At 36.1% G+C, this 288,358-nt stretch overlaps 4 protein-coding genes across 9 annotated transcripts in view; 3 read left to right on the plus strand and 1 right to left on the minus strand.

Annotated features, from left to right (window-relative positions):
* LOC145678728 (uncharacterized) overlaps positions 1–16,218 on the plus strand; it is a 100,827-nt gene extending 84,609 nt beyond the window's left edge. Inside the window, exons 2-3 of the mRNA XM_081749169.1 lie at positions 2,069–2,172; positions 13,125–16,218. Coding sequence (XP_081605295.1) covers positions 2,069–2,172; positions 13,125–13,472 — 452 coding nt within the window. The 3' untranslated portion in view covers positions 13,473–16,218. The remainder of the gene's footprint in view (positions 1–2,068; positions 2,173–13,124) is intronic.
* A 20,428-nt stretch (positions 16,219–36,646) lies between these two features.
* On the plus strand, positions 36,647–73,488 carry Yod1 (Yod1 deubiquitinase). 4 transcript variants are annotated; one of them, XM_081749170.1, is made up of 5 exons: positions 36,647–37,100; positions 49,849–49,985; positions 56,122–56,518; positions 67,138–67,454; positions 71,983–73,488. In XM_081749170.1, exons 2-5 carry the CDS (start codon positions 49,974–49,976, stop codon positions 72,202–72,204), a joined length of 948 nt encoding a protein of 315 aa, XP_081605296.1. In that variant the 5' UTR covers positions 36,647–37,100; positions 49,849–49,973; the 3' UTR covers positions 72,205–73,488. The 4 variants fall into 4 exon arrangements, with proteins under 4 accessions (XP_081605296.1, XP_081605297.1, XP_081605298.1 ...); XM_081749171.1 differs by having other exon boundaries at positions 36,647–36,926; XM_081749172.1 differs by lacking the exon at positions 49,849–49,985.
* Positions 73,489–97,460: 23,972 nt separating this feature from the next.
* LOC145678730 (eukaryotic translation initiation factor 4B-like) lies at positions 97,461–194,115 on the minus strand. 3 transcript variants are annotated; one of them, XM_081749175.1, is made up of 13 exons: positions 193,964–194,115; positions 181,420–181,560; positions 165,097–165,272; positions 156,615–156,734; positions 139,015–139,213; positions 138,709–138,795; positions 136,389–136,739; positions 135,025–135,253; positions 128,016–128,142; positions 122,536–122,671; positions 121,826–121,970; positions 110,710–110,803; positions 97,461–98,423 (listed from the first exon to the last, which is right to left on the minus strand). In XM_081749175.1, the coding sequence occupies exons 1-13, from the start codon at positions 193,974–193,976 to the stop codon at positions 98,361–98,363; spliced, it is 1,881 nt and encodes a 626-aa protein (XP_081605301.1). In that variant the 5' UTR covers positions 193,977–194,115; the 3' UTR covers positions 97,461–98,360. The 3 variants fall into 3 exon arrangements, with proteins under 3 accessions (XP_081605301.1, XP_081605300.1, XP_081605302.1); XM_081749174.1 differs by having other exon boundaries at positions 121,826–121,973; XM_081749176.1 differs by lacking the exon at positions 138,709–138,795 and having other exon boundaries at positions 121,826–121,973.
* Positions 194,116–203,681: 9,566 nt separating this feature from the next.
* Positions 203,682–241,569, plus strand: ATPsynC (ATP synthase, subunit C). The gene is made up of 5 exons (XM_081749177.1): positions 203,682–203,733; positions 218,701–218,779; positions 234,190–234,336; positions 238,813–238,915; positions 240,913–241,569. Exons 2-5 carry the CDS (start codon positions 218,735–218,737, stop codon positions 241,074–241,076), a joined length of 459 nt encoding a protein of 152 aa, XP_081605303.1. The 5' UTR covers positions 203,682–203,733; positions 218,701–218,734; the 3' UTR covers positions 241,077–241,569.
* The last annotated feature ends 46,789 nt before the right edge of the window (positions 241,570–288,358 follow it).

Here is a 288,358-nt window from a genome sequence, read left to right on the forward strand (position 1 = left end):
TTCGGATTACTACACCAATCTTAGCTACTTTATTTTTAATGTCTTCGTAAGTTTCTTGTTGTAATACATCTTCGTAAGTTTCTGTAAGAGAACTTATTTATTGTGGACTAGTACCTGAAATTAGTTGTGGTAATATTGTTAACTGATAGTCCTCCATTTGTAAACATTTGCTTAAATTATACAGTGTCTCCACCATTAGACAAAGGGTCAAAAGGAAAGTAGTCTTTCGCATTTCAAGAAGTCCAGCAACCAATGAAGATCTGCATCATCCTGAAGTAAATGGTCAAAAGTTATCATTATTGATTCATAACATTTCCTAATGACACAAATGGTGCTATAATAACTTAGTCAATGTATATCTGTAGATTCTGGAATGTTGAATGCAGAATCTTCTGACATTTTTTGAATATCATGAGTACCATTTTCTCGTTTTGGAGATTAGCGAAACAGTTTGTATTAGGTTCGTGCCAGAGAAGTCCTGGTTTGACGTCTGGTTGAAAACTCACCTCAGCAATACAACATATGAATGCACAAAGGCTATGCGCTTAATGTCACAAACTATGTGCATGTCCAGAAAACAGGCTGAGGTGACAAGACACACAAGAAGAGTGCGTTGTTGAGTAAGTTTGTATGAAAGTTCATCATGGAGAATACATCATTCTTTATGAATTTTGCATAGCAAACTACAAAAAATATTAAGAGGTCATAAATGATGAATGAACAGAAAACGCAAAAGGATTTTCTTCGTTCTTCTCGGGACGGATGTGGTACAAACGTGTTGCCAACGAAATAAATATACAGAGCGTGTCCAATTGAAATATGTCCAGGAAGCACTGTGCAATCTACTGGGCGTCAAAGAAAGTATGTGTTAAGCGAGTGACAGAACAGTTACTAATAGACGTGCATTAGTATCAGACCACCTCTTTCGACTAGTTGGCATTTGACTGTGATGCCACAGAAAAGATATGGTGGCAATTGCAAACTTGTCTCGCGTTGATCAACACTATTTGATTCAATTCTTATCAGGAGAAGAATGTCAACTCAAGTGAAATTCACAAGAGAATGGGTATAATTTATGAGAAGTGTGTATCAGAGAAACTGTAACGAATTGGGCACGAATGTTCCAAAAAGTTTGAAAACACAGGATATTCTCTCCATATCCAAGTCAGGGAAATATCATCATCAGTGGTGACTTCGTAGCTAGAGTTGACGTGTAGATCGGCGGAAAAACGTACGAACGCTGGCTATGGAATTTGATGTTTAACGCGGTACAATGCACATTATCGTGCAAAAGAAGTTGTATCCTATAAGTATGAACACAATGGGTTTTTCGAATTCTTACTGCAGAATTCCGAATTCTTATGAAAGCATCTTCACATGGACGTGGGTCTGCAACATCTGTGTCGATATGTGGAAGATGATGAGGTCTTTCTTCTGCACATTGTGGCAGAAGATGAAACGTAGTGACACCATTTCGAACTCTCAATCAAATCAGCAACGCGCCTTTGGCGTGGGAGACCGGGGTTCGATTCCCGGCGGGAGCTCATGTGGTTCGGATTCCACGTTAATCAGTAGGTCCACGTCTCATATAGCCTCGCTGCTGAACGGGACGTTAAACTCAAAATCAACAACAATCAAATCAGCAGCCATTCAATGGTGGCATCCGTCATGCCAAAAGTTAAGAAAATGAAAACTCAACCGTTCACCGTCGAGCTTAGCGCCGTGGAATGCTTAGCGTATGCGCCTTTGGTGTGGGAACCCTGTTCGATTTGTTTCGGATTCCACGTTAATCAGTAGACCCCGTCTCATACAGCCTCGATGCTGAAAGGCACGTTAAATTCCAAATCAACTCAACTCAACCAACCGTTCGCCGACAAGCTTATCATTACGGCATTTTTCAACCATTAAGGACCATTGTAGTTTAAGGAAACTTGTTGCTATCAATTCTGGAAGCTTGCTGGTTGATTTTATTCATTAATGTAGAAATGTCTGATTTGGGAATGGTTACGTGAAATACTGTTTTTCTTTCATTTTTTTTTTCACTTTTCCTCATTTATATTATTTCCAGCCCCAAAACCAGTTGGCCGTCGTGTACGGAAACCTGGAATCGATCGGAAACCTCGCCAAGCATATAGTGCTAAACAACTTGAAAGATTAGAATCGGAATTTAAGGTAAGTGTAGGAACAAATATGTATATTTTATCTTGTTTCTTCAAATATCTTTCCTTTTGGAATTAGATATAGTAATTGTATAATTTTTTAACGCAAATTTCTAAATATACTAATAATATATACTGGAAATGTAAGGTCGCCCGCATATTAACCAGAGGATAGGACAGTCAAGCTGAGGTACAGTACTGTGAGCAATGCATAAAGGCTTATACCGTATATTCATTCGAGCACTTCCAGATAAAAGCTTCTCCAACGTTGTGATTAAATGAAATGGAAATGAAATCTTTAAGTGTTACGTCCCACGATTACGCCGGCTAGGCTAAAGGAGACGGTGATTATGAGAAATGAAGGAAGTAGTGGAATGAAGAATGTAGGAGGAAGCGGAAGAACTACGAGGAAACATCACGCACGCAGTGTTTGTCCACCACAAAATTCACTTGGCTTGAGGGATCGAACTAAGGGCCTCACGCACTAGAGATGAACGCTCTACCACTGAGACAAAGCGGCCCCATGTTGTGTTTAAGAAACACGATCAGCGTATTCGGCGATCTTTCTCCGCATTCTTTCCTACCTCCTTCTGCCCCTCGGCTTGGGTTGCCTGCCTCTAGTCAATGTACGGCCTGCCTAATAGTTGTGAGTCAAACAACTATGGTTGAATTAAAAATGTAACTTTGTGTACTCAGCGTTTAAGTCCCGAGTTCGAATCGCGAGAATTTGCTTGACAGTTTTATCCACGGTTTGGTTGACTTCTTTGTTCTTTACGAAATGTCTTCCTAAGTTTAAGCTTGCTTTCATTATGGAGTGGCTAAGCTGTATTCAAGACAATATTAATAAATAAAAATGGAAATAAATTGTGAAATGTTCATATTAAATTAAAATTTGTTTCTGTTTTTTAAAATTATTTTTATTTGTTGTGTGGTGTTAAAAATAATGTCATGTAGTAGTCTGAACTTGTTTCGAAGATTCTTTTCTTTTCTTTCTTTCTATTTTTTATAAAGTTTCTCCTCGAAGTTATATTCTAAATAAGTTTTTTTTGTTGTTTTTCTTAATGGGGTGGTTAAGAGTAAATAATCCAATGAGTTTATTTATTTATAATAGTTCTCTACACAGCCAAACTCCATTTACAAAGGAACATAAGTATTGTCATATTATTACAGATATATATATATATATATATATATATATATATATATATATATATATATATATATATATATATATATATATATATATATATATATATATATGGTGCCTTCCATTTCAATTCAGGCAGAGCATGTACCATCACCATCTCAGATATTGTTGAAACTTTTTTTATAGCAACTAGACATGTTTTTAAGAGACCCATATTTTTTTGTTTTGTCGAAAAAAATTTTCCCGCCAAGTAATGGGCCATCAAAGACGGGGAGTACAATTTATGAATTGTAGAAGACATGGAAAATGATCAATTTCGGAGCCTCACCATTCGGCTATGGAGACAGGTAGAGTTATAATTCTTGTTGTGGTATGTACATAGGGATATAAATAAACTATATTTTATTATAGTTTGGTTTGCGCATGCGTATCTTTTTGTACATAAATTAACAAATGAACGTCAATTTATCTGAAAAGTCGAAGTTTGCGAATTTTTTTCGAGCACTTCCGGTTCGAATTTTAAAATTCTGTTTTCACGGTTGGTAAGACCTAGTTACCCGCTTTCCGAAAAAAAATTTTGTATCGCTTCTGTGGTCAACCGTTTTGTCGCAAAAAATTCGAGAAATTGTAAAATTTTCAAAAATCGCCATTTTTGGGCGCCATTTTCTCGAAAACACCATTTTTTAAAATTCTGAAATTTTGTCAGATGGTTCAACTTTACCTGAATAATAAACACACCAAATACCATTCTCGACCAATGCTTCATGGATTAACTGCAGCCTTTTAAAGTTATTGAAGTTTCGCTAATTTTGATGTCACAGTTAGCAACACTGGGAACAATAAAAGTGCAATGATTTGATGATGTTTGTGGTTCATATTCATTAAATGAAGAATAAAAGGTTTTCTTGGCTGGTTTTTTATTATTTTGAACAAAGAGGCTCTTTGAAATAGTAAAATGAGCCCCCCCCCCGAGTTTTCTTAAACTGAAGTAATCTGAGGTGGAAATTACGATTACGAAACACACAAATTTTAAGTTTACTTGAAATGGCCATCCAATGAATTCTGATGATCTATAAAAGGCTTAAACTATTACCTCAGTATGATTTGGAATGCTCCAGACAAAGTCTCAATTAAGTGCGATGTCATTACAGTGATCGAAAAATGACAAAAAGTTAAAAAAAAATCGAAACATTTTCTTACGCGTTCCAAAGAAATTTACTGAATTTTTAAACAGAACAATCCCAGCATAAAAATGGGTCACTCGGAATTTTATAGTATTCGACTAAAGTGTGTCGGTCCGCAACCTGAGAGGGAAGTGTGTGTGTGTGTGTGTATTGTGCAAAATTTAAGTTAGCTGCTACTGCGTTGCTACAAATCAAAGGTGCAACCTGTATTGAAGCTGTCATGAGTGACCTATTTCCTTTAGTAGTATGATCCGTAGAAAATGACAGCTGTCTTCTTCAAGAATGTGGAGAATGTCCTGGAGTGGAAGAAATAAGTGTGGTGTCTTTAATTATTGATCCTGATGAAAATGAAAGTGGTTACGTATGCCATATGGGAGAATAATGATCTCGTTACAAAAAAAAAAAAAAAAAAACTGTGCCACTTTCTGTTTTCGTATTGTACATTGCCGGTTTAACTGAAAGAATTGTAATTCATGACTACATCAAGAAAATCCAAAGAGAATCAATTGCTACCGAAAACCACCGTATAAAATTTCAAGATACAAATTATATTTTACTTCATGTGGACTTCGTTGAAAACTGGACTGTTATTCTGCAAAGTGAAATTCAGAGTTATCACCGAAATATGAAACAATTGACAGTTTTGTTGTAATAAACGTCGATAAAACACACGATTCGGCTCATGTACTCATAGTCATAGACAAAATTCTAAACATACTCGAAGAAAAGCGAAAATATATTTTATAGAAAAAGGTTTGAATACGTGAAAATAGGTGTCTACAATTTCCCAAACCGTGTCAGTGATTTCTGATGGTGCTGCATCCCACTTTAAAAATCGCTTTCAGATGTTCGAGATGCAGACAGGTCCGATAAAGCAGTGTTTTTGCAGTGAAACCGGCCATGCAAGGGTCTCTGCGACGGTAGTGGGGAAGGGGGGAAACAAACAATGTGGCAACGCGCCATAGCCTTAGGCTAAAACAGATACACAGTATTAAAACCGCAGTAGAAAAAAAAATGAAATGAAATCTTTAAGTTTTACGTTCCACGCTTATGCCGGTTAGGCTAAAGGAGACGGTGATTATGAGAAATGAATGAAATGGTAAAATTGCAGAACGTTACGAGCTGGGATTGAACCAGGGACCCCAAGCACCGGAAGTGAACGCTCTACCACTGAGCCACCGCGTCTCCACTAAAACCGCAGGAGAATTCGTGAGTATAGTGCAAGTACAAACTCCGGGTATTACTCTCGTTTTGTTACCTGGAACTGAATTCGACGACTTCCGGAAGAAAAAAGGGAAAGTATGCGACCAGTAACTGGTATTCAATGAAGTTATCTTTGGCTTTCGGAAAATTGCGAAGTTTTTATGGCAGTAACGGGTCACCATGAACTAACTTCATACTTCCCCCAAAATCGAAATTTTGCAATTCAAAGTGTAGATTTAAGAAATCTGCAAAAAGGAACTTTTGTTATATACATATATGTATGATAACCAGTGGTGCGTAGCAGAAATATTATGAATAAATCATGAATTACGTGAAGTGCTGTTTATGCTTCCACATGAACCTTCAGCAGGGTACAGGTTTCCAGAAGAGCATAAGAGAAGTGAAAATAAGTGTTTTGTGACTATCGACAATGTGCTACGCAGGGGCGTATCCAGGACAGACTTCTGGGGGGGGGGATTGTAATACTGCTACTTAGAGCTACTTTTAAGAGCTCCAAACTCTGGGATGGGTTTTATTTATATATAAATAAGAAAGTTTCTTCTTCTGGGGGGGGGGCGGCAATCGTCCCCCTAGATCCACTCCTGGATGAGTTATGAGTGAACCAACATCTGTCGGAGCATCTGCACGGTTACATGCTATTAGCAAAGAAGACAACCACCAAGCAATAGATTGGTCCATGTAAAAAAAAAAAAAGAAAGAAAAAAAAGTGAAATTTTGTTTTCTAAGACCATTTTAAGTAAGTGAACTTGAAATTTGTGTGTTTCGTAATCGTAATTTCCACCTCAGATTACTTCAGTTTAAGAAAACGGAGGAGTAGAGGGAGGCTCATTTTACTATTTCAGAGAGCCAGGGGATATAGTTTATTTATATCCCTATCAAAATAATAAAAAAAAACCAGCCAAGAAAACCTTTTATTCTTCATTTAATGATTGTGAACCACAAACATCATCAAATCATTGCACTTTCATTGTTCTCAGTGTTGCTAACTGTGACATCAAAATTAGCGAAACTTCACTAACTTTAAAAGGCTGCAGTTAATCCATGAAGCATTGGTCGAGAATGATATTTGGTGTGTTTATTATTCAGGTAAAGTTGAATTATCTGACAAAATTTCAGAATTTTAAAAAATGGTGTTTTCGAGAAAATGGCGCCCAAAAATGGCGATTTTTGAAAATTTTACAATTTCTCGAATTTTTTGCGACAAAACGGTTGACCACAGAAGCGATACAAAATTTTTTTCGAAAAGCGGGTAACTAGGTCTTACCAACCGTGAAAACAGAATTTTAAAATTCGAACCGGAAGTGCTTGAAAAAAAAATTCGCAAACTTCGACTTTTCAGATAAATTGACGTTCATTTGTTAATTTATGTACAAAAAGATACGCATGCGCAAACCAAACTATAATAAAATATAGTTTATTTATATCCCTATGTACATACCACAACAAGAATTATAACTCTACCTGTCTCCATAGCCGAATGGTGAGGCTCCGAAATTGACCATTTTCCATGTCTTCTACAATTCATAAATTGTACTCCCCGTCTTTGATGGCCCATTACTTGGCGGGAAATTTTTTTTCGACAAAACAAAAAAATATGGGTCTCTTAAAAACATGTCTAGTTGCTATAAAAAAAGTTTCAACAATATCTGAGATGGTGATGGTACAATTTTATATTTTTTTGCCTGAGTTGAAATGGAAGGCACCATATATATATTGGAAGGAAGAAAAAAGATTAAACATGTAAGAAAAAGAAAAAATACAAGGTAAATAATAAAACAAAATTAAAATAGTAGTATAAATATTTAAATAAAAAATGGAAAATATGAAAATGAAAAAATTGTCTCCAGTATAGGTTGAAAATTCATAGACATAACACTTCTTACTTAATTGCTATTCCATACATACTGTCTCTTCAAAATATTATTTTTGAGAATACGCAGATATGTAGAGATAGGATAACAGAAGTCAAGATCCAAATCTGATGAAACCAGCTGATTGATATTCTTACAAGCTCTGACTATGAATGACTCCTGGTGGATTGTAATATGAGATCTCGTTATATTAAATACTAAATTCTTACGCAATGATCGTTTTGGTATATTGAAATTAACATATCGGAGTAAATTACAATTGTCTGTCACTGAGTTTACTTTTTTGTACAAATATATTTGTTGAATAAGAAAACGTCTACTCTAGAAAGAGTGTATATCAAATTTAAGCAAAAGAAGAGAGTAAAAGATCTTATTTTTAGTTGTTGATACATAATACAATTTGAAATAAAGATGTTTCAAGAATTCAAATTGGATTCCTGTGTTAGTTGCTTGTAATTTATGAATAGCAATGATAATGAAGATAGTGCAAATGTAATTTATTTTCACTATCTTGTTCTACAAGCAAAGCACCTTCGTAGTATTTGTGGCATGGAACCAAGCTTTAGGTGGTAATATCAATATTTCTGACAGTCATTAAAACAGTTTTAAGGAAGTATTGTATTCTGTTGCTGGTGTTGATCCATTGTCTATCCTAATCCTTCCATTATTATTATTTACGGATTACTGTATATATAGGTCGACAGAGCGGTGAACGGTTCGAGGCGACAAGTGAAACTAACATCAAAACATCCCTTTCCAGCAGGGTTACCAACTACAGAATATGTTTGAATAATCTGTCCCAAGTATAAAATACCATCCTCGCATTTTTATTTGATTGAATATCGTGTGAAATGTATGAGAATTTTCAAATATTATTAAGTACATTATTAATTTAATAATGTTGTGCAAGAGTATTTAATACTGTGTTTAGAGGGAATTTGATATATTTAGTCAGATAACTGGTAATTGATGCACAATTGGACTTTTCGCCAGTAACATTGATTTATAATCCGTAGTTTGTGGAATAATAGTCCTTACTACTAATAGACGAATCTAGGATTTGAACCCGAGATTTCAGCAATTTTGAAACCAGAATGCTAAATGCTAACTTTTATTTGTTCAATTAAGTATACATACCGAGTACAAAAAAAGCAAAAAAAAAAAAAAAAAAAATTACGGACACTAATGAGAATGAGATGTCTACGCAGAGTTCACTAAGGTCACACGACCCGTTCCGTTCACACTCTGTCATGGCAATTGTGTGAACCAATCGATCATACTGGAATTTCGCATGTTTTCACGAAAAGTATGACAAGGAATTGTCAGGTGTTTCTAGTTCACCGAAATCTGCGGACTGCATGCATTAATCTCACCACCTGAACATTCGTTTTAGCCTCTGCTTCATGTCTTATCTACCTCAAATATCTCCTTTATTCCTGGCAAAGAACCATAAAGAAAACCAAAATCAGTCGGAAGTCAAATCATAGTAAAATCTGAAAGGTTTACAGAAATGATACACTGCAGTATAACATTACGCTTGTGTTGGCCAGAAGCATTTTTCGAAGGCTGTTTATTATGGCAACATACAGCTAGCTGCGTAGTAAATTCTTACGATGACTTTAGCGAGAAATGTTCGCGGATCCCTGAGCAAGAAAAGTTTGTAACACCTCCATTTTTCAAATAGCTAATAATAATAATAATAATAATAATAATAATAATAATAATAATAATAATAATAATAATAATAATAATAATAATAATAATAATAATAATAATAAATTTTCGAAATTAATTAATCTCAACGATGTTATTAGTGCTAAACAAATGAAAGATTTGGTTGCTTTCTTTATTGCAATGTTAAAGTAAGCTCACTGCCTGTCGCCTATGTCAGTGGCCAAAGAATAGATGATAAGTTTGTTTCAAGCCACTATTATGTAATGTTTTATGTAAACAAATCCGAATTCATAATTGTTTGTATTTACATTGAATCGGTGTGTTTTTATAAAATCGGTGTCAAATTGTATTTAGGTTATTTGACTTTGTGATACCTCTAAAAGCGTGAGGCCCAGCGACGCCACTAATACAAGAAATGAATCAAACTAATTAAATAATAATAAGAATAATAAATTATTTTTTATTTTCAAGAGGTGATGCCATGTTGTTTCATATTAGAAGAAAGCACAAGTTTTTTTTATTATTTCTGAAATAATAATTATTTCTGTTGTTCGTATGCCGATCTTTTAAGAAAAATAAGATACTAAGCACGAACAACATGTATTATCTCCTATTGATACGAGCCTCTCCCTCTCGATTACTTTCTGGTTTTGTATCTAGCATGTTTAATTTCCTAATGCTTTAAGCCGTTGGTAACTCTGTAAAAGTATCTCTTCTACAATATATAAACAAAGCGACACCAGAAACCTCAGGAAAAGGTTATCAATGCTTGGTGGCACAGTATATATATCAAATCGAAAGTTTGCTTATTTCGATTTCTTAACGATTGCTGTGCATGATTAGCTGATTGGAATTTACTCCCTAACTCGTGGTTTAAATTCTAGTTTCACAGCCGTGTGAATATGATAGCGTGCACACAGGAGCTAAGAGAAAGGAAAAAAATGTCCTAGCAACCTACAAAAATTAAATTGAACCAGTGCCGGACTGGTCACGTTGGCTACTTGGCGATCGTGTTATTAAAAAGGAAGAAAGTATTGAAGAAATTGTTTAATTGACCACATTTAATCACTGTTTTGCCTATGACTTCTCCAAGTTGTGAGGGGGTGAATAACTATTATATCCACCTACATTAACACGGTGGTATGGTGTGCGGTGCGGACAGTGTTATTTAGAGTTGCATGTCACTCAGGGAGAAGTAACAGCTTCCAGCTTCCAGAACTTTAGCTCTACCGAGCGTGTGATAGCAGTGCGCCACAACACTTTGTCGTCTCGACCTGGTTTTCGAGACAAGATAGAACCATCAGAAATGGCCTAAACATCTTGAGTGGTGTAGGGACACTTTAAACTGTTAGGACCATAAGTATATTCATCCTGTGGACGCGGACCTCCAGTAAAAGTAGTTAGTTGTGCTACTACAGTATTTCTGGCAATTCGAGACGGAAGGGATTCTCATAGCTCGTCTTCTTAGAAGAGACCAACTTGGAGGACTACTGTACTAGTCTCATGTCTCCGTTCTTGGAGTTCTTGATTAATGGTGTGTCAACAAGAAAGGGATGGAGCAGAGACTTCAAAGACTTCACCTAACCAAAGAAATCCAGGAAATTCTCAGCATTGGATACTAAACTAAGCTACTAGGGACAGTGAACAGTGAACTTACGTTGTAATTCAACCAAGGAAATTATATTATTTTAAAAATATATATTGTTCTAGACAGTAACAACTACGGTCACAGTTCTTACAAAGTTAAAGTAATATATACATGTATTTTAAATTAGTGATGTGTATGTTTCGGTGGGAATATGATCTTATCCATAATTAGTGAAATTAATTCACCGTGCTATGTAGTTAATCATGAAAGTTATGTGTGTTAAGTAAGTGGTGCACCACATTATTGAGGGTGTATATCAATATATTAGTGTTAACAATGTGTGGGTGATTCAGGAAATAAATGTTTAGGTATTCTCGGAAGTTTAGAGCTTACTTCTTTCCAAGTGGGGATAAGTAAAATGTCATAAATACCTCTTTCAGAAAGGATGGTGTGAGTTTCCACTCAGATTTCAGAAATCACTGCTACCTCCTCCTGTTAGAGCTGGAATGAGTTGATGTCCATAGAACCAGATCTTATCTCTAGTTTGTAAGAGGAAATTGATATTACTACGTCGTATTGTACTTTCTCAGATTCTGTTCAACGGAGGCTCTAGAGTTACCTTAATTTCTTCTTTCTTTTGTTGAGATTTGTCTTATGACAGCTCTTACCTCTTAGTTATCAGCCTAGCTGGTATTGACAAGAGATAATAGTTAACATTAACATACCCTGAGACAAGTTATACGTTATGCTGGAAGGATACAGCATTTTACAGACAGTGGTGGCTCTTAAGGGACGTCAAAGTACAAGACTTCTCTCTCCATTGAACAACAGTTCTATTATTATTATTATTATTATTATTATTATTTATTATTATTATTATTATTATTATTATTATTATTATTATTATTATTATTATTATTATTATTATTATTATTATTATTATTATTATTATTATTTTAATTTGCCTTCCATCACTACACAAGTCCTTCATACATGCGATCTGATGTCATACACATTGAGATTTCGATTCTAGGAAAAATCGTAAGATTTCCTAGGATTTATCTCATAGTGTATAACTGGCCTAACGTAAGTGAAATACACAAAAAAATTTGTGTGCAGCTAATGGTTATTGCATCTGAAGCATAAGGAGAAAAATCATGAGTAAATTGTGTTCTTGTAGAAAAAATCTTTAGTAAATCTTGGGGACAAAATATTACATGAACAATGTGAAAGAGTTAAAGATTTGCATGAGTACGACTTCTTTTAAAAGACTAGAACTAATCCTTGATTTTAAAATTTTACCAGGTTGGGTCTAAAGACTGCAATGTGTTTCAAAACCTGTGTTAAGATCATGTTGTATGGGTTAGCATTTCGTTTCGGTTTATCTTGCGTCTTTCTTAAACGAGTTTTTCCAAACTTGAAAGTTAACTGAATATCCTTTTCGCGGTCAAGATGTCAGTCACCATATTTTATGTCATTCTTCTAAATTAGTGTGACTTCCGAAAGCAACCTATAAATGAGTTTTATTCCAGTGGAGACTTAGCTAAATAGCTTTCTCGCACCAAATATGTTTGATTCACACCATTTCATAATTGTTACCCTTTTGTCTGATATAGTTTCTCACAGTCGCCCCTGCATGAGTTTGTTTACAGATAGGTGTATGTAATTGACCTCATTGTTCATGTACTGCTCACAGATGACGAGAAGAACCCTAAAACAGGGGAAGCGGGAAAAGGTCAACGACACGGTCAATTCCATTTTCGGTTTTTGAGGTGTGGTCTATACTTAGATGTCGTCTGCTACTCCGGGTAGTTATCTGTGTGCTATTCCATGGTGCCATTTGAAACTCCCGTGCGAAAAGTGGGCGAGCCCATACCTACGTCACACTACTTCTGCTAGGATTCTTCTCGTCATCTGTGAGCTGTATTCATGTCTCTGTCTAATTGATTAAAACATGGAAAAGGGAAAGCAAGAAATATTAAGTGATATGCAAACATGTAACTGAGAAACTCATTACTCATACTTTAAGTAAAAAGAAAAAAAACTCATTAGTGATTCCGAGTTCGAATTTGACGGTCAAGCTTCCTCAATATTTTTTTCAGGAATTTTCCTTAGATTCCAACAAGTAAACTCCAGATTGTACTTTAAATATAGGACCTCCATTGTTATTGATTCCATAATAGTGTAACTTGGTATTCAGTGAACGATTTATCCAATATTTGAATATTTTATTCGATATTATGTATTTGTTTATTCATTCATCTCTTTTTGTTACAGGCTGACAAATATCTCAGTGTGAGCAAACGAATGGAGTTGTCGAAAGCTTTGAATCTCACAGAAGTTCAAATCAAAACCTGGTTTCAAAACAGACGAACAAAGTGGAAGAAGCAATTGACGTCAAAATTAAAGATGGCGCAACGACACGGACTCTTTCCCTCCCATTATTTTTCTGCAGCAACTCAATACTCAGCGCTTTTCAATCCTTATTACAATTTAACTAATTCTCCCTTAGGACACGTATTTACTAGTTCATCCATCGATGGCATGACTCCAAGTGCGTCCACGTCGTCTGTTATTTCTGGTCAACAATTGTCAGTAACACCTTCTCCGAGTTCAAGTGTCTAATTTTCTTTAGATGAAGACAAAAGTGTTATAGTGATACTAAATCAAATGTAAAATGTACTGTATATAATTATGTAAGTAAGTTTGTGTATAATGAATAATTCTTACGTGAAAGCAAATAGATCAGTATCCACAAGGAAGTTGAATTAGGCAGATAGAAACAGTGGATGCAAAACGCTTATCATTTTGTTACAGAGTGCTTTCTGTCTCCACGTTACTTGACTGCTAACCCATAATTGGAAGGGGAAGAGTCATAAAGGGAAGTGCATAATTGCAATTTTTGGGGATGTGAAAAATTAAAAGATTAACCAGTAAAGTAATTGGTAATTATACTGTTTGTATAAAACAACATTTGTAATCGAAAATGAAACATGCCTGTGAGGAGTTAACCGATATCAAAAGCATACAGAAAGTTTTAAAATTTGATTGTGGATATAAACGTCAGAAGAATTTGGAGAGTTCGTCATAGAGTTTTTGGTAGACAAAAGTACACCTGGGATGAACAACGACAACAGAGTCGTACGCTTCTTCAAAGTCAATCATTTGAAACTGTCCTCTGATGTTAGTTTGCCACTTTCCCTTCTCAAAAAACCACACAGAAAGAGGAAGGAGTCGGTAGGTATCTTGATGTTGATAAAAGACAATTGAAAGTTTAGTGAGAGAAAGAGCTATGCCCCTTCGACAAAAAATGAAAATAAATTGAGTTTTTCTAAAGCATCGTGTTACGTTATAATTTGTATAATAAAAGGGTCAATTTTTTACTTCTTAACTTATTGTTCGGTAAATTATGCAAAAGGAAAAGTATGAATTTCAATGTAAATGCATGGTATAATGTTTTTTACCCATGTGAAAAAATCAATATAGTACATCAAAGAGTTTTAGCATGACTTAAATACTTTTGCCTGAGTGTAAATCATGTTTACAGGTTTACATATGAATTACAGAAAGACAGCACGGAGTATCTTCACTGTCCATTGTTTCTGTGGATTTTAGTTGTTGGTAAACACCATGAAAAACTGGACGAGCATAAGGCATTATTGTCATGAGATCTTAGCTTCAGGGCTATATGGATCGTCCATGTAAATAGAGTAGTGGTATTTCTCCAAGAAGTGTAGTCACATAAGGATAATAACCGTGAGATCTCTTCTGGCTTTGAGGCGACTAAATGGTATCTTCTTGAATAGTTCCATGTCAAAACAGGTGTCTTTGAAGAAAAGTATGCCTGGTAGTGTTGTATCAAATTTCACAGCAGTTATTTTTGTGATATGAAAGCTAGCACCTGCTATTGCAATACTACTTTGTATTATTTTATTGTCCAACTGTTGCTACTTCGTCAACTGCCATACCAGACACCATCGGTAAGTGGCATAGCTTCTTCTGTCACTCAAAATGCTGCTGAGTAGAGGTACTCATTAACTCAGAATATCTTTTGCAGAAAACGTGGGAGTGATGTTACATAATTGTAGTTCACATGATAGATGGTATATGCCAATAGAAGACTAGAAATGAAAACAACTAAAATTTTCAACATTTCTGGCATAGCTCCCTTTCTCACTAGATCCCTCAATTGTGATGGACAAACACACAACTGAAAAAGTAGGTTTCGATAACATAGTCGATCGTTGTACATATATAATACTTGTGGATGCATGATGAAAAACACGGCAAACACTTGTCTATTGCTTTTTCCTACTCATTCCCTTTCCTCTCCTCCTCTTTTTGTATATCTCTGCTTTTCTCAGATTGTAACGTCGTGCTCCTACATCATTCATAGGCCAGTTGGAAAGACCATTCTTCATTCTTCAAACAGGTTTCGCTCAGAGCAAGATAAAATATATTGTGTACTTTACATCTGTATTATTATTATTATTATTATTATTATTATTATTATTATTATTATTATTATTATTATTATTATTATTATTATTTGAAAGTTTTGTTGTTAATCAGTCAAATAAATTAGTACAAAATATCATAGATTATAAAATTGACCCGCAGACGGACTAGTTTGAAACTAACAGCAAAATAACTACTTCTGACACTCAGTCACTGAGGCTACGTATTGCAAAAGTCTAATATTTGGAAAGCGTTTTACTGCATTTCAAATTGTATCTTTTTTTAAATAGTAATTCATACGAAAGTTTACACTTGCTTCTTTGAAAACATTATGAAAACCAAGAATCTCTGTGCACTCCCTCCTATCAAATGATATGTGGTAAAGACTAAGGTGTGAAGACGGCTATAGTATGGTGTCGATACACCATCTTTTATATATACCGAGATCATAGTTTTACCATCACAATGCATATGGGACTGTGACGTTAACCCTACCCTATATCTTAAACCAATGTCAAAATATCGTAAGAGCTAAAAACTGAAGTGCCAATATAAACTGAATATCTTGTGATAGTTGTTCGTTTATGGTTGGTAATATATACTGATAGTTCCTAGTAAAAATAGAAAATAAATAAGACATTTTGATCAACTGAAGGATAAAGTCATATCATATTACATATAAATTATGTAAATTTTTGACAGAAATTTTCCTCAATATATAACAGATAATGGACAACCTTACATGTTCTCTAAAAATAGGAATAGAATTAGGACTCCTACTTAGTATCACTGAAAATCACGTTGAGAAAACTCGAATATGATATATTTAAAGAAGAAATTCTGGACAAATGTTTTTATTTATGTACTTAGAAATAAATGTAAATATTAATAAAATTATGTTGGATTATTTACTTTATTGTAGAGCAATTTTTTGCCTACCTGGATATCAAAGTAAGTGTTATGTAGTAGGGAAACTTAATGTATTGTACACCAAGGTATATAAAATAACAGGTAGCCCCAGTTTGCGTTTACCATTATGATTTGCTCCCTGTCCGTGACATTTTTAGAAGGAAGTTTTGTCCACCTTGAAACCGTATACCAACTACCGTAATTGCGTATGCAATATTTCACTTGTTCTCTTGAACGATATCTCGCGATAGTCAAGGATGTTATAAAATAGAGGATCTGCCCACATGCATCTTCATCCTATTAGGTACTGAATGATTAACATTTTTATGTTGGCTCAAAACATTGCGATCTTTATATGTAGACATGTAGTGCGTCTGTAACCAATTCAGTTTGAGGTTTTTATTTGGATGAACATTTATTTGTAACCACTCCGCGTAATTTGGTTGATGTTTGTGGTTCGTGGTCCTACCAATAAGTATCTTCTTGATACTTGAACTTACCTGGACAGGACGATGAAGGGCCTCTTTAAGAAGAGATTACAAACTGTTTTTAAATTGCTTGTCGGTTTCAATAATGAGATCAGCATTAGGCGTCGAGAGGTTCGGGTGTCTCGTCTCGAAAACCTCACGGACGATTAGAAGGTCATCCAGACCATAACGCACACAAACATAACTTATACAAACAACGAAAACACACTGGATTAAATAACACTATACTTATTTATTAGAACACTATTATATAAAAAATAACGAAGAGCAATGAACACAACACTGAACACTGAATATGTATAATAATTTTTGTCACTGAAATTACACTTTGCCCTTTAAGGCAATATAGCCCTTTATATATATATATATATATATATATATATATATATATATATATATATATATATATATATATATATATATATATATATATATATATATATATATATATATATATATATATGAGATTATAATTCAGATTTCACGACAAATGCTTCTCTCACACCATTGACGCAATTTGGGGGATTAGCACTGGGGAAAAGTTGTCTGGATCGTCCCACGATGAATCCAGTTGTTACGCCGAACAATCCTGAAGCGTAAATGTGATTTTTCGACGAAATAAAAAAAATAGAATGCTAATGTTAAAGGGCGCGTGTATAACTTTTTTAAACGCACAAGTTCTGCGGACCTGGGAATTCACTAGTTGGTACTAACCGTAAGAAAACGTCCTTCGCTGGCTAATAGCTTGTGCCCCTTAACACACAATCGTACTTGGTTCCCGACGCAACGTGCGTGGTGGCTACGTACAGTATCGGAGTCAAACTCCCTGAGCATCAAAGCTCAAGGTACGGGTTGCAATGGTCAACTAAAAGTGTTGGCAGTTCATTCCAAAAATCACTCAGTTAACTTACCTGTAGGCACATACAAACAGAATACGGAAAATAATTTATGTTAATTTTAGTCAACTGCCTAGAACGCACTAGACACGGCGATAACTCTGGCGTGAGAAAGTACAGATAAGGAACTGCAAGAACTGTGAGGCTGGTGCCACTCTGGTCACTTGAATACCTGTTCTGGTCTGGTCTGCTCTAATCTATTGCAATGTTTCATAAGCGATTAAGGAAAACACTTAATTCAGTTCTCAATAACTATAGAATATATATACTGTGCATATAATAAGTCAGGGAGAAACACTGAAATGGTTCGTCACTAACTGAAATGTTTTCACCAAAAGCAATGTTTTAAATATATGAAAAAGCAATGAAAGACTTTTTTGTCCAATTGTGTGGGAAAGAAGCAATTCCCACCGAAGAAAGAACTTATATGCGTCGCAGAATAAAGTATAAATTGAAAATAATAATCATTGTATTTACGAAATATACAGGGCGTCCACAAAAAATCCTTCTTTAACCTGGTAGCGGTTATACGTCTGTCGTTTATTTTTATTTAAATAATTGCTTCAGATTTATACAATGGTTACATGCTGCAGTTATGGATGTAAAAATAGAAGTGAGAAGTAATTACCCGAAATAACCTTTCACAGATAAGAAAATGACCAATCATAGGATACGAATGTCCGTGACGTATGGCTTCACGATTTTGTGGAATGGGCAGATCATCTATTTTATAACATCCTTGGCGATACTTCCACGTGACGTCACCGACCACAAAGTATCCTGGGAAAAAATGAGAGCAGAAACGCTGAATCGGTGTTCCATCTAGCGAAGTAAACCGGATTATTACGGTTCTGTCACATGACTCAAACACATAATCTCATTGGAAGTTGAAAGAAGACATTTGGTTGGTTCATTTTCATAACATATTTTCGTATAATAATCTCGTCTTAATGGAGTTAATGTAAGAGATCAACGATACGAGTTATATTGTTTGATAAGTTACTCTTACTAAATTAACTTAATATTTATAGGTTATATGTATCCAATGAATATTATCATAAAGTATTACAACATACATGAAATAAATTACCATATTGAATGTTTAGAGCTATTAAAATATTAATTTCAAATGTTAAAGTTCATTTTTTTACGTTATAATTGTTCTAAATGAATAACTTTATAAAGTTGTTTAAGATGTTCATAGTACCTGTTTTAGCACATTCCTTACTTTTCCACAAGCTGCTGTTTCTTCTTCATTGGTAATAAGTTTTCTTTTTGTTTTTTTTTTTTTTTGGTTGTATTAGATAATTGGTAGTTAATGAGATTATGTTAAGATTAGATTAGAAAAATTACCAAAAACTGTGCAAAAATACTAGAAAACCGCACACATTTAATAAACTCAAGCTTGACATCATTTTGTTGATTTTGATCTTAAACCCAGCCGTGGGTTCTTAATATTTATTATGAGACAGCCTTGAGCAAGGATCTCTATTATAATTTATTTGTTGCAAGTTGATATAGATATTAGCTACTCTTAAACGATGATCCATCCATATTTTGAATTCTGTTGTGTCCAGTAAAATCCTTGGAATTAGTTGATTAAGAACCACCGGCATTATTTCATCTTCTTGTAGCTTTAAACACCTAAATTTACTGTGTATGAACTTATGTCCCAGTGAATGTTCTAGTTCTTACATTCCGCTCTGGATATCCCTATTCAGTGATTCACCAAAAATCAAATAAGGTCGAAGAATCACATTCATACATTAATATAGCATTAAATATTTACTCTTCAACAAACGTCTGTTGTAACCACACGATAACCAGCTCCCATAGAAACGGAGTTTGTTCTATTGAAGTTATCACTTGAAGTGGTGTTATTTATGTGAAAGTCTGTGTAGATATATATTTTTACAGCAAAAATCCGTTTTAGAAAAGTTTATTTTCTGTTCACGTAAGTATTCTATTTACGTTGCCCTGTAGCTACCAAAAAACGTTAGGAGGTGAACATGAGTATCAATATTATGAAGAATATATCAAACAGTGATATGCGTCTACGTGTAAAAATTGATAGTCTATGTTTGCACGTAAACAACCTAAACAACGTAGACTATGTAATCCACGTAGATAAAATATAATCTATTCAATATCGTGAATGCAAATATGCAACAAGCCGTAGTTCTACTACTACAATGAGTTGAAAACAATTTTAATAAAATTAATAATTCAGAATTTTAAATTGAAATCCCCTTCTCTGAAAGGAAAGTGTAAAAAGTTCGTTATTCTTAATAATTCATATTTTCTTCCAAGGGAATATGCGTGTACCTTCAAGTAAATAGCTAACGTAGAGATAACGTCAGTGTTGCCACAGTCCTAGCTCTGAAGTGGGCTGAAAAATAGTACCAAATTGAAACAAAAAGGGCTGAATTCATTATTTTATACCAGTGTAATACATGGATCTATAACACGAAACTAAAAGAGGTAAAATTCTAGAACACTTCTCCCCTCTTCCAAGAGTCCAAATCAATAAAGTACTCTTTTTAAAAATTACTTTTTAAAATATCCAAATAGACGGACCCCGAACAACCGTGAAAGTAGATAAAACTTTTCTCGCGCGTAGGAAGTATAACAGAGGCCGCAAATTGAAAGGGTATCATCCGCAGTTATCATCTTTCGTATGTATTGTAAGGAACCTTGTCATCAAATGTGACAAGTATTTGTTAAATGGTGCCGAATTGGGTAGAATTGTACCAACTTTTTCATAAAAGGGGCTGAAAATGCCAGCGTGGTACCAACGGGCCGATGAATGACAAAAAGGGCTGAATTTGGTACAATTGTACCAAGTGTGGCAACACTGGATAACGTACTGATTTTCTCGTTACTGATTTAATTTGTTACAGATGAGCCCTCAATATACATCTTTCAATATGGTGTCAATATAGCCTATATATATATATATTGTTGAGGCATGTCATTAATTTTATTCAAAAAAAGATTATTTTGGTAAAGAAAAGTATATTTAATAAATTAAATATTAAAAAACTAAGTGTTATCATGTAACGTAAACACGTGTGTGTGTTTAGGTGTTAACATCAATGTTGTGTGTATGTAATAAATGTTTTACGGCTAGACGCTTAGTCGTCAATTCGTAAAATATTGTAATTTATATTTGTAATGTTTTTAAATTGTCATCAAATTGTCACATTGTAACATTAACACACTTTAACTGTAATATAATCGTTGAGTTCGCAAAAATTTGTAAATCTAAAAATTTAATCACAATGTAATTCGGGTAAAACCAACGTTTTACCAATAGCTGAGATATACAAAAAGTCAACAACAATAAATTCCAAAATGTCTAAAAAATTCATATAAAACCTTATAATTTTAAAAATTAAAAACAATCTCAAAAAATCAGTCTCAAAAAACCAATCTTAAAGCATTTATCTCAAAATTCAGTCTAAAAAATCATCATACATCAAGTATTCACATAGTTACTCATATCACAGTAGTTACTTATCTGTAATTCAAAGTCCAGTATTAGATCAAAAGATCTAATAGTTCAACAAACCATTATAGTGGATAATGGTACACAATAGTCAACCATTGTAAACTATTAACAACAATATAAAAATCATCCAAAACATCAATAGCAGTTTCAATCATCAATTGTATAAAAGTACGTATATCTCAGCTATGTTTAAATTCATCGTGGTTAACTTCCTAGCTGCTTAAAAATATATAATCTTGCGTTTATATTCAGTCAACAATCAATCACAATAATACACAAGCTTTAATAAAAATACAAAATTTTAATTCAAAATCAATTAATGTAGTTTCTTTCCATCACCCTGTACCTACTCATTCTAGATGGTGAGTAGCAGCAATCTTCAACCATCATTTTACATTTCATCCCCATGCTATAATAAGCACAACGGTGAAAAGTTATTATGGTGGAGATGCTGGTTTTTAATATATAAGTTATTAATATATATATATATATATATATATATATATATATATATATATAAGAATTACATTTAATTTTCCAACAGTTGGAAATATTAGTCTGTAACACAATATCATGCCATTGCTTATATTTGCAGAAAATGTTATTGTTGACATGAATAACATAGAGTTTGGTGCAGGTTCTCAAATATTAAGGTCAAAATTAGAAAAAAAATTACAGTATAACGTATTGTTCTATAAAAAAGATTAGTGTGTAACATCTCAAGGTAATCAAATACGATCCAAATAGCATAAATAATTCAAGAGTCACTATTCTAAGGTTACCATGTGAGAGACTAAAAAATCGAATGTTTGTATGTTTATTATTGTATATATAAATTATTATTCAACAACTCTTTTAATGGCATAAAGTAACGCAAACATTAAAACTACTTCCTATTATTAAATAGCAGAACGCCCGATCTTAGAATGGAAGGATAAGCGTTATGAAACATCAAAGCAGTGGCGTAGCCTTATACAGTTCACAAGAGCACGTGAACTAACAAATATTAAGCATTGTTTGTAGTTCTTTAAGATATTTGATAATATTTAGAATATCATATTGTTAGTCCATTGCTTTCTTTCTTTTTTTTTTTGTAACCTGTAACGTTACAGTCACCAAAAGTTTTCTTTAAATTTTAAATAGATTCCCCGCTAGCTTGTGTGCATTCCATCATCTTACCACATTCACAACAGGATTGCGAACGTGAAGAGCTACTCTGTATGTAGTACAAAACGATAGCGGGTGGAGCTGAGCGGAGGAACTGAAGTCTCATGTGCCCGACCTTCAAAAGAAAATTGTTGTTTACTGATTTCCAGTAATGTGCCGCTTCAAACAGAATCAAAGACTACACTTTTGCAATTGAAAATAGAAGAATATAGTAGTATATAATTCATTCTCTCAATCAGTTATCTGCATTTCTTTCTATTTGTTTCTTATAATAAAAATAAACTAAGGAAGAAGCAAAATTACTTTCTTTGTCACCAAGGGGAATGGAAGACTTAGAACTCTTCTCCAGAGATTCGTAAGTTAACGTAGAATAAAATCGTATTTCAATTTATTTTCAAGCCCTTTTATTTTTTTCACTACGTATATCCTACCAATTCTTCTTTTGGGCACGGTTTTCCTGCCAAAATAAACTGAATATTTGTAAGAATAGTAAATAGCTTATGAAAACATACCACTTCGTAGCCTTGCTACAATAGTAAAATCTTACCTTTCGTATTGTAAGAACCTGAAGGTTATTTTAAAGCTGATTTTCCTACTTCAACATTCTTTTTTAATACATGCGAAGCAGGGGCGTCATTTAGGGGGGGCCAGGGAGGGGCAATTGCACCCCCTGAGTTTGAGATTTATATAGATTTTATCAAAGAGTAGTAGTAAATGAGTGAAAACGCGAAATTTTACTTAGGGGGGTTTTGCCCTCCCCAAGCAAAATCTGAAGTGACGCTCCTGATGCGAAGACGAGTACTGCTAGTTGCAGTAACGTACGTTCAGCTGTAACATTTCTCAAAAAACCACAGCGATGTTTTTATTTTCTTTACGTATACTTCAGTTCGGAGATTGCACTGATGCACTTAATTCTCTCAATGTATTACAAAGTGGTACAAAAGCGAAAACAAGTATGGTGTCACTCTAGTTGATTTATAAATGCTTATGTTAATGTTTATTATTATTTTTCCATCGCCTCCAGTTATGTATTGCACGGAAGCATTTCTCTGAAGATTTCTTCCTGCAAAAATCTTATGATTATCCTATTGTGTAGTGAATTCTGTTGAGCGACTGCAAACTACTGTATATCATTAGTGGATTGACGAATTGTGAAAGACTGGAAAGAAATTACAACATAATCAGCCAAAGTATACCATCACCACGATGTGAAAAGTAAAATATGTTGAAATTTAAAAGTTGGTTTAAAGCAATAAATGGCTGACAAATTGTAAAGTGAAAATATTGTTTTGCTTGCCTTGTCTGTTATTTGAAAGATATTAGCAGTGAACCTGGAAGGTGTAATAATATCCCCATGCTGTAACGGCGCCAGCTCCTCGTGGCCAAATTGCCGATAAATGTCAATCGTCGATATAACGACGCGTCGAAAGGATTGGCACCAGTGTGCCACTAGTGACAGCGTTTATTCCAGTCGAAATACTTTATCTAGAGTCGAGTGCCGAAGTTACCACGGCGTAGCATCAAGGACTTCATTTCGGTCCGCGCTCCTTCGATTCGTCGCGGAAAATTGCGAAGGGACCAAACCGAACTATCTCCAGTCATGAGGATGCGGTTATTATTATATATTACTTTTTCATGACGAATTGTTCCTAAAGTCAAGAGTAACCCCTGCCTCACATCATGAAATGAAAAATCTTGAGATGAGTGCGTATACTTGTATGAATTTAGATGTAACTGTCGCCGAGCATTTGAAAGTAAATATGGGAGAACTATGAAATGAAGTAAATAGACGCGTGTCATTTTGTTATAAAATTACATGGCGAATGCATTTTCTCTGTTCTCAAACGATTATTAGCGAATATACACGGGTAAAGGAACACTCTGATTAGCCAATTTAAAAAGACTTCAACGATTTATCCCCTCTACAAGCGCTGTTTTCTTCATCGCCTAGGTGGGTGTCCTCCCCGCTGGTCTAGTGGCTAGCAGTGCGCCTTTGATGTACGGGGTTCCTGGTTCGATTCCAAGTGAGAGTGCCTTTGTGGTTTTAACTGTCCTCGATATTTCTGTGTTTGTGTTCCTGTCGTTCTAGGTGATTGGAAAAGCAACTTAAATGAATAAAGCAAGTAAAATTCTTAATAAATATTTCAAGTAAGTTAAACAGGTTCGGATTGTTAACTTTTGAAATTAAAAAAAGATGGCGAAGTCGGAAGATCACGCGACTAGTAATCACAAGGTTGGTGGCCCAGCCCGGGAACTTTTTTTTTTACTTTTTTTTACTTTTTTTTAAAGTGTCTTTTAGACTCACCTTAATGTAAACAAATCACGCATATATGCGATTTAACGTATTTTAAGGGAATAACTTTGTGGTTAATTGGCGTTTCGTCGCGTCTCTGCCACTGGTGGTATAATTTTCAAAACGGAAGATGCCACCGCGTAGCGTCGCTGCGGGGCCACCAATTTTTGGCGCAATGTCGCTAGTTGCCCATCGGTGGTCCACCGACGCTTACGGGATGGGAATCCTTGGTTCATTTAATTGAAAATGTAAAGAAACATAAGAACCACGGGCGTCTCTGGCGGGGTACGAGGGGGATGCGTCCCCCCAATATTTTGAAGTATAAAATATTCAATATTTTATTCTAATTTAATTTATTTACTAACGACAGAATACCATATAAAATAATAATTATATTTATTTGGAATATAATATTCAGACTGTGAAACGATTGTAATCGAGTTCTTGATATACCTTAGGGGGTCCGTGAAGGTAAGCAGAAAGATAACAAATGGAATCGAAGTTAATAAACAGGTTGGGCTAGGTAGTACAATTTAAATCACTTTCTTTGATGCCCCCCCCCCTAAATTTTACATGCCAGAGACGCCAGTGATAAGAACTATAAGAAACATATTAATACTATGTTGAATTTAAGTAGTGTGAGCATCAGGGATGCATCTATGCCCCTACTCGACATACATTAGTACAATTCCATAATAAAGCTATAATTGTTTAGCACAGAAATGATTGGTGTAACTTAAAGATCTGATCCTACATGTCATCTACCCTCTTTCTTTTCTTATAAAAATAATCTACGCTCATTCTATTAGTTTTTTTCTGAGAATGTAGGTGGTAAAACTTAACAATTACTTATCGCTTTTCGAATATTGAATTAACCCGGATCAATAGTAGGTCTACATAGACGTAGTGCTTTGTAGTATTGGATCTTCTCTCCCCTCAATTTTGGATCCATCAAAACAAAAAAAAAAAAAAAGTCTTGGTGCGCTCCTGGTAAGCACGCCAAATATTCTATCAAAACTCGTTTTTATTATCATTTCTATTAAGGCTCATAATAATCTTATAGGAAAAAGTCTCATTTGTTCACTTATAATCGATTATATCAAATTTTGGATGTGTTCGAACATGGTACATGTCTCCATTACGAGTCTGAAGATTCAGAGAACTCTGGTATTTTCCATGGTTTAGTTGACTTCATGAAATGTGTTACCCTTCTCATTTGTCTATTGATTAGGTACGTCTTTGGTGGGTAAATCCTGGGTTCAATTCCCGGTGGGAGAACATCCAACACATTACAGTAATCACGCTTTTAAACTGTAAATCTCGTCCTAAATTGGCTAACCTCTTAACAGGGAACGTAAGTACAAAATAATCAATAATGAAGTGTCTTGAGGCAACAATGTAAGAACATGTAGACAAATCGTTCGTAATCAAAGGCAGCTCTGCAATTGCCATAATAACTTGCTGCATTGTATATTACGTGTATACTGTCAACAGTTTAAAAATCAGTATACATGGCAATTCAAGTATACGAGACAACAGATGTTTCGAGTCTAATGCAAATGCTATTAGTGTGTCGTGCAATTGATAGTGAATCCATAGGAGGACACTGAAGTTTATGAATCTTCCAGCACACAACAAAACTCACGAAGATTATGGTAAATATTGAAACTGAACATTGCTTTGTCATATTAAAGAATATGTAAGCATGATGAAATATCATAATTTAGAATAATCTCAGTGCATTGACCATAGTAACAATAGAGAAAAATGGTTGTTGATTTTAGTTTAGCGTCCCTTTCAGCAGCGAGGCCATATGAGACGTGGACCTACTGATTAACGTGGAATCCGAACCACATTAGCTCCCGCAGGGAATCGAACCCGGATCTCCCACGCCAAAGGCGCGTACGCTAACCGCTTAGCCACGGAGGAGCTCAGAGAAAAATGGTAAAGACTAGACTTTAAGAGAGACATTGACAAGTTGGTTGCCCAAAAGATCAGCAAAACTGATTTCATATACAAATGAAATAGACCGTCTCCTATAAATGGAGCCTCTTTATTATGTAGTCCTATAGGCAGGGCCGGATTTAGGGGGGTGCAAAGATGCACGTACACCCCCTTTCGTTGTAAATATACACTACCTAAAGTGAGAAGCTAACAGTGAGTTTTGCAAAATCAATAGTTTAAGTCGATTTTCTGAAGGTTGCAGGAAAATAATTCATCGAAAGCAGACACTTAGCATTTCCATAGGAATTCCTCATTCACATCGCAGATGCCTAAAGGCATTTAAAAAAACTCAAATTTAATTCAAATGTACTGGTAGTTATTGGTGCTCGTGGATTTTCTCGGGTTCTCCCGTTTCCTCCCACTTTCTTCATTCCACCATTTCACTCATTTCTCATTATCACCGTCTCCTTTAGCCTAACAGGCATAACCATGGGACGTTAAACTTAAAGATTTCATTTCATTTTTTTAAGCTTTTGTAACAACCTATTCCACTGTTCGTCGATGATCAGTCATGAGTTACAGTTCGTTGGTTTGTTACCCTCCATTTCTATAAACCGTGCCTCCTTACATTTCCTGATTTTGCTTCTAACTCTATTATCCATGTTAATGTTGAAATTCCTCTTGGTCGAGTAATCTACATCACTTCTGGTGTGGCAATAGTTTCCCGACGCGCAACTTTTTGGTACCATTCTGTGTATATCACTCCTTGTTTCCTCCTTATTTTCATATCCAGGAAAACTATAGCCTCTTCCTTTTCCACCTCTAGCACCAGTTGTATGCCTAACAGTTCCTTTCCAAATCTCCAAGTAATCGTTAACATATCTAGCAAAAAACACTAATTTGTCACTTCCTTTCATCCTTACTTTTTTTCCAGTCGTTCATAACAATTTCTGCCAGCACTGGACTCAACCTGGAACTTATGCTTAGTCCCTCCTTGATTTTCACTAACTTATCACCTATAACACAGTAACTGTTATCTCATATAGTCTTCAGAGCCTTCTTCAGACCTTCTCCCCTCCAACCAATGATCTCCCTATTCTTCGTTAATTCAGTAATGACTTTAACAATGCGGTTCCTTCTTAGACTTGAGAACATAGCCTTCACATCAATACTGAACATGCTTGTTTTAGCTTTAATCTGTCCTACTTCCTCCAACCTATTTTTTTTAACTCCACCGAGTTTTTCACACTGCTACTGTCTTGTTGCCTCCTTATCATTTCTACAACCTTCTTTAGCTTCTTCTCCAATGGTTCAAATATATTTCCTCGGCAATCTAATACTGGTCTCAGTTTTACCTCCTCCTTATGAGCTTTTGGAAAACCTTTCATTACTGGTATCCCACCTTCTTTATTAAGACCTCTTTCAAAACCTGCTTTTCTTAATGATAATAACACTTTTTCTTTAATTTCTTCACACATATACCTTTCACCTATTATCTCGTAAGTATCATCACAGATATCATTCAATTTTTCTTTGTACCATTGCTTATCCATCACAACGATGGCATCACCTTTGTCCGTTTGTTGCACACATATGCCTTTTCCCTCCTTTATATCCTTCAACACACTGAACTCGTGCTTTAAAAGGTTCCCCTTTAGCTTCTTTATGTTCCTTTCCGCAATCACTTTAGCCTTTCTTCTTATCTTATTCCTTATCTCCATGTATGAATGCTTTGAATGAAGAAAAGACAGTGAAGTTAAAAAGTGACGTTAGTGATAATTTATTAGTGTTGTGAGAATGTAATGTGACTTTGAGAATGTGACATAGAATAGGTAATGTGACTTTGTCAGATGATGAGAAGAAAGTGTTGAGTTTAGGATATAAGTTTAAAGTGAAAGAACAAAAAGTGGACGCAGAAGAGATGATATACTCGGTAGGGCAAGCCATGGTTCAAGTTCAGGACATGGAGATAAGGGATAAGATAAGAAGAAAGGCTAATGTGATTGCGGAAAGGAACATAAAGAAGCCAAAGGGGAACCTTTCAAAGCACGAGTTCAGTGTGTTGAAGGATATAAAGGAGGGAAAAGGCATATGTGTGCAACAAACGGACAAAGGTGATGCCATCGTTGTGATGGATAAGCAATGGTACAAAGAAAAATTGAATGATATCTGTGATGATACTTACGAGATAATAGGTGAAAGGTATATGTGTGAGGAATTTAGAGAAAAAGTGTTATTATCATTAAGAAAAGCAGGTTTTGAAAGAGGTCTTAATAAAGAAGGTGGGATACCTGTAATGAAAGGTTTTCCAAAAGCTCATAAGGAGGAGGTAAAACTGAGACCATTGGAGAAGAAGTTAAAGAAGGTTGTAGAAATGATAAAGAGGCAACAAGACAGTAGCAGTGTGAAAAACTCGGTGGAGTTAAAAAAAATAGGTTGGAGGAAGTAGGACAGAGAAAGCTAAAACAATCATGTTCAGTATTGACGTGAAAGCTATGTTCCCAAGTCTAAGAAGGAACCACATTGTTTAAGTCATTACTGAATTGATGAAGGATAGGGACATCAATGGTTGGAGGGGAGAAGGTCAGAAGAAGGCTCTGAAGACTATATGAGATAACAGTTTCTATGTTGTAGGTGATAATTTAGTGAAGATCAAGGAGGGACTAAGCATAAGTTCCAAGTTGAGTCCAGTGCTGGCAGAAATTATGAACGACCGGGAGAAGAAAGTAAGGATGAAAAGAAGTGACAAATTAGTGTTTTTTGCTAGATATGTTAACGATTACTTGGAGATTTGAAAAGGAACTGTAAGGCAATTGCAAAAGTTTGTAAAATAAATTAAGGATACAGAGAAAGGCATACAACTGGAGCTAGAGGTGGAAAAGGAAGAGGCTATAGTTTTCCTGGATATGAAAAAAATAAAGTTTTACGTCCCACGCTTATGCCGGTTAGGCTAAAGGAGACCGTGATGATGGAGAGATGAGTGAAATTGTGGAATGAAGAAAGTGGGAGGAAACGGGATAACCCGGAGAAAAACCCACAAGCACGGTGTTTGTCCACCACAAAGTCCACACGGCGCGAGCTGGGATCGAACCAGGCACCCCAGGAAGTGTTCCTGGATATGAGAATAAACGGTAAACAAGAAGTGATATACACAGAATGGTATCAAAAAAGCTGCTCGTCGGGAAACTATTGCCACGCCAGAAGTAATGTAGATTACTCGACCAAGGGAGAATAGAATTATTCTTACGCTTTTGCATTCGGTTGGAATGCTTTCGTCGTCGTTTTGAAGAAAGAAAAGAAACGATAATTGTTAATTGGAAAATTTAGCTCACTGGTAGAATTGAGAGATATCTGAAAAGAAAAAAAAGAAAGTCGAGGGTCTTGGTTTGGGAAGAAAGGAAAGGAAGATTGTTAAGACGTTTAGGACTTTGGATGTGTGTTCCGTATCTCAGCTCTTGGACGTCGACTGGTCGTCTCCATGGCTTAGCCTCTGTACAAAATTGGCCTGAAAGATGAAATGAATTTCTCGTGAAATTACTTCTCTGTTGCTCATACTCGCTTCTCCGGCGTTTCTCTCGCGTTTCTCGTGCACTCCTCCGCTTCTCCCATCTTCTGGGCAGAGTTGGAGTGGGTCAAGTTTTCCGAGTGGGTCAGTGGGTCGGGGGTCAATAGCATGTGACCCACTGTGACCCACCACCCACCGTGACCCACTGCGACCCACCAACCACCGTGATCCACTGTGACCCACCACCCACCGTGACCCACTGCGACCCACCACCCACCGTGACCCACTGCGACCCACCGACTCAGTATGATCTACCGACCCTCTCTGCTCACTGCATTGTAGACAGTATCTTTTGAAGACTGGTAAATTTGTCTCCGTTTTACTTTCAACACCTTCATTTCCCTTCCTTTTCCACTTGTTTCTGTCTACTTACTTGAGGTGAGTATATCTAACCAAGTGAAAAAAGAACTTCACTTGGATATTGATATTTTTAATAGTAATAATAGCAACAGGACTTACACTACAACTTGGCTTTCGAGACCTGTGAGTTTTTAAAGCTAACTACTGGGAAAAATACATTTTTAAATCACTGTAATATATAAATTATTATATAAAAAATTGAATGTAACTGTGTGTGCCTGACCATCACGGTGAAATTGCAAAGTCAAATGAAATTACTTTTGGTATATAGTTAGGCCTTAATCGAAATTGGGATGTTATATTGCTTTCATTATAATGTATAATATTCTAAGGAGGTAGTGAGGATCAGAATTTTTGCGGAAAAAAATGAGTATCTCGCAAGCATTTAAACTTACGGAGCTGAATTTGATTTGGAACTTGGAAATTTCATCCTTTTTTTCACTGAAAAATATCGATAATTCAACAAAGAAATAATTATACTATGATAATTTAATTGAAATTAATCGTAATTTGGCTCATGGCAAAAAGCAGTGTGGTAATTGAAGTTGAAGAAGAAGGGAAATTCCCATTCACCTCTGAACACTTTCCAGGAACCACGTCACGTTCCCTTTCGCTTTCTAGACGGGGGAGGGAACTTGGTAATGGCATCAAACCTTCATGTGTAATTACAAAAATTAAATGTATAAACAAACAAGAAATCATCAGTTTATCAGGCTTTAATTGATAATTTATTCACAAGATTCCTTATCAAAGGCGTGGTAGATTAAGTTTCTGTTCTACATGGGTCGACATTCCCAACTGACATGGTCGATATGGGAAAGATGTATGGTGATAGAGAGATGATACTTCTTGCTGAGTATTTCAAACCTGACCAAGAAAAATCGTTATCAGACTTCAGTCTAACAAGTAGATTGTCGATGAGAATTTGCAGAAATCGGGTAGAAGTATTATCAATTTCCACGACAGAGTGCGAACGGGGATTTCCCCTTATGAATTTACAGATGACTGATATTAGAAATAGACTAAGTGCTCAAACATTGCCTAACTTGTTGCTCATCAATGTTAATGGCCCACCGCTAGACATGCTCAAAGTAGACGAGCTAGTTATTTCTTGGCTGAAGGATGGACATCATTCCACTGTGGATGATTTACCGCCAAAAAGTTAATTTACCAACAGGAAATAAATCCGATTTCAGATTTAAGGTGGAAAATTACGAGTTACGGATAATGTATACTTGTATTACTAATGGCTTATTTGTGTTATTCAACTTTGTACCTAATTTTTAGTAAGTCTCTTCTTTGCTTTAGGTAAACCACTTTGAATAAATATTCATAATAATTGCAATTATGCATATTTGTAATTTAAATTTAACGTGGTGTTTTAGTGATTACACTATGAGCATACTTTATGGAAATGCTCTCACATAGGGTACCCGAGCACCTTTATACCCTATGAACAACTGATTTTTCAAGTCTTTTGTGAGAAAAATCCTGTGAACTGAGAAACCATAATCTTTTCCATATTGTACAGGGGTATTTTCCTGCGAATAGAAGTTTCTTGTGGAATGCGTTCAAAAATTAACACTTGCAAGAATACTCTCTTAGTACAAGTATATTTTAGGCACACACTAATTTCCCCCTACCTCAAACTGTTTCAATTTCCTCACTGACAAACACTTTACCATTTTATATCGTAAAGGTCAGATCCACCGTTATTGTAACAGAGTGGTGCTTGAGCGATTGACTAGAAAGTCAAACTCCGATTAGTGACAATTTCACAGTCTTGTTTTATTACAAGTGTAAGCTCTTTAGTCAGTTCAGAAGAGGCCGTGGATCGTGTTCAGAGTTGATAACGATGGATTTTGGTGAGTCAGAGTAGGTCAAAGAGGAAAAGTGGATGAGAGTGGTTCATAGTGGGTGGTGGGTCACGGTGGGTGGTGGGTCATGGTGGGTCACGGTGGGTCATAGTGGGTGGTGGGTCGTGGGTCAGAGTGGATCATGGTGGGTGGTGGGTCAGTGGGTCGTGGGTAACGGTGGGTGGTGTGTCAGTGGGTCGTGGACCAAGTTTTCATTGACCCACGCCAACTCTGCTTCTGGGTCCTGGGACGTTTTTATACCATCCAAACAAGGACGATGGCCGTCGAAAATACGGAAAACTCCAAAGTACGCATGTGTAAGGATTGAGGAGAGTGCAAGGTAAATGGAATTCTCGACTTATTTAATTATTTGTCAACAGTTCAGAACAATTCGGTTACATCAGATTACATAAGGTTACATAAGTTACATAAAATTACAAAGAATGAAAAATGAGGAATCGTCTGCTGAAGAGAATTTTGAAATGTTTTCTGACTGTCTTATTACACCAAGTTATGACTGCTTTTCATCATCCACAGAAAATAAAGAGAAAAATAAACATAAAAATATAATAATAAAAAAATCGTTATTAAATCTTGAACTGTCTTTATACTGAATACTACTAATAAAAAGGAAGAAATTCAATCTCTCTACATTATGCTAATAAGCAGTGAAACAGACAAGCAGAACAGAGTATACAGTCATTCCATAAGCACCTAAAGAATAATGGATACGACAGAAAGAGGTTAAAATCAGGGGTGTAGCCAGCAGGTTTGTGTAGGAGGAGCCCATCGTTTTTGAGGGGGGCCAGCTACAATGTACAAAGCCAAAACAATGTGTTGCTGGTTGTATTTTTGAAGACTGAAAGAAAGGAAAATTTTGGTTTCCTTCTGGAAAACTAAAAACACTATTTTAGCTTATTATTATTATTATTATTATTATTATTATTATTATTATTATTATTATTATTATTATTATTATTATTATTATTATTATTATTATTATTATCCATAAATTATATTCAAGATAGTTTTTATTATGCTTAATCAAGAACTACTGCCCGGGACCAAACGCTATACTTTTGTGCATAACTATAAAGGTAACCAAGTAAGTTATGTCCCTTTTCGTGGAGGTCTGTGTTCAATTGGACCTCACACCGTGAGTTGAATGCGAGTGGAGATAAGGCGAACGTCAGTTGTTGGTGTGGGTATATCCAACATACTACCTGGTTGTGGCAACTCAGAACTTGTGTAAAGACAGGGGGAACATGGGACATCCACAGAGCGTCATAAGAGCATGTATGCTGAACGAGTTCAAATGGAGGTCAAACGCCGCTGTAGCGGGACAGAAGATATGCCAGGCCTTTGGTGAGGGTGTCGTGACGACGCGGACAGTGCAGCGATGGTTTAACAAGTTTAAGGACGATGACGAAACACCCGAAAACACCACGTGCCAAAAGACCAACACCTGTACAAAGAGGAACTGGGACTACAATTCAGTGTGTGGAGAAACCATTCGGCAGCACATCCATCAACTTGTGAAGCACTACAAGTTGGGTCGATGGGTCTCACATGTTTTGACTCCGGGCCAGAAGGCAACGCTACAGTCGCCTGTGTTTATTTACTGTTTCGGAGCCATTTCTGTCTAGGACGTTGACATGTGATAAAAAGTGGGTCTCATACGAAGATCCACGGTGCCGTCATAATTGGTTAGCTCCCATGAACCGATTTCAAAACAGCCGAAACCAGCACTGTACCAGAAGAAGGTCCTTCTGTGTGTTTGGTGCATCGTGCATCGGGAACTGCTACCAGCTGGTCAGAGTATCAATGCAACTGTGTAGTGTCAGCAGTTGCGCTGTGCTCAACAAAAACTCAAAACTCTGGAGCCACCACTTCTGAATTGCAAATGGGTCCTCGTTTAAGGGACAACGCTAAGTCCCACGTGGCTAGGATAACTCAGGACACCATTTTCCGCCTAGGATGGGAAACAATATTGCAATCACTATATTCCCCGGGTATTGCACCGTCTGATTATCACCTGTTCCATTCTTTGGACAATCACCTTAGAGGACGCCAGTTCAAATCCCTAGTAAAAGTCCAAAATGCACCTGATACTTTCTTCGTTTCACGGTCCACCAAATTCTACCGCGATGGATCCCATGGCCTTCCAGAACGTTTTCAGAAGGTCGTCGATGCTGATGGGGACTATTTTTGATCTTCCAGGTTAGGTGACATATTGATGTTGGAAGATGGTGGGTGAAAAAGCAACAGAACTTTTCTTGGTTACCTTCATATTTAAATTTAAGAACTTGTATACAAAACCTATCTACACAAGATTGATTTTCTTTGAAATTTCACTTAATTTCTTTACGGTTTCCTGACAAAAATATTTATTTATTATTCGTGACTTAAAAAATCATAATTATTTTATTACACTGAGTAGAAATAAAAGAGAGAACGAATGAAATCCAAATTGAATAAAAACATTGTTTCTCACCAAATTTTCCATCCTCTATGTCTTTTAAAACACTTGTTAAGGCATATAAAAATATACTGTACTTGCAAATCAGTTTAGTACCTTTGTTTTATGGCTGTATTTGTAATACCTTGTTAAAACGTTTGTCTTCAAACTGTCAAATATAAATCGCAGTAAATTGTGTAATCTGCTGTCACAAAAAAGTATCCTATTTTTCCATCGGTATAAGGAAAAGACACTATACTATTTTTCGATCGGTATGGAAAAACAATATTTCTCCATACTATTTTACCGTAAATTATTAATTGTCAATAAACTTTGTTACTTTTAAATGAATGAAGCGAGATAATTTCACTATGATGTTTTAAAAGCTGGTCATTTGGAGGGGCCAGGAAACCATTTGGGGGGCCTGGCCCCAATGGGCCCCCCGTAGCTACACCCCTGCCCCGATTAGATGCTGAAACTGCCTTCTTCTATTTTTCCTTTTTTATATGACTTTAAAACGTTTCACATTTCAATTTCAACTATTGCATCAAAGTCCCATTATACACAATAGTATTCTACGAAAGTGACTTAACTTTGACGAAAATTCTTGTAGGTGATATCTTTCAAATTTTGGCGGTCTTTATAGTGTCTGTTTTCCATACCTCTACAACAACAAACCCTTAGGGGAATTAGAACTGATGTTAACCCCAACATTATAGCCAAAATACAGTTAGATGTTCTATCTTACGGTGGCAATTGAAACTTCCTCTTTACAGTTCATGGTTTTACTGACAGAGGACTTTGAAACTCTTTTCATACTTTGTGCAAAGTAATCCCTGATGTACAAAGTAACGCCATCTTAGGTAACTGTTATTGTTCGCAGTATTCAAGATATAAATATGTCCAATCACACTTAGAAACTTTCCACAGTGCTGACCAACACATTTGGAGAATTAAAGAGATTAGGAGAAATAAAGGTAGTCATGGGTGGTCTTTCTCGACATAAATCGACGTCTCCCTTAGCCTAAAGGACATAAGCGTAGGACGTGGAACTGAAAGATATCATTTTCCACATACGCCGTTGCTAACTTCACTAACGAGTTTCTAAATCCAAAGTTAGCATCATGCGTTAGTCAAACTCTAATGTATGACACTCACTGCAGAACACGCTCCAAACAATAGATTAATCTCAAAGTAGAGATTTTTTTTTTTTTCATCAAATCTACAGCAAAAGCCTGTTTCAGTGTTCCACAGGCTTCCCAAATGTCGTCTGCTGGTTGAAATATTAAGTGTAAATTAGGTTGTTAAGCCCAAGTATGTTATAAAATAGAGGATCTGCACATATGCATCTTCAACTATTAACTCAATAAAGCCAGAAACCAACCGAGCATTGGCACAGCAACAGAATCTGATTGGCAACTCTCGTTTCCGCTATGAATGTTGGCTCAAAATATTGCAAACTTATTGGGCGGAGTGGGAAGAATAGGAGTGGCGAAACTGTGTCGTGTGGTTTCACGATTTTGTTGTATAGGCACACCCTCCATTTTATAACATCCTTGGTTAAACTCAAACTAAATGAAGAAATGAAGGACTAATAGCGCTTCCTTTAATCTTCTTCTGATACTAATTAGACGCAAGAACGTTGTAAAACGGCACCAGCAATTTACACAAGTAATAAGTAGTGTACAATCAGCAATAAAACTACTGGACTCGGTCTAGTGGAATTTCAGTGGTCAAGGAGCAGAAGTTTTTACTGCTGACTGTACACTACTAACATGTATGTGTAAATTCCCGATAAGTCTTTTCCAGTACGTTTGGCAACGCCTTTGCGTTGAGTGTAGAACGTATCTGAAAAAGAAGACAATCGAAAGCGCTATTAGCACTATCCTTCATTTCTTCTTTTAGTTTGTGTATAGTACTAAGGACAGACGCCCCTCCCTCCCCCTTGCTCTTTGGAGTATTAAACTGCATGATTGTAAGATTCAAGCGTTCATTGAATTTACATCAAAATCGGGGAGAGGAGAGGAACAAAGGAAGAATCAATGTGAAAGTGCTTTGTATCTAATTAATTGTTTTAAGGCACATGTGTGTGTGAATATGTATATATTTTGCATGTGCTTCTTGTGGAACGAGAAAGAAATCGAAAGAAGTCCTAGTTGTACATTGACCAATAAGTAAGTTGTGTTTTATTAATGCAAATAAAGTTAACTGGAGGACATTTTTGTAAAGATTAGTTGGTGTAACAGGAACCAATTTTAACTTTGTCAGTAAGACTAACCTTTATTAGTAAGTCCAGTGAAAATACAGTACGTTGTGATTGATTGACTGCTGTTAAGTGTGCTGTTCAGGTAATGTTTTGGTTTTATATTTTAAATTACAAAATGCTGTTTAAAATGTATAAATTACTGATAATTTCGATTTTAGTTTTTGTTTAATATAAAAGCAAAGTAGGATGTTAGAACATGCAGGCTAAGTTTGAAATAATAATTTTTGAACAAAATATAATTCCGTCACTAATTTTCTTTTTATTGTTCACTGAAATACTTGCCCTAGGTGACATGATAGTAGGCCTACCTACCCCACTTATCACAAATTTAAGTTCAAGTGGGCTAACAGAAATATTTGTTAGAAAATTAAGATTCTAGCATAGTTTTGGAATTGGGGAGGCCAGACTTTTTTGAGATAAAATTTCTTACTTTCTTCGTATAATTTCTGTATTTTTTGTTGGTTCTGGTTAGGTAAGATTAGATTAGTTTCGTTTCGGATAGATTGAGTGAATTTGGTATTGGGCCCCGAAGTTCCAAAATTATCCCAAGATTCTTTCACGATGTGCGTATAAATACAGCGTCCAAGCGTATACTATAAAAAATTTGAAGAAAACCCCATCCTTTGCTATGTGACTACTAAAAAGCATCAATGCTACCTAAAGAGTTAGGGTGGGGGGAGCTTTGGACTCGCGAGGGGTTGCGCCTCTACGGAGCAGGCACGTTAGCGACGGTGAGTATGCGCCTAAGCGAGTATAATGGAAACTGTTTCCGGTGTTAATAGATGCCTTACCTGTCGGATGGCTTTATCATAGATTGTACAGTAGGATAGCTTAAGTTAGGTTAGATCAGTAAAATATCTTAGTACATTAGGTTATGTTAGTGCTTGTTCAAGGTATTTTCTTTCCTTCTCTTCGGAAGTTGGGTTCCTGAAAAAAAAAAAATTAGTGAAAGAAAGTATTGCGCTTTTTTCATTTAACGTTTTCCATTTTCTTTTTCCACCAAAATTCAAGAAGTTTTGTTTTTTTTCATTTCTTTCTCACTTAGTTCCCTTCCATTTACATGAAAGCCTAGCCTCCAAGCTAATTTAACCAAATTTCCTTCCTTTTTCATTTTATCGTTCCATTTCCATTTTCCCCTGATTTTTAGGGTTTCTTCACATTTTAACAATAAGTGTTCTAGTGTTTCATCATCTTTAAAACATAGTTGACATTTTTCGTTCAGTTCTTTAATTTTTTTCAATCTTACCTCTGTTTCAAGGCTCCCTGACCTGGCTTTGAAAAGTAAAACGCTTCGTAAATCATTATTCATATAATTTATTTTCTCATAACGCTTTTTATATGTGTATATTCCTTTCAAACTGCTCTTATTGACAACTGCTTCTTACCACTTTTCCTGCGCTTTCTCTTTAATTGTTTTTTCTGTGATTTTTTCCAATTTTTATAATTTTCTCTGTGCCAGCGGGTAGTTTGATCCTACTTTCTTTCTAATTTCCTAACTCTCCTAAACTAGTGCTGTTGAATTTTTGTGACATTTGCGGTTTTCGGTTTTTGAGAAAACCGGTTTTCTGAAAACCGAAAACCGCAAATGCGGTTTTCAAAACCGAAACCGCAAATGCGGTTTTCAAAACCGAAACCGCAAAAGCGGTTTTCAAAACCGAAACCGCAAAAGCGGTTTTCGAAACCGAAACCGCAAAAGCTCTTTTCGAAAGCGAAAGCCGCCCGAAACCGTGTTTGCGGTTTTATAAGGGATTGCCCTTTTCAAAGCAGAAACAATGTTTGCTGTTTTTAATTACACCTTTTAACAATTGAATGGGTGAGTTGAAAAAGGAACATATTCCAAAAACCTCAACTTCCAAACACTGGGTGGAAACATGAAAAAATTCCAGAAATATCTTCGATTTTTCACACATACGTTCCCGTAGACTTCAGTAAAGATGACCTAAAATTAATGAATGCGTTCCTTGTTCCTCTCAAGCGGTGTAGGTACATATAAAATGAATATAACCATCCCAGTTTAGCTTGCCTATTTTCTGGAATGTGTACCTTTTTCAACTCACTCGTTCAATTGTGAAAGCATCTATCGATCGAGACAAATAAATTGATTTATATGTGTTTTAACTTTTTTTTTTTGCTCCAAGGCTATTATGGTAATATGTGCAGCACAGTGCGAAAGGGATAGTTCGATGGTTGTACAAGTCACAGTTAAATTAGGGTTGCCATATTTTAAAATCAGAAAAGTGAGGGTTCTAAACCGTAAGTATTGATGTGAACTTCCGTGTTACAAATACTGACCTGCGATCCTGTCTTTTTTTTTTTTTTTTTTTTTTTTTTTTTTTTTAAGTTATTTCTTTGATGACACTTCCAATGTACTTTTCGGCTGCAGGGAAGCAAACTGGATCCCACCTGATTTTCATATATGTTGTAAATTAGACCACAAGGAACACGAATATGAAGGAATTTTGACATTTCGAATGTCGGAACTCGAGATATTCGAACATAAATTGACCATGGAAGCAAACTGGACTCTACCTGATTTTTATATATTTTGGAAATTAGACCACAAAAAACACGAATATGACGGGAATTTTGACATTTCAAATGTCGGAACTCGAGATATTCGAACATAAATTGACCATGGAAGCAAACTGGACTCTACCTGATTTTTATATATTTTGTAAAGTAGACCACAAGGTACACGTATCTGAAGGAATTTTGACATTCCGAATTTCGGAACTCGAGATATTCGAACATAAAGTGAACACGGAAGCAAACTAGACCCCAATTGATTTTTATATATTTTGTAAACTAAACCACGAGGAACACGAATCTGAAGGAATTTTGACATTCCGAATTTCGGAACTCGAGATATTCGATCATAAACTGACCAGGAAGCAAAAAGGACCCCATTTGATTTTTATATATTTTGTAAACTGGACCAAAATGAGCAATAATCTGAACGAATTTTGACATTCTGACTTCCCGAACTCGAGATACTAGAACTTATACAGTAGTTTTATGTAATATGTAAAAAAGTAACGAAGAAAGTTTTGTCGCTTTTTGACCTATGACTTAGAGCATTGATATATCACCTAAGACGTACCTGGAAGATCAAAAACAGTACCCATCAGTATCAATGACTTTCTGCCAACGTTTGGGATGGGCATGGATTCCTTCGCGGTAGAACTTGGTTTGCCGTGAAGCGAAGAAGGTATCAAGTGCATTTAGCACCTCTACTACGGAGTTGAACTGGAGTCCTCTAAAGTGAGTGTCCAAGGAAAGGAACAGGTGATAACAGGACGGTACAATGTCCGGACAGTATGGCGCATGCAATAGTGTTTCCCATCCAAAGCGTAGGATGGTGTCCCGGCTCATTCTAGCTATGTGGGGTATAGCGTTGTTCCGTAACGGGGGAGCCCCATAGCGATTGAGAAGTGTTGGCTCCAGGGTTTTGAGTTTTTCTTGAACACGGCTCAACTGCTGACAGTAGACAGTTGCATTGATGTTCTGCTCTGACCACCCGGTAGCAGTTCCCGATGCACGATGTCGTGAGCAGTCCACCAAACACACAGGAGGACTTTCTGCTGCATTGCTGATTTCAGCTGTTTTGGAACCAGTTCATGGGATTTTAACCAATGATGACGACGCCGTGGAGCTTCGTACAGGACCCACTTCTCAACACATGTCAACATCCTGTCCAGAAATGGCTCCTTCCTCAGACGAGACAGCAAAGAATCACAGGTGTCTGCACGCGTAGCCTTCTGGCCCGGAGACAAATCAGTGCTTCCCAAATTGATAGAGGTGCTGGCGAATGGTTTCTCCACTAACATTGAATATTAGCCCCAGTTCCTCACATGTCTGTCCACAGTTCGGCTCAACTGCTACCTGAAGATCCTCATTTTGTACATGTGTTGGTCTTCCGGCACGTGTGGTGCGTCTTTCGTGAGTGTTTCGTCACCGTTCTTAAACTTGTTAAACCACCCTTGCACTGTCTGCGTAATCACGACACCTTCACGAAAGGCCTGAGGTATCTTCCGCTCTGCTGCAGTGGTGTTCGATCCAAGTTTGAACTCGTATAGCATACACGCCCTTATGACGCTCTGTGGAGGTTCCATATTCACTCAGTTCTTACACAAATTCACGTTGTAACTGAACTGCCACAACCAGGTAGAATATTGGATATACCCACACCAACAACTGACCTTCGCCTTATATCCATTCGCATTCAACTCACGGTATGAAGGTCAATTGAACACAGACTTCCACAAAAAGCGACAGAACTTTCTTGGTTACCTTTATATATCTCACAGAACATAATATGTTTCGTATAGAGAATATTGTGTTTTTTCATATAGATAGATAGCGTCTATATTAAACTTTAAGTTTTAATATCTCGAGTTCCGAAACTCGGAATGTCAAATTTCCTTCAGATTCGTGTTCCTTGGGTCTAATTTACAAACTATATAAAAATCAGGGGAGGTCCAATTTGCTTCCCTGCATCCTACTTTTCAAACGAAACAGTTTTCCAGAGTGTACATTTTGCTTCAAACTGAGTTCTGCCCTGGCTAAGAAACGTAAATTCGCTTCTATAAGAGTCTTGAAAGTTACACTTGAAATTGTCTTTCGGCATTCTTGTAGCTTATGAAGGCATGATTAATTCAAGTATGTTTGTCACAACATCTACAAACGAATATTCATTCGTATAGAACTTCCAATACATTACATTAAAAACACATGAACTACACAAAGAAAACCATTGTGCATTAGAGCAGATCTCTTATTAGCAAATGATTCTGCACACGTGCACTGCTCAGATAGCCCAGAGCCTGAGCCTGAGCCTGAGCCCGAGCGCGAGTCCAAATTTAACTCAATCGCGATTGAGATTGTCAGAGGTGTAACGGTTTACGTTGAATGTACCATACCAACTAAGTCCTCTTAGATTTTTCTCCAATCCCAAAAAGCGGGTGGTTTTTCGTGATTAAGATATTTTTATTCGGGGGACGAATATAGAACCTGAAAATCGGGTGGTACCCGCTAAAATGGGGTAATAAGCCAACACTAAGCTCAATAGAAATGAGGTATATCCCTATACACATGCAACTCATGAAATTCAATTTGAAATATCATACACTTAGACAGACATCTTTTATATTATTATTACTCTTTCCCCTTGTTTTTAAAAATAGTACTGCCACTCTTTCTTTTGTTAACAAAAAGGCACCACCTCCCTTTCTTAATAAAAAAGAAAAAAAGAAAATCTCTATCTCAATACACAATTTTATTGTTGATTTGTTGCCACTCCGATAAATGTGAATGTTGTGGTTTTGCATGTGTTGACTGGCTTATTATCGCAAGTCCCAGACACCTGCAGTAGTTTATACGTGAAGGAAACACCGATCATATTTTATTCCATCTTTTTACTTCCCAATAACGATAGCCGTGCCTCTTTGAGAAATTGCAACTTATTTTTTTATTCTGCCAATTGTAAAAGTATATTCACCAAGAATTTTCCCACACTTTAAGACATTTTAAGAAAAAATATCTTTTTTTCCTTCTGCAAATTTTGATCATTTTTTCCCTACGCCGAGGGAAATTTCCCTCCATCTGGCAACTGTGAGCCGGAGTGGGGACAGATTCTTTGCTGTTTTCTCGTCGTTACTTGATATTAGTGCTGTCGTATTTTTGTGACATTTGCGGTTTTCGGTTTTTCAGAAAACCAATTTTCTGAAAACCGAAAACCGCAAAAGCGGTTTTCAAAACCGAAACCGCAATTGCGGTTTTCAAAACCGAAACCGCAAAAGCGGTTTTCGAAACCGAAACCGCAATTGCGGTTTTCAAAACCGAAACCGCAAATGCGGTTTTCAAAACCGAAACCGCAAATGCGGTTTTCAAAACCGAAACCGCAAAAGCGGTTTTCAAAACCGACATTTCGGTTTTATGAAATTTCACTTTTTTCAAAAACCGGTTTTCGGTTTTTTCAAAAACCGATTTCGACAGCACTATCCTAAACCATTTTGTGGTCTCCCCTTTTCTCATATGCTTCATGCACAACTTTTACTAATCTTGTTTCTTCAATAAATTTTAATCTTCCAAGATATTTTACGTTACTCATAACTTCTTTTTTCAAAATCACTCCATTTCATCTCTCCTGTTATTGTTACATTTGCACTTAATTTATTTGCTCCTAGGGCAAACCTTCCTATTTGATTTTGTGCTTTTTGTAATATATTCCTGGGTTTTTCCGTTAAAGTTATTAGTTCATTTGCATATGTTAGTGCCGGTAGTGCTACTTGTTTCCATAGTATTCTTGACACCTCATATCTGTTGTATGACCACATTGCTTTATTTTTTATAATTGCTGTATATTTTTGTTGTTTATTTTTCAGTTTTTTCTCGTTCAAGTAAGTATTGTTCTCCTTCTTCAAGTGTAATTCCTTAAAGTTATATTTTTTCAGTCCTGTTATGTTTCCTGCTTGTATATTTTGATCCTCTATGTCTCCACTAAAAACCATGAACTTGCTTTTTTCTTCGTTTATTTTTAAACCATTTTTTTCTCCTTTCCTAACTACTGTATCTAACATTTCCTTAATGTCTTCAATATTATTACTCATCAATGCTACATCGTCCGCAAATAGAGTGCCAGGGATTTTTCTTACTTTTTCTTTTCCTTACAATCTTAATTCTATTCCTCTGTTTGTTTTGATCAATGCTTCTTCCATTTCATGTATGTATATCAGGAATAGAACTTGTATATTGCATTTACAATGACATTCCTGTTTGTCATTATTCTCATATTTCGTTTCTCTCTGCAATCATTCTCAATCGCAAACGTTATGCTACCCAGAATTTGTTTTTGATTACGTACGTTATTATAGCTCTTCAAATTGTGTAAACAGAAAAATAAAAACGAAGTGTTCCAAGGTATACTTCTGTAATCTATTCTTCACTTCCGAGCTTTTGTGTTAGCAAACCTATCCCCGTGTAACTTTGTGCCTTGTTTTTGTCCACGGATGTAAGTTATTTAAATCTATTTACAGGCTTGTAAAGCAATGTAATAAATGCCACTTGCCCATTGTGAACTCAAAGCGCTGAAAACTTCAGTTGAGTAACTTTCGTTTTAAACCTCTTTCATACAATATTAACATTTGATCCTTACGCGTTTGTTACTATAAATAATGATTTTAACATTGACACTATAGATTTTCTGTTTTAATTTTGAATTTTACTTTAATAGTTGCACTAGTTATGATTCCTTTTCTATTTCTTTTTTTTTCTTTTTTTTTTTTTTTCGAAAACTTCTCAAACCGTGGCTTTCGTACTAATTATGAAGATAAACGGCAGAGTCCATGACCCAGAGGCGAAATTAAGGGAATTAGGACAAAATAAACTATTAACCAAAATACCACTTGCATAAAAGGATTTCTTCGAATAATCCACATTATAATATAATAGTGTGTGTGGGGGGAGAGCAGTTCTCTCCACACACACACACACCCGAACGTATATTATGTTAAAATATTTGTCATTGGAAGAAATCCTTCAACACAAGTGAAATTTATTAATTTCGAATAATTAATATACCCATCGCGAACAAATAGATTGCAGAGAAGAGCTCACTGTATGCCACAAAAAACATTTTTAACCCATAAAACCCAAATACTTATGAATCAAGAAATACAACACTTAAAAAAACTATAAAATGTACGCAGAACACACGATGTGTAAAGCAATATATTGCCATATATAAATACTTCGACAGATTCACACAATACGGTCGCATACCACGTCTACCACCAATGAACAATTCACCATAGACTCCGATTACGAAAATGAAACTAAATGAAATTTCGGATAAAATAAAAAGTTTACTAAAATGAAATTTGTGCATGTAAAGTGAATCAAATAACAAAACTACTACTTTTGTCTAAAATTATAATTAAAACCTTATTACTGGTATTTGTGTAAAACAATAGACCTACAGGGGACTAGTGTAGTGAAATAAACAAATATGGTAATGGGCTGTTCAAATATCAAAGTTCGGTGTTCTTAGTTTCGGTAATAATATATTTCAACGATTTAAAAAAAAAAAAGCCAAAAACTGGAAGAAAAGAATAAGGGACGAAACAGAACTAAAAATGGTACGTAAAATATATTTCATTAGTTTTATAAAGCGGGATCTGTGTTCTAGAACCATAGGCGGAGTTAGGAATTGGTTGGGCGGGGGGGGGCACGGCTAGTACAAATCAAAATTGAAGGATCTTATAAGTAGAATTTTTGTTTTTTTTGTCAAAGTTGGGGGGGGGGGGCAATGCCCCTCCATAGCTCCGCCCATGTCTAGAACCTTCCCAAGATGAACGTTTACACTTCGGTCTTGGTATTTGTTTCCTGTATGTAAAAACACTATTCATTGCCTGTTTAAAAATTTTCTATTTACATTATTTACACTTCAAAAAAATAATGGTTACAAAATAAAAGTTACTTTAATTCAGTAGAAGTTAAAGTTTATTACATTGTTCCAACTGACTAAAGTTTCTGTTATCCAATTTTAATACGGGTTGTCTTGTTTATTCTAATGAAGAAAGATTCAGAAACATTCACATCAATGTTGTTTGAGCAAGAGTGTACGACTTCGGACTTCGACTTTGTCTACTTCATGGTCTGTTTTTTGCAGATGTCTGTTATTAAGCTTGGTATCTGCCGATTCTTTGTGTACTAAAATATTTAGATAGATTTCATTCCATTTTTGCTATTTCTCTCCTATAAAGCAGATATGCAGAATTTGTTGTTCTGATGCTGTATATAAATGTCTGAGAAATTGAGTTTTTTTCTTTTCTTTCAATTGTGAATTTGTTTTCGTGAATGTTGTTAAATTCTTAAATTAACTCTGAAAGTGTGCTATCTTCTCTATAAAGTATTAAATAGTCTTTTTTTTTAATAAATTAAGTACACTGTCCAATCTGACAGATAAAATACCTGGTACACTGTCAATGTACACAATAGTAGGGCTACAGTACATTCAAAACTTTAAGTGTAAAATCAGGACTTTCAGACTAAATCGGGTGCTCTAGACTTCGTCTGTTGCTTCCGAAGTCCGTAAAATCGAGGGACGTGTGTAAACTAATACTAAAAGAGGCATGGACTACAGTTACTCAAACAGTGAACAAAATGACAAGTGCGTAAGGCAGAGATTAATAAATGTAACTAATAAATAAACGATAAGAATTATGTGCACACTACCTAAAACCGCTTATTTGATCAAGTCACTCCAAACACTTCAGGCCGGAATGAAGCTTGTTACCGGCCCCAACCGGGGAACCCAAGACCTATTCGCATGGTGAAGAGCAGCTGGGTCCATCTTTCTATAGGCCTGTATCCTATTTTGCCGGATCTTACAAACTAGTTCAGACTTGTTAATAATGTGTATAAGTGTGTGTAGTGTATGTGTGAAAGTGTACAAGGTTAATATGTAAATTGTATGTTAATCATGGGGGCCGCGGTGGCTCAGTGGTAGAGCGTTCACCTCTGGTGTTTGGGGTCCCGGGTTCGATCCCAGCCCCCGCCAAGTGAACTTTGTGGTGGACAAACACCGTGTGCGTGGGTTTTCTCGGGGTTCTCCCTTTCCTCCCACTTTCTTCATTCCACCATTTCATTCATCACTCATCATCACCGTCTCCTTTAGCCTAACCGGCATAACCGTGGGACGTAAAACTCAAAGATTTCATTTCATGTATGTCAATCATGAATATTATCAATAAATGAAGAACGAGGTGGGTGATAAAGGCGATCTAAATAGAGCTGTAAATTATTACCATTCAGGGAATACCTATGTAGGCTTTTGTGGTTCAGGTGCTTTAATTTATAATGAGAACTGTACAGTCATTTCATTACTGTAACACAGTGATACATAAGGTGAAAAAGACTACTAAATATTTGTATCCTCTGATCATATAACTAACTAACTAACAGGGTAGATTGATTTAAATCACTTGATTTTTTAAGTAAAAATCTTTGATTTAAATCAAATTCCGAAATAAATTAATATGAAGTGCAAATAAGTGAAATCCTGTTTCTGTTCTGTTATCTTAATTATGGAAGATAATAATCATAATATAATGAGGCTCAGATGTGTGTACAGTACAGTTTGAAAACGCGTGTTTCATGCAGAGGATGATTAGAGAAAATTCCGTTGTGAACGGGTAACGGGGCAATCGTGCTTTGTTCTCTTCGTAACATAGGATAAATCGTTAACTCATTCCACCGGGGAAGTCACCATCGACATTTAAGAGGAAAATTCCTTTGTGTGCGCGTCTGTTTATTTGTTCCAAGATAATAGGGGCATATTTAGAAGGGTTCTATCATTTCGCGGAATATTAAAAATTTTGCACATTTTGTGTAACTTTAGCCGAATTTTACGTATTTCGTGCCAGAAGCTAGTTCTGGACCACCTGATTTTTTTTTTCTTTAATATGTCCCTGCTGAATATCAATAACTTTTGTGAAAAAAAAAGCGCCACGTTGATAAACTTTACTGTACTTTTTCTTTAATGTTTAAGAAACATTGTTTTGAGATTGAAGTAAGTTAATTTAAAAGTCAACCCCCAATACTTTCACTTAAATGCCAGAATTAACATTTAATATTAATTCCTAATGTTTTTTCTTTAGTTCGCGACTTGCATTATACGAGGAGGCAGATCATGATTTTTTTTTTTTTTTTTCACCCTTCTAACTAACAGCATAGGTTTTAAGGAACTCGAAGTCTCATAATCCAGCAACAAAGCCTCGCCATTGGATCATGTTCTCTACCGAGCCAGTCTAATCTGGATTGGTATATATCCATCTCTGAAAATGAGGGCCACGGTGGCTCAGTGGTAGAGCGCTCACTTCTGATACTAGGGATCGATCCCAGGCCAAGTAAGTATGTGGTGGACATCTCGGCTTCACTCGTTTCCTTCCACATGTTCATTTCATCAGTTCTTTTCTAATCATTCATTTCCATTAATTGTCCGTCTCCTATGTTTTAAACGGCATATTCGTGGGACGTAAAGCTAGAAATTTCATTTCCATCTCCAAAAATCCTATTTCCGCCCATCCTCTTAATCTTTCCAAAGGCTTCCTGATTAAGTAGAGTCTTGTGCATATTTCCCATACGAGGAACGTTTCTTTTCAAATTGCTTTCATTTTATTTTAACAAAATTGTGACAAGAATATTTGTAGCGAAAAAGAGATGAACAAACTGGTTAATTCGAATAACCATTCTATTTTCTGTGAATCTTTCCTAAGCAAATTTTTAGCATGTAATAATGTCCTTAAGCATAGAACAAATGTAAAAAAATCCCCAAGACCACAAATGTTTAGAAAACATAAATTTAAAGTATATACAAATATAAATTCCTATCAAATATTTGTCTAAATTGAGACAAATTTAGAAAAATTTTAAATTTTGTAAATGAATTGTGAAATTTCCAGCAGTGAGAGCCACGGCCGACATAAAAAAGGAAAAGCTTTTTTAAAATGTATGACACAGCCGTCCAAGGCACAGGAATACGAAATACACCACCACAGTTGTACAACACCAATACGTATGCTGAAGTAACGTCTAAGTGCCATATTCTAATTATTAATACAACTGAATAAGTAAGAATTTATCCCTTTTCCCCGAACAGTTGTTGACGTTTCACTTTTTTGCATCGACTACGATGACTAGAATCGAAGCACTCGCATGTGAATTCAGTTTTGTTAAATTGCTTAGTAAGATAATGAGGATGTATGCCAAACTATAATAACTCCCACGTAAGCATTTGAGTAATACCCACTCCCAGAATTTCAGCGTTAAATTTTCACCATCATCAGTACATTTTTTTTAAACTAAGTTACTTGAGGATGAGTTACAGAGATAAATCATCTCCTCTTTAAAACTAATGTTGTCTATTAGCAAAGCATTGCACTTAAGTTTCTTTACTTTGTATCCTGTGTTATTTTTCCATTACCTGTGTCCAGTTCTTAAGTGCATAAACGCGGACATATTGTACACCTGTGCACAAAGGAATTTGTAAATCATTCCACATTACTTTAGTTCTAAATGTGTATCTGTTCTCAGTAGTTGGGAAATATTAACATCTGTGAAAAATTGATTGATGAGTCAGAACCAGTCGACTTAAATAACTCGTAAATTTGCCATATTATTTTCCATTCCATATTAAAACACAGCTTTCACTTTTATTTTAAGTCGACCCATTATTGTTCTACGCGTACATACAACATTCCACACGACATGTTCCCGAAAGGCGCATTTATAACTGTTGTACGGTACCTCTAGTGAAATATTAAAACTTGATACTTTGTGATAAATTGCTGTTTTAAAGATCAAGTGATGTGTGTAAAACAAACACCATTGGAATACCTTATAATTTCCTCAAATGTTGAAATTCTGCTCTTTTTCCTTGTCATTCAGTTTTCTAGAAAATTCAACTTATCGTTTATTTTGCTTAGCCTATGCTTTACTATCTTCCACTTTCATTACTATTCGTCAGTTATTCCGTCAGCATTGACATTTATCCTAGATTTTTTTAGTCTAGTAAAATGTAATTTATAAACATGGAACAGTATGGTGTTCCATAGTTCATGTGATAATTTAAAATTAGCACATAGAGTAATTTCAAAAACAAGTATAAAATAAAAGTTACTTGCTTACTGTGTTACTGCTTCTTTTCCCTATTATTCAGTTTGTATATTCTCTTGATTAAATTGTTTTTAACTAGTCATATCGCAGTATTTAAATCTATATTATAATAAAAGGAAGTGAAATTTTTAAAGTTTCTCTGGTATAATTCGTAGGGTAATGGAATTGGATATTAAATGCAAGTGCATGATAATGAAGCAGCTAGTATAATGAAGATTTTGGAGAGAAGTAAGAAAGCCTGTGGATACAATGTGCTCGAACACAGCTCTTCTGGTCTGAGATGGAAATGAAGGTCTTTCTCTGAACATTATCTTATTTTATATACGTATATTGCAGTAGACGAATTAGGAAATGATTTACTTACAGAACATAGATAAAAGATAATCACTGACAAAAGAAGGTCCACTACAGACGTTTTAGCTAAATGCTTCATCAGATGGAGTAAGAAGCAGGAAGAAAAGAAATAATAAATACAAAAACAGCTGTAAAATGGGTTGCGCTCTGTTTAGTACAGGATCACGCTTCACACTTGCTTTTCTGTTTATATTTCTTTTTTCTACTTTTTCCTCTTCTTATCTAACGAAACTGTTAGTCAAAGTGCTTGTAATGTGTGAGATAATTTTCTCTTACTTTCTGGTAGGTAATTAGATTATAATACCATAGTGCTGTGAAAATACCATAGTAGGTACCGCTATTTACTTTGAACCAGATAAGTTCTAAAATGTTGGTTAATAATTTATAGAAAATACATCCTACTATTTTGTGTATTATTACTCACTAAAACTTCCTCTAGCAGAAAAGGACACGAAACTAGGTATACCCTATGTATAAAAATAAATAAATAAAAACTGCATCCACTTTTTTATTTAAACCCAGCTTTTAAATGTATGCACTAAAGTATTTTCGACTTGGGATTACTTTGAACACTACATATATATTCCTAACACTACATAATGGGATTCCTCACATTAAAATAAGAAAAAAAGTTCATATGGACCTATGGGTAAAAGTGCATAGTTTCAGAGCTAGGGCTGTCCAAATTCGCGCAATTTCAAGAATCCCCATTTCTAATTCGAGAAACTGTGGATGCTGATCCTTATTAGCGTAAAGGAAGTCACGCATACACAATCCAAAAATGCATATTTCATCAATTTTCAATGGGTGTGCAGGGTATTCTGTACAGGGTATAATTCTCAAATATGCTTTCAATAGAGTTTTCAGATATACCCTGATTTCAAGAAGGGTCCAAAGTAGGCATCAGGTAAGCCTTGACAACAATGGACATTCAGTTCTTCGGAGGAAAGTCAGAAGTGTTAGGAACCTCAGCTCCATGCTTTTTTGTGTTCGGAATAACGTGCGATGCGATGTATTGCGTCATGGTATATTTCACGTTTTCTTCACTTATAAGCGTGAAAGAAAACATCGGAGCATGCTTTTTGTCGAGTACGAGAGACCGTGCTGTTGACGATCCCTAACACTTCCGACATCGCGCCAAAGGCTTCCATGTTCACTGCTGGTAAAGCTTATCGTTTGCCTACTTTGGACCAATCATAAAGTCAGAGCATATCTCAAAATTGATTGATTGCAAGTCTGGGAATTTCATCTTGCAGAAAATACTATTTATACCCATGGAACATTACTGAAATGTGCATTTTTCGACTGCGTATGCATGACTTCCTTTACGCTAATAAGGCCCTCCATCCACACAGTTTTTCGAGTTAGAAATAGGGCCTCTTGAAATTTCGCTTTTTCGGGATTTTGGACAGTCTAGCTCTGAAACTATTTACTTTTCCCCATATGTACATAGGAACTTTGATTTATTTTGATGTAAGGAATCACCTCTTACAATTTGTTGGTGTAGTTCATTAACACTATATATATATATATATATATATATATATATATATATATATATATATATATATATATATATACAATATAGCGTGATTCAAAATGATGTGAAGGATAAGAAAACGTTCTATAAGTGATAATACTCTATCATCAATGAAATCTTCAAGTTCAATATTGTCCTCAAGTTTTGTTTAGAACGAGCGTAGTACTAGTTTAAAATTTATCCGCTAGGTGGCAGAGTGATTAGTTCCAAGACTGCTGCCTGTGGTACAGAGAGAGCGTTTTGCGTTCTACAGTTTCACGTTTGTCAGTCTGTTAGTTCAACGCGAATTCCGCGCAAAATTTTATAAAGATCCACCATCAAAGAACTCTATACGTAAGTGGTATGACAAATTCAACAGAACGGGATGCATTTATAAAGAAAAATCTTCCGGTAGGCCGTCAACTTCTGAGGCAGATGTCGAAAGGGTTCGAACTAGTTTTCAACACAGGCCACAAAAATCAACAAGGAGACTTAGCAAAGAGCGATTTTTTTTCTGTGGGGACATCTAAAAGACATTGTCTACAAACCCCCTCTACCCCAAGATGTGAATGAACTGAAAGAGCGCATCACTGTTGCAGTGCAAACTGTTGATGCAAACATGTTGTAACGGGTCTGAGCGGAATTGGAATACCGAATAGGTGTATGCAGGGTAACAAAAGGGGCCCACATAGAACATTTGTGATGTACTATTTTCATTCTTTTGTACAAAAATTTGGAGAGTTTTAGCATTTAACTGTAAGATTTGAAGCTATTTGGATGATTAATAAAAAAATTTATAAGGAGTTGTAATCGTTCACATCATTTTGAATCACGCTGTATATATATATATAATATATATATATATATATATATATATATATATATATATATATATATATATATATATATATATATATATATATATATATATATATATATATATATATACCATTAAATACAACATAATTCTATTTTCCAAACCAGAGCAAAAAAATGTAAAAATTTTTTTACAAAGCCTTTGAAAAGATGATCATATCATATTCTTCTTATTAGAGAATAAGTTCTTTTCTCAAAGTAAGACCCAGACTTTTTGAAAGAATGTCAATTTTCATAGCGTTATTTTCAGATATCAGCTCATTGTCTAATTTCTCTAGACACACAAGACAAGGAGCAGAATACGCGGTGTAGATCAAAGATTCATAAAAAGTTTAATCTGTTCCCACTGAAGAAACCGTTGCCTGAGATAGGGCACATTTGATATAACCATTGCCATTCTCTCTCATCCTCACCTGGTTTCCTTCCTTTCAAGTGTCCCGCTCCTCGTAAAAACAGATGATTCGGAAGTCTGATTGACAATACCATATTGAACCAAATAAAATATTCCCTCTCAAAAACTTGCATCTACGACGGCGACAACTTTTTTTCTGACTGAGATAGGAACTGTCACTTCCTCCCCGTATATTTAGACAAATTTATCTTTCAACTTAAAAAAAAAGCATCTAACTACTGCGACGAATAACTTAAACTTTCAAAGGGAAATAATAATAATAATACAAAAATAACATAGTCTTGGCCTAGGGCTTTACCTGAAAGTAACACTTTTGTGTTCGTATCTTAAAACTTGTTACAGCTTAAAGAAATATGTAATTAATTACACGGTAAAGGTAGGAAACTGTAATTAATGGCACGTCATAGTGATAGAGTATGCTACGTTGATTTATAATCTTAATCTCGTGCCCATACATATACATGTATACAAAGCTTACTTGTTCTTTTCTTCACAGATGGGCCGCGATGGCTTAGTGGTAGAGCGTTCACCCCTGGTGCATGGGGTCACGGGTTCAAAACCCTGCTCCCGCCAAGTGAACTTTGTGGTGGACAAACACCGTGTACGTGGGTTTCTCGGAGTTCACCCGTTTCCTCCCACTCTTCATTCCACCATTTCATTCATTTCTCATTATCACCGTCTCCTTTAGCCTAGCCAATATAACCGTGAAACGTAAAACTCAAATATTTCATTTCCTTTTTCATAGACATAGTGATACATCATTATTTATTTATTTAACAAATTTCCAGGTTAGGAGCTTGCTTATCTTTCCCATTGCGTAGGGTTAAAATTGGTCAAGAATAAGGTGAGTTGGCCTTTAATTAAAAAAGAGAAATAATATAAATATCGTAAAAGTTCTCCGATCTTTGAGTGTTCATTGTGTGAGACTTAAAATTTATCCTTACTGTTTAAGGCTGAAACAAATCGGAGACCCATCTTAAGAAAGAAAGAAAAAGAAAAAAAAAATACAAAACTCGAACTATTGAACTATCTCTTTGCTAATAAAATATTTTCATGAAGTATTGCATGTGCTTTGATCGAGGCTTTTATTGTAGTTTATTCCTTGGGGTTGACATATTTCAATAGAAAAGGCATGAATTTAATTCCCCTGACTAAAAGAATATATTCCGTGATAAATTTCACCAACTTCTATGAAACATGACGTGTTCTTTCTTCGAGGCTTCCTAGTATGGCTAATTTCTTTGGGTTTACATTAATCGTGGGCATGGGAGTCAAATAACCTCTCAGCTTCAAGAATATATATCAGAGTAACCTTCGTTAAAGTAAAAGGAAGAAGTTTTATGAAACATTGCATATGTTCATTTGCAGGCTTAAGAATTACTCTTCATGGTAGCTGCGAAAATTGTTCAAGGGTAAACTGGTGAAAATTTTTAAATGAAATATAATTTCTGTCTCATTTCTACAGTGCGTGGTGGCATCACTAGTACGGTTGTATATCTCATAAACATACATACTCAGAAAACAAGAAATATAGACGCTTAGCTTTCAATTCGCGAACAACTACTTATTGACTGAGTGTAAAGAAGAAGAAGAAATTACGGGAAAACTTGAGAGACTTCCAGTTATGTGTCTTTTTTTTTTTTTTTTTTTTTTTTTTTTTTTTTTTTAATGTTTTATATCCATGCTGGAATGTGTATAGATTTAATTGCGATTTGATGCGAAATACAGGAAACACATTTTGAAAATACAATATTCTTATCTTTATATATGTGGTCCAAAGTGGGCACGGTGACTTAGTGGTAGAGCGCTCATATCTGGTGCGACGGGTCTCTGCTTCGATTCACGGTCATGCGAGTTTGTGGTGGACATGTCCTTTCTGGAAATTCTCAAGTTTTCTTCCCATATTCTTATTCTATCAGTTATTTCACAGTCGTTCACTTTAATTAATCACAAGGTAGTGAATGAATGTGAGACGTTGAACTAAGAATGTTCTTTAATTATGCAACCCAAAATTTGTCAGTAAACATACTACTACACATATTAGCTCACATAAAGTAAAAAAAACTCAAAATTGAATTACATTTTTGTTTTTTGAGGAGGTTCAGTATACTAAATATAAAGTATTTGTTTAAAGAAAATAATTGGCGCATTTTCAGTCTAATTGTTAAGGACTTCATTGGTTGCATCTGTAAGAGTTTTCTTGTGTCGTTTCAGCCACTTATTCTGTGGCCTTGTTCGCCAGGTTGAGTCACTCATGTGTAAATCGGATCATTTTACAAACACATTTTGCACTTTTGGTGCTAAGGTTCTAAAACAGAATTCACGTTGACTTTAAAAGTCAGGAAAGGTGAGAGCAATGCTTCAAAATATGCCAAAAGCCCGGAAAATCTGGCATATTTTATTGAAGGATCAGGGATCCTTTTTAGCTTCCCACAGGACATCCGAAAAACACATCAAAGAATCAAGACTAAGAAAAAGGCTGAAAAAATATATTTAAAATAAAGAAGATTGAGGAGGCCGGAAACCAGTTAGGTTTGTTGATTGTAGATAACTTAAAAGATAAGCCAGATTATAATATGTGTTACTTGTGTGAATGTATTCAGGATGCAAAGATACTAGACTTATCTGTACTTTATAATGATTGTTTGATACTAGTGTTTTATTGTATTCCAAATACGGAAGTTTGTTTTACAAATAATAAGTACTTAGAGTAAAAAAGTAAGCGTATTCTATATTTAAAAATTAAAAATGAGAGCATTGGACGGCTATGGGGATAGTGGAGATGAATTAAGATTTTTTTTTCTCTCTCTCTAAACGTAACCATAAATGATAATGTTTGAGAGGTTGTAAATCGGGGATAATTTATTTATTCAGTCGGGGAAATCAGTACCAAGATTTCTGTGTGAACGCTGTTAAACTTGCAATATTTTGTGTTTGCAATATCAAAAAGTGCAAAATGTGATTCCATCTTCATGCAAATAACTTAACCTGGTGAACAAGGCCACAGGATGAGTGGTTGAAATCCTACAGAAAACTTCTTAGCCGCAATCAACGAAATAGTGTTTCACTGTCTGTTTAACAGTTGAATAAATAACAGATAAATAAATAAAAATACATCCAAATCAGTACAAATTGAGAGTAAATGGTATTTTTCGTGTAAAAGTATTGGTACTTTAAAAAAATAATTGATCGTTTTTAAAAACTCTATGTTAACTTTCGAACCTTTTATGTTTTGTTAATTTGAATATTTTTTTTTTCTTTTATTAGGAAATGGCAGGCTTTGCGTTGCGGGTAAAGACTAAGAATGGACATGTTGTAGTGAAGGACTTAACGCCACAGAGTACAATCTCTGAGCTAAAGGCAAAGCTAAGTACTATTACGAAAATTCCGCAATGCTTCCTTTGTGTTTTGACTGGATATCCTCCAAAAGCTGTGGATTTACGAATTGACGCAACTACGTTGGAGAAGAGTGGGATTAAGTCCGGAGATACATTGATTGTGGAACAGAAGAAGGAAGAAGTAATAGCTCAGCCACCTGCTGCAAGTAAACTTGAACAGCGCCCGCATGGAGAAGTTTACAATAATGCTCCTGGAATTTTGATGAAGAAAGTAGTACCTGCGGATAATTCTTGTTTGTTCACAAGTATTGGCTTTGTTTTAAAGGGTAATTGGTTTTAATGTTTTTGCTATGGTAGAAGAGTCGCGTAACAGGTTTATTTTGGACGTTATGCAAGATTTAGAGTTCTGGTTTGGGAAGAGAGATTTTATGTGAACAAGGTGCGTTCAACCTGAATGTTAGGCAGAGAGGTATACCGTATGCTTGTATAGATTATGAGCAGTGATAATGTGACAGTAGTAAGAAAAAGAAAATTCCTAATACTCACCGCTGTAAATCACATAATTGCGTTTTCGAGGGACATGGTCTCCATCATCAGTTAACTTAAGTTTGAAGAAAAGGGGTTAAAAAGATAGAGAAACATGTGGAAAGGTGAAAGGATAAAAGTGATTATTCGAAGTAAATAAAACTCTTCAATTACTTACTGAGCGTATGGAACACATTTCCAATAATAATGTGAAGACTTACCTGTAATGTTTCTTCAATGTATGGTCTTCAGAGTATATTTCAGTTGCTCTAGCTGGCAGTTTTCTTCAAGGCAGACGGCATTAAATTATTTTCGAACCCAGTCTTTACATAGTTGTTGCAGCTAACAGTGGTACATTGGGGCCGCAGTGGCTGTGATAGAGTTCACCTCTGGTGCGTGGGTTCCTGGTTCAATCCCAGCTCGCGCCAAGCGGACTTGGTGGTGGACAAACATCGTGTGCGTAAGTTTTCGCGGGGTTCTCCCATTTCTCTCACTTTATTCATTCCACCATTGCATTCATCACCGCCTCCTTTAGTTTAGCTGGCATAACAGTGGAACATAAAACTAGAAGATTTCAATTTATTTTTTAACAATGGTACGTTGTGTTAAAAAGCATCCTTAAAAGTCTTACATTCAAAATTCCTGATTATTATTATTATTATTATTATTATTATTATTATTTAATTTGCAAATTTTACTGGTATTTTCCATGTAAGAAAGTCAGGCACAAGATTATATTTTCAAAAATTGTGCGTCCAGTGTTAGTTTCCATCTTAAGCCTCACTGTTTCAAATTTACGCATGTTGATTTTGTGTTCAGCCAATATTCGTATTTACGTATTGAGCGTATGGAATACATTTGTGATAATAGTATAGTGACGTAATGTTCCATAGTCATCTGTAATGTTCCTTTAATGCGTGTTTTTAGCCTTTCAGTTGTCCTAGCGGGCAATTTTCATCAGGGCAGAGGGCTTATTATTTTCGTATACCGGCTGTATATGATTATTGCAACTATGTCCTAGGAATCATTTTACATACATAAATTTAACCAGGAACTCAATCTGGACAGGGAGGGGGGGATGTAATTCCAATGTTGACAAAGGAAATTTAATATTTAACTTCCTCTAGTTGGAAAGCAAGAAGAAGAATAACAGTGACTATGTTCATAGTGTTTAACACAGGTTTCGATCACCGTTCGTGTACTACCTTCTCACATGCTTTCACTTTTATAACCTCTTTTCTTTCAAACTTCAATTCAGCTGATGATGGGGACTGTGATTTTCGAAAGTGGTACTGTTTTGTGATCAACAACGGTGAGTATGAAGCATTTTCTTTCACTTCCAAGTAAGAAAGAGGCCTTACTTACGCGATTATTTTATTTATATATTTTATACTTCCATCGGCTTAGAATTGCTATCGTAAACATGGGCAGTAATGTAGACTTCAGTCTTTATGGACGTAATAGGAAAAAGTTCCGAAGATCACCAGAAGCCGCCATAAGTAAGTTTGCGCCATCGTGTAGGTTGTGTTGGCAAATCAGTGGATTTTCTTCATATTTTAGTGCATTTTAGTTCATTGCGAAAGAAATTAAAATTGCGTTGCTTATATTTGAATTTAGCAGATATTTTATAGTATTCACAAGCATTTTTTTTCATATATACATAATATTAATTTAGCAGAATTCATTAGCATTTCACAAGAGATTTTATTCCTTATGTAATTGATTCTTGAGTGTACTGTATAAAACCATGATAATTAAAATTAACCTTTTTTTCTTCTATATTTCAAGTACATCTTGCGGGTACTTTTCATCGGAGCTTACGCTTCAAACTTTCTTCTATATAGGTCTTCACATAGTTTGTAGTAACAACGATTAGTGTATATATATATATATATATATATATATATATATATATTATTTTGTTGCGTACTAACGTAAATCAAATCTGATTCTACATGTTTTGGAATCTAGTCCTGTAATCTTCCAAGTTTCATGTCTTCCAACACAATGTTAGTTTAAACTCCTACGGTGCATAATAATATGCAACGTAGATTATTACATGACTAGATTCGAAAAAGAAATAAAATCAGGTTTAATTTAGGTGTTAGTCCACTAACAAACTTATACTATATTAGCTGAACCTGCGCTCTCTATACAGCGCATCATTCACATATGAGCATGAATCTCCTTGTTATTCCTCACATCTGTACATGTTCCTTTACAGACACAAGTGAAAGACGTCTTGATAAAAATTGGCAAGAGATACCATAAAGGGGAGATTTTGTCGATTACTTTTTCAATATCTCGCACAGTTTGCAAGATTTGAGCCTACTTCTGGTTGGAATTTTTAATTTATGTATGATCAAAGTTTTTTATTTTTTTTTTTTATTTTTTTTATTTTATTTTATTTTATTTTTTTTTTTTTTTTTTTTTTTTTTGATGCAGTACGTAATAGGCAAATACATTATACACACAATTAATAATAATGTCATTGATATATGGTATTCATTGGGCAAAAACACTCGAAAGATTCAACTTACTGTTAGAGTAGAGAAATGGTTATCCTTCGTTTTTCATTATCATTTGACTATGAAACAAACGCCTGAGAGATATGCAACCCATGTATACAATTATGTGGTGTTGGAATGTATAATGTGTAGGATATGATGTTTTTGTTTTTTTTTTTTCTTTTTTTTTAATTTCAACACTTCCAGTGTAGCCGTAAAATGTAATAAAGAAATAATGGCCATTTTTTAAAATATTCAGGTAGAACTGGACAATCTACACAAAATATGCTATCGATCAGTGAAAACGTCATCTTTCTACAGCCTGTAGTTTCTGAGATCTCATTGTCGAAAGGATTGGCCACAAACATATAAACGCCCACAAACGTATAGTATAAAAGAACTCCAAAGATGGCAACACAATTCATTTGCGTTGATTTTGGAAAAGGCTTATTAAAATACAAAGGTTTTTGAACAACAATTTAAAAAATTAAACTTTATATGAAAAAGGACTACTTAAATAATTTATTTAAAGTACACATAGTTTAAAATATTTGTTTGTTAAACGTGAAATTACAAATAACCGTAAATCAAAGGTTATAGGTTAGAGCTCAGGCGCTTTTGTTGCTATTGTAACATTTTAATAGATAGATTGAAAAATTTAAACAAAACTCTTGTGAAAGCCTGCAAAACGAAGTCTTAAGGTTACGCCCCAAGAAAGAGTCGCTCCGTGGGAAGTATTTGAAATATAGCCTAAAAAACACATGAACATTATTCACATTAACTTTAATTATTTTTCGTATGCTTTGTATGTTTTTATTATTGTTTCCTTTTTCGCAGGATCGACTTATAATCAAATATATACGATGATAATAATTCTGATTGAGTGAATTGACACAAAATAACATATTTTCTTTGGAAAATAGAGATGTGAATTAATGATTTGGTTTAGGAATGTATACCTTGGCCATTTCTTTACAAGTCTTGGCGATTGGTTTGTCTGAATTCCAAGATGTACTGCGTTGTTCAGGTAGTTGGCAATACTGCTACTGGGGTAAAGTGATGAACAACTGGACTCTGCCAACTCCAGCCATTCTATTTCCCAATTTCTGCTCTTTATAAAGGCAAATATTTCCGTATAACATAAGATCTTTTGTGTAAAGATGTTCCGGAGCTTGGTTTCTGATTGTACAGTGGTGTGAATCAAACGGGAAAAGGAACGGTCTTGTTCGCTCTTATTTTCCGTAGTTTATTATTATTATTTAAAAATCAATTCTCACGTTTATCATCTTGATTGTATTGTTTCTAATTTCCAATACAGTACACGTCTATCACAACTGCTGTCAATAGTTGTACCATTGTTTCTGCGTTTCTTCTAACAATATTTGATATCAGAATGGTTAGCGGAAGATTCATTACACTAATGTGTTGAAAAATGGCTAAAAAGGTTCTAAGAAGCTAATTGTACATTGGGATTCCAAATACAGACGTTGAGACAAATTGATTCATTCAAATAGTAAACATCCACGGATATTATAATTACAGTACTCTTTAGAACGTAAGAAGTTCAAGAAATCCAGTGATCCCACAATTCTAGAGATGTTTCCTATCGGTCTCCATATTCCTCATAAACATACAGTATGGCGCTACGTATGAATTCTTGTACAACGTTTTTACTAGTACTTTTTGAGGAGGTATGCAACCACGCACAGTAATTATTATTACCTTATCCTCCGTCGTTTAATCTGCGTGTATGAGTACTGATCTGCCATGTAGTATTATTTCTAGGCAATGAGACGTCTTTTACATGCCCTTGTTCACTCAATTTACGTTATAAAATGTGCGGAAATCCCTGATGTCCCTTGCCGCCATTGCACAAATCTGAAAACTGCAAATTTGGATAGAGCAGGTTAGGCTCCTTTGACAACACCGTGCTGCATCACGTCTACGCTCAATAGTTTGTGAAATATTTAAGTTTGTTTTCCCAAGCTTTCGGCAGCCTATAACACGTAAACGACTCTGTTTTCGCCCGATATTTATTGGAACTTTTTTTGTTTGTTTTACTCTCAGGAATCACTCCTCTGCTTTTGTACAACGAATTTAGCGTCATACTGTATACCAGTACTCAAGAATAGGTATAGGAGCCGTGGTGGCTCAGTGGTAGTGTGTTCACCTCTGGTGCATGCGGTCCCTGTTCGATCCCAGCTCGCGCCAAGTGAACTTTGTGGTGGACAAACACCGTGTGCATGGGTTTCCTCAGGGGTCACCCGTTTCCTCCCACTTTCTTCATTCCACCATTTCACTCATCACCACCGTCTCCTTTAGCCTAACCGGCATTACTGTGGGACGTAAAACTTAGATTTCATTTCATTTTTTTTTTATTAATTTGTCATCATCACCGTCTCCTTTAGCCTCAGCGGCATAACCGTGGAACATAAAACTCAAAGATTTCATTTCATTTCCAAGAATAGGTATAAGTATATAAATTTAGTAAATTACATATATTTCAAGAACGGTATAGCGCTCATCGCTGGTGCAAGGGGTCCTTGATGGAGGGGGCCATGTAAGTTTGTGGTGGACAGCATTGTTCCCTGGGTTTTTCGGTGTTCTCCCGTATTCTCATTGGATCAATTCTTTTTGTAATCATTCACTTTCATCATCTCTCTCTATTCGCCTACAAGTCGTAACTGTGATAACGCAAAATTTAAATATTCCTTTTTGAAGGATTCCAGAAGTACTGTGGTTCGTCTCCATAACCCTTCTCTCAGACACTGTTTTTCTCTTCAGTATGGCATATTTTAAAGGTTTACATAAATAAGCGCTTCTGTGTAAGCCATTAATATATTAATTTTGAAGTGAGAACCACCTGATAACTTTCCCTTTAATTTAATTTTATTTCATTTCATCATTTATTTCTGTCATATTCTATCCACTGTGAATCTAAACGTTTGTAGGTACTTCTTTACTTGAATTGGTACTTTATCGTAAATTTTATTTCTGTATAACGAGCCTGATATTGAGTTATAGACGTATTTGTGTTGCACCTCCAGTGTTATAGATATGATTAATTATTTTGCACATTACTTAAATAGTTTTCATACGTATATCTTTTTTCGAACTGCAATTCTACCCTGAAATTTTATTGTTTCTTAAGACCCATTCCTATAAGCATTGTTTTGCTTCACAACTATTGGTTTTAAATATATAGGGTAAGCAGAACATTAAATATAGATATGCACTGTATAAGGGTATGATTTAATATACGCAATATTTCCATGGTAACATTTCTGAGCTAAATAAATTTTATCATAACCTTTGTTCATATTTTAGTAATGTTTTGAAGTAATAATTCCATCTTAATATGTTATCAGTGGATAAGGCATCAAATGAAAGTATGTTGAAATTGATAGAAGTAAAGGAAAATACTGAAGACTTTAGAAAGAAGAGAGGGTGATTAAATATATTATGAGAAATGGAGATATCATTGTTTTGGCTGTAGGGGAGGGGGGGAGACTGCAGAAAAATAAAGTGTCCAGAGAAAAGGCACGATTAAAATGTGGATCAAAGAATAAAAAATGTAAGAAAAAATACAGGAAACAATTCAAGGCTGCGTCAGATCAGTCGAGAAACTACAAACTAGGAGAATTATTTCTAAATTTTCTATATTTTTGGTACTAAGATTTTAAACAATCATTTGCAATATACTTACAAACGGTCAATTTTATTCGTTTTATTTTTTTGGTGGTCCAACGTAAGTCAAAATGTTAATATCTACTTTTATCGATTGTTACAGTAACACATTATTGTTGATTCTCAACTTAATTTCCTTAATTGTAGTTTAGATATTAGGGGTTTCCCATCTTCAAAAGGTTCACTAATTTTTAGATTGCTAAAATCACTTCTTACTTGCTTAATCCGGTCCTTGTACCACTTAGGAGTCGAGGTTTTCCAGAGAACTTGCCATTTGCTTCTGTCCTGCACCAGATCCTTCACTGTTCCCCATGGAATGTCAAATCTCTTCTATAGCCTTTTTCCAAGTGTCTTGACCGCCCCCTTGATCTTTTCTTCCCTAACCCTTTTACTCTTGCTTCCCACATTTGTTTTGGAAAACCTTTCTTCTTTCATCCTGATGATATGCTCTAGCCTTCGAAGTTGAACTTGTTCAATATGTAACTGCAATGGTTTAATTTTCAATGTTTGCCTGATGGTGTGATTCCCAATTCTATCCCTTTTTGTTTTTCCTCCAACTCCTCAAAAATTTCATTTCCACTGCCTGTAGTTTTGGTTTCTGTCTTTCACTTAGTACCCATGACTTATACCCATAGATAAGTGTAGGAATATTGTACAGATCGGTAGACTGCTATTTCTGTTTCCTGGCTTCTTTTTCTTCCCTAAGAATCTTCTGTTAATGGCGCCATAAAATCTGCTTGTATTTGTTATTCTGCAGTTCAGTTCTTCTATCTTTCTGTTTCTGTTAATGACAACCCCGAAATATTTGAATTGGTCAGCTTGTTCTAACTCTTCTCCCCCTACATGTATAAATTATTTGATACACTTGGTATTGGACAATAATTTACTATTATTTGAGATGTTAAACCGAGACAATTATACCTCCTATTTCACACTTCTCAAGTTTATGTATCGGAGAATTTATCTGATGCAGTGTTGAATGCTTTAGCAATCTTCCTACTTATTAACCCACAAATCCCCAGTGTATCATAGGTGTCACATTGATTTCCTGTTGACCTTATAAAGTTATTTTCAAACGTTTTACACAAATACCCATTGTACTTTATAAGACACACATAAACCTTTGTAACAAGCTTTGTTTCGTTCCTTTTCTTCAGGTTTTAGCAATTTTATTAAAGTTTTCTTGTCAGTAGCTGCATGTGGCTCATGGAGTTCTTGACCGCCTTTCAGCTTCCGGATATATTTTATTTATTGCTATGATAAGTAAGTATTTAACTTCCTAATAATTTATTTTTCCTGTATCTAAAAAGGTCAATAATTACTCTGATAAAATAGTAATTGTTCATGTACTAAATTAAAGTTGTAAACTACGTCTGTTCCTCGCTGAATCACAGGTGTCACATTGGGTTTCCAATTCATTCAAAAACACTTTTTTGGACATTTCTGTTATCTAAGACCCTGATTTAGTGAACCATGAAAGTTTTGTTCAAAAATTCTTACTTGAACGATGTTTGGGTTTTTGTGGGTTAATATTTTTTTACAAATAAATTCTATCTTTATATATATCATCTGATACATACCACTTTAGAATTCAAGTTGATTTTTGATGAAATAGTTTGATTTATAGAAACGAGTAGTCTCTTCTTGCACTTGCCAGGGGGATATTGTTTGGCATATTTTACAATACAACCAGAGTAATAGTCTTGCTGACTAACATTCAGATGGCATTGTGGCCCGATATTACATAATTCAAATCTCCTGAACAGTCTGAGGTATCACATTGTTGGAAACCGAATTATCTTTGTCTTTTGAAAACCCTCTATATGATTGGTGTGCTGTACTTATCTAAACTTATTTTTCAAAATAAAATCTTTCAAAAGGAATCACATTTTCAATTCTTTTGCAAGTTTACTCTTATCCGTTCGAAATACGTAATATCATGACCAAAGTATTCAACAGTAAGACATTTTGAATAAGCATTGGCTCATACTTGCATTATTCTGTAGTAGAGGCCTCAAGAGCGGCTCCAGGATATTTTATACCATAGGCGAAAAGCATGTCTGCGCCCCCATAATCTCCTTCCCCAAACCCAAACCAAGTGAGGGTCGCGGTGGCTTAGTGGTAGAGCGTTTACCTCTGGTGCATGGAGTCCCGGGTTCAAACCCTGCTCCCGTCAAGTGAACTTTGTGGTGGGCAAACACCGTGTGCATGGGTTTCCGCGGGGTTCTACAGTTTTCTTCCACTTTCTTCATTCCACCATTTCATTCATTGCCCATCATCACAGTCTCTTTTAGCCTAGCCGGCATAACCGTGGGACGTAAAACAAAAAAGTTCATTTCCAAACCAAAGCGAAGTCTTGGCACCCCTGACATTTTCACCATACCTCATCACATTGTTACCATTTGCTTAAGCATTTGATTCAGAAACTTCCTCCCAGAGCCTCTCTCTGTTGTACTAACAAGTAATCTATAAGCCAATTATTTTTAAAATAACATTTTTATTACTGTGGCATTTGGAATGAAATTTTACTAATATAACCACAGGGCAACAGGAAATTAAAGTTTTATTGTAATGCAAACCATGTCGATGTCCATTGTAAATATACCCTATAAAACAAAAGATTGTAAGACAAAGAAAAGGTGAAGTTTCTGAATCCATTTTTAGTTATTCTGTTAAAAGCTGAGTAGCTTAAAAATGTTCACGTCAGTTGTTATATGACTATATGAATTTGATGAAAGAAGTACCTTCGAATACAGTCTAGGGCGGGAAAGATGGAAGAGGTGAGTATTTGGTGCTACACGGATAGGAATGTGAAGGGATAATTCTTGAGGTAGGGCTTCAGACCTTAAGTTTCTATTGACCTCCTTATGTAGAAATATTAGATCAGTGACATTTCTGCAAGCATCCTAAGTCTGGATATTCAAATAATACAGAAGATTTCTTTAGTCATAGTATGAACAGTACGAAAAAAAAAAAAAAAAAAAAAAAAAAAACTCACTATGGCCAGATAGATGTTCCCCGCTCTATATAGGTGAGTAGTAATTGATCTAGGATGATCCTACTTTTCATTAATCACCTCTTCCTAAATGTGTAGGTCGTTGGCGCACGTAAAAAAAAAAAAAAAAAAAAAAAAAAAAAGAAATCCTGCTATTCCGCCCTAGGCAGCCGCCTAGGATGTCTTTATGGACGAGCCGGCCCTAAAAAGCCTCCTAAATTTTGATGTTTCTGATATTGTAAGTTTTCGTGATATTACTTCGTTAGTACAGATAGTAAACTTAGAAGCTGAACAAAAATCAATAAAAGAAATTTAAAATGTGAAGTTGTTTATTCTTTTCTTCTTTTAAAATTTGACCATGCGAACAAATGTATGGATGCAAGCAAACTCATTCCCGCTCCTCTTACGCTGAGAAAATGACAAAACACATAATAAGTTGCCTTCAGGGCAGTTCAAAAGTACAGGGTTAACAATCATAAGGAGAACTTGAGAAGTGATGGTGATAAAGAAGGGTCAACAATTTGTGTTCCTGACATATATTCGCTGGTTGCCACTTTTACCCCGTTAAGAGGAATGATTGTGTCATAGATAAGACGTTGTAACGAGGAAACAGAAGAATGAATCATAATGATCCGCAAACACACAACTACTGCAGTTTGCGGAGAGGAAATTTGCATATGTATTTCAAATCGTCATTTCTGCATATGTGTTATAGGAAAAAGTATTTTAAGTTTATTTGTGTATTTCTGTTCGAAAATACATGTGATATATCAAATACAATGTTTTTTCTTTTAAAGATAACATTATACACGTGTAAAGATCTTATTACTTTTGTGTCTCACATTTCACTCGAACTATTTGTAGCAGATTTAACAGGAAGCGCATGACATATCGCATCAAGGAGCCAGTAGGAAGAGAGTCCAGTGTAAAGATGTCCATTCACAGCCACTTTCTTTTGTTTATCTGGACTCTTAACCTTTCGATGAACAGGTGGACAGAGCATAAAAAGGTATATAACTATTTTTAAGACAAATTAACAAATATACTTCGTTTTTAAGAAAGAGTCGTTCCACAGGTGTGTATCAAGGCATATACTACTTTATTATTTGCATTGATTCTTCCTGCAAGGTGCATTTACAAAATTAGTGAAAGTTCGACTGCCTCTAATATATCATAGTATTAAGTTGTTCTGATATATGATTACAAATTTGAGGACTTGTTTTTATTCTAGGTGAGGTTGATACTACGTGTGGTTCATACATGAGACAGATTATTGCTAGTGCTGTGGCAAGTGATCCTGTGTTGTATTCAGAAGCTCTGTTAGGCAAATCTAATGAACAGTATTGTAATTGGATATTGAAACCTGACTCGTGGGGTGGAGCTATAGAAATAGCTATTCTTTCCGAGTTCTACGGCATGGAAATTGATGTGGTAGACACTGTAAACTGCATAATAAATAGATTTGGAGAAGATCGTATGTACGGACAGCGTGTGCTGTTAATCTTCGACGGAATCCATTATGATCCGCTATATCTAGAACCTTTGGAGGTAACTACTGTTTTTAATTTTCTTAAGTTAATTATTTATAAAGACCGGCAGTTGTAACAAGATGAAACACAGAAAATGGCAAGCAAAATAAATGTTCAAAATGGCAATTTATATGCAAAAAAATAATATATTCATTGTATATGTGTCATTAATTTACCAAAAGCTCATTAAATGCATTAGTATATATATAAGATTATAAAAGTATCAATAACCAGAACTACATCGAAACTAAGAAAGATAACGAACATTACAAATCATAGAAATATTAGAATGATAAAATTCCTATAAAAATATACTAATAAATACCGGACCAAAAACTTTATAATAACCATATTAGGCAAACTCGATTTTGGCACTTGATAAAGCAGTCGTGCTATGAATACACAGTTCACTTCATACTGTACGATACCATAAGCATTTACTTTGGGTATCCATACGCAAGTTTTGTCGTCTTTCCGTTAAGATGCATCTGAAGCCTGAAAACGGATCGTTTCAATATCTACCAATGTGACACGATCATATTTGAAGAACACCACAACCAACCTTGGAATTCATAGCAACATCACCCATGTGTTTTCCATGTATTTGGTTGGTCAGCAACGAAGTGTCTGCTCCGGTGAGCAGCGTTCTATTCTATATTTCACATGTAACCTGCATTACAAGATAACTGCAATAAATGTGACTTGTATTTCCCGTAGAAAGGTAAACAAAACTTAAGAAGCAACCAAAAAATGGCAGATATGGACAATGATCACAATAAATAGCATTTACTCACGATTTATTGCAAACAAGCAAGAAAGAAAAAAAAAATAGTTTTGCTACAACTGCCGGTCTTCATTTATTACTAATTAAATCGTACTGAATTCAACATAATCTGAGTATTTCTGCACGCACTAGAACTAATTGTTGGTTAATCCATGATGTTACGGACCTAGTATTCTATAGTGGGTTCGTGGGTATGAACCGGGGGTTTGCGACCGAAGACACGGACTCGTAAAGTGGTGTGCGCGAAAGGATCGGAGCCAGGGCAGGATAGAAATAGACAAATACAGTTCCGAAGTTAAGGTTAGTGTAAAGGGACAAGTTTTGGCGATAGATGTCACTACAATCTTCGTATCTCTCTCATGTATTTTTTGCCTTTGACGAAAATTTACAATTTCTTTTACAAATTGCAACCTAGGGAGTTCAAATTTTTAGAGAAGGAACTTCATAACCTATCAAAGGGAACAATCCGTGCCGATTTTTTATTTAGAATTTTTCTCTATTGTTGAAACAGTTCCATTGTTAAAGATTTAGATAACCATTTCAACAAACAAGCAATTTTAACAATGAACAAAATTCTAAATAAAAAAATCGGCACGGGTTTTTGCCTTCGATAGATTATGAAGTTCCTTTTCTAAAAATTTGAAGTCTCTAGGTTGAAATTTGTAAGAGAAATCGTGAATTTTCGTAAAAGTTAAAAAAATATAATGGAGAGATACGAAGACTGTAGTGCCATCTATCGGCAAAACTTGTTCCTTTAAACCAAACTTAGTTGACAATGGCCTTGGTATAAACAGGTTGAAACGGATCAGAATAACAAAACTCCCCAAGTTTTAGGAATGTATGAAGATATTTGAGAAGGGCAAAGATTCTGCTGTTTAAGTAGCAGGAAAGGACAAGATTACCTTGTGTAAGCGCACATTTGCGTTACTCATTCTGTTTACGGCATTGAAAATCCAAGTGTATTTGTTTCCGAAAGTGTGAATGTAAATACCTGTGTGTATTTAACGAAGGACCGCCGTCTGAAAGCAAGATTTTGCTACTGTAATGTAGGAATTTTCTGAGATAAACATTTCATTGTCAATATACCAGACGGAGATGGTGGTACCAACCCTCCCTAAATTTTGTATGTCTAAATTGCTATCTTCGGAACAATAATAATAATATTCCATCAATATCAGAATATAGATCACCGGAAACAACAGGAATGAAGTTAGATTTTTTTCTTTACATGTAGTGTGCTCGCGATTACTAGGAGTTGCTCTAGCAGAATAAAAAAATATTGTCAATGAACGACATATTTTTAGCGCCATAAAAATCAATTCAGCTCGATTTTCTCGAAAATTACTCATGAGAATTTATCGTCAAGCATGTCATGTTCAGCTTGATATGATCTATCAATTTATACCTTGTTATCTTTACAGAAACCAAAAGCTTTTAAAATTAATTGTACTTGTCTATCTGGGCTATCTGTTATTAATCATGTTGTGTACTGTCGTCTTGCATATTGAAGAGCTTAATGATAGTTTTAGTATTAGCTCCAGCGTAATATAATGGTAACCAAGAAAGTTCTCTCGTTGTTTGTAGAGGTCTATGTTCAATTGGCTCTCACATCGTGAGTTGAATGCGAATGGAGATAAGGCAAAGGTCAGTTGTTGGTGTGGGTATATCCAACATACTACCTATTATGGCAGTTCAGTTACACCGTGAACTTGCATAAGGACAGAGTGAACATAGGACCTCAACAGAGCGTCGTAAGGACGTGTATGCTGTACGAGTTCAAACTGGGGTGAAACGCCGCTGCAGTGGGGCGGAAGATATGCCAGGCCTTTGGTGAGGGTGTCATGACTACGCGGACAGTTTAGCGATGGTTTAACAAGTATAAGGACGGTGACAAAACACTGGAAGACCAACGCATGTCCAAAATGAAGATCTTGAGGCAGCAGTTGAGGCCAACAGTGGCCAGACGTATATGATGAACTGGGATTACAATTCATTGCAAGTTGGGTCGATGGTTCCCACATTTATTTTCTCGAAAACAAGAAATGGGCACAGAGACCAATGAGTAGTTTAAACTTGGTGTAAATCAAGTTGCTGAAGAGACCGTAGGGTGTTGAGACCAGATAGGTCTAGGAAACTGTGCGTGACTGAAGCAATATTGAGAAAAATGGAGGAAAGAAAAGGATGAAAACAGTTTCGAGGAAGGAAAAATAATGTACAGAAACCTGAATAATGAAGTACGAACGGAAATCACCAAGGTCAGGAAAGCATACTATAGAATTCAGTGTTAAGAGATAGAAGGAATTAGAAAAAGGGAAATAGAGACAAATCTTTCTAGAAATTAGGTCCATGAAAATAAATAAATAAATAAAAACTAACAATAGAAATATAATAAAGGTTGCCAAATTTGGTCCAGAGCATTAGATGAAGGTCATTGGGTATCAATTGTTAGGTTTCAGTTTACGAAGATATTGTGATACGTATATATTATGATTTAGTGATTACCAATATGAAAGTTATTATAAAGATTAATATGCAGTTAAGTTAGAAAATGTATCGAGACACTAGATGAAGTGAAGGAAGATTCATAACAAGAGTTGATAAAATAATAGTGATATTACAGGTAGGTGATCGGTGTGCAGTTCTGTGGTGCTTGTTATGGTAAACATAGTAACTTGGATTTTTGGCATAATGCATTAAAAGCAGTATTTTATTTACTAACAATATGAAATGACTGTGTGATAGTAGGAATCAAAAGTGTAATCTAAATTTCAAGGATTACAATCGTTTGAAGATGGCAAAGGCTTTACGATACTGTGGAGTGAATTTGAACGAAAGCTCCGAATACAAGAACAAGAAGAGTGTGAGTTGACCAAGGATTTGAAAGAAGAAAGAACGAACGAACTTTCGTATATGCTGTGAAATATATAAAACCGGGGGATGGCTAGATTACTTTTTCAGATCATAGTGATTCCGGTGGAAAATAAAATTAGCGCTAAATGTTGTAACGAGTACAGATCGAACATGACGAACATTACATTTTGAAAATTGAACAGCATACTGTAGGTAAGAAAGAAAAAAAAAAAAAAAAAGGATTAAATTGACAAGGAAGAATTCGCGTTTAGAAGAGGAAAAGCACAGATGCCACTGGCTTAGCCTTATCAGTGAAAGGTTCATTGAAAACGAAAGGATATATATATAAATGTAGTACGAAAGGCTTTGAATTAGCAAACTGAAATATTTTGATGTAAATACTAAAGAAAGGTTATACTTGAGAAGGACGAAATCTCTAGTGATTAGAAGGAAAAAGAATCATATATATTGGATGAGTAGCAATAATGCAAGATGTTGTTCCAGAGGGCCGTATTTAACACTTTTGCCAACCCAAGTCATTAAAAGAAATTGCCGCCCACTTAATGTCAATAAATACTAGCTTAGAAAATACGAGACAATGAAGTGAATAATTATTGTTTAGATGGAGGTATAAATGAAAATATCTATATAATAAATTAAATATAAAAATAATTTACGTATGATAATATATCTTCTCAAACAATATTTGGTTCGAGAAAATTTTCCATCCTATGGCATGGCTCATGGTAGGTCGTGCATAAATATGGCCCTGATGTTCCGTCAAGAGATGTGAAGTTAGTTTGCAGCGTCAGTCTCCCTTACAATAACTGTAGTATGTTAAATGTTTTATTTCATGTATTATTATCGTAGTGTTGTACTCTCTCTCAATACTTTCATCTATTATATTTCGTAGGTGGGAGGAGCAATCCAAACAATATTTGATACCTCAGATGTAAGCATTTTGGATCAAGCTCAGGAACTCGCTCAAGAAGCAAAGTCTAGTCGCCAATTCACGGATCTTAACCATTTTAGCCTTAAGTGTATGGAATGCCAAACAATGCTAAAGGGACAGCTTGAAGCCCAACAGCATGCACAAAGTACGGGACATTTGACGTTTGGTGAGATAGCGTCATGACAAAACAACGACAAATGTTGTGTTACGAATGCTCTATTGTAAAAATATCAATGAATTTAGGAATATTTATTTCAGTTTAGCTTTTCTAGGAATGAGGTAATTTTAAATGCATAATATAAAATGAATTTCAGATACTTTGACTGCCTTCTTTTAGTAGTACAATAAAGTTACTAATTGTTAAGGGATAACACGTCTTCTTTCTTTTTCAATAAACAGTCTCGTTTAATAAAACCTAGCCACCCATCTTTCTTTGAGAAGTTATTCTTATCTAAAAATGGAAGTAAATGAATTAAATATGAATCATCTTTGACCAATTCAGATATTTATTTCAAGCTTGCCTACGGTTGGGAGAATATTACCTTACAAGATGAGTGATTGGCCAGTTATTTCAACGAGACTGCATATTTGAGCGTTTGATTAGTTTTTCGAGATCTCCAAAGAGAGCCTGATTGAAGCTGAAGGATTCAGAAGAAGAACGTCCAAAGTCGACATATTCTCATACTTTCTACAGGAGCACATCCTATTGTGTTAACTATTTCACAGTTATTAGCACATATTTACAATGGTACATAAAGATCTAAAATACGTTGTTAGATTGTATTATGGTATGATTATCCCTAACTGCGAAAAGTCAAACTCAGCATTTTTTTTTTTTTTTTTTTTTAACCTTGCCCCAGTTGGTTTGAAAGCGGCTCCGACCAAACTAGTACAGAACGATAGAGCACATTAAGGCATAGAGAGTAATACAAAATCCATTTTTATAAAAAGGGAGGCGAAATTGGCGACCAAATATTTTAGTTTGGCAATAGATATTTGGCCTTTACTTTGCCAATTCTGACCAAATGCTTTGATCTGGCTACTAAATTCAGAACTGACATTTCATGCCCTGATAAAAGCAATGGGAAGATTTCCAAAATTTATTGTTTGTCCCTTATATATTGTAGTGAAATTCTCAGAAAAAACGATTTTCTGGTGTATATAGGTTTTTACCTATACAAGGCGACTCACGTATACGATGTTTAACCTATCGGGACGCGCGCCTTTCCGTTTAACACGAGGACGCGCGCGTTGTACTTTGTACAACATCTTTTTTGTTCGTTCTTTGATGGATACAAATATAGACTGGAATAGTTGTGACGTCATTTCCTCTCCGTTACCATGGTGATCGCCATTTTGTTTTCTATACAAACGTGAGTGTGTAAATGAGGTGTTAAGTAAACAATGGCTGTGAAATTATTTAGAATTTTTAAATACTTTGAGAACGAAGTAAAGTTGGTGGAAAAAGGCGAAAATGCTCTTGAATCAAATCACGTGTCTTCCGTAATGTATGATGGTGAATTTAAATATTTAAAAGGCAGAGTGGAGGCAGACATGAAGAACTGAAGTTGAGGTAAGTTTGTATCCATTATTTGTTAATATAAATGCCTCGATGTATTGCACAGAAGGGGAACAAACCTTATGTAAAGATCGTGTTGATTTGTCTGTATCATGTAATATTACAATTGTGTGTTCTGATCGAATCATATTTGCTCATTTATTTTGCCTTAGTAGTTTTACGTTTACGATTAAGAATTTTATGTTGTTTACAGAATATCGAAAATCTTTAGTAAAGAATTCTAGGATATTGCTTGTTCCATTTCTGCTCAATTAGATTAATGCTTACAATCAAATACATATCACCATTTATGCGTTATTTCTCAGCCTTCGCTCGTGTTTGTATAGAAAATAAAATGGCGATCACCATTGCAACGAAAAGGATGTGACGTCACACTATTTCAGTCTATTACTACCTGACAACTAACTGACCATGAACAGAGCGATGTCCGGTGAAACATGAATAGTGCGAGAAATGGCCAAAAAAATACATTGCGGTTGCTAAGCGCTCAACTCAAAATTACACCAGTTAACTCAAAAAGCCGTGCCTGTTGTACTTTATACAACAGCGCGCGTCCCGCAGGATTAACTGACTAGTATTTGTAATCCTGGACAAAAAGATTCGATATGGCAACACTGTGTAGCCTGAGAGTGGGGATAGCGGTCACTGGACTTAGAACCGTTGCATATAACAGTAAGATAGTGGCTGAACGAAACATTCCCGAACCGCTGGATCGGTCGACGTAGGTCTGTGGAATGGCCAGCTCGATCTCCCGATTTGAACTTGCTTTTTCTTATGGGGTGTTTTAAAGGACGAAGTTGTCCTACCCCACTGCCCGTAATGCCGGTCACGCAAGCGCTGGTTCCGATGTCCAGGTCTGCAGCCCCGAAAACATCCTTACCGTTGACAGACATGTGACATTACATCAGACTGGAGGTGGCAGTTGTTGAGCGACGGTGATTTTCTGTTCTACGCCCTCTATCTGCAATTGTTGGAACTAGGAACATCAAACACGGCCCATAGATCGCCACCGGATTGTTCTCCGGAAAGAAGTTTATCTTGAGTCCATCGGATGGTGGATGACCGAGATATTAGTTTTGGAAGTCATGTACGACTCATCAGAATTGACAATACAGCTTGTCAGTAAACAAAATGTAACAAAAGTTTTATCAGAGGCGTGTATTAACGAATAAGAATGGATTACGAAAGTATTGCTGAAAATAAAACGTATTAGCAGACATTACAAAGAAATATGACACGAAATCATATTTGACACATGTCCAAATTCAACATATTCACACAGATAATATCACTAAACAGCAAACTCGTTGTTCATCGATTCAGGGAATATTATTTTTTGATTTCGTTATTTTTCTGTTTCGGAATAAATTTAAAATCTTTACGGTCCAGACCAAACTTCCAAGTTGACTACATACGTCCATATACTGTGTACTCGTGCAGGTTAATTATGATACATACTATTAAACATACATGAAGATGTAAACGCATTATTATTTTAATTTTATACAACAATAAACAATTACGAGTACTGTAATGCCAATTATAGTGGAGCATTACAGTTCTCCTCCTCCTCTGATTAATATTTTAGCGTATGGTAAAATTTTACAGAATCATGTGCTTTAGAAATTGAACGTTCCTCGTATATATGGATTTTTTATGTATATATCAGCGACAATAAGTAAACGATGTTTCGTATATTTGGTTACCTTAGTTCAATTGAGAATATAGGCTATAAAGTTGTTGTATTCAATTATATGAATATTGGGCAAAGGTATAAGTTAACATCTCAAGGTGTCACTTTTATTTTGTGTTCAGTTCTTCAGCAGTATGCATATAATAAGAAAATAAATACGAGTAAGAAGAATGAAAATAAATAACAAATCCAATAACAAATCATAACACCATAACAATATCACAATCTGAGACATGGAATTACAGCTTTTATCCTCGAATTTCCAACTATCCGTTATCGAATTGTATGCTCTGTTGTCTGAAGAAGTTTTCTTTAATACTTTTCTCCGCAATGGTTTTCTTTCTCCTCCATTGCTGCAAACATTTGTCAGGTTTCCTTTCATTTTTCCTTTTCTTTCTCTTATCTATTTCCGGTGTCATGTTTGTCTTCATTGTTTTTCTTTTCATCATAGATGTACTGTTTGGTTTCTCTTTTCGTCGTCTCTTCTTCACAGGTCGCATGATTCTTAATAATTTGAATCTTACTTTTCGTTTTACAATTGTTTTGTCAGATAAAACGATTCTTTTCTTACATACATAATGACATATCTCTTTCATATCAGTTCTCTTCTCATTCAATTTCTTCTCGGGAAGATTCTGATATCTTTTCTTGTTTTCTTTATCTTCGTTTCCTCTAATTGTTTGTAGTTTCTCTTCATCAATTCTCTTCGTTTCACAGCCTTGATGATCTGAAATGATTTCACCAGATGTATTGTCGTGAACATCTTCCTGAAGACACGAAAAACAGTGTCTGTAAATTTTATCTGTACACTCCGTTAGACATCTAGCACTCACTCCGTCATCACTCACTGACACACTAAAAGAGTTTCTTAACTGACATACTTCCATTTCCACCTGAGCTGTTTTTTTCTTTTTGAATCACTATCATCGATTGACTTATGTGTTCCCGGTTACCAACGTGCTGAGACCAATGAATAGTTTCCTTTTCCGATTGATCCTCGGATGTCAGATCAGCTATATAATGTTCCATATCCTTCTTCTTTTCTTCCCCTTCCAAAACTTCCGAACCAATTTCAATGTCACTTAATTTCGCATCTAAAGTAGTTCCTTCTTCAATATCTTGTGACGTTTCGTCTACAGATATATTGTTTTCTCTTTCCTTTTGATCTTCAAAATTTCCATTTTCCGATCACCGAAAATAGATAAAGAACACCAGCGTAAACAAAGTAAATTTCTTGCGGAAGAAAGTGGAGATAAACCAACATTTGAAATAGATGTGATCCCGGAAGTAAGATCCTTTGAAAATCGTGACACCAGGAGTGGGAAAGCGAACCAAACTGTCGATCAAATAGATGCAAATCTAGATTTAAGAATAAGGGGAACGGAGAAAGATATGATCTTGTGCACGACCCGAACACAGGAGAGTCAGGGAGTTATTGAAGAAATTCATAAGCAAACCGACGATCATATAGAAAAACCTTTCAGGAAACCCACACAAGATGAAGTAGAATTTGAAGAAAAAGTTGACAGTAAATCAAAACAAGACACTGATGTTAAAGTAGGGAATTGTGACACGAAATCGGATTTTGATGAAGACATCTTAAAAAAGATAAAGGTTGACACTCGAAAGGAAATGGAAACAAATGAAGTAGAAGAGTGGAAGTCGAAGAAAACAGATTTTGACAAAAAGAATATGAAGAAGAGAATAATAAAACGGAAAACAAGAAAGAAACTAAATGAAAGCAAAGAAAGAAAATCTTCGCATAGAACAAGAAAGAAATCCATAGCACACAAGAGAAGGAAATATGTAAAGAAACGGAAAAAAATAAGAGAAGACAGAAGAAAAGGGTATTTTAGAAAGAAAAGGAAGAAAATATCAGTGTGAGATTTATGAAAAAGTGAAAGTTTGTCAGTTCGACGTAGATAAACAACGACATGATCATCTAATGCCTCTATCTCGACGAGAAGAAATTGGGAAAATAGCAAATGTAATTACAGCGAATGATTGCTTGAATTATATTTACAGTAACAATAAGTATCTGTTGTGAGAAGAAGGAAAAAGAAATACAATGTAGAACTGCCCAATGGAATATATCTGACCGGGATAAGACAATCGACAACTAAAATGAGACGACTCTATCAATACTTGAAGTAAGGAACAAAGCTAAGGTGGAAAAGAAAGATTTGAAACACCAAGAAAGGAAGACAGTTCAATATCAAACCTACGGCAAAAAGAAGATTCAAGATCATCGTAAAATCATAAGAAGAAAAAGGCAATTGAGAAGATTGGAGACCCGAACACCAGATAAGACATGGATAAAACGAAGATGGGATTTGTTTCAGAATGGTGATTCTAAAACAAAGAAGAAAGAAAAGAAAGAAATGTTCCGTGATACAGGTTAAAGGAAAATGGGAACTTACTTGATGTTGGAATTTGATGTTTGATGGTTATCAACATAATAGAAACACCTGAAAAAAAAAGTGCATCTTACCAGAATAATATGCCTAGAGCTCCTTCGTGGCTAAGCGGTTAGCGTACGCGCCTTTGGCGCGGAAGACCCGGGTTCGATTCCTGGCGGGAGCTCAAGTGGTTCGGAGTCCACGTTTCATATAGCCTCGCTGCTAAACGGGACCTTAAACTCAAAATCAATTCAACTCAGATTGGACCACCTTTCGCCTTTAGAATAGCTCTGATGCGACGTAGAATGGAATCATAGAAGTCGTGAGTGATAGCAAGTGAAATATTATACCATTCCACGTGCAGTGCATCACTTAGTTGCATGAGAGAATAGAGGCGAAAATTGCGCCGGATTCATGTTTCCAAGTGGACGACAGATGTTCAATTATAATCGGGTCCAAGGATTGGGTGGGCCAGAGTAGTGTTCAAATTAATCCCAACAGGTACAACTGTGTGAATGGGCGCATATGGATATCCTGAAATATGACGTTATTGCCCTAAACATCTGTGCTATAGTCCCCTCAAATGGCGACAATTTACCGTTTCATGAGGTCCCTGTTGTGAACAAATATTCCTTTTTCAGCCCTACCTTGATGTCCTCATAATTTATTTTTAATATTTGTGAATCACTTCATAATTTTATTACAGTTTTGATTTTTTTCATGCAAGAACGAAAGTAAGTTTTAGAATAAGAAAAAAACTTGTAGTTTTTAGTTTTTGTGATTTTATCTATACGGTCCCGACGTTTAATTTTGCTTTTAGAACGGGATTTTCACCGGTTTCCCGCCGTAATCATGGGCAGTGACGCGACCGCTTACCAACAGCACAGAACTCACTGAAAACCAGAATAGTGCAGCTACAGCATTACAGATCGCAGCCATGTTTAACGGTCCGTGGTTTGAAATAAGATTAACGATGAGTCATTGGACCATATCACATCTTTCATTGGCACCAATGGTATCGTGCTAGAGCGTTATGGTCCCTGATAGGTGTTTCGTCCGTGCAACCCCCTCCCGTATGTCCATGTCATAACTCGCGGCGGATTGTGATGGTCGACGCAGACCGAGGTCGTGGTGGATCCTAGCCCACAAGAGGGATCGCGGTGGCTCAATGGTAGTGTTCAACTCTGGTGCATGTAGTCCTTGGTTCGGTCCCAGCTCGCGCCAAATGAGCTTTATGGTGGACAAACACCGTGTGCCTGGGTTTTCTCTCATTTCTTCATTTCTCATCATTACCGTCTCCTTTAGTCTAGCCTGCATAATCGTGAGACGTAAAACAAAGATTTCATTTCATTTCCTAGCCCACAACAGTGTAATGCGAAAGTAAGCACGTCTCACATATCGCCTTCGTCCGTCCGTCGACACGTACCTAAGTAGATAAACAAAAACTTTTTTTTTTTTTTTAACAGGAATTCTTCGTTCCAGAATATCGTCTCTTTATCTTCATAGTTTCCTCTTTTCCAGTTTCAAACCAAAACCGGTTTCTACTGCCCGCTTTCGGTTTCAATTTCTATCGAATGAAGTTCGTCGTAGTTTTATAATGTAAGATGAAACTTTTAATAATAGAATCTGTCCATACTCTCTTCGTACAACTATCATATGGTTGTTTGCAACTTAAAATTATTAACATCGCACATTATTGTAACTTCAAATAGCAATTGAGTCCTCGTATTTGTGGAAGTTACTAGAGACGAGGTTTATTAAAAGCTTCAATAACAAAACCCAACAGGTTTATATATATGTACACGACAGCCATCTTCGTATCATACTGAGCCAATGCACAATGACAGACAATGTTATCATTGTGATAATGAACGCTCGTCGTATGGTTACATTAATGTAATATCAGTATCACTTAAGATTTTCTTTTTTCATCTGTAGCATAGCAGCATTATGAAATGTTGTCACATTAATAAGTGAAAATCAACAACTCTCGCATATTACCTATCTTCCTACTCAGATTCTATCTGCCACCGGCAACAATAAAAATAACATTACATTAATATAATTTAAATAATTTAAAATTAGGGAGTTTCAAGTAGCACATTTTTGTATATTCATGTATACTGAAATGAGAGGGAATATTTCGAAGGATTTGTAGCAAAAGAATTTTCACAGATTCAGTTGGATACATTTTGATTGTAGACCTTCACTAGTGCCTAGTCTCCACTGCACCGTAAGAAAATATCTAATTTTGCTGTGGATTGTATTCCAAAGACGCTGATCCCCTTCAAAGCTACACAATTGATTATTTAGTAGCGCAGGCGGATTCGGATTATTTTGATTGTGACTTTTGATCGTGACTAAAGAATATTTAGTGCAACGTAATTTAATACAGGGTGCGGCATAAAACCGTCCGTAAAGTGAACACATAAAATGAAATGTAATGTAGTGAATATGACTACTCACCTTCACAGCAGGTGCTGAAAGTGTCCTCCGCCCACTTCAACACACATGTGAGCACGATTGAGGAGATTCATATATACCCTTGTCAGTTCTTGTGTTGTAATGCTATTGGTGACATCCTGGATCCTGGTCTTGAGTTCTTCAATTGTGTGTGGATTTGTTTCGTATATTCTTCCCTTTAACAGTGCCCATAAGTAAAAGTCACACGTGGACAAGTCTGGTGACCGAGGAGGCCACAAGCCTTTGCTGATTGTCCTCTCTGGTGTAAAAAGGGACAATGATGCAGCTGATGTGTGGCATGTTGCACCGTCCTGCTGAAAGTAACATAACTGACGCTCCTCTTCGGTCAAGTGTGTATAAAACTCCTCCAGGATTCCCATATACACGTCACTGTTCACTGTCGTCTCAAAGAATATGGGCCCAATAACGCGTGTGGCGGAAATGGCACACCAAACACCAATCTTCTCATCATGCAGGTGTACCTGGTGGATTGCGTGTGGATTTTCTGTCTACCAATACCGGTTGTTTTGGGAATTTACGTACCCAGACAGGTGCAACCACGCCTCGTCACTCATGATGAGCATTAGTGGATCCAAGAAACCACTGGCAACATTGCTCAACAGCCATGAACAGAAATGCACCCTCTTCTGCAGGTCAGGCTCCTTCAGTTCTTGCACAACACTTATCCGGTACGGTTTTAACTTTAGTCCCCTTAAAACACGTCTGCAACTTCTCTCACTCGCATGAACCTGTTGACTCAATCTCCTGGTTGACTTACGAGGACTTCTTGTCATTATCTCCTCCATCTGCATCTTTAATTCAGGTGTGCAGACAGATGGTAGTCTGTTCCTGGGAGCATTTTGAACCGATCCTGTACGCCGCCATTTTTCAATCAATTCCTGAATGGTGCTTTTTGCTGGCACAGAACGTCCTGGAAATTTCTCCCGAAACAAATTCTTTGTTTTCACAAAAGATCCAGTGAGAATGAACCCTTCAACAATGGCAACACGCTCGGGTATCGAATACGGCATTATCATACACTGACACTCACCCGGCTTAACACAACGAGGCCTTTTTCTCAACTGGTTTCGACAAGTTTCACTGGCTGCGGCTGCAGGTCACGTAAGTCGACCCGACCTCGACACGCCATCTCTTGGTAGGAAGGTAGATTATTTAAGTGTTGCCAAAAACACAATATACCAGAATATTACGACGGGCCGGTTTTACGTGCCGCACCCTGTACAATTATTTAACTTCGGGACAAAAAATAATACAATAGTAGACTTAGCCAAAGTGCTGCGACTGTAATATTGAACCACATTAATGTTAATGAATGATTAATGAAATACGGACGTTCATGTATATGGCAAAATAATAATTACAATTCTTTTAACTTTACGAAATTGAATTAGATTGCTCAAGGGTCTTATCTTTGGAACTCAGTGCACAAATCATCCGACATTTTCGTACACACAATGCAGTGGTTTTACAATATACCAGTTTACTTTCACTTTCTTAATTTATGAATTGTTAGTTCGAATACAGTAACGAAACTTCTGATTGGAACACTACCCTCATATTTTCTGTAAGAATTCTCATAATTTTCTATGGAAATGTATGTCAGGATCCAGGCACCAAACGTGGCGTACATACATCAGGGATTCCCTTTGGACTTGAGGAACTTCAGAATACAGTAATGCAATACCGAAATACAGATATTACAGTAATTTTACTCTATAACATAATCAGTGAAGTAGAAGACTTAGCTAATGCTGCTGCTTCCTAATTTAAGCGCTCCCCCCACCCCCAAAAAAAAGATTGATGTTATATGCCTCTGATCTATTTTAAGCACCTAAATTAAAACCTAAAATTATATTATGGAAGAATATTTTGAATCAGTTGAAATGGAGGGAATTTTATTAAATAATCTTGGTTTCAAACTGAAGAGTCCGTATACTTAACTTTAAGATCTCTCCTGCAACCTTGACGATTGTTATTAAAATAGAACTAATCATGAAAACTGCACGAATAAAGTGTAACATTCGCCATTAAACTGATCTGAGATGTTCTGCATGTTGAAAATCTCGAGTAGGAAATCCAACACAATATTTGCAGTGTGTGGTTGTGCACTGTTCTGCATAATCAACTGCGTGTTAATGAGCAAAGCAGTAGCAAGCAACAAAGTTATTGCGTAGCATGTTCGAGTACCACTTGCTGTTTACCCTTCATTCGAAGAAAGCTCCAATCCGTCCGCGATTCACACTAATCCTCGAAGCATGGTGATAAAGTATATACCAAAATTTAAAGCTGCCCTAAGTACAAAACACAAGCATCGGAGCGTCTAATGGCATTGAAAATAGCTACTTTGTAGACCTAACGAAGCACAAAAGAAGAGTTCATAGACTAAATAAAGCAAAAAAAAAAAAAGGAGGCCTCAGATAAGGAATTCAACTTTCAGTTAGAAAATGTAACATTTTTAAAGTGATTTACCCCTACCAAGATGCCAGTTAAGACCAGAAATAAAAAAATATATATATTTATTTTCCAAACTTCACAAATTATTAAAGACATGTTTAATTTTCGAACATATACAAAGAAAGCTGAGGGACAACTCAGCTGTAAAGTCTTCAACAGAACAAAGCTTTTATTTCTGGTCCTGGATTGGGATTGGCTTTTTTCAAAGATACAATATCATCATCATTATGATTTGACATCTCAGGAACATTACATATAATATATATAACATAATATATAACAAAACCATTGCACTTCGATAAATTTTACTACTTCTCTGACTGTGCATTAGTGATTTACCCCTACCAAGACGCCGGTTAAGTTCAGCAATAAAAAATATGTTTATCAACCTTCCAATCTTCACAAATGATCCAAGGCATTAAGTTGTGAACATATATAAAGACAACCCAGCTGTAAAGACTTCCAACAGAACAACGCTTTTGTTTCTGGTTCTGGATGGAGATTGGCTTTTTCTCAAAGATAAAACCACGTTATTATGATTTGACATCTCAAGAGCATTATTTATATATATATATCATGTAAACTTTGCATTTGGGTAAATTTCAGTTTTTCTTTGACTACATTAAAAAACTGTGTAAGTAGAGCATTTCTCTTCTTTTTAACACTTTTCTGAATAGCTTGAATGTTCTTGTGCTCTTTGCGTTTTTCTTGTTTCAATGACATGGCACCTTCCAACATCCCTTGAGCGATTTATATCGTCGTTATTTCGTAACATTGAGGTAATATATACATGTATAGTCAGGGACAAAAAATTGGGTACTCCCCGTATAACATATGAGGAGTATCCGACATTTTTGTCCCTGACTACTTATGTTTGACACTCGTGTATCATTGTATAGTCACGGAGACTTAATAGGTGTACTTGATTTGTTTACTTATGAAGACCGGAGATATGGATTTTATTTGCTCGAATCAGTTAATTGAAACTTACGGAATACATCACCTTAGAGAGGAAATTATCGAATTGAAGGCTACGATGAAACCATGCTGGAATTTACACTGTGACATAGCGAAAGGCATATCTAGTTCTTATATTACCTCAATTTACAACTAATTAAATTTGGATTCCCACTTATTTTGCAAGTACGAATTCCCTTACTTTTCCAGATCATGCTTTATAAATTTCCGATTGTACATATAATGTAAAAAGGTATCTATATTTTCCTTTTGCTACGGGTTGATACTCCGTGAACATTTATATAGTCATTAAGCAGGACTGGCTGGTTTAACCCTTATCCGGGCAACCGGGGCCTTCTCAGGCCCAGTAGCTTCGTACTTTTCTTCGAATTTCTTAATAACCATAAATATTTCGATGCCATAAAATTCTGAATTCTTCTATCTTTAGTCGAAGTTAGTTATGAACATATCTAGTTGGTAAGGCTAATAGAGTTGGTAAGGCCCCAGTTGCAGTCTACATTGCAAAAATAGCTTGCCCGGATAAGGGTTAAACCAGCTGTTTTTTTCAACAAACAAAAAAAAAAAAGGTTTAAACTAAAAAACGAAAAATGTTCGTAAAATCTTGATGAACACACATTTGTGGGTTATCACGTTTCACTCCCATATATTATTCGTATTATATTCAGACCTAAATTCCCCATTCAATACTTAAAGAGATTATGCTACAAAAGCAACTTTTGTTCTTTTTATAACTTTATGAATGTTTCTTTTGTGATTTTTGTATAGTTTGTTATTGTTGTTATGCAATTGCAATCAAAGAAAAATTCTAAATATTATTTCGTTTTAATAATGTTTACTGTTGGTAGAATACATCGAAGTACCGTACTTTTTTTGGGGGGAAGAGGGTCATACAAAACCCCACCAGAGGCATTTATTGAAATCAGAAGTATCTTTGGTATCTATTTATGTATAAATGGGTCAGAACCAAAGTGGATTCAAATAATTCCTATCTTTATTCACTTTTCTTACTGATATGTAAATTAAGTCGTATTTCTTTAACTTGACTAATAAAAGTTGTAGTAAACTAACTTGGACTAAATTAGTCCTGTACTCTGCAGTATTTTGAAATTGTCCATATGTAATTCTGTATAATGGTTTCACTTATGCAACTGTTTATTTTTTTGTCCTTGTGAAATGGCTCTTGACAATTATATTAACAAGTATGTCAAGATCAGTGCAATGTATGTCCTTAGTGAGTGAGTCGGCAGACGTATCGCCAGTTAATCCTGGTTTCGAGTTCAAATAGAGGAAAATTTCTCTCGGATGTAAGCCGAGAAGCGGTTTGGATTTCGCTTTAAGCTTATGTAACCCCTTCCAGCGTAACCCGATTGTTGTATAATAACACCAAGGCGAAACAAACTTATTTCTGTCCATATGTGATATAAATACATAGAGCAAATTATTTAAACCAAAAAAAAATAAAACTCTTTTTTTCGTTTTTTCAAAAACAAAAAAAACTGTTTTTTTTGGTTTTTTCAATAAAAACCGTGGTTTTTGCCAACCCTGTCGTTAAGCCATAACATTAAGTCGGAATGTTAAACCAAAAAAAGTGTGCTGTAGCGAAATAAACGTTTAGAAACTGGATTTGAGAAGTATAAATCCATACTTTAATTATTTTATTCTTCCAGGTTTTTAAATGTTTCTATGGCTATGATCAAAGTCTTATGATTTTTGAGTTAGATGAATTCCCTCACTTTCCCGGTTTACCAGGTCGATGGGAACCATGCTAAATAAAGGAAAGTGGTAACCTGTTGCAAATTCCCTTATAACCAAAAAAAAGTACGACAAACACAGAAGGGTCTCCCTGGCAATCTCCCTCTATGGAAACTGAAATCCCTCCAACCTCCCACACAAATATACACACTGACGATCAGGGTCGTGACGCGGGGGGAGCGAAGGCCTCGGGCGCCGAAAAATTCGGGAGAAAAAGGGAAAAAAGATAAGAAAAATTGCTTGGAATATATGTATGGAAGCGCCGTTGTATACTCTCGCCCCGGGCGCTGATTTTCCACGGCACGGCCCTGTTGACTATATTTATTACCATTGTATTGATATCATTTTCTATTCATCATTATTATTATTTTCTTTTACTTAATTACTGACATTTTCTAGTACATTGACCACAATCCAAACAATATGACTAAGTAAGAATATAAAAAAGAGATTAGTAGACTAATGTTTCAAAAATTGAGACTTTGACCAAAAAAGATACTCTTAGATGAAAAAGAGACTCGCTCCGATGCCTGAAAACACTAAGGGCCTTATGCAGAGTTGTTGATTAGTGTCATACTAAAGGCCTGACTACTGCAGGAAACATATGTTAGTTGAACTGAGGGGGTCAGCGCAACAGTGGTCTAATCCACTTTTTTTTTTTTTAATGGAGAAAAATTAAGTTAAACACATGTGGGCTTTTGTACAGTATACCAAAAGTAAACACAAGTGATTGAGTGTGTCATGTGACATATGGGAAGCTTGACAACAAAGTGAGATTTGATAGGATGAAGATAAGAGAGGGATATTTTACAGGTGAGGAAAAATATTGCAGCTGGATAGACCACTGTTACACTGTAATGTGAAACATATACCAAAAGGTTGCTGTCAAATAATACCGTTATTTTATTTTTGTACTTTTTTAACTTTACTTTTTACTATTAGCTCCTCTTAATTTTTCACCTTTTTTCTATTCAGCCTACAAGTACAGGTACACAGCTATTAGACACAATCTACAATATCAAAACGTTCATTATCCTATTCTCTCTCACCCTCCTCGGTTATGGCAACTAAATCATTACAAACAGAATAGTGTACAGGGAGAATATATTTCAGTAACTCTAATAAATCCTTAATTTTCTTTGGATTTAAAAGTCGTCGTTTGTTATATTTTGCCTTACGGGTAACAAATTTTGACCAACTTTATGTTTATCTGATTTTTAAATACCGTTGGGTGGTACTAATAACGTGCATAATATTATTTTTTCCGAAATGTCAAAATTCGTCTTTAACCCTTAGAAATCGGGTAATTTGTCGAATTTTTCCATTTTTCGTTAAAGCGTAATAACTAAGAAACCATTTGCCCTACACAACCGGTTATGCCTTGCTTTTTAAGCAAAGGAACAGGCTTTTAAACTGTTTAAGTTTATTTGCAATATTACATGAGAAAGAAAATTTATTCAACAAATTGAGAAAATTCTTAATTTTTCCTCAAAATTAAGTATTTTTTTTTTATTTCTGGAGTTGCCAACACTGTTTGTACAGTTAGTCAAATTACATCAGATATTTTTTGATCAGAAATTGGTTGTAAAGTTTTAAATTGGTATTCACGAGACGACACAAAATGATGATGACAAAATTAGAAATTTGGTTATGAAATCAACTGGAACTTGACAAAGAAAAATAAAAAAAAAAAAAAGTCATTTTTCATTTCCGTGAAATAGTTCCTAACCTCTATTTTCAACTAAAATATATTACATTTCTAGCACTTTTCGTACGCAGAAGAAGTGAATATTAAATAGCTAGTCTATATAAGCCGCAGTTTTGGCCTGGTTTGATTTTCATCGAGAAACTTAAAGAGCTAATTGCTATCTTACAATGTGCTTCACTGAAGAAATTATGCAGAATTAACTTAGTCACTATGGAGTACGAACACAGCGCACAAAATTTTAAAAAAAGCAAAAATATATCCACTTTCACCACAAGCACATAAATGCAGAACATTTTAAAAATAAGCACGCTTGCTTTTTCGTTTGTGCGAAACTGATTTGTCATCAGAAATCAATGTCCAAATGTAATATCCCATCATCACGATGTCCCAACGCCCTTGGTATCTTCTTTCCATTTATTCAATGTCTTGATGAAAGCGTTCACCATGTTCTTCACTCACATCTGCTAAATTTAAACAGAACGGAAAAATCAAGATGGGTAAACAAAAAATGCAATTTCAACGTCATTCTACAACCCGAATTTCGATATAGGTCAATCAAAGAATCTATTAGCTCCCTATAATTTTCACTCCTATTTTTTACCAAGAAAACCTTGCACTACCGCCCTAAAAGCTTCCCAAGCACTTCTTTCCTCTCGATCCATTCCATTCTGAAGTTCTTCAGACTGAAGCATTACACGTATCTGTGGGACAGTAAATACGCCGCTGTGATTTTCGCATCATTTAACTGTGGAAACATGTGAAACTGTGTAAGAAAGAGCTGCAGAATGTGGATCTAATGCTCTAACAAACTGTTTTACGAGTCCTAATTTTATGTGGAGTGGTGGCCGTAAGATTTTTTCTCTTTCAACTAAGGTTCACGTATGACATTGTGAGTACCAGGAAGTAAATGTTTCCTTTCTGGCCACACCTTGAGTGTATAATGACAGTCAGTAGCTCTGCTATCCCAAAGGCAAATAAAACACGAATGTTAAGTATTGCCACTCTGCAAACCTAGAAGAAAACCGATCATCTTAAAATCTCCACAAATATCCCATTTATATTTTTGGTACTCAACTTTCCCAACAATAATTTCACGTTTTCGTAGTCTTCCTTCATGTGGACTGTGTGCGCAACTGGTACAGAAGGATTCATATTCCCATTGTGCAGAACTGCCTTCAAACTTCTAGATGAACTGTCTATGAAAAGACGCCACTCCTCTGGTTGATGTGGGAAACCGATAGCTTCGAACAGACCACTAACGTCACGACAATAACACAAACTTACTTCCATTTTGAAGAATTGTGAAAAAGTTTTATGCCTTTTCCTATATTTTGATATTTTACATGTTGGAAGGAGAAAATTCCACTCATTTAAACGTGAAGCTAGAAGTTCTGTCTTTGATTTGGGAAGATCTAAATCTCTTATCAAGTCATCAAGTTCTTGCTGATTAAACAAATGTGGTTCCTTTTTCCTGGTTTCATGCGAAAAACCAATATCAAGATCGGAAGATTCCTCTGGCTGTCCTGTTATCTCTGATGGTTTGGATACAGGAAGTTCGTCACTCTGTGGAACTGGAGCAGTGGATAAAGGTAAACTGGGGTATTCTATTTTTCTCCTATTCTTTCTGTTTTTAGAGTGTGTCACGTCAACTGAACAGAAGTAGAGGTTATTATGGTGATTAGTAGGCTCTCTCCGAATTCGAGGAATAGCAAATGGCATACACTTTCTGGTTCCCCGTAACCAACCTTCTAATGTAGAGCGGCAACACACATGCGGAGCCCAATGTTTGTCTTGATCACCTACGGGCACTCGAAAGTAAACTTCATATGCAACAGAGAACTTTGTTCCAAGCACAATGTTTTGTTTAAGTTGTTTGGGGCTTATGTAATATCCACCAACATAACAAAATGAGTCTGCTGACATTTTACAACGCCTACTTGTAGACATTTTATCTTCCACACAGCACCTAGTGAAATTAAATGCCACTGATATAATATAGTTACCACTATAATTACTCAATACTGTATGCAGCTGGCTATCCAAGTGGAGTCACATAGAAATTTACTGATTTTACTTTTTTTTTTTTTTTTTAAATAAGGGGAGAAAATAGAACGCATATGTTACGAAACGAAACTTGCTAATTAATCCACAAGAGTTTGTTCTGTGTTGCCATCTATGGACAGCCGAAGTAAAGGCTGAAATTCTTCCTCTAAAATGGCGTTCTTGAACAAAGACGATTTTGTAAAATTCCTTCCAACATTTGAGGAAAACTAATACCAGATTCGTAATTAGCACGTCAAAATCATTCGGTAAATGTAAAAACATTAAGATAAACAATTTCTTGTTGAGCAGTGTAATGTTTCGCAGCTCAAATATGTGTTTTGGATTTCTCTTCTTCCCTTTAGACAGACAGGCAAAATAGGGTTCTTCTATGTCGAAGTAACTATATGTAAAGCCATACTCCCATGGTTGTTCGTATGAAACCTGTAAAACTAAAATGCGACTGAATGCAACAGGTTGGTTGCTTGTGGTGGCTTTGCGATTTTTATTTTTATTATTATTAAAGGCTGAGTACTGACAAAATCACCTTACAAACTTTCTTGAACCTATCTTAGTATCTCTTATTAGTGTTACCCAGTCAGCAGGCGTATGCACATATTTTTGCAAACGAGTCCAAAGTTCCTATTGCTTCATTAATAACTGTGTCCAGGCACAAGGTACTTCTGTTCAATGTTTCACCAACCTTTTGTGGATTGCTTGCAAACAAAACCACACTAATGTGATATTCTTGTTTTGAGCATAGCAATTATCAGAATACACAATTTATTAATATTTTTAACATTATTAGCACAATATTTTAGCAAACATGATATAGTTTCACTACTTTCTTTACATTGTTCTGCAGCAAACGAGTCATAGCACTGCCCTTCGCAACTTCACGGTGTACCTTGTTTGTGTTCTTCCACTCTCTTCCCCGTCCTGCCTATGTATTATTTCCCTGTATTTATTTCTTTTTAATATTTCTCTTCCATTTATCAACACCCCTATTCGTTTTCTTCCATGATTTACCATCGTTTTCAAGTTGTTTTTGTCGTTTTCGTTACTCTCAGAAGCATTCGCATTGCTCGCGTCCTCATTTTGTAACGTACGCTACAGTTGGTTCGTGATTGGCTGACTGGGGTGGACCAATTTTACACAAACAAGACGAGCTTCCGTTTCAGGGAAGAAGTTTGTGCTTTATAAAATAATCTTAAGAGGTGAATATGATTTAACCTTCCTGGTGGACTGATAGTTCACCTCCAGCGGAAACAGTTGGCATCATCTTTTCGTGTTTTTTTGGGGGGTTAGACCAGTGTTGCACTAACCCCCTCAACTCTTTAATGGCACTTATCACACGTCCGAACGACTCTGCATAAGGTTTTAATTGTCTGAGTTGAATGGATTAAGTCAGGGCCAAAATCTAATCCGGATTATTGAGACAAGCCCAGAACTTATTTTATTCTATCCGACATACATGTGAAGCTTCCAGACAACGAAATATGAAAGGCATGCGGATTGCATTCCACCGTTTTATATAAAAGAACTCTTTACTTTCGGTCAACCACACTTCAGTTCTAGGCTTGTCATTCGTTTATAATTACAGGGGGCGTGGTGGCTCAGTGGTAGAGGGTTCACCTCCGGTGCTTGGGGTCCCTGGTTCGATCCCAGCTTGCGCCGTGCGGAGTTTGTGGTGGACAAACACAGTGCTCGTGGGTTTTCTCGGGGTTCTTCCGTTTCCTCCCACTTTCTTCATTCCACCACTTCACTCATTTCTCATCATCACCACCTCCTTTAGCCTAACCGGCATAACCGTGGGACTTAAAGATTTCATTTCATTTCCGTTTATAGTTACCCAAGTCGAGGACAGACGCAGCCTTTGAGATTGACTTCAACTATCATAGAACTCAATGTAAGTCGGTACCTTTTCATATTAACCTTTTTCTGATAGTCATGGATTTCCTTCTTTCGTATCTCAACCAACCTTCATACACGTTATGAGAACAGCTAATAGAATTGAAACTTTTTTATTAGTTTCATATTCTCTTTCAATTCAGTTTGTCTGTAAATAATTCTAGTCGTCACCTTACACCTAGGGTTTTTTTTTTTTTTAATTTATTAAGTGGTTGTCTGGTTGTTAGAAATAAAATAAAAGACTAAAGTTACTGTTGACAGCCGTCTTCTGTCTGGGGTAAAACTTAATTTAGCAATTGGACGAATTTATGATGTTGAGAGAAGAGCATTTTATTATTTTAACTAAGTACGAACCTGCACTTCGTAGATATGAATTGCGAGATTTTAGTAATCTCGAGAACTATGTTGGACTGGTAGATTTAATTCCGGGGTATGATGATAAGAGTAAGGAGTCAGACTAAATTCGTATTTCGGTTATTTTACAGTGTGTTTTTGGATAGATACCCAAATAATAAGAACACTTGAAATTGGAAACATCAGATGTTTGGGTTGGCAATGATCAGAAGGCGATCACAGCGCAAAGCTTAAGTAGTGGTGTGTTGGAGAAAACTCCGTACTACATGCGAAGCAGTAGAAGGGCAGCGTGCAGTGAATTAAGCAGACGATAATGACATAAAATGGGCGACATTTCTTGATTTCCAAGAGGAATTGTTAGCGGTCCGTTATGTGTTGATAGCGTGATGGAATGGCAAAAATTTTGGGCGAAGGTGATAAAAACCTATAAAACTCAACGTAAAACCATGTAAGTGAAGAGGAACAGCGATCGGAAGAAAACATTCAGTGACAGGTTTGGTTCTGCCCAGCATTAAAATGGATAGTCACTCAGAACTGCTGTGCGACTGTGGCGCAACTAACGGAGCGCCTTAAGCAGACTAATCATAGTCCGCTGCGAGTTACATGGACAAGAGTTTGACGTGAGAAATCATTGATCACGCTTTTGCAAGATGTGATTGTGCCGCGCTCATGCTACATGGACCGCTCATGACTGGAAACAGGTGGTAATAGTCGGCTGAGTGACCTTTCTCCCTATTTTAAACCATGGGTCTACCGGTTTGACACCTGCCGGTAGCGTCACTGCCCTTGATTATGTCGCCATTTTAGAGGTTTTTTGTGCTTCCCATGGCCCGATATATTTGGGCAATTACACCATATTCTAAGATGTTAATGCGCTCATTCACACAGCTGCAGTGGCGTGGTTTGAGGAACTATATATGATCTGGAAAGGAGAAAATATCGCTGCTATTACATATTTTAACATATGGAAGTACAGGCACGAAATTTCTATATCGAGAACGTGGGAAGTACTACAGGTAACGATTTATCAAACCGAAAACTACATAATCGAAAAAAGTATTTCCGTAATAACAGTTAAAAAATATCAATTATTTCTTCTTATGTCAAGATTTTCACTCGCTCTCCGTTCTACTGGGAGGGTATATTCTCGAATATTCAATATGATATAAGTCTTCAATTACCTGTTACGATATGTAACTCTTCATGTACAGAATCCATGGCCTTGATGTCCAGCGGTTCAAAAGTTATATCTGACAGAAGCAATGTTTTAAATCGCTTTCGAGTTGAATTTTTCAAAATCCTTTCTTGGCAAGCTTCTTAGGAATTAATAGTGAAATTTTCATCTAATTTGCCCAAGGACTTTCGAGGAATTTAGTGATTAGTCACCCAGTTAATGTTCCACAAGTCATAAATCTTGGATTATTACCAAAACCTCAACAGCAGGCACATGTATACGCCCTGATCGACTTAAGTACAAGGTCAAACTGAGTCTGACGATGAATATTCAAAGCGTGATACGTGAACTGAATTTCCTGTAGGTTATAAAAATTTCAAAGATAGCCAAGGCCTGACCGCCCAGGGTAACAGATTCTGAGGTCATACGATACACCATTGAGGAAAACCCATCCAGCAGCGCACGACTATTTTCAAACCAACTCGGGTTTGGGACCGAAGTAACAAGTTATAACATATTTTGGTTTTGTATATGAGATAACAATATAATTATAGAAAGATATTTTTTTAAAAAGTATGATTAATTAAACTAATATTCAAGAGATTGTGTTTACTCCTTAGAAGTGGTTAGCATATATTCTGATTACTGCTTATTACCAGTCGGCTACTAGAAATATTAAGCTTAAACACAATTCTACAATACAATAGAACCCTTCAATTTAAGGAGCAACAGTTTGAAGAACAATGTAGCCCAAAAGATGTGTATTCACATGAATAAGCTAACAAAAGCTACAGCACTCTCTCTCCGATTTTACCTCCAAATAGAGCAGGAAACAGGTTTCACATTCCGGTCAAAAGCCATGATCAAGTCAGATAGAATTTTAACCCTTTGGACTCTTTAACACTACTGTGATCGATCTATTCCTAGTCTCTGGAAAGCTTGCGTAGAACAATGAGAAAGAATACCTATGCCCATTCTCTAGCACAATCTCCTATAACAGAAATTACGATATCGGGTGTGTGTTAGCGAAATGAACAGCGATTTTACTTTAAATTTCTTTAGGTGAATACTACATCAAACTCCTTCACATATATTTTGAGAATAACCTTATCAAAGTTCAATACTTAAAATCGTGATGATACTGTTTTATCAATTTAGTTGCGTATTTTCACATAATTCTAGATTTGTGTTTATTCTAACATTCAAAACTTTTAAATTTAACTTTACAAAGACACTAGAATTCCCCTGAAGAAAATACTAGCGAAATACTGACGGATCTTTAAATATATCTTTTTACTTCGTAATGTCTTACGTCATCACTTTTCACTCATAATGATATAATCATCATAGGTATTCTGCCGTTATTGGCAGGTCACCTGCCGCAGCGGAGAAGCTTCCACGGTCCTCCGCTAACCTCTTCGTCTTCACGTATGATCTTTCTGTTTTTATATCTATTAATTGTAGTCTCCTTCGCCCCCTCCCTATTTCCCATCACCATACCCACTATGACCTCCCTCATGATACAATTTCTTCTTAGGCAATGTCCCAACCAGTTTCTCTTCCTCTTCTTAATAATATCTAAAAGTGTTCTTTTCTCCCCCACTATTTCTAACACTCATTCGTTTACCGCTCGACCCAACTAATTCTTTCCACTCTTCTCCACACCCACATTTCAAAGGCTTCCATACTATTTTCATCACTTTTACGTAATGTCCACGTTTCCGCCCCATACAGTACAACACTCCACACGAAGCATTGTATGAGTCTTTTTCTCAACTCTTTATTCAAGGCTCAACAAAACACTTTTCTTCCCCCTAAAAGCTTCTTTCGCCATTCCTATCCTTTCTTTTATTTCACGTTCGCACTTCATGTTATTAGTAAGAATACTACCCAGATATCGAAAACTATTCACTTGTTCTATTTTCTTCCCTCCTACTTTTATATTTGACACAAACCCCTTCGTTCCAATCACCATGGCTTTTGTCTTTCTAACATTTATTTTCATACCATATTCTTCAAATTCCTTCATCATTTTTTCTAACATTTTATTGATTTTCTTTTCAGATTCTGCAACAAGCGCCATATCGTCTGCAAATCTTATGCATCTAATCATTCTACCTCCTACCGAAATGCCGTCATCTTCATATAGGCTCTTTTTCATTATCTCTTCTAGATAGACATTAATTAGTGTTGGCGAGAGGAAGCATCCTTGTCGAACTCCTTCCAATTGCACTTTCTTCCGTCAGTTCTTCCCCTATCCTAATACTTGTTGGTTCACGTATAAGTTTCTTATGAGTCTTCTATCTTTCCATTCCAACCCTATCTTTGTTAGAACTCCCAACAACAATTCCCAATTCATGCGGTCAAAAGAATTTTCTAGATCAATAAATACAACATACACCACCTTCCCTTTTTCTATAAATCTTTTACCGATCGCCCTGAACAATCCAATTGCATCTCTTGTGCCCTTGCCTCTTCTGAACCGAACTGCTCTTCCTCAACTACTTCATTAGTTCTTCCATATAACCTTCTGTTCAGTATTCCGAGCAGAATTTTAGCTGCCGGAGATATGAGACTAATAGTTCTATAATCCTCACATCTCTTTGGGTTCGATTTCTTTGCAATGAAATATATGAAACAGGAGGGTGGCCAAAAGACACTGAAGACGATCATGATACCGATGGCTTAGTCGGAACAATTCTTTCTTTCCCTTGTCTCTCATATTTTTAATGAATTCGATTGGTATATTATCTATTCCGGTTGCCTTTCCATTCCTAATCTCGGATATGGTCTTTTCAAACTCATCCCGAAGAATACTAAATCCTTTATGATCCTCGCCTACTTCATTTTCTACTTCAACATTTAGGCTACACGGTGTATCCGTACTCTCATATAAGTCTTCAACGTATTCTTTCCACCTTCTTATGACCTCACTTCTCTCGCTGATTACCTTCCCATTCTTATTTTCTACTGCCATCGTAATACCCCCTTGTTTCCTCCGAAATTCCATAATTTCACCTCCTTGTATATTTCCTCATATTTCCCAACTCTTTCTAATTCTTCTATGTCCTCGCATTTTCTTTTGTAAAACTCTTCCCTCGCTCTGTCTCTCTCCGTAATTCATTATTTAACTTTCTGTACATCTTTCTGCCCTCTTCTGTATCAACCTGTTTCCACGTCCTCCTCTCCCTCATTTTCTACATCTGTTCTGTAACCCATGGTTTCTTAGCCATTTTGTGTTCGAGATAACCTACTGCTTCTTCTGCAGCCTGCTGTAAGCAACGTTTAATATGTTCCCACCGTGCGTTACTACCTGCGCCTATCCTTTCCCCGTTTGAACATTTTTCTTCGAATTTTTCAACGAAAAGATTTCTTATTCCTCGTTTTACAACTTTTCAGTATTCAACACTCTGTTGCCTACTTTTCTTCTGCCTATATTTTTCAGTTGAATATCTACTTTGGCCAGCACAAGATTATGATCAGAGAAAATAGCCCCGGAAAGGGTCTTCGCGTTCTTTAAGCTATTTCGATACTTGTCCTGAATCATAACATAGTCTATCTGATATCTTCCGCCGTCTATAGGTGATTTCCATGTATATCTTCTTCTCTTGTGCTGATTGAACCAAGTGTTCCCAATTGCTAGTGAATTCTGTCTACAGAAATTCACCAGTCCCTCTCCCCTTTCATTTCTTTCGCCTAAACCATATTTGCCTACGATACTACCTTTCTGTTTTTGTCCCACAACTGCATTGAAATCTCCCATTAGAATTACGCATGCACCCCTCTACTCCCTATCTATAATTTCTTCTATTTTCTCATAATTTTCCTCTACTTCTTCAGTTGCATGCGAAGTCGTCGATGCGTATGTCTGTACCACCCCTAGATCCTTCGTTTTCCCTTTAAGTCTTAACATCATAACTCTATCATCAATAAATTCTACTTTCCATACCTTCTCCTTTAAGCACTTTCCAAGAATTATTCCTACGCCATTATGACCGCCCTTTTCATTACCTGAGTAAAACATTCTATATCCTTCACTGCTCAACACCCCATTACTTTCCCATCTAACTTTACAAACGCCTACCAAATCTAGATTATTTTGTTTCATTTCTTCTTTAAGATTTTCTAATTTTCCTAATTTTAGATGATAAGGATATTATTAGAAGTGACAAAGCAATTTTATATGAATAAATGGAGTAGATCAGTAATATTTTAAAAATAAATTTACTACAGCAAAGCTAGTTATCATCTGCTTAATTCGATCGTCGATCTGTCTAATCAGAAACATACAACAAAGCCAGCTGTCACCTGCTTAATTCGATCGTCGATCTGTCTAATCAAAAAGATACAGCAAGCCAGTTGTCACCTGCTTAATTCGTTCGTCGATCTGTCTAATCAGGAAGATACAGTAAAGCCAGTTGTCATCTGCTTGATTCGATCGTCGATTTGTCTAATCATAAAGATACATGAAAACCAGTTGTCACCTGCTTAATTCGATCGTCAATCTATCATCTGCTTAATTCGATCGTCGATCTGTCTAATCACAAAGATACAGCAGCACAGTGTTACTGTTCAATAAGTTGGCCACTTCCTATATTAGCACACCATGAAATACAACCGTGGGATAAACGGGAGAACCTCGAGAGAAACCCACAGACATAATGTTATCCAGCCCACAGGACCTTTCACTTCAGAAGTAAGCGAGCTGACTGAGCCTTCATGCCTCAATATTACCACGCATTCACAGTTTTTGTTACTGCATATTTTGCTTACATCCACTTTAACTGTACTGAAAACTTTTAATTAAAAAAAAAATAAAAGAATCAGGCCAAGTAAGACCAAACTAATTTGAACTTAAGTTCTATACTAAAACAAGCTATGAGCGATCTAAGCTTAATATAAATAGTCTTAGATTCCTTTATATTACAGATGCCTTTATTTACAAAACTGGTAAATAAAAACATATCTTACCAGTCTAATTCCTCATTATGCGATGCAACAAAAATAATCATAATAATAAAAAAGAAAACATGTCGTACGTAAACTCGGGATCATAAATGACTGAGCCACACTTAACTTTAAATACTCTCCTCTCGTTTTAAGATCTTCCCTTCACAGACACACCTCTGGACCTGCCGCTCTTCCTTCCACCGAACAGTAGTGAATATCTATATATATAAGCACTCGACATGTACATAAATTTATCAAAAAATAATAACTTGTGGTCGATAAAAACCAACTTTATACAAATTCTGGACATAATTATTTTTTCTGTACAATTCATACATGTTTGCACAATTTATAAACCATATTTTTGAGTCCCTAGTGATACAATCAGGAGTGCACTCAAGTGTTATAAAAAGATAATGAAAGAAATCTTATAATTACATCATTTTTTTTCTTTTCCATGGAAAAAAGTTTTGTCCTTTGCTGGTATCTATAAACTAAATTAGCTCTTAGTACGACGTTATATTATGTATGGTACAAGTCTTTGCAGTATTTTTTGTATTCACTATGAGCTTAGCGGTGTCACGAAAAAAAAAAAAAAAAAAAAAAAAGTGACTGCGTATGACATCCCATTTCCAATTAATTAATCATTATCACTTAACAATATTATTATATCGTTGATAAACACCAGGCAATACTGTCCGACGGCCAGTGTTTTAACAGTTCATATTATGCTTCTTTTCTTCAACATAAAAAAAAAAAGTGAAGTGAAGAACTTTACATATTCGCTCTTCTCTAAAGTTCATTTTAATATTATTATTATTATTAAATGATTCTACAAATCCTTCTTAAATTTTAAACACAACTTAGTCGGACCCCGGATCATCGTCGTCTGGCAAAACAGCGAACTTATTTGTTGCAGCAAAGTTCTGCAAATATACAAGAAAAGGCAACTTTATTATAGAATAACATAAGGTATACACACACACACACTATTAGAGTTAAATCATATACTTTCTAATTGCCCTGCGTTATGTAATAAGGCACTTTTGCATTTAATTGCTAGATAGAACTACAAAATAGAATCGTTAGATATGTATATATAAACGATGATCTGTCATGCTATCCTTCTATATATAAAGACGTGGAAAAATTATTAGCAAAATCGGCAATGCGACATATTACTAGAAACGAACTTTTATTTCTCTAAATCTAAGTCATGGTAGAAATAGACCACGTAAGTTCATCAGCGAACGTGTTTGCGTCCTACTCGCGCAATGACGTCACCTTCGACACAGACTTGGGACAGGAGTAACGCTGTCTGTTTGTTGTGTATTCTCTTTGGAACCTGATGTGAAATTACTGTTTTCTCTTGACTTTAAGATGTTTATTTGTTATTTCTACTTTAGATGTCTATTATATTACTGGAAATAAGTTTCCTCACAACCCTATTGTCTGTGAGTACGCCTAATCCACTTGCATAATTTTTTTTTTTCCTGAACTTTTAATTCTCTCACCTCACCATTTTCTTCATTTTCTTGTAATATATTATTTTGGAGGAAGAGCTTTTCAGTTGCTTGTTTAGTTCATTTATTCCTATGTATGTTCTTAAGTGATTTGGCATGGGCATTGATCAATCAATCAGTCAGGACTTGTTCTTTTATACACAGAGATACATAAGCAAATTAATGCCAAAAGTATTATTACAAAAGCAATATACAAAGTGGTAGTGGCAAATAATACATATATTGGGTTGAAATATATACGGCCATTCCATATGAAATCAACAAATCAAGGTGGCTCATGAGTTTTAGATTTTCTTCCAATTTTGTACAAATGATGTGGTATCCAAACATAGCACACCTGTCAAATTGTACAGCTCTATCTCAAAGGGGACTGCTGTAGGAGCCATTCGAAGTTTGGGGGTTTTGTGCAAAAAGCACCTAAGTCCTTCGATTTAAAGTACTGAAACCGCTAGATCTCTGGAGATATTGAAGCTATTTGAAAACGGTTTTCACTAAAACAATAGTAAGACTATCCATGGCTTTCGATTGATTATTTTAACAAAAGAAACACTGACCAAGGCTTAAAACCCACTTTATTTTAAATTATAATTTGTAACGGTTACGGATATCTAACATATCCTTCTTCAGACACTAAATAAATGAAAATACAACATATATATAGTCATTGTTATGAAAAAGTTTAAATTCTTTTAACAGACATATATATATATATAGCCATTGTTATACTTTTTCTTTTCTTTTTTTCTTCTATTTGCTGAGGCCTTCAGTCAATCCCGTAAGTCTTCTTGTTCACTTTCCAACTAATCACGTTCCGCCATTTTTGGTTCTTATAAGGGCCTTTTTTTTCTTTCTTCTTCTTCTTGTCTATGTTATCCAAACTTCCTTGCCATAATTCATTAATAAGTAAGCCTCCTGTTCAGTTTATCAGTTTATCTCTTCCTACCTTCTTTACTCAATCTGCTTCTTTCCACTTTCTTATTATCATACTTTTCGCCATCTCCAATACTTCCGTCTTATCCCAATTAATTCCGTGTTTCGTCTCCTTAACATGTCTGTATATGTTACAAATTATAATTTAAAATAAAAGTGGGTTTTAAGCTTTGGTCAGTGTTTCTTTTGTTAACAATCTTAGAATTTGTAACAATTAAAACATTGTAGTAATGAACTTCCCAAGTGGGGTTAAGCATATGAATTTCACGATGAAAGAGAAAAAAAGAAAAAATAATATCAGAATTTGGCAACTATTTCTGAAAAAGGCCCACCTAACACCAACCTCAAATTTTCAAAGTAAGTAGCTCTGGTGTTCCTTTTTAACATATGTTAAAATTAGAAGGGTGTTTTTGGTATGTTCAAGAAAAACAAATTATGACACAATATAAGTTGAGGGCGGATTTAGGCACTTTTTGCACAAAACCACCAAATTTCCCATGTCTGTTTCCAATTTTCCTTGTTGAAAATGTTTATAATTGTCAAGACTGAGGTGATTGAATAAATGAATTGTGCCAGAAATTTGAAACTTCAAGTACCATTGCTGAAGGGACCCGCATTATGTCATTAGTTTCAAAATCATGGACGACTATAAAAACTATTGAAACATTTCAAACAACCGAGTATCTCGTTCGTTCATTAAAAGAACTGACTCACTCATAAGATATAACTACAAACAATGGATTCAAACTGACAGAACCCAAATGGAGACAATGATTAAAGATACAGACGACTTCATTGAGATTTTGGTGGGAATAAAATAAACTAGTGCAGCATCACTTCATAGCCAAATCCCAGAGCAACTACTTCAAATACACGCAATAGAGACTTTGGATGACAAATCATGCTTAATTATAGTTGATTTTGCTTAAAACTACTCCCGTATTATTCAAGATGAAGTTTAAGAGTAGCACTAGACCAACATTCAACTCAACTGTGCAACATTCTAATCTTTTTAAACGCAACATCCTAAGAGATCCTGTAACTTCTGTTATCAAATGTTTCATTATGTTGTGTCAGTGATATGTTAAAGCACGATACAGTTACATTTTATGTTTTCCAAGTTTGAAGTATGTTAACGATGTTTTTCCTCAAATTAAACACGTTATCTACTTTGGAGATGGGTCAGCAGCCCGATATAAAGGCTATAAAATAAAAAAAAACTTTGCCAACTTATGCCTGCACGAGTGATTTTGGACTCACTTGAGAGTGGGACTATTTTGCCACAAGTCACGGCAAAAGTGTTTGCTATGACATAGTTGAGACGCTGAAATGTCGATCGAGACGTGTTAGTTTACAGAGGCCACTGGATGACCGGACTGTTACTGTTGTCGATTTCTTCGAATTTTCTCAAAGTACAACCAATGTCAAACTATAACCAACTATAACCAAACGCTTTTTCATGCTGGAATATGTTGGAAACCTTTGTCCAATGCTTCAAAAGAGACTGGAAAAACTATAAAGTTGCAAGGGACGCGTGAAATTCATCATTAGGAACACACCAGCTTGTTGAAACTTGAAGTCAGTCGCGTATCTTCTTCAAAGACAACATTCACTCTAAATACTTGAGCAAAATCGAAAGACATTAATCTTTCATATGAGCAATTTATTGCATGCATTTCTGAAGAGAAATGGTGGATTGGAAAAATAGCTGAAAATTCACAGGAACATCGTGATTAATGTGAATTTCCTTAATCCCCATGGACTCACGAAAATGTTTTTCTGGCCAGAAACACCTGACACATGCTGGATTCCATACGAAAACTGCATCATTAATATTGGAGTACCCAGTATCTCAACTGGTACTGTCAGAAATTACAGCATTTCTGAAGAAGTACAAGCTACAGAGAAGACCTTCTTTAAAATTAGTGATAAGAGATCTTAGGCTCAATATTTCGAATTGCTTACAATCAACCAAAAATGTAAATGTTATTTGTGTATTATATAACGATAGTTCACTATTGTTCAGTGTTTCTTTTATTAAATCAAACAGCACTATATAGGCTGCGTAATAGGCACATATTGTTTTAAAATAACTTTATAAATTACATTTAAGGGAGAGTTCCTACTTAAAAAAAAAAAAAAAAAAAAAAAAAAGCCATGCAAGTCGTATTACTAGAAAATTAGGTAATATGAGACTTGAATTATGTTTTTTTTTTCTTCAACACATCAAAAAACACCCTCCTATTTTTTTTATATGATAAACAGGAATAGCAGAGCTACTTATTTTGAAAATTTGAGGTTGATGTTAGGTGGGCCTTTTTCAGAAATAACTGAAAAATTTTGACATTTTTTTCTTCTTTTTTCTCTTTGATGGTGAAATTCATATGCTTACTGACACTGACACTCAATCCAGCATTTCAGGGCACTTCATCACTGTTGTAAAATTCTGTGACTAAATTAAAGGTGTCGGCAGGAATATTATATCCTTTTTTAGAACCAGGTATGGCTAAAATACAATGCTCCTTTCTGATCTGAGCTTTACGAACGAGATACTCGATTGTTTGAAATGTTTCAACAGTTTTCAAAGTAGTTCATGATTTTGGAACTAATGACAGAATCTGAGTCCTTTCAGCAATGGCATTTGAAGTTTCAGATTTCTGGCACAATTCATTTAATAAATCACCTCAGTTTTGACAATTATAAACATTTTCAACAAGGAAAATTGGAAACAGACATTGAAAATTTGGTGGTTTTGTGCAAAAAGTGTCTAAATCCGCCCTCAATTTACATTGCCTCATAACTTGTTTTTCTTGAATATACCAAAAACACCCTCCTAATTTTAGTATACGTTGAAGAGGAACTCCACAGCTACTTATTTTGAAAATTTGAGGTTGGTGTTAGGTGGGCCTTTTTCAGAAATAGTTGCCAAATTTTGATATTTTTTCTTCTTTTTTAATCTTTCATCGTGAAATTCATATGCTTAACCCCACTTGGGAAGTTCATTACTACAATGTTTTAATTGCTACAAATTCTAAGATTGTTTTAGTGAAAACCATTTTCACATAGCTTCAACATCTGCCGAGATCTAACTGTTTCAGTACCTTAAGTCGAAGGCGGACTTAGGTGTTTTTTGCACAAAACCCCCAAATTTCGAATGGTTCTTACAGCAGTTCCCTTTGAGGTAGAGTTGTAACATTTTACAGGTGTGTTAGGTTTGAGCACCACAACACGTACAAAATTTGAATAAAATTTAAAGCATATGAGCCACATTTTAGTTTCAAATTTGGTCATTTCATATGGAATGACCCTATAGATATTAATTCATAAAACTATAGCTAGCATAACCAGGGTGTTGATCTACGAACTTCTTGGGCCCAACCGCAGATGACAAAATTATGCCTCTATTGTTCTACAATTGCTATAAATCTTCCTGCTTTGGAAATGATATTCTCTTCAACAACTGTTCTATTTCGTGTGTTCATTTAACAGCCGTACATAGCGCGTGAGAGCATTCTTATAGTTTCCAACTCAATGTAACAATGAGTTCTACTTACACAATATGTACAGTACAAAATATACAATAATATTTACACATAGAAATTATAACAAATTAACCAAATGTTTTTTTAAAAAAAAACAAAGGAAACGTAGAAAATCTTTAACAAATACAGCTAACAACCTGCCAACTGAGAGGGTGCGACTATGGTATCTTGTTCGGAGAGTCAGTAATTTGATGTCGAAGGTGACGTCACGCGAAGGGACAGGCTGCGCATGAGCTTACCTTGTCTTCCTTCTACATGTTTAAGTGCATATAGGACTAGCCACTGATATTATATAATACATGTACTTGGTATAAACCATTCCTTGTCTACAATTAAAACTAAATCTTTTCGCATACTTTCAATCAATGTTTTGCATAAATTTGAAAATTCTGGTCCTCTTTCTAAATGGTAAGATGGCGTTCTATCAATTAGGTTTTTGTCGTGGGCTATTTAACTTGGATTGTGATGTCAGCTCGTGTCAAAATGACTCAACAGAGTTAATGTTTGGACTATTTTTCGGCCGTTCGTGTTCTTGTCTGGGCTGTTGACAGCAGAAATGCCCCTCAACAGAAGTTCCTAACTCTCAGTTATTGATTAGTGACAAGAGTGTCATCTTGCATAAATATTCCATCACCAGATGAAAATTACTCGTTAATTTTTGTTACCACACAGTCTCTGGTGACCTCTATATATTTTTTTTTCTACAACATGGATTTCCTTTATCTATACGCCGAAATAGCACTTTAGACCTTCTTAAAAAAATACAAGTAGTACTATGCATTCTGTTTTCAAAGCTTGCGCTGAAGTTAAGTCTTACCTATTGAGATATTTTTCCCCTGCACAAATGATAATTCTATCACTGAACACTAAGGAAAGACATCTGATACATATTTGATGTAGCTGAGGAATAAAATGGAAACAAAAGATTATCTGAAATATATATTTTTAATGAATTGCTTCCTGTTATTTCGCATTTTAGAGTATTAATTTTAAAATTTGTTCTTTCTCCCCTGTTGAATGCTCTAGTATAGATATAACTTAGCCCAATGAAGCAGTTCCTTAGTCATAGCTGCGATTAATTTTCGGTTAATACTGAGCCACCGTGCCTTCAAGCTACTTTTAAACATCCTCTAACACGTGTTTGTTGAAACTTACGTTATGCTCATCCTCAACATATTTTTGTTGTTCTGTCAGTTCCTTCGTTTTGCACTGCATTTTCTCTTCCGCTGGGCCTAGATGCTTTTTGGTTTTTTCACTTCCTTCGCACTATGATTCACTCACGACATATTACCTCCAAATTTTGCTTATTTCACTAATTTTGCAAATGTTACTTATTTTGCTGTGTGAGTAACATTTTAACTTTTGTTCGTTCCGTACAAGAAATAATCTTTGTCTTGCCCAATCGTAGAAGTAACTGTCACTTCCCCCCATACCTTTGCTCCTCTTCGATAGTAGACCCTCCTCAATTCTTCTTTAAGCGATTTTCAACTTGGAAGACTTGTGTACCGGTGATTAATATTGTGTACGATGGTTGTTGTATGCCACGAGATAAAGCAGACAAGTACAAATTAACGTACCCCTTAGTGTGAAGTGGCGCAAACTAATATAAATAATGCACTTACTCCGTAATAACGGTAAATATTTAAAATGAACTTAACTTGCTCCATAAGGGTTGAAAACAGATCTCAGAACCTCTCAAGTATAAACGAAAGAGGGGAGACATCATCGAGACTACAGTCATATTTTAGATGAAACTAATATCATATCTTGTCCAGAAGTCAATTTTGCTAGTAATTTGTCCACATCCGTATTTGAAGATAATCTTTATTCAAACATTGTAATTACTGCTTATCTGACATGCCCAAAATAACATATGCAATTGATCTACTCCAAACACACACACTATGTAAGTCAGTATATAGTGATAAAGACACTTTAATCGTGATGATTTTATGATTTAATTTGACGATCCCTATTCCCTGCAAATAAACCCCCTGAATATTTCAGTTTATTTTGTTGTTCTTTCTTCTTTGACAATGTTTGGGACTTCCCAGCAAAAATTTCGCATTTAAGATATTAAAAATTCTATTGGAAGTTGGTGAAATACCAGGTCTGAATATTTAACAATAATTCAATCACCTTCTTGTATGAGTTTAATATGCTCAATTGAAACAATTTGCATATGATGTGCTCTCTCTAAGTTTGCACCGTTCCGCGAAGCAAAGTATGACAACAAAAATTGCAAGCAACATAAAACTGAAATTTAAATGGGAAGAGTGAAAACTTTTTGTAATAGTTTGATGTCCATAATAATTCATTATTAAAATTGAAGAATATTAGTAACAAAGTAGCTAAGGAACGGTATAAAAGAATAAGAAATTAGACAATTCAAAAAAGGACTTGCAAAGAGGAGCAGATAAGACAATAATGTAAAGAAACAGGAAAGGATACGAACATAGGAAGAATAAATGTAGCTTATAAGATGATTAAGAGGAAGAAAGAAGTAATACCTATAACTGAAACTGAAGATAAAGTGAAAACATGTAAGGGGTATTTAGAAACGCTCTATGGAAGTTACAAGCAAGTAGAGGAATTGGCAAACTTGGAGAAAGCAGAAAAAGAAAGAGGAGACTTTATATTCAAGATTAGAGAACGACAAACAATTCAATATCTACAATATGAAAAAGTTTCAGGTATACATAAAGTGGAAAGCCTCAGGTACTTAGCAGAAATCGTACAAGTGCGGAATTGGAAGTTCAGAACAGGTTGTATAAATTTACCTTTTTTTTTTTTTTTTTTTTTTTAATGAAGAAGGGAAGATGTTTCCAGATTTCCAAAAGAGCAAAATAGTGACAATACCAAAGACAGTAGTGCTGAGAAATTTGACAATAAGCTTGCTTACTCATGCTTTAAAATTCAACAGATATAATCTACAGAAGATTGGAAGCGAAGATAGAAGAATAACTACCAGACGATCAGTTCGGTTTCAGGAAGAACGCCGGTACGAGGGAAGCAATAATTACATTACGAGGGTTAATGGAAAAAAGAATTTGAGTAGCAGAAGCAACTTTTGCAGCATGTGTGAAACTGAAGAAAGCATTTGATACTGTAGGATGAAACAAAATTTTTAAGGTTCTGAAGGAATCAGGAACACTTTATAAGGAGTGATAAATAATATATTATCTATACAACGAACAGAAGACAAGAATTGAGAGAGGCAAAAACTCAGAAGGGGTAGGAAACCTTCATCATTGTCATCAATTTTATTTACTCTCTATATTAAATAGCAATAAAAGAAACTAAATACTCAATAGCCCAGGAATAACTGTACACAGACAAAAATACATATGCTTAGATTAGTGGACGACATCGTGCTGCTTGCGGACAGTGAAAAAATTAACGGTACGTCTGAATGAAATGCAACTTAGCAGCAAATTCAACATGAAGGTCAACAAGAATGAAACGAAAGCTATCATGCACACAAGGAAAGAAACAAGAAGCAGGATAGATCACCCGGTGGGAGAGGTACAGGAACTGTGTTATTTAGGGAGTAAAATAGTAAGTGATAATAGGTGCAAACAAGGTGTAAAATTCAGATTAGCTCAGGCGAAAAGCACAGTTAAAATAATAATAAAATAAAAATAAACCGAAACACTGACAAAAGAAAACGCAGATGAAAGCATATGGATGAAGTATTGTGCTGTATGGACTCTTAAGAGAAGAGATAAAATGGAGAATGTGGAAGTATAGAAGAACGCTGAAAATTAGATGGGTGAATAAGGTATTAAATGAAAGAGTATTGGAAATGGTACGAGAAGAAAGGGGTATACTGAAGAATATTTCGAAAGGGTGATTAAGCAAGCACATTATGAAACATGGAGGAATTATCATATTAGGTATGGAGGGAATGAAAGGAAAAACACTAGAGTAAGGCTGCGACTGAAATATACTTAGCAAATAATATAAGATTTATGGAATTAAAAGTACATGGAAACTAAGTCTGGCTCAGAATAGGAAAGCTGCGTCAAACCAATTGAATTGTTGACTTCGTTGTCCTGGGCTGACCTGAGAAGATAAAATTCTACGCATATACTTTTCTGTTCTCAATTATTATTCCTTTGTTCTCTTCCACCCTTACCGACCCACCTATCTTACGTGGTGTGATCAAAAAATACGGTGAATAATTTTATTAGAAACCAAGTAACAAGCTTACATGGAATTTGATTTAATCTCTTTCAAAGTAGTGTCCTTGACTAACAATGCACTTATCTTAACGTTGAATGCATGACTGGAAGCATTTCTGGGAGGGTGTTTAGCTGCTCTGTCAAGGTCCTCTCAATATCAGAAATGGTGACAACACGTTTTCGTTCAAGCACGGTTTTAATTTTTGGGAAGGGCCAGAAGTCGCATGGTGTTATATATTAGCCAAAATCTCGCGGATCAAAAGCAAGGGTTGGCACAAAGAAGAAAGCCATTTGCCCATTTAATCGGCGGTAAAATGCTTTACACGGACCCATACGAGACATTTAGTTCTTCGGAAGCTCTCGAATAGTCACTCGCCTGTTTGAACAAATCATTTGTGCCACTTTTTGCACGTTTGCACTTGTTTTTGACGTCGGAGGACGTCTCGATCGTTGCTCGTTTTCAACCGACTCCTTGCCGCTTTTGAATCGCTCATACCATTGGTAAACAGTCTTCAATGAAACCGCTTCATTGCCATACACTGATTTTGACATTTCGTGAGGTTCTTTGGTACTTTTTTGCAGCTTAGAACAAAGATTAATGTTGGCGCGCGACAGACATTCTTCAAATGTCCTCACTTTTCTGCCTCTGGAAGCACGTCACAACTCGTTCAAACTCGACAATGACTGTACCAAAGGTTTAGGCTACCAGGCTTACTAGTTGAAAGGGATTCACTATCGATATACAGAATCTTCCAAAAGTCCTGGAAAAAAGTAAAAAGCTGTAACTTTGAAAGTACTACTTACAATTTTGAATTTTGTTTGTAATGTTTAGTGGAAATGTTAAAATTTTTGTTGGCAACAATGAGCGGATGTAAACGTTGACTCATACCCGCAAATCACGTGATAAATATGGCGTCTACTCAAGAGAAAGCGCAGTGTGTGGCGTGGTTTTGTGAGTTAAAATCTAGTGTTTTGGTGAGAAGAAAATTCCGACAAAAATATCAGAAACAACCACCTGCAGGTTCAAGTATCAAGAGATGGTACGATAAGTTCCTAGCTACCGGAAGTGTCTTGGACTTGCCTCATAGCGGAAAACCAACAAAAAGTGTTGATGTGATTCAGTCCGTGCAGAAAAGCGTGTTGCGAAGTCCAAAGAAATCGTTGAAACGCAGATCCTTGGAGCTGCGAGTGCCAATGACAACGCTACATAATATCGTTCGTATGAAAATAAAGGCAAAGCCTTACAAGTTAAAACTTGTACAGGAATTGATGGAAGAAGACTGTGACATAAGAAGTGAGTTTTGTGAAATGCCATTCCTGGATTCCCGAAAAGACTTCAGCAATGTTTGAACGTAAATGGTGCTCAGCTGGCGGTTTGGTGTTGAAAAAATGCTTGGAAACAAAATTTTACACTTTCTTACAAGTCCACTAAAAGTTTTGTACAAATACAATAAATGGTTACAAAGTTACAGCTTTTTACTTTTTTGCAGGACTTTTGGAAGACCCTGTATGGCACTGTAGAACTACATTCACCGTACTTTTTGATTACATCTTGTACTAGTTCAACTACTTTCAAGCTCTGTTACACAATCACAAGACTGCAGAATTCCCACATGGCGCCTACTTACACGCGTCACAGTTTTCTTTTGTTCTTTAATACAGTAAAACCTGTCAATAAGACATCAATGAAACATGATTATTTGTACGTAAATGACGTCTCCATTACAGATAAGTTCCACAAATTTCACCGGTACGCTCATGCGGTAACTGTATGCAACATATAGTAACTATATTAGTTAGAAATGTAAATATAAGCTAACATCGAAATACTGTGTTCAACGTTGGAATTGCTGGGGGATGTGTCTTTTGTATGGGTGTGTACTGTACAATATATACTTCAGGTATGGTAATTTTCTTCTCAAGTTGAAGTAATTCCCTGTAAAATCCCTATAATTCACACACTAAGTGTATGGAAAGTAAACTTAGCACAAAACATGCAACATTATTATAAGCACTGAAAATGTAGGTAAAATTCACCAATCACGATAATTTACGAATTTCTTTGAAAAAGTCTGCAATGGTTGTCTGCAGTGTCTTGCAGACACTTGTTCCTATTTTAAATTTGCAGTACTCGTCTACTGTATCGCAGAGCTATTTTCACACAGCGCAGAAGTATTTTTTATACTAAATACATATAAACTGAGAATAATTTATGTCCATTAAGAATAATTACTAAAACGATGTGAGTAAAGAAGACTCTCCTTGTCTGTAAAAGGGTTAGTTCTGTCCCGTAATAACACATACTGTATATATATATTTTAGACTACACGAAAAGATTTATCCGTATCACGGAGATGTATGCTAAGGAAGATTAGCTCGTATTTTCTCTTTTTTCTTTTCTCCCTGCTGCTTTGCCTTCCTATCAGATGGTTTTAGCGGAAGAGATTACTGTTTTAGTGCGTGTGGTTATATCATGGTTATTTTCCCATATGTTTCCATTCACGATTATAAGTAAGAAAACAATTACGAAAGCCATTTGGTTTTGTTGTTATCTAATGACCTTTGCTAATATTTACTCAGTATTGTTCCAAAAATATTGGCCAACATCTTGCTTTAGAAGTTGATATTCTGAAAACCATACATAGGAAACTCAAATACGTTATTTCTAAATAAAGTTGTTAATTGGCCGAAAAAAATTCATATATTTCACTTAATTCCAACTGTAGGTAAGAGTATACGGCTTTTCATAGAGGAGAGTGGACAGGTGTTTTCTGAACAAGACTATACATCATACCACTCACATAAAATGCATATTCTGTTATTTAATTTTCTTACTAACCTTACAGTGAACTGATCCCTAAATATTGATTTACAAGGAATACAATACTATCTTCCTTAACTCAAGGTAATAATAAAATACAAACTGATTAAAATATTTTCAAATTATGGCAGAATTTGCATTTAAAAAAAAAATCTTCAAACTACATTTAAATCTGTATCCAACAAAAGAAAGAAAAGATGAAAAACACTCACCGGCGCTTGCCGCTCTTCATATTTTGGCATTCGGGATACATCTGCATGATCTCGATCCTTATCTCGGTCTCGTTCTCGATCTCTCCGACGTTCTCTGTAAAACAGATCCTTAGCTTTAGCCATTTTAATCATACAGTATCAAACGAATTATATATTTAAGCACTGCTAATTCGTTATAACAAATGCAAGTACAAAAATGGTGATTATTCTACATAATAGAATACTTGAAGAATAGAATAGTATTGCGATAAATCATACCACTATGACAAACCACCCACTTAAATATTTAACCGAGATAAAATATAGCACTATTTTATCTGCACTTACTGCCAGATGATATGGAACAATGTTAGAATAACAAAAATTTGATTGTGGGTAAACCTTATTCCTGCGCATGTTCTGCTTGCCGAGGGAATGCAGTACAGTGTAAGTTTACATAAAGACATTACCATTTTTCTTGTATTCTTGATGCTTTACTCTTCAAGCTTCACCTACTGATAATTAAATAAAAATAAATGATTGTGAATATCTACCACAACGGATACTTTGATTTAGGATGGTTAGTCCCACTACTAGTCGATATTACTGGTATTCAGTGCAAATAAAATAACTAGAACACAATAAATAAAACTACCAGTCAACATATTTCGAATATTATTCAACACCAATCATCCGCATCAGAGCTATTCTGCCATTACTACTTGCTGCAAACTTGCAGTGATTTGGAAACTGATATTTGGCAAAAAGCGCAACTGAAAATAGAACATGTCTTCAAGAAGAAGGATTAATTTGTTTATTATGCAATATGTTGAGTCTTCATGAAACTGTTATTTAAAGGTATTTGTAGTGTATGAACTGGTAAGAGGACATGGGATTTATAATGTGGGAAAAGATATATCAGACATACAAGTGTCTATATAAGGTAACCTATGGAAGGTAATACGTTACCGAAGTCTCATGTTAGGTTTATTACTGCCTTAGGAATAGCAGAAAATAGTTGTGTGTTTGTTTGTCCTACGATTGATTATCAGTGCTTGTATCAGCACAGTTGAAACAAACCTCGTTACAGCAAATACAAGAATCCACGCTGCACACAGAATAGTATTACGCCATTATAAGAAAGAAAAAAAAAAATAACCTACCAAATTAATATTTTCATTCGTACAAAACTGAGAAGCTTCTATGTATCAAAATTCTCAGCTAGCACCTTCATATTAATTGTCAGTTATTTGTTTTAATACCATCCATCTATTGTCGTGTTATTTCCCCTCCAACGTGCCTTTATTATGTCTTTTAGAACCTATTTCTTCTCAGCCCATACCCCACTCAGTTATCTTCCTCTTTTTAAATTTCATTTGGTACTGTTCTTCTTTTCCATACTATTCCCGAAACTTTACCACTGATTTTTCTTTTCGATCCGTCCAATTTTCTCTACTCCAATTTCTTCACATTCATCTTCTGAAAGCCAACTGAGTAGGCAGATCAGGACAATGGTGAAATATGAAAACATGGATAAAATTACATTAACCATTTAACATCCTTTTCAGTTTTTCCAAGTTTGTGTGAACACGTTCTAGGTTATAAATTCCAAGTTCTTACCGTGCTGTCACAAAAACGATTTTTCTAGCGTGATTCGACATCGGACTGGAATGAACTACACTAAATGTCAAGTTTCGACGACGATAAAGGACCGCAAAAGATTAACGTATATTGAACAACGGCAAAAACGAACATCTAAAACTATTGCGAATAAATTTACTTCAATTTAATGCATTATTCGCAGTAACTAGCGTTCACCGTCAATAAGAGTAAGTCAGGCACAGAGTGATGTCCGAAGTACGAGTTATAAAAAATGAAATGAAATCTTTGAGTTTTTCGTCCCACGGTTATGCCGGTTAGGCTAAAGGAGACGGTGATGATGAGTAATGAATGAAATGGTGGAATGAAGAAAGTGGGAGGAAACGGGAGAACCCCGAGAAAACCCACGCACACGTTGTTTGTCCACCACAAAGTTCACTTGGCGGGGGCTGGGATCGAACCCGGGACCCCAAGCACCAGAGGTGAACGCTCTACCACTGAGCCACCGCGGCCCCCAAGTACGAGTTATACTTGTTCATAAGAAGTTGTATGATTTTATATTATCCTATTTTACAAAGTGCATTCAAGTTATGACCCCTTCATTTTTCTTTTTTTTCAAGACTGGTACCAGACAGAAATATGCTATTTGTTTTAAAATACGCGAACACTCGTTATCAATGTGTGACAGAGATGGCAACACCGTACGGCACACAACTCTGGCAGCAGCGGTGAGAATACTATCTTGTAAAATGTATCGCATATTTCGCCGGCTAGTATCACAGTGATACTTACGCTACTTGTAAAATAACGACGTTTTCATTACAAAAACAGCCTGTAAATATTAGTTTCCTCTATTTGTGTGATGTGACATCGCTTGAAAGTTATCGCCAGTTGAGTGAGACATGTGGTAATGGTGTTACATATGTCTAATGTGCGTTTATGGATGCGACAGCTCAAAGCGGAACCGACGGAAATGCCAACTTTGGACGTGATGTGTTCCACACTCATTCGGCTATTCTCCCACACAACTTTCTCCAGTCATTCGATCATATCGTCAGTTCCTAGTAACTTCTAATATGGCGTATCCTAGTAGAATCCTAGTTACTAGGGTACATAGTAACTGATGTCACTAAGGATCATGCTCGAAGAGATTTTGAAATATTTTGTCAAATCAACCAGTGATTCACAAGAGAAAGGAAAATCAGAAGGGCTATGAAAATGCAATACGTCTTATTGAAATTAAAACCTAAACTGTTTTATAATAATGTTATTTGCCCGTGGGCAGGTTATAATTCAGTAATAATCTGAGGTTAAACTTAATAGCAATTGTTGTGGTTCTTGCGAAAAGCAAGTTCCCAGTTTTATCATAATTTGCTTTTAAAAATAAAGTTTGGTCTGAAGTTTAAATTGGTTATTTCTTATTTTACATTAGATTTAAGTAATAACTTTGTTTACAAGTACAGTTTCGTTTTCAACATGTGAACCCCTCGATAAATATCATATGGCAAGGACTTCAGGTATTGGGTTAGGTGTAAAATAATAATTTTTTCATTTTTCTGATTTTTTATAAATCCATTTTATATAGCTTTTGTAACCCCGTGGCTATCTCCGTAATCCATATCAATTTAAGGAAACCGCCTGGAGTTTAAAACACGTCAATGTGTGATATGTCGAAAGTCAGGTGACGAACTCAGCGCCAGGCTGTTAGTAATGGTATGTTAGGGCAAACTCCATACTACTGAGGAGCAGTACAATGGCAGTGAACTGAGCAGACGACAATAGGATAAAATGGGGGATCTCTCTGATTGGCGCTCGGGTAGTATAGCGAGTGGTGGCGTGTGGGATAATGTCCATAGTGATGACGGAATACAAAATCAGTGACAATCAGTGGTTCAAAGAAAACATTCAGTTACAGTTTCCGTCGAGCATTAAAACCGATTGTCACTCTCCACTGTCCTGCGACTGCGGTGCAAGTGATGAAGGAACTTAAGTAGCAGCTCTAACAGTTTATGTCGACAATCACACAGTCCGCCGTGAGATGTATACACACGGTGTCGGATTACAGGAGCGAAACCGCTGATAAGGAACCATAAGGCTTTCACACGATGACAATGATGCTGCGAACACGCATTATAGTCTGCTGGAGACTGGAAAGGTATAATATAGCCAGATGAATCATTCTATTTCAAACCACGAACCGTGATTGTGTGTGGTGGACGCCAAAGAAAAGCATAATCCGCCGTGTATCCGACCAACCATGAAATATGGCGGCGGTTCTGTGGTGTGTGCTGCAATACTGGTTTCTAGTGGGTTCTGTGGGGCCAAAGCGATGAATTTGAACATTTCCCATAGCCCGCTCAATTGACCTGAACATAACTGAAAATTTTAGGTCCGTTTTGGGGACATGAATCCAGCGAAATTTTTGCCTCCATCTGATGTTTCGCGGAACTGACAATGTACTATAATGAAATGGTGTAATATTCCGCTTCCTACCATTATGACCTCTTATAACTCCATTCTACGCACGTTTCATCAGAGTTGTTCTATAGCTGAAAGGTGGTCCAACGTCCTATTAATCTTTTGAGTTGCACTTTTTCCGTGTTTCTATTAAATTGATCAGTATCTGTAAACTGTTTATTATACTTTTAGTTAAATTAGGTTATGTTGCGTAAATTCAAAGTAAGGGTCTCTTTTATCCATCTGAAATACCGAAGAAACGAGAAACGCTAGCGATATACTGTTTGCGGTAAACAGCGATATTAAGTGGGACTCGTCAACGGAAGTATGATGTAGAAAAATATCGGCAAATGGGGCACCACGAACGAAGTGAATTTTTTGCAATTGAATGTTACACAAAAACATGAATAACATGAAATGACACGCACGGAGAAATACACAGCTGTTTGTCTCATACTTCTACTGCACACAGTAGTAGATGACCATGGGAATGGTTGTAAACACAAAGACAAATAACCCACCTGACCGCCAGTACTTCGATACATATGCCGTCTGTGTTTGATACAGCAATCATTGATGCGGAGCAAACCGCCGAGCCACGAGATAGATCGTGTTAGTTCATAACAGGCAATCATAGTGACAGGAGTGAAGACGATAGTGTTTACAAACTCGTAAGAAGCCGACATGATCCAGATCTATAAAGAATGCAGGAAGAATGCCTCAGAAGCTTGTCGTGTGTACGCAGAGATATCCGAACAGACGGCACTTATCGCGACGCCTTTCTGATAAGCTCTATGTAAAATTAAGGGACACCGGAAGTGTAACACCGCGACATGTGCAGAACAATCCAGTTACAGGTGAGGCGGCGGGTGGAACAAATGCTCTAGCAGCTGATGTTAGAATCCACACATTAGCTCCCGTGGTATTACTAGAAACGGTGATATGAGTCAGAGAAGTGTATTACGTATTCAGCAATCACATACGTTTCACATATATCATATCTCCATCCATTAGAACTACATGGGAATGACCGTGTTCAGTTTTGCACATGGGTGTTATAACACGACACTCCAGATTTGTCGCTATCCTATTCGCCGACGAAGCAACCTTCACCAATCATAGAAACGTTAACCTAAGAAACACGCACTATTGATCTATAACAAATCCACACTGGGTTCGCCACGTGGAACGCCAGCGCCCATGGAGTGTTAACGTCTTTTGTGGAATAGTGGATAAACATCTCCTTGAGCCCTTTTCCATACAGGGAACACTGAGTGCTGACAGATACATACACTTCCTAGAAAATGAACTGTCAACACTATTAGAGGACATACCGGTTCAGGCAAGGAGAGAAATGTATTAATGACGGGTGCCCAACACACAGTGCACGACGCACTCTAGTCTGTTTGATTAATACGGTTTCTAATCAATGGAGATGACTGAGAGGACCTATCAAATGGCCTACACGTTCTCTAGATTTGAGCCGTTGTCTTTTTTCTCTGGAGGAAACTGAAAGATACTGTCTACTGGGATGTTCTAACACATCAGACAATATACAACAATGCATAACTGCAGCCTGTAGGCCCATTCTACATACGATGGTACATTTGTGGAAACGACATTCGCGTGTGCTTCTCGATGCCTTTATCGCAGAAGACGGCCATTATTTTGAACATATATTTTGGCGGACTACGTTTATGCTCATTGCACATTTCAGTCTGGTTCTTAGACATGTTGTCATGCTCATTGTCATTGCATTCACGGGAACTGTCAAATAAATGGTCTCATGTTTTCTTCTTCCCTCTACAACACCATACGTTAGTGTTTCTTCGTCTCTTCCCATGATTTTTGACAGCTCATACGTACTGCAGTACTGGCGGCTAAGTAGGTCACTTGTCTTTATGTTTACAACCATTCCCATGGCCATATCTCCGTTATTATATACAGTACAAGTATATAAGACAAACAGCGTTATATTTCTCCGCGTGAGCCTTTCATTTTATTCATGTTCTTGTTTATCGTTCCATTATAAAAAATTCACTTCGTTCCTGATGCCCCATTTGCCGATATTTTTCCTACCACACCACACCTTTATTTAATGAGCCCCATTTCATATTGCTGTTTACCGCAAACAGTATACCACTAGCGTTTCTCGTTTCTTAGATATTCAGGTGGTACTTTTAGATGACTCACGCTATATATATAAACACTTTTCCAACAAAACAATAACTTCTTTGGACGTTAGCGATGTAAGAAACATTTTCAAGCAGTACCGATGATCTACTGAAGAGAACCAGCCTTATTTGTTGAAGCTGTATGTAACAACTTTAAGAAAACGAATTTAGGAGTAAGTTTGTCTAAGATGTTTAACTCATATTCGCAAAAATGATAATCCTGTCTACCGGATACGGGAATATGAGAGATCTTACATTGGGGAAGAGCGGATTCGGCATATCTGTATTTCATTATCTTATCGAGGACCAAAAGCTTAGCCGTTACTTCATCAGACACGACAATTTTGCAATTATGATTCACTGAGGGTCAGGCTCACCATCTTCAATAAGCCTCACGCTCAATAATCTCAAATAGTCTCAAGAAAATTAGGCTTGTACACGATCGAGTTCATCCTCGCGCTTATTAATTTCACAGAGCTCAAGGTCACTAAGAGCTGTCCTTAATAAAGTTGGGTTCCACTCACTAACCATATTGGGCTCTACCTCGCTATCGACTTAAAGGGCTCGCGCTCAATTATTATGCTCCGAACTCAATTGAGCCCGAGTTTGGACATCCCTACTGCATCACCCTAAATAGTAGAAATGAGTTGTTCTTTATAAAAGAAAGAATTAAGTTCCATAGGGTATCTAAACAGTATCCAGGTATGCTACTGAATTCAGTTTCTGCAGTTTGAAGATGACATCACACAACATTTTTAAGAATACTCTCCTGTTTGTAAAAGGATGAATCGAAATACCGTAGGACTATGGTCAACATACCGGAAATAACTATTACCAAGAATGAGTTAAGGCTGTCTAATGATTCTCCTCCATCCGTCATGAACTTTTTTAAGGTCAAACAGTAACTAATATCTCGAATTAACAATCTCGAATTAACAAACACCCAAGTTCATCAACGTAGAAACTAGATAAGCCATAGATGGTCCTGATTTGAGTGTAATCTCTAGTTCCCACATCGAGATTATGTAAGCCAAGAACGTTTAAAGTGAAATCCGAACCGCGACTTGGGTTTATATCCGAAACAAGTATTCCCACCAAGAATCAAAGCCAGGATCATAATGTACTACTTAGTTCGTTCCAACTTGCTACTACCACGACTAAGTACTTACGAGTATTTGTTTCTTACTGAGCACACTGGACAAAATCCTAACCTGGTCAACTGGCTAGCGTGCACGTGTTTGGTGTTCAAGTTACGGGTTCGATTCCTGGTGGGATAACCTTGAAATTTGAACGTATTGCGCTAGGTCGGACTCCACCGTAAAATTGTAGGTTCACGTCTCATATAACAACGGTGCTGAACGAGTCACTAAACTCAACACAAACAACCAACTGGTCAATCAGTTACAGTCACTCTCCTACAGACCTTACTTCACATGGGATAACAATGCTTCTGTCCTGGATTTTGTTTGCACCAAAGACGTTGCAGATATGCCACATCTTTTGCTCATAAGCAGTTGCCATACTTCCAGCGAAGTACGGGGATGTCAATTTCTGTTTCATCGTCTGATCCGAATAGTCCCACAGATTTTCAATTGCATTTACATCTGGAGACTATACACATTAGACCATACGTGTTAGGGTCCCTGAATGTTCCTCCAATCATGAAAAACGCTTCAACCCAATTAACATTCAGTTTCATTTTCCAAGATTGAAGTGTTCACTGCATATTCATGACGAAAAGGTTGGGTAACGCAACACTTTGTTACTGAGAAGGTCTAAACAAATATCCTGGTAAACGTTCACATTTACGAGGGAATTTTTTTAAACCTCCGTTAAGCCACCAGAGAACAACGTGAAATGAGGAAGTGTGGATAAAACAAAGCTGTTCACTGGACGTTAGCAACTTCCACACTGATAGAATGAGACTGCCTTTCAAGCATTCTGAAATAACAGATATGAAAACATACCAAGTGCAATCAAAGTATTCACCAAGTATGAACTGCATTGTGATTCGATTACCAGACAGGTGCAGAGTTGTTTGAAATTTCAAGATCAGACAGTACGCTTTCCATGAACCACATGGTTCAAGCACCCATCACGGTCGTCTGCCGCCATAAATTTCTACCTTTGTCTATTCTCGTTATCAGCACTCATGCGAAAAGTTCCCGCCGTTACACTTACTCACTGGATGATGAATGGCGATTGTATTATGCCTTCAGCTTGGAAAAATTTAATTATATCAAATAGTTCACACATGGTAGGTGCCTCGATTGAATTTTACACGTTTTCATGCTCTCTAATCCACAATGATTCAATGGTAGATTCTGTCTATCAATGTCGAAGACGAGTGACGTCCAATGAACAATCTGTCTTATCCACATTTCGTCATTTCACTGGTTCTCTGGTGGCTTAATAGAAGTTTTACAATATAGCTCTCGCCGGGTCAAATTAAAGCAGAAATACAACAAACATCTCTACACCATCACACAAATCCCTCCTGCTTCAACTACATATTCCAATGATTGGTCAGATGTTTCATTGGACTTTCGGTGCGTTCGACAACTTACACTATTGGAATACATACACGAACGCTACTCTTTAAACCATACTACACATTTCTAGTTCAGTGTATGTAAACCTGAGCATTCTGCAGATGGGGAGTTTGATGTCCCGCAGTGAGAAATACCCTCTTTTTGCTTCTAGACTCCAGATGTTTATTACATGAAGTTCCCTTCTCAATGTTCTTTCAGAAAGTAGTTGGGATAGACATGCACTCATGGACTACAGCACTTTCTATCAGAGGTTTGAAAATAATATTCCTCGATGAGGCGTGAAACCCGACGCAGGCCCCTGAGGGTTAAGATTTTTTAATTTTACTTTATTTTTACCACAGCTCCGACAGTATACGTTCACATGCATTTTAGTAAACATTCATTGTAGACACATCCGACAGGGTGCTTTGATATACCAACAAATGTGGCACTTTCTTTTATCCTGTACCCACCAACACGGCCAAACACAATGTCAGTTTTTGCAATACTGTCACATTTGGTGCAACTATCTTACCGAGTTGGTTTCATATCACCGACTGGCATACTCCGTCCGGTTAACTGCAAGGCAATACATCAGCGGTGATGAATCCTTTCGTCACTATTACGAGTGAAACCCGCCTAGAAACCAACCGATGTTAATTATACAAAAGGGTCACTAATTTTTACTCCGGTGTGCTTACTACTGCGTTTGCACAATTGCTCCTTTAAAACTTGATACTACGTTCGAGACTTGATACTACTTACTTCTTATTTACACTCATTTCTGGGCTGATTTTGTTACATTCAGGGATGGACTGGCCTGCTCGGCAATGCCCGATGCTTCTCTCTCCATAGAAAATTAATAATAAGGAAAACGAAATGAAACATATATTCTTCAAATGTTTAGATTATTTTCCTGGAATAATACAGAAAGTAATTTGTGTAACTTATGAATATTTGTTGGTAATACGGCGCGTGTACTCTTAGCTTATCTAAATTATCTGGGTGCAACGGCTGTCTTCTGTAATCAAGCTGTCTTCTGTAATCAAATATCAAACTAAAACATGATGTCCTTCGAAGTTAGTGATGTAGGTTTTAAGTTGTGTTTCTGTCTGTTGGTGTTATTGTAAGTGGTAGACAGATTTATGGATTGAATAACCTTAAGAAAATAAGTTGTTTTCAATACTATATATACCATAGCTTCCTCTACATTGACCAAAATCGCCAATAACGTCTTTAGAATATATGAGGAACACAAAATTCTGGACTTCTACAAATTTAAGTTGAGTTATTTTGTAATAGACTTATTTTGTAATATATATATATATATATATGCGAGGGCTATTGCAAAAGTCATGGCAACTTTTTTTTTTTTTTTTCGAAAATTGTAAAGCATTAAAAATTCTGAAACATGCAAATGGAAGGTTAGTTCATATATAAACATTATATGTAGGGAGATGAATGAACACCACACCACCATAAAGATATAGCACGAGAAAAAAAGAAAAGAAAAGAAAAAAGGAAAAAATATGTCGTTCCAAAAGTATTTCTGTCAATTGCAACTGTATACAATAGTACATTACAAACTACGTGCATTCCATGGCATCATGAGTCTTCCCAAGAATTCACTAGATGGCAGGGATGCCACGGTAAGTGTTCCTGCCCTGTACTATTGAGTACTGTTGCAGTTGACAGTAAAACACGTTTGAAACGACAAAATTTTTTCGTCTTTCTTCTCGAGCTATATCTTTATGGTAATGTGTACGTTTATTTATCTCCCTACATGTAATGTTTCCATATGAACTAACCTTCCATTTGGATATTTCAGAATTGTTTTTATTCGTTCCATTTTCGAGAAAATTAATAGTTGCCATGACTTTTGCAATGGCCCTCGTATATGTAACATTACCATTTTTTAACGTACATTTTTTATGATAATGATTACTCAGTTAAATGAAAATAAAAATAATTTACACTTTTGTTTCAAGTATCTTTATTTCAAGATTATGCCTTATAGTTAGAATCATATGTGGTTATAGACATAATATGAGATGTCTATACCAACATATATGTATACCCCGCTCTCCGACCAATTGGTATGGTGTCTTCCTAATACCTATATCAGTGCCCTTTCCTTTTGTTGGAGCCAGTCCACCCCTGGTTACATGCTGTCAAAAAGAATTTGGGATTTCATGCACTCACCTTCTTTTAAGTGAACAGCGTCAGCATTGTAAAACTGGATACAGGGATTTTTTCTTGTTTTTCGGTTTTCTTTCTTTCTTTTTTTTTTCTTTCTTTTCTCTGATTTCTTGAGTTTCTTGTGTCAGTGGACACGCTGGTCCACTATGTCCATTCTTAGCCTATTCGGCAACTTACCTCTCCTGGCTTGTATCTGAACCATATTTTCCTCCTCGCTGTGCAGGTGTTGAACCCCCTCGTGGAACTCCACCACCACGACCACCTCCTCTTTCCGATCGCCCATCACCTCTTCTTATATTCTCTTGACTTCGTACTGGGCCATCTGCTGAAATTATAAAAAGAGGAATTCTAAATTAAAACTAGAGCAGGACTTCAACGAATTACTCCTAACTATGACTGGAGTACGTTATGCTGTATGAATTATTTTATCTACTTTGACAATGATATCACGTTGTATTTGCATTTACATAACGGTGCATTATAGAAAGACGACGATGAAAATATTCAGATAGTACGCTACTGACCTCGGAGAATGTTAGTAATAGTAACACTCTAATTTTGAAGAATTTACCATTTCGAATTGACTGTTCTCACACTATTGGTATACAGGAGGAGAAACCTTAGAGAAGATATACCCAGTTTAAATCTTACTGAAACTATAAACACACTGAAAATATCCATTGAAAATATAAACCCAATTAATCTGGTGGTATTATACGTTGTGATGTTCACAATTCACAAATGAAGACTTTTTTTTTTTTTTTTTTCAACGGAGCGAGGGAAAGGAAACTGAGTACAATAATTTAACAAACCTAACAGAAATAACAAACTAGACTTGCTGTATGTCTGCATATACATTCACAATGAAAGAGTAAAATAATACGTACCACTGCTTCTCTGTTGCGGCTTTTGGCTCGGAGGATTCCTCTCCCGCTGACGAGGCGGCGACTGTCTCCGCCCATGCTCTGAATCTGACCTATCACTACCTGTATCAGAATGCCTTTGTGTACTCTCCTCAAAGTCCTAAAGAAAAATAATAATTACAACTCAATCAAAATAATTATATTTCTGAATTTATTAACATTTGGTCTTCCAGGAACTACAATTCAAAACCAAGGACATTAATTTTACGGCACAAAACAAATTTTTTTTTTTTTTTTTTTTTAACTCTTCCCTATTTACACACATTAACATTACCATGGCACCGTATCTGTATTTCCATTTCTATTCTGTGTTGAAATTGTACGGATAATTTTCAAAATTGTAAATAATATGATTCTTGTTGATTGCAATTAGTGGAATAGGTACACCAAGCAAGTCGGTTGGTTTCCAGCAGATGATTTTGGGCCAAGTAAGGATTTTTTTCCTTCATTACTATAGGAACTGGATTCGCGAAATCATCATCTTTTGCCCTTAAGAGTCTTCATCTCAGCGAAATTAAAATACCGCTAATTTTACAGTAATTATGTGATATCTTCAAATAGATAAAAGATAATCGAAATGTGGAACAAGAGCGCCCTAGACAATATTATTTTACATAAGAAACCGTTATCACGATTCACTTATCTGCTTTCGATTTCGAGCCATTTTGAAAATCGGCATTTATTTTCGCGTTTCTAAACAGCTGAAAACGGAAAGCCACTAGGTGACTTGTGATAACGGTACCTCACGCAAAATAATACTGTCTAGGGCGCTCTTGTTCAATATTTCAATTATCTTTTATCTATTTGAAGATATCACATAATTACTGTAAAATAAGCGGTATTTTAATTTCGCCGGGATGAAGACTCTTAACCAATGCCAAAAGCTAGATGCAAAATCAGCTTAACTTTCGTACATTTCAAACAGTACCGGAAAACCCCCAAATTATACTTGCTGTTGCGATTTTGCATTAATCTATTTCTGCTTCTCCAACTACTAATTTGGGGACACAACTCAGTGGCAAGAACGCTTACATTAGTGCCAGGATCTCTAGTTTGGCTTCAGGCCATGTAGGTTTGCGCTGGCCAACACTGTGTTCACGTATTTTCAGGATTTAGCCATTATTTCCCATATTTTCGTTTCACCAATTCTATCATCTGTCGTCTCCTTTGGCTTAATGGCAAACATATCTGACGTCAAAGTAAAGATTTCATTTTCAAACCGCTTTTCTAACTTTATGTCTAGAGATTTATTTGCAATGACTTTCTACAGATTCCCATCACATCTCTCTGGTGTTTCATAGCATTGGCAAAAAATACACGTTCTTTCGTCATAATATTCAAAATGGTTGAAAGTGATACACGACCTAGTCTCTATAGTAGATGGTCTAACAACTAAGTTCGAAGACTGAGACTGGGAATGTCTGTTAATGACAGAAAACTGTTCATCATGTGCGATTAATGTTGTGATAGTTTTCTTTGGAAGACATGTGACAATTTGGTTAATAAAGCATCGGTCATAGAAGACACACTGGTTTCCATTTCTGAAGGATTCTTACACGGAACATTAAGTTCTTGCCATGATTTTCTACAATTGCCAACGTTGAAACTAGTACCTTATTCAACGAGTTACTTTTCTTTTTATCATTAAATAGGAATTTTTCATTAACTAGTGGTTTGACCTTTACAAAAAAATCATCATAAAAAGAATGTTTCACTAGCTTAAATAATGTAAGGTTTTAATATTTTAATATATTTTGTATTTTTAAACAGCACATCTGAATTATTTTGATTTGTACTTTTAAGGATTATTTATTTAAAAAGGTGACAAAATTAACAAATTTAAATATACACAGAAAACAACTCAAACAGGTTCTTAGATAATAAATCACAAAATCTAAACTACCTTTTTTCAAAATATATGTACTATCAGTGTTTTCACCTTGTTAGAATTGAAAAATACCGTAATGAAATCCAGAGCAAATATAATCATTTCAAAATAATAATAATAATAATAATAATAATAATAATAATAATAATAATAATAATAATAATAATAATAATAATAATAATAATAATAATAATAGTAATAATAATAATAATAATAATAATAATAATAATAATAATAATAATAATAACAATAATAATAATAATAATAATAATAATAATAATAATAATAATAATAATAATAATAATACAGCCATCAACAAAAATAATTACTAATTTTGATAATCACTAGAAAAATCAATCAATGCTAGTAAATATGGCTTCTGTAAGGAATGAAAAGAAAATAAATTAAAATTCGACTGAAAGCAGAGAATTCGTATTATTATTCAGTCCAAACACTCTAGTTTTCCCGAATTCTGTCGAAGAATTTAACGCTTAAAGTACATCAAATGATAATTAAGCCTGTTGTACTATACGGCTTCGGAACATGGTCACTTACTTTAAGGGAAGAATGCAGACTGAAAATATTTGCAAATAATATCCGTCCGTCTTTGGTCCAAATATTTGGATCAAAGACGGACGGGAATGAGGAATGGTGGAAACTTCATCACGAGGAACTGCATAATTGACATGGTTTCCTAATACTTTAGGGTCATCATATTCACGGAGAAATTAAATGTCGACTCAAAGCCGGGAATTCGTGTTACTATTCGGTTCAAAATCTCTTGTCGTCGCGAATTCTGTCGAGGAATTTGAAGCTTAAAATATACAAAACGATAATAATCATACCTGTTGTTCTGTATGGTTGCGAAACATGGTCATTTACTCTGAGGGAAGAACATAGACTGAAAGTATTTGAAAACAAGATCCTGAAACGAATATTCGGACCCAAGGGGAACGGGAATGGCGGAAACTTCATAACGAGGAACTACATAATTGATATAGTTTACCCAACATTGTTAGGGTCGTCAAGTCTAGGAGGCTTAGGTGGGCGGGTCATGTAGCTAAAATGGAAGAAAGTAGAGACGCTTTCAAAGTTTTGATTGGAAGACCAATCGGAAAACGACCATTAGGAAGACCTAGGCGCAGATGGGAGGACAATATTAAGATGGATCTCGCAGAGATTGGAATACAGAGTAGAAACTGGATGCAGTTAGCTAAGGATAGAAGTCAGTGGAGAGCTTTTGTGAACGCGGCATTGAACCTCCGGGTTCCATAGGCCATAGAGTTAGTTAGTTAGGGTCATTAAGAGGAAAATCAGATGGGAAAATCATGTAGCCAAATGGAAGAAAGGAGAAACACTTGCAAAATGTCACGTGGAAACCCAATCGGAAAAAGACCCTTAAGGAGACCTAGGCGCAGATGGGAGAAAATACTAAGATGAATCTTGCTGAAATACAAAGTAGAAATAGGATCCAGCTGGCTAAGGACAGAAGTCGATGGAGACCTTTTGTAAATACTGGATTTAACTTCCAGCTTTTATAGGCCATATATTAGTTAATTCTTGTAAATATAGCGTCCTGTGAGCGATGTATATCAATATTTTCTGTTTACTAATGTTTGCTTCTTTTTATTTATTTTATTTTTTTTTATTTTATTATTATTATTATTATTTTTTACTTTTTCCATTTGAGATTTACTATTATGGTTTTCCTTAAATGTGCATTATGTATACAGTGTTGTTTATCGAGACCAAATTCATTTTCCGTTAAATGCAGGAACGTAAAATTGGGGTTATACTGCACTAGCAGCCGCATGACAGGAAAACGGAAGTCACATAAATAATATCTTCATATGCTAAACAATAATAATTGATGTTTTCTACTACTAGAGAACTCCTGCTGCCAAACAACACTGATTGAAATTGGATCATATTCAATTATCGCACTAAGTCCGGATGCCACTATGTTCGGCTTTCTTCGTCCACAGTTCACTACTTCTTAGTTTAGAGACTCCACGGTCTCATCATGATACTAAATCAACACCTTAGGACTGGTGCACTAACGCTAAGCAGGTATTCCACTTAGCACGAAGATACAAATAATCTCCGTTAATTTATTTATTTTTTCCTTCAAAGTAACTGAAAAATAAAGAACAATTTAAAAATAGGGCTCTACAACGATATATTACTTTCAGAGTATTACGGAAAAAAAAGTCCATCGCTCTACTGAGAAAGCGCTATGGAAGCAAGAAGAAACCAACTGTTATGCAGTACTTTCTAGTAACTCACTGATATATATATAGTAAATTTTATTAATACTGTTCCTTATTCTTCGTTACCTTGAAAATTTTAAATTTATTAAAGAAGAAAAAGACAAAATCAACGTTAAACTTTAACAAAGATAAAATATGGTAGATTTCGTTAAGAAAATTAGAATGAAGTCTTTTTGAGTTTTATATCCCACAGTTATGTCCGCTAGGCTGAAGGACATGGTGATGACGAGAAATGAATGAAATGGTGGAATGAGAAAATGGGAGAGCCTCGAGAAATCCCACGCACACGGTGTTTGTGCACCACAAAGTTCACTTGGCGCGAGCTAGGATCGACCAGGGACCCTACGCACCAGAGGTGAACGCTCTACCACTGAGCCAGTGCGGCCCCTAGATTTTGTTAGAAATAACGAAATGAAATGAAATCTTTGAGTTTCATGTCCCACGGTTATGCCGGTTAGGCTAAAGGAGATTAAAAATAACGAATCTAACCCCTAACCTCTATGTATGTGTAACTGCTTTTTTTTATTTATTGTATATGTATAATTGGTGTCACTAAATTTTAAGCTAGTATATGTATACGGTCACCACCGTTGAAAAATGTCCGACAGCTGATTTTAGTTTCCTTTGAGAGAAAAAAAAAAGACTAAATTGCTGAAGTTCTTTAATTAGTGTCTGGCAGTTGGTGGCAACAGGACTGGGTGCCGAAATCCTACCTGAAAATTAATCAATTCGATTAGGGTTCTCAGGGCACATGTAAGACTTATTGCTCTCAACGGTAACCTTCTTTAATATCTATCCCGGCGTTGCTCAACTGTGACGACACGTGATACTCGATGTCTAGCCTTGTTGTGCTGTCAGACGAATGTTAGACCAAAAAATACAGAAAATACAAAATTCAAGTGAACCGCGTAGCACATACCATATTGCGAACTTCAAACAATTAGAAAATTTACTAAAACTTTCAGCTATTCAAAAATATCTATTATGCACTACTTTCTATTAATAACAACATAATATTAGTGAAAACATGGATATATATCGGGAACAAGCGTATGGTGGTCTGCAGAACTTCTGATTAATAAAAGTAATTTCTACCTTCAAAACTTTTACATAACCCAAAAAACTAGAGCACAGACACACAATTACTGGAACACGTCTGAAAATTCAATTCAATATATCATCTTAAATCTTACTCTTGTATTGGTAGGTTTGAAGCAGCTCAAAATAAAAATGAACACCTGTTTCATTGGTTTAATAATAATAATAATACCAAAGAAAATAATTACCGAGGAACTCCTGGAAGTTTGTTGTTTTTCCGCCCTTTTAGCCCATACGTTTTCCTTAGGAGGAGGCGCCGGCTGTATTTTACTGCTATCTTCCTTTTTTACTACTTCTGATTCACTAGGTTTAGATCTGGAAACAGGAAGATCATAAGAACATATTAATTAAACATTTTAAATACCTAGTTTAAGTTCCGGTATTCAAAAGCAGCTGTAGTAATTATTATGGGAAAGACTGCAACCACTTTTATCTTTTTCGTTTAGCTTTATTTTGTACTGCTGCAATTCAGGAATACTGAAGATGAAGAATATTATATTGTTGTTAAGACGAAAAATAATAAAATAAATTGAAGCCCTTGACACCGGACACACATGCTCCACCCCGTCTCTAAATTTAATCCGTGTCTATGAATAATTCTGAAAAATGGTTACAAAAAGACTTGCCATGCTTTTCTTTTTCTTAATGAAGAAACGAGCACTGTGATGAAGGCGCAAGAGGAGGGAGAGGAATATCACACAGTAAGATAAGGATATTGCAACAACCCTTGTTAAGCAACTTCTCAATATCGACTGTGTGGCTAGTAAGAATGTACAGTACTGACGAAAAACTGGATATGCTATATTCGACCGTATGGAAAATTCTCCGCACAATGCTACACTTCTAAACATAAAAGATCGCACTAACATATCAAATCCTTGCCACCGATGTAGCTCTCGTGACATTCGCCCTTTTTTTCGCCTGCATTGAAGTGAAAATGACGTAACTCTTAAAACCACCTTATATGAGGTAAAGGAAATCTTCATACTATTCAGGAGGTTCCACTACATTCAGTGAAACTCCTGTTTGAAGCATTTCATTAGCTAGGCAACTATCGGCCTATGAATCAATACAATGCTCTGTCACTCCTCAGAAATATGGCAACTATGGAATATTTATTACTTTTCGATTATGGCAATGTCAGTGTCTTGCATCACCCATCTTCATGCAGAATGCTGTAATCCCACACACTGTTCATAATCTTCAACGAGTTCTAAGCTATGATTTCACAGAAGATAGGATCGTTAGGATTCTCTTATCATGGTAAGTTCGATCAGCCAACTTCCACTTCAGTGTAAACTGAGAAATCTGACTTACCAAGGGAATGTTCAAAAAACGGATACCTTATACACTTTCACTGCATATACCTTCGAGCAACTCCATTCTGCAGTTGGGTATGCTGTACATCTGATGCAGTTTATGGAATACCAACGTGCAACTCACATTGAACAGTGTTCAACACGTCATACCGCATATGTATATTGAACAATGATCCGAAGTGTTCGTCCTGATCAATAGCTTCATTTTCTATACATTCACACAATGGAGGTGATTTTTGACTTATGTACCCGTAGCTGTGCAGCAGTGTTTGAGATAATTATCATTGTCATTGCACATAGAATGCCCTATCGAGCCAGGTAACGAAGAATGCAACTGAAAAATGATGAAGAGAATATATTTTCAAATACAAACCTGAGGTTAACGAAAGGCCATAGTGTTTCTTGATTGCGCTAAGTGGTCTACCATTGATTGTATTCAACAAATATCATTCTATAGAATACTCTTCTCTTTGTTTTAGTATTATCAGTGTGTTGATGAAAATAATATCGAGTTCTATTGGGATAGTAGTTCCGATTCACTTTTACAATTGTTATGTAGGTTTACGTCTCATCACTAAAATAGCCCTAAAATAATATCTTGACAAGTCACAATAACTAATATTCCGTATAGAACAACATGGTCTAATCTTTCCAGAGATTCACTCTACATTTGCTTCTGAATAGCGAAACTTTATATATATAATCTCATAAACTCCTGACAAAAGAAGACAACACATTTATATACACTTCATTATCAACACTAGAGCAAATAAACGAACTCGGAATCAATCTTCGACTTTTTTTCTCCCTCTTCAAAATCTCAACATTAATTGATAACATTTGCTCCTTTCAGTCATTAATTTTTAAGTTTTCTCTTAGCGTTGTGTTCGTTTGCAATGGATTATACTTTACTGTTTTTGTTTATTACTAGTTCAGATTATTTATTTCTACGTATAATTCTGTCTTATCCTTTGTCGAACTAATTCTTGTTATCCCGTCATTTTATAAGAAAGTCACAGTTTCCTGTTAAAATAATCTGAAATAATTATAGTTTTGGCGGGAGTACCGCTACAATTGTTTATCTCTTTCTGTCATTTCATACTCAGTACATCCTAAGAACTCTCAGTGTCTAACATTGAGCCAAATGTCTGTGAAACAACAACTATGAAAAGTTTTGCAAGATTATCATGGGTTGCCAAGTTTTCTGAAATATTCTAACGAAAGTTCACACTTAGCATAGGACCTCAAAAAATAAATAAATAAAAGACTAGAGGGAATTAAAGAACCAAAAGAAAGAAAGAAAAAACTTTGTTATTCTATTAATATAAGATTTCCTGTTCCTAATCACCTGAAAATCCTCTTACGAGAGGAAAAAGTAAAATTCTCTAGCAGTGATGAAGTTTGACGCGAAGAAAACTATTTACATCTCTCATTATTGCACACATGTTATCTTTTTCTTTCTTTCATTCTTTATCTCACTTTGTAAGTATGCAGGTTCAGGTGATTCGTAGCATTTATTTTTCTGTTTTAGTAAATCAATTGTTACAAGCGCTACCTTCAGTTTGTTCATGTGGGTTACACCCGAAAATATTGCTACACAGTTCTCACCAAGGTATACTCACTACCTCTACATGATTCTCGCTTGTAAATCTATACCGCGGGTATAGAAGGTGATAATTCACGTATCAGAAAAATTTTAGTTTTGTGAACGAACTGCAGGTTGTCATCTTATACACGCGTAAAATTCACCCGAGTTGCATGTCACCGTGACCTTACCTGTCATATATATATGAAAATCAAAAATGTTTCACCTTGAACAGACGGAGAAGAAACCTTTCACGTTGTTCATTCACAGAACTAAATTTTTTGTGATATGTGGGTTATCACCTTTTATAGCTGAGGTATAGAAATATCAACGTATTTCCCAGATAGATAACTAGATTTCAATGCGACCTCGACCATCTCTATTTAGCTGCCCAATACTCACATTTTATTGAAATTCTTATGAACTTTTAGTGTTCGAGTAATCAACTTTGGGTCCTATTTTCAACCACTTATGGTTCAAAACCGAAAATTATTACTGTACAAAGTACTCCATGAAAACCAGTGAGTTTCACTTCATTCTGAAACTAAAGTAGCTTCCAAAGTATGCTAAAACAGGAAATAGTACATCTATAACTTCCGGTTGCAATAAATAAAGGAATGACGCCGGTACCTGTTCTTGCGGTATTGAATCCATATCAAAAACTGCTTTCGCTATCTATTACAGTTTTCTTACTATACCTATCAGTATTGAAACCGAAAGCAGAATATTTCTAAGTATATTATACAATAGAATATTCTTATCCTTGGGATGATGAATCTACATGAAAAATACATTTCTCACTTGTCTTACGGATTTTGTTCTATAAGACATTAATACAGACACCGTAAGTGGTAGTAGATTTCTATTACTTCTGATAGAAATAGAGGAGTAAAGTCAGAGGTAGAACCTATTCTTGTAATAATGAACTCTCTCTCTCTCTCTCTCACACACACACACACACAAATTCTTGCTATTTCATTTTTTCTTTCTTCCTTTACTATGGTGATCAGTGTTAAAATTGGAAATCGTACATCTTCACTTTCAGTTTCAATCGATGGATAAAGGATCGAGGTAACAGTTGTTCTTGGGACACTAAAGCCATATTTCAGTCATCTCTGAGACCATGATTCAGTGCTTCTCATTGAAAGAATCTTAAAGTGCACGGAAGTGGTTAGATTTAAAAGCGTACAGGTGTTCAACTTACAACGAATGTGTTTTCAGGAATACTTGGGACTATTTTTCATTTACAGGAGAAGGACCATAACGTATCACAAGAAGTAAAGTGATAAGTGTCTGCTAACATCGCATATGCAGAGGATCGTAGTTACAGAGATGACTGAAATATCGCGGAAATGGAATCCTACAGAAGAACAACGTTAGCGGTACAAGTTAAGACTTTATTTAAGGGAAATATTTCTTACCTCGTCATCAGCATCATCATTATTAATATTCTGCCATTATTGGTAAGTTACTTGCCGCAATTGAGAAGCTTCCGTACTCCATGGTTTTTACATACGATTTTTCTATTTTAATATCATGAAGACCAATTTTTTTATTCTTAATTTTCTTAATTTTTTTTTTTTTTTTTTTTGTATTTTATTAATTTATTTTTTTATAGTCCATATTTACTATGCTTCATTCATCAGTGTCGCCACATTATGGAATACTGAATTCGTGTACCACATATTTTCTATATTAAAAAGTTACCGTTATTGTGGAAGCTATATATCATATCATTGTTAATGAAATTTTCTATAATTACACTATTTAAATTACCCCTGTCCAATTGAGAACTGGATTCCCTGTACGTATAAAATGTGATTCAACAAGTCGCTGTCTCTGCGAAGGAAAATACATTTGAGTAGTTCATATACAGGGTGTTTTAAAATGAATATGGGGGTTTTAAGGCTTTGTGATATTTATTATAATTAACTTACAATTATAAACAATACATCAAATGAAAGAGCAGCTCAAACAGTTTTTACGGCATACATGCGCATGCACTGTTTCCTCTGTTTGCCGTTTAGAAAGTGTTGGTAACAAAGAAGATGGCGTCTAGTGACCACAGTGTTTTACATTTTGCAAAAACGGAATCTGTAGTTACAGTGCAACCGGCTGTGTAGGGAATTTTAAAAAGACGCTTACAACTACGTTCTTAATCGCTTGCACTTGCTACAAGTTCTAAGGCCAATAGACTACGGATTACCTTACAACTTTGCAACTAAAATGTTGCTGTATGACGATCAAGTATTTCTGGATGAATCAACATTTCACATAAGAGGTTTATATGAACACTCATAATATTCGCATCTGGGAATCAGCAAATTCTCACGAGATAGAAGTTGCAACGAAACTCTCCTACATTGAATGTGTTTTTTGCCATATCCCAGCGGAAAGTTTATGGGTCTTTCTCGTCTATCGACTCGATGTGTGCAGTGTGACGAACGGTGCTCATATTGAGTTGCTGTTTTGAGTTATTATTTTATTTGATGTATGCCTTAAACCCATTTTCATTTTGAAACACCCTGTGTATACATACGGACAAGGAATTCAGTTCTCAACACGAATAGATGTAATGTAATATATATATATATATATATATATATATATATATATATATATATATGAAAATAAAATTAAATATTTCAGTTGAACATCCCACCATTATGCCCGTTATTTAAATATAGGATGAGATATAATTATACAAAGCTTTACTAATGGTGTTGAATAGCTATGCCATCTTAGTTATTTATATATTACATTGATTTATATGTGGAATAACGTATTTTTCTGTTTTCTTTGAACAAACAAAAAAAAAAAAAAAAAAACTAACGATATGATCTCAAAATGTACTTGGATCATTTCATGTCAACTCAACTGACCATAACACCCACCCACAACGATCTTCATAATAACTTGGTAGGAGTTTTCTGTTTAGTAAGGAAATATGGCAAAATTTTAGGATTTTTTGTTTTAGTGTTTCGAAGATATAGCTCGTTCAAGTATGTCATCTATCTACAACAGCTGTGAGTATTGCTAAGTGCACAATGAAACAAATATAAATATAGAAAATCGATGACATTGGATTTTTTATGTTCATATACATTGTCGCATTGTATTAATTGTTATATGTAGAATTAGGTGATTTAGTTATTGAAATATAAAAGTTAAAATACATAAATAAGTTGAAAAACAAGTGACTACATAATAGCAGACAAGAACTTTCACGCACACGTGGTCGTGGTCAAGGACAAGGCAACAACGTGCCCACTCAGCTTATTGAGGTACACATCATCTAGTGGTATTATTTGGACTCCGATAAATCTTAGCAGTACCGCTTCCACTACAGATCGCGCGTCAGCTCGCAATATTGTGACAACTGCAAGTGGACCAACGAATTTTGCTCATCGTTAACATTGGGTCAAATCCTGCTTCAGCATGGGGTTTGATGTGAATGAATCAATGATGAAACACATTCAAACATACTATTGCCGAAGCCCGATGTAATCTTGGAGATGGTGATAACTGGAATATAACTTTGGACGAACTCGGTGCATTTTTCGTTCTGCTGTAAGCCCTTGGTGCACTAGGCCATTCAAAACTTTGTGCACATGGTTTGTGGAACAAGAATTGGGGATCACCTGTTCAAACAATCGTTTCCGTGAAACCATGCAGTACCTCAGATTTATGTCCGAAACAGAAGAGTTGAGCGCCTGGCAACTAATAAATTTACTCTCGCGTCTGCGATTTGAAACAAACTCGTGGAAAACTGTTATTTCTGTTACAGTCGATGAACAGTTGCAGCCATGCAAATCAAGGTGCAGATTTATCCAATACACGGCAAATAAGCCGGACAAGATTGGTGATTGGTAGTATTTCAAAAGAGATTCATGTAACTGATATAAGATCACAGAATGCATGTAAATTTTCAGTAATTTGTGGTTTGTGCTTCTTCTCCACTTATAACAATTGATTAAAACACACCACACATATCCAACCACAAATCGTGACACAACCATCTTATTACCCCTTAATACATCCGTAACCTGTATTCATATTTCTTATGGCTTCCTACTGACTAGCAGCAGAAATTAAATTTCTTTCGAGAACTAATTTAATTAATTTGCGTAATTTAAACGCACAAACCCAACTATATTACAATTACTAATGTTTTCAAATATTTCCTAAGGAATTCAGAATTCGCTGGTTTTCCAGGTCTGCAAGAACCCTATTGATACATATACATTAACACTATTAGATACTAGACATTCATGGAGGAACGAATAAACAAACCTTGCAGGATAGTCATCTGGTTTTTCCTCCTTCGAAGGCTGTTTTGGTGTAGGAGTGTCCTGTAGCTCCTTTTCACGAGCAAGGCGTTCTTCAATTTGCCTCTCTCTCGCCGCTGTATCTACTGGTTTAGCACCTCCAAATATTGAAGACTGCGCTACGGCCTCAGGTGTTTCTTCTATAGGTTTCGTTCGTGGCTTTAATTGAAGACGCCGGCGCTCTTTTGGTTGATCTGAAACAATACGTTGAATTCAAAAAGTGGTAATCAACTGTCACTGAAGATTAGTTTCACCGACAGCTTAAACTCAGCTCATAAATGATAAATAATAGAAATTCACAGTACTATAAATTATCAGGATAAAGAAAATTATACGTATAACTTCAATGTCTACATAAGGAGACGTATGAGGCGTTCGGGATAATAAGACAGCAAAAGGTAGTGCAATCAGACACTCGGAAATTACATTTGAGATATTTCAGTAGTGATACCAAACTTTTTTTTTAAGGGTTTGGACAAATTGATGCAACGGTTTGACAAATGCCTGAATCTCAATGGGGATCATGTGGAGAAGTGGGGAAGGACTCACCCACACATGTATGTATAGTTTACGAATGTATTTAAAAAAAATTTTTTTTCATAGCTTAGGGAAACTTATATACTGAACGTCCCTAGTAATTTGATCACGTTTTCATGTTAAGTACCTAATTTTTCAAAAAGACATGGGTCATTAGATAAAGGCCCAGACTTCAGCCATCTTTATTTTTTAACCCAATGCTTTATATGAGAAATGATTTTTGCTTTCTTTGAAATGGAGTTTTAATCGTGATTTTACAGATTTCTTCTTTAAGTCTTCTAGCTAACTGTCTCCTATTTTTAAAAATGAATATTAAAATTATGTATGGCAATATTTAATTATTTACGAAATAACTGACATTTACATAGATTTGAAGGAGAATCAAAGTATTATAAATCTAGCTTATTGCAAACAAAACAGAAAAAATGTCTCATATAAACCAATGAGTTAAAAAACAAATATGGCGTTTGGTATTCAACATCGTTAACTACTTTGTTTTTTATGTTTATTAATGCTATTTGTAACTTAAATTATATTTCTTCTGCATAAAATCCAAGTTGATTGATACTTATATTTATATTTTGAAGTGAGGAAAGAATTAATGATTTCTCCATTATTTTGTGTAACAAAATTCGACTCGGGACACAAGATATTTTGAACAAACTAGTGTCGTAAGCCAAGATACCTCTGTATTATAGTTTGAATATTATATCCGAAATTTCAGTTATATTTATCGTAATCCCATGTATATAAAGTATCATACAATATGCAAAACACAGAAATTTGCCTTACCTTTATCTGATGAACTATCTTCATAGCTTCTCTCTCGACCACCACCTCTTCCAAAATCTCTGTCACGGTCTCCACGGTCACCTATTCGATCTCTTCTGTCGCCTCCTCTATCTCGATCTTTGTCACCAAAGTGGTCTCGATCGCTACTATACCTATCTCTATCAGAAAATTTATCTCGGTCAGAAAACCTTTCTCGATCTGAAAACTTATCGCGATCAGAGAATCGATCACGGTCACGATCACCAAATCGATCTCGATCACCAAATCGGTCTCTCTCGTTAAACCGATCGCCGTCTCGGAAGCCACCTCCAAAGTCTCGACGACCACCACCTCTCGACCCTCGGTCAAAACCTACAAACAAAAATATAATTATCAGAATTAACAGAAAAAACTATATCAGTTTTTGCAAAGTAATCTTAAATATCTTATCAACTGTTCATTTGTCATCATATTATGAACAAAAAATAATAATTTAAAAAAAGAAAATCAGCAAATGCTAATGCTCAGACATACAGCTGCTAAAATGCCTCTGTTGTATGAACTGAATATATGCAGATTATTTCACGATAAAAAACAGCTAGTAAATATTTTATCTATATTGCTCTGGAGCATAACAATATTTACAGTTATAATTTTACACTTCGAACTCTAGCCCAAAACATGCACAGTGAGACATGAAGCTGGTTATAAAAGTATACAATGATAAGAAATCTGATTATTCATCTCTATAAATATTTCCACTTTAGCCTTCCGTAACGACCATGTTGTATGAGTGCACCTGTGAATTGAAGGTGAGATCACTGTCTTTCAACCAACTTTCACAATAATCGAGATGATTCTCCCATCTTTAATGTAATGGCCACAAATCAAATTTAATTGTTGTGCTTCAACTCTTAATTCCCATATTCCAAATTTGCCTTTCTAACTCATTAAAAAAATATTCTCAATAATATAATGAATTATTCTTTTTAAAATGTTTAGACGGTCCTAATACAACAGTTTCATTTTCGGAATCATTGATATGTTCCACTGACCTTACGTTTATTACTTCTGAGGGTCACGGTAGCTGTGGTAGAATGTTCACCTCAGGTGTGAGGGGACCCTTGTTCGTTCGCCTGGCCATGTTCGTGATAGACAACACTGTGTTCGTGGGTTCTCCCGTTTCCTTCCACATTCTCATTCCATTAATTATTCCATAATCATCCGTCTCCTTTAGCCTATAGGGCATAACCGTGGTAAGTAACACAAAGGTTTCTTTTTATTTTTATATTATTTCTTTTTGTATTATGTTTTCTCACATACTAATGTAAACTGATATCTTCCACTGTTTTATGTGTTATCTAGGAAGTAGGATTCAAAAACAGTTAACGCCATAAATATAATGAACTGGAAATAAAGTGATTTAGTTGTTGGTAAGTATACAGCGTGGTCCGGAAGTGGGCGTACCCCTAATTGGTGTTTTCTGACGGTTTTAGGTTTTACTCACATTTGTTTGGTAATATTCCTTGGCATTATCAGGCAACATTGCACCAGCGCACTTCGCAATTCACGTGCGCAGTTACCTGAATCAGACGTTTCCTGGCCGCTGGATTGGAAGAGGTTCCGCATCTTCATCAGCTCCCTTTGACTGGCCTTTAAGAAGTCCCGATCTGAAGGCACCAGACAATGCTCTGGGATTTCATAAAGTAATAAGTAAGAAACACTCGATATCACGCAACGCAGGAATTGCGACAGCTGTGGAACACGCCTTCACCCTCGTGACTCCGGAGTATCTCTGCAAAACATCTGCGAGAACTTGGCGCAGAATTCAGCTCTGTTACGACATGGATGGTGATCATACCGATGTTTATGACTCTTAGGACTTCAAGGTAACTGTGTACAGACATTCTACCATAACTAACACCATAATGTTTAAAGTAAAGGGGGTACGCCCACTTCCGGTCTACTCTGTAGAATTATTATGACAAGAAAAATAAAAGGAACACGCGGCAAAAACAAACTGAATCCACTTGAAAGAACACGTCCAGTTTACATGCAGATTTATGGATGATGATAATCTATTCAAGTGCACAATTAGTGAAATGAAAAAGTTTCCGTATGATGATTTTAGTACTATATAAGATTCATTTATACATTATGTTAAAATACTGCCTGTTACTTGCAGAAGTTTGTAACTGGATAAGCAGCTGGTTTAAGTTCTCACGTCAGCATTGTAAATGAAGTACTATATTTTTTGTTTAAAACTTAAAACGTAAAACATGAATAAAATATTGCAAGTACGTAAAAACATACAATTTTTATTATTACTTATGAAACTTACCATCTCTGAAACCACCTCCTCTTTCTCGATCTTGATCCCGATCATCTGGAGGAAGATCATTCCGGGGAGCTGACCGCCAATCGCCCACTATATATATACATATAGAAGATTCATTTATACATTATGTTAAAATTCTGCCTGTTACTTGCAGAAGTTTGTAGCTGGATAAGCAGCTGATTTAAGTTCTCACGTCAGCATTGTAAATGAAGTACTATATTTTTGTTTAAAACTTAAAACGTAAAACATGAGTAAAATATTGCAAGTACATAAAAACATACAATTTTTATTATTACTTATAAAACTTACCATCTCTGAAACCACCTCCTCTTTCTCGATCTCGATCCCGATCATCCGGAGGAAGATCATTCCGGGGAGCTGACCGCCAATCGCCCATGGTACGATCGGAGTCTGGTCTGTCCCGGGAATCTCGGCCACCGCCCATGCGCCTTCTTTCGTTCTCGGAACTATCAGCTACATCAACACGTATTCTTCGATTTTTGATAGTCTGAAATACAAGCGGTAAATTACTCAATTATTACTACACGTTTTTATTATTATAAATTAATATTTATAAGGAGAACATACTACTTCTAAAGAGCTATTACACTGCTAGAATATAATTTAATTGCAGAAAAAAAAAAAACTAATTTTCATTTTGGATTACTTTCGATACCTTTCAGCAAGGTGGATTGATTTAAATCACTTGATTTTCTAAATAAAAATCGTTGATTTAAATCAAATTCCGAAACAATTTAAAGTGAAAATAAGTGAAGTTCTGTTTCTGTTCTCTTATTTCGATTATGAAAGATGATAATCATAATACAATGAGACTCAAATGTACAGTATGTACAGCATAGTATGAAAACAAGTGTCATGCAAAGGATGATTAGGGAAAATCCCGTTTTGAACGGGTAACAGGGCAATCCTGTTTTCTTGTCTTCGTAGCACAGGGTTTATATTGTAAATCGTCAACTATTCCAACGGGGAGATCACCATCGATATTTAAGACAAAAATTCCTTTGTGTGCGCGTCTATATATTTGTTCCCAGATAATAGGACGTATTTAGAAGTCTCCTATCCCCTCCGAAAAGTTTTTAGATTTTATAACTTTAGGCAAAATTTATGTATTTCGTGCCGCAAGCTAGTTACAATTTCCTTTAAAATATGCCCCTGCCAAATATCAGTAACTTTTGTGGAACAAAAGTGTCACTTTGATAAGCGTTGCTGCACTTTTTCCTTAACGTTTAACCTTTTAAATTATGTCGCCTATTTTTAGGTGACAGGATAAAATCTTTATTATTCGATTTAAAAAGTACCAATAAAGCTTTTTACTTCGTTTTTTCACGACTGAAGGCATCGTAGAGCACGTTACATATGCTTTCACGCCTCTCTGCGTCGAGACATAGGATGTGATGACGTCATAAATTTTTTTAAAAAAAGATATTTTTTGTTGTGCCTATTTTTATTATGTTTTGGCGGGCCTACATTTTGCATTCAGAAGACTGAAATTCTGCACACTCGTCCAGTGCACCCTTAGTATTTGGTCTAGAAATTAATTCGTGCGGTTGGTACGCACACATTGAAGCTGTAGTACAAACACAAAATACATAAATACCTTAAGAAAAATATTGTCCATCGCTAGCCACCACTTTCGCCCATCTGTCAGGCAATGTACGGATTCCGTGGCGAAAGAAGTCCTCATCCTTGGAAGCGATCCAGTCAGAGACCCATGTTTCGATATCTTCTGAAGAAGTAAACCGCTGTCCAATCAAATCGTTGTTCATGCAATCGAACAAGTAGTAGTCCGAAGGAGCAACGTCTGGTGAATACGGCGGGTGGGGTAAAACTTCCCATCCGACATTTTCTAAATAGGTTTTGACCGGTTTTGCGACATGTGGGCGAGCGTTATCATGTTGAACAATAAGTTTATCATGTCTGTTCTCCCATTCTGGTCGTGTTCTGGCCAGAGCTTGCTTCAAACGCATTAATTGTCGTCGATAACGTTCTCCATTCATAGTTTCACCCGGTTGCAGCAGCTCATAGTACACCACACCTTTCATATCCCACCATATGCACAGCATAACCTTTGCACAGTGAATATCTCGTTTTGGTTGTGATGGACCTGGTTCACCTGGTTTCATACAGGCCTTTTTTTGTTTAGGGTTCTCGTAATGGATCCACTTCTCATCACCCGTAATAATTCGATGCAGAAACCCCTTTCTGCTCTGTCGTTGAAGCAGCAATTCGCAAATGGTTTTTCGTCTTTCAACGTCTCTGTCTTTCAATTCATGTGGAACCCAATGTGACATCTTTTGAATCATTCCCATGGCTTTCAAGCGTTTGGAGACTGTTGTTTGATCAACGCCTAATGCTGCTGCAAGTTGTTCCTGCGTTTGACACGAATCCTGCTCGAGCAATGCTGTCAATTCTTCGTCTTGAAATTTTTTTGGCTGTCCAGCTCGCTCTTGGTCTGCCAAGCCGAAATCACCACTTCTAAACCGTGCAAACCACTTCTGACACGGTCACCATACACTTCCACCAAAATACGATGACTTTCAGTTGCACTTTTCTGCATGTTAAAGTAATGCAGCAGGACACCCCGCAAAAACACTTTATCAGGCACAAATTGCGCCATGTTCACTTAACTACAAACTGGTGTTGTTGACGCTTTAATCCACTGCCCTATACTACGAACGATACGCGATGACAGGGGTTTGCAACACATGTGTGGATACACGGAACTGTGGGACGCTCCGTTCGTTGCGCCATCTCTTGTCCACCCGCACGAATTAATTCCTAGACCAAATATTTTTCAATTTCAGATCTGTGCGTGAAAACAGGGGGGTTCAGAGGGGCAAAAATTTTTTTAAAAATTGATATTTTTAACAAAAAATAGCTTTCTCAGTGATTTTCCCGCCTAAGATGGAGACATATGAATGGTAATATCTGAAAGGCTGTTCTATTCTGAAGAGAGTGATGTACGAACCATGATCTTAAGATAAATATGGATGTCTCAGGAAACTGTTACCTGAGATCCTGTTTTATACGGGAATCTAGGGTATTTGGGGATATTATTTTTTCGCGGGCTTACTTTTGCATCTAGAAGTTTGAAATTTTGGATACTCATTCACTGCACCCCTTAGTATTTTTCATATTTGTTTCAGATCTTTGCCTTTAAACAGAGGCGGTACAGAGGAGTAAAAAGTAAAAAAGGATATTTTTTAACAGAAAATTCCTTTTTTCGTGATTTTCCAGCCCCAGATAGCCTACACGATGGAGACATTTGAATGGTACCGTTCGAAATTTTGTTTTATTCTGAAGAGAATAATGTACAAATCATGATTCTAGGATAAATAGGGATGTCTGAAGAAATGCTTATATTATATCCGGGTCATTTGGGGTATTGAGGGTAGAGATGCAAAAAAGCCGGCTTTTTTGAATCGATGGTTTTTTTCACATAAAAAGCCGGCTTTTTTGAGAAAAATTAGAATTTTGGAAATTTTGGCTTTTTTCATTTTCATAATTTTTCTATCCAAATAGCTTTCTTATAGTATATTCTATAGTTAGATAAGAATTCCATCACCTAAATGCCATATTTACCTCTGTAATTCACCATCAAGATGGATGGAGCACATGTTTTACGAATTAAAGCTAATATGAAGAATGTAGTATTTGAGGGCAATTTTACAGGCTATTTAACTTTATTTTAACTTTTGAGTTATCGACATTTTTTTTCTTCTCTAGATCATTTTAGTTCGTCATCCGTGTTCCATTTCCAAGAGCTTAGTACTCTAGCTTCTAGCACAAAAGTTAAACTTACGTTTTTCTATATATTCGTCAAAGCATGCGTTTTTCAATATGTCCGTCAAACCGTACTTCCACATTTCTGTTATACTGTAGCTGTGCAATGATTTAGCAATAATTTTCGGGATACAACCTTGAATACCAATTTATACAAATAATCAGTAGCGGATTTAGAAAAGGACTTTGGGAGGGGTTTCTCTGATTGTTTCGTTTTCTAAAAAGTCCTAATTTTATTTGGAAGGTGCTTGAAGTTTGAGTACAGGCATAACTAATACTTCGTTTCGTTTATATGTTTAGCAATAATCTTCCGGATATAACCTTGAAGATCATTTTATACTGAGAATCAGTGGCGAATTTAGAAAAGTATTTTAGGAGGGGTTTTCTTACTACTAATGTTTAGTTTTTCTAAACAGTCGTAATTTTTATTTGACGGGAGCTTAAAGTTTATGAGTAAAGGCATAACTAACAGATATTTCGTTCGTTTTAGACATCCCGCAACTTTGGGAAACAGGCTTCAGTTCCAAAGACCGACCCCCTAACCTTCGCAAAATCGTCACTGCTGGTAATTAGCAGTGTTGGGCAAAACCAATTGAAATCAATTGCAATTGATCAATCAATTGAAAGTAATTGCTCTGAAAATCAATTGCAATTGATTTCAATTTGTAATTGACAATTAATTTCAATTGCAATTGAATTCAATCATAAAATTTGCAATTAAATTTTCGTCAATTGTTAATTGTTAATTGGTCACCAGGCAATTGAAACTTTTAATTGTTAATTGTCAATTGCAAAGGGTGGAATTGAAACATTCAATTGTTAATTGCAATTGACAACTGAAACTTGTAACTGTTAATTGTAATTGTTAATTGCAATTGAAATCAGCAATTAAAACTGAAGATAAGAAGATGTGTGTATATTGTATTGTCCACTTGTTACTGTTTTACATATTTCAAATAAGGTACTTATAAGAAATGCTGGATACCTACCATCCCTTTCCCCCCCTGGGAAGATGAAACTAAGTATTTTTTAAATATATTATGTTTATGGTTCTATCCCCCTCGAAAGAACTCTATATGCCCGTCATGCATACAATAGGAATGAGCACGAGCGAGTTCGAGCGAGTTTTCTTTAAAACTCGACTCGACTCGAAGCAGACATCTTTGAGTTCGACTCAAGATCTCGGTTCGAAAAATTTCCCCCAACTCGACTCGAATTCGGATCGAGTTTCCAGTCGAGTCGAGCCAATTCGAGCTAAATCCTTTGTGTAGTTCCAAGTACTACTATCTTCAAGTATCCTACATAGACAATATAATTATCAATGATACTACTACTATAACTAATTATTATTATAACACCGTGTACCTGTATAAACATGGAATATAGGCGGTTTGTATCGGAATACTAAAAATTAGTTAACTGTCGATCTCGGTAGTCAAGAAATCTTCAGGAGGCAAGGACATCGGTCACGAGGTTCTTGGTTTGAGTTCAGGAGGAGCAAGTATTCGGGATCGAGCCAAAAATTATTAGAAGTTATGGGACTCCAGCCAAACATGTTTAAAACTGCAATCCGCCACAAATGAATTTCGAGGTCGTTTCCTTCACATCGTTTTGTGCCGTTTTGTGCGTCTACTTCCGTTTTGTGCGTCATGGGAAGTGGGTTAAAATGAGTCCCCAAGGTGGTTCAAAAATGACCAAGAGTTCCGCCACTATTAAATCTCGAGGTCGTTAATTTCACATCGCGTACCCTTTTATGCGTCTATTTCGACGTTTTGTGCGTCACTGGAAGACGGTCAAAATGGGCCTCAAAGGTGGGACGAAATTGACCCACTGCTCCGCCACTACCGAATTTTGAGGTTCTTCCTTTCGCATCGACTAGTAAATGTTTCGTGCCGTTTCGTGCCCTTATTTCCACGTTTTGTGCGTCACCGGAAGTGGGTCAAAATGGGCTTCCAAGATGGGACGAAAATGACCAAGAGTTCCGCTACTATCGAATTTCGAGGTCGTTAATTTCACACCGCGTACCCTTTTGTGCGCCTATTTCGACGTTTTGTGCGTGACTGAAAGACGGTCAAAATGGGCCTCGAATGTGGGACGAAAATGACCCACTCCTCCGCCACTACCGAATTTCGAGGTCCTTCCTTTCGCCTTGACTAGTGCCTGTTTTGTTACGTTTTGTGCCCCTATTTCCACGTTTTGTTCGTCACCAGAAGTGTGTCAAGATGAGCCTCCAAGGTGTGACGAAAATGACCCACTGTTCCGACACTATCGAATTTCTAGATCGTTAGTTTCGCATCGTTTAGTGCCCTTTTTCTTAAAATAATAATAATAATAACAAAAAAAGTTTTCTGCACCTATTTCTCATCTTGTGCATCACCCGAGGTGAGTTAAACGGGGCTTTAATGTGGGAGTTAAATGGCTCACTGTTCCGCCACTATCGAATTTCGGGGTTGGTTCTTTCGCATCGTTTAGTGTGTAATTTTGTACCGTTCTGTTCGCCTACTTCCACGTTTTGAGCATCACCAGAAATGCGTTAAAATGGTCCATCAATGTGTGAGGAAATAGAGCCATTGTTCCGCCACAATCGAATTTGGAAGTCGTTTCTTTCGCATCGTATAGTGCCTGCTTTGTACTGTTTTGTGCTCCTATTTCCACTTTAGTGCGACAACGAAAATGGGTCAAAATGGCCTACAAGTATAGCGGAATAACTGTTCCGTCACCATCGAATGTCGAGGTCGTTTTCTTCACATTTTTTATGCATGATTTGTGTCGCTTTGTGCATCAGTGGGAGAGGGTCAAAATGGACCTTGAAAGTGGAATGGATATGTCTTTCTGCCATATTTGTAGGTCGTCTTTGACCCACTTTCGTTGGCCTACAAAACGTGAAAATATGCGCAGAAACGGTAAAAAACATGCACTAAACAATGCGAAAAAGCGACCTTGAAATTCGATACTGGTGGGAGAGTGGATCATTTTTCTTCCCACATTGAATGCCCATTTTGACCCACTACCATTGATTCACAAAACGTGGAAATAGGTTTACAAAACGGTAGAAAACACGCACAAGATGATGTGAAGGAAACGACCTCGAAATCGTTCCTGACGGAACAGCATTAACTTATTCCGCCATATTTGTAGGATAACATTGACCCATTTCCGGTGACGCAGAAAACGAGGAAATAGGCGCACAAAACGACACAAAAAATTTCCATGTAATTAAGCTAAATTTCCATTTAAGTTTGTAAGCTTAATTATATGGAAAATTATATACATTTTTCCTTTACGTTGGTCTACTTTACGTTGATTTGGGACTTTTAAATTTTATTCAGTTTTCCACTGAAAAGTATCTATAATTCAACAAGGAAATAATTATTAATTATAATTATTATCTATATAATTGAATTCATTGTAATTTGTTCCATAACAAACACTTTACCATTTCGTACTAGCTGTTATGCCCGTTCTTCGCATGGATCAGATAAAATATCAATGTAAACGAACTGAACAACGGGAGAACAATTAAGAAACATTTCTAAAATTGGATATATTTTGTGTGAATATATATCCAACAACGTACATGTGTTTTCATTGGGAAGGTCAATGGGGGCTGAATTTGAACGTATACACTATCGGGGGTGTCACTATACGTCTGAGCAACCCCAATAAATATGGATTCGACACAAATTCTACTACTTTTATATGTCCCGGTGAACCACCCCTCAGACCCCCTTGGTTCGTATTGTGAAAAAATCTCCTCTGGCCCCCACCAACCCCCAACCAATACCGCGAAAACTATGAATGTGACACTAACATCTGCCATTTTCTACTACTTTTTACATATGCCGGTAAAAGTCCCTATAATCCTCTGGTTGCAATTTTGAAAAAAAAAAAAATGCTTCTGGCCCACAGCCGATGGGGGCTGTATTTGGAAGTCAACACCTGTGGAAGTATCACCATTCATCTCAGCGACAGCGAAAACTATGGATTTGACACTAATATCGGTCACTTTCCATTATTTTTACATGTCTCGCAATTCCCCACCCCCGGTAACCCCCGGCCCGCATACAATGGTGGCTAAATTTGAAAATCATCGCTAATGAAAGTATCACCATTGATCTCAGCCACCGCGAAAACTACGGATTTGGCATCGCTCATTGTGGATTATTTTTACATGTCTCGTGATCCCTTTTATAATGCCCCCGTTCCTTAGCTGATGGGGGCTAAATGTAAAAGTAAGCGCGGCCTTGAGTTTCACCATTGAGGTCAGCGACCCCGAAAACTATGGATTTGACATTAATATCGGTCATTTTCGATTATTTTTACATGTCTCGGAATTCCCGATTATTTTTACATGTCTCGGAATTCCCCCCTCTAGTGACCCAAGGCCCGCATACAACGGTGGATGAATTTGAAAGTCATCGCTAATGGTAGTACCGCCATTGATATCAGCAACCGCGAAAACTATGGATTTGACACTAATATCGGTCATTTTGGATTACTTTTACGTTTCGGTATCCCCCCCCCCCTCCGTTGACCCACGGCCCGCAGCCGAATACGGTGAATTTGGAAGTTAATGCGATCGGAGTTTTACCATTGATCTCAGCGACCGCGAAAACTATGAAATCGACACTGATATCGTTCCACTTTTACATGTCCCGGTAAACGGCCCCCTGAGACCCCCTGGTTCGAATTTTGTTGAAAACGCTTTGCCTTGGTGTGGGACCTGGACCAAGGTATCTTTGACCAAAATTTGGTAACTCTCGGTCGACTTTTCTGGTCCCCAGGCCGGTCCCAGTAAACGTCCTCTGGAGACCTCCTAGTAAGGAATTAAAAAAAACTCTTCGTCTTGGTCTGGGGCCTAGACCAAGCTACCCGTGACCAAATTTTGAAAAGTTTCGGTCCACTCGTCTCGTCCACAGGCCGCACAAAGATAGACAGACAGACACACGAACAAACTCTATTTTATTTATATTAGAAAGGTCAGATCCGCCGTTATTGTATTAGTGCGGTGCTTGAGCGATTGATCGTAGAAATTCAAACTCCGATGAGTGTTAATTTTATAGGCTTGTTTTATTACAAGTTTAAACTCTTTAGTCAGTAGAGAAGAGGGCGTGAATCATGGGTCAGAGTTGATGACAATGGGTTTTGGTGGGTCTGTGGGTCACAGTGGGTAAGAGTGGTTTATGGTGGGTGGTGGGTCAGAGTGGGTCACGGTGGGTCGTGGGTCACGACGGGTGGTGAGTCAATTGGTCGTGGCTAAAGTTTTCATTGCCTCACGCCCTCTCTGAACTACAGTGTTGAAAATCAATAAGTGAAAATCAATTGCAATTGATCAATCAATTGAAAGTAATTGCTGTGGAAATCAATTGCAATTGAATCAATTGCCAATTAATTTCAATTGCAATTGAATTAAAGAATTCAATTGCAATTACTTTCCACTGCAATTACTTTCAATCAATTGATCAATTGCAATTGATTCTCCTTTTTCAATCGCCAACTGCAATTAACAATTAACCATTAATTATTTCAATTGTTAATTGCAATTAACAATTAAATTTACAGATTAATTGTTAATTGTTAATTCAATTGAAATTTGCCCAACACTGGTAATTAGTAATAATAACGATTTAAAAACAATAAGAAAGGAAGGCGGCCAACTCCTACACTCCTAGTCGGCCAGTACACGCACTATTTCTACATTCACAGATGAAATGAAGGAAAGCTTTGTCAGAATGGTCGAATGCTGGGTTAAATCCCAGACTTCCCGATAGAAGCGCAAAAGCCAACCACTATCATGTTTGTTGTGCAGTTGTATTTAGCTTAACTTAAATATATTCCGTAGTCCTTTTTTTTTTGGGGGGGGGGGGTTCCGTAATATGTTGAATCCCTCTTGTTAAAAATTCAGAAAACTTGAGGACTGGGTAAACCGTGATACTGGTCAAGGGCGCCCATGTTGTAGTTTCCATGGGGGGGAGGCAAGTATAAGCGACGTTTCAAAAATAGTTTCAAAATTTGCTTTAACTAATGTAAAAATTCTATTGGATTTTCGATATTCTGAAGTACATTTTCCTCTAGGGGGGTGAGCGCCCTTCCTGATGGGCGCCCTTGATGGTGGATATAAAAAACTTAACTGTAGAATTTTAAGAATATACAGAACCAAAAGTTCCAGATGTGCAGTCTTTAATTGCATCATATAAATCTAAGTATGTCTCTTATGTTTTATTTTAATTTTATTTTGTTTCAAAAAGAGGGTATGGAATATTTTGAAGTAAAAATACTACAAACAATTTTGCTAGTTATTTGTATATTTTTTTAAAAGTAGTTTTTACTTTTAGGGTTGGCTCGTTTACACCAGTTGTCTTTTTTTAAAAAAATAACTGGTTTAAACCAAAAAAAAAATAAAAAAACAAAAATGCGAATCGTGTGAACTTCATGCTGACGTTTTCACATGTCAAACCATCTGCATTAGTCTTATTTCCTTTTCACCTTTTAATCAAGGTGTCCCATGTTCAATTCTCGGTCGGACCACAACCCTTCTTTCATGTGTAAACCAAGTAGCGGTTCGGATGTCACTTTGAGCGAAAGTCTTCTCCTTGATATTACGTAAGGATGTTAAGCCTAAACATACGAAACGAAACCAAATTATATATTTCTGCATGCCTGTTGTTTTATAAAGAAGCCAAGGTTACTTGAATATATTGATTGAAATTGGTAAAATTTATCTATTGCCTACGTAGCTTCCAACATTAGCTTGGATTGGACTTTTAATGATAGCTACATACTAAATTTGTAATTTAATGCCTCAGTTTTAGCGTACTGATTATAATACGTTGACCTTTAAATTTTACATGGAAAGCAATAACAGGATTTTCCCGTTATTGTTTTACATTTAAAATAATGACGGGATTTTCCCGATGGCTAGGGCGGGAGTTTCTCAATTTAAGAAATTTACTGACCGGACTTCTTTAGGCTTATGGGACCTCTTCCAGCATAACCCCGTTGTTGCATAATAACACCAAGGCGAAACAAACTTATTTCTGTGAATATGTAATATAAATACATAAAGCAAAATATCTAAATAAAAGAAACCTGGTTTAAACCCCAAAAAAGCCTGGTTTAAACCCCCCCCCCCACAAACGGGTTTTTGGCATTTTCAGAAACAACCATGGTTCTTGCCAACTCTGCTTACTTTTGTATATAGGAGGTTAATTTTTTTTTATTATATACATTGGTTAATCCTTTGGAATTCATAATGTAAAAATGTTGAAGTAAAATTGTTTAAATATCTTTTCGACTCATGGTTTATTTTCGAGGTATTATATTATTATCGGCATCAACCACTAATTAAATGACTTTTTGTGTTATAGAGAAGCGAAACAAAGTCTGCTTTATCAATTTAAAGCAGAATTTTGAAATAAGCCTAAAATTTCCCAAGCAAAAAAGCGAAGCAGAAAAAACAGATTTTTTTTCCAAAAAAGCCGGTTTTTTTTTTCGAGCCCTTGCATCTCTAATTGTGGGGATGTTCTTCGCGCATTGTTAAGTATTTTTCCCACCCTTACTATTCAAGATAGAAGCTTGAAATTTTGTACACACATTTAGTACAGTCTTAGTATTTCCCAGTTGATTTTGAGATCTGTGCGTTAACACAGGGGAATCCAGAAGGGATCAAAATTAAAAAAAAAAAAAAAAAAAATCAGAAAAAATCCCGACTTTTCTAAAATTTTCCGCTTGAGGAACATGATAACATGATAGGGAAAATATGAATGTTACCGTTTTAAAGGCTGTTCTATTCTGAAGAGAATGAGGTATGAACCATGATCCCAGGATAAATAGGGATGATGCTTGACTGAAAGTCTATAATTTACCAAAAAAAAAAAGCCATAATTTAAATTTGTTAAGAAACATTGTTTGGGATTGATATAGATTAACGATTGGGGATTAATTCAAAATTCAACACCAATACTTTCACTTAAATGGCATAATTGGTATTTAATACTAATTCGTAATGCTTTTTCTTCAGTTCGCCACTTGTATCATACGAGGAGAAAGATTTGATTTAAAAAAAAATCAATTTAAATTAAAAAAAATAATCAAAAATGATTTTCTTTAAACAAAATCATGATTTTTTTCCACCCTGCCTTTCAGCAGTTTTCATGACTGTTAGTCGTACGCACTGAGCTAGTTGCTGGAATCTAATGGAATTAATTGTATATTATAATTATAGCATTACTTCCGTGCCTGAAATGAAATTTGCTTAGCGCATTACCAGATAAGGTATCGTGAAAATAGGAGAAATGGCTAACTACACAGCCATGCAAGCGTCTGATACGCTAATAAAAATGTAAAATGGCCTTAAATACGTATATCCATCACCAGGTGACTTATCACATGGAGCTTGTGGACATACGTTATTCCACAATTCTTTTAAAACCATTAACCATCGTCTCCTTTAGCCTACGGGTATACCGTTGAACGTGAACCTAGAAGCTTCTTTTTTGTCACATACAGGGTGGCCCAAAAGTAGGTATACACCCCTACACTGATTAAGTATAACATTCTAGCTTATAGGTTTATTTGCTTCGGCTGTTCCGGGCTTAGAGAAACTAAGTCTACCTGATGGATAACAATAAGAAATGATATAAAAATCAATGAGTTGATCAGTACGGGACTGCATACCTACTTTTGCCACCCTGTATGATTTACTCTATAGTGTTTATGTTTCATTTTAATCACGAACTCCAAACTAGGATAAGCGCTTGTTCATTTGTCTTGTTTCTCTACAAATAAACTGTAGTAAATGAGCACCCACTTGAAAACGCAGCTCCTCAATTATATTACACAAATAATCCGCTGAGCAACAATTATTGTTCACAGGAAGTTTACATCGTATACAGTCAGAAGTAATAAAATATAATATTTATAGTTTTTAAGTATAATGATTTCAAAAGAAATTAGTGGGAACGTTTATCTGGCTATCATTGTCCTAATTTTGTGAAAAACTTGTTCGTGCACTGTATCCAATACCATATATTTAATCAAATCATTCGTATTATTGAACAAAGACGCAGGGTTAGCCAACCACAACAGGTCTGAACGACTGAGCACCAATCTCACGAGAGTGCTGAATGGTTAGAAAGCGGTCTGATCCGTTGCATCATTGAAAATCGGTGTTCGGAAGCTAGAGCTCAATCAAACCTGGTTTAGTTTGTTAGATGTTTTCTGATTAGTTCGTTTTGTCTCTCCTTATTCTATTTTTTCAAAAACAACTTACTTCCACTTCGCAAAAGAAAACTTGGGCGATAATTTTCTGCTGGTTTTGAGTGAGTTTAACACTACGCCTGCTCCAATCAAAATATGAAAAGTACGAAGCATCAACTAACTATGGACAAAGTGTATTGTTGTTCGTTTGCTTTTATAATTAGCTAAACGAGCAAACTGTATGTTAGTATGGAGTCACAAAGTGCAAATAGAAGCGTGGAGAAAAAATCCTTAGTTAGCATTACTTTCGCGACTTTGAAATACAGAACGAATGAGGGGTGGGGGGGGGATTCTCATGGCATTGTCACAGCCGTTTATATGTCGTATAGTATTTACTGTATATATTGTTTTTATGATACGCAGAAATGTTGAATGCGAGGAGCCTCGTCAGACATTTTGTTACGAGATGATTCGTTCTTAACCCGTCACTCGCCTGTTAAATATGATATCGGTTCAACAGCTACAGAACCACGAACGCACTTCGTGCAACGAATTTTTGCTTCACCGTGGCATGACCCATAGACAAATATTTGATATTTAATGCAACTGACTATGAGTAGCGTAATGGCTAACGGATCGGCACGGTAAGTCGCACACCTGGGTTTGATTCTCGGTCCAGTCGAACATTCTTTACTCTTTCGATTTCCTTAATTATGCATCACTTCAGTGCATTATTAACTCTCAAACAAATAATAGGGGCCTGAGAGACGCCCTATGCGATTTTTTTTAAATACTATATAGTTTTTCTTTAAGTAAGATTCTGTGATATTTTACATTACATCTTTAACCATCATATTCAAGCATTTAATGAATTTCCGACTTGCTCGTTACCACATCATAACCAGTTACTTAAAATTCTCCTATTTATACTTTGGGGGTTTGACAGGTCTCTATTTCGTGTGAATGGTTTTAATGTATTTTTAAGTCTTTAGCTCTGCTTTCCCATAGCAGAATATACCGCGATCTGAGATGTGATCGCAGAAAATTTGCCGCGCCTGTGCAGAAAAATTGACAAAGGAAAAAATAAATAGCCAACAGGAAAGTATAAAAGCATGCCTGATATGTGTAATGTTTTAAATGCACGGATGACTTGCATAAATATAGTTTGAACTGTTTTTTACGTCATGTAAAGCGTATCTTAACAATCACAAGTGTTTCTCCTGCAGAAAAGTTATGCAGAATTCCTGCAGAAAATGTTTGACTTACAAAAGCTCATCGTAGAAAGACAAAGAAAGTTCTGCCATCGGGCTCTGCTTATGTTTTCAAATGATTGCCTCACAATGACAGCACATCTCTTGTATAAATGAATATTATTCACATTTTAACAAATGGATGGAGCTATACATAAATTGTAGTGTTAGTGATTCTTCTAGTTTGTGAACGAGTAATATGGATGTTGTTTTCTACGAAAAAGATGAAAATAACTGATCTAATAATAGTGAGGATTCTAACACTGCAGAAGATTATAATAGATCTCGAACACTGAAAATGAAACTTATGTTTCAAAGATGATCGTGACTGATTACACTCTGCAACGAATATTTCCTAGACGAAGTCACACAACACTGTACGAACAGCTCCCAAGCTACGCACAAGAACGTTTCGAAGTTCACATCAGTCTGCTTCACATTCTTTCCTTACCCCTGATATTTCAGGAGAAATTGTGTAGTGCTGTTTTTATTAGATAGGCGCTGGAACCGAAGTGCGAAAGTAGTAGAAGAAAGCTGAGTAGAGCTGATTTTCATTTTAACGTCCTTTTTCGCAGCGAGGCTATATGAGACGGGTCCTACTGATTAACGTGGAATCCGAACCACATGAGCTCCCGCCATGAATCAACCCGGGTTTTCCACGCCAAAGGCGCGCATGCTAACCGCTTAGCCACGAAGAAGCTCTAATAGAAGAAACTACATAGAGAATAAATGCTGGCTTTATTTGGGTTGCCAAAGTTAACGAAAATAATTTACAAACCCGGAAATTATGTATTATAATTAAACTAAAAAGGGGAATAAATTCGATAGTTCAACTACTATAATAACAAAATAACCCTGGAAGAAACAAACAAGATAACTCTAATATTCTTTACAAACTGTCTTGATTTTGCTCCATGAATTGCTTTATTGTTTCCTTGCATAATAATCCATCTCTACTCCCGTGAAATTGTTCGAGATAAGGTGATCGCCGGTATTTTATGGAACTTGAGGGCATTATACGATGGACTCTCTCTGGCAAACGGTTATACGTGACTGGATACTACTGATAACTACTGTATACTACTGATAACTATTAAGGAGTTTAAGTGAAAATAATAATAAACAAATAAAATGTGAGATCGCCGTGGAATGCTATCTAAAATCGTTCTGATGCACCAAGGCAACTTAAAGTTTATTAGTGTAACAACAAACTGCGAAGAAATAAAGTGTTGTCTCACCAAATTTAGTACTGTCAAACCTTATTGTTCACAGCTTAACATAATAATGAAGTACGATCTAATAGTAATGAAGGAGTTATTATGGCTGATAGTGATTTCCTAAACACGAGAACTCCGGATTTGTTTTCAGGTTAACGAAAATCTTATGGATCGATGTAAGAAGTAATTTGCACTAGGAAGGAATCACATTGGGCTATATAGAAAAGGTTTCACTTCTTGGTTTTAGATCGGTTGGAAAGCTATCAATCACTCCACGTAGTACATATACTATAGAACTGTACGGCACGAATAACTGAAAAATTACGAAAATATAAATAAATAAAATCAACCAGAGAGATTTGAACCAGGTTCAAAAGTACTAAAATCCCATATATAGATAGGTAGATAGATATATATATATAGATATATATAAACACGTATGGCTACCGAATCACTACAAAACTTTTCTCCGATTGTATGGATAAATAGCGAACTTCTTAACAACCCTTCTTGCTTTTTTTCTTAACGAATTTTGTGGTTGAAAAGCGTATGTATTTTACTTATAACGGTTTTTTTTTCTTTTTTTATTATTATTTGCCAGGTACTATTTAGTTCAACAAATATCACTACAATAAATAACCACAAAGAAGCTGAATATTTCAAAGAGAACACTGTGAACTGTGTTCGGAAGTCTCGTTATTTTTTTCTCATCACTTTCCCTCCTATTACTTTGAATGCGTTATTGCCAAACTGAGAATTTTAAAGGACTCAGAAAATTTCAGGTGCGCAATTATATTTTGAAGAAATGTACAATAACGTTTGCTCAGAACATATGTGGGTTTTATAACAGTATTGTCTTTAGAAATACACATAGAAAATCCATTGCAATATTATTTTCATACAACTACCTACTATAACACTGGGGGTACAACAAAATGTAATATTAGACGATAACAATATTTGTTATAGCTGAGCTATGTCATAAAGCTTGTTTATCGTTCCATCATAACTAAATCTTGTTCTCGAGGTTCTGCCGTGCTGAACTTAAAATTAACCGACATTATAACGCTAAGAAAAGTAGCTTTTCTTTCATATTTGATTGTTGCTATCTGGACAGTTGGAGTCTTGACGTACTTTTTGCACTAATCGCAATTCATATGCAATTCTCGTGTTTGTGTAATATATTATTTCCTTATGCTACAGAGAAACACATTAATATTAAAGTTTATAGGGATATGATAAACATATTGATAGCTCAATTACTAATCTTTAATAATATATGCACTCAGTGGCATATACAGAACTTCATAGACGAGGGAACCTAAACAACAATAATAAACTTATTATTATTAATAACAGTATGTGTTGATAACTTTCTCAATGATTTTTCAATATAAACTCCTGTCGGTCAGAACACGCGCGATTTTTGTATTAATATATTAATATGAGATTTGTAATCTTATTATATTATTAGGTAGGAGTGCTAAAGCAGTGTAACCCGCTTTGCGCATGCCGCTGATTAACATAATGTACTCTAAAACTTAGTTATAATAACCACAAAGGTCCAGAGAAGTAATTCTATTCACAGTTTAATATTTACTCGCATTTAAAACAGAAACTATTAAAGGGCCTCCGAGACCCTTAAAGTGTACATTAAGGTATAGAAGTGTAAGTTCTTCTGAGAGTTAATAAGAAAAGGAAGAATAATTTTCGTGAAAGAAAAAATGAAATGAAATATTTAAGTTTAACGTCCCACGGTTATGCCGGTTAGACTAAAGGAGACGATGATAATAAGAAATGAGTGAAATGGTGGAATGAAGGAAGTGGGAGGAAACGGGAGAACCCCGAGAAAACCCACGAGCACGGTGTTCGTCCACCACAAAGTCCACACGGCGCGAGCTGGGATCGAACCAGGGACCCCAAGCATCGGAGGTGAACCCTCTACCACTGAGCCACCGCGCCCCCCAATTTTCGTGAAAGAATATAACTACCTTATTTATAGAAGGACAATGCGCGCAGTTGTACTCCATGAAGCAGAGTATCAACATTACTACGTGAGAATGTAATGAAGTAATTGGTCGTATCTACTAAGCGCGCAATGAGCATTCAAAATCATGACAATTATTTTGCACCTCAAAACTTACCATACTGAATTGAAATATTTCGGCTGCAGCCATCAGCCTTGGTCACAAGAAGTTTCAGATTATTTAGGAAGTGGGTAACACACACTCCCTAAAGTTCCTTCTTCTATCCTTACATCCACTTTAATTTCAACTTTTTCGTAATCAAAGTTAACATATATTTAATCTCTAAAGTTTGGTAATAACACACAGGATTGTAAAAATAGGTTTCGTGCTGCCAGATTACATTACGTCTTGTAGATGAAGAAGCTACCTTAATTAATTTTTTAAAAAAAATCGATAAGTAAAAGGAAAGTTACCTGATCACTCATTGTGAGTGCTTCTATTAAATTATTCCTATCTTCAAATTCCACATAACCAAAGCCTTTCAATCTGCCACTGTCACGTCGATCATCTCGAGGTAATCTCACTTTCACGATCTAGAAAGTAAGAAAAGAAGAAAAATACTGTTTATACAAGTAAACACTTGACACTTTCAAACACCAGAATTTTCACTATTGTATAAATTTTCTCACTTGGCAACTAAGCCACGTGGCTTTATTATATACGCAATATTACTCCAAACACAATATTTCATACAATCATTTGGTCTCTAGAAAATTAACGGCTATTTTGCATAGTACTTACACGAACAATTCCTATATGTTACATTATACATACGCATTGAGATGGATCTGATTATCCTCAATTTTTAATATTTTCTTAGGGTTAAATAATTCAATGTTGCATTTCAGTATTAATTCTCTTACGATATCTATCTATCTTAGTACTATTACTTCCAGGTATCAGATATACGCTATATTCTATTGTATTCTACTAGTCTCTCAAAGATAGCAACAAAATCTTAAGACAATACAAGGCATCTTTATAAGTTTTGAGAATTTCGCAGGAATTATTAGCAAAGCGTCGGTTTTGCTCCACACAGGAAAAGCGGATTTGTAATTCCGAGGTAAACTTATACTCTGCTCTGCTAGAAGAAAAGAAAGATTGCTATCAACCATTACAATCATTCAATATTTGCAGATATTTGTACAAATTAAAAAAAAATGAAATGTATTTCAGTTTAACGTCACACGATTATGTCCTTTTGGCTAAAGGAGACGATGATTAAGTCAAGTGAAACCAATGGGAATGTGGAAGGAAACGGGAGTACCCCCAAGAAAACCCACGAACACGATGTTGTCCACCAAAACTTACCTGACTGGGGATCGAAACAGAGATCCCACACACCAGAGGAGCCACCGTCCCCCTTTTTTTTTGTGCAAATGATTCTTGAAAACTACCCTGTTTAGTCCTAACTTGTTTAAATTGCTTAGTTTTATTTAAAGATGTTTGTTCAATGTAACTTGTTAGCTGTAGAAGAAGAAGAAGCAAGGTGTAGGTGCTTGTTGAAACTCTGTATAGCAGCAGTGTGTGAGTGCGCGCGTTGCCTATAGCTGCATTATCGTAGATTTCAATGTGCATTTTATTTTAACTCAGGAATTGTAAGAAACCGTCAATGTATTATTAAACCGAACTATTACAGAACGAACTAGCATTTGTGTTATACAGTCCATCATACCCGAATTAATGGTGTTTCATGTTTCAACGCGGCTCATTCTGAAAGAATACATTTTAACTCTTTATTTTCGAAATTAAACCTTTACAAACCTCCAACAAAGCATTCTGTGAGAGCACCTGTTGGAACATCCAAAACATAGAGTTCTGCTTGTCAGAGAGGAACTGGATGTTTTATTGGAAATAAATATGGTTTTCGGTAATTATGTATATGTAAGTACAGGCATAGGCCTATAGTATAGGCAAATATTGGCCTACGTGTTATAGTATCCAGTTGTATATAGTTTTTTTCTACGAAACATTAGTTTATATCTGTTTATTTGTAAACATAGCTGACAATTTGTTTGTGGTCTAAGCAGACGTCTTTTCTAGCATCCGGCAAGTTGACACCAGGAGCAGCAGCGAGTTGCCTGTAGGAATGTGCTCTACTTCCGTATTTTGAGTGTTGTTGTTGTTGTTTAATTCAAATTTTCTAGACTATTTTTTACTTGTTGGTATACTGAGTTATATTCACTAATAGCAAGTAGACCACAGAATTGTTTTCCGTTAGTACGTCTACTCAGATCCACTTCATATTTATAATATTGATATATTTTCTTGGTATAGTGTGATATTTACACAGAGCTCACTGCCCACAGAGACCACCTACGTTGATCTTGATCGGAGTGGAAGGAGGCTACATTTGAAAGTAGTGACGGATGGGGCAAGTCAGCTTCTTGTCCAGAAAGACAGCCCAAACAAAAGAAATCCCAGGTCACTTTGGCTTTCAGTAGGATAGAAGAGAGATGAAGCTCTCGAGAGATTTTTTATTATTTTTATTTATTTATTTTCAAATTTTTTAGACTTCATTTCATGCATGTCCGATTTCTTTTTCAGTCTAATATATTTAGGAGAGAACTAATTTAGCATGAACTCTAAGTAATTTTATTTACGATCGGTAGACCGCTCTTGAACTGTATATACCCAGTTGTCGATATATGTTTGTCGAAGTTAGTTTTGAGTAAATCGCATTTGAAACTGTTGGTTCACTTTAATGTTATTCAGTAGTGAAACTAGCGCTCTCACGCAGCTTCTAGTAAAGCTAGAGCCTGACTCTCATATTGCCGGATAGAGGACAGCCTCACAAATCCGAATATATATATACATTACTTAAAACAATTTTTGAATTGTGGGGGTGTTGCAGCCGTGGTGCGATATTATATATATATATAGTGCGTATCTTTATTGTTAGTGCATCATACATATTAGCACATACAGTTTATTCGTGATGTTTTATACTGTGTGAGAATCTGATGGAAAGATTTAATATAGTACTTCGCTGCGTATCCGGCACAGACTGTATCAGGCACCACAAGTACTGTGATATGATGTACCTACTTGAATATCACCCGAAATAGGAAGTGAAGAACGGTACTTAAAATCAATGTAGTGAAGCGTGATACTGATTTGAGGCTTTATTGCAGTCGCCAGAACAAACACAAGATCAACCCTCACTGGGAAGCGACGGAGAAGTTCAACAGAAAGGAACCGTTAACGATTACGGAAAGATTTCAAATAGTGACAAGTGGAAGATTACAACTGTTGTATCAGTGAATCGTGCAAGTTTAAATGGATTATGATTAAGCTACTGAAAATATAATCTAAGCTTGATCCATTGATTAAGCAATATTCCGAGAAATAAATATACCTATTAGTAGATATTATATACATATCATTTATAATCATAGTTTTGTAATATCAGTATTAAAAGCTAATTTTCGGAAGTGTATTCTACCTTCAGTGTAAATATGTTAATGTATGCCCCTACAGAAATATCATCTATCATCTTTCCTGTCAATAAATTGTTATTGTTGGAAGTTAGCGTTTAAATGCAAGGAACTATTCAGTGCAGCTATGGTAAGTACGCTACTTTTGTCTGTCATTGTTATGTCAGATGTCTTTCTTTCAGGACGATAGAAATTTGAGAGTTAACAGTGCTGGTGTATGTTATTACAACAAAGAAGACTGTTGTTATGAACCTCCTCAAGGAGTAGGGGAGAATAAATAATGAACTTACATTTCACGTATTCAAGTAAAGAGGAAAGTAGAAATAACGAGAAAGAATAATTTCAGTTCATGTCGCCACCCTATTTTCTTTTTCTATCCTAAATTGAGGGGAAATAATATTTTTTTGTTGTGTTTTTGTTTTCGATTATTAATATTTCTACCCCACATACCCTTGTAATGCCTTTATCTCATAGAGGTTCGTCTCCTCTTTTTCCTAACACAGTTAAGAACAACTCTTCACAGCTTGATTATCTGGTGTATCCAGTTTCGGTTGTTTTACGTTGGACCGCCAACTCTTAACTGGCCTCTGGCGTCAAAAAACATTAGAAAGAATACAGCATCTAGATGCGTAGGTAGGTTTATCGTACCAAACCATTGTCCTGCTCTTAACACAAAGTACGAAAACCAAATGGAAGGTAAGTACTAGAAAAGCTGAGAATCTTTACAGGTAATCAGTTAATGAAATGCCAGGCACTACTCGTGTAAAATATAAGCAGTAGTATTATAGAGAGCTAGCTTGTTTAGCAGCGGGGGCTGAGGTAGAGGGAGGAAAATTTCAACATTTTTCTGCCTGACTCTTGCGACACTCCCTTTCCCTCCTTCTATATGTCAGTGTTGCCAAGGGTAGAAAATTGTCACATGAATGTCATTCTGAAGAGTTAGTGTGAGTTTATTATTTCTTGGGTGCTGTTGTGGTTACGGTTTTGTTGCTTTTAACAATAGCTTCACAGCGTAAGAGAGATCAAACTATACACAGCGAAGCTCGAGAAGTAATAAGGAAGGTCATAGTGCAGTGCGACGAAGAAGCGAGGGAGAAAAAACTAAAGCATTTGTTATCATAGCCTAATTTGCGTGTGTCCATGTATACAGGGATCTCTGTGCGAAGTGTGACAAACATACGGAAAGAGGGGCTGGACGCTGGTGAATCATCACTCGCCACTCCAGCTAAAAAACGACCTAAAGCGGAACAGTATAGGTTTCATTGTGATGAATTTGACAGGTGCGTTATAGGTGATATTATACAGGACTTCTATTTGCTGAAGAAAATTGTTCCAAGCGCATCAAAATTGTCAGTCAAACAAAAAATTTATTTCTTGTGCATAAGGTGATATTTGAACCATTCCATTCAGCTGTCCCCAGCGGAATTGACCCCTTTATCTTGAAATCGAAGACTAAACTGCTAGACCGCTCCGCCACGCGGGTGGTTATAAAATATAGAAAGTGAGTAATATGCAAAATGTACCCAAATACGGTAACTGCTTATGCAAATTTGTAATTTTTTTTTTTTTTTTTAATCGATAGGGATTGCTTAATTTGCATGAACTCTTTGAATTAAGTAAGTATTAGGTGAATTTTTTGACAACGCACTGGGAACCCTGTCGAGGACCGTCGAGTGGCCGTTTCTTGGTGACGGGGTGGGACACCTGTCAATCAACTCTGAATTCCTCAGCCTCGCATTAAAGCCAGCTCCCTATAATAGTTCTTTTACACAGAAGTTCATATATCCCCTTTCCCCTGTTTAGAAACAATATTTTCGAAAACACTGAACCGTGTACAATTATTTTAATGAGGAATTTCCTTACTGAGCTTCACCTCCCTAATCTGAGGGACTCATGGGACATTTTTTTTTAACTAGGAATGCAATGGATGTACCCGATTGCAATGAAATGAGCTGAGCGAGCTTAAACTACGTAATCATTCCTGGCCTTTATGCAATAATAAATGCCATTTTTAATTGTTGACAAAAAAATCGCGTGAAAACTTTTTCCCCATGTTAAGTCTATGCAAGCGTTTTTCGGTGATTATTCCTCGATGGTACATCGGATTTTTGATTTCGACCTATGTTGTTACTCAGCACGACATACTCTATCAGCGTGCTAAGTTTTCTTGAGATCGGCCAAACGGTCTAGGAGGAAGCGTTTTTCGGTCATTATTCCTCGATGGTACATCGGATTTTTGATTTCGACCTATGTTGTCACTCAGCACGACATACTCTATCAGCGTGCTAAGTTTGGTTGAGATCGGCCAAACGGTCTAGGAGGAGTTCGCGGACAACCAAACGGCTAACCCGAGTATAAGAGCTTCGCTTCGCTCAGCTCAATTAAATTATTAAACGAACTGACCCTTCTCTTCAGAAGCGAAATTTTCAAAAACGCTGAAATGAAGCGAGATTAATCTCCCTATCTTAGGTCTTCCCGCTGGTCTAATGGTTAGCACGTGTGCCTTAGGTGTACGTGGTTCCAGGTTCGATTCTCAGTAGGAGCACAAAATGTAATTTCACGATCACTCCCTTTCGTCAATCATCTCGTCTTCTTCACCCTTAAGGGCATAACAAGAGAAGTAAAGGGAAAAAAAAAATAATTTCATTACATCTTGAATGGTATAAATTTTTGATCCCCTTCCTCCTCCGGAGAAGCAATCAAAGTCATATGATAAAAGAAAAAGCAAGTTCAAAATACAGTAAAATTTGTCAACTTGGCAACCTCTAAGTTGGCCACCTGTTCATTTTGGCCTGATTCGTCTTGAATCTGCATTTTCCCATAAGACATTCACTGCTTATCACTCTATAAGTTTGCCTCCTGTCTATCTTGGAAGTTGGCCGCGTTGAAGCAATGTTTACCTTATGATGATAATGATAAGTTAACCTGGATATCTTGGCCACACAGAATACCGTTGTGTTATTTTTCTTAACTCTTTCGTATGCCCATATGAGAGGCAGATGTTCTGTATTTGTGAATGAAAACAAAGATCATGAATTCCCACAATTTGTTCTTGAAGGTCAATAGCCAGAACACTACCCTAATAAAGGGATGGTGAAGGAACTTGTGAGTAAGAAAAAGCACGTACAGGAATTCAGGAAATGGTTGTACGTATTTGTTTATTCTGTCTGTTTTGGTAAAATCTTCAGCTATATCAGCTCATTTCATCAGTTTCTGGAAATTTCTCAAGGTTAAAGCTAACCATCTCAATTATCGACTATTGGCACTGAAGGCTTCTCAAAAGGTAGCGGAAGTTTTGAGATACGAATTCCCTGAAGATTTTCTCAAAATAACTTTTGCTTCGACGAAATACTTGTAGCTCATTAAACATACTGTAATCTTTTTATAGTACTGTATATTGTTATGATTACTCTATATTCATCATTTAAAAGTAGCTATCGTACCATTGCTTATTAAAATCTTACAATCTTACTAGAAATCTTATTCTAAAAATGCACCAATCTCACTTATTTTCTATAAGTTGGCCACTTTCCAATGGAACCGATGGTGGCCAACAATAGACAGGTTTCACTGTAGTTATTATGTTCTAAAATTCACTTCAAATCGCGCTCAATGGTGTGGATTTGTTTTTTGGAGTACGGTCTCTTCGATGTGTTACTTAGAAGTATGTCAAACTAGCGGTGTAGAAGAGCTGCCTTTGTGGCTAAGTGGTTAGTGTACGCGTCTTTGGTGTGGGAGATCTGGGTTCCATTCCCCGCGAGAGCTTATGTGGTTCGGATCCCACGTTATGCTGTATGTACACGTCTCATAGTAATAGCCTCACTGTTAAAAAGGGACGCTGAAGTCAAAAATTAAATCAATAATAGTGTGAACCTTATATGAAACAAACAAAAATAATTTTTATATAGATGATGATGATGGGAAGTCAGCACACATGCTCACTAAGTATTATTATTTTGGCTCGATGTAATACTAAATGGAAAAAAGAAAAACTTAAAGAACATAAATCAAGAGAGGAAAATACTAAGTGAATAAAAATGAAATCTTTCAGTTTTACGTCCCACGAATATGCTCCGGCTAGGCTAAAGGAGACGACGACGATGATGAGAACTAAATGAAATAGTGGAAGGAAACGGGAGAACCCCAAGAAAACCCACATACACGGTGTTTGTCCACCATAAAGCTGACTTGGCGCGAGCTAGGATCGAACCAACGACCCCGTGCACCAGAAGTGAATGCTCTACCACTGAGCCATCGCGGTCCCATGAAGTGAACAGTGCAAATTTCTGGAAAAACATAAATATTTCCCTAGAAAGAAAACCACAAGTCTTTCTCCCCTCTCCCATCCAACAAATAATCAATTCAAAATGAAAATAAATGTACATGAAAAAGAAAATAGTTGGAAAGACCTGAATAATGTTGGTTGAAACAACAAGGGCAGGAGATCAGTATGATCTCAGTACATATGAGTTTGGATTCTATTAACTTGGGATCTGACTTCTATTAAGATCGCTCTATTAAGAAATAAGTAGAAGATGCAACGAATAGAAAAGCGTATTTCTATACTTTAATTTGTCCTTATAGTCATATGTATAGGTGATATTTCGGTACTAAACCCGCACATGAAAATATTTAACAAAAGTATATTTAAAATATTGCAAAAGTATATCATATTTTAGAATTGGATGTCGTTTAGGCGCTAATGAATCGAGAAGTTTCAAAGAATAACGAACTCATGTAAGATATCATTTTCATTGTAAATAATTCTGGGTCTGATGGACGAAATATCGCCATAAAGACAGAACCAAGACAAAGGTAACATGACCTGTTTGGACAATATACAATGTAAAATAATGGAAACATTAAAATAAAGCTGCTAGTTACTAGGAATTGCAGAAACTACTGAAATGTGTATCAAAATGGACAGATTTTCACAGAAATTGAATAATTTTATTATATATGGAAACAATGATCTGTAATAATTTCATTGTCTTTGATTTAGACGATATAGACACAGTGTATTCCAGGATGATATTTCAGGTGCTTAGGCTAGTTTCTATCTTGCCATTTTTATCAAATACAAAATTGAATAGGAAACTTGTGTTTTATGTATAGAAATTTGTTGTATACCTGAAGAAAATTTAACACTTTCAGCCCCATGTGTATCTTTTTGATACACAGTGAGGGTTTACTGATGGACCACGTGTATCAAATAGATACACATTGGCTGACAGTGTTCATAGCAAACTGTAGTCTGGTCCCGGGATGAAATTTACTCAAACAGGGTTGGGACTGAAAGTGTTAAATCACGTAGTTATGTCAAAAAATACTAAAAATATAGAGCGAGAAGTACGTAACTCGATCGCGATATTAAGTTGAACAAACAATCTTTTACTATAGAATTTGAGTGAAGATGCAATCTTTAACGCTTTAGTGTTTTTGTTGTAGTAGTACCTACCTTCAGTTCCTTGAAAAAGTAGGATATATCATCCTCATCTATGTCATACGGCAAATTTGAAATATAAGCCAAATATGGAGGATTCTTCGGTATCCGTGCATCATCTATGTCGGGTCCTCGTGCAGCCTTCGGTGCAGTTGGAAGTAAGAACTTATCCTTGTGGGTAATTTCATAGTCTGAAACATTTACACAGAAAGCAATTAGTATCTGCACATTAAGACCAGCAGCACTGAATTGGGTCGCAACATTTTAATTTAGCAAGCATCAAATTCTCTCAGAAGCGGCAAATGGAACGCTAAAGTTAGGTGCCATGCTGCAAGAATCTTGTAGCTGTCATTAAACAATCTTGCAACCCCATCTTTCTATTTACTGTTTACAGTTTACAACTTTCTGAAAGAAAGAAGGATATCTCCACCTATGCATCACTGCACTCGGATAAATAGTGAACCTTCTCATTAAAAACGTGCATTTTAGCGCGCTTCCCCTCCCCGTTTAAAATAATCCGTCGTTTCGGAAGCGCAAAACTGTATTTATTTATTTATATCAGTAGGAGGGCGATAGCAGGTAGCGTGCAAGACGACCCAGAAAGTTGCACATGGTTTGACTACTTGCAAGATGAAAAAAAATGTTCTATGTCCCTTTCTATGCTTACATGGAGAAATATTGGAGGATTGCATTTTTTTTTTTTTTTTTTTTTTTTTTTTTTTTTTTTTTTTTTTTTGACAGCTACAAGATTCTTGTAGCATCGCAACCTAGCTTTACCGAAAAGGTCAATTCGCATGAAAAAAAAAAAAAAAATCTATCTTCAATGTCTTCTTTAAGGAACAACTAAGGTTTAACACTCAGCCACGCATCCGAATGCCTCTCCACACGCGTAAATTTCAGCGACAAATTTTCGCCATCAACAGTGAGTATGTGTGTTAAGAAACTTATAATGCTCGAAGAGCCAGACTGTTATTACATCATCATTATCTCTGTAGAAAGAATGACTATGGCCTATTGAAGCACTGCTCTCCATAATCATTTCTAGAAAGAAGAATTGTCCCAAATGTAGTTCTTCGAGCACCGTACGCACTAATGATGGCAAAAATGTATCGCTGGAACATCTGTGATTGGAGTTATACGGATGCCTAGATGAGTGTTGAATTATTATTGTTGTTATATGATATACAACCTATTATTTCATTCAGTAATAACTAGATGCACTAGAAATGTCAAAATATGATGCAACTACGCACTAAAAATTGCTCAAATATGCACTTAAAAATGCAGTATAGTGACTATAGTGGCAAATATCCAACAATCTTATTCTACCTTTGAGCAAGAATATTATAACTGCCAATTTAAGCAGCTATGTACAATCTGTGTGAGTTACAGTACAAGAAATTGTGTATATGTACAACAAACTAACACAAAGGACTGTGATTTTATTTATGTCATAACAACAATTTGGCTTCAAACTCTAGCGTATATTTACTGAAATTTTTATGCTGGAATAAACAACTACACATCTTCTGAATACTTTCTGATATATTTTTCCCTGAAGGTTAACCCACTTTTTACACACAGAAAATATTCCTTCTGTCTGATAAGATGTTTCAATGATTCAAAGAGGGCAACGTTTCAATGATGAAACGTCATTTGCTAAAAAAAAAAAAAAAAAAAAAAAAAAAAAAAAAAAAATCTCTGTTCACTGTTTCTTTAAGAATTTGATTTACATCTTATACAAATTTGCCCTCGTTGAGCCTTGCGCTGAGTTTTAAAGACATTAACAGTAGTCCTCCCAGCAAATCAATTAAAGTATGGATTGATCATTCAGAGGAAGAACCCAGCCCCTAATGAAATTTTTGGGGTCTAACAGGGCCTAGGCTCCTAGAATCCGGCGCCACTGATTGATACATAATGTTACTTCGAAAGAAGAACTTGTCTGATTTCATTATTCGTTAAATAATTTTTGAAAATGTTAAATATTGTTATGCAGTAATTTATTTGTAAATATTAAAAATGCAAAATTCGATAACACTTAAACGAGTTGGAGAACTTACCCGTATTAAGCGTATTTCTCCTTAGGTTGCAAATATAATTGAGGATTCGTGATTTGTTTAATATTTGTGCAAATTTACACATTGGGACACAAGAAGAAAAGAGGAAAATATAGTGTCAATAAACAACAATTTAAAAATGCACGAAATAAAAGGTTAATATCAAATATAGAACCATTAATGGAATTAACTCTGTATCGCGTTTTCTCCATTCATTTTCCTTTCTTTATTTCCAGGATTATATCATCACTGAATTTCTCCACTGGAGATTATGTTTCATTTACCAGCATCCAACTGGAGCTCAGCCTTGTAAATGAAACATTTTAAAAAGTGTAAACGGCGAAGGCGGGAATCTAAGCCGGGAAGCCAAATTAGAAAACTAAAACTTGAATCACTCAGCTACAGCGTTACTTCTTCCGGCTAGCCTAAATAGAGAGCCTTTTCTGTTCGCTCAAAACAGTAGCTTGTTAATAGTCAGATTTATTTGCAAAACAGGAATATGTAATTGAATCGGAGGGCATTATATCACTGTATTCACTAAATTATCAACATTATAGATATTTTAAAAACAAAATACAAAACTTCTTTATTTTGAATCAAATACAGCGCGTGTGTTATACTAGTAAACAAACTAAAGACAAATCAATTGCTGCGTAGTAATCGTGGTTAAGTGGTCAAGGCGCCCGACCAGTAATCTGAAGGTAGTCGAATCGAATCGGATCTACGAACGACCAGTACATTTTTTTTACTTTAGAATTTTTGATGGCGATTGATCTGCGATGACACATGTTTTATTTTCTTCTGATATTAGAATACTCGGATGTTTAAATACTTGAACTATCAAATCTTCAGGAATAAAAAAAGAAATAATAATAATAATAATAATAATAATAATAATAATAATAATAATAATAATAATAATAATAATAATAATAATAATAATAATAATAATAATAATAATAATTATTATTATTATTATTATTATTATTATTATTATTATTATTATTATTATTATTATTATTATTATTATTATTATTATTATCTCATAGAAGATTAAAAGTTAGGAGCTTATTATCGCTTAGGGCATAACATTACAACCAGAAATATAACATTTAGCAAGAATATTTCAGTTTTATTTAATGTTGCTCACGAGAAGAGGAATTTCTCATCTTGTTTCTGAAACAAAACAAAATTGAGACGAGAGTTAACATTTTACATTCAAGACGAGACAAGGGTAAATCAAATTATCGTAAACATTTCTCATTTTATCTCGATTCTCGAAATAGTGTGTGTCCATTCTTTAAGAAAAAATTGCTTTGTAGACTGAATCTTATAAAATATTTTGTTACTTTGTATTTCGGAGCTTATTGAATTTATTATGGTCTATGTGGGTATTTTTGTAGCAAAGCTTTTATAATTACTTCTGCATATCCTAAAAGTTAGTTCATTATATGCCTTACTGTTCAGTGATATTCAGTTATTTTTATGTTATTTTCCTCAAAACATACAGTAGAATACTTTCTACATGAAACCTCAGTGGAACGCTTCGGTTTAAAATTTTGGTAGTTGCAGAGGTGTGTCCCGGAGGTCCAGACACCCTCTCGAAATCCCGACTTATCTGTTAGTTTTGTCTAATTTTAGGCAACTTTAAAATTTTTAATTATTATTATTACTATTATTTTATTATTATTATTATTACTGAAAATTTAATACCTCAATATTACGTCCTATTGCAATGTAAATAAGCGTACTGAAGTTGATAGGAAAAGAAAAAAAAAGAAATGATAAGAGATAGTGATAGAGAAAGGATAAGAGCGATTAGTATCCGAAAAGAAACGAGAGGGAAGAAAGAAGGTGTCTGCTCCTGGACAACATTAATATCGAAAATTCGGATGCCTAAACAGAAATTAAGTATGATTTGTCTTCACCACGACACATACTAACACGCTTTCTTTGGTTAGAACACTTTGAATTATGTATGCGTTATATTGATATTTTAACAAAATATACATACTAATATAAAAAAGAATAGTTCCTATTTTCATATTTTGGTTGAACGGATATATTGAACGTGTTGGAAATGGCGAACGAAAATATTATTTCTAGCAGTAGGAGTAATTGTGGAAGACGTTCGGAATAATTGCTCGGAAACAATATCGTTTGAGACACATTTATGACATACTGGGAGGGGTCCTATTCATGTATCCTTGGAAGCGATCCAGTCAGAGACCCATGTTTCGATATCTTCTGAAGAAGTAAACCGCTGTCCAATCAAATCGTTGTTCATGCAATCGAACAAGTAGTAGTCCGAAGGAGCAACGTCTGGTGAATACGGCGGGTGGGGTAAAACTTCCCATCCGACATTTTCTAAATAGGTTTCGACCGGTTTTGCGACATGTGGGCGAGCGTTATCATGTTGAACAATAAGTTTATCATGTCTGTTCTCCCATTCTGGTCGTGCTCTGGCCAGAGCTTGCTTCAAACGCATTAATTGTCGTCGATAACGTTCTCCATTCATAGTTTCACCCGGTTGCAGCAGCTCATAGTACACCACACCTTTCATATCCCACCATATGCACAGCATAACCTTTGCACAGTGAATATCTCGTTTTGGTTGTGATGGACCTGGTTCACCTGGTTTACAACGACTCACCAAAGGTAGTCGTCAACCCTGGTTCGGCTAATAATATAGGTAAAATTTTTAGTGGCAGTTATTGTTTACACCTTAAAATATCTTCTGGAGTTATATCCACTAAGATGCTCACCTTTTCTACTGAAATTACAAGTCGATGATGAGTATTAAATAATTTATTCGTTGATTCTCTTTTAACGTATATTCACACACACTGTCTTGCAATCATACATGTTAATTAGGTATCCATAAACAACTACATAGCAACCAACTATACAATAATGTATATTTCTTACATATATTAAAACATTCTTCTTTTGTTATTTTTAAGTAACATTATATCAGGTATAGTGCTTGTGTAGAAGCACTTTCTGCCCAAAATACAAGTAATTATCAACCGATACAAAGTATCTCGTTGTAGGTTTCACCCAGGCCTTTTTTCGTTTAGGGTTCTCGTAATGGATCCACTTCTCATCACCCGTAATAATTCGATGCAGAAACCCCTTTCTGCTCTGTCGTTGAAGCAGCAATTCGCAAATGGTTTTTCGTCTTTCAACGTCTCTGTCTTTCAATTCATGTGGAACCCAATGTGACATCTTTTGAATCATTCCCATGGCTTTCAAGCGTTTGGAGACTGTTGTTTGATCAACGCCTAATGCTGCTGCAAGTTGTTCCTGCGTTTGACACGAATCCTGCTCGATCAATGCTGTCAATTCTTCGTCTTGAAATTTTTTTGGCTGTCCAGCTCGCTCTTGGTCTGCCAAGCCGAAATCACCACTTCTAAACCGTGCAAACCACTTCTGACACGTTCGCTCAGCTAGAGCATGGTCACCATACACTTCCACCAAAATACGATGACTTTCAGTCGCACTTTTCTGCATGTTAAAGTAATGCAGCAGGACACCCCGCAAAAACACTTTATCAGGCACAAATTGCGCCATGTTCACTTAACTACAAACTGGTGTTGTTGACGCTTTAATCCACTGCCCTATACTACGAACGATACGCGATGACAGGGGTTTGCAACACATGTGTGGATACACGGAACTGTGGGACGCTCCGTTCGTTGCGCCATCTCTTGTCCACCCGCACGAATTAATTCCTAGACCAAATAGTAGAAAGCGCATGGTTTCTGCTTCTCAATTTGTTTCTCATCTAATATCGATATTTTTCAATTATTTTTACAAACCAACCCACTACCAATTTTGCATATATACCCCTTCCCCCGCTCACAAAGAAGAATTTTAAAAAATGCTATGAGACATGTTCATTTTCAATAGAGTGTTAATATACTGAATTTCAGCTCCCTAAATTAAACGGCCTGTGAGATACTCATTTTTTTCGCAAAAATTCGGATCCCCACTACTCCCTTAAGATATTATTATAATGAAAGTGATATGATAATATTCCAGTTTGGATTAAGGCCTAACAATATACCAAAAGTAAATTCATTTGATTTTCCAATTTGGCCGTGACGATCAGGCACACAAAGTTACATCCATTTTTATATAATAATTTATATATTATTGTGATTCAAAAATGTATTGTTTCCAGTAGTTAGCTCCTCTAAAAACTCTCAGGCTGTGCGTCTTGAAAGCCAAATAGTAGTATAAGTCCTATCGCTATTATTGCAATTACAAATATCAGTGTCTAAAAATGCCTGAAGTTCTTTTTTCACTTACAAGAAGGCAGACATTGGTAAGTGAACTTCGGGACCATTTTTTTGCGATGTGGTAGTTCACATTTAATGAATTGATATTGCAAACTGGGAGAGCGCAATGGCCAAAAATGACGGAGAAAAACCGTCTTAAAGTTTTCTACTCGCTGCATATATTGTACGACGCACACATTTACCAAGTGTTGGTGTGGCAAAGTTAGGAAAATCTGACTCATGAATAAAGGGTTCCGGGTTCGATTCCTGTTCGAGTCATACATTTTTTTTCTTCAACCAATGAAGTAACCATTCGTAACTAAGTAAAATATTAATTCACTATATATTTATAATGAATAAAACAATAGAAATTTTGAAATCACTTGTAAAATCTTTCAATGTTCCATGTTAACTGCGGTAGGAACAAAATTTAATCTATTTCGTAAATATAATTGTTACCGCAGTCGTTGTGTAAAAATGTTCTTGACGTTTCGAGTCTACATCTGTAGACAGTGTGCGAATTACAAGGGGAATGAGGAGGAAGAGGGTATCTCCTTCAACTCCTTTGTAATTCGCAAACTGTCGACAGATGTAGACACGAAGCGTCAAAAACATTTATTACACAATGACTGTTGTAACCAGTGGCGTATTTAAGGGGGGCACTTCCGTACTTAACCCCCGAAATGTTATTTACTATATTAAAGTAAATGAAATATCTTGGAGAATTTTCACATTTCCAGGACTAAAGTTGGCAAAGCCCCCGAAATAAAACTGTAAGTACGCCACTGGTCGTAACCATAATATAACTCGTGATATCAGTATATTTACGGAATAGATTAAATTTTGTTTGCCAGTTAACATAGAACATTGAAAGATTTTACAAGGATTTATAACGAAATACTTTAGTTTGTATAATATTTACCTGTACCGTGGGCAAAAAGTGCTCATAAATATGTAATATACTTAGTAGAATGTTCATTTTAAATTAACAGAAAAGAAGAATGTTTTTAATATATGTAAGAGATTATTATGGGATAGTTGTGACTATGTACATGTTATGTGTTGACCTAGTCAAGTGAATTTATGTATTTCACGGTTTTAAAAAGGATATTTAAGACATATCAAGCAATAAAGGTGAGACTAATAATCTTTGAATATCGGAGTTGATTTTTTGCATAAAGAAAAGTTATTATCGTTTCGTAACTTATATTTTACCAGACGGACCAGGTTGACGACGCTTTTCTTTAGAGTCGTTATAAAAATTTGGTTTACCAAACCCGGGATCTTTTGAAAATTCAGTTCCCGAAGAAGGAAAGTAGGGCTGAATTTACTTGGATATTACCATTTATGAATACGAACTTAACCGTATTACGAAGCGGTAAGGTCATCAAAAGAAAAATGGATAGTGAAATAGTGCAACAGGAATCTAATACCAGTAATACAGGTGAAATTAGTGCAACACCAAGTTTGTCATCTGAGGATCGACTTTTGTTAGCTGTGCAGCGACAAATTATGCAAATGACGACTGAGATAAAACAAACCATGGAACAGAAGCTCAATGAATCTAACACAAACATGGAACAGAAGTTCTATGAAGCTAACCAGACCATGGAAGAGAAGATAGAATTGAAATTCAACGAAGCTAACAAGACCATGGAACAGAAGTTCTATGAAGCTAACCAGACCATGGAACAGAAGATAGAATTGAAATTCAACGAAGCTAACAAGACCATGGAACAGAAGTTCTATGAAGCTAACCAGACCATGGAACAGAAGATAGAACTGAAGTTCTATGAAGCTAACCAGACCATGGAAAAGAAGATAGAACTGAAATTTAATGAAGCTAGCAAGCAGTATGAAGAATTAAGTAAACGAATAGAACGGATAGAACTGAAATCTGACGATACGAAACAAACAATCGTCCAGGTGATGAACGACATATCCTCGCAGTTTGAAGAGAAGTTAAAAAGGTTAGCCGATGAGTGTCAAGAAAAGCACGATCATCAAAATCATGAAATCTGTGCTATAAAAAAGGATTTAACGTTAATAGAATCTTCCGTTAAACATCAAAAGATCCAGTTGGCTACTATGCAGGAAGAAATTAAAACGTTACAGGCTAGAGACACCATTCATCGCAATAATCTGGGCAGTGATCGCTTCGAGTTTCCCCAATCACCGGATATAAATACGCCTTCGCCGGAATCTGAGGAGGATATTATATTAGAGGAAAATTGTCCGAAGATCACTGATGAACGAAATATAAATGGTATCATGACACAGCACGCTACGGACCGGAACAATCACACCACAAGAACAAGGAGTGAGAAAAGAAAGGTAAAGCTAAGTGTCAAGATGAGCGAAATCAAAGCCATGAGTAAATTTAGTGGTAAGTGCAATGAAAATGCTAGTTCTTTCTTAGAGAAATTCCAAGACGAATGTAATATAATGTCTATCGACCGATCACAATACATGAAATTAATACCCCATGTATTACTCCCACCTTGTTCCTTATGGTTTAAGGCAATACGTGATCACATTAGTACATATGAGGAATTTAAAGCGGCATTGATCGCGAATTACGAAAATGACTTTTTGCTGGCAAACAGAGATGCCACTCTTAGAAATCAACATTTCAATCCTCGATTGCACAAATCTATTGTAGAGTTTGTTATAAATGTCTATAATGAATTAAAGGTTGTTAATCCCTTGCAATCGGAATCAAGAATAATTGCATCGATTCGCAATTTGCTTCCATTTAAATTACAGCAGATCTTATTTTCCACACAGTGTATGAGTTTCAGTCATTTATTAATGCTTGTACAATGCTACGAAACTCAATACCATGCTATGAATCTAACACAATCAAGAATGGGTAAAAATAAGAATAATTCAGATCATTTGGTCCCTGTTCGGAATTTGAATATCCGAAGTGTGAATAATAATGAACCGAACCTAAGACGAGTATACTCTAGCAATCAAAATGAACAAAATAGACAAGGCTATGTAAGGAATCCGCCTAACCTAATCAACCGAAGTAGACACAAAAATAATAGAAATACATGTCGAAATCCTAGAGATGCTATCAATCCTATGTATAGACATAATCATTGTTCACGAGATGGTACTTCGTATCCAAATTCAAATCACGATGAAAGACATGTACAACCTAATGTAGAACCTAACCACGATTGTGCGGTACAATGCACTTTATTAGATTCATATGCCAGTGCGAATGTAACATGATTACCGTTAACGAAATTAGGTTAAACCCATGTTGGTTATAGATTCTTGTGAATTTTCGTTTTAAAGTTTGTGTTAATATTAATAATGAAAACGATGGTTATAAATATTTGAAATGCATCTAGTTAAAGAGTTAGTAGCACCCAACATTCTTGATCAAATAAATAAGAATGAAAAATAACAATAATAATGAAAAATGTGTTTATTTAATAACAAAAAGGTGTCTTTTGTTTCTGTAAAATAAATTTATTTACTTCCATTTGATTATTCAAACGTAGGTTATGTTTAATTTTTATTCTTTCTTATTAATGTGAAGAATCATAATTCAATTTATAATTAGTTAAAGGCAAAAAAAAAAAAAAAATTTACTTTATATCAGATTGATTTGTGTTTAATTGTCAAAGATTATGTTAAGAATAAGATCCATTCTATAAAATCAATTATTCAATGACTACCTTGAGTGAAATTCTTCTTTATTTTGGACATCTTAGTGCTACTATGTATACATTACAATTGCAACATCTAACTTATTTGTTATACAATGCGCCCGAAAAGAATAAATATTATTTGTCACATCATCGTTTGTAATAATGATCGAAACTAGTAATCTTGATAATTTGTGTTTCACCCTCGTTAATTATATTTCTAAGCGACGATGTTTTTAATGATAAAGAATAAATAATAATGTAATAAAAGAGAAATATTAATGAAATCAAAGATTTATTGTAAATGTATTTATGTGAATGATAATAACTAATATTTTATATATATATGAGGGTTAAACAAAAAAATAATGAAGATATATACGAGGTGTGATCAAAATATAAAGAACATATGTAATGTACGAACATTAATCTAATCAGACCAGTGGTTCTTGAATATAAAAGCCAAGCCTACTCATGACTTTTATATTCAGTCCCTTTGTCAGGCGACATTTTCTATAACGAAATACTTTAGTTTGTATAATATTTACCTGTACCGTGGGCAAAAAGTGCTCATAAATATGTAATATACTTAGTAGAATGTTCATTTTAAATTAACAGAAAAGAAGAATGTTTTTAATATATGTAAGAGATTATTATGGGATAGTTGTGACTATGTACATGTTATGTGTTGACCTAGTCAAGTGAATTTATGTATTTCACGGTTTTAAAAAGGATATTTAAGACATATCAAGCAATAAAGGTGAGACTAATAATCTTTGAATATCGGAGTTGATTTTTTGCATAAAGAAAAGTTATTATCGTTTCGTAACTTATATTTTACCAGACGGACCAGGTTGACGACGCTTTTCTTTAGAGTCGTTATAGATTTGAAAATTTATGTTGTTTTATTCATTATAAACATACGGTGAATTAATATTTTACTTATAGTTACAAATGCCTACTTTATTGATTTATGAAGCAAAAGAAAAAAAATGGATGACTCGAAAAGGAATCGAACCCAGGAAACTTTACACATAAGTTACAGATTTTACTCACTCTGCCACACCGTCACTTTGTAAATTCGCGCGTCGTACATATATGCAACGAGTAGAAAACTTTAAAACGGTTTTTCTCCGTTATTTTTGGCCATTGCGCTCTCCCAGTTTGTAATATTAACTCTTTAAATGTGCACTACCACCTCGCAAAAAATGGTCCCGAGGTTCACGTACCAAAGTCTGCCTTCTCCTTGTTAGAGATACTCATCTCAGGTAAGTAAACAGAAACAAATGAAAAAAGGAAGGGTAATGAAGGCCTTCGAAGTAAAACGTGGACTAATTTACCGGTGTTCAGAAGCATATTTTTTAAGGACGCTCGACCCTAGCAATAGGAGCTAAATACGCGGTTCTGATTAGTTGAAGTTATGTTTATCGCCACCTAGCATAAATATAGCAGAAATGAACTACCTACTGCTGCCAGTCTTCGTGGCCGAAACCGCTAGCACAATTGGTTAGTAATTATAATCACCTTTGGCGTGGGTTCAAACCCGCCTCAGAAAAACTTTTTTCGTTCTTATATTTTATTTTTTAAGTTTCCATAACACGATTTCCATTAAAATATGATAAATAATACTCAAAAAAAGTTCTTTACTTACGTTACGCGTGTAGTTTTGCTACACAAATCCATAGTATAGGTAGTAGTAACAACAAGTCAGAAGGCCTACAGGGCTCGATTTGTTCCAGCTTGACTGCCATGATATTAATTTAACCTCAGCTGCTACTTCAATTTTCTTCTTTAATTCCAACAAAGTGACAATTTTCTTCTATTACTACAAGACACAATACATACACTAGAAGGATTGGACAATCGCAAACTGCAACCAATCAGAAACGTGTGTTTAGTTCCTATAGCTAGGGTCGAGGGTGAAATAAAAAGATACTGTTCAGAAGATACTATCTACAATGCAGTATGTAGAGTGGGTTGGTGGATCGCAGTGGGTCACATGCTGTTGACCCTCGACCCACTGACCCACTCCAACTCTGATCTGAGGGTGGGATACTTAGTTCGTTCCCAAGGCAAGTAAGCTTGAAGTGGACAACATCGTGCTCGTAGGTTTTCTCGGGACACTCCCATTTTCTCCTTCCATTAATTTGCTCATCATAATTAACTTGCTTTAATCATGGTCTTCCTTAAAATAACAGGCATAATCGTGAGACATTAAACGCATATCACGAAATATCAAAAGTGCTAATAACAGTATGTCAGAAGTGCCTAAAAGACATGATGAGTTGGAACGAAACTTTGTGTGGGGGCAATGCGCAAAAAGGAAACAAATATTTTTTTTTTTTTTAATTTTCTGCGGAAAAACCGTTTTAAAGTGCAAAAACCCCTACCTAAAATTGTGAAAGTTGATGCCCTAAAGGCCAAGAAGTAGTGGACTGAAGCGAATGTAATTGTGCAGATATTGTATACATAAAATGAGGCTATTCGTATTGTCCTTATAATAAATAAAAAAAAAAAAAAAAATCCAAACCTTTGATTACGAATTATCTAAAATGCTAATAAGTGTACGTCAGAAGTGCCTAAAGAAATGGAGGACTGCAACGAAACTTTTGTAGGGACAATACGTAAAAAATAAGCAAACATGTGTTTTTAGCTTGTGCGGAGAAACAGTGTTGGGGCCAAGACCTCTTCCGCAAAAAGTAAATATTATCGTAGAAGTACGGAAAGAAGTGGATCAAAGAGATTGAAATTGTGTGTAGATACTGTATATGTAAAATAAGCCCATACGTGTTTCCCAATTGTTCCCATGTAATCTATTTCGTAAATATATTGATATCACGAGTTATATTATAGTTACCACAGTCGTTGTGTAAAAAGTATTCTTTACGCTTCGTGCCTACATCTGTTGACAGTGTGACACTTACAAGGGGGATGAGAAGGAAATCCTCTTTTGGTAATACTGGATGTTACTATAACCAAAAGACATTACCCCTTATTCCACTTCTATTAAGCGGCGAAAATCTGTCTCCAATATGGGGGGGGGGGGGGGACGGGTAAGACCGTTCCCTATCTTTTTAAAGCGATGTTCAAAATATTTATGATGTTGAAAAACAATACAGTGGAGGATCAGGGGAGCAGAGTTGTCTTCAACATTGTGAGGCGGGTAGATTTGAGGCATATTCTGGAGGGATATCCATTTCATCTCATTTTCCTTTGTGGCAATCGGACAAAATTCATCATATTTCTCCCCCCCCCCCAAAAAAAAAAACACATTTCAAATCGGATTATTTGGGGCACAATCCCTCAGTTCCAAGATTGAAGGGGACATGTCCACCTCATCCCCTCGTGCCATTTGTACCAGTGCTTGTGATACACACACTGTCCACATAAGTAGACACGAAGCATAAGAACATTTTTTACACAACTGTGGTAACTATAACTCGTGATATCAATATATTTACGAAAGAGATTATATTTTGTTGCCCGTTACCATGAAATATTGAAAGATTTTACACCTGATTTCAATATTTCCATTGTTTAAATTCATTATAAACAATTAACATGTTACTTGTAGCTACAAGTGGCTACTTTATTGGCTGAAGCAAAAAAAAAAAAAAAAAAAAAAAGTTGACACCAGCGGGAATTGAACCCGTAACCCTTGGAACGTGAATCACAAATGTTCCTGACATTGCCACGCCGTCATTTAGTAAATTTGCGCAACGTACGACATATGCGGTGAGTCGAAAACTTTAAGACGCTTTTTCTATATTAGGCTATATTAGGCCATTGCGCTCTCCCACACTGTAATATGAACACTTTAAATGTTCACAAAATGTTCAATTGCAAAAACTGGCCCCGATGTTAATTTGCCAAAGTCTGCTTTCTCCTTGTAAGTGAAAAAAGAAAACTTCAGGCATTTTTGGATACTGATATTTGTAATTGCAATAATAGCAAGATACGGATATACTTTCGGTGAATCAGAAAAGAAAGTGGTCTGAGGCACTATATGTCTATTTTTTTTTTTTTTTATTTAAATTTGAAGACACTCGACTAAAGTATTTTATCATGACAGAAATCAGTGTGTTTAATCGTTATCGTAAACGTGTGCAATTTGCTTCATAAATGAATGTTTTCTGACTCTTACTTAACAGAGAAGTCTTAGCGTAGTGGCGTGAGCATTCGTTCCGTAATTCAGGGGTCCCGGGTTCGATTCTCGCTGCGATAAGTTACTTTTATGAAGTGCAATATGCATACTTCTGATGTGGAATAAAATAAAAAATGCTCAATTTCTTTCGGTCTTACAAGTTAAGAGTAGAGACTGCTTTCTTCACAGGGGAAATACTAGCAAACTTACGCCACATGTCAGTCTACAACCTTGATACGTACTGTGGTGGAAAACGTAACGTGTTTAGCAAACAATTCATAAATACGACCCCTAACGGTCATGCTTAGGGCCCAGTATGACTCATAAATGTGTGTTAAATGATATTGTTTCCGAGCAATTATTCCGAACGTCTTCCACTATTACTTCTACTGCTAGAAATAATAATATTTTCGTTCGCCACTTCCAACATGTTCCATATATCTGTTCAACCAAAATTTGAAAATAGGTATTTTCATATTGATATGTATATTTTGTTAAAATATCAATATAACGCATACATAATTCAAAGTGTTCTAGCTTCAAAGAAAGCGTGTTACTATGTATCGTGGTGAAGAAAAATCCTACTTAATACTTAATTTAGGCATCCGAAGTTTCGATATCAATGTTGTCCAGGAGCTGACACCTTCTTTCTCTCCTCTCGTTTCGGATACTAATCGCTCTTATCCTTTCTCTATGTCGTCGTCGTCGTCGTCGTCGTAGTAGTAGTAGTAGTAGTAGTAGTAGTAGTAGTAGTAGTAGTAGTAGTAGTAGTAGTAGTAGTAGTAGTAGTAGTAGTAGTAGTAGTAGTAGTAGTAGTAGTAGTAGTAGTAGTAGTAGTAGTAGTAGTAGTAGTAGTAGTAGTAGTAGTAGTAGTAGTAGTAGTAGTAGTAGTAGTAGTAGTAGTAGTAGTAGTAGTAGTAGTAGTAGTAGTAGTAGTAGTAGTAGTAGTAGTAGTAGTAGTAGTAGTAGTAGTAGTAGTAGTAGTAGTAGTAGTAGTAGTAGTAGTAGTAGTAGTAGTAGTAGTAGTAGTAGTAGTAGTAGTAGTAGTAGTAGTAGTAGTAGTAGTAGTAGTAGTAGTAGTAGTAGTAGTAGTAGTAGTAGTAGTAGTAGTAGTAGTAGTAGTAGTATTAAAAAATTAACTTGCCTAAAATTAGACAAAACTAACAGATAAGTCGGGATTGTGTCTGGACCTCCGGGACACACCTCTGCAACTACCAAAATTTTAAACCGAAGCGTTTTACTGAAGTTTCATGTAGAAAGTATTCTACTGTATGTTCTGAGGAAGATAACTGTAATAAAAATAACTTAATATCACTGAACAGTAAGGCATATAATAAACTTACCTTTAGGATATGGAGAAGTAATTATAAAAGCTTTGCTACAAAAATACTTACACAGACCATAATAAATTCTGCTCTATACTGCTATATTGCGACGTTTGTAGTTAGCGTTGACTTTAAACAGGGTGTCTACTAAAATTTCAAAATGAAATTTCGTGACTTTATCGCGACCTTTTCTTTACCAAACCATAAAATTTCGTAACATTCTCAGGTGCGAATTAGGCCAAATTTTCATACATGCGATAGAAGCATACTTTGGCTGCAATTTGGTAGCGTCTAAAGCCGACCATAGACATTTTTGATGGTAAATTTTGACGTCTTATAGAACAAAATTTTCCGGTCCGTACTTATATTTGTACAGATAAAAAAATTCGTGACCTAAAAGCTAAATTTCGTGACTTTTTCATGACTTTCATGACCGTTTACTGATTTCGTGACTTTTTCATGGCTTTCGTGACCGATAGACACCCTGTTAAAGAATGACATTCATTTTACCATGTTCTTCACTGGAGACAGAAACTGAATTTCAAAATAAGGAAAAATTTCAAAATAATTTCAATCCAAAAGATCGAGTGAACTCAACCATATTAGAATCAATATCACGAACACAGCACTGATCAAAGCTCATTACTTATTTTATTATTCAGGTTTTGAAAAAAACAAAGTTGAGGGACACATTACTAAAAATCCACTATAAACAATTCATTCCTGGTAAAGATGAGAAGATTATTAGTTATCATTGGCTTTTTAGTAATAAAAATTAATTTCTGTGCATAAACATAAATTTTGTTAGTACATACATATCTCAAACTACGTTACGTATTCATTTGTATAAGAAAGCGCACACACCTTCATCGAGATTTTCAACATCATCGGCCCAATTCGTGGATTTTCTTGGAGGCGGGATCGCCGGTCCAACTCCAGTGCTATCATCTGCCAAGAACTCTGTCAAAGCGATTGTCTTCCCTTTGTTCTTCTTTCCTTTCTTACCTGTTAAAAATAACAATAAATACAAGTAGAAAATTTAGTTATTTAAAAATATCAAAGTTCTCCGCTAGGAGAGATTCACAAACAATATTAATAAATAAGCTATGCAGTGCGAGGGAGAATCAGAAACTCAGGTTACGATGCAGATATTTCTGGAGTTTCGTCTGTTCGAGAGGAAAGAGGAATTGCGGTAATTTTAATACATCAGGGTGTTTATTAAAATTTCAAGATCAAATTTTGTGACTTTTTCGTGATCTTTTCTTTACCAAATCATAAAATTTCGTAACATTCTCAAGTATGAATTTGGATGCGAATTAAGCCGAATTTTCATACATGTGATAGAAGCATACTTTGGCTGCGATTTGGTAGGGTCTAAAGCCGACCATAGACATTTTTGGTGGTAAATTTTGACGTTTTATAGAACAAAATTTTCCGGTCTGCACTTATATTTGTACAGATAAAAAAAAAAATAATCCGTGACCCAAAAGCTAAATTTCTTGACTTTCATTACCGTTTTCTGATTTCATGACTTTCGTAACCAACACACACCCTGTACATGGAGTTGCCAACTATGCAAAGTTTCAGTCACCCACTGCCCACGACGCTCATTGTAGATAAATATAAATGGCGACCGACTCGTTTGGAAACCTGGTCTCACGACGAAGTCCGCTCAGGTATTCTATTTCTGTGGGCGAAACATGTAACCGCGTCTGAAATTCACCGGTAACTGATAGAAGTTCACGGAGTGACTGCAATGTCTCGTCAGTATGTCGCAGAATGTTGAAAGGTTGAGGCTGGTACGTCAGCGACGAGGTGCGCAGTGGCCGACCCCGAGCACAGCATCAACACATTGTAACACAGCTCGCGTGGAGGAGTTGATTCAGGACAACAGGAATATCACGTTAAAGGCATGTCGTTCGAAAGCGACCGTCACATTGTACACAATATTCACAACACTTCGTGACAACGTGGCTGAACACGCAAGCACATGATTTTTATCTTTAAACTCATCCCACGATGCAACAAATACCTCAAAGCGACATGGAGACTATGTCGAAAAATAACCTAATGTATGCACCATCTATTGGTTGTATTGGTTGTTCGAAATAATTATATACACGTTTCACTGCAGGCTTTGTAATCTTACTTTCTGCCCACCGATCGCACATAACGTTAATTTATTTATATTATGTTGAAATCATTATACAATTATTTCTCTCTACTTGTTTCTGATAAATCGATTTTTACTGGGAAAATTACTCAATCATGTTCTCGCAGAGAAATACTGGTCGAGTACAATGGCGTACAAAAGTTCGTTAAGCTCCTAATTTAATATAACTTCTGTTTTTCGTGTGCATATTTTAATATGGTAAATAATTATTGCTGGCATCCTAGTATATTGCTCAAGAGGGTAGCGTGTGGAGAGTAGGAATCTCGAAATCCCCTCGTGTAGTAGTAATACACTTGTGTAGTATTAGAAAAAAGGAAGTGTACTATTTATTAATCGAAAAGAACACAATATTATAAACTAATCAACTGTAAATATGTAGGTTTTAGGCGGATAACACAGCCTTAATCAATAAAATGTTCTCAGCACGTTTAAATATTTACATCTCTACAAATGGGAGAAAGCACTACAATAAACTTTCAAACTTCGACTTAGTTTTTACATATTCACAAATAATTCATCCATCGCAGTTATTTCTTTTCCTCATTGAACGTTGTGATGAAACATTAAGTTTGCGTACATCAAAGAGCGCCACATTCTACGTAGAATTAGCCGCAGAAAATACAAGCAACAATGTATTTTAATCAGTGAGGTCCACAAACTATTCACTTGAACAAGGTAGCTTACTGTAATCTACTCGCAGTCGACGACTATTCTTCCGCGTAGACTACGTATATAGTTATTTTATAGTAAGAATTAAAAAAAAAAATATCAGAATAATATTCGCATATGCCAAGCCAAAAGCAATTACAGAATTTTAGAGGACAATCTATATGAAATAAAAATGAAAGTGACTTGTCCGATCTCGATAAAATTTACCACATAGATGAGGTTCGGTTCCAGGGTTTGGAAAAAAAAAGGTTAAAAAAAAAAAAAAACACCTGGGCCCAAATGGGATTTCTCGGGTATTCGGGTTTAATTGCGTTCCTCTCTCGAGACATTTCAATAACTTTGGAGTTAACGTGTTAAAATGTTATTTATATTTTAAGATTGTTATTGTCACAACTTGCAAACAATTTTCTATTCACTGCTGTTTTGAAAAAAAAGCCCGCCATTTTGAAATTTTACATTGGTATGCCGCCAAAATCTATTCTCTACAGGAAACTTAAAGTTTATCATGCTTGTATCTTGAAAATTTACACTTCAAAAAGAGTTGTATCATGTTGTGAGTGGTATAGGCAGGCAAACGAACAAATGTAGATTGAGTCATCCCCAGGAGCCTCTGTGACGTTCGCCAAATATGAACACCAAATATATTAATTTAAAACAGAGATATAATTCATGTTCTATAAAATAAATGTTTTAAACTGTCTTAAATGAAATCTTTTCCAGCGTAAAATAATTTTATTGTTTATGTATCCACTTCCGATTAGGGCTCAAGTCCCTCAAGACTCTTCCGAAACAAATTCCACTGCTGATGTATACAGCCTTCTCTCTCTCTCTCTCTCTCTCTCTCTCTATATATATATATATATATATATATATATATATATATATATATCTCGAACACCCCCAAAAACATACGTTTTTCATATTAGGTGCATTGTGCTTCCACCTACTGCCAGGTACTCATTATCAGCGATCTCAGTAGTCATTAGACATCGTGAGAAAGCAGAATGGGGCGCTTCGCGGAACTCACGGACTTCGAACGTGGTCAGGTGATTGGGTGTTACTTGTGTCAGAAGTCTGTACGCGAGATTTCCACACTCCTAAACATCCCTAGGTCCACTGTGTCTGATGTGATAGTGAAGTGGAAATGTGAAGGGACACGTGCAGCACAAAAGCGTATAGGCCGATCTCGTCTGCTGGCTGACAGAGACCGCGAACATTGAAGCGGGTCGTAATGTGTAATAGGCAGACATCTATCCAGACCATCACACAGGAATTCCAAACTGCATAAGGATCCACTCCAAGTACTATGGCAGTTAGGAGTAAGTTGAGAAAACTTGGATTTATGGTCGAGCGGCTGCTCATAAGCCACACATCATGCAGGTAAATGCCAAACGACGCCTCGCTTGGTGTAAGAAGCGTAAACATTGGACGATTGAACAGTGGAAAAACATTGTGTGAAGTGACGAATCACGGTACACAATGTGGCGATCCAATGGCAGGGTGTGGGTATGTCGAATACCCGGTGAACGTCATCTGTCAGCGTGTGTAGTGGCAACAGTAAAATTCGGAGGTGGTGGTGTCATGGTGTAGTCGTGTTTTTCTTGGAGGCGGCTTGCACCCCTTGTTGTTTTGCGGGGCACTCTCATAGCGCAGGCCTACATTATTGCTTTAAGCACCTTCTTGCTTCTCACTGTTAAAGAGCAATTCGGGGATGGCGATTGCATCTTTCAATAGGATCGAGCACCTCTTCATACTTCACGGCCTGTGGCGGAATGGTTACACGACTATAACATCCCTGTAATGGACTGGCCTGCACCGAGTCCTGACTTGAATTCTATAGAAAACCTTTAGGATGTTTTGGAACGTCGACTTCGTGCCAGGCCTCACCGACCTACATCGATACCTTTCCTCAGTTCAGCACTCTGTGAAGAATAGGCTGCCATTCCCCAAGAAACCTTCCAGCACCTGATTGAAAGTATGCCTGCGAGAGTGGAAGCTGTCATCAAGGCTAAGGGTGGGCCAACACCAATTTGAATTCCAGCAGTACTGATGGAGGGCGCCACGAACTTGCAAGTCATTTTCAGCCAGGTGTCCGGATACTTTTGATCACATAGTATATATATATATCCGCGGATCCAGGATATGATCAAGAGAGGGGCTAAACCATAATACATATTAATATTAATAATGCTGAAATTTTGTACCAAGTTGTGTGAAATATTGAAGAGGAAATTCTTCTAGATACTCTGCAATATCACTAGATAAACAAGCAGTGTTGCTAACGCAACATAGTTATATTTTCTCAAAATGCACTACGTAAGGTATTACATATTTCTAATTTAGATATTAAATAAAACCACAATCCACATAGATTATTCAGTGTAGCAAAGAACAATACAGTATCACTAACATCGACATTTGGGTGGCTAGAGGAGACGTGGAGCTACTGATTATAGTGGAATCCCAACCACTTCGGTCGTTTAACAGTACCCCCACCGGAAATCGAACTCGGTACCACGCGAACCGAAGTCAAGCGTGCTAGCTGCTAGACCAAAAGGGGGTCCTCACATTGTGTTGATTTAAATCATTGAGTCAGTGTTGTTAGATCCGAAGATCAAAAAGTAACGTGTCTGTGCTCCCAAAGTAGCGGATTTGAACTATTTGTAGCCCAAATATATAGAAATGAATTATTTGGCAACTAATGACTGGTACCAGTGTTTCTTTCATACCTGTTTTTTGGGGGGGCACTGCCACTCAGAGCTCTGAGAGTGCCCTCCAGGAAGAGATCAAAATAATACAGATATAATATAATAATAAATAGAATAGTATCTGTAGTGCCTCCCAAAGTACTAAGTGTGCCTCCCGGAACATTGTTTCTGAAAGAAATACTGACTGGTACTAATGAAATAATTTTAACATGGGCTGGAAAATGTGCTGAACACATTGCAAGAAGAATTAATAATCGATGGACGAAAACAATTCTAGACTGGATACCACGACAAAAAACAGCCTAGGAAATATCCGCATACAAGAAGGTGTGACGAAATCAAGAACCACTGGGTAGTAACCTGGAAAAGAATTGTCCAAGGTAGATAGATGTGGAGAAGACTTGGAAAGACCTTCATCCAGCAGTGAATTCATAATGGTTGATTATGACCATGGTGATGATTTTATTATATCTTGACCTCAGAGGTAAACTAAATCAAATCATAATTTCGTAGTTTTACAGAAGAAGCGAAAACCAGTTTCTTAAGTAAGACCTACAGTACTGGTTTTCAAACTATATTAAGTAGTTACAAAGTAGAGCCTTTTTATTTGATCTGTGCCCCTTCTGGCGCTGCAGTCGATGTATGCTTTCCTGTACCTCCCTCAAAAGAGGAGGGAGAAGTTGTTGCGGCCGAAACCTTTCAATTGTTAGATGCGGACGCGTTGCCAAAATGAGTTATTTCACGGACTTCGCTGTCTTCTATCTTGTTAACCATTCTAAGCAGCCTACGATCTTCACTCGTCAAGACCAAACGATTGAATGTCAAATTGGCAACACAGTTGAGGTCATTCCTTCTCTTCCGTAAGCAAATAGAGAATTTCCTCCGTCAGAGGTTGGCGGGGATGGGGCAGAAGTATAGTTCGCATACTTTCCGAGGGCATAGATGAGATACTGTACACAGGCTCTAGTAGGATGCTTTTAGACTTACATTATTACACCACTAGAAAGAACACAGTCTATTAAAGAAGTATTCTTAACTCAATGTCGACCAAAAAGTGACTTAGCATCGTCTACCTACCAACAAACTGAAAGAGATGATTTCTCACATCAAAATAAGAGAAGAAGTTCCTATTGACCTATGGCGAAAAGTGCATAGTTTCAAAGCTAGGGTTGTCCAAAATAGTAAAAAAACTAAATTTCAACATGCCTTTTTTCGAATTTCAGAAACTGAATGGTGGTCCTTATCAGCGTAAAGGAAGCCACACATAAATAATAAATACTTTATATTTAATCAGTTTTCAATAAGTATACAGGGTATTCCCTACAGGGTGTAATTCTGAGATATACTCTCAATAGAATTTTCAGATATACCCTGATTTCAAGAAGGGTCCAAAGTAGGCAGGAGGTAAGCCCTGACAACATCTGACATCCAATGCTTCGGAGGGAAGTCGGAGGTATTAGGAACCGGCAACTCCATATTTTTTTTTTTCGAATTAACGTGCAATGCCATGTATTACGTCATAGTATATTTAACGTTTTCTTAACTTATAAGTGTGAAAGAAAACATCGCAGCATGCATTTTCCCGAGTACGAGAGACCGTGCTGCTGATGATCCTTAACACTTCCGATATTGCCCCAAATGATTCCGTGTTCACTGCTTTCAAGGCTTATCACTTGTCTACTTTGGACCAATCATAAAGTCAGAGCATATCTCAAAAATTCGATTGATGGCGTGTCTGGGAATTTCACCCTGCAGGGAATACTCTGTACACTAATTGAATATTAATGAAATATGCATTTTTGGATTGCGTATGCGAGACTTCCTTTACGCTGATAAGGACCACCATCCACAGTCTCTCGAATTCGAAATAGGGAATCTTGAAATTTGGCTTTTAAGCGATTTTGGACAGCCCTAGCTCTGAAACTATGCACTTTTCCCCATAGGTTCATCTGAACTTTTTCTCTTATTTTGATGTAAGGAATCACCTCTTACAATTTGTCGGTATAGTTCAATAACACCCTGTATATATATTAACCTAGGAAAAGTTTTATATATATATATATATATATATATATATATATATATATATATATATATATCGTACAGTCCGTCGTTTCCGCTTCTTATTTTTTTGCCTTCATTCTTGACTTAGAATTATGGTATGATGTAACTCTTCATAGCTATTTTGCTAGCGCTAATGCTTTCCATGCGTGTGTTTCAGGTTCAGTCATCAGTGAGTACATCATGCCTGGGATAAAACCCTAATAGTAACCCATATTTCACTTGCAGCACAAAGATTTCTCATATATGGCCTCAGTACTGTCCATACAATTAAAAAACTCTATTAAATTGAGTTGAGTTTTGGTTTAGCGTCCCTTTCAGCAGCGAGGCTATATGAGACGTGGACCTACCGATTAACGTGGAATCCGAACCACATGAGCTCCCGCCGGGATTCGAACCCAGGTCTCCCACGCCAAAGGCGCGTACGCTAACCGCTTAGCCACCTCTATTAAATTAACTCCAGTACTATACAGTAGTTTATTTTCTTCATTTGAGTCACAATTGTTCAATACCTCCTAACGGATAACGCAACAAATAGCGTACAGCGAAAAATATTTTTGACTATTCAATCCTTCATGTTGCAGCAAAACTACGAAAATTAATACAAAAGAATACTGAATCACTGTTTTGGCGAGAGAGAGAAAATAGAAACAGATAAGTTGGATTACCTATACAATTATGTAATATGTATGTATGTCCATGTTTCGCAAATAATTTTCAATCAATATAAAATTTCAACGTAATGAACGCACGATTAGTTTTCTCGGATAGAGATCGCATGCACCGCTGAAAGCTCAGGAATAAGCTTAATCTATGTTACGGCACTACATAGGCCTATATGCTTATGTAATACATTACAACCTTATGAACTTGTATAAGAAACAAAACATACGTAAAATGAAACGCGAACTATGCGAAACATCGGACTTTGAATCTACCTTGTTTGGTGTTTCAATCCGAGACCACACATAGCAAAGATGAGTGCTGTAGCTCCCAACACAAGGTTCAGCAAATTCGTGTTATAAAGTATCAATTAAACACGGAGATGAGAAACGGTAATAAAGTATTTGATCAATTTGAAACAAGTATTGTAGTAATAATTTACGCTATTTGTTAAGATAAGAAACGTTATCTTTTGTTTTTAAAATGACAGTCAAAGCAGAATGTATTGTATAATAAAGTAGAAATTGTAAAATTTCGGTACGATTAAATACATTCGTGCTGCTATTTGTTGCGTTACCCGTTAGGAGGTAGTGAACAATTGTGACTCAAAGGAAAATAAACTACTGTATAGTACTGGAGTTAATTTAATAGAATTTAATTGTATGGGCAGTACTGAGGCCATATATGAGAAATCTTTGTGCTGCAAGTGAAATATGGGTTACTATTAGGGTTTTATCCCAGGCATGATGTACTCACTGATGACTGAATCTGAAACACACGCATGGAAAGCATTAGCGCTAGCAAATTAGCTATGAAGAAGTACATCATACCATAATTCTAAGTCAAGAATGAAGGCAAAAAAATAAGAAGCGGAAACGACGGACTATACGATAAAAATATTTTCACAATTTTAATTTCACACTATTTATTTCGAGACGAAACCGAGACTTGGCCCTCGAAACCGAGACAAGCATTCGTTGACCGAGACGGTGATTTTTGACTCGAGACGAGATCGAGACCGCTATTTATCAACCGAGACGAGACCGAGACTACTAAGTGTCGTCTCGATTCCATCCCTGCTTCCGATGTTTTGTGCATTCAATTGCGGGAATTTCCCGAGCACTTCTTTCACGAGGAGTTTTTCCCGAAAATGTAGCTTTCTTTACTGTACATCGAAACTTTCACTAGTACAGAAGTTTGAATTAAGCACTTGAAATTGTAAGCGTTACGCAGTCTTAGGAACTCCGAGCATTAAACTTCTGAAATTTGACAAGAATTTTTTGGCCATTGCTAGTGTTGATTATACAGAATGCTCATTTTAAGAGTAGCAACAAATGACTGAACTGTTGTTGTTGGAAAACCAAACTTTACTGAAGAATACTTGTGTTAGCATCCAAGGTAAGAAATAATACTAATAGTTTTACTAATATATTTACATATTTCCTGGTAGTACCGGCACCTATGGCCTTAAACCCGTCAAATGAATGAGGGAAACGTCCCTCGGTGTCGCCGAGCACACCATTCACGAAAAGTATATTCTAAAATATAAAATTGTGTATTTTACGTGTACTTCAAATAGGCTATAAGCATAATCCACACATTAACTTGTTCTATAATTACCTCAAGCTAAGGTAAGATATTTTTATTCATTCGATGTATTCAGAACTTCATAAAGGTCTCACGTTCCATGTTGTATATCTAAACTTGAAAGTATGTACCCGTAATTCGCCCAAGGAAAGTCCAAAATCTGATAAAAATCACTTGCAACGTGATCACTTCAGTTGTAGCAATACTATACTATCGCAAAACTCTCTAGGACAAAGCCCCAGGTAGATTTCTTCGAGCTGAGCTCGCTTAGGCAATGTTCGGTTCAGTAATGGTTTTTGTTGTTTCAGGGAAGGGGAAATGTATAAAAATGATCGAAAATCACCGATATTAATATCGATTTTATAATTTTCGGGGTCGCTAAGATGAACAGTGACACTTCCGATGTTTAAATCCAAATTCAGCCCCTCATCTTAGTGGAGAGGAGGGGGGAGATATATAAAAATTATCGAAAATGACCGATATTAGGGTCGAATCCATAGTTTTCGGAGTAGGTGAGATGTCCAGTAAGACTTTTAATGCCGTTTCAATCCAAATTTAGCACCGCAACTTGGGGGAGATATATAAAAATCACATATAAAAATTGAAGCCCCTCAATTGGGCAAAAAACATAGTCTATCAGCGGGCGCTTCAGCAATAGTAAAGTGACTGACTAACGGAACATACTACTAAATTTTTCTTATTTTAATCCAGCGAAGCGGGTGGTTGACGCTTGTAAACAAAAAATATGAGTCAGAATTACTATTAAATATTATTGAAATTCTTGTGGAAACAGTATTAGAAGAAGAAAAAAAACTTATATTCTTTTGGTGAAATGAAAATATGCAGTTTGCTACATCTACACCCAATGCAGCTCACTTCACTTTCTTTAAATGGTCTTCAAAATTAAAGTATAGAATAAGCACACATTAACTCATGGCTGTATTTTCTTCTTTGCATTGGCATTTTAAAGTACCGGTATAAAATTAACTCATCGAAGAATCGATCGCAATTTGAACAATAGTTGTCTAAAGTTACACAATGGGTATAAATAGGTCTTTTGTAAAACTTCAATTGTTACATACTATTTCTGACAGTTATATTGGGAACATAAAAATAATCACCTGTAAAAAGTGAAAAGGTTACCTTCCGCAGATAGCGGCCCCGGATTAGAACTGTTTTAAACGTTGTATTGCTATTTTTGTTAGTTTAATATGAAGTACTTTACCTAGAATTACTCTTCTTCCATTTCCTTCGTTCATTCTGAACTGTTAATCGCAATTACTACTTATTTTCATGCTATGTTTGCTCTTTACCAGGTATGTATTCGTCTATATTGTACTGCTTTGCAAATTAATACCTTCCAGCTCTAAAACTACGCACAAGTCATAAATAACTCAAATAATGATCCTTACCTTTTCATGTTTCCAACCTGTACTACGAACAACATCCTACTACAGTATTACGTATGTAAATAAACTTTCACATCAAAAATTACAGAACTCAAACGAAAATACTCATTTCCTGTACTAGTTGCCGCACAAGGGTATACTATTTATATTCATAAAATATGAAATTCTTCTCGCAAGAAATGCACTCTTACTGCCTTAGAAAAGTGTTTCTTAAGGAAAGACTCACAAGAATTAGTGCAGAATGAATTCAGGACGACTAAGTATAACTACAGCGTGTGCACATATGGTATACAAACTGAAGTGCTTAAACACCGAATTAACTTAAAAACACAAAGCAACTTGTGCTACATGGCCCCTACAAGGTACGAATGCTATGGGAGTCACGACAGGAGCGCAGCAAGGGATGCGTCCGTAAGGAGCAGCCGCGTCAGCGACTGTGGGTATATGCATCAACGACAATGGAAAAATCACCACATAGCATAAAATACATGCCTTGTATGTAACACTTCTATTAATACTTTATACATGTCTTCACATAGTACTAAACTCAATTTCTGTTTTTCCTCCATTACTGCAGCATACGCGTCCTAGGTTAGTTAATAAGACAGTGGGTTTGAAACAGTGTCATATTATGCTCTATTGTCTGTTTTTCTAATATTGCATCAATACGCGAATTCCTACTGTCCATATCGTCCAAAATTTAACCTAGTTTTTCACTCTAATTAATCACCCTACACTAGACCTTTATGTCTCTTTTGTATGCTGACACTTCGTCTGATTCTGTCCCTATCTCCGTAAATTTTGTATTCCGGGGCCGCCATCTGCGGCAGTTAACCCTAACAGAGAAGAATTACATTATTTTCGCATCAGCTATTTATTTAAAAGATGCTTATATATTATCCCAAGGTATACGTAAAGAACAAAGCTCATTAACTTCACTTTTCGAGAATTAACTTCCAATTTAAATCACATTACATTAAGATTGTAAAGAACTTCAGTGTCTTGAATACCTGAAATCGGGATGTATTGATCGTGTATCGTTCACATAATTACACAGTCTATGTTGTTTACATCGGTATTTGCTCGCAGATAATGTACATCACTGATGTTAACGCGTTTCTCACAAGGCTTTACATTGGCTTATGCAAATTAAGAAATATAATTTCAACCAACGTTGACCTCTTAACAAACAAGGCTTAGTAAGTGCATTAGGATTTGTCATCGTGACAGTAACTTGGATTATTTATTCAAACATATTTGCTTTGATTTACCGATGCAGCAATCACTCCTCGTGTGTAGATTGTAAACTGTAATCTTTCAATACACAAGCTTTGTTTTCTTTTAATCATTGTATATGAATAACTATACTCCTAATGGAATGTAAATATATGGACAAGTAGTTACTATCTAAAACGCATTTTCTCGTTAGAACACTATGTAACCAACGATACTTTGTTGTTCAATATTCCTTCCATAATGCAGAACTATACAGAACTGTTTCAATTTAGTCACATTTGTAACGGTTACCATTAACAAAATTCACATGCGTCATACAACTATCGTCTCGGTGCAGACGATGTACCTAAATTACTATCGTATTACTTCACTTAAGTAAAAACTATGCATTTATTAATCATCCATTCATTTCATGATATTTACAATATTTCTGCCGACACGTCAGCAATTGAACTTCACCTTCCTGCGTTCATAATTTGAACATAACATTTGTTCATACGCAATTCTACGCTGTTAACACCTCCTACTGTCTGCCACTTCAACGTCAACAGTTTTAATACGCATTGAATTAGGACTGTCAGTTTTATTATACTTAAAACAATTATGCTACATGATTAGCCGACACATTGCAGTACATACTACTTGGACTGTAATCACCTTCAGCGGGCGAGAGCTATTACAGCCTCTAAAGCTACGTCGACCACGAGGTCGTTACATTCCACTTCGCTATCGACACAGATGGTACAGCATTAAAAACAACATACATCACCTTCTGACACAACATCTTCAGCAGAAAGTATACTGCATAAAACCCAAATACACCACTGTATTTCCCAAATTAAACAAATTATTATGAAAAACTAACAATTTCCATTTGAATGAATCACTGAAATTACACATACCCGTTGAAGCCATGTTACAGGTTAGGAAATTCTTTCCCGGATGAAAACAAATGACGAGCGTCTTGCACACAAGAGAATAGTTAGCATTTTTTTCTTTCTGTAGCGGAAGGGATCCATGTGAAAGTTACTACTTTAAAATGAACAGTTTACGTAACATAAACATTATTCATTAAAATACAATACCAATTTTAATAATGAAACTCAAGTGTTGTCTCAGAATCTCAGAGTACAGCGCGGGAAACCCAAATTCGATTTTCGATGGAAGCTCTTGTGGTTGGGATCCCATGTTAAGCTGTACGTTCATTTCTCACTCTCATATACAGTACTTCGATGCCGAAAAAACGCTAGACTTCTCAGAAAGTACCCCGTGTTCTTTCCCGGTGGAGATATTTACATCTCACATATCATCCTGCTGAAACAGGATGTTAATAATTTAAAAGTACTCCAACTTCATTAAAAGTACTAAAAATTATTCTTATTTTTAAAAGTACTAAAAATTCGTAATTGGTAACTTTAACTACGAATACTAGCTAAGTTTTCCTCCCATAGGTATTGTACAGTGAATTAAGACTTGCTACATCCTCCCCCAAAGTAACTGGCAACTTATTAAAGTTTTAGAATTGTTGGAAAATTGGAAGGAAATCTACTTGAGTGTCTATAAGTAGATCCAGTAAATCCTGTAAATCCAGTATTCGTCTGAGATCATAGAGTGACAACCCTAGGAAACTTCAATAGGATAAGAATGGCTGATGATTACAATTACGACGAAATATAATATGTTCTGTGTCAGTTATCTAAGGAATAGATTACAAGGATTTGTTGTTAAGTAGCGTCGAAAATTCTTCATGAGCTCTGAAGCAATAAAAATTACACACATATGCCAACAAATGAGAAAGATCTTTTGGAATTTAATTATAGTAAAAAAGAACAAGTCATTCAGTTGTTTTATTCAATCTATATGTTTTAACTACATTCAGTATGTGATAAAGAATCTCGAAGACACCCATGAATATTTACATTTGCTTAGTTCCATTCCATCTATGGATAAGAATACAACGCAACAATTTATTTGTTGTTTAACATTCCTTTTCACCATCGAGGCTATATGAGGCGCAAATCTACAGATTAAGGTTGGATCCGAATGACAGTATTGCGTTCAATGCTATTCCAGCGAGAATTGAAACCAGGATCCTGTGTACCAAAAGCGCGCGCTTGCCAATAGATCAATGGGAAGGATTCGCTTTGAAATGTTGTTTCAATGCTGCCTATATTTTCTGGGCATTACTTTGCATTCATTTTGAAATAAAGCATAGGTATTATAAGGCATAGTTCAAACGATTAAATCTGTCCAAAGAATATTAAAGAAAAACGAAATATTTAGCTTAACGGCTATTCCCTTTAGGTTAAATGTGAAGGATGATCAATGAAAAGTTAATGATTATATTAGATTTGATTTACTATCGCTCATCTTACTCTTTCTGATTCATTTTCTTGTCTGCCAATTTACTTGACTAGGGCGAGAAGGGAGACGAACACGGTAATATTAAGGACAACTTAAATCGTTCAAGCTCTTGGGGAACTCGAACTTTAAAAAAGTGGGTTTTGCCTTACGATCGTCAGTCTAATGGGGCGTTTACACTTAGTCGATTTGCGTTCGATTCAGTTGAATTGACGTCACTTTCAACTTAATCGACTGGCAACTGAATTAAAAGACGTTCTATTTTCTGTGGTTGAAATAATTGAACACATCCATCAATCTGATTCGGCCTAGTTGCTTCGATTTAGTGGCAAGTGCAGCGAGTCGATTTAGTCGTGCGACTAAATCGACTAAGTGTAAACGCCCCATAAAGCTCAAGATGGCTTGACTACACTAATGGGACTACACTTGGTCGATTTAGTAGCACGGCTAAATCGACTCGTTGCATTTGCGACTAAATCGAAGCAACTAGGCCGAATCAGATCGATGGATGTGTTCAATTGTTTCAACCGAAATTGAATGCTGCTTGTCGACTCGCTCTCCCCTGGCCGATTCGAAATCGACTGGCAATTTTAAAGATGTCCAAGCAAGCAGTAATTGATGCAATTTGCGGTGTTATAGCAGAAGAAAATAGAACGTCTTTCAATTCAGTTGCCAGTCGATTAGTCGCCTTCGATCAACAAGCGATTAAATTGGAATCCCGTTTGCACGGTCGATTAAGTTGAAAGTGACATCAATTCAACTGAATCGAACGCAAATCGACTAAGTGTAAACGCAACATAACTGCTACCACTGAACCACTGTGCTGCTATGGTTAATTTTTTTTACTATAACAGCGAAAATTTTCTTTCTTATTTAATAAAGTTCTAGATACTTCGGGCCTAATGCAGAGTCGTTTTGAAGCGCGATTAGTGTCATACTAAAGAGTTTGACTAACATAAGTCTCCTGAAGTAGTCAGTAGTTTAGTATGACGCTAATCACACCTCGAAAAGACTGCATAAGGCGGTTCATTTCCGTTGGAAATGGGTGTAGACTATCTTCATAAGTAGCTGCTAATATTTTTGAACCACACAAAAGACCCTTAAAACATTATTACAAGAAAATTTATAGTCCTAACAACTTGTCCAAAGACAAAAGTTAATTCAAGCACAAATAAAAATACTGAAATTTATTTAAATTACATTAATTCGTTTTCACTTCCGGTTTTCATTACTACGCATTAGAGTCTTGAAATCTTTTGTGTTACATTTTGCTAAACTTTCTCTTTCTAGAGAACAACGTTTAATCTCTGTCGAAAGTATGTGTTTAGAACAGCGACGACGATAGACGAGACAAGGGGATGAAGAATCCCCCTCGTAGTTGATAGTTATATCTTCCCTCCGACTGCACTCCCATATATGATGTAGGCCTATTGTAATGTATGTCAATTGACAGAAGTCACATCGATAAAAATTTAAATTTTACCTGTACAAGCCAAGGGAAAAAAAGCTTACTTAATGCACTAATTTTTGCCCACTTTACCTAGACTAGAAAATGTTCTGGAAAATTCAGTGTGTGTTTGCACTCTCCAAACAGTACCTACGCCTAATTTTCTTATATGAAGTCAATAAGCTAGACATTCTACTCACGTCTGATATTAATTCAGAAGAGTATTAATAGTAATTCGTGACATCTTCAATCCTATCTTAAAACCTTATCTGAATACCTTGTAAGATATTGTCCAGCAGAATAACACGCGTTTCTACATCAGCAGGTCACCCAGCATGGGCTACTCAGCATACGCTTCCTACCCTACTAGGTTCTCGGACACCTAAGGCTAGTTATAGACGGAAACATTTATCGTTGCAGGTGCTGCCGAAAATCTCATATAATAATTCTATGGCATCGAAAGTGCCATATGGTGCTTTTATACGGTAGCACTTTGATAAGCATCTTGTCGTGACGTAGCAGACAAATCACTAGAGAAGAGCGTAATTATTGTTCAGAAACTAAAGCGTGAAGTATCTATTTCAGTTCTTTCTATGGTAAAGAAAGAACTGAAGACTGAGGATCCTATTGCATTCGAAAACTTCCAGCGTATGGATAATGAAGCCTTCGAAAAGTTCTATGTACAAACAAGGATGTTCCTCATATTTTTCAATCAGCATATTAATAGCACCCCTACTCCAAATCATTTTTCTTTCATAGAATTCAATTTCCCACACAAAACAAGAGCATGAAAATTTGGCACAAACTCTTTCGCTTACTTTTAACAGACCACGGTGCTGCAATCGAACCAGAAATGCTGGAGAAAATGCTACGAAATAGAGCAGGTTCTATCGACAAGAAATGCTATAGGATATTGTATTGTATTGTATTGTATTTATTTCGTCCTTTTTTCATACATTTAGCACTGTATTGCAATGCATATGAAGTGGACACGTCATTTGAAAATTACACACACTAGGTTAATAATTAAACATTACACCTTACATCTTATCCATTACATTTTGCATGATATTATTAAAAATAAAGTAAGAGTAATTATTACTTGCAGTGTATGTAGAAATCCTTGAACATATATCAAATGCTAAAAACAAGCAACGACAGTGGTTACTGTAGATAATGTAGTTTTTTCTTTTTTTTTTTTTTTTGTTAGCAATTCATGTATTCCTCTATCGAGTAAAAGCAGTGTTTTAGTAAATATTTCTGTAGTTCTTTTCTAAATTTAGCAACAGATTTTTGAGTCTTTATATCTTTGGGAAGTTTATTGTATAGCATGATACCCGCGTATTTACACCCTTTTTCATATAATACGGTTCTGTGTTCTACAATGGAAAAGTTTTGTTTGTTTCTTGTATCATGATCATGTTTTTCTTCTACCCGCGTAAGAACACCTTCTAAATGTCTCTTTACAAATATCAGTAGATTTAAAATGTACAAACAAGGTACTGGGAGTATACGAAAATTTTTAAATATTGGTTTGCAGTGATCTTTTGGTTTAGCAGCCGCCATCATTCTTATTATTCGTTTCTGTATTGTAAAAATTACCTTGGCTTTGTGTGTATTTCCCCAAAATATAATGCCATATGATAAATTTGACTGGAATAATCCAAAGTAAATCGTTTTTAAAGTAGACTCTTTTAAAACATTTTTGAGTACTTTAATTGCGAAATAAATTTGATTTAATTTTTTTACCAAGTTTAGTTATTTGTACATCCCAGGAGAGATGTTTATCTATCCAGATTCCTAAGAACTTAGTGGAGTTCACATAGTCTATTCCGTTATTTTCAATTGAAATATTAACAGGCTGCGTATGTTTGTTGCGGATATGATGAAAATTGATTGCTTGTGTCTTTTCAATGTTTAATTTAAGCTTATTTTCTTTAATCCACTGAGATAGTTTATGAAGGATTTCATTTGCATTACCTTCAACATCCTCATTTGTGTTCCCTTTTACTATGATATTAGCATCGTCTGCATAAAGGGATAGTTCTGCTGGAGCAATATTACATGATAAATCGTTAATGTATATCAAAAATAATAATGGACAAAATACGGATCCCTGTAGCACTCCACATGATATTTCTTGTTTTCGTGATGTGTAGTATGTAGTTTGGTTTGTATCTTTGTTACTGTATGTAATTTCTACTTGCTGCCGATTTTCCAGATACGATTTAAACCATTTGGACGCAATGCCTCTTATTCCATAATCTTGGAGCTTTGAAAGAAGATTTCTATGTGACACTAAGTCAAATGCTTTGGAAAGATCAAGGAAAACACCTATACATTTCTCCTTACTATCTAAACTTTTATGTACAATTTCTACAAAATTATATATTGCTGTTTCCGTTGATTTCCCTTTTAGGAAGCCATGTTGCTCGTGTGTTATTAGATCATGTTTAAGTAAAAAGGATGATAGCCGGATACTCATTATGGTTTCTAAAATTTTTGAAAAAGTTGAGAGAAGTGAAATAGGCCTATAATTTTCAAGCTCTGATTTGTCGCCTTTTTTATAATAAATTGGTTTTACTTTTGCAATTTTTAATATATTAGGGAATTCTCCACTTAAGAACGTCATATTTATGAGGAAACACAGGCAGTCAGCAATATATTTAATGCTTTTCTTTACAATACTTGGCGGTATACCATCTACGCCAGCTGACCATTTACTTTTCATCTTCTTCACCACTTTTATTATTTCTGCATTTGTAACTGGATGCAGATACATTGTATTGTTGCAAGTTTTTGAGAATATTTTCGTGGGCATTGCTAGCTCACTATTGTACGTTTTTGATAAGTTGCTGTAATAATTACTAAATAGGTCAGCTATTAAATAATTATTAAATAGGATATGCCATGGCTAGGGATGGGCACGAGCCAGATCGACGAGCTTTCATTGAAACTCGACTCGACTCGAAACAGACATCTTTGAGCTCGACTCGATAACTCGGCTCGAAAAATTTCCTCCAACTCGACTCGAATTTGACTCAAGTTTCGAGTCGAGTCGAGCAAAAACGAGCCAAATCGACCCAAATGCTATGTGTAGTTTCAAGTACTTTCTTCCAGTATTCTACAAAGACAATATAATTATCATCAGTGATATTAACTACAATACTACAAATTCTTTTTCTCCTCCTCCTCCTCCTCCTCCTCCTCCTTCTTCTTCTTCTTCTTCTTCTTCTTCTTCTTCTTATTATTATTATTATTATTATTATTATTATTATTATTATTATTATTATTATTATTATTATTATTATTATTATTATTACAACACCGTATATAAACATGAAAGATAGGCGGCTTGTATACTGCCGACCTCGGTAGTCATGAAGTCTAGAAGGCAAGGACATCGTTCACCAAGTTCTAGGTTTGAGTTCCGGAAGAGCAAGTATCCGGGCTCCAGCGAAAAGTTCTTAAAATATAGAGGGCGCCGGCCAAACATGTTCAAAACTGCTCTGCGCGATTTTAGGGTTCTCAACGGCTAGAGGAGCTCGGCTCACAGCTCATTCACTATCAAGCGGAGCAAACAGATCAGCCAACCGAGCCGGCTCGACCCGATGACTCACCTCAGCCGAGTCGATGCCTCATTTCAACCGAGTCGGCTCAAGCTGCTCGTTCAACTGAACCGAGTTGAGCCGTTCGATGTCACTACCCGGGTTGGGCTTCTGCGTGGGCTCAAAACTTCGAACGTGCAGGTCTCAGCCTTAGTGGGAAGAACTACAATTGCTGCTCACGACATTTGAGGCTGCCTCCATTGTCGTCTTGTTAATCGAGACGAGACGAGATGCGAACAGTGTCCCATCTCATGACCAACACTAAAAATATTTCACATTACTGCTTACATTTTTAATGACTTTCGCTTTCCAGTCTAATCAGGCAATGATTTCAAAACGAGCTAAAACGAGGTAAACAAGCGAGCCATTTGTCAAACTCGACTCGACCTAAAAACAGTGACTCGACTCGAATTAGCTTCGAGTTTCGAGTCGAGTCGAGTTTTAGCTCGACTCATGCCCATCCCTAGCCATGGCAGGTGAAATGTTATAGTATTTGCTACTTTACACGGTAGGGCATCGATTATACGATTTTTGCTACGATAAATGCTCCCGTCTAAAACTAGCCTAAGTCCTGTAAGGCAGCGTTTCTCAAAGTGTGGGTCGCGGGCCGTTTTTTAGATGGATCGGAGGAAGTTTATCCTTTTAATTATGAAAATTTTATTTCGATGGAGAAACATATGTTATGAAGCACTATTCAGAAAATGAAAATTGGAAGCATTCGTTAATGAGGTGAACAGTAGGGCTTAAAGTGGTTACTCACAGCCCTATCATATTGTACAGTCAGTAGAGTTGCTGGGCTAGGATGGGAAGAAAGTGGATGTGTCAAAATTTGTCACGGGGTAGGGTATTGGTCGGGAGTAGTGTTAGCTCTGTGTTACCTTTCTATGGAAACACTTTAGCCCTTTCTGCGCACGCGTACAATTTCAAATGATACAATTATTGAGAAAGAAGTTTACATTACAGTTCCTCGGTCGTCACTGACTGATACTTTCGTACCAACATTTTATTCATAAAATTGCATTACAATTTAGTTTGAAAATAAGATATTTACGATGGACATAAAGGAAACCAAGTAAATTTTGATTTATTAAAATTTAACCATCGAGCTCTACTTTCTAAGATTCGTGGTCGCTCGGGGTGTTCACTACATCACCAAATGAATTACAAATTAATCACTCATATGAACTGTTATTGAATGAACTGAAATTAGAGATATAATTTACAAATTTTAATTACTATGAAATATACCATTACGTAGAATGTGAATGTGTATTTGAATAAAAGTAGATGGGCCACAAAATACTTTTTATTACTTAAAGTGGGTCCTGGTAACAACAAGTTTGAGAACTACTCAAGAGCGCCGATTTCTCTGTAAATGGGGGGGGGGGAGCATTCAGATGCAGAAGGTATAAAGATTTTAAGACAAATTGCACTCAAATTATACCAAATATTGTATACTCATAAATAAAATAGGGGCCCACATGCGCTTTGGAGGCCCGGCGCCCTTGCCACTGCTGTAAGGCATGTGTGGAGTGTAATGAGCAGGCACTTGACCAGCAGTCAGACTCCAATAAAAATCATTCAGCCATGCTAAGGTCTACACCGCATTACAAGCAAAGCAGACAAATATCAATATTTAAATAACAGCGTCTTTATTCGGTACCAATGTTCGCAAAAATTATGGAACTTAAAGCAACGTCAAACATGCTAAAGTCAGCTATAACTATTATGCCCATGGCCGCAAAATGGAGCGCAAATTTTGCGTAACGTTAAAAGTTCTAATCGTAACGGAATGGGGCCCAGAATTTTGTTATTTTACAGAAAGGGGGTATGGTTACAGAATTGTCACAGAGGTGACATTAGTGTAAAATTAAAGCAGTAATGGTTAGTAATTAAAGCTATTGTTAAGTAATATGTTTATTCTAGGAAACTTGATCAATTCCTACACTTTACAAAGCTTACTTACAAAATTTACAATTATAACATTTTCTGAGAATAAGAAACTCTAAAGAATAAATACCTCAAATGTAGAAAGAAAGAATGGAAGGGCATCTCATGAAAATATGTGTGAATTGAATATCAAAGTCTGTTTTCTTTATCTAACAGCCAAAATGTTAATTTCCGAAAATGCAACTTTTGAAGCTGCCCGTTAACCATCAAAATTAACGAAATCTCTTAAATCGCCCTTGAGTGCTGTATGTGTTTACAATATTTAATCTGGTTTAATAATGCATAGTTTTTCTTAATTCGGAAAAGTTTTGCACAACAGAATGTGTTAGTATAAAACAGATATGCTTATTAATGAACTATCAGGAGCCTCATTCTGTATCTGCATGCTTCTACGCAACTTAAAATTACGTTTTAGTTTACGATATTCGATATCAGATACTGACTTCGCTGTACAACGTCAGTGGCACAAATTCGTATTTTAGGATCATATATCATCTGCAAATTGTTTCATACAATCACCACTACAAGTTGTGAATATACATATATATTTTACGTTGCATTGCAGATGCAAATTTTGCAAAGATGGTAAAGAATGACATCTCACAACCAGTAACCGAAAGCACAGCGGACAGAAGACTGTTGAGTCTGCAAAAGTAAAATTAGATTGTCTCAACAAATTCATTTACATGTATATTCTAAACTTTTCTTTTAGTTGCTTGCTTGATTTGGAGCTTAGCGTCCCGTTTAGCACCGAGTCTATATACGTACGACATGGACATGCAGTTTTAGCTTGGGACTCGAACCGCATGAGCTCCTACCGGAAAGAAACACCGGCTCTCGTGTCCCTAAGGCGCGTACTCTAATCATATAGTCGAAAGGAAGCTCTATTCTTTTGTTATAAGTGGATTAGTAAGTTACTATACATTCAACATAATTTTAATCCTCGTTTATGAGATATTTTATTGTTTGAAACATTTTCTCACACGTGAACTGTCTGTAGTTTTGTCTAACATATTATGAACATAAACCCATCTTTCCAGTTTTCATTGAAATTCAAGAATTATATTGATTTCAGCAGAATAGAAATTTAATTTACATTTTTAAGCAATTTGTTGTTTATTTGAGTGTTAATCAGTGCTTTTAAATATTAATCTTAGTAATAATATTTGTCAAGTTCCAAGTATTAAGTTGGATATGTAATGTCCGTTTGCTGAAGTAAACTTGATAATCTCCGGTTTCGTTTGCATCTTCTAGGTCACTCAGGTTTTCGCTGTAGCCGTCGGTGTTCCTCCTGCGATCTACCTTGGTAAGTGTGCAGCAGGAAAATAGTTGCTTTAAGAAATCCATTATTATTTAGGTTGGAAAATAGCATCCAGTAGTGATATTATTTGTTTATGAATAATAAGTTAATCGCGAAGTAAATACAACACAGAAGAAGGAAAATTTAACCTGTGAAGAGGAAAGTTCGGGTTCGTAAGTTGAATACTAGATGGATTTATTGCGGCCATCTTGAGTATGAGTAACTTAATTTTCCTCAGAGATTTGAAGATAGCAGTAAATAAACAATCATTTCTTGCGGTCAACTGCAGAAGTTGCAACAGAGTTAGGAAAACAATAAAATTCGTGTGGAAATACGTAAGAACTTGAGTACAAGTAGCTCAACTTGTAATTTTGTTCTGGGTATTGCCGGTCGGGAGGCTCGCTATTTAGCTCGATATTTGCAGTAGATTAATACTTAAATCTGTTCTATTGCAGTTTGAAATACGTATTCCGTATCCAATGTAAAAAGAGTGAGCTAGTATTGTAGTATAAGTTATACTTTAGTTTTTGGTTTCGTGTTGGGGTTACTGCTTTTTAATCTTATCCGGAAATAATTGGGGTATAGATTTACAGAATTTTACCCTAATTTAAACTATTGTAGATAACCGGAGCTTTGCCTGGGTTGAAGTAGATATTTTCACAGAGATCCAAGAACATTCCAAACGAGACACCTTATTACCCATCGTTTTTAAATTTCAGGGGGGGAGGTAATCTGCAATTTAAGTTTTAAAAGGGGATTGCTGGACTTCGATGCTTTTCAGTGTAACATAACCATATAAAGAAGGGAAAGGGTGATGATCACCGTACTTTCATATTAAAATGCATATTACTTTAGGTGAGAATCGCATTTACGTCAAATATGAACAGAGCCAAACTAATGTAATGTTAAGCATCTAAAATGCTGAGGATACGGTGGTCATAGGTTGATTCGTTTTTTTTTTAGTAGTAGTAGTAGTAGTGGTAGTATTAATATTTTGTATTTTATGTTCACTGTTTAAGTACGACTATTAAGGTACGAGAAATAAATGGGCATAGTACATGCATAGAAACTTGTATGATGGTGAAGGATATAGCTAAAAGCTTCTCAAAAATTCAAGATAAGCAAATAAGATGTGCCCTTGCACTAAGGAGTATTGATGTATTCCACTGTAATAATTCGGAAAATTTTGTTTCAAACTGAACTACTAGTCTCGTAAATTTGAAATCTGAACCTTTTCGTGTAGTCTATTAGTTTTCAGACTAGCATATAATAGATCAAGATTGTATGCAGAGAAGTGATACTGGTATTAGTTTCGTAAAGCAAAAAAGTGATAGACGTGTGGTAGTACTAAATATATTTTTGAGTAACTTCTATAAGTAGGTTAGTTAATTGCTTATTAAAAGGTTAAATCCAGTTGCAAACTCTCTGCTCTTGGCTATAGAGCATGCGTACACATCATCTCAAGAATACGTTGCAAATTGTAGTTATCCGTACATTCTACGAATTTTCTGTCTGCCTTTAATGTTAGTTGGCCTTCATTTGTACTAGTGCCAGTTGGCATAGCATTGTTAGAAGATATGACCTCGGATTTGTTATGTAGGCGTTTGTAAAGGCTACAGATACTGGTATCTGTAATAAGATTGGAAACTGACTTTGGATATAGTATACGTAAAGCCGCGTCAGTTCCCGAAGGAGCTGGACGCTCATACTTTCAGGGATTATTCATTGAGTATCTACGAACTTACCAAGGGGGTAACAAAGCGACTTTGATTTACTTATCGACTGATACGAAAATAAAACAGAACGTACCTGTACTTCATATCTGCATGTGTAGTGCCCTTGTACTTTATCTATGACTGTGTGTGTGTAAGGGGGAGGGGTAATTTAACGCATATCGCATGTCTTGTGCACATGGATACTTCTTACTATTGCACTACATAGAAAATGTATGGTATTTCATGTAGAAGTGGTAATAGAACACAGAAGAAACGCAGATCACGACGTTCTCATGTATACTATTACCCTGACTTTTTCTGGAGGGGGGTTAACATTACAAAACCCGCTCCAGCTGGTATACAGAAACCAGAAATTTTACTCTCTTAATTTTATGAAAATGGATCAAAACTTCTCTAACCTTAAGCTAACCCGTTCCTATCACCCTTCTACTTGTCCCTTAGTGTTCACTTGTGCATGGGATCTTAAGTTCGATCCCAGCTCGCGTTAAGTGAGCTTTGTGGTGAACAAACGGCGTGTGCGTGGGTTTCCTTTTGTATTCTCGTTTTCTCCCACTTCTTCATTCCACCATTTCATTTCCCATCACAGTCTTCTTTAGCCTAGACGGCATAATCGTGGGTCGTAAAACGTAATTTCCTACTTGTTTCTACCTTACTCTGCTCTACTCGACCCTACTTGTCGATGCGCAGCTTGAGCGTTTACAGTTTATCCTTTATTTCTTACGTACCATTCTTCAAATACTTGAAATGATTATTGTCCTAATATGTGTTAAAAAAAAAAAAAAAAAAAAAAAAAAGTAATCATTTCAACTTGTAGTGTGCTGTTCAAGTGCATATTCACCGATTTGTTAAAACTTAGATCATATTCAGCACCTTTTCGAGTCAGTTACACAAAAGTATGAAATTGCCGATTTTCAAGAAAAGGATACGTATAGGCTGGGTAAGCATTTGGGCTGGTGACATTTAATTTTATAAAAAATATGGTATAAAATTAAGATTTTGAACTTGTCTGCGAGAAAATTGACAATTTTTACGGCTTCTTACTTGGTCCTCCTCAGGATAGAAAACTATTCCAGGAGTGTTAGTCCTTTAGATCTTCATGTTTAGTTACTACTTCTTTTCCGTATTGTTTAAGCCTGTTATTTAAATTTGAGGGAAGAGTTATGAATGTACTGGTTGAGGCTTTTTACAAATGTAGTTTCATCAACCTAGGAAAGAGGCATACGCGTATTTCGTCAGAAAGTTTGTGGAATGCTATGTGATCTTTGTTGCCATTAAAAGTTCAGGAGGTGATAAGTTTTCTTAAAATACAAAGCTATTATAAATTCTCTTCAATTTCGAAGTTCAATAACTCACATTTTTTCAGTGACATGTGACTTACGTTAAAGATTTTTAAAATACATGCACGGTACGTTCCATGTAAAGTTGCTTAAGGGTCTTCACTACAGCGAAATTAAACTACCGCTAATTTTAGAGTTTTTCTGTAATATCTTCAAAACAAAAATATTCGAAAAGCAGAAACATAGTGAACTAGACAATATGATTTTGCATGTGACACCGTTATCACAACTCATCTATTTGCTTTCGATGTGCCACTAGATTGATGGTAACATTTTTTTGCAGGTTCTGTAAATCGCGGCATACCAAAAGCAGATAGGTGAATTGTGGTAAAGGCACATGTAAAATCGTATTGTTTAGTTCACTAAGTTTCTTCTTTTTGTTTTGAAGATATTACAAAAAACTAAAATTAGCGGTAGTTTAATTTCGCTGTAGTGAAGACCCTTAATGAGTTTTTCCTTCTAATTCGGGATACATCAATACGATAGTGTTTATTCCCACACATTCCAACATCGGAATTAGATGCAACTGTTTTTTGAATGCATATTGGAAGGTCAGGTAAATTGATAGGGATAGGTGATACACTTTAACATACGGTAACCCAGTATATTTAAAAAGAAAAAGAAAATCACGGGCTGTCTGGCGACGGATGAACCCAGAAGTAGAACTTCATTCTATTGATTTTTTAACGTTGAGCTCCGTTCGGACATTTTGGTGTCGATGTGGAGGTGACTGTCGTACAGGAAAATTGAAATCCTCTTTCAGTGCGGGAAGAGCCATGTCTGCAGCATGTGAAGGTAGGGAAATCAGTTTCGAGGGTTCTTCTGGAGAAACGTAGGGCCATACTTTTGTTTTAAATAGGTAACTGCATAAAACACCTGGATATGTTTGTAACATGGAGATTTTCCAAAGACAAGATCCTAACATTTTGTGTACTTTCCCCGGCAGATAGAAGTTAGCCTCATCACTAAACAAAATTGACTCATCAAAAAAGATGGTAATTGTTTAGTAGTGGGGGCCAACACTAACGAAGACAGAAAACAACGTGCCCTCTGCGGGGCTCTAACCCGCCTTCACTCGTAACGCTCGCTCGGCAATACTGTCTGAATGAAATGTTAATAATCAAACCTAACCAAATGTGAATAAAATATCTCGAAAATAGTCGATCAAAAAATCTGGTCTCCCAAAACTAAATAGCCAAAAAGATAATTTTATTAAGGTTTTGCATCACAAAGCAGAACTCTTATCCTTGACAGTAGATTTAAGTTCCTAAAACAATTTCGATCTGTAAGTGAAATTTCAAACTTTTTCGCAGCATCTTCCACACTGTTTGCTTAAAGTTAAATTTTTCTTGCACGAATCATTGATTTTTGTACAGTAGTCTTCTGGCAAAAGTCGCACGCACACTATCAACTGTTCATCTACCTCTGGCCGGCCTGTTGTTTTCCTCTTGCAGATGCACAAACTTTCTAGAAATTGTGTGTACCACTTCCAAATTCAGTGCCCGCTTGATCGATGTAATGCAAAATTCGTCCTGAAACTTCTTTGAACATTTACTACAGACTGATTTACATAAATCGAGAACACAAAATGTTCTCAGAATAGCATTGACTGTTCATCATTAACTTCTTGTATGTGATGACTAGAGCCAGGATTTTTATGTAATAATCTCGAAAATATATACACCCTATTCCAAAAAGAATGAGTGCATTGATCATTGCAGTTTTGAGCTAAACATTTTCTAAATCCAACTTCGGGGATTTTCGGAAACAGTAAACCAAAGATGTCAGCTTTGAGCCCCCAAAACAATCTTCGCAATCGGGAAAAATCGTGCAGATATTTTTCTTTTAAGTATAATAAGGCATGTTGAAATATTACTATAGTCCGAGTCAGCAGGGTTTGAAAAAACCCGGGTATTTTTGAAAAACCCAACCCACCTGGGCCCATGTGGGTTTTATTGGGTTTTTTCGGGTTTAATTGGGTTTTTTCAAAATATTTCAATCTCTTTAGGGTAAAAATGTTAAAATATGATTTACATTTTATGAGTGTCATTGTCACAACTTGCAACAACTTTCTATTCACCGCTGTTTTGAAAAAAATGCCGCCATTTTGAAATTTTATATTGGATCGCCGAAAAAATCTATACAGCAAATTTAGAAGGTCTTGTGCTTCTACCCTCAAAATATCAACTTAAAAAGTCCGAAAATTGTACCTTGTAGCATGGATACCCGCTATTTTGAATCCGAAAATTGTACCTTGTAGCATGGATACCCGCTATTTTGAAAAATGACCGCCATTTTGAAATTTTATGCCGCCAAAATATATACAGCTAATTTAGTCTCTCGTGCTTCTACTTTGAAAATTTCAACTTGAAAGACCTAAAATTGCGCTTTGTAGCGTGGATATCAGCAGCGGGGCAAATTTGTCTTCAACATTGGGGGGGACGGGTAAATGCGATGTACAAAATATTTATGAAGGCGAAAAACAATGCTGGGGAGGATTACCCATGTCGGTCTCGGCGTCCTCCACAGGGGACATAAAATATGACGACATTATTATTGCTTTATAACTTTAAAATCCGACTGGCAATATTGAAAACTGTCTACAAGGGATGATCCAAATATGATCATTCCCTGTAAACAGTTTTCAATGTTGCCAGTCTGATTTTAAAGTTGTAAAGTAATAATATCGTCATATTTTATGTCCCCTGCGTGGGACTCCGGGACAACATGGGTAGGGAAGCAGAGTTGTCTTCATCATTGGGAGGCGGTCAGATTTGAGGCTTATTCTGGGAGGTATCAATATCATCTCACTTTCCTTTGTGACAGTTGGACACAAATCATCACATTTCTTCCTAAAAGACACATTTCCAATCGGATTATTGAGGGGGACAGTTCCAAGATTGTAAGAGATATGTCCTCATCATCCCTTCGGGATTTTCGCCAGTGGATATCAGCTATTTTTTTTTTTTTTTAAAAAAGCGCGCCATTTTGTAATTTTACGTTGGTATGCTGCCAAAATCTAAACAGAAAATTTAGTGTGTTTCTGGTTTGTATCCTGAAAATTTAAAAGACCGAAAGTTGAACACTGTGTAGTAAAGGCAGACAAACGAACAAATGTAGACGGAGTCATCCTAGGAGCCTCAGTGACGTTTGCCAAATATGAATACCAAATAGCTATATTAATTTAAAACAGACATAATTCATCAAAATGTCTTAAATATTTTTCAACGTAAAATAAATGGTCTTATTGTTGAAGTTCACTTTCAATGCTGTGTGCATTCAATTACGGGAATTATTCGAGCACTTGTTGCAAGACCAACAGTTAAAGATAGGCCTATAATTCATATTTTACAAAGTAAATGTTTCAAAATGTCTAAAATGAAATGAAAAATCCTCCAGCGTAAAATAAATAGTTTTGTAGTATTGTTGAAGTATTCACTTTCGATGCTTTGTGGGTTCAATTGCGGGAATTTCCCGAACACTTTTCACGACGGGTTTTCCCTGAAAATGCAGCTTGCTTTACTGTACATCGAAACTTCCATTAATACTGAAGTTCGAATGCAGCACTTGAAATAGTAAGTGTTACGTAGTCTTCGGAGCTCCGAGCATTAAGCTTCTTAATTTTAAGAATTTTTACGTTATTGCTAGTGTTGATTCTACAGAATGCTTATTTGAAGGCTAGCAACAAATGACTGAACTTAACTGTTGTTGTTGGAAATCCAAATTTTACTGAATACTTTTGTTACCATCAAAGGTAAAAAAAATAATACTAATAGTTTTACTAATGTATTTACATATTTACTGTTAGTACCGGCACCTATGACCTTAAACCCGTCAACGTATGAGGGATAACGTCCCTCGGCGGTGCCGAGTCAGGAAACACACTATTCATGGAAAGTATTTTCTAAAACATACAATCGCTTACTTTACTTCAAATAGGCTATAAGCATAATCCACACATTGATTTGTTCTACAATTATCTCAAGCTATGGTGAGGGTTTTATTTATTTATTTATTCATTCATTCAGTGCATTTAGAGCTTTATAAAGGTCTTATGTTGAATATTGTTGTCTATCTTAACATGAAAGCATATAATTCGCCCAAAGAAAGTTTAAAATCTGATAAAAATAACTTTCAATGTGATCACTTTAGTTGTACCAATAATACGCTAACAAAAAAGTCAAAAACCCAGGTGGGTTTTAAGATGGGTTTTTTCAGGTGGGTCCAACCCGAAAAAACCCGGTGGGTTTTTTCGGGCTGGGCCCACTTGGGCAAACCCTGCGAGTCAGCCGAACTGGCGTATGGCGTCAACCAATAAACCCGCAGCGCGATGTTGCCAAACCTCAGGTGAGAAAAGCACCTTCCGGAGAGCGCATATTGCCTGTGCCAAATGTATTCGTCTCTAACAACATCCAGTATGTTATAACAATGCAAAACTTTGACGTAATAGGATCATTAATGTATCTATCTTATTAATACTATTATTTTCTGTTACAAATGTGGTATGAATATCATATTTCGTTTGGTTCGAATATTGTTTTTTTTATTCACATAAGCAAATGAATGTACATATACTTGATATTAGTTGCCTAGGTACGCAGTTTATAATCCCATTTACATCCATCTGGGAATCAAACTTGGGACCCAGCAAATCGAAGAACAGTGCCGTAAAATTTTGATTTTTTTTTTTTTTTTCAATTCTGAGACAGTCTCGGAATAACAAAACAATTACGTTCTCTACCAATTCATAAAATATACATACTAAATGCAGGATGGCCCAATGATGAGGCACTCACCTCTAATGAGAAGCATGTTCGATTCGATTTAAAACTCTTACAAGTTCGTGATGGAAACGTGTTCGTAGGTTTATCGGGATTTTCCCATATCCTTCCATTATCTTAATACATTAATTCTTCCATCTTCTTTTAATTTTTACTTATTTCTGTGCATTAACCTACAGGGCATAACCGCGGTACGTTGAATTGTAATTTAATTTAACGTTCCACGATTATTCACCCAGACTAAGGGAGACAAAGTGTAATGAAAGATGGTGGGATGATGAAAGTGGGATAAACTAGAAAACATCGAGAATATCAACGCAAATGGTATTGTCCTCCACGAAGCACGAGTCCTCCAACGGTACGAGAGCTAGGATCGAACCAAGGATCCCATACACCAAAGGTAAGAGTTCTGCCACTGAGCCACAGTTGCCCAAAAAGAAAATATATATTGCACTCTGCACAAGCAAACATAAAAGCAAAGAGAGGTTTTATGGTATAATGAATGAATGTTGTATATAATGCGGTATGTGTTCATCAAATCTCTTATATCCAGTTCCCTGAAATTCGTCTGTAGAATTGTTTTGAAATGTAAGTTACCAACTCCGCCCATGGATTTGGCCAGGCAGGCACGAAAAACAAAATCGAAAAGGAAAAAAAGTTTTGATAGATTTATTTTTGGTCTCTACATCATTCGGCTGGCACAAAGGGTTTTTCCCTTTTATGCTCCTTAAAATTAACAACGAAAACCAAACTCCTAGCACAAGAAGCATGTAGAGGACAAAGCTAGCTAATGACTAGGCAAATAGCTAGCTAATGACCAGTGATGACTTCAGATGGAAGCCCAGGGGAAACCCCCCTCCCCCAATGTATATCTCAGATCGTCGTCAATGGGCGGTTTAATACTATTTTAGCAATAATACTTTCACAAACACACACCTTTTCGTTAATTCAAAGTTTCCCTAGAAAAGTCTTATGAAATCACTGAAATGATCTAGTGCTTTGCACAACGGAAATTTAAAATTAGAGGAGAGATATAAAAATCTTTTTAAACCTAATTGCCGTTGCTAAAATGAACTTTCTTCATGAAGCAATAATCACAATAAGAAATCACAGGAAAATAAAAGCTGCTATAAAATACGAAAGAATAAGGTAGAAACATGGTTGTTTCTCCAATATTCTCAAAAATGCTCTACAACTCTCGGTTACTGTTCTAGATTAAAAACATCAAATTTCTATTTTAGTTCCGGCCGAAGCAGTTTTCCACTTTATTGCGCAGGCAACGTCGCTGCAGCCGGGTTGGTCGAAGGTCATACGCCAGTTCAAGGGACGCGTATTATAAGTATAGATGAAAAGTAACATTTATTGAAATACTTACTGGTACAGTATTTCAAAACAATCTTGGTGAGTTTCCATACCCCAAAGTTCAGCGCTCAGTGAGGGCTAACAACCTCGAGCACATCTAAGAGTAGTAAGGAGTGACATATAAAAATGATTGAAAATGATAAATATTAGTCTGTAGTTTTCGAAGTCGCTAAGATGAACAGTAACATTTCCCATGCTGTTTAAATCCAAATGCAGCCCCCATAAATATTTCTGACGGGCATGATGACATGTAAGAAATAATTGAAAATGGCCGATATTAGTGTCGAATCCGTAGCTTTCGGCGTTCCTATGTTGATTGGTGATACTTGGTGCCCTCTAAATATAAGGGCTACTCCCTAGTTAGGGCAAGATCCGCCCTAGCACTTCAAGGGGGAGGGGGAAAACAAATGATCGGAAGCAAACACAAGCCTCCATTTGCACTATGAAAGGGGAGGAAAGCGTAGCGACGTAAAAAAAAAAAAAAGTGAGTGATGCTAACTTAATTGGTAGTAGTTCTGATGCCGTGTAAGTCCTACTTCCCAATGGTAGCAGACCCCTGTATACCTTTTCTGAACCCGAACTGCTCCTCAACTTCATTTGTTCTTCCATATAACCTTATGTTCAGTGTTCGGAGAAAATTTTAGCCGCATGAGGTATGAGACTAATAGTTCTATAATCCTCACATCTCCGGTATCATGATCGTGTTCAGGAAGTTTTTTGGACACTCTACTGGTTCATGTATTTCATTGCATAGTCGGAACATTTATTTCTGTCCCTTATCTCCCATATTTTTTAATGGATTTAATTGGTATATTATCTATCCCGGTTGCCTTTCATTCCTGATCTCAGATATAGCCTTTTTAAACTCATCCCGAAGAATGCTAAATTCTTTCATTCTCGCCTACTTCATTTTCTACTTCAACATTTAGGCTATCCGTACTCGCATATAAGGCTTCAACGTATTTTTTCCATCGTATGATCTCACTTCTCTTGCTGATTACATTCCAATTCTTATTTTCTACTTCCATCGTAATACTGTTTCCTCCGAAATTCCAGATTTCACCTCCTTGTACATTTCCTCATATTTCAAAGCTTTCTAATTCTTCTATGTCCTCGCGTTTTCTTTTGTAAAACTCTCACCCTCCCCCCTCGCTCTCTCTACCTCCGCCTATTCTTTTCTCGTTTGAATTTTTTTCTTCGAATTTTTCAACGAAAAGATTTCTTATTTCCTCATTTTTCAACTTTTTAGTATTCAACACTCTCTACTTTTCTTCTGTCTACATTTATCAGTTGAATATCTACTTCGGCCAGCACAGGATTATGATCAGAGAAAATATCAGCCCCGGGAAGAGTTTTCGCGTTCTTTAAGTCATTCTGGTACCTGTCCTGAATCATAAGTCATATACATGCAATATACAGATTAGGGTTGGAAAAAGTTAAAAAATAAAGAAATAAATAAAATAAAACAAGAAAAAGATGTTCAAAATGTTTAAAAACGTAGTTTTAAACATATTTCAAAATTGTGTAATAACTTACTTGTTACGACTTTTTCTCTTGCAACCGGTATTACAGATCATCCTGTATATACAGTTTAGTGCAATATTGATAACAGAAATAAGATAGTTTAACTAAAACTGGCTTTTATATAGTTTTTTAATGAATTTTTGTTGGTCATATTGGATTCAAGATTATTTTCCTTAAAAAAAAAAAAAAAAAAAAATGCACCTTAATATACCAAATTTCGTTTTTGTAACACCAGCGGTTTTGGAAATGACTTTTTAGTGACCATATCGGATTGAAAATGCTGACTTTCTATTTCTGTAACTCCAGTAGTTTGCAAATGACTTTCGAATGTCCATTGGATTTAACATGACATTCTTTGCGGCATTTGGTTCAAATAATTATTGTTATCGGAATTGTACATACCCATGCATAATTTTTACTCAATTCGTCACCTGGAGGTGGGTGAAATTTTAGTTGGAAAATTTGATTGCTATTCCGGAACACTGATGCTGATAACATTATTTTAAAATAAATTTGCGGAAAGTAATGTTTGAAGCACATTTCATGTTTTTTTTTTTTTTTCTGCACACCTCGGTATTGGTTGTTTAAGTCACTGGTTGTATTGAAGAAGAGTAATATTTGGGACATTCAGAGCACAGTGGCTCGAAGTCAAATTTGAATAAGGTTCAGTTTTGCTCAGCAAATTAATTCTATTTCAAAACGTAATATTTTTGCAAGCAAGAGTCCGAAATAAATGAAACTAAAACCATGTGAAAGGGCTTGGGCTGCTTTCATATGACAGCCGCTAGACAGGGACGTCAGTAGGGGGAAATGGGCAGCCGCCCTACCCCCACTCTGAATTTAATTTTGGGGGCAATAAGGCAGATTTAGAAACCTTTTGGTAAGCAAAGTCCAACAGAACAAGTTTGTCCTTACACCGGACAAATACGAAGGAAATACAGATCAAAACTCGGAAGTAGAGCCATCTTTGGAATCCTTGAAGGAAAGCGAGCCTATATCCCCTTGCGGACAACGGAAATTGATTATAAGTGATAAATTCCTATTTATTCGCGGAAAGGACTTCAAATTAGTTCTATTGGAATTTGCTCAGCAGAAAGTTTCTAAATCTGCTTTACTGCCCCCAAAATCTGAAATTCAGGGTAGGAAGGATGACCTCCAAACGGACTCTCCCCCTCTAGCGGCAATATAAAACTATAGATTGCACCTTGTCACAGTTTTTCTTTCGTTTCGGATTCGAGGTTGGAAAGATATGACGTTTTCCGTCGGTGTATTCTTTTTGATACAACCTGCATTTATTTAACGTAATTATGCATCACTGACTATGGCATTCGGAAGTTGATTTAATAATCTTTCCACGCTGCAGCGTACACAATATGGAATTTATGAGCAGGGAGGGGAAAATTAGCCTTCCTGTTCTCCCGTTCCAGAAACGCCCACACGCTTTTACGTGGTTTTTTTCATTTATTTCGGACTCTTGGCTACGAAGATACCACATTTGCTGAGCAAAAATGAACAGTTTCGAAAATAGACTTGGATCCCTTGTGCTCTAAACGCCCCATACAAAAGATGAAGCCAATTTTTTCCTGCAACTCAAGTTTATTCGAAACGCATAAAATTTGTTTGGTTTGATTCTTTTTATTCATTTTCATTTCTAAAAGTAGTCCAACCTTCGACACTTCCTCGCAAGTTAACTTATAAGCATTTAAACAATACAATAAACTCTAAAAACAAACTAAAAGAGACAAACAATAAATCTGAGACTCGGATTCGAAGTTCGGCCCAATCGTTCATTTTCTTTTCCCGTTTTGAAATTGAATTCGCAAATGTAGAGGAACTTCTATGATATAAAATTGGTTATTTCCTCCATTTGTCAATTTATAATGTTTCACTGCTAATAAGCTACTGTAGTTGAGTAGTAATTTATTTTATTTGGCTGCTATAATTTCGCATAGTAAATCCGTGATATGTATTGTCACTTTGTGCTAAACCGCACTTCGAACTTTTCGGCTTTTACATGGTTTGTTTGCATCTTGTATTAGTCTTCTTACATTGGCTTGACTCATATTGTTCCATCATTGCAATCTGCTGAAGTTCTTGCCATATATGGTCCCAGAATGGGTTGTCATTCAATTTTTTAAAAAATTTCTTGTGATGCTATGCTTATTACCGCATTCTACATGTTTTCAGGTGGCATTTTGAGCTCACACTTCCATTTTGTTGGATTGCAAACTTTTCAGAATTTGGGTATACTCCTTGATAATGTAATCCACGGTGATTGCTACTTTTTTTTAATAGTAAGATTTATTTTTGATTCCATAAATTAACCCTCTTTAAAGCTAGTGTGAACCTCCCCCCAACCTACTGCACTCCCACTCTTCGTATTTGTATCTTTCATTTGCGTTTATCTTTGTTGCCTTGCTTTTTGTAATTTGTACTGTTATTAGTCCTTTCATTTTGTTGAAGATTTTTAGTTTATGAAAATACTTATGCTGTGTAAACCCTTAGGCACTATTATCTAATTCACAATTTTTCCCCTTTGTCAGTTCTTTAAGATTCTACAGCAATTTTATTCACCCTTGCCGCAGTGGCATTGTAGTGGGAAAACTGTGCACCTGGGTTTTCTTCAGTTTCCTCTCACTTTCTTCATTATATTCATTATGATCAGTCTCCTTTAGAGTACAAGGTATAATTGTGGAACATACAACTGTAAGATTTCGTTTTTCGTTCTCTTTTCCAGAGTTCTCTGAACTCTGACCATAGCTTTTCCTTTTCTTTAGTACTCGCAATCATTTTTAAGTTATTACAGTATGTCATATTGGTAATGGAGGAAAGTTTTTCTAATACAAGCCCGCAATAGGTATAAGCTGAATGAAATGCATGACTGAATTAGGAATGGAACCCGGGTCTAGTACCTCCATGATTGACGATTCTACATTTTAGAGAATTGCCTCATGGTTAGAGTATGCGCTTTTAGTGCTGCAGACTTTGCTTTCATTTCCGGTGTTAGCTTATGCGGTTCTGATCTCACATTTGTAGATCCAAGTCTCATGTAGCCTCGGTGTTAAAAATAGACAAGAACTAAATCAACGAACTATCTACGTCTTTGGGCCAAGCACAACAGATAGCAGTTGAAACATCTATTTCAAGAGTGAAGAGTGATCCAGTCTAAGAAAGGAGTGGGTGAAGTACGACGCACGGTTGTTTCACCCACGTTAGAAATTGATGCTTCGTAAAGTCGGTTATTTCCTAGATTTCTAAATATATGTATTATCTTACTATAATTTAATGAGGAATTAAGCAGCTTTAAGCCAAGCAGTTCTGTGTTAACGTGAATGTTTCCGAAGGTTACGTAGTAAATGACTGATGAAAGGTTATGACGGAGAATAGTTTTTAAGGGATAAAGATAAACGTGTAATTTTCACTGCACTATATGCACAGCAATATACTGAACACTTTTTTGGGGGAAGGGGGCGTTGATTATTGGTAGAGCGCTTACCTTTGGTTTATAGATCTTCCAGCTTCCTCTTTATTTCGTTCCATTTTGTTCCTCATAAACTACCGTCCCATTGGTCTCGGAAAGAAACTGGTTGGAACAAGGGCTCAAAGGAACTGTATTAGGGTGTCTATCGGTCACGAATGTCACGAAATCAGAAAACTGTCATGAAAGTCACGAAATTTAGCTTTTGGGTCACGATTTTTTTTAACTGTACAAATGTAAGTACAGGTTGGAAAGTTTTGTTCTATAAAACGTCAAAATTCACCACCAAAAATGTCTATAGCCGGTTTTCACGCTACCAAATCGCAAACAAAGTACGTTTCTATCGCATGGATGAAATTTCGGCCTAATTCACACCCAAATTCGCTCTTGAAAATGTTTTATGATTTGGTAAAGAAAAGGTCACGAAATTTCATTTTGGAATTTTAGTAGACACTCTGTGTATTGTAAAGGACGTGGTAGAAGATAACGAGGAAGAGAAAGGGGCGAAAGAGGCGACAATCGATAGACTGTTACGTGAAGACTGTGGAGCATGGAAGCTTCTCAGTTGCAAGTGACCTATCAATAATGGCAAAATACCTATGATGACACTGATTCATCTGGATATGCTTCAATGTGGACATATTGTGAATTATAAATTGATTTTAGTATGTTGTGCATATGTATTATTTCTATAAATATATTGGTACCTAGTTTTTATATCTATCAATTTACATAGTTTGTTTTTCTTTTGCAAGGTTTTCAGGTAGTCAGACAAGGCCCATTCTCAGGATGTATGCTCGTGCCAGTCTTGTGACTCCTCTCATTAGGAATGTGGTATGTATTACAATAACTTTATTCGATAGCTTGTTAATAACATTAGATGAAGAAGTTAAGATATTAATACTTAACGGTGTTTCTGGTAGCGTATATTAACATCTAAGCGCCAAGATCAAAAACATCAGATGTTTTATTGAGACCACTAGCACGCCTTCAACATTGCCTCCTGAAGAATATAAACTGTTTGACACATGCACATGGCTCTCATGAAGCAAATATATGCAGATGGCGTTTAGTGTTAAATATCTGGGTAGTTTGTCGAATCGGGCTGCCTTAATATTGATACGCCAATCACTATGCTACTGATCTTCCGCCAGATCAGATATTCAATAGTTCCATTATTAGTAGCTCTCGTGTTACACCCGAGAGTTCCAAAAGTCATCCTGATTGTCATCTTCTACCAAGTCCAAAAGTCATCCTGAGTTTTTACGAAAGATTTAAACGTAATTAAGGAGCAGCTGAATGTTCAAGTATGGTTTTCAACACAGTCTCTTGACAATTCAAAGTACCTTGCCCATCGATGTTCAAATGCGTTTAGCCCGCTGTTTAAGAAAAGATTCTAAGCCATTCAGACGGCACCATAACGTAATCATTGATGTCAAAATGAAAATCTTTCAACTTGTTTTTAAGATTTGAGAACCTAGAAAGCAATCGTGAATTTCTGCTATGGCGGAGAATTGACTGGGAGCATTGTTCTAATAAGGGTTTTCACAATACCTACTGATTATGGTAATGTGGCTTTGGTAGGAGGCGTGCATATTAATCCTCAGTTAGTTTGCCCTTTTGGAAAATGATTTACCAGCATGAGCCCCGTCTAAATTAAAAATAGATAACAAGAAAAACCGTAGTTATCACCTTTCCTATTGGGAGCACTGTTGCGGAGGGATGAAGGATGCTTTCTTAGTTTGGCTTTTTGACTGATTCTATTTCAGGCAGTTATTGTCATGTAACCTTTGTGCTGAGTAGGGACGTTAAACCACAACTGTTTAAATGGAAATTCGTTTTACCTCGGACGTCTGAATCTATGTGGAAATATAGGATGTATATTAAGAAAACATTTCCTTGAAAATTTAAAAAATCAGAGCGATAGGTTGAAATACGGGTCTTAAAAAAATGATTAGTATTTAAAAAAAAAAAAAGACAATAACTAATTATCCAGAGGAAAAAAATATTAGCTGAAATTGAGTGACTGAGCTTAGGAAACTGTTGCAGTTAATTTATGATGAGCAGGTGGTTTTTGTTTGTAATAGAAATAGGGAGGTTTTGATATTGGTTAGAAAGCTTTAATATCTACTGGAATTAAAATAAATAAATAAAATAAAATAAACTATAGAGAGAGTGAGAGTGTAAAGTCTCCCGTTATTCACCGAAGCTGTGGCTGAATACGATAATGAATGAAATGGAGTGGAAAAAGTGGGATGAAACAGAACTCTGAGAATCCTCGTACACGGTGTTTGTCCACCACAAGGACCAGTGGGCCTGAGGCGGGATTGATGCGCCAGAAAATGTTGCATGAAGTGGTTTAGTAGTTCTTTGATTTGAGTAATAAAATCTCCTTTATATATTGGAGTTCTGTACCACATCCAAAATATATCGTAATTTGGTTTGTTTTAAAAGATGGTATTTAGGGTGTACAATCGATTTCTGACTCGTGAGGGGCGCGGTGGCTCAGTGGTAGAGCGTTCACCTCCGATGTTTAGGGTCCCTGGTTCGAACCCAGCTCGCGCCGTGTGGACTTTGTGGTGAACAAACGCCGTGCTCGTGGGTTTTGTCGGGGTTCTCCAGTTTCCTCTCACTTTCTTCATTCCACCATTTCACTCATTTCTCATTATCACAGTCTCCTTTAGCCTAACCGGCGTATCCGTGGGACGTTAAACTTAAGAGATTTCATTTTTTCGAATTTGACTATTGCATCCATTGTCATGCTTGAGATCGACAGGTCAATCAGCATCTGATCTACGGAATTTTGTCGTCGTTGAGGTTCTTTGGGAATAAGCAGAGAAACCTTAATTATTCGTGAAAGATAATCCTAGTTTTACCTTAAAAGTTTAAAATATGATTTTTAGTAATATGAACCAATAATGCATTCCCGTGATGTGTATAAAAGGCACATTGCGCTAGCCATTCGACTAGCGATGGAGGGTGTGATGGCACTTTTTGGAATCCATATTTTGTGGAATGTGTGTACTTATCAACACACTTGAGAATTTTAGTGAATTAGATATCCAATATATTTTCCAGCGAGGTACAATACGAACCTCCTTCAGTTTTACTTTTTGTATGCCGTGGAGGCGAGGTAACTTAGTACTTATCAGGTCCTCCATATATTTTTAAGAAATTCAGTTTTCGAAATTAAAAATCCAGATGTTTTTAGGAGTGTTAATTTCATGCTTGTAAGTTAATGTCTTTGTGTTTCTTGGATACACACAATTAATGGTGTAAATATTAAACATTTTGGAATTACCACCTTTTCAGGACACTAAGGACTTTTGTTACCACTAACATACTAATTAGTCTTTAGGTAGAATTGCGACAGAATAGGTTGTGTATATCCTTCGCTCATGGAAACTTCTTACAAGCCCTGTTAAAGAACTTACTGAATATTATAGTATTCGCGCCGAGTCGTGAAGCTTGACCTAGATCTACCGATTTCACCACCCAATAGAACGCGAGGGTGTGTTCCGGCCGTCAACCCCCACCCATCACATTTTGTCAGTGTCTTTTCTCTTGCTACACGGAAGACATCTCTCTAGAGTACAGTGTTGTCGGATTGGCGCCAAGTTCCGTTTTGTGAATTGTTTTTTCTTGCGTTATATTTTCGTTGTTACTGTTTTAAAATAATTGTTACAGTGGTTATTGTTGTGCAGTGTTGTTATTGGTATTTTTCTTTTTAAATACTCATTTACTATGTCTTCAAAGTTTGGCAACATTGTTGGTGAATTTCAGCTGTTTGACGTTTCCCCAAGTGTGCGCTCGGGAAGCGGCTCCACGAATTGTACCGAAGTTTTCCGATATGTCGGAGCTCACGCAAAATACTTCTATGATTGGTTTAGAGCCCAAGCTTCATGACTCGGCGCGAGTACTATAGAAATATTTTAATATTTTCTTAGTGAATAAACAAGTTAAGATTTTAGGAGTAGTTTTTAAAAAAAATCGTGAGTAGTGATCAGGGTTTGCTGGTTTAAACCAGCTGTTTTTTTTTTTTTTTTTTTCAAATAACTGCTTTAAAAAAAAAAGTTTTAAATCGTATGAACTGCATGGTGACGTTCTCACATATCAAACCATCTGCATTAGTTTTATCTTAGCTTCACCTTTCAATCAAGGCGCCCTATATTCAATTCTCGAAAGAAGGGTTTGAACCACAACTCAAGTGTAAACCAAGTAGCAGTTCGGATGTCACTTTAACCCTTTCAGCCCTGATTTTTTGTTTAATCTCAGATTTTATTTTATTTTGTCTTATTCTTTTTTACTTAACAAATGAAATACAACCGTCAATTTGTTTGCGGGTGTCATTTAGTTATGGACGAAACATTTTGCGTGCATAAGGATTGAAATACGTATGTAAAATACAGAATGGCATTAATCGTAAACATCATTGTGACCTACATAGTTTAGAAACTCAAAACACATCACTGAAACAGGAAAACTTACTGCGAATAGTTTGTTTCGCCAAGAATAAAACTGCCTACGTAGCTGAGTTTTGTCCATTGTGATAACCCCTGCAAGTACTTTGCAAGAATTGTGCGTTACTTCATGACAACAGATGAAAGCACCAGAGAAATAACGGAAAGTGATTTAGACAAGTTTAAAGAATACTGACATGAAACCCCGATCATTTTGAATACTCCAGAGTAATTGTATTGATCTTAAAATATGATGTACACAAATGTTACCACCAGGTCCGAAAGGGTTAAGCGAAAGTCTTCCCCTTAATAAGCTAGGTATTACATAAGGATGTTAAGCCTAAATATACGGAAGGAAACTAAATTGTATATTTCTGCTTGCCTGAATGCCTGTTGTTTTATAAAGAAACCAAGGTTGTTTAAATATATTGATAGAAATTGGCTTTATCGACTGCCTATGTAGCTTCCAACATTAGCTTGGATTGGACTTTGTTTTTTAATTTAATTGAATGATATCTACATAACTAAATTTGTAATTTAATACCTCAATTTTAGCGTACTGATCATGATAAGTTGACCATAAAATTTTACATGCCAAGCAATAACTGGATTTTTCCGTTGTTTTACACTGAAAGTAATAACAGGATTTCCTCAATGGCAAAGGCGAGAGTTTCCCGGTTTATATATACAGAAGGCTGTTTCATCCTTATGGTAGCAATTTGCAGTCTCTACCAGAGGTGCTTGTTTCGCGTCAGCAACGTGACGCACGCAGTACGGAGTAGCCAGACACTTGTGTACAAGCCGTGCAGAGGAGAGACGTGTGTGAGCAGAATGCCGCCGAAAATCGACCCTTTTTGGGAGGGCTACATCGTAGCACTTTGATATAGGCTACAGCTATACCGAATAAGAATACAGTGCAAGAAGAAAGGTTTCACAGTGTCTTATAAGGAAATTAATGCAGCCATCCATCGCAATGAAAACCCAGAGCAAACCATTGTCATGCGTCGTCAAAAGGGGCAAAAGAAGCAACCGGCTCTACAACGCAGTCAAGACGTCATTGCCAAGGTCCACCGGTTTGGGACCCAGGAGAATCCACCCACCCAACGTGACATAGCCGAGGCGTGTTGGACGGTCAACTGCAACTGTACACCGAATCATACGCGACAATTGGGACTCAGAAGTGCACACAAGCGGCGGGTCCATGTTCTGAAGCCAACACACATCGCAGAACGGTGGGTGGCATGCAAAAGGCTGTATGAAGGTTACCTGGCGGGTGACAAATGGCGTTATGTGATCACCTTAGATGAAGCATGGGTTTGTTTGACAGGATCTCAGCAGATGCGTGCAATTTACTACCGCCGCAGCGATGGAACCGATCATGCAAAGTGGGTTCGCTCCTGCAAGGAGTGTTTTCCAATGGGATTTATGCTTGACTGGTTTCTGTGCAAAAGGAAAGCTTCCAAAACACCGGGTGTCATCAAATGTCAAGGTGAATTCAGCGTATTATATCGAGCATGTACTGGAACCCATCTACTGCCAACATGCCCCGGCTTTGTATGGCAATGACACTGGCAGTGTTCATCCACCAGGACAAGGCCAGCAACCATACTGCCAAACGAACGCTGGCCTACATGACACGTATGGAACAGGAGACAGATGTAAAGGCTATCCCATTTCGAGACATCCCCGTCAATTCGCCAGATGCATCCCCTATGGATTCTGTGCTTTCGGCCTCCTCAAACGGAACATCAATAAGCGTCGTCCGACCACACTTGGTGGCCTTTGGAAAGTGTGCAAGGAGGAGTGGGCGAAATTGGATCAGGCAGTGCTCAATAGAGGTCTCCTTCAGTGAAAACTACGATGTCGTGCAATCGTTCATCAACGGGGCACTCACATCGAACATGATCGCTGGTGGAAACGGGGGTTTTACGCCCTAGGGCACGGGTCTGTACTTCACTACCACAAGGCTGAAACAGCTTTCTGTAATTGTGTACAATGGTTTCATTTGTGCAACTGTTTTATCTTTTTGTCCTTCTGAAATTACTCTTGACAATTATATTAACAGGTATTTCAAGATCAGTGCAACGTATTTTTATCAGGAGTCCTTCGTGAGAGTCGGCAGACTAATCGCATTTGTGGCTAATTATTCCCGGTTTCGAGTCCAAATGGAGAACAATTTCTCTCGGTTTGGATTCCGCTTTAAACTTATGTGACTCCTTCCAGCATAACCCCGTTGCTGCATAATAACACCAAGGCGAAACACTTATTTCTGTCCATATGTAATATAAATACATAGAGCAAATTATTTAAACCAAAAACCTGTCTTATGGTTTTATTTAATAAAAACCATGGTTTTTGCCAACCCTGGTAGTGATATAGTTCTGATTAATATCATGGGAAGACTGGTGAGGAAATATCGATTGAGTAGTAAACTGAAGTTAGTCGATGCTAGAGTTTAGATGTCATATTGTTTCAGTATCACTATTTTTATGCGCAAATTTGAAAGCTAGTTCTATACTCGTAAAACATTGTGTTGATCTATCATGCTTAAAATATTGTGTTCGGATGAACATGGTAGAAGTCGTTTTACATAACAGAAGGCAGTAAATGGATTGTGGAATTTCGTGAACAAACATTTGTTACTTGCGTCAGCCATACAGTCTTTCAGGCCATTTTCGCAGACCATGAATTTTTCAGGAGTAACAGTGCTCATTTGGAGTTCGTCGAATTTTGTAGAAAGTAAAATTACACATAATTAGTAGAACATAATTAAATCATTAAATTTTATATGGGATACTTTTCCGATTAAAACTTTTGTACTCTGGTCCAATTCGATAGTTCTTTTTACGAAACTAAACACGGAGTATATTTCGAAAATGCACAAGTCGAGTAAATTCTGTTGGAAGCATTTGAAAAAAATATCACAGTAGTAAATACTCGTAGTACTACGAGGTAACCAAAAAAGTTCTTGCCGTTCTCTAGTAGTGATAAACAAAGAGCAATACAGTGGACGGTATTTACCTTAGGTTTCAAAGTAATTTCTATCAGTATCCAATATCTTTGCCAGTGTTCCTGCAACTGTACAGTACCCTTGTGATAGAACTCGACAGTCTTAGAAACATAGAAGTCTGAGTGCGTTCCACAATTCTTCATTTGCGAAGGAACTCCACGAAGATGGTTGTTGGATTGAAACAGGTGCAAGGTCCTGTGAATATAGTGCATGGTACACACTCCCAGCCAAGTTACTAAAGGGTCTCCCTGGTCCTCTCTGCCACATGTGACTGGGCATTGTGCAGGAACAATACACATTTGCGATCCACCAATGCCGGCTTCTGCCACAATGCACAGTGCACACTTTCCAACTGCAAACAGTAGATCTGTAATGGTCTGACCAAGTAAAAGGAACTCGTAATGCACTATTTGCGGACAATTCCACCATACAGAGAGCATAACTTTTCGTGGGTGCATAGATGGTTTTGAGGTGTGAGAAACAGGTCACTTAGCGACAACTAATGTCTGGCACGTGTGAGTGTCATAGAGGACCCGCTTTTCGTCACCAGTGAGCAAGCGATCCAAGATGGATATATTCAATTGCCGAGTGAGTAAGGACTGACTGACTGTTCCTTGTTGGCTGCCGACAATGTATGGAATACCCACTTGCTTAACTTGTATGATTTGCCTATTCCATGCAGGTGTAGTATGATTGTTTCTTCGGATGTTAGACCACTGTCCTCATCGATGCTGTTTTCAGGGCCTTGTTATCCAACACATGTGGTCGTCCACTGCGAGGATCATCCGAAAGGCTCGCTTCTAACGGAATTTCTGGAACCAATGCTTGTTACATGCCGCGACTTGATGCAGTAGTTGGCAGGTCCACTTTAAAGTTACACAACACACACGCGCGAACAAGCTGCTTCGATACCTTCGTGTCTATTACTGAAGGTCGAGGATCGCTTTGGAGGCACGTGCGTTATTTCATTTCCTCTGTGATAGCATGAATAATGGGACGCCACAAACGGCAAGGATTTTGTTACCTTGTAGTTTATAAATTCAGGCAAAATAGGAATAAAAACGTTTAGAACGTAATTTCACTGATTGTAATAGCATTTTTTAAAAACAGTATTTTAAGTATTTTAGTAAAGCTTTAAAATAAAATTTCCAGACTATCGGTATATACAACTGTTCCTATATTGTAGGGTCATTGAGAGGATTGTATGGAAGTTGATTAGAAATAGTGAAATGGTTATCAATTCTTGAAGTATTTAAAGGGTAAAGAAGATGCACAGACAGAGGTAAAGATGTAGCATTTGTCGTGTAGCTGTTAGATAGTAATTGGATTACTACTGTTATTTCGATTTAACGAATAATGTCGGACGCTTAATAGTTTATTATATACTGCTTGAATTGAAATTAAGTATACATTTACAATTCCGTAGTTTTAAAATGAAATAAACAGCATTTATGTTGTTCGGTTATTTTACAGCAACTGGAAATTACGCTGGTTTGGAAACAATGCTTTTGTTGGCACATTTCGATTTTTAGGCGCAATCTGTTGTCTTGCAAGACCTGTGTTGAGAGTACGTGATGGTTCTACAAGCTTAGTCGTAATTTTCAATGACTTCCGCCGTGACTAAATACATTATAAGTTTCTTAAGCAGGTGATTGTCATTCGATTCCCGGGGGAAGTACATGTAGTTCAGTCTCATGTTCAGATCCACGTTTTATCTAGTCTTGACACTGAAAACGAACGTTACTTTGAGATAATCTTTATTTATTAATAAGGTACTTGAAAATATTGATAGGTTGCAATTTTGCAGAATTACTTAGTTTCATATTCTATGTTTGTAGAAAGTAATATGTAGATACTGTCGCAACTTACGAGCTTGTTTTGTTACGACCGTTTCAAGTTTGCTTTGTGTGCTGTAGAAATGTAATAATCAGATTTAATGTTAGATGTTGTGATCCTGTCTCACATTCCAGGAATAATCTTACGCTCTCTAAAATTAATGTTGCCGATGTGATAATTAGCATAGGAGTTACAAGGCAGGTTTGAAATCCCCTTTTTTTCTATTCGGCAGCAAGATATTGATTAAACATGCATTACACTTATAGAATGCAGTTTCCCTATTGTATCAGAATTTCGGAATAGTCTTAAATTTATGTACCGACACATGAATTTATCTGGATTGGGAAGTTTTTAAAACCAATGTCGCCTTTTCCAGATTCTATGTAATGTAATAAATTTTGTAGTTATGAATTCAAGAATTCGGAAAGTTTTGTTAATTCCCGATAACATTTCTGATAGAAGTTCACCAAAGTTGAATTCTTGGCCACACTACTTGAAGAGTACCTCAATATTCTGTAAAACATATATTTACTCAAATATCTAGTGTATTTCACAGAATTGGTAGTCAGCCATTGCCTGTCAGTGAGAACAATTTATTTGCAAATTTCCTGTCATCCAAATTTGAAGTGCTCTACGCATAACTGAACGTGAGTTGATGCGTATAGTATGTAGACAACTTCCATAGAGGTAGTTGGTAAGTACTTCAAATTATACGCCCGTAGCCAAATTCCCTTTATAAAAAATGTCCCGTGAGTACCTCAGGATTCTGAAACTTGGATATTTGGATAGGACACAATTTAGTTCCTAAGTTAAGTCTTGACCCGACTACGGTAGCTCCCATAGTACTGGAGCTATGGAGGTTTAAAGTTTTTTTTTTTTTTTTTTTTTTTTTTTCCTTCATGTTCTCGGCAGGTTAGTCTATACTTTTTGTCTTATCTTGGTGTCAGGAATCACCTCCCAAACGTTGTCGATGTTTTGAAACACGGTGTATTAATTACAAATCATTCATCGAGTTTTCTATGTATTCCACAAAGTATTACTACAAAATGTTTGATACATCATTTGAACAAACACATTTGCAAGTTTCTTACATATTACAAATGTACTATGTACACTCCTCATGTTACACGGCACACATCTATGCGGTAGTCAAGGTCAGCCCATACACTTTCGAGGTCTCCACTGTTTATTCCGAGACAGATGGTCGCCCGGAGTTTTTTTCCTTTAGAGGCAGCCTGTGTCCTTCAACTGTCGATACCATCGCAAAATCCTTTTGTGGGTTGGTGGTTGTATATTGTACTGTCTTCGGAACGCACGGTGGTGACGGATTCTCTTCAATATTTCATCGCACAAAATACTTTGTTGATTATTCCCCATTTTGCAAACTATCACCCTGCCACCCGGTGAGTCACAACGGAACCTCCAATGACAAACAAAACTTTAAAGTATGCTCTTTCGATTGGTTATTCGTACCAGTAGGTGGGCATTAAATATTTGAAGTTATAAGACTTTAAAATCTGAGTTATTTGTAATATATATATATATATATATATATATATATATATATATATATATATATATATATATATATATATATATATATATATATATATATATATATATATATATATATATATATAATATAATATAATATAAATGTGTGTGTGTGTGTGTGTATATTTAGCTCCCATGACCATCAATCTTGGGCAGGGCAGTTCTTTTCCATGTTAGTCTGACAGATTTGTGGGGGGGGGGTCTTCCTTTTAAAAACTTAACCCAGTTAGTTTTATTGGGCAAAACTGGGTTCTGTTTTGTTTTGTACTATGTTTCAAAAAAGCCATATTCCTGTTTTAAATAAAAATAGTTCATATTCTGTTGTACACATGAAACTGGAATTAGTCAAGGCCAAGATCGCTTAGTGGTAGAGCGCTCACTTCTTGGGCTTGGTGCGTCTATTTCGATCTTAGCTCCCGCCAAGTTGGGCTTTATGGTGAGTACAGTATGCATGGGTTGTCCCGTTTCCTGTCAGTTTCGTCATATCACTATTGTAATCAATCTTAATCGGTCTTCCTTAAACTCGGTGCATAATCGAGACAGTGCACTGAATTTAAATAAGAATGCGAGACTCTTCATCCGTATTTCGTTGACCGCACTTTGCACCATTGACATTCGCATATATCTCGGTTACTTGAAAGAAGGAACTAGACAGTTCGTAGAGTAACAAGAAACGGGTAATCCTAAATAGGTATAAAATAGGAGTAAAATACCGTATTGTACTCAGGATTCAAATTCCTGGGTCAGCCGTCTTGTCTGGAGACTCTTTTAGTTTCACACCAGGCAAACAATTTATTCATTTTTTGAGATACTGAAATGTTGATTTTCAAGAATTCTGGAGTTTCCCCGATCAGATTGCCGTCAGTGTTAAAAAGATCGAGTTATATCTTTAGTAATTTTTTCCTAATTAGCACTTGTGAAGAATTATATTAGCACTAGTACACGAGTATGTACTACAGAAAAAAGGGGGAGCGGGAGTTTAGTTGCATTAGCAAATGATTTAGGTATGTTTTGCCAGAAATCAAGGTTCAGTTGATGCACCAGAATCGTAGAGTGCAGGAAAAGAAATAAGTATTGCTTGATTGGAATGAGCCAATGAAAACTTTCAATAAGTCGTCAAAAGGTGGTTTCAAACAGGAAGAATACTAATGATGGAAGACCAATTAAGTGGTTATAGTGACGGAAGAGAAGGGAAAATCGTGAACTCTGGCAAAGAAATGTTCAAAGTTTTGACCTTGAGGGTCCTAAAATGGTCAAAAAACTGATTTTTTTTTTGTTTTAATTTGTTTTGACAATGTTGCCATCACTTTCACACTGAAAAATTATATATATATATATATATTGTACAAAAGGGGTATAGTACGTTCACTATCCTGGCATACAGTTGCTGTCCGATGCACACACACCACGGGTGGTGGATGTCGTCACCAAACTCAGTATGAGGGCTTATTTATGGCTGGTCGAAGGAGAGTCGGTGAGGGTGACAGATATGTTGTTGCCACATTTTCCCTTTGGGTTATTTCTAGGTCGTTTTTCTTTAAAAAAAGATACACTAAAACATAGTATGTAAGAATTTTGTATACGAGGAAACTTGCAAAACTGCTTATGTTTTTAAGTATTACGTTTGTCCTACAGATTGCCTAAGTAGCTTTTAAATGAGCATATATGATTTTTTTTTTTTATTATTTATTAACTAGTGAGTCGTAACTACTTTAAGAAACAAGCAATTGGAATTGTGCTGATCAGGAATTAAACCTTCATAATTACAACAAAAGCACAATAACATGAATTCACGCAGATGTTCGTTTCTAATTTATATTTCAGCCAAATGCTACTGGAACTTTTTTTATTCTATATTTTTTTTCACTAGTTCCTAGAGTTTTTGCAAATGTTGCTTTAATTCTACTTCTTTATTACACGTCTAATTAAGCGTAATTTGTTAGGATATATAGTATTAGTGTTGCCTCGGAGATAAGTATCTTTTAAGTTCGAGACAAGATTAGAAAAAAAGACAATTCTCGTCTCATTTTCGAAACTAGAATCGAGACGAGACGATAAATTTCACGAGTCTGGCGGGCAACTCGAGTTTATCCCAGACTTAGTTCTCAATATTTGTTTTATTGATACATGAATCATAGCATAAAACCATAAATTTGATGATTGTACGAACACAGTGTAGAACATTTACCAATTTGTAAAGATACGCAAGACATTACACCATATACTCCAATGATAAAGATTGTTTGAATGTTATATCATTCCCGTCATGAATCTCTCGTTACGCTGAAGGATTCTGGTAACTTATAGATGAAATTAAGACAAGTAAATGTTTCAGTTGAAACTATGGAAGACCTCCAAACCATCTGAATACAATAAAGTTCTTCTCGGGCAATCAGCCAGGTGAAAACTGGTGGATAGGCCAACGTTTCGAGAGCTGTCATCGTTCTCATCATCAGGGCAATTATGTAGAGATCAGCGGATATAAGTAATATATACTCTGGACTGGCGAAAATGCTGATTCCTGATTGGCTGAAAATGCTTGTTCCTGATTGGCTGATTCAATCTGAAAACTGGAGCTGTGATTGACTGGCTATGTTCCGTAGTCCGTGGTACTGATTGGCTGAGAGTTATCTGGATGTTTGTGTGTAGTTTTCTTTGCTGCGGTACTGATGACCGGGTTCCACAGGGGGCTGAGTTGAAATCCAGTCTCTATTAACGTTGTTCGGTTCATGAACTATGGCAAGAGATTCAGCTACTATCCTGGTCCAGTAATTGGTGCTCTTAGTAATGATGGATGTGTATGTAATGTCGGATGTGATTGTCCGAGAAGAACTTTATCATATACGCCGCCAGGAAAGCTTCAAATCTTACTTCATCTGAATACAATATTCAAAACTTCGAAGTAGTCGGCTACATCTACAACTACTGATTGTAATAGAGAAATATCAAAGATAGAACCTGTTCCTGAGTCCATATGTATAAAAAATTTCTCGCTATTCCTTACTGTTTTTGTTCTGTGGCGACATGTTGAAACCAAAAATCGTTAATTTGGATCATTTCCAGTTTGAATAGAAGGTTAAGGGAGGGTATAGAACCTATTCTTGGGACGTTGAATAGATTGCAAAAGAGTGTTTCTAAATATCTTTTAGTTCTTGCTCTATGAAAATCAGTATTGAAACCAGAAGTATTGTAAATTGAACCACTTCCGGTTTCGATAGTATTCCAGGTTGCGATATACTCTTGATCATGAATCGATCGCAGAAAAATGTTTTTCGCTATCTATTACTATTTTTGTTCTATGGCGATAAATATTGAAACCCGAAATGATTAATTTTAATTACTTCTGGTTTGAATAGAGGGTTAATGGAGAAGACAGAATCTGTTTCTGGAACGCTGAATCGACGGACAAACACATTCTGTAAGACTTCCGACACTTATGCATAGCATAGTTTGAAAATTTAAAAAATCAGGTCATTAATTTTGTATGTGAATTTACAAAATGAAACGAGACGAGGACATCTTTTCGGTAATCGAACCTAGAGAAGAAATTCTTCGAGAAGAGAAACGAGATGTGACATAATATTTAGACAAGGAAACCCTGTTTCTCGTGTCGACTCGTGATCACCACTGTATCACACGCATTTATTATTATATCTGTAATAGTATTCGATCTAAATTACACAGTAGACTTCAGTGTTGATTAATATTGGAAAGTGCATCTATTACAGTACGTTTCTTAGGTTTTGCTAGTCAATAATTACTATTTATATAACGCTTATTATTCTATTGCTATAGAATTTAATTAGTGTTCAAGGGAAAAGTTTATACTTGTTGTTACATTCCTCTGGATTGGCAAAAAAAAAAAAAAAAAAGTACTTTGAGTTAAGGGAAAATAAAAGAAAAGTGTATTGTGAAAAAGATTTCTAAAAATTGACCAAAAAAAGAAGGAAAAATAGTCACTGACCATCCCTTTTTTTGACAATTTGGAATGACATAAGGCAACGTAGTACAGTCCGCAGCAAGAAACCTGCAACATGAGCATGTAAGTTTGTGAAACTACGCCTAACAGCCCAGGGAATCTACATAACGTCTAAGTATACGAATCGCGCCAGGAGAAACCTCGGCGTCCTCCCCTGCAAACTTATTTTGGAGCAAAAGACTTCGTCGTTTCACAATGAACGTACACGCTCATGTTGCAAGTTTTTTGCTGCGGACTGTATAAGCATTGATGGATCGGTTTTGCCAGCGGGAGAGTCGTTCGCTGTCGTTATTTGAGTGCTGTTTTATGGTTTTGGGGGGAAAGGGACCATACCTTTTGAGTTTCTGAAACTGTATAAGGGGATAGCGAACAGTCTATACTACAAAATGTTGAACAAAAAATTCGGCGACGTGTCCCCTCAATATATATATATATATATATATATATATATATATATATATTACAAGATTGAAATTTTCAAAACGCAAAAAAAAAAAAAAAAATCGGTCTTGAAAAAAAAAAAGTAGTTCACATTTACACTTACATAGTGTCTACAATTTGTGAAACTTTCAAATTATTTGGACGACCTCCATCAGAATTAAAAAGTATTAAATTTTGATCATGTATAATACAAAATTCGGTAAGGATGGGGGTAGGGGGTCGAAACTTTGTGATGGTTTTAGGTCAAAACTAACATTTTGGGTCAATAACGACTCAATTTGGATCAAGGGCCTGATTTCACTATCTTACTAGGAAAGGCCCTTTAGATCTAATGCCAAACATGATCAAGTATTTTCGGTGTACTTTTCACAAACTGCTCATATTTGAACTTGCTACGTAGGTACACATATTGATAAGAGCACACATAAAGTTTCAGATAGTAAATTAAGTCTATAATTACTTTGAACTTAGTGTTAGCATTTACGTTAAGACTATTCGATGGTCGATTTTTTTTTTTTTTTTTTTTTTAAGGTGTTACATGTTGAGATGTAAAATTTACAATGAAGTTTAAACGAAGTTCCAGCCCTCCTCGCTGGTATAGCGGCTAGCGTGCATACTTTGCTGCACGAAATCCCAGATCGATTCCCGGTAAAAGCATCGAATGCACGACTCTCGTTTGAGTTGACTTTAAACTGTAGGCGTTATCCTATATAGCCTCGTTGTTTGCTGCAGTTTTTCTTACTTTACAAGAAAGTTCTTAATGAACTACGTATTTATATGGTATTAGAACTTCTTGTAATGTGTAAGAGAAGTCTGCAGTATTGAAATTCTGAGTTGATATTCGCATAATTTTTAAAACAGAATATTTTCATTCTTACATTTGGCCATGGGTTAGGATAAATTTAAGATTAGTTTTATTTTTTCACTAAGTATTGAAACTAACTAATATTTTATTTCCTTTCAGTTGGCTTCTGGTTCTCAGGCCTACATCAGACCACTTAGTTGTTCAGTAGTAAGTGAAAGGGCGACATTGCTACAAAATCAGACAGCCACACAGTCAAGTCTGGTACCGGCAACAAGCTTTCTACAGACTTCAATTTCACCCAGTCTGGTAAGTTGGTCTCGGAATGCATAGTAATTGCACTGATCTGCTATTGTAATTCACGAGCATTTGGATATTTTCTCTTTCTCTGGCTCCCGTCTTTTCTGCATGGGTTTTATTACACAGTAGTAAATAGTTTTGAAAGCAGTCAAAAAAAGTTAAGTCCGGTTAATTAGCTTTTTATCTGATAGATGCAAATAAATAAATAAATGCTTTAGAGGAGAAAATAAATGTTAAAAAGAACCAAACTATTTTCTCACTCTTTTTTTTTTTTAAATTTATTCTTGCCTCTGAGTGAACTGATTATTCAGCAGGTGATGAAATGTATTTGGTTACATGGAGTGCTGGACGTGTCATTAAACTAGTAAGACGTGCTATAGATAACCATGCCTCTAAATATCCCTTAAATTTAATGTTTAAGTTCTAACTCGAACTGTGAAAGGCAGTCATAAGGATGTGATTATTGAAGAGATACGACGGAGGATCAATGTTATGCACAATAATTCGTGTAGATTGAAGTGTTATAGCAACATATCAAGCATATATATACACGAGGTAAATGAACATATTAAAGCTACTTTTCAACGTAGCCGCCCAGTCAACACATTTTTCCTATCATGGAACAAGTTTCAAAATATCTTGTTCATAGTCCGTCTTTTGGGCATAACCGTCAGCACACAACTGATTTGACTTCGTCATTGGAATTAAAACAGTGGTTGGCCGAGAATGCCTTCATTAAGCCATAAAGATGATAGTCTGAAGGTACGAGATCAGGATACGGCGTATGCACGAGCACCTTTTACCCAAACCAACACGAACAGAACTAACATAGGACGTGCATTGTCATTGAGTTTATTTCCAGCATTAATGTTCTAGCGTTTGTCACGAAGCTCACATGCAACATTCATTGTAGTTTCTCGTGTTAGTCCTCTTGCAGTAGAACTTTTGCGTATACCATACTAGTCATTAACTGTTTTTCGCAGATTGTCACGTTCATTTCTCTTTTTCTTTGGGGAGTGTTTCCATTCTATATATGCTAGCTTTCAGGTGTGTAGTTGTACTCAGAACCCATCATCTTTTGCTATATCTTTCAGCGTACCGTGCAAGATAATCAAGACAGATCATTCGCTCTCCCTTAGATCTGTGAGATTCTTTGACATCCACTGAGCGCACAGTTTACGAAACTTCAGTTCATCGTACACCACTTCATACACTGTATCGTACGTAATGGATGTGTTCGAAGATTGATCCGCCAGTCATTACAATCACCTCTTCAATGGTCATGACATTCTGTTCGGTTGATACTGTTACTAAACGCCTGATACGTGGCAAATCTACAAAGTTCATACTGCCTTATTCAAAGAATTCGCACCACCTGGAAATATGCTACAGTGCATTCCTCTCATCACACACAACGCATTTTCCTGTGAATTTCACTTAGTTTTGTCCGTTTGGTGACAAATTAACTACCTGTCAGCAGGTAGATGATTGTAACATGCGCCATATTTGCTCACTAGTTCACGGTTCTGCCGCTAGATGCGTCTGATCGAATGACTAGGGTATCAAAATCTCCTCTTTCAGTGGTCATGTACAGGTCAGTATGTCTTCGTGAAAAGAAATTGTACCTTATTTACTTACCCACCCTCATTATTAATTGTATTAGCAGTGTAAATTATTTCTATTTTGTAAATTTCCTAGCAGCATGATAAAATAGTAAACATTCGTATTTAAGCAGGAAATTTAGTAAATGCATCGGGTAGCACAATGCAGTTAACAGTAGGCAACCTCATGAGGAACTCATAGGTATTAAGATTTCAGTAATTCCGAAGTCTTGGGGGGAGGGGGTACTGGTCTTAAATCCATCAGCTAACCAACAAAGTTCGTGTACATTTGGAAGGTAGAAATTAAACACGTTTTGTCGTGGATTGATTCATTTGAAGTAATTAGCTTTTGTAGTCTACAGTCTCAACCAACCCAGATTCTTCCGATAAATATTACATTTTTGGTAAAGGAAGGCCTCATAGCAGAACATGCCGCGATCTGCGATGTGATCGCAGGCCGCACCTGTGCAGAAAAATTGCCAGAGGAAAAGAAAATAGCCAACAGATACCTGCTATGTGTAGAAGTCTTAAATGTACGGACGACTCGCATAAATATAGTTTGAACTGTTTATGTCGCATAAAGCGTATTTTTAACAATCACAAGTGTTTCTTCTACAGAAAATTTTTGACTTACAGAAGCTCATCGCAGAAAGACTGAAAAAGTTCTGCCATCGGGGAGGAAGGTAGACCTCGTCCTCCGTGTCATTCCTGTTTCTGCTTAAAATTTCTCAAATGGTTAGACAGAAAGATTATCATGTGTTGGTGAGGTTTCGGGAAAATACGGAGGATGGGCTAACCATTCCCAGTCAGTTTAATCTTGTTCAAGGTCATTGCACCGTCCGTGAGCATTATTCTGAAAATGCTACCTCTTTAACCAATACCTTGATTGGAGTTTGTCCCAGAACCTGCCAAAAGGCAGAATACGTAATAATTCTTCAAACCTTTGATATTACACTGATATGACTTGGAACATTTCTTAATGCACGTAGTCAGAAAAGGTTTGGTTACAACGGAGTAGTAGCGATGAATACATGCTGAAATAAGTCGAAATGCAACTGAAGTGTAATGATTTAGCAGAAATCATCCTCCAATTTCCTAGAGTCTGACTTGCATGAGTTAATTGCTTTTAAATGCATCATTGCTGATTATTAGTGCCTGCATGAGGTTTGTTGCCAAGACCCTGCCGAGAAAATTTTGACTATTTTTGGGCTGTTCCTACACTTATTGTACTCTTTGCAAACTCTCTACGGGTTTGAGCTGGGTAGAATAATAGGTTTTTCCATATTCATATGGGATTATAGAAGCTGTTCGGTTTATATCGAGACCGATTTTGAATAAAACACGCCTTACGAGAAACTTACCGCCGCTACACCGATGGTGTTCTGTTGAGTCCTCAAGACTGTACTATTTGCCTGATACCGAAGTTTTCATTACCTGGCGAAACATTGGAAAACATTCGGTCCCATTCTCCCTGCAAGACCAGCGAGAGTGCACGGACGCCAATTTTCGAAACTACTTTTCACTAGATCAAAAGTCGCAGAAATCCATTGGAGTGGCATCTGAGCTCTGCACGGAAATTTTTAAAACAGAAATATTTCTAGTTCTCATTCCATTTCCTAATTAAGACAGACACAGGCAGTATTATTTGAAGCCTTGTCCACGTGGATCCTCACTTGGTTGGCACCCGTACAGTTGGAGGATGTAGACAGATAGGTGTTACAGTGGATTTTTGGAAGTATCCTGAATTCGCTTTCACTGTCAGCCTTCGTTAATAGCAACATTCCCACCAGCTACCCTTGGCATCACAATTACGATATCGTCACCCGAATGCGACTTTCAGCAGAGATATATTTCATTGAGACTGCTTCTTGCCATTTTAACCCCATCAGGTGTTTTGTAGTTTTGTGCAGTTCATGTGTATGTATGAGATAGAGGGATAAGGATTTTTAAGATATAAAAATAGAAAAAAAAAAAATAGTTTGCATGATCTAGGGATGATTGTAAAAGTTTAGTAGTGCGTATATTTCTTTCATTCATTCTGCATTGTGACGCAGGAGCAGTTGGTGAACGCGCCCTCGCAGACGCACCTCAGCCGGAGCCACTTAAAAATAGCAGTGTTCACAGCTACTGTCAAATCGAATCACTGGCCGTCGTGCGTTGGATCGGTGGATTTTCGTGGGATGTAAATCTGCGAGCGTCTTGTAGTATTAGGGATGTCATTTTCCTTGAAGCTGTCTTCTTGGTGCTTTTTTTGGGGGAGGACTTTGGCCACGGGGTTCTGGTTTGTGTAACTGACCACAATAGTTATCACAGTCACTCCGAGTGTGAACCCATTTTCCCAGCACTTTCACTATACATATGTAGGAAAAGAGAACATGGAAAGAGCCGATTACACTTTCCAGTAATTGTTTAATTTAAACCTCATTTGATACTTACAACTCCCCCCGCACTACTGCTTATTGTAGCAAACACATCGTTCTATAGTAGTAGTTCGTAATTAATTTGGTCAAATATTAACCGGAAAACTTTGTATTTAAATATTAGATACACTATTCACCGCTTAATATAGGCGCTAAGGTGTCCCTTTTCACGTCACGTGCCCATACGCTCTCTGCTTCTCCCACGCGATCGTTGGGAATTGCAATGTGACATTTTGTAAAATGCACGAAGCTTTTTGGTTAGCTGATTATCTGGGCAACCATACATGGTCAGTTTCCTCTTGTTCTTAGTGTTATCTTCGAAATTTCATAAGTGTTTTTGTGGGTTTGTATCAGGGAAGGATTTTTAAGACGTGAAAATAAAAATGATAGTTTGCATGCGCTAGGAATGATCATAAGAATTTAGTAGTACGTACATTTATAATCAAATTTCCATTTTATTTCAGTTACCGGTATGCAGATTTCAGACATCAGCAGTTCAGAGGGATATTGACTCCGCTGCTAAGTTCATTGGCGCTGGTGCAGCTACTGTAGGAGTAGCTGGATCAGGTTAGTTTATTTTATTTGTAGGATTAACAGTAGTAAGATAACATACTTTGATTTTGTTACTGTTTTTACATGCTTGTACTCCAAAATTTTGAATTCAAGGTGCATACAACGATTAATCTAAAAATTGAAAGAAATGATTCAATGTTTCAAGCTTTCACATTTAATTCCCTTTAATTATGAGGAGTTACTCTTACATACTTCAGTGTGCTCCGACTCTAGCACTGTGGAAAGTATATAGTGGAACGCACTGAATTGAAAGAGGTGAATATATATATATATATATATATATATAATATCATTGGTTCGTACACAATTATAGTAATATTAACATGTTTATAATTTTTCAGTTGGTAAAATCCTGTATGGAGTTCAGTATATTTTTCTGATTAGCATTTAATCTCAAACATATTTGTATTTACACTTTTTTTTTTTTTTTTTTTTTTTTAAAGGAAGTGTCCATTTCTGTGCATTTTCATATATGTACCTCCTACGGTTCACGGGACCTAGAGTTAAAATTGTACATCTGAGGCCTCGTAAGCCACATATTTCTCGCGTTGTTTTGGCTCCAGGTTGCAGATCTGATGTATAAAATACAAAATATGTAGGTCTCTCGTCACCTACTGTTCGAATATTTCTTCAAAGTCTGCTGGTGAGCATAGTGTCACTATACATGAGGCACTCGTGAGCAGCCAATTTGTTAACTAATACATGAATTAGTTCGTTCACTAGTATTTGACACTGAAGAACATTATATCATGAAACGAAATATTTAATTTTAACATCGATGATTATTTCGTGTAGGCTAAGGGAGGCGGATGATAAAGGCAAGTGAATAATGATAAATTGGTGGAATGATAATGAGAGGAAACGGTAGTACCCCGAGAAGACACCCACTCTTTAGCTGAAAAGGTTTTGAAACTTGCTATTTAGAATCCTGCAATTGTTAAAATCCTAGCAACTGATTGCAGAATATCGATGTTCCATGATTTGCATCAAACTAGTCAATAAGGTTTAACCGTGGATATTACACTAAAGATGTTACTTATTGTACTTACTATGTACTGCTTTTTTTTTCTTCTGAACACCTCCGCAAATCAGTGCCAGTCCATTTATGGAGTGTTAAATTCATTTTACATGGCTGTTAAATTTTTTATACTGATCATACAAGTAGGAAAGTCGGGGAAATGTTTCAAAATGTATGCCAAAGTCTAGACAGTGGCTGTATTTCACAGAAGTCGGGGATTTTTATTTATTTATTTTATTTTTTTTTTTTTTTTAGCTGCTTAAGAAAACTAAAATTGTCTGGAAATACAGAAGCTTAAGAAGTGCTAAAAGGTGTTAGAACTTCAAACTATGAAGGAAGCGATACAAATAAAGTTTTTCAAATGTTACAAAAGAAACAAAGGAATGTTCGGTGGTTTGGAGATCAGCCAAACTGCTTTCTTCATGAATCTATTCAGAATGCTGAAATGTTAATGTCCTTCGACTATAATTGTTCGGTACTGGTGTTTTATTGTGCTCGAAATACAGGAAGTTGATTCATAAGTATTTATGATAAGAAAATAAACTTACTGTATTTAAAAAACAAACAAACAAAACAAAACAAACAAAAAAAAAAAAGCGTTGGATGTGCTGGACACCGATTAAATTTTTTATTGTATTTTTTTTTTCTAAACTTATTCAATTTGCGGTTACTTATGGCAATTCAGGAAATCAATACCAGAATTTCAATGCGAATCGTGACAGAAAATGGCTGTTCAAAATGAAATTGCCCAATCATTGATGGTACTTTTATCTACAGATGGAATTCAGTAAAGATGAAACATCTCTTGTTAATATCATTACATACCATATTAAAATATCTCCTTTCCGTTCATAATAGAAGGTTAAAAAAGATTTTTCCACGTGTTCTCTAAATGTATTATTCAAAGTATAGGATTAGTTTCTGTTACCAAGTGGATAAATAATTCAAAAATTTATTTTCCTCTATATTCCAGGTGCTGGTATTGGAATGGTGTTCGGTTCGTTGATTATTGGTTATGCCAGGAACCCTTCATTGAAACAACAGTTGTTCTCCTACGCCATCTTAGGATTCGCCTTGTCTGAAGCCATGGGGCTATTCTGTTTGATGATGGCTTTCCTGTTGCTCTTTGCATTTTAGTCAGCTATCAAGGAGATTGTATCCTCCGGTTAGGTTTCCCATGGAGTATATGGAGGTGATTCAGCTGGTACTAATGTGTTTTGAGGAAGGTGTTCTTGATTGTGGGGCAAACTCTGGACCATTCCATCAAAAGATTCTCAAGGACACCCTCTGAAAATGTGTGTGCATGAACTCTTAAAGATAGCTCCTCCAGTTATTCCATGGTTCCCATGTAGAGAATGAGATACCTGCATTGTTGTAATAGACTGATGCCCGAGATATGATTTTGTTAGTTGGTGGATGTTATTTTTTTCTGTTCATTAAAATCTAACTTCAAAATTTCATACGTAAATGTCATGTAAACAAAAGAAAAACAGAATCCAGTGGCTGAATTCGACTGTTGAAAACTCATCATGGTGTCGCAGAAGGAATATGCTGTTCGAACACAAGTATGCTGCATAAGGGTGATTTCTATTGTACAGAATATAGGTTCAATAAATATTATAGAAACACAGTTCTTGAATGAATTTGTTGGAAACATCCGATTATTGTACACTGTCCAATCCTATGAGGTTTGAATAGTAATTTTCCATAGAAATGAATACTCAAAGCATATATTCACTTTCGCAACAATCCATAATTGTACAATAGGCTAATACGATTTCATTATATTACGATTTTTTATTCTTTTTATGTGGATACTTCTTTCATTCGTTAAATGGTAATATCTGGTGGAGCTATTGACTTATCGGGTTCAGAATATGTAAATAGTTTTGTTTAATATGAATTTTGGCATACGTATAAACGTATCAAGGAAAGAGGTTTCACGTACATATTTAAACAGTTCCATACGTGTTCACATTTACAAAGCGTGGATTTCGAAAGTATTATTTTTAAAGGTTCTTTTGTAGTTGCTTGAAAGGAAATATAGTATTTGCAGTATTCGTGTACGAGTTTCAGAGAAGAAACTATATCTTCCTGGGTAGTATTATTTGGAGTGAATTTTAAGCTTATTCCATATAACTACCAACTAAATAACAAGGCACGTAGCTAATAATAATTTGATATGTTAGTTTCATACAGGTTTTCGGTTTCTATTTCATGTGACAGTTGAAGCGCAAATAAGCACTCCTGCTACCCTATATGAAGATTGGTGATATTTTGTCTTTATTTTATTGTTGATTTTTGGTATATATATGTCAATAAATGTTTAGAAAATTGAACTAAATCGTTGTCGTTAAAGGAGTATTTTTTGATCAATGTATTTAGAAAGTACACTAAATTCAGGAGAATTATGGTTGAGATATACAAGTTTTCACAGGATAACGTAAGTCAGTGTACAAAGATTATGAATGAACAATGTGTAATTTTGTATTAATAGTATATTACGTATTGAACAGTAACCATTCACTTTTGAAGAAAGGAAAAAGTATTTAACAGACCGTCGTTAATATTAGAAGTGCGTAACATTTTCCCAACCATAAAACGAGTTCAGAATTCTTACTCTTTGGAAAGTTACGGGTGCTGCTAATTGCCATGGCACAGTAAAGAGTTGAGAACTATGAAGTAAACATATTACAATATATTGAATTGTCCGCAAGCAGTTTTGAACAATGTAACAGTATGTTACACAGGCTATCCACACACACCATCGATGTCATAATGCAGTACTGCCAATTCAGTTAAATTCAAGTTGTAACTATTTCTTTGATCTTGCATATTTAATGCATTGGGAACTTTGAAACATGAGAGAAGCTTATTGATTTTTATAATACAGTAAAACCTCTGGATAACTGACACCAATGGGACACTTTTTTTGTCCGTAAAGGAGTGTCCGGTAGACACGAATTTAGATTTACTCACACATGTGGTAATTACTCTACTTATGGAGTATACAGTAAATACATTAGTTATAAATGTAAACCGAAATATTGTACCTATTGCTCGAATTATTGGGGAAATACCATCTCTAAAAATACTGAGATGCGTTTATATTGGCATGTAATGCAAAATATAATGGTAGTGATAATTTTCTTATCCAAGTCATACCTCCATAAAATTCCCTTAATTCGCTTACTAATTGTATTATAAGTAACGTAATCCAATAAGAACATATGAAATTCTAAAAATATAGATAGAACTGACCAGTTATGGCATTGTGTGAATTTCTTGTGGAAAGGTCAGCAATAATTGTCTGCCATGTAATCCTGTGGGTACTAGTTTCTGATCCAAATTTATCTTGTAATTGTTGAATCAGTTACAGGGGTCAAATGTTTTCTGTTCATATGTATAAGCTGAGAATACTTTTGTCCGTTAAGAGATTCCTGAAACGTTGGAGGTAAAAGACTGTCCAAGTCGATATCTGTGTCCGTAAAAGGGAGAGAGCTCTTCCATAATACCTATACTTTTGCCGAAAAAAAGTCGTATTATGGGGGTGTCCGTTAAGGGAGGTTTCTCTGTATTTATTTTTAAGATTACCTTTGTGGCCAAGTAATTATAAGAGGCGCACTTTGTGCGTTAGGTCTCGGTTCATTCCAGTGGAGTGTGTAGTTTTAATCCCCAACCGAGGTAGTGAAGGAAATCGGTAAGAATCTATGCACAATTGTAATGGGATCAAAATCGTGAGGATTTTTCATGAAAGGCAAGCACACAGCACTTTGGATCAACCTAGGGAGTACGTGTGTTAGCCATTTGACCTTAAAGGGATAAATATGCATTTTCAGTTATGTAGGTATTCGATAACGGTGGATTTGAAAATAGCTCCTATCGAGTTGGAATTACTGTTACAACATGGGTAATAACGCTTGTCGATAGCCTGTGTAGAATGTACTTACCCAAGCTTCTCATTGATCAACGTGAAATCATCATTGTTCATCATTTGTATTCATGGCTATTTAGCAGCTACAACTTCAGAACTTCCATATTGTCCAGGAATCTGATCTCATGTACACTTGGGAATATTCCTTTTAGTTAAGAGATACAACACTGACTTTCGCTTGGAAATCTAGAAGAGGGATCCTGGGTTTGAATTAATCACCTATCGTAACTTGAATTTTTTCTTGCTCCTTCCTCAGATTTTAGTAAATTCGCAGATGGGAGAGGTAAGATAAAATACACAAATCCATTTTATTATTGCGTTGATTAAAGACTTTAAAATACGTTGGATACAAGAGTACATTGGACTTCAAACTGTTAACAAAGTGGCGATCCGCATATGTTGTAATAGAAAATAGTTGAAATATAGAAGGTTTATTCGTGTGAAATTTTCACGTCTCACCTATCTTAGGGAGAAACACGGGACCCCCATGAGTTGCCCTCGATGTAAGCAGTGTTTTGACATAGCCCTGCACCGTAACTTTCATTGTAGGAGGTTCCATTAAAATACCGGAATGGGAATCTTCAGCCACTTTTGCAGGCTTTCCAGAGGCCGCGGACGGTGGTGATACGAGATAAATGCTCTTTTCAATAGGCCAAACCCGCAAAAGTCAATGGGACTGGCATCAGGTGACTTTACTGATATATCCTATAAAATAATAGCCTAGATGCCGGTTTCTGTCGCCAACTGTTTCAGAAATCTCCGTGTACAACGAATGTGATAAGGCCTTATCCATATGCACATTGACTTGATTTATTGGATGTATATTCAAACGGGTACAGATCTGTATAAATTGGTGTGAGGATATGTTGCTGATAAAATGCGGAGTTAATTTTGCAGTTTTTAGGCATCGAATCATAAACTTGCCTTCATAGCAGTATCCCACAACAATCAGAAATCCCTTCGAGAAACTTATTTTACACTAACGGATCAAGTCAGGACTATTTTGTCTCGTGGGGTGCACACTACGGATAGAATCTTGCTACAGTCTCCTAGGTAAATCCAGGCTTCATAGTGTGTGGCAACACTTCCATTTTTCCCCGGATGTATTTTGTTCGTAGAGGCGCCTGGAATTAGGGGGGGGGGGGTCTTACTCTCCAGTTGGCCACAGTAAGAGCATTTCCATAACTTGAAACACCATCCGGAGCTTTAACGTGCTTCCAACATCATCCTTGTAGACAAGGATGTTAACTCCATAAAGGGGCGGTACGGTGGCTCAGTGGTACTTTACCCCTGGTGCGTGGGGGGATCCTTGGTTTGACCCTAGACAAGTATGTGGTGGACATCTTGTCCGTGGCTTTTCTCAGGGTGCACCCGTTTCCTCTATCATTTCACCAATTCTTCCATCATTTACTTAATCGTCCGTCTCCCGTGGCCTAACGGGCATAATCGTGGCACGGTAAACCGAAGGATATTCAGAGAATAAATTATCACTGGCCAACAAAAACCACTGGTCTCAAGAACTTCAATAGGTAGTCCAATGTATTGACAGCGGTGATTTCAGATCTGTCACCCAGTTTTGATGGGACAGGGGAAATAAATGTGTACTGCGGTTCATGTAACTTATGCATGCAAGAAGGTGCTTTTACAATGAAAAAAGGTTGAAAACTTGCCTCTAAAATGTTCGGATGTATGATTTTCGCCTGTATTTGGCGTCAGGAATATCCTTCTGCAAAGTCCAGGTATAATAAGCTAACATGGAAGGGGTCAATTCTCCAGGGTAGCATTTCTCCATTTCCGCAATACCTTATGAAATCTCTCACCATGCTCGTCACTCACAGCTCCAAAGTTTGAGGGAAAGAAGTCTATGTGAGAGTCCAATACGAGGTCGGACACAATATCACGGAAATTGTCGTACCTATAATTCAACAAAAATCTGCATATTGTAAGGCCAGCCGTGTGTTTTTCTCGAGCCCATTAAGTTCGTCAGTGAACTTCACATCACGGAACAGTTTCCTGATCTGAGGGCCTACAAAAATACCCTCTTTGATTTTAGCATCACTCATTCTGGGAAATTAACTTCTCAGATATTGGAAACACCTGCCAGGTCTGTCCATGCTTTTGACAAAAGTTCTTAATACGACCGAGTTTTGTGTGTAGAGGGGGTAGAAAAAATTTTGCGTATCAACTAAAGGAAGATGCATGAAGTTACTTGCCCTGGAGTGGAAGTTCGTTTCGGCCATACTTCCCAAACCGGATTTTTCGTTGGAAAATTTAGCGCGTTGTAAAGTTCCTGTACATTTGCATCATACACACATGCTCTTTGCGCATGATTCTAGTTCAAAGTTTGCTTCATTCTACAGAGAATGACGTACAAACAATGATTTTTGGATGAATAGTGCAGTATTGGGAATTGTTTTTCGTATTTATTCCTTGTATAGATCATTTTGTATTGTCAAGGATTGCGAGATATTTTTACCCTCATAACGATTCAAGATATAGCAAGACAACTTGGTACACAAATTACCTCTAACCTATAGTATTTTTCAAGATACATCATATTTTAGTACCTGTAGCCGGGCCAGCTCCATAAATGCAAACTTTATCAATAGGGATTTTTTAAAGCAGATTTTAGCATTATCCTTAATCTGTGTACATCATGCACATATGCACATGATACCCTTGGAAAGCGTTTCATTCTGAAGAGAATGACGTACGAACCATGATGCTCGGATGTATAGTCCTGCAGCAGTAGCTACTTCCTTATAAACCTGCAGTGGGTTTACAGGGTTAGTTGTGTATATCTATTATATAAAAGAGAACGCACAAATCCTTTGTTAGCTCATCACGCTAATACGGCTGAACCAATTTCTTTCATTTTTGGGGGGTTATTAGGATTTGGACCCTAGATGGTTTTTATCATATCACTTTAATTTTTAATTACCAGTGTCTTGAGATAATTGACCATTCAAGTGTCCATAACGTACAAATCCTTTGTTAGTTCATCATAGGTATAAAAATAAACGTATTTATATGCAACCCGCATGACCGTGTCACTCGGCGGGTTAACATAAATGACAGGCGATATAATGTTAACATTTACTGCAATCTACTATGGTTTTTATCATATCACTTGAAAGCGAAAAAGTAAAAATTATCTAAGTAACAAAGTTTATTGCGTTCGGGGCGGGTTAACATAAATGACAGGCGATATAATGTTAACATTTACTGCAATCTTCTATGGTTTTTATCATATCACTTGAAAGCGAAAAAGTAAAAATTATCTAAGTAACAACGTTTATTGCGTTCCGGGGTGACCGCAGCGAAGCGGGTGAACGCTGCTAGTACATAATATAAAAATTTCCTGGCTCTGACAAACTGGGTAATGGATAAATTTCGAGTACGGATTCAGCTTCAGCAAGCATAACTATATCAAAGTTTAATTTATTCTGAGACACAACCTTTGTTGATAAATGTATACTTCAAATACTGTAGAACATCGAAATACTATTTCGAAAGTAATAACTGTTAATCTGCCTAGTGTTCTACCATGTGGATAATAGTTGAGAATAAGCACTTTTTTTTTTTTTTTTAATCTAACTTCTCGGAATTTAACAGCTGTAGTACAGTAAAACTTAAGTGACTCCTGTGGGTAGGCCCGTATTTAGGTAAGTGCTATTCTGTGCTCGAGCACAGGGCGGCAAAATTTTGGATTGTTTTAAAGATTCACCATAGTGATATTTAAAACTAGCAACCCGAAGAGTCCCATACGAGCGGGAGAAAATGTTAACGTGTTTAATTCGTTCTAATTACAATAGTTACTAATTAGCTAGCTAGCAAGGGGTGAGGATACACTTGAACATCACGAAAACTGATAGTTAACCTCAGCGACCTCGAAAACTATAAATTCAACACTAATATCTGTCGTTTTCGATGATGTTTAAAATTTCATTCCCTCCCTGCGGAGTGGAGTATGACTTTGAAGTTTAGTAGTTTAAAACACACCATTCATCTCAGCGATCCCCAAAACTATGAATTCAACTCTAATATTGGTAGTTTTCGATTATTTTTAAAATGGCCCCACGTTATTCTTCTGGGAACTTTGCACCCTATATCTCAGTTTAGGTGTGACCTAGATACCTGAAACAGGTCATTTGGCTAATTTGTCTGAGAACTTTAAATCATATTAAAATTTCATATTTCTAATTATGGTTCTCAAGTTGAAAAGCGCTACAGACAGCTTATTGTATTATTATTATTATTACGCATTCTGCCTTTTGGCAGGTTTTAAGACAGGGCATTATTTCTTAATTTTTAGTTGGGTCCTGGAAATGTTTTTTCCTTGTTTCTCGATTTTCAGCTTCCTCTTTTAACTCCCAATATTTTCTTCTATTTTTCAAGTCATCGATCATTTGTGTTCTTCCTTTTCCTCCTATGGCGGTATGAAGAAGACATTTGCTTCGCAAGATGTGTCCAATCCAATTGACCTTTCTACGAAGGACGATGGGTAAAGCGTCCTCCTCTTTCCTATCCGTTTTAAAACATCTTTGTTACTCTTTCTGTCCATTTTTATATTCTTCATCTTCCTACAACACCACATTTTGAAGCTCTAAATATTTCTTCTTTAACTTTCGTATTATCTAAGTCTCTGAACCATAAAGTCCAATACTCCATATATAGCACTTGACCAATTTCTTCCTTAGTCCAATAATAAGGCTTCTTGTTAAGAGTCACCGTTTCTTGTTGAATGCTTCTTTGGGTATATCAATTCTCGACATGATCTGTTTGGTGTAATACGAGTCTTGTATAGATGCTATTAAACCATTACTGACAGTGAATAATGTAAACATCAATGGTCACCTACCTTCGGGCAGAACACCACATCATAATCATCATTGAGAGAATTAGGCCATTTAAAATTGCGTTGTACCTTTCGTAACTTGTAATGCCTGAACTGCTACTCCGCAAGAGCTGGTATCTGCAAAATCACGGCTTGTTTGAGACATAAGTTTGTGCGAGGGGTGGGCGCAAATTATTTAGAGCACAAGGGTACACAATATATAAATACGGACCTGCCTATGGAACATAATTGCAGTTAGGGTGTTTTGACCACTGGAAGATCATTGATGCTGGGATGGCCTGATTGGAAAAATAACGTTCTTCATTGTAGGAAACAGCCGAAAACCACGAGGAGCGAATTCTGGTGAGTAGGAAGCGTATTTTCGAAATACACTGAACTCTAGCCATAAGGCATAGTGAAGGGGTTACGCTTGGTAGCAGTGTAGGATAAATAAATGACTTCTATATCGCGATACTGTTGGTGACATCACGAGCCCAGAAAGTAAACGCCAGATGCTGTCGACCCTCGTAGCCGAGTGAGTTAGCGTAACATGGTAGTAAGGAAAATAGTTTTTGGCGTGGGTTCAAATCCTGCCTAAGGAAAGTTTTTTTTTAAATTTTTTTATAACACTTCTTTCGTTAAAATAAGATTAAAAGTAATCAAAAAGTGATTTAACGATTATTTTTTTTTCAAATTTTCATTAAACTTCTTCATTAGAATAAGTTTGCCCTTGTACTATACAGATCCATAGCAAAAGTAGTAGTAGTAGTAGTAGGAACGGGTTATAATGAAATTCAGCATTCATTTGTTTCCGTGCGATGTTCCCAAACGTAATGCCTTCTGGCTAGGGCTGAATGTATTTCGAAAATATGCGAGCAGAAAGTAGGAAACCGCTCCAAATAGTTTTTAGGGAGAAAATCTTGAGCTAGGAGTGCCCGACGAGCAGGAGCATTGTGTTGATAAAAGAACACATGAGCATCTTTCTTGGGTCATTTTACTTGCAATGCTGAAATAAACTTTGGCTTCAAGACGTATTCGAAAGGTTCAGCCGTGACTGTAGTCCCCTTTGAAACACAATGAGTAAAAATTATGCCTTTGTGGTCTGAAAACATGACAACCACCACTTGGAAGACTGAAGGTAACACTAAATTCCTCGGGTTACGGTTTGTGTATGGGGGGTTCATTGTGACAATTGAAAACAGCGCAATTCATAGCGTCATCACGTGTTAACATGATAAACTACTATCAGTTCAGGCTAGAGGTCAGCATGGGAGGAATCCATTTTGAATACAACTTTTCGCACCCTTAAGTCTTCAGGTCAGACATTTATATTTCTATAAGCCAACACTTAACTTGATCTGCCTGCACCATTTTAACGGGAAATTATGTAACCCTGCATTTAATTTTGGACACCATTTTAGCATTTGCGTCGTAAACAAAGGAAAACGAATAAAAAGGGCAGTCCAAGATAAAACACCGGACCTCTCGAGTATCAACTTAATGATTTAATATTGACAAACTATAGTGTTTTCAAAACTAGAAACAAATTGACGTTTGGAGAAGCACGTGGCCAGTTCGGTCGTATCCCGGTAAGTCATCAGTTGGAACTGTCCTGTGAGTCTTAACGAAAAGCAAAATCTCTAAATATTGGTTTGTTTGATAGATGAAAGGATATGTTTGCCGTCTCAGTTTATGCATAGTTGGAAGGTCATATATATATATATATATATATATATATATATATATATATATATATATATATATATATATATATATATATATATATATATATATATATATATATATATATATATATATATATGTGTGTGTGTGTGTGTGTGTTAATCACTTCCTCGCATAAAGAAACGAAAGACTAAAATAACTTCTTTCCTTCTGAAAACACGTGTTTACTAGCTTTAACATTGGAATGTTAAGGTCTGTTGCCAAGGAAACCCTCCACCCACTGTTGCTAAAATGACATTTATGATTCGACCTTTGTTGAGTGACCGCAGTAACTATGTGACGTAGAGTCCTTTCTTTAAAAATATCTGCACGTGCTTTTGAGCTGTTAATTTGTTTCTAGTTTTGAAAGCACTTCAGTTTGATTACCTCGATATAACAAAGTTTCATTTTTTTCTTTGACATCAGCCATTACAACAACATACTATTCTTGTGGTCCAATAGCTGGAGTACGGAACTTCAGATTTGAAATGCGGACTGTGGAAGAATGGGTTTGGACCCATCAACCATTCTAATTGAGATTTCCAGTGTGTTTCACCAGGATAATGCTTGGATAATGCCATAGTAAAGGCCCTGGTCGACTTCTACATCCTATCTTGTCCCGGCCTGAGCAATAGAGGTTTAAAGGCTATAAAGCTGTACAATGTTTCCGTATCCTTTCCATTTGATAAAATCGAAATAATGAGCTTGAATTGACATAAATCTAATAGAAATCAACTTTCATATCCTTTCTTTGAAAAATAGATAAATATTTACATAATATGAAATAGATATATAAATCAGGGGTGGATAACTTAACGTAACTGTAACGTAACGAAAATAGTTCTCTGTAACAAAATTATTGGTTATTTAATGTAGGTAGGTACAAGGTATACCACCAATTTTTGTTACGACACCGTAACGTTATTCGAGCATGTAACGTTATTGTACCGTAACTAATTGAAGGAACAAATCTGTTTCGGGTATTCCTTTCACGCTTGGTGGGAGAAAATCAACAACTGGTACCAGCTGAATGAGATTCTTTCCTCTGCGGGTATCTAATGGAACGAAAATGTGTGGAACAGAAGCTATTTCGTTACAAATACTATTTGCCACATGAGTAACACAGTTGACCAGACAGGTTTGGTAAAGGTATTGTGTTCATCAGTTACAGATCTTATCAGATCTTTGGAGAGTTCCTCGGACATGGTATCTATTGTATTGTTCTTCAGAGGGTCACATTGAATTTCGTTCTTCAGGTGGTGAAGCAGAATGAATATTTCACTTTCATATGTTGTTATTGCAAATATGAAGTAGAGACAGGGAGAAAAAAAGAGATCGATTTCTGTGAATATCATAGGAGGAAGTCAGTCACATACGAGGAAAAAGGCAGGTGGAAGGGGATAGCAGGGTCAGGGAGAAGCACAGAGTGAGACAAAAGTAGCAAAGGGGAGGGAAAATAGACAATCTCTTTCATTCTTCATCTTGCTTTGTTTTCATAGCGCTCTTCGCTGTTCACAACAAGAGTAGGATTAATTTATGTAAGAACTATTCCATGAATGGTGGGCGCAAGCCTGTGAAAATCATATTATTATTATTATTAAAACAAAGCCCACAAAATAGCTAGGAAATTGTGTGATGCATGGCCACGTCATTGGCTATCAATCTGCATTATTTTTGGAATATTTCACCGTTGTTTGCTGATTCTTAATCCAGGCACATCCCCAATTTGTTCACTATATTGAATCAAACTATATTATTATTATTATTATTATTATTATTATTATGTCTAGCGAGCATAGCCTAGTGGCTAGCGTTCTTCTTTCGCAAAAGGGAGATCCTGGGTTCAAAGCATGTGGCCTGCTACCCTGACCGGTTTTACCAGCTTTTTTCGTTGTTCCACAAAGTGAATGTTGGGATGTTATCTTTAAGCATAAATCCTGCCTGATTTTCTCCTTTCCTTTTTCCATTATTGATGTTAAAATATTCTGTTGTAAATTGGCCTTAGAAGCTGCATTTGAAATATTTTACATAAATAAATGAATGTTTAGAGCACGCCAGGCACGCGCCCATAATTTTTTTTTTTTTTTTTGTTTGGAGGGATCCGAAGATTTTTGCAGGTCTAATACGTATATGTAGTATTTAACCTGTGTTATTCAACACCCGAAAAGACGACAAGTAATTGTTAATTAGTGCCTCTTATTAAACACAATAGAGCTAAAGATATTAAAATTTTTAGGCTATGTCAATCATTCCGATGACAAAGAAGTATACTTATAATAAGAAAGTTCACAAATGTTCGTCGACTTGCGAAGTTTTGTGGGGAGGAATCTGAATCCTGTGGATCCCCACATACGCCTTGGTTTCAATTCCCAGTGAGAGCTAAAGTACTTTTCCGGCGTTAGTAGTAGAAAATGGATCGATCTGGCTCAGACCTGAGCCAACTTAGGACAACTCACAAGCCACTGAGAAAATGACCACCTTGCACCGTGAGACCACGGCCTTTTACGACCTCCATTTTAGGGGTGAATTCGTTCCCTTTTATGAACACTTTTTAAGGGGGTGACCTCGTTCTCTTTTACGACCTCCATTTTAGGGGGTGAACTCATTCCCTTTTATGAGCCCTTATTTTAATATAGCAGAAATTACGAACACATAGAAGAGAAGATAACACATAACACTACGTAACATACAGCAGAACAGATAATACATAGCACAGCTAATAAAAGAACATGGCTTATTTTCCAACCCCTATTTTACCATAGCAGAAATTACACTGAGATTATGAACACACAGCAGAACAGATAATACATAGCACAGCTAATAAAAGAACATGGCTTATTTTCCAACCCCTATTTTAACATAGCACATCAGACAGAGCCAGGGGTGAACTCGTTCTCTTTTATGAGCACATTTTTTCAACCCCTTAGCATCAGACTACATAGCACATCAGACAGAGACTACGAAACATAGCAGGGGGTGAACATAACGAACATAGCAGAGAATAGGGGTGGACTCGATTACGAACACACAGCAGAACAGATAATACATAGCACAGTTAATAAAAGAACATGGATTATTTCCAACCCCTATTTTAACATAACATAACAGAAATGACATAAGAATACGTAACTCATTCCAACCCTTATTTTAACATAACGAGCAAAGATTACAATCGAACACCCACGGTCTACAGATAATCATTTTAGAGGGTGTATTCATTCATTCTCTTTGATGACCATTTTTTCCACCCCTAATGAAATTACATAGGAGAGCAGATAATACATAAGATTCGTTCTCTTTTACGACCTCCATTTTAGAGGGTGAACTCGTTCCCTTTTATGATTACTTTTTCAACCCTTATTTGACCATTTTAACATAGCAGAAATGACATAAGCATGTCCTCAAACTACTGACCATCGTGAACAAAGGTCAAACTCGAAAACGAAACAACATATCGAGGTGCTGTTTCCACATTTAGCAATTGGTCATCAAAAAAGTACTGACCATCAAGGTCAAATGTCAAAACTCGAAAACGGAGCCACATACTCAGGTGCTGTTTCCACATTGAGTAATAGGTCATCAGGTACCACAAGTTCCAAAATAGTGGCCATCGAGGTCAAAGGTCAACATACTTAAAACCCAATAACTCGAAAATGAAGCAACGTATTGAGGTGCTGTTTCCAAATCTAGTAATAGGTCATCAACTAGTGCAAGTTCCAAAATAGTGACCATCGAGGTCAAAGGTCAACATACTTAAAACCTAATTACTCGAAAATGGATCCACATATTGAGGTGGTGTTTCCACATTGAGTAATAGGTCATCAGGTACCACAAGTTCCAAAATAGTGGTCATCGAGGTCAAAGGTCAAAATACTTAAAACCCAATAACTCGAAAACGAAGCAACGTATTGAGGTGCTGTTTTCAAATCTAGTAACTGGTCATCAACTACTACAAGTTTCAAAATAATGATCATCAAGGTCAAAGGTCAACATACTAAAAACCTAATAACACGAAAACTGAGCCACATATTGAGATGCTGTTTTCAAATCTAGTAACTGGTCATCATCTACTACAAGTTCCAAAAATAATGATCATCGAGGTCAAAGGTCAACATACTTAAAACCTAATAACACGAAAACTGAGCCACATATTGAGATGCTGTTTTCACATTTAGTAATCGACCACCAACTACTACAAGTTCCAAAAATAATGAATGCCCAATGAACCAACGAACGCGAATAACTCTTAAACAGAGCAACGTTTTGAGGTGCTGTTTCCAAATCTAGGAATACGTCATCAACTACTACATGTTCTGAAAACACTGACCATGGAGGTTAAAGGTCAAATATTTAAGCTTTAATAACTTTAAACAAAGCCTGTGTGACCTATTCAGTTTTGTACCAAGCAGAGAGAAGTGAAGAATGAAAAAATATGACTGGCTTACTTCGAGAAAGAAAGCAACGATATACATTTTAACTAGCTGCGTATTTTAAATCATTTTGTACTATTTAAATAAACAATCGGATAAATTTAACCGGCTCAGAAGTTCAATACTATTTTGTACTCTTGAGTGAGCTTTCCAAGGACCATTTTTTAAACTAACTCAGAATTTCATTTCATTTTGTAATACTCAAATTTGGATGAAGTGTTTAGTTTTGTACAAACCAGAAAAATTTGATTGGATTATTTCCTTAGGTACCAACTGGAAAAAGTGAAGGGCCATTATTCAAATAAACGAAGGAATAGAGTATTTAGTTTTTGTACGAACTAGAAAAAAAGAAGTGAAGTATGAATAAAATTTAGGTGGACTATTTTCTTTTGTACCAACTGGAAAAGAGAAGAAGAGCTACTTTAACTAGCTCATTATGTACTGTGTAAGGAAACGAAAATTGACTATTTAACTAGCTCAGAATTTATGTAAGAATAATTTCGATGTTCTACTTTTTATACCAACGAGAAAAAATGAACTAGCTGAATATACGAAATAATAAATTTAAGTGACCTATTCAATTTTGTACTACTCAAATAAACAATGGAGTATTTAGTTTTGCACCATTTTGGAGTATTCAAATAAACAAAGGAATTATAACTTGTGTCAACTCTAAAATTAATTAAACGAAGTAATGCATTTGAAAAACCGAAGTTGAGTATTTTATACCATTTTGTATTATTTCAACAAACAAAGGAATAAGCAAAACGAAGGCATAAATATGAGTGAGCTATTTAATTTTGTAGCTGAGTATTTTAACGAAAGAACAAAATTGTACTAACCAGAAAAAACCGAAGAAGGCCCATTTTAACTAACTGAGAATTTCTGTACCTTTTTGTACTATTTAAACAAACGATGGAGCAAATTTGAGTGGCCTGTTTTTTGTACTAACCAGAAAAATCGAAGAAGGTACCTTTATACTAGCTCAATGAACGAAAGAACAAATTTCGATGTTCTACTTTTTATACCAACGAGAAAAAAATGAACTAGCTGAATATACGAAAGAATAAATTTAAGTGACCTATTCAATTTTGTACCAATGAGAAATTTCATTTTTAACTGGTTCAGAATTTTACTACTCAAATAAACAATGGAATATTGTACCATTTTGGAGTTTTCAAATAAACAAAGGACTTATATTTTGTGTCAACTTCAACAAACAAAAGGAAAAGCAAAAAAGGATCATTTTAACTAGTCTAATAAACGAAGGCATAAATATGAGTGAGCTATTTAATTTTGTAGCAACCAGAGGATCATTTTATACCATTTTGTACTACTCAAATAAACGAAAGAATAAAATTGTAGTAACCAGAAAAAGCGAAGAAGGCCCATTTTAACTAACTGAAAATTTCTGTACCTTTTTGTACTATTTAAACAAACGATGGAATAAATTTGAGTGGCCTGTTTTCTGTACTAACCAGAAAAAGCGAAGAAGGTCCAATTTAGCTAACAGTGTACTATTTAAACAAACGAAGGTCTCTTGAGTGAGATTTCCAATTTTGTAGCAAGAAGGACTATTTTCTAACTAACTCAGAATTTCATTTCATTTTGTAATACTCAAATTTGGATGGAGTATTTAGTTTTGTTCGAACCAGAAAAATTTGATTGGATTATTTCCTTATGTACCAACTGGAAAAAGTGAAGGGTCATTAATCAAATAAACGAAGGAATAAATTTGGGTAGAATATTTAGTTTTGTACCTAGCAAAATAAGAAAAAGAATTGAAGAACGAATAAAATTTGGATGGACTATTTTCTTATGTACCAACAAAAAAATGGAGCACCAGCGACAAAAAAGAAACCGAAGGAGGAATAAATTTGGGTGACCTAATCAGTTTTGTACTAAGCAGAAAAAAGCGAAGAATGTAAAATTTAAATAGCTCAGTATTTTTGTACTACTAAAATAAACGAAGGAATAAATTTAGGTGTTCTACAGAAGAAAACGGGGAAGGGCCATTTTATTTAATTTTGTAGTACTCAAAATATACAAAGATATAAATTTGTGTGACCCATTCAGTTTTGTACTAAGCAGAAAATTTGTTGGCTTTTTTAAAAAGACCATTTTATCTTTTTGTGCTCTACAAATAAACAGAGGAAAAGCAAAGAGAGACCATTTTATGTGCCTTTTGTAACGAAGAAACAAATTTGAAGGAGGTTCATTTTAACTAATCCTGTTGCGAGTAGATCAATATGGCATTATTGCGACTTTCATTTTCGAATACATACGGATTAAGCCACTACGGCAAAAAAATACTACTCTCTCCTTATGCTTATTTGGAGCAGACTTAAGAGGACCAAGCATTAGAAACCCGCTAGTAGGGCGTCGATTCAGTAATCCATATTGGAGTATACCTTTTATACAACAAAACAAGCTTCTTAGCCCCACTCCAGAAATTAGAAAACAAATTCTTTCTTCTACTGTCTTCGGCATGCATTTTAGACCAAGGGCAGCAAGATTAATATTAAATAACACTTCTGCTGGATAGAAATTCGATTCTCTCGATCTTCTGCTTTATCCGGCAGCTTTACTTGGAAATTATCCACATCTTAGAATTTATCAGGTTACATCTAGTAAAAGAAAACGAAGAGACAATTTTGAGACAGTTCCATATGGGTAAATACTGTAGTAGTAGAAACGATAGTTTTTTTTAATTAAGTAGAGATAAAGAGAGAGTGTGAAAAAATGGATAATTAAATTTTAAATCATTATTATTATCATTTTAGAGGTCAAAGGGAAGAATAAATGAATTTGAGTGGCATATGTACGAACAAGATATGCCATTTTATTATATTATCGTGTGCTGTTTAAACAAATGTATGGAAATGCACTACTCAAATAAACGAAGGAATTTAGTTTTGTACCGGGCAAAAAATTTGAATGGAATATTTTCTTTTGTACCAGCTGCGAAAAGTGAAGGAATTTAGTTTTGTAGCATTGTATCAATTTAAGTATTTTGTACTATTTAGTACCACCGAGAAGGTGTAGAATATTTAGTTTTGCACTAAGGCTTCTTTACTTTTGTATTAACAACTAAAAACTTTAACACATACTTGGTTGTGTGAGTTACTGTTTTTTCATTTCCCTGTGGTACAACGTAATGGTCTACAATTAGATATTTTCGGTTACATAATGGTATACAGCCATGTTTTGTTGAGCATAATGCACACTATAACGATGTGGTAGAGAATTATTTGATGGATAGATATTATCGCTTCTTTCGCTATGGGGGAACGCAGGACACTTTGGATGAGTTATTAAAGTTTTGGAATCATGTGTGCGAGTTCAGGCCAAGTATCCAGATTGCAGATTTACTTGGTTGCTTTACACGATGTGGTAAAACTGGCCTTTTTGCGGTATCTCCTGATACCTATCTGTTGGACCTCGCGGTATTTGGAAACTTGGTGAAAAAGAATAACAAATGGTATTTCTCACAATAAAGCTATACATACAGAATAATCCATTATGGCAAAAAAAAAAAAAAAAAATACTACTTTCTCCTTATGCTTAGTTGAAGTAGACTTCGATACTGCACTTATAATAGTCTGTAATAGTGCAGTTTATTTTTCGAATGAGAATAGGTTTTAAAGGTGTATTGTAGTCTACCAGCAATAATGATCTCTAAGAGAGTTATTAGGAAAAGATAACAATTACACCGCCATTCTGCGAACACATTTATACGATCCAATTTCTCAGATTTAAGGCTAAATTAAATGGGCAAGAGATGTACAGTATTTGGGAGATATAATTAAGCAGTACTAGGATGTGCCAATAGAAAAACATGCCTATTAACACTATTTGTAATAACGATGATTCCGTGGGTGTAGATTGTCTTAGATAGAATACCGGTAATTCTTCCATTAAAATTTACAACTATCTAATTGATTTTCTTCATTGTTCGGACAAGCGTTTACAGGGTATTGCGAGATGAGTGGATCCAATTTTACACATCAAAGAATATTTACAGATGCTTATTGGAGTTGCCGGATAAAGCAGAAGATCGAGAGAATCGAATTTCTATCCAGCAGAAGTGTTATTTAATATTAATCTTGCTGCCCTTGGTCTAAAATGCATGCCGAAGACAGTAGAAGAAAGAATTTGTTTTCTAATTTCTGGAGTGGGGCTAAGAAGCTTGTTTTGTTGTATAAAAGGTATACTCCAATATGGATTACTGAATCGACGCCCTACTAGCGGGTTTCTAATGCTTGGTCCTCTTAAGTCTGCTCCAAATAAGCATAAGGAGAGAGTAGTATTTTTTGCCGTAGTGGCTTAATCCGTATGTATTCGAAAATGAAAGTCGCAATAATGCCATATTGATCTACTCGCAACAGGATTAGTTAAAATGAACCTCCTTCAAATTTGTTTCTTCGTTACAAAAGGCACATAAAATGGTCTCTCTTTGCTTTTCCTCTGTTTATTTGTAGAGCACAAAAAGATAAAATGGTCTTTTTAAAAAAGCCAACAAATTTTCTGCTTAGTACAAAACTGAATGGGTCACACAAATTTATATCTTTGTATATTTTGAGTACTACAAAATTAAATAAAATGGCCCTTCCCCGTTTTCTTCTGTAGAACACCCTAAATTTATTCCTTCGTTTATTTGAGTAGTACAAAATGGTATAAAATGATCCTCTGGTTGCTACAAAATTAAATAGCTCACTCATATTTATGCCTTCGTTTATTAGACTAGTTAAAATGATCCTTTTTTGCTTTTCCTTTTGTTTGTTGAAGTTGACACAAAATATAAGTCCTTTGTTTATTTGAAAACTCCAAAATGGTACAATATTCCATTGTTTATTTGAGTAGTAAAATTCTGAACCAGTTAAAAATGAAATTTCTCATTGGTACAAAATTGAATAGGTCACTTAAATTTATTCTTTCGTATATTCAGCTAGTTCATTTTTTTCTCGTTGGTATAAAAAGTAGAACATCGAAATTTGTTCTTTCGTTCATTGAGCTAGTATAAAGGTACCTTCTTCGATTTTTCTGGTTAGTACAAAAAACAGGCCACTCAAATTTGCTCCATCGTTTGTTTAAATAGTACAAAAAGGTACAGAAATTCTCAGTTAGTTAAAATGGGCCTTCTTCGGTTTTTTCTGGTTAGTACAATTTTGTTCTTTCGTTAAAATACTCAGCTACAAAATTAAATAGCTCACTCATATTTATGCCTTCGTTTTGCTTATTCCTTTGTTTGTTGAAATAATACAAAATGGTATAAAATACTCAACTTCGGTTTTTCAAATGCATTACTTCGTTTAATTAATTTTAGAGTTGACACAAGTTATAATTCCTTTGTTTATTTGAATACTCCAAAATGGTGCAAAACTAAATACTCCATTGTTTATTTGAGTAGTACAAAATTGAATAGGTCACTTAAATTTATTATTTCGTATATTCAGCTAGTTCATTTTTTCTCGTTGGTATAAAAAGTAGAACATCGAAATTATTCTTACATAAATTCTGAGCTAGTTAAATAGTCAATTTTCGTTTCCTTACACAGTACATAATGAGCTAGTTAAAGTAGCTCTTCTTCTCTTTTCCAGTTGGTACAAAAGAAAATAGTCCACCTAAATTTTATTCATACTTCACTTCTTTTTTTCTAGTTCGTACAAAAACTAAATACTCTATTCCTTCGTTTATTTGAATAATGGCCCTTCACTTTTTCCAGTTGGTACCTAAGGAAATAATCCAATCAAATTTTTCTGGTTTGTACAAAACTAAACACTTCATCCAAATTTGAGTATTACAAAATGAAATGAAATTCTGAGTTAGTTTAAAAAATGGTCCTTGGAAAGCTCACTCAAGAGTACAAAATAGTATTGAACTTCTGAGCCGGTTAAATTTATCCGATTGTTTATTTAAATAGTACAAAATGATTTAAAATACGCAGCTAGTTAAAATGTATATCGTTGCTTTCTTTCTCGAAGTAAGCCAGTCATATTTTTTCATTCTTCACTTCTCTCTGCTTGGTACAAAACTGAATAGGTCACACAGGCTTTGTTTAAAGTTATTAAAGCTTAAATATTTGACCTTTAACCTCCATGGTCAGTGTTTTCAGAACATGTAGTAGTTGATGACGTATTCCTAGATTTGGAAACAGCACCTCAAAACGTTGCTCTGTTTAAGAGTTATTCGCGTTCGTTGGTTCATTGGGCATTCATTATTTTTGGAACTTGTAGTAGTTGGTGGTCGATTACTAAATGTGAAAACAGCATCTCAATATGTGGCTCAGTTTTCGTGTTATTAGGTTTTAAGTATGTTGACCTTTGACCTCGATGATCATTATTTTTGGAACTTGTAGTAGATGATGACCAGTTACTAGATTTGAAAACAGCATCTCAATATGTGGCTCAGTTTTCGTGTTATTAGGTTTTTAGTATGTTGACCTTTGACCTTGATGATCATTATTTTGAAACTTGTAGTAGTTGATGACCAGTTACTAGATTTGAAAACAGCACCTCAATACGTTGCTTCGTTTTCGAGTTATTGGGTTTTAAGTATTTTGACCTTTGACCTCGATGACCACTATTTTGGAACTTGTGGTACCTGATGACCTATTACTCAATGTGGAAACACCACCTCAATATGTGGATCCATTTTCGAGTAATTAGGTTTTAAGTATGTTGACCTTTGACCTCGATGGTCACTATTTTGGAACTTGCACTAGTTGATGACCTATTACTAGATTTGGAAACAGCACCTCAATACGTTGCTTCATTTTCGAGTTATTGGGTTTTAAGTATGTTGACCTTTGACCTCGATGGCCACTATTTTGGAACTTGTGGTACCTGATGACCTATTACTCAATGTGGAAACAGCACCTGAGTATGTGGCTCCGTTTTCGAGTTTTGACATTTGACCTTGATGGTCAGTACTTTTTTGATGACCAATTGCTAAATGTGGAAACAGCACCTCGATATGTTGTTTCGTTTTCGAGTTTGACCTTTGTTCACGATGGTCAGTAGTTTGAGGACATGCTTATGTCATTTCTGCTATGTTAAAATGGTCAAATAAGGGTTGAAAAAGTAATCATAAAAGGGAACGAGTTCACCCTCTAAAATGGAGGTCGTAAAAGAGAACGAATCTTATGTATTATCTGCTCTCCTATGTAATTTCATTAGGGGTGGAAAAAATGGTCATCAAAGAGAATGAATGAATACACCCTCTAAAATGATTATCTGTAGACCGTGGGTGTTCGATTGTAATCTTTGCTCGTTATGTTAAAATAAGGGTTGGAATGAGTTACGTATTCTTATGTCATTTCTGTTATGTTATGTTAAAATAGGGGTTGGAAATAATCCATGTTCTTTTATTAACTGTGCTATGTATTATCTGTTCTGCTGTGTGTTCGTAATCGAGTCCACCCCTATTCTCTGCTATGTTCGTTATGTTCACCCCCTGCTATGTTTCGTAGTCTCTGTCTGATGTGCTATGTAGTCTGATGCTAAGGGGTTGAAAAAATGTGCTCATAAAAGAGAACGAGTTCACCCCTGGCTCTGTCTGATGTGCTATGTTAAAATAGGGGTTGGAAAATAAGCCATGTTCTTTTATTAGCTGTGCTATGTATTATCTGTTCTGCTGTGTGTTCATAATCTCAGTGTAATTTCTGCTATGGTAAAATAGGGGTTGGAAAATAAGCCATGTTCTTTTATTAGCTGTGCTATGTATTATCTGTTCTGCTGTATGTTACGTAGTGTTATGTGTTATCTTCTCTTCTATGTGTTCGTAATTTCTGCTATATTAAAATAAGGGCTCATAAAAGGGAATGAGTACACCCCCTAAAATGGAGGTCGTAAAAGAGAACGAGGTCACCCCCTTAAAAAGTGGTCGTAAAAGGGAACGAATTCACCCCTAAAATGGAGGTCGTAAAAGGCCGTGGTCTCACGGTGCAAGGTGGTCATTTTCTCAGTGGCTTGTGAGTTGTCCTAAGTTGGCTCAGGTCTGAGCCAGATCGATCCATTTTCTACTACTGGCGTTGATTCAGTATCTTGAGACAATGGAAAAGCTTACGGTAGACTAGCGGAGTCCGGTTACGTGTTATATGCCTTCCTTTTACTTAAGGAATAATGCTGTTGTTTGAGGTTGCAATTCATCAAGTATAAAAGGGGGAAGGGAGTTAGTAAAATCAATCTCATGATGAAAGTTTACACATGTAGGCCACATGGAAGACAATATTTCAATATACACTATGTAAAATATTTATAAGTCAAAACTTGGTGTATATTTTCGGGTCGCGGACATAAGCTCACCGCAGTAGCGTAGCCAGGATGTGTGTTGGGGGGGGGGGCAAGTGCTGTTATAGGTACATATAGAAAAATTACAAACAAAAAATATATAAACATAAAAATATATAAAAATTACAAACATCGAAGTACCAAAGTACATTGTCGGACCTCTTTGGGGGGGCGCCCCCCCCTTCCCTTCGCCACTGGCTCACCGGCATTAAGCTCACCTATGTTAATGCAAAAGCGGACAAAAGCTCCCCGGACATAAGCTCACCACTAATAAAATATTTGTATTATAAGATAATTTACGAAATAAAGAATACAATAATGATAAGTAATTACATTTATAGATTAACTAATTTAATTGCAAAGGAAAATAAACCTGAATAAAATAAATAAGCAACGGAAAAATGACAGACGGAAAATATGACAGAAATGAAACTAGACTTTGAATATTAATATGAAGTAGATTTTTAATCTATTATATAAAAGAGAACGCACAAATCCTTTGTTAGCTCATCACGCTAATACGGCTGAACCAATTTCTTTCATTTTTGGGGGGTTATTAGGATTTGGACCCTAGATGGTTTTTATCATATCACTTTAATTTTTAATTACCAGTGTCTTGAGATAATTGACCATTCAAGTGTCCATAACGTACAAATCCTTTGTTAGTTCATCATAGGTATAAAAATAAACGTATTTATATGCAACCCGCATGACCGTGTCACTCGGCGGGTTAACATAAATGACAGGCGATATAATGTTAACATTTACTGCAATCTACTATGGTTTTTATCATATCACTTGAAAGCGAAAAAGTAAAAATTATCTAAGTAACAAAGTTTATTGCGTTCCGGGGTGACCGCAGCGAAGCGGGGCGGGTTAACATAAATGACAGGCGATATAATGTTAACATTTACTGCAATCTTCTATGGTTTTTATCATATCACTTGAAAGCGAAAAAGTAAAAATTATCTAAGTAACAACGTTTATTGCGTTCCGGGGTGACCGCAGCGAAGCGGGGTGAACGCTGCTAGTATTAAAATATAAACTTAAAACAGATCTGGACAAACAAAAGAATACTACTTCCTCTTACTGAAGAAAGCAATCCAACTCCCTCCCCTGTGCTGATACTTTCGTGCAGGAAATTTTGCAGCAGAGAAATATCGGTAAACGAAACTTTGGTGAAAGGATATCTCCTTGTTATTTTTTTCCACACTGGCTGAAAGTATCTCAGATATATCTAATTTTGCTTTAGAAAAACGTATGCTGGGTATGAAGATTTATTAAAATATAGACTTTGACTAGTAGTAGGCCTAAGTCAGTAGAAAATAGCCTGGATATTTAAATGTGGGCTTTGACTACTAGTAGCCCTAGTTCCTCAATAGAAAGTAGGCTATATAACTAATGTCATATAGGAGTTATCAGACATCAGAATAAAATATTAAGATGTTGCAGAGTTCAAATCTTAAGGCTGTCATCATACTTGCAGTAAAATCATAAAATCATACTTGTACACTTTCTCAATAAAACTATATTTGTTCAACATGGAAATGATTGATATAGCACAAAAATTTGATTTTACACTTCATCTGTACTCTTTCTCTTATAAGAGGCCGCAGTGGTTCAGTAGCAGAGCGTTCACTTCTGGTGCATGGGGCCCTGGTTCGATTTCCGCTCACGCTAAGTGAACTTTGTGGTGGACAAACACCGTGTACGTGGGTTTTCTCGGGGTTCTCCCGTTTCCTCCCACTTTCTTCATTCCACCATTTCATTCATTTCTTACCATCATCACCGTATCTTTTAGCCTAGCCAGTATAGCCGTGGGAGGTAAAACTGAAAGATTTCATTTCATTTCTTTTTCTTCTTCTTCTTCTTCTTCTTCTTATTATTATTATTATTATTATTATTAATAATAATAATAATATTATTATTATTATTATTTGCTTGTTTGTTCGAAAGCAGTGTTCCCAGAGCTACAGTGACATCCTTCCGGTGTAGCACCGAGACTACAGGAGATGCAGACCAACAGTCTAAGGTAGGATCTAAACCATCGTAATGCCTTCAACCTCTTCCACCAAAAATCGTCCCGGGACCACGTCCATCAGAGGAGCGGGCTCTAGGTTTTAGACCAGCAGGAAGAGCATAGGCGTTACTAAAGAGGAACTACTCCCAACTAGCAACTGCTCGTTACTCCAAAGAAGAAGAGCTATTATTATTATTATTATTACAAATTGATGAATAATAATAATAATAATAATAATAATAATAATGTACAGGTGTCATAAAGGTTAGTGGTAGCCCAAGCCATCAAACCAGTATACTCCACTGTTATATATTAGTTTTCCTAATTCATAATCCTTTGTTCAGACGCGCTACTCCGCTTGACTTAGTCAAGCTTAGACAGTACTGAATGGGCAGAGTGGTAAATAATCTGTGCTCTACTCGTAAATCATTTCTAAAACTAGTTTACGTATGATGTCCAGTTTGACTTATTTCATGTTTTAAAAGAAAATACAGGTTAGGGCTACTCAACAAAGTAAAAAAAAAAAAAAAAAAAAAAAAAAATTCATAAAACAAAGTAGGTTTCTGTAGTGCAATATTTTCACAATTAATATTGAAACCCCAAAAGGTAATAGATTTCTTCCACTTCCGCTTTTAGTAGAGGGATTAGAATACAGACGAAATGTACATTTTTTGGGACGCTTAACTGAATGCAGAAAACAGCTTCTTGTTATCTATTATAGATTTATTCTATAACTCTCAACGTTAAAACAGGAAGTTTCTGATTTTCGACCACTTCCGGTTTGAATAGAGGCCTACAACAGAAGATGGCAGCTATTTTTAGAACGCTGAATAGAATGCAGAAAACCGCTTCTTACTCTTACAATTCCTGTTCTATGGATATGACTATTGAAACCAGAAGTGGTTCATTCCTACGACTTCCGGTTTCAATTGAAGATCAATAGAGGACATGAAAGGTATTCTTGCAGTTGCGTAGCGAGAAACTCATCAAGGTGGCGTTCACACACAAGCATTTCATATTATATATATACAGGCATGGGCGCCGATCCTGGGGGACCAAGGGGACCCGGGACCCCCCCCCCAAAGTACATGTGGGCCCCTTATTGTATTTAAGAAGATATAATATTTGGAATAATTTGAATGCAATTTGTTTTAAAATCCTCATATATGCCGCCTTCATCTAAATGAGGCCCCCCATTTTACAGAGAAATCGGCGCCCTTGTATAAGGGCGCGGATCCGAGGGAAAGCTATAGGAGCTATAGTCCCCCCTTAACGATAAGGTATACACTGGTTAAAATGGGCTTCAATTCTGCTTTACACTGGATAAAGCTGCAAGCTATGGTTTAGCCCCTCTTTTGTTCATATCCTGGAACCGCCACTGTATCTATCTATCTATATATCTATCTATCTATCTATCTATATATATATATATATCCCTTGAGTAGTCGCGCCGCAGTCAAAAGCACCGCAGGGAAATTATTTTTGACCGTGTGTCCATCCTATTTGTCCGACAGACTTCTCCGTCTAGCTAATCTTCCCCCTCACCTTCTCGAACATTCCTGCTCAATCACTCCGTTATCCGTTGTTTAGTCTAACTACTAGTGATTGTTTAGAGGTTCTGTGGTGCTTTCCACCGCGCGCGACTAACCGTGTAATGTTTTTTTCCAGTGTTTCGCTCTGCACGTGACCTTTGCTTTGGAGATGTTTTAAGCTGTATAAATATAAATATTATTTTAATTAACGGAAGAGAGGTCGACAGAGCTAACAAACTGGTACCAAGTTTGAAAAAAGAAAATTAGAAATGAACAGCTTAAAAGAACAAAGGGAATTGTTAGGAATGGACTATTTGGATAAATCAGCCGAGATGATCTCATAACAAATAACACTGCGAGCGAGTCTGAAGATGTTAAACCCAGAAATGACCAGCGATTCCCCGAATGTAGTCAGAGCAGGAGAGGACGAAATAAGCGACTACGAAGTGTAGAACAGTGTAAATTTGAAGATAACCTAAAATAATTCAATGTAGTGCTGTATAGGCGGAGTTTCAAAATAACAGGACCGTAAAATAATTCAATGTAAATTTGATTTGATTTCAATTTAGCGCCCTTTTCAGCATCAAGGCTATGTAAGACGTGGATCTACTGCTTAACGTGGGATCCGAACCACATGAGCTCTCACCGGGAATCGAACTCGGAAGTCCCACGCAAAAGGCGTGTGTGCTAACCAATTAGCTACGAGTGAGCTGTAATTGAATGTAAAATGCGCTGTGAAGCTTGGTTTTAGTGTTATGTTTATATAGTACATTTTTTACTAATTTACTATTGCATTTCTAATTTTAGATGAACCAGAGTTGACAAAAACAAAAGATCTTCATCAGATTTAGAATTTTCCATAAAACCAGTGCGTAGTTTTCTATCTAAACAAATATGTAGCGAAAAAACATTTTATTCCAAATAAGAAATAATAAAACAGTACATGTATAATTGTAGGTTCCTCTAATAGTTATTACTGTAAAACTTAATATAATAATAAAAATGTTATTCCCTCTTAATCAGAAAATATACAAAATTACGTTTCTAATACAAGAAAAATGTTTAAAACTATATTTGCAACACATTATGTTCGTGCGGTCCTTTTGACTGCGCGCGACTACTCGCGTTACTTTTTCAGCGCGACTTCTCGAGGGATATATATATATATATATATATATATATATACAGGGCCGGATTTAGGGACTGCAAAGGTGCACTTCCCCCCTTTGTTGTAAATATACACTATCTAAAATGAGAAGCGAGCAGTGAAAATAGCAACACATTCCGAAACTTTTTGCCATCATGTATTTGTTTGGGGCTTAAAAGAAAGCAGAGCTTTGCAAAAGCATGATTTTCTGAAGGTTGAAGGAAAAGAATTCACCAAGCAAAATAATATAACTTTTGTCAAGCAAGTAAGAAAACATAAGGCAAGAGGAGAGAAGGACATTTTTGTCCTGCATTCCACTTGCGTCCCTGTTTAAAATATTTCGGCCAGTAGTTACTGAAAAAGAAGATACAACGTACAAGACAAGTCGAGTCGAGACTGTCGGCGACCGAGTCCAGACATAATATATAATGATCTTTATTCCTTCAGCGATACTTGGAAACCAAATTTGATTTAAATCTGACCAATAGTTACCGAGAAATAAAGTACAACATACAAACAGAGCCGAACCGAGCCTGTCCTTTGCCGAGTCGGCCACCAAGTATAGAGATGTATATTCTTGGATAATGGGCTATCTGCACACCAAATTTCGATTATATTTGGCCAGTAGTTACGGAGAAATAAAATAGAACATACAAGGCAAGCCGAGCCGAGCCTATCGCCGACCAAGCTCGGCCATCAGATGTAGTGATCTTTATTCCTTAGATGATTGGGAACTTGTACATCTAATTTGGTTTAAATTTAGCTGATAGTTACCGAGGAATAAAGTACTACATACACACATACTTAATTACATCTGGAGTAAAACTACAAGCTCCCTTATGCTTACTAAGGAAACTAAAAAGAAAAGTTCTAACATTACAAATGGAACACACTTCATGTAAGCAGAATCCACTTTCAACATTACAACACTAATGGGGAGAGCTTGAGGCGGGTGAGCCCCTCTGACTACGCCACTGCACTTTTGAGACACTTGAGAGCTATCCGAATGGAGAAAACTGCTTTCATCTACCGCTCTTGCTCTATGTAGACCAATATTTATTGAAACGAGAAATTATAGTTGAATGAACCACTTCCGGTTTTATTAGAGAGTTAATAATAGAGATTAAATATGTTCTTACGAAACTGAAACCCGGATCTTAATACGTATTACGTTTTTCGATCTATGATGATCAATGATCAAACCGAAAATGGTTTATTTAAACCACTTTCGGTTTGAGAAGACTATTTTAATAACAAACTCACTTCTTAATTCTTGACTCTTTGTATTTTTACCAAATTTGGTGATGATCCATGAAATACTTTATTTATTTATTTATTTATTTTTGTCACACACTAACACACGCGAATATGGTAAATGTATAATGGAGTTTTGATAAACCAAACTCTGGTCATTAAAAAAAAAAACTTACAATGAAAACTTTATTTTTGCCATCCCTGCACACAATTAATCCGTTCTAACCACAGAAACATCGCACTGTGTGTGTTTTTGTGATAAATATTATAAAATGAAAAGAAATCTAATCTTCCAGAAAACAAAAGAAATAGGCAAATATATAAGAAACATTTAGACTTTTTTTGGTTGTACATTTGTGAGTGGAAGAGATTAAAGCTACTGCTTCGAAGGAGAATCCATCCGTTTCAACCAACAAAAGATGTGGAAAAGCAATTGGAAAGACATTCCATACTGAGGTTTCAAAGATCATTATCTTTGTTCTACGAAGTATTTTGTTGACACGTGAATCATACCAACTTACGCCGAAAAAGCACATTCAGATAGTTGTGTCGTAAAGTTGTGGGAAATCAGTGGGAAGTGGCAGGTGGGAGTGGAAAGGGAGACTGCTCAAGGCATAAATGATTATGAAACTGGAGGGGTAGACACGGTTTCACTTTTCAAATTGTCATAATACATCCCTCCTCAGCATTTGTTCTTCAAAGAATGTCATCCATAGTAATTCATGATGTTTGCAAGTGGTCTTTTGACTCTTTACCTGCAGTAACTCAATACGGAAGAATGCATTACAATTAATCCAAGTAATTAGGTGCAAAATTGTGACAGTCATCTGAATTGTATTACTCTTTGGCAATAAAATTACCAGTTCCTAAATGCAGTATTTTCTAAGATATTTATGAATTAAATTTTACATGTTATCTTATGAAGATTCTGAAGCCTCTGATGATGGGAAGACATCTCCTTAAGCTATAGGTCATTTCTGAGAGTGGCGTAGTCAGGGAGGATCACCCGGCTCAAGCCCCCCCCCCCATTAATATTGCGATGTTGAATGAAAGTGGATTCCGCTTACATATAGTATGTTCTATTTGTGATCTTGATGTTAGGACTTTTCTTTTTAGTTCCCGGCGTAAGCTGACCGGATGTTGTACTTTTACTCCAGATGTACTGTAATTATGTGTGTGTGTATGTAGTACTTTATTCCTCGGTAACTATCAGCTAAATTGAAACCAAACTTGATGCGAAAATACCCAATCATCTAAGGCAGCGTTTCCCAACCTTTTTCAACTTGTGGTACACTACGGGTGTAACTTGAATTCTCGCGGCACTGTCATAGATTTTATCATTTGTAAATATAAAACACTGTGGTATTTTTCTGTGATTACTCTCTCGCAGCGAAGAAAGCTCGATTACTGGTTTTCCCCCGTGGTAAATCATTGTGCTTATTTTTCATTCTAATTTAAAAATACGAAACAATTGCAATGAAATATTGGACTCAAGTTTTTAAAAAATACGCTTTCCTTTTTGAAAACTGTATCCAACCTTTCACTAAGAAGGAAGATCACTAAATAACAACCGAACAAACAAATCTCTTTTACTTTTAAAACACAAATGTAGGTAATTTGTATGCATACATTGCTTTGTCGAAATGATTGAATAATATCTTCAAATTTCAAATTACGAAATAGTCCGCAACAATAAAGGATCAATAATGGTCACAACAATGATAAATACTTTTTTCAACATTAAACATGTACAGAAAAGTAACACGGTACGAAACAAAATTGTAGATTCATAGTAGAGGTTCATAGTAATGTGTAATACAAATATGCATTTTTCCTTTGTCTTGCAATTTGATTGCTATAGAATTAATAATTTTGTGTCGATTTCCTCGCGGCACACCAGCGCTACATTCACGGCACACCGGTTGGGAAACGCTGATCTAAGGAATAAAGATCACTACATGTGATGGCCGAGCTCGGCCGGCGATAGGCTCGGCTCGGCTTGCCTTGTATGTTCTATTTTATTTCTCCGTAACTACTGGCTGAATATAATCGAAATATGGTGCGCAGATAGCCCATTGTCCAAAGAATAAAGATCGCTATACTTTACAAAGTGACAGGGCAAAGGACAGGTTCGCCTTTACAACAACAAAAGAACTACGAATATATTTTGTTTGATGGAAGGTGAAGGGGCTGAAGTATAATCTTGGGTGTGAGAATGTGTTCATTTGGCCCTGTACATTGTCAGTTATTCGCTTCAAACGCCATATTTCTTACCTTTTCATGCCGGCATATGTAATGACTTCTATATTTTGATTTGCTATATATTACAGGCACGCCACGAAACCTCAAGTCTGAATCCAGCAACAAGATCATGTAGTTTTTTCTTTTTTCTTTATTCTTTTCTTTCTTTCTTTTTCTTTTTTTCCTTTTTTTTGGAAGATATAATTTATGCAAATGTCTATCGCCAAACTGAAATATTCAATCATCATTGGCGATCTGGCGATCGAAAATTCCAACCTGGCGACCAATTTGGTAGGTATACATGGTTTTGTTTTATATTACTTAGGCACCAGACAAGGGTTGGAAAAAATAGTTTTATTTTTTTTAAAAAAAAAAGAACAAAACGTGTTTAAAACATAAAAAAAGATGTTCAAAACGTTTTAAACATGTTTTAAAACACAGACGAAGAAAAAACATGTCAAACATTTTGAACAGTTTAAAACACGATTTTTAACATGTTTCAAAATCATGTAATAACTTATTTCTTAGGACTTTTTGCTCTTTACTAGCAACCGACCTTTTCATTTATTTTATCCTGATTAGTAACACTGTGCTGGGTACAGAATATTTCAGTATAGATTAGTAATTCTCAACTTATTTCATATTCCAACCCCTTTTTATTACACCCTCTTGCCAGTGATTCTCATAAGTACTTTCTTGGTTGTAATTAGCTTTTTAGGTAGATTTTAAAATCTACCTACTGTGGAGATTTCACACAATCTATCAATATGCATGGTGAAACAAAAGTCCTCACCACCCTTGTGCGTTGAGAACGGGTTGAGGGAGAATGATGAAACTTTTAAGTGGTCTGACACATCAGATAGTGCTATCAAGCATCATGGCTGCCATCATTGATTGGAATTCAAAATTTCAAATACAAATGGAGTCATGTTACGTGTTTTAAGGCTAGAACTTTACCAGAAATACGCTTGTGCGGTTACTTTAGCCTTAAAACAAGTCATTTCGGAGTTACTGCTTCTGAAAATTTCCTAATTATGCTCTTAGGGGCTAAGATCGCGTTTCATGGAGGCGGGTGTGATTTTTAATTGCAAAATTTGATTACTATTTCAGAACACTCATACTAATAAAATTATCCTAAAATAATAAATTTTCGAAAAGTAATGATAGTTTGAAGCACACTTCATGTTGTGCTAACTTTAGAATATTTTCTGCAAGCCTATGTAATTGGTTGTGTTTTAAGTCAATAATTCATTGAAGAAAAGTAATATATGAGGCGTTCAGAGCACTATGGATCCAAGTCCATTTTCAATAAGATTCAGGTTTGCTCAGCAAATGAATTCTATTTCCAAACGTAATATTTTCGCAGTCAAGAGTCCGCAATAAGTATAACTAAAACCACGTTAAAGGCCGTGGGATAGTTTCATATGACAGCCGCTAGATAGGGGCGTCAATGGGGCAGGAGGGCATCCGCCCCCACCCCACCCTGAATTTCAGACTTTGGGGGCAGTAAGGCAGTTTTAAAAACCTTTCGATAAGCAAGATCCAACAAAATAAGTTTGAGGTCCTTACACCGAATAAATAAGGAGGAAATACAGATGATCGAAACTGGAAGGTTGTTCCAAATGATGTCGTTTTTTTCTTCCCGTAAAACTAATGTTAAGCGATTCCAAGTTGTACGGAGACTGACAAGGTATTCGCGAAGTGTCCCCTCGGGATTCGTGTAACATTGATTCAAATGCAAAGTTCTCCGTGGCCCAATGTGTATTGTACTAATTTAAGCGGCCCATACCGGTAATTTCCATAGTTATGGGCCTTCATATATCCGGAATTCAATCATACACTACTATAACACTCGGACACAAAGTTGCTTTTAGTTTCTTTAGATTTCACTGGACATGAATATGGGCATATGCAGAACAAATTGAATCAAGTACTCCTTCTCTGACATATGTTACCCACCTTGGCCGTCATCTTGGATTTAACTTTCAGTTTTTCAAATGGCAATAGGTTCAAATGATACATCAAATTAATGTAAACTTTTCTCGGAATTTCATTGGTGTACTGAGTTTTATCGTAGCTTGTATATACCATTAAATGTCAAGCACTTCATATTGAGCCAAATAGAAAGTTGTGCAGAGCCCCGTGTGTATATGCAATCTTTTATGTGTTATCGTTGATGAAATATTCTCTGAACTTATATACATGCAGACACACAGATGTCAATACGGAAATGGTAGGTCTTCACCCAAATCTGGCCGTATCTGGATCTACATTAGGCATTTTGACAGTAATACAATACTTCCTTATTATAGTATAACATGGAAGTAATAACAATCACTCATGGAAATGTAATAAGATTATGACACCTATGTTGTAAGGAGTTTACCAGTTAGAAATTGTTTTGATTTGTCAACATCAAAAACGTAAGCGTAACTGATATTAACCTGCAATGTCTATTCGCAAAGTGGCTGGAGGGAATGAACATGTAATACCTTCCAAATGGTACAAGCTACGGTAAAATACATTACACCAGTGAATGTAAACGTAAATGTCCGATGTAACACTTACACCTATTTCCATTTGAAAAACCAAAAGTAAAATCTAATATGGCGGGTCTAAGATGGCGGCCGGGATGGGTAACATGTGTCAGAAGCAGTACTTGATCCAATTTGTTTTTCATATGTCCATATTCATGTCCAGTGAGTAACATCTAAAGAAACTAAAATGAATTTTGTGTCCGAGCGTTATGGTAGTGTATGATAGAATTCCGGATATATGAAGGACCATAAATATGCCAATTACCGGCATGGGCAGCTAAATTTAGTACAATACACATTAGACAGCAGAGAACTTTGTATTTAAATCAATTTTACACGAATCTCGAGGGGACACTTCACGAATGTACCTGGTGAAAACCAACATGTAGGCTACTATATCAACGAATGCCTGCGATATATTAATTTCAGAACCGCAATTTAGAAACGCAAGAACCCTATGTTTGTCTTCTGAATACAACATGAAAAATTTGTTTCTATGATAATTATTTTATTTACTTTTTAATATCAGTTCTACAAGTAGTACAACCTTCGACTATGACACTTTCTCGCAAGTTAACTTATAAGCATTTAAACAATACAATGAACATTAAAAATCAAAGGGAGAAAAAGAGACAAAATAAACTGTAGATTACCATATTGCCACGAGAAGTCAAAACATTCACATGAGAAGAAAATAGTCTTCTGAATGGGTAGCACTTTTTGACAATTTTCTTTCTCTGGCAGATTTTTTTTTTTTTTTTTTACAAAAATAAGATAAAATAGAAATATGTTTAAAGGTGCAAAGGTGCACGTGCACCCCCTTCCTTGTAAATATACACTACCTAAAGTGAGAAGCTAGGAGTGAAAACAGCAACACTTTCCGAAATTTTCCTCTGTCATGTTTCGATTTGGGCTTAAATCAAAGGGAAGTTTTGCAAAATCGATAGTTTAAGTCAATTTTCTAAAAGTTCAACAAAAGGATTCACCGAGAACAGATACTTAGGATATCCAGGGCATTTCCTCATTCACACCACAGGTGCCTAAAGGCATTTAAAAAAATCCAATTCAATTCAAATGTAGGCCTACTGGTAGTTATTGGTGCACCCCTCAGAAGATCCTTTCTACCAAATCTTGTGTGTTGGTCCCCCTTGATGAGTTTCTCGCTACGCCACTGATGTCTGATATGTATTTGATTTATAAACTAAATTGCTTGCAAGCAAATGAAATGTCCTTCCTGCTTCCTTGGGGGCCAGTATATGTGTAACTTTGGTGTATGTAGCTCCGGGTTCGATCCTTGTTGGGAAGTGAGCTCGAGCTTCAACCACATTGGTCAGTGCAAGACTGTTGTAAAATAAACATATATGGTGACTACCGGCAGTGAACTCCTTCATTCCTAAGCGCTTAGCGTACGCGCCTTTCGCCTGGAAGACCCGGGTTCGATTCCCGGCGTGAGGACATGTGGTTTTGATTCCATGTTAATCAGTAGGTCCCGTCTCATAAAGCCTCGCTGCCGAAAAGGACGTTAAACTCCAAATCAACTCAACTATCGGCAGTGTCATCACAAGAAGTAAAAATCTTATCAATAAGCTCACATTAAAAACTTCACTCTTTGATCATTTCTCTTTTTCCTCTTTTTAAATACAGAGCAATCAAAGTAATGCTATTCTCAAAGGACATGTGCCTGAGGGCCTAAGGTGTTTACTGAATCTTAAGTATGAGGAAAAACAGACTGAAAAACGTGGAATTTATTTACTAGTATAATGGAGATTCTTTTAAAGCCAACCTTAGACTCCCTGTCGCCAAGGATGTTTAAACGTTACTCAAGCGTAACTCCAAGACCATTAGAATTGAAGAAGATGAAATACAGGTACAAAAGGTAACCGATAAAGAAAAGAGAAACATAGAAATGGTACTCATCATAACAAAAATATGTCTACTTACACAAAAATGTTCTGCAGAATTTCAATACGTTTCATATCGCTAAAATCAAGGAACAAAACCCTTTGGGTTCGAGAGAGAACTGGTATTCAGTGGAACCAGTTTTATCTTAACAATCTCAAGCAGGTACGACATACGTGGGTATTTCGAGTAACGCATATCCCTTGGTGACCGTAACTACAATACCAAAATGCAGAATGTTCCATTGAGTAACGTTACTCAGCGTAACATAATTCAGAGCGTACCATTTTAAAAGTTACACTGACCAATAACGTTATTAACTAGGTGCAGAAATGGGTTACAAAATAGTAACCGTAAGAGATAACAAATTGTAAATATTGCACATTTCGTTAAGTTATCCACCCTTGATATAAATGTACCTTTTCTTCTTGAAAAAGTAGTTTCCCAGTGCATTTCATGCACTCTTCATAATCTCGAAAACCAGGGTTCGATTTTTTAATTTACCAGTGGGGCGATAGGTAGACCACAATGTGTACTGCCTTTGCATATACATTAGGGGCAGTGGGGCTTCAAAGTCGTGAGATGGCCAAATATATTTCCTGGAGCCGCCTCTAATCAAAGTAATGTTTTATGTTCAAATTCAAAATCTAGCTTAACAAAACATTCAATTATCAAAAGTAAGAAAACAATAACAGAAAATGTAGTAAAGATAGAGTAATACAAAAGCACGTACATTCAACAAACTAAAGTTGTCTTTTTTTAAAAGAAAAAAATTACTTACGTTTTAGTTGAAAAGGCGAGATGCATGTGAAAATTCTTCGACATTTCTTGCTAACGCACAGCTTCTATCAACTCAACACGAGAGAACACTAGAGCAGTCGTTCTTTCAGAAAAAAAAAAAAAAAATCCGGAGGGCACTGCTGGTGCAATTCTATTTATTATTATATTATAGACGTATTATTTTGATCTCGTCCGGGGGCACTCTCAGAGTTCGGGGGGCAGTACCCCCCAAAAACGTCTGGAAGAAACTGCACTAGATGGCTCATGCACATCTAACTTGCTGTGAACAACTCTAACGTTCTGGCCCTGCCTATTTCTTTTCTTTTTCTTTAAAGCCAAATGGAACCTATATAACTTTTCGATTGTTTGAAAATCCAAATTAACCGAAGTGGTGTATTGTTGTCAATTTAACGCCGGCCCCTATGTGGCTACGACCGATAAAGGAAAGCATCTATGTTTTTCTACGCCCAACGAGTAATAAAACTTGATGTCCCAAACAGATCTGTCACGGCGACAGCCGCATACGTAAAACAAATATGGCATTGACCCCACAAGCGCGAATGTATAGTAACTTAAATTTCCTCTATACTTGTAATTTTCCCCATTGCCTTTACTCCTTGTCAACAACCATTCTACTCTAGTGATAGTGTAGGTTTTGTGTTCTCCTGAGATCAAATTTTCAAGTTCTATTCCTTTATTAGCTATTCAAAAAGGACTACTGTAAATGACAACACAGACATGAATTCATTCTTGCCTTTGGTTGGGGAGGCTGTAGGATCCAACATTTCAAACATATGTTGACCGCAAGAGCAATAAACATTTCTTCCTTCTGTAATGTGATGCACGGGGAAAGAGGGAAAACTCTGGTCCACTTGTGCTTTTGCTAGTACCTCAATTGTTTCTTTTCTTGTCGGCGGAAGAAGAAACGCATTATTGGTAAATTGATGTCCGGTGCTCCGAGTTTGAATGGTAAGCTTATACATCAAATCTTCCCCTTCATCATTGCTGACAAAGAGGAAGGGGACCTTGCAAATATACTACAAACCTTGAAACAGCACGTATCTTTGGTTTTGTTTTCTTGCAAGATTCGTTTAAAACTCCCCAAAACGGTATTTTTATGCGAGTAGCTAGCACAAACAAATACAGCCTCATGTACGGGAAAGAAGAAAAGGGAAGTGAGGCAGAAGAAGCGTTATCCAAAGTTAGAAAACAACACTCAAAGAGTGTGATTTTAAATATTTTCCATGATAAAGGAACTATGTACAGAGAGGGGAGAACCACTATCCATGGTTGGGACGACATTAGCTAAACCAGAAGCCGGGATGATTTTTCCAGAGGGGAAAATCCAAGGCACCCCCCTACAAATCGAACACTGTCGAAAACTACGGCAAACAGTCGTAAACAATTGCACTCGGAAGTGTATTGCATGTTATGTAAGGTAGAACAAAACATGGTACATGGGGGTTTGAACTTTCCCATCACCCTTTTATTATAAAAGATCCTCTTGAGTACAGAAATATATTGCAATAAGGAGTCTCCTCTAATATTTTCGATAATAAAGTGGAAGGAACCCAATCACCAGGCGACGGTGGGCGACTCCTTTTCGTTACTGTCGTCTGCATTATGTTTATTTGCTGTAAGCACGGTAGTAGACATCTGGTTACAGCATGGTATGAAGACATGCAGAACCTTACACCCCTGTGGCGTAGAAAAAAATAAGCCATAGGATTATTTTTCATTATTGGGAATCCGCGTATTGGACGCAGTATACACTGGAAAAGTACTGAAACACTTGAACACAAAATTAAAGTTAAAAGCACTGGTCACTTATAAAACACTGTATACAACACTATCACACAAAGTTGAAACACTAACAGTGTCCTCTAGCCTAAGCCGGATCCGTAAACAGTACTCCATCTGCCTCAAAGAAGATGCTGTGGAGGCTCTGGTGGTTATAATTAATATTTATAACTACGTCACTGATAGTAATGTCCGTAGTATATGTGAAGTTTCCACGTCATAGAGTGTTATTATAAAAGTATGTAATATCGGTCTAGTTCTCACTAGGCGTAGCAAATGGATTACAGAACACACTTATATAATGATTAAAGTCATTAGTATAATAGACGTAATCATGCCGGAAGAAAGTTTGTCAATTGAAAATCTTGATTTTCTGAACACTCTGGATATATAGTTTATTGTGTTAGTGACAACTATATGAATCGCAGCGGAGAAGCGAAAAATTATGTTGCTGGCTTTGTGAAGTTCATCCGCTCGAGGCGGAAAGGAAACTGCTGCTTGCAATTTTATTTCATTGAAGGAAATTGTATGTATTCAGGCAGTCTGAATGACAGAATGCAGTGAGGTGAGGAATTATAAGAAAAAAAAAGGATCTGTTGCAATGTGAATACTAAGGTACGTACTAGATTTGGTCACTTCAAATAGCTTTATGATATTGTATATCTTGTTTTCTATTCTTTTTTCTTCCTCTGCCGCTGAAACATGAAGAGTACTAGGTGTGTGTCGCTTTTTTTGTATCTGCTGGAATCATGTTATTCTTTCTTTTCTTCTTCCTGTCTGTTGCGTTCCTCATTATCCGTGTATTATAAGTGCTCTTCACCATCACAATATGGTTTTATTCTGTCTATAGAGGTATTCTGCTCTTCCTCTGAAATTGTCGGGCATTCGAACTCGGTAAAGATTATTATTTAATTTTGAAAGTATTGTGGCCGGCCCGCAGTACATGTTGGACCATTGTGATGATTCACCGACCCGTCGAAAGGAATAATAAATTAATACTTTATCTCCATTCTGGAAAGTTTCTTGTTTATGTCTCTTGTCAAAGTATTTCTTTTGTTGTTCATGAGTCTTTAGTAGATTTTGATGTACTTTTTCTCTTAATTTTACAAGGTGGTCGTCTTTCGATTTGTAGCTGGAGAACAGTCTGTAATTGAAAATCCCTGAACAGTCTGTCGTTGCTCCGTATCCGTATAATAAAAAGAAACTTGATTTCTTTGTTCATAATTGGACGAAACTTTAAACAAAAGTGATGTGTGGTAATAGCTTTGGCCATGTTTCATGATTTTGCTGGACGAAAAATTTTTAAGGAATTATGTAGTTTTATCATGATTAAAAGCAGGGCAGAATTTAAATTCAAAATTATATATTTCTGCTAATTTTTGAAGTTTCTTCGCTTTGTGCACTAGTGTTTGTCCAGATGAAGAAAACGAAAGGCGCCAAATTTTAAGATAATGTCTTCCAACAAAAATTGTTCAATTGTATCTGCCGTTATGCTATTAACAGCTTTCGTCACTATATAACGAGTGCTTGTTTCGGTGGCAACTAAAACGTATTTTGGTTTCCCTTCATGCGAATAAGGTCCCAAACCGTCAAACATTCATCGCTCTCCTATAAGGTCTGGCGGGTGATGAAGGAGTTCTCCTTGTGGCTTTTTCGGGAGTTTCTTTAAGAGTTGACACTCTCTGCAGTTCTTAATTCAAAACGCTAAGTATGACTTCTTGTTTGGCATATAGTATTTATTGAGGACGGTCTTATATGTCTTCGAAAATCCAAAATGGGGTGCTGACACTTGCTTATGAATGGAATCGTACCGTTGTTCTGCCAAACTTTTCGGGATACACAAAAGATAGATTAAAACTAGTTATGGATGTTGTGTACAAGATAGATTAAAACTAGTTATGGATGTTGTGTACGGTAAAGTAGGTTGTCTCTTAAGCGAAAATACTTAGCAGCTCTTGTAGTAGAACTTTTTGTTGGTTCTTTTCCTTCTAAACCTGCTATTATGTGAGCGTACAGTCACGAAAAAAAGTATTCTTCAGTTGACAAAATTTCTTTTCCTAATAATTCAACAATAAATTAGCCTATTAAAGTACTGATTTGCCAAGTTGTCAAGTTATAACTATTCTAAGGATACGAACAAAATGATTAATTTGTTCCCGAGTTATTGGCAAAAGAAAAATTGTCCAGTGTCAAATACTTTCTTTTCCGTATGTACGAGTCATCCTTGTGCTGTTCTTCCCGTCAGTTCTTCAAAGATCCTTCTTGTATTTGAAGAATAGGTTCTTCTAATGAATGTGAACTATACGCATGCTTATCCTCGGTTGCCTGGTGTAGGTCCGTGGCTTCTTGATTATTGTTGACCTCCTTATTACTGCTGTTTTGTTCTAAGCGGCTGATAATATCGGCCGGGTGCTTTTTCCTTCAATATGGCAGATGTCAAAATTATAGTCGACTAAGAAGTCTATGGAGTGCGTATTTTCCTACTTTGGTTGCGTGTTTAGAGAAGTAAGACATTAGGGCATTATGCATAGTCGTTCTGACGCGTGATTAGTGCCATACTAAAGAGTTCGACTAACATGTTTACTGCAGTAGTCAGGCCTTTAGTATGTCGCCAATCATACGTCTAAACGACTTTGCATAAGGCCCTTAGCGTCTGTAAACAATTTAAATTTACGATTACGTAGGAAATATTTGAATTTGCGTAAAGCATATAGAATAGCGTGTACTTTTCGCCAGACTGAACTTTTATTTTCGGCTGTTGTAAGACGACGGCTACAATACGAGACAATTCTTTCTTCATTGGCTTTGAGGTTATAAGAATCTAGTAACCCCCCATTGCCGGGAACTGGCATCTGTGTACAGTCTTATCTCTAGCTTTTCGTAAAATGAAAGAGAGATGTTACGTTTAAGATGTTCTCTTTGAGCTTCTCAAATAATTCATCGTGTTTTTCGTTCCATTTGAATTAATCACTCTCGGTAAGAATCTGTTGAAATGGTTCTACCTTGGTGGTGAAGCCTTTAATATGATTTCGAAGATAAGAGCAATGACCCATAAAGTTCCTTAGTATTCGTTTAGTAGTCGGTTTCTTAAAATTCTTTATCTTATTTGCTATTTTTGGTGAGATGCTAATATTTTCTCCGGACACAAGGAATCCTAATACTGGGAGTTCTCTATATAGCAAGTGAGTGTTCTTGCGATTGGCTCTAAAGTCATACTTCCGCAATTTTTGGAATAAAAGCTCCAAATAGGAAAGCTGCTGTTCCCACGTATATGAATCAATTACGAGGTCATCTGCAAAACTGGTAATGCGTTTTAGTAAACCATCTAATATTTTAATTACAATGCTCAAGGATTGGGAACATGTAGCGTGACCCATTACGCATCTTAGAAATTTAAAACTTTGCGTGTATGATTCATCTCAAAAATCATGTATTTGGTGCTTTTAGGATGCAATAAGATTTGGAAATAGCTTTGGGAAATGTCTAGGATGGAAATTAGTTTTTTCCTTTAAAAACCTGCCGAACATCCTCTGTAGACTGGAATGGGATGCTCAAATATTTGGTATAACTATTACATGCTCGAAGATTAAATACAAGCCTGAATTCTGAACTATTTGCTTTTTGATCGCAATAAGAGATGAGTAATTACTCGTTTGTGTCTCTGTATGATTTTACCATCTAACAGTTGTATCTGCTTGTCAATTTGGTTCTTTATTCTTAATGAAATAGGTAAGGAACGGTGATGGAATGACGCACTTTTATCTATGGATATTTTATGCTCGTATCCCCTAAAATAACCTATATCCTTTCTACTGTATGAAAGAACATCCCTGTACTTGTATAATAAATTGCTTACAGCTATTCTCTGGTATTCTGGTAACTCGGGATTTATATTGAAAAGATCAATATTAAAAGTTTCAGCGCTCTGTTTTAGTCTTTCTTGTATCTCTTCTTGAGTTCTAAATTCATATTTTTTTCTTTTCGTCTTCTATTTTGAAAGAAAATTCTTCCACGTCTTCCTCGGTATACGCCACTGATGTGCCCTTAAAGATATTATGCGCTCCATAGGGTTTGAGATTAATAACGTGAGGTCGTTACTTGGTATTCTCATGCTCATTGCCTCTAATCCGTATCTATCTAATAGTGATTGCAGTGGGGTAACAATGTAAAATGCTGCATCATGACCTTTCTTCGGAATTGAAACCGGGAAGTAGAAGCGAGATTTCGCTGGGTTCGTAATTTTATTAACTGTGAAGACATTTGCGTTTCTCTGCAAGTACAAAGAACGAGTAATTGCTTGTGACATTTCTTCCGCCTCTCTTTTTTCCTTGGGAAAAATAGGTTTCTAGAATTTCTATATAATGATATAGAATTATGCTGTAGGTCTGTTTGAGAGAAAAGTCTAGTAAGAATGTCATTTCCAAAAATCAGACTGAAGTCTGCATCTATAATGTGGAAATAATGTGAAAAGGTAGTGGAACCAATTTTAAATTTAATTAGAGCTATTTCCTTTAAAGTCTGAACTTTGTTAGCAACGCCCTTTATACGAGTCTGAAATTTTATTAATTTGCAATTTAGAGGTACCGGTATGTCTAGTCTGGGCCAAAGACTAATAATCGAGCCTGTGTCTATTATCATTGGTAGACTGTTTGAATTTACTTTAATATTAAGTAATAATTTATTATTTTCTGTCCCCAGTTTGACGTGTTCTCGGCGATCGTTGTAGGTCGCTTGAGTATAAAAATTGTCCTTCGTATCACTAAGTTTCCGCTATTGCTTATTTTTTCTGATTGTGGTGATTTTCTAATTGTGGTTGTTTCTCTATAGCCCGCGTGGCTTGACTTTGGCCTGCGAACCCACCTATGCGTTTCCTTGGTTGGAAGTTTTAGGGTTATTCCAACACGAAGATGCGCTGTGGTTCTTCTTATAGCATATTGGGAACACAGATATTTTATCGCCTTTTGCATTTTTTTATTTTGCCTACCACTGCTATTTCCTTTGGTGTTATTCTTTGCGCCAGCCTTTTGTCCGTTTCCTTAATGATGTTTTGGCGAGTAACAATACGGGATATTGCTGCTGACGTGAATATCAGTGTCGGGAGTGTTGAGACAATCATTCACGATCACTTAAGCTTCCGGAAAATCTGCAAGGTGGGTTCCCCGCCAGCTGACATTTGATCAGAAGTGGACACGCATGACGATCTTTGAAGTTCTGCCCCATCCCCCTACAGTCCAGATTTAGTCCCCAGTGATTAACATTTGTTTGCACTCCTTAAAGACCATCTGGGAGCGAAGAAATTCACAACCTATGAAGCACTAGGGAACGATGTCCTCCAGTGGCTACGGCAACAACCAAATTCTTTCTACATCAAAAGAAACCGGAAGCTTCCACAACGATGGCAACGGTGCCTCGACTTGCACCGAGAATACTTTCAAAGCTGACATAGTTTGGTGCTTCTTGTGCTGTTTCCTCTGAAGAAATAAAAGTCCCGGTCAGCCTTGAACAATCCTTGCAAAAGCACTTTTCAACAGCGTTTTCTTGTGCACAGACGTTTAGGTGATATTCTCGAGTAAAAAGTTAAATTAGATGTACGCAGACATGGAGCTCCATTCCGTGACGGTTTGTGTAGCGTTGCGTTGCAGTCGGCAAAATTTTGCGAACAGGGACTTTTCGTTGTTAAAAAGTAGTGCACTTTACGCTTAGAGAAAGTAATCTTTCACAACTACGGCACGCGAACTCATTTTCATAAATCTTGCCCAAAGTCAGTGGCGTATTTTGTGGGCTACCGGTGGTAGTCCTAGAACGTTACAAAATAAAGTTATTCTAATATAAACTAAATTATATTGATAATATTACACTTTAGTATCTTCTTTCAATGATACAAGTTTATAAGAACTGTATATATTTAGAAAGATCAACTAACTTCTTCTCACGCAGTTCTCTCGCTTTCTTAAGAGGTCTTCGATATGACAACGCGGCAGTAAATACTCTCCAGCTACTACAGCAAGAATCGTTTCGGCGCATTCCTCTTCGCTCCATCTTCGCCCACAGCGTACGAACGGGCTGCCGGGTAACACCAGTTGCCTCTAGAGAAATCGATTTATTGGGCGAGAGCGAAGAATAAAGGTAAATTACACGTGGGATGACGAGACATTTTGGAGGTCTCTGGTTTTGGACAGCTTGAGCCTCCTTCGGTAGCGGTTTGCGTAAACGCAACAAAATGTTCTGTTTTACAGTATTTTGCGATAGTTGGCATAGCTGTTATAAATACTTGTTTCATTATTTACGTTTCGTTGCTAAGGCTTTTACAGACTGGGCCTCCGTTGGCTAATCACCTATTTCAGTGTTCTTTATACTATTCGATTAGCTTCCATTTTCTCTGGTGAGTAGGGTTACCCCCGTCCAAAGCAAAATGTAGGGTTACTTCATGGAACAAAACGGTAGAAATGTACGATCGTTCTTCCGTAATACTAATAGTATATGTCTTGCTAGTGAAGAGAAAAATCTACCTGATAAAAGGAAAGTGTGTTGTAAGGGTTTATTCGTATTTTGAAGACTGTATAATAACATAGAAACTAGACCCCATTAATAATAATAATAATAATAATAATAATAATAATAATAATAATAATAATAATAATAATAATAATAATAATAATAATAATAATAATAATAATATAATGTACAGATGATACAAAAGTTAGTGGTAACCCAAGGCATCAAACCAGTATACGCCACTGCCTAAACTTGGTGTATATACAAAATGTGGTGTCTCATGTATGTAGAGTATGTGAATACTGTATTTTCACTCAATCATGGGCTTGGGCGGGCCGACACTTATTTCTCTTCAGGTCGGGCCGTGCTGGGGCCGATTAATTACAATTCTTTAATAATTATTGATTTTCGTTAAACGATAATTGGTACAAAGATAAACATTGAAGAAGTGTGCCAGTGAAAAATGTTACAAAGAATGCAATAGCTATTTACAGTTTGTGTTACTTAGCGGCTCCACTTTCACTATAGAGGATTGCAGGCATTGCGCGGTAAATTGAGCTCTGACCTTGACCTTCACGGAACCCAAAATATGACAAGATGGGGTGGGAAAGTTTTGCCTGTCGCTAAACAATATTGCCATCTTCACTTTATGCTAATAATCAATTTTTAGATTTTCGTTACAGGAAATGAATTTTTTGTTCTCTCGATGACAGGCAAAGTTCTAGGAGGCAATGCTACCATTCGGGAGGCAAGCGTCAGGTTGTCAACCAGAGTTTAGAAAATGTTTCTAAGGGTTAGGTCAAGTTTAATACTAAATTTTGAGAAAGATTGGGGCTCGAGCTATTTTTTTTTTTTAATTTATCGGGCCGGGTTCGGGCCAAAAATTTTTAAAATTTATCGGGCCGGGGCGGACTCGAGCCGAAAATCTCCAAAACTTTTCGGGGCCGGGCCTAGGTACATTCGGGCTGGATTGGGCTTGAGCCGAAAAATTTGGCCCGTGCAGGTCTCTACACGGAGCCCATGGACACGATATCCATCACAAATTTACTTGGCTGAGGATAGAATCAGGGTCCTCACGTACGAAAGGTAAAAACTCTACGACTGAATAACCGATTCCCCCTCCCATTTAAGCATGAAAAGTAACACTATAGTTTAAAATTGAAATATGTCAAGAAAAATGTTAAAGTATCAATTAACCTGCACCTTCATAGTTTTTTTAGCCGAGTTATATATGGAATTTTGTTGTTGTTGTTGGAAATGAACTGGAATTGTAAAGATGTGACTACTATTAATTTCTTTCAAATATAGTTAAATTTACGTACAGGGTGGCCAGTAAGTCCCTTTATACTTGCAGTTGTTTGCCCAAACATCCGTATGTACACCTACATTCTTCCTGCACACTTGTTACACCACCATATTCTTCCACTTATCCGCGCTGTAGGAACTACACGGTCACAATCTGGAAGGCTTTAAACACACTTACTCACAGAGCATCATTGTCAACGTTACCGCTTCTTCCTGACGCGTGATTTGATGATACCCCACAGGTCATTGTCTTGGTGTCGTAAAGTCTGGATTTCGAGACGGTCAAGGATAAGCAGCTGGTGAATTTGGTGACCCACGACCTATCCACAGGCGAGGGAGAAGTGCCTTCAGGCGTTTAGGAACAGCAAGTGCGAAGTGAGCGAAAGCTTTATCGTGTTGGCAAATAACCGTGTTGTTGATGTCCAGATTCTGCAGCTGTGCAAGAAGCCAGTCATTCAACGTCTCTAGATAAGTAAGTCGGATCACGAATCCCTCAAAGAAATACGGACCAAGGTGTGTTTTCGAGGCGGTCAAGGATAAACAGCTGGTGAATTTGGGGGCCCACGACCTATCCACAGGTGAGAGAAAAGTGTACATGTTTTCGTGTGCTCCATGTTTTCGTTGCGCTTCTGTTCGTGGGCCCATACATTTGCCACTTAAGCACTCCTCCAAAGTGAAGTTACTGCACTAATTTATCTGCCATTGTTCATGAAACACGGAAAAGGTAACAATGGACAGGTCATTCATTGCACATATTTTACTCTTCCCTCCACAGACAGTCATATGGCAGTTGCGCGGCAATTAATGTTGCAATTCACGTAATGGGGCACTGCTGCCATATCGATGATCAGAATTGGCAGTTTAAATCATAAATATTTTAACATGTTACATTGTTATAAACATTTGGTTTGGATGTAAAGGTAGGAACTTTCTGGTCACACTGTATATATAAATTTAGTATTATTTTTCATTATTAAAGATAACTGAAACCGTATTAAGAAAGAACAGTATAACGATGAGGAACGAGTTTGAATAATACTACGCAATAAACTATATTATAAGATACGTGCAAGTAAGTAGATTATATCAAAGTAGGTAAAGGTAGAAAAATGTAATTAATAACAAACGAGTATTTACCTCTAATAGATACTTTCCTGTGAACAATCTGATTAGATTTATTCCGGAAACTTTTTCTTTAAATTTTTTCCATATCGTTGCAGGTAGTATTATCAGTGAATATAATAGTTCAGGAAAGCATTTAGGAAAATTGACAACGCATTTTGTATATCGTTGACTATGAAATCATAACTGTTTCTGTAGAATCTCAGAAACATCACAAAATTATATATGACGAAAAAAAGACTTCTGAAGTAGTGTAAAGAAGAATGAAGAAAATTAGTAAGATTGGAAGTTAATATTGGAAATTATTACGAAAATTTGAAGAACTGTTTAAGAAGACATTACACATTTACATTCTGAGAAACGTGATAGAAGGTATTGTGGAAGTAAAAGTAGGGAGGGGAAGAGAAATTTTGAAGTTGATAGACAGCATTGACAGGAAATTCTAGTATCAATCCGAAAAGGGTAGTGTCTGATCGGATCGCGGAGGTATTCGTCAAATTTTCAAAGCTAATAGAAAGTCAATAGTAGTAGAAATATATGATGATGATTATAATAACGATTATAACGATTGTATTTTAAACTAGAAAGCTTGATGAGTTGTATTTTAAAAAGAAATCATTGGCAAAATCAAATAAGTTGGAATTGAATTACCAGTTTATCAAGAAATAAAGTAATTACTGTATTGTATTTCATAATTATATGAGTGAAGTTAAAAGTTTCAATTGAACAACATTTACATTAACGGCTTTTCCCTCGAGTCTAGTGACTAGCATGCGTGCCTTTGATCCCAAGGTCCTAATTTCAATTCCCAGTCGGAAACTCATGAAATTTGAATGTATTACGGTGTTTTGGAATTCACTTTAAATTGAGAAGCTTATTTTCAAAAGGGAATATTTCCATCTGCAGTTTCCTTTTTAAATTTACGTTTGACAGCTTCTGTATTTGGGATCAAATGTTCCACAATTGCTAATTTATTGTAGAGATGAATAAACGATATATATATATACAGTAGTGGCGTATTTAGGAGGAAGGCTTCCGGGCTTAAGCCCCCCGAAATCTTACATACTCTAGTA

Source organism: Thermobia domestica, chromosome 2, assembly GCF_964235325.1.
Source record: "Thermobia domestica chromosome 2, izTheDome1.hap1.1, whole genome shotgun sequence".
In the NCBI taxonomy this organism is placed as follows: domain Eukaryota; kingdom Metazoa; phylum Arthropoda; class Insecta; order Zygentoma; family Lepismatidae; genus Thermobia; species Thermobia domestica.

Excerpts from the sequence above, each read along its gene's own strand:
- Yod1 (XM_081749170.1), top strand. Across the intron at positions 56,519-67,137 it reads TATTGGCTTTGTTTTAAAGG|GTGAGGTTGATACTACGTGT; the intron begins GTAATTGGTTTT and ends TTTTTATTCTAG. Across the intron at positions 67,455-71,982 it reads TATATCTAGAACCTTTGGAG|GTGGGAGGAGCAATCCAAAC; the intron begins GTAACTACTGTT and ends TATATTTCGTAG.
- LOC145678730 (XM_081749174.1), bottom strand. Across the intron at positions 135,254-136,388 it reads AGATAGTTCATCAGATAAAG|ATCAACCAAAAGAGCGCCGG; the intron begins GTAAGGCAAATT and ends GTATTGTTTCAG. Across the intron at positions 110,804-121,825 it reads TCAGATACAAGCCAGGAGAG|AGAACGTCGGAGAGATCGAG; the intron begins GTAAGTTGCCGA and ends TCTGTTTTACAG.
- ATPsynC (XM_081749177.1), top strand. The coding sequence starts at position 218,735 with ATGTATGCTCGTGCCAGTCTTGTGACTCCTCTCATTAGGAATGTG. Across the intron at positions 218,780-234,189 it reads CTCCTCTCATTAGGAATGTG|TTGGCTTCTGGTTCTCAGGC; the intron begins GTATGTATTACA and ends ATTTCCTTTCAG. Across the intron at positions 238,916-240,912 it reads TGTAGGAGTAGCTGGATCAG|GTGCTGGTATTGGAATGGTG; the intron begins GTTAGTTTATTT and ends TCTATATTCCAG.